The 288358-nt window shown below is 44.7% G+C and overlaps 4 protein-coding genes and 1 long non-coding RNA gene across 14 annotated transcripts in view; 2 read left to right on the top strand and 3 right to left on the bottom strand.

The window, feature by feature from the left end:
- The window catches only part of LOC137439922 (uncharacterized), a 206586-nt gene extending 183939 nt beyond the window's left edge, over positions 1 to 22647 (top strand). For 5 of the 9 annotated variants that reach the window (XM_078768270.1, XM_078768271.1, XM_078768267.1 and 2 more), the window contains 2 exons: positions 20009 to 20160; positions 20667 to 22647. In XM_078768270.1, the coding sequence (XP_078624396.1) occupies positions 20009 to 20160; positions 20667 to 20814 (300 nt within the window). In that variant the 3' untranslated portion in view covers positions 20815 to 22647. The remainder of the gene's footprint in view (positions 1 to 20008; positions 20161 to 20666) is intronic. The other 4 variants (XM_078768272.1, XM_078768269.1, XM_078768274.1 and 1 more) reach the window with 3 other exon arrangements.
- Positions 22314 to 77840, bottom strand: LOC137439923 (annexin A2). The gene is made up of 13 exons (XM_068136177.2): positions 77654 to 77840; positions 72760 to 72832; positions 53189 to 53279; positions 52893 to 52987; positions 48636 to 48749; positions 36631 to 36721; positions 26891 to 26970; positions 25184 to 25240; positions 24982 to 25072; positions 24606 to 24701; positions 24018 to 24076; positions 23637 to 23756; positions 22314 to 22515 (listed from the first exon to the last, which is right to left on the bottom strand). The coding sequence occupies exons 2-13, from the start codon at positions 72820 to 72822 to the stop codon at positions 22453 to 22455; spliced, it is 1020 nt and encodes a 339-aa protein (XP_067992278.2). The 5' UTR covers positions 72823 to 72832; positions 77654 to 77840; the 3' UTR covers positions 22314 to 22452.
- Positions 77841 to 106499: 28659 nt separating this feature from the next.
- On the bottom strand, positions 106500 to 110267 carry LOC144888829 (uncharacterized). Its single transcript, XM_078768228.1, has 3 exons — positions 109391 to 110267; positions 108913 to 109241; positions 106500 to 108667 (listed from the first exon to the last, which is right to left on the bottom strand). The coding sequence occupies exons 2-3, from the start codon at positions 109066 to 109068 to the stop codon at positions 107843 to 107845; spliced, it is 981 nt and encodes a 326-aa protein (XP_078624354.1). The 5' UTR covers positions 109069 to 109241; positions 109391 to 110267; the 3' UTR covers positions 106500 to 107842.
- A 5153-nt stretch (positions 110268 to 115420) lies between these two features.
- On the bottom strand, positions 115421 to 179471 carry FAM222A (family with sequence similarity 222 member A). Of its 2 annotated transcripts, XM_068136172.2 has the most exons (4): positions 179347 to 179471; positions 177787 to 178008; positions 171303 to 171393; positions 115421 to 118897 (listed from the first exon to the last, which is right to left on the bottom strand). In XM_068136172.2, exons 3-4 carry the CDS (start codon positions 171382 to 171384, stop codon positions 116835 to 116837), a joined length of 2145 nt encoding a protein of 714 aa, XP_067992273.2. In that variant the 5' UTR covers positions 171385 to 171393; positions 177787 to 178008; positions 179347 to 179471; the 3' UTR covers positions 115421 to 116834. The 2 variants fall into 2 exon arrangements, with proteins under 2 accessions (XP_067992273.2, XP_067992272.2); XM_068136171.2 differs by lacking the exon at positions 177787 to 178008.
- Positions 179472 to 180153: 682 nt separating this feature from the next.
- On the top strand, positions 180154 to 255417 carry LOC137439373 (uncharacterized). Its single transcript, XR_010986906.2, has 3 exons — positions 180154 to 180174; positions 253641 to 253750; positions 255398 to 255417. It is a non-coding gene; the product is annotated as an uncharacterized LOC137439373 (long non-coding RNA).
- Positions 255418 to 288358: the final 32941 nt, after the last annotated feature.

The raw sequence follows: 288358 nt of genomic DNA, 5'->3' as shown, positions 1-288358 counted from the left end.
GAAGATGAACATGTACCTTATAATAACCCCAATAGTCATTTGATTTAAGAGCGCACACCTTTTGGTCTTTTTGAAGAAGATTATTCATTGGAACACACAAGGGTGGGCGGGGCTTATTCGGACGTTTCCTTTTTCACCGCCGAGCAACCAATGAGCCTTCCCACCCGATTCACCTGTTTCATTTTGTGTTATTTTATTTTCATTGTCAAACACCTGCTACAAATGTAAAAGGATTTTCACAAAAATAGTCATGAATCGAGGCCAGGGTTCAGCATTTGTTTCTATGCAGCGAGGCGATTCAGAAGCTTGTGGGTTTATTCAATGTGTCGGCCTTTTCCTTGGATAACTCGCTTCTCGTGCGTTGTACAAGGTCGCTGCATTTACCGAAAACATCAAAGGTGGACAGAAGTTATGTTTTTACCCCTGTCTGACTTAGTTTGTCTGTCTGTCAGGAGTATATCTCAAAACTTTATGGACAGATTTGGACCAAACTTGGTGGACAGGTTAGGTGTGTGACAAGGACAAATTGATTCGATTTTGGTTCTGGTCTATCATTGGGATTATCATCATCATCGTCGACGAAAACGAAAGATTGGGAGACAAAACGTAAACTGTTCTACCTGTCGGATGTATGCACTCCACCAAGTACCTTCTAGTTTGTCTCACCCCGAAGGTGATGTGAGACTATTGCATACAGAGAGACAAACACACACGTACACACGCACACACACACACACACACACACACACACACAGACAGACAGAGGGAGACAGAGAGAGACACAGTGAGACAGAGGGAGAGAGGCAGACAAATACAGAGAGAGACAGACAGACAGAGAGAGACACAGTGAGACAGAGGGAGAGAGAGAGAGACAGAGACAGAGAGAGAGAGAGAGAGAGAGACACAGAGACAGAGAGACAGAGTCTATATATTTTCACCTTAAAAATGGTTTTCTCTACAACTGCTTGTCCAATCGATGCGAAACATTATACACTAGCGGGGTCACCCGTGGGAATCCCACGGGCATGGATGTGTGTGACATTTCGACATATTGAGTTATATGCTGCACATTCATTTTTACAAAATGGTTACTGGCAAGTCATCAGATCCAGAAATGGTGTGAATTTAGTTATTTCACATAATATGTGACCCCTCACTCCTCTCCACCTGACACTCTCCTCTCTCCACCTAGCACTCCTCTCCTCTCCAAACCCTCACATCCCTCTCCTTTCCAATCCCTCACCTCTCCAATCCCTCACACTCCTCTCCTCTCCAATCCTTCACACGCCTCTCCAATCGCGCCTCACACTCCTCTCCAATCGCGCCTCACACTCCTCTCCAATCGCGCCTCACACTCCTCTCCAATCGTGCCTCACACTCCTCTCCAATCGTGCCTCACACTCCCCTCCAATCACTCCTCTCCAATCGTGCCTCACACTCCTCTCCAATCACGCCTCACACTCCTCTCCAATCGTGCCTCACACTCCTCTCCAATCGCGCCTCACACTCCTCTCCAATCGCTCCTCACTCGCCTCTCCAATCGGCTTTCCCCGTCTCGTTTCTCTCCTTTTTCTCCCGTCTCGTTCTTTTTCTTGCTCCAAATCGGCCCGTCGGAATCGGAAATCGGCCCGTCTCGCCCGTCGGCCCGTCGGAATCGGAAATCGGCCCGTCTTGCTTTTGTGCTTGTGCGTAAATAAATTGTGTTCATGACACCATTTCTGGTGTTGGGCTAGCGGCTAGGGTGCCGGCTTAGGATCCTGGGTTCGAATCTCGGTCGATCGCCGAATTAATGCCAGGGGGGTTGACTCAGCCTGTCATCCTTCCGAGGTCGGCTAATTGAGTACCAGTTCACTGGTAATTCCCTGTTTGTCGTTGAAGGCGGCAAAAAGGGTTGGCGTCAGGAAGGGCATCCGGCCGTAAAACATTGCTTCAAAAAGGGGACAAAAAAACAACAACTACCACGGTCCCCGAAAAGGCCAACCCCCGCTTTGCGGGGAAAAATGGCCTCTAAACGGTGGTTTTTACACCATTTCTGGATCTGATGACTTGCCAGTAACCATTTTGTAAAAATGAATGTGCAGCATCTAACTCAATATGTCGAAATGTCACACACATCCATGCCCGTGGGATTCCCACGGGTGACCCCGCAAGTTTGCATTGACGTTCGTCGATGGACTCGTTCGCCCGTCTCATTCGTTTTCTTGCTGCATCCTGTTCAAGTCTGCGTTCTTCATCGATCGTCTCATTCATTTTGGAAATAGAAGTTTCCACGCAGCGCATGAATTGTCACGATCCTCAAGAGGAATTTGTCTCGTAATCATCAAATGATAAATGGCAAGTAAATTATATTGTGGAAAATTAAAGATTTCAAATAAACCTATTTAAAGTGTATTCGCACATAACTAATTTTAAAAAACGAAGAAATATCTCTCGGTAATTTCCTGAAACATATTTTACTTCCGGCTAATAATGTTGAATTAAATAAAAACGAAGAAATATATGTCGGCATCATTGTTGACGTTTTTGTGACGACTGTCATCAAACGAAAAAGTAATATATCTTAACGGAAAAGCAAAAGCGAATTTTTAATATATATCGACACGTTGCCGTCGGTGTCATGTTGGGCGGTGTATGATACACCATGACGCGATTTTTAAAAATATATCTCTGCATTTTCCCGCGTGTGTGGAATGTTCTCAATTATTTCTGACACCGACTCTAAAACCATCGATAAAAATGAAATCATATGGTGAGTTAGATTGGAGATAAAGGCGTGAGAGAGACTCAATGGCCTTGAAGTTGAAGTTACAGGCGTTTGAGAATTCATTTCGTTCTATAAACGGCAACTTTCATTGGATTTCCTTCCCGTTTTTTTTCAACCGAGTCGAAAACTATGTTAGCGACTGTGAAAAATGAAATGATATATCGAATTTTTAATATGTATCGACACGTTGCCGTCGGTGTCATGTTAGGCGGTGTATGATACACCATGACGCGATTTTAAAAAATATATCTGCATTTTCCCGCGTGTGTGGAATGTTCTCAATTATTGCTGACACCGACTCTAAAACCATCGATAAAAATGAAATCATATGGTGAGTTAGATTGGAGATAAAGGCGTGAGAGAGACTCAATGGCCTTGAAGTTACAGGCATTTGAGAATTCATTTCGTTCTATAAACGGCAACTTTCATCGGATTTTCTTCTCGTTTTTTTTCAACCGAGTCTAAAACTATGTTAGCGACTGTGAAAAATGAAATGATATATCGAATTTAAAATAGATATCGACACATTGCCGTCGGTGTCATGTTGGGCGGTGTATGATACACCATGACGCGATTTTAAAAAATATATCTCTGCATTTTCCCGCGTGTGTGGAATGTTTGTGGAAAATTAAAGATTTCAAATAAACCTATTTAAAGTGTATGCGCACATAACTAATAAAAAAAACGAAGAAATATCTCTCGGTAATTTCCTGAAACATATTTTACTTCCGGCTAATATGTTGAATGAAATAAAAACGAAGAAATATATGTCGGCATCATTGTTGACGTTTTTGTGACGACTATCATCAAACGAAATAGTAATATATCATAACGGAAAAGCAAAAGCGAATTTTTAATATATATCGACACATTGCCGGCGGTGTCATGTTGGGCGGTGTATGATACACCATGACGCGATTTTTAAAAATATATCTCTGCATTTTCCCGCGTGTGTGGAATGTTCTCAATTATTGCTGACACCGACTCTAAAACCATCGATAAAAATGAAATCATATGGTGAGTTAGATTGGAGATAAAGGCGTGAGAGAGACTCAATGGCCTTGAAGTTACAGGCCTTTGAGAATTCATTTCGTTCTATAAACGGCAACTTTCATCGGATTTTCTTCCCGTTTTTTTTCAACCGAGTCTAAAACTATGTTAGCGACTGTGAAAAATGAAATGATTTATCGAATTTGATTTGAAATAAAACTGGGGGAGAGCAAGACACCACGGGCCTACAAAACAGGACTCAAAGCTATGCGAGTTAATAAAATGGTGGATATTTGTTTATAGCCACTCCCAGAATGGGTGGAGCTATGGGTGGAGCTACTCTGCAAACCGAGTAAGCCACACCCCGGACAGACACCCAACAGATAGACAGACAGACAGACAGAATCATCTACGGCTATTATAATATAGATAGGAGGGACTCCACATGGAGAATACTTTATTGCTAACTCTTTAAGTCATAGGTCACATGGTATGGCAGCCATATTGGATTAAAGGGAAAAAATTGGACATCATTTTCTCTGAAACTGCTCAATGAAAAAAATTTAAACTTGGCATACGTCATCAACTTTTCCCACCTTTGAAAAATGGCAGCAAGTGACAGCTGAGAAAAATGGGTTGAGTAGCTCAATCACATCATGGAAGCAAGTGGCATCCACTGGCACACAGATTTTTCTAATATGGTTCTTATTTTAGCTTTGCCATGTCATGTCAAAAGGAAGCAAATAGCAGCCATGAATGATTTACAATAACAAAAGGAAGCAAGTAGACCAAACATGTTTTGTAACTTGCTTCCTTTTGTCAAAGTTGGGCAGAACTCCCCATGAGGTAAATGGGGTGATGGTGAAGTGGTATTCCAGCAATAATTGGTTGAATTGAAATATTTATTCTAAAAATCTGAAACTTCATATACTGTATCTGATCTATGACCCGATGTGAGTGAAGAATTAAATTTACGAAGTTCATAACCCATGCCGAAAAACTATGACATAATTGGGTGCATGGATGATATGGGTACACGGGCCATAATAGAAGTGGGCCACAGTAGCGTGTTCAGGTAAGAATTGGAATTTTTGTTCAGAATGAATGTCAGAGTCAAGACTATGTGTTGTACGAGTGTCGTTCTAGATTTATTTATTTATTACCCTCGCCTGAGGCATTTATTACCCTTTCACCATTGTTGTGAAAATCAATCAAGTCCACAACTTTGTCCCATAGGTAGGTTTAATAACAATCAGATCTTTGGCATCATCCTGTAAAATACAATCATGCAATATATATCAGGATATTGGCATCATATAGGAAGGATCGATAATATTAGTCAATGCAAGCAAGCCTAGAATATGTGCGGGTACGTACCATTCAAGTCTACATGTCATAGTATAATGTCGCAGGAGTGGCCCAGAGTCGCGGACGTCCGAGGTCTTAAAGACGCCTCTCAGCGGTTTAAGTGAGCATCACACCTGGGTTCAACTTTGATACATTTTCACTACATTCTCCCCGCCGTTAGAACTACACTGCCGCTAGGCAGGAATCAAGCGTGCGTCAGCATTAATTGATCGGTGATGTCAATCCATGTCAGTCGGTCCATCCGTAGCGGTCAGGGCGGCGAATTACCCTGCCAGCACGGGTCCAGAAACTACCGGGTACGACATCCCCAAGCCCGGAGTCCCCTGCATCGGAGTAGCCACTGGAGGCAGGTGTCGGAGGGGGCACCTCAGTGCCTTCAGGCAGGGGTGTATCTGGCGAAAGGAGGGACGGCAGATGCTCCATAGGGGGAGCTTCGGGAGAGTCCATAGACTCGTAGATCGGTTCGTCGATATCCCTATAAGGGTCGATGACCCCACAAGGGGCGAGATGGCGTACGGAGACAGTGGACTCACGTCCATCTGCCGTCATCACACGAGCATGCTCGGGATTAGCCTGGAGTACCTGCACCTTATCCACTAAGGGATCGTACTTGCTCGTGCGAACCGCACGTTTGAGATAGGCCGGCCCCGGCTCAGCGAGCCAAATGGGTAAAGATCGGATACTACCCGAGCTTCTAGGGTCGTGGAACAGTCTTTCGTGAGGAGTCTGGTTGGTGGCCGTACATAGTAGAGCCCTGATCGAGTTCAGCGCCGCGGGTCGCGACCAAGCCCATTTATCTAGGCCCCGGCCGAGGGTCCTGAGGCTTAGCATGACCGCCCTCCATATGATCCCATTGAAGCATTCGTGCGGTTCGCTGCCCATCCGCCTGTGGTCTGTACGGAGTGGTGTAACTCGAAGCGACATTATTTTGGAGCAAGAAGCACCTCACTTCCTGGGACAGGAACACCGCTCCCCGATCTGTATGCACGTAGGCCGGATAACCAAACATAGAAAACAAATTCTGCAGGCACCGTATGACTGTGGCAGCCATCATATCTGCGCACGTGTAAGCGAAAGGGAATCGCGAGTACTCAGCAACGATAGTGAGCAGATAACGAGAGTTACTCGACACCGGCAGCGGTCCTTTGAAATCCATCGCCAATCTCTCCCACGGTCTAGTAGCCCTGACCAGCTTCCCCATGGGAGGGTTGTAAAAACGCGGTTTGAGTTCCGCACATACAGCGCAGTCGCGGCAGACCCGGCGGATGTCCTCAACCGAGTACGGCAGATTACCACGACGCACAAAATGAGCGAAACGCGTCACCCCAGGATGACACATAGTGTCGTGCAAAGCATGCAGACCCTCCAAAGTTATGAGACCCGCGCACGTACCCGGCCTCGATAAGGCGTCGGTGACCAGGTTATCCTTCCCCGGGCGATATTTGATGGTGTAGCAGAAGTCGGCGAGTTCGATACGCCAGCGAGTGATTTTCTCATTCTTAATGCGTTGAGCATGTAAGGTGTCGTACATAAACCCCACGCTTTGTTGGTCCGCGATGATTTGGAAGCATCGCCCAAGCAAGTACGGACGCCATCGCCGAATCGACTCGACGATCGCGTACGCTTCCTTTTCGACAGACGAATGCCTCCGCTCAGCGGAGGTGAGAGTCCGCGAAAAGAAAGCCACAGGGTGCCCCCCCCTGGGAGAGAGTCGCCGCTATCGCATGATCCGAGGCATCACTTTCTAAGACGAAAGATTTGCTCTCGTCGATCGTTGCCACAGCTATGTCGTCGATCGCCAGCTATGTCGGACTTAAGGCCCCTAAAGGCAGCCAAGGCGGCTGGGCTCAGGGGAAACGTGTCGCAGGCCACAAGTCGGCGGAGTTTCACAGAGAAATTTTGCACCCACTTAGAATAATGGGCGAACAGCCCGAGAGCACGCTTCAGCGAAGCTTGATCGCAGGGCGGGGCCATATCGAGCAAAGGTCGCAGACGCTCCTTATCTGGAGCAACAGAGCCGTGGGTCACGGTGTACCCCAGAAGATCTATCGTGCGCATGGAGTAACGACACTTAGCCTCATTCATGGTTAGGCGATACCTCTGCGCAACCTCGAGGAAGCGCTTCAGATTAGCATCGTGATGCCCCTGGTCATGCCCACAAACCGTAAGATTGTCCAGATATACAAAGACATCTGTCAAGTTCTCCTTGGCAATGAGGTCGTCCATAGCCCTCTGAAAACAGGCGAATGGGCAGGTAAGACCATGAGATGTACATCTGGAAACATGCGTCTCTTTATCACAAGCTTCAATCGTCATTCCCCTTTTGTGCTGAGCCTAAGCCCTTGGGAGGCCATAAAGATCCGTCATGTTGTCCCAAGGACCGGCCATCCATGTTTACGCACCAGTCGATGATCAATACAACTATCTGTGGACCCCGTATCGATTAAAGCCCGTGCAAAAATGCCTTCGATCATAAGTGGAATAATGGCCTGAGCAAGGCCGGGTGGACCGGCAGGTATTGAGCCATCCGAGCGAGATGATCGCGCCTCGCGTGTAGATAAAACGCCGGCTGCAGTTTTCCGGCCGTTCGAGCAGCCTCCGGAGGGCGCTCGTGCCAAGCGCGTAGTTTGCTGTGCCAAAGCAGGAGCTTGTAGTTCGTACGAGCAGCCATCGGATGGTGCTCGTGTCATGCGAGAAGGGTCGAAGCCAACTGTCGTTTCACGTGCTGAAGCAAGAGCTTGTAGTTCGTACGAGCAGCCTTCGGATGGCGCTAGAGTCGCGCGATGAGTCTCAAAGCCATCATGAGACGTTCGGATACCAGCCAAGGACGGTCGCTCCGCGTTCGGTCGTGTTAGCGCCACTTGTTTTGGCGGCCCGATGTATCTCACCAAGGTCGAGCATGCAGCCAGGGGCCCACGAGGAGGAGCGCCGCTCATCAAAGCCGGGTGAGGCGCCCCGCTCTGTGCTCGGCCCGTTGGCTCGGCGATAAGCCCATTCAGGGTCGCGCGAGTTCATTTGCCCCGCGCAGCCTTTCGGCAAACCTTTGCAAAATGTCCTTTTGTCGAACACAAATGGCATATCGCTTCCCGAGCCGGACACGCAGACCTGGGATGTTGTCGATTCCCGCAGAAGTAACACGTAGTGTTTCGTACAGGCTTTGGTCTAGCCGCCGCAGCTGCCGCCAAGCCGGAATCCGGGTCCTCCTCGGGAGCGGCCAGGGGTTCCGCTAGTGTGGTCGAGTCCGCTCCCATATCCTCGGCGGTAGCTCTCTCCGGTCGCGCGTGTTGAGAAGCCTCCGCAACGACACGTGTGTGATCATAGGCGTTAGATTGCTCCCGGGCCTCATCGTATACGTGTGCCAGCCGTAGAGCTTCCGTGAACGTCAGGTCCGCTGTTTCCAAAAGTCTGGTTCTGATAGTTGACGAGCTGATCCCAGAGACAAAAGAATCTCGGACAAGATCATCTTGGACTTGCTCATGAGTGCGTACCTCGGGAGTACTGTCTGCAAGTAGACGTCGCAGCTCTTGGGCGAAGTGATCTATCGTCTCAGCGGGCTGTTCACTCCGCGTTGCGAGCAGATGCCTGGAATACACCACACTCCGTTTCTTAATGTAAATTCGTTTTAGCTCTGCCACAGCGGCATTGTACGTTGTACACTGTTCGATGCTCCTGTAGACGTTATGGTGTACTTTAGTCTGCAGTACGTCCAGTTTCATTTTTTCAGTGACAACGGCATCCTGGGCTTTGAACTGATTATCCAGTGTCTTGAGCCAATGCGTCAGCTCCGAGCCCGAATCCACTGCTTGTGGGTCGGCTGCAAATTGCGGCACCTGGATCGTCCTGTGTCCCGCCATGTTCTCCTCTTGTCCTCGAGTGGACGGCAAGACTGATTGTTATTAAGTGTTGTGAAAATCAATCAAGTCCACAACTTTGTCCCATAGGTAGGTTTAATAACAATCAGATCTTTGGCATCATCCTGTAAAATACAATCATGCAATATATATCAGGATCTTGGCATCATATAGGAAGGATCGATAATATTAGTCAATGCAAGCAAGCCCAGAATATGTGCGGGTATGTACCATTCAAGTCTACATGTCATAGTATAATGTCGCAGGAGTGGCCCAGAGTCGCGGACGTCCGAGGTCTTATAGACGCCTCTCAGCGGTTTAAGTGAGCATCACACCTGGGTTCAACTTTGATACATTTTCACTACAACCATATTGCATTTGAGTCAGTTTGTTTGTCTGTTTGTGTTTGTTTGTTTGTTTGTTTGTGTTTGTTTGTCTGTCCGCACAGAATAAATATGATTTTCTCTGCAACCGTTGGTCCGATTGACAGGAAATTTTCACCATATGTGCAACTCCACCTGTAGAATTTTTTCATGATAATTACTACGTCATATGTCACGTAGTTCGGCCGCCATCTTGGAAAAACCAAAAAACTTTGTACCTCTATATCTCCGAAAGTGCTGAATAGAAAAAATTGAGACATGGCTCATTGTAAAGTACTCTCCATGGGGAATAAAATGTGTTAATGATGATGTCATACTGTCATAGGTGCCTCTATTATGACATCATAATTCGACAAGTACAAAACTTCATCTGATCAAGATGAAATTTCTTGAGCATAATCTAGGAATAAATTAGTTTAGAAAAAAATATAACGATTGCATCGGCCACGTCGTTCGGCCGCCATATTTGTTTTAACACAAAAGCCTTAAAAAACCACTGAAAATACATCCTGGTGAGGGTTTACAATCTCTGATTGCTCTTGTTTGTTTTCGTAATCTTTTGCAAATATTTTAAGTACTTTTTTGAACAATTTCAATCCCTCGTAAGTATGCACCTTTGCTCCTTTTAAACTTCTATGATCTAAGAGGTCCTCGACATGTTGAGGTGCTAGGATTCCCGTCGTGCTGAGGGAAAATGTTCCGAGGACTTGTGCTACTGGCTCCATTTCTATCGCGTAGCCTCGTTTTGGCCTGAGGCTTACACCATGGAAATGGCAAGCCATGTTCGATGGCATCAGGGTGGATTTTTAAATTGTATTTTCGTTATGATGCTGACATGTTTCTGCCATATCCATGCCCGAAGCAGCACTGAGCAGCCGTTGCTGAGTGAGTCTCCAAGCCATGCTGGAATTTTAAATGTTTACCGATTTCATCATGTACCTGCGGAATGCGCAAAAATGAGCAACGATGAGATACACGAGCAGAATAATACGCCAAGTCCAAGATTTTAAATATACCGTTTTATTGATATTGGAAAAAAACTATTTTAAAAGTTTTAATCAGACTAGGTGGCGTAATGTTTGGAGTCTGCGCAGGATTGATGAGCTGAATGGCGTTGTGGTTCCTTGTTAGGTAATTCATATTACTAAGGCTAAAATATAAACGGTCTGGTCTTGCCTGGGCCACCATTTTATTTCACTTTGCTTTGGAGCAGGAAGTTGAGCTCATTTGGACGTCCCTCCAGACGGTCTTCTCGGTGCAAGTGCAATGAGAAACAAAGGAAAATGATCCGATAACAAGCAGAACTGAAACACCACTGGCACCAGGAGACCCCCAACGCATTTGACATCAGCATAACAACCACGAGGGGCGGGGGGTGGGGGAGGGGGGGGGGGGAGAGAATGTAAAAAGCTGGGTTTTTTTTGTTGTTGTTTTTGTATACAAGATCGAGGCTCATGTAAGAGCGAACATCAATCACAAAAAAGACAAACGGGCACATAAAACATACAATAAAGGGAGCGGGAGACAAGATGGGGAGAGAGAGGGAAGCACACAAGTACAACAGCAGAGAACAGGGACAACGGAAGATCCATGGGAGGGAGAGGGCTTGGGGGAGGAGGCATGGGAAGGGAAGGGAGGGGGTGGGAAAGGTATAAAACACATGGAGACTACGAGAACTCCCAGGAAAGAAAGAAGTCGGGATTTCAAAAAAAAAGTGGATCTGGGATGAATTAACGGGGGTAGAAGAGATCAAGGTTTTGGATGGTTTCAATTTGCATCCGCAAATCGAGCTCTTTCTCCGGAGCAATGGATGCATCAACAATTCTCCAGATTGTGAATGATATTCTTGTTTATCCCTGCGGGTTGCAGTCACCTTTCGAATTGGATTCTTCGTCAGAGCCATTTTTAAACGAACAATCCGAGTGGGTACATCAAATGGGGCTATGATGGTTTTATTTTAAGAGGGTAGTTCAAGGTTGGTGTGGAATTTTTATTCTTGAAAAACAAGCGGTACAGTGTGGATTCGAGGAAACTTCACCTATTTCTCAAGGTATCCTGTGTGCACGCTTGTCCTGTTGATGCACTATCACCTGTCTGCATCGAGACCTTCGCAACGGGTACACAGCCATTTCAGGATGAGTGCGTTGATGTCTTTATCAGATGTTCTTTGAGTGGTCCAAAGATATGGAAAATCAGAATGTGGAAAGTCTGGACTGTAGTGGAGAAGGGGAGGATAATTTACAACTCCCCAACCTCTCCGTTTGAGCGACGTCTCTCTCTGACGAGCAAAGTTGTTCCTTAAACAGCTGATCTAGCATGACCTCACTTGGTTGTGTATCAAATCATTGGTGTGCATCGACGGTTTGTGCACACTCAAGAAATTCAACGTGAATGAAACTGTTACCATCCAAACATGTGATTGCTTTGATCTTCCTGTCTGATGTCTGAACCCTGGGGGTTTTTTTGGTGGTGGGAGCCAAGATTGTCTCAACAACCTGCAGACTTGCTTTGACTCAGGCCTACAATGAAGCACCCTGATCTTCGCACATGTCACGATCTTCTTTAATAAATCACCTCCCTCTGGTAACATTCCAGGAGCTGCTTTATAAAGGCCACATGGGCTCTGTTGAGACCCACGTTGCACGAACTAATCCTATTGGATTATTATTTCCATGCTTCCAATACTGATGAATTCCTTCTGCAATTTTGTTGTACTAGCGTTGAACCCATCACTTCGCCGACGGTAGTTGAACAACATAACTTGTATAATGTATATGTTACAGTACAATAACAGCGTTTATTGACGGTCAATATTTGACCTTTTTGTATTCCAGAAACATTTTGTTTACTGTGAGCAACCCCAGCTTCAATTTTACGACATATTGTTAGTATACACACTTATTCGCCAAAAAACAATATTGTACACCGCTCCTTTCCTATTCCATCTCCAGGCGCTGCATGGCGTCATCGGCGGGCACCGAAGGGGGCCCGGTGATGACGCGCGCTGAAAGGGAGTACTCAGTTTTCACTCCGGTTTCTTATTACTTGCAAAATCGAAGATTTTTCAAGTATATTGGTCCATTCCGTTTGTGGTTCTGTCTGTTTGTCTGTCTGTTTGTCACCGGCCTACAGGTCACAATTCTAAACCGATCGTCACGAAACTTCACCAAGTTGTACAAGTCGTCCCAATTAAGAAGCCTATCGATTTTGAGGTCAAAGATTTTTGTGCATAGAAGATTGTTCACAGTTCTGTTTAAATATTATTTAAATATGTTTAACCTTTCCCCTTCTGTGTTTTATTCAGTGGTATATTACAACACGCTGTTTTTCTTCCTATTTAAAAGGCTTTTCTCAATTTCCTCTCCAACTCATTCCACTTTAAAAAAAAGAAATTCAATATTTTATACGTCTCCCTCACTACATGGTCTAAATTCACATTCATTCCATCCCTCCTCCATCGTTCTGAATCGGATTGATAACTTGAAAATCACAACAAACCCAATTTGTTATCAATGTTCGTCTTTCATTAATCATCCACTTTCTAAACTCCCCTCTTGCCATCCAAATCCCCCCCCCCCTTGCACCTACACTCCTAAACTCCCCCTTGCCCCTCCACTCCTGAACTCCCCCCTTGCCCTTCCCCTCCTAAACTCCCCCCTTGCCCCTCCCCTCCAAATCCCCCCCCTTGCCCCTCCACTCCTGAACTCCCCCCTTGCCCTTCCCCTCCTAAACTCTCCCCTTGCCCCTCCCCTCCAAATCCCCCCCCCTTGCCCCTACACTCCTAAACTCCCCCCTTGCCCCTCCACTTCTAAACTTTCCCCTTGCCCCTTCCCTCCAAAACTCCCCCCTTGCGCCTCCCCTCCTAAACTCCCCCCTCACTCCTCCCCTTCAAAACTCCCCCCCAACCCCTCCCTTTCAATTCTCCCCCCCGTACCATTCCTCTCCAATTCTCCCTCCTCCCCCCTCCTCCTCCAAGCTGCCTCCTCCCCACTTCGTCTCCCTTCTATCTCATACCTCCACCCCCCCAAACCTTCTACTTTCCTCTGCCCCCCCCTCATACAACCCCTCACTGTGCCTCATCCCTTCACCATCAAACCTTTCATCCTCCTCATCCTTCCCTTTCTTGGAACTCTTCTGCAATATCTGACACACTATCAACTGCTCTCCCTACCTCCCCCTCTCATCCTTCATCTTACCCTACTCCTCCCCTCCCCTGTCCTGTACCTGATGCTCCCCCTCTCTCTTCATTAACGGTATGGACCTCAAACATCCGGGGCCTTCGCTCAAACCTGACTGATCTCTCCATACAGGTTGCTTCTGACAATCCAGACTTGATCTGCTTAACAGAGACTTTCCTCCCTCAAGATGTCTCTGATTCCTTAATATCTCTTCCTGGCTACTCCCTCCCCCGGTATGATAGACCTGAGCCTCGTCCTGGAGGTAGGGTTGCTATCTTTATCAAAAACTATCTTCCTCACTCTCCTTGCACTGCCCTCTTTCCTCCTCACCCCCAGGAGTACCTCTGGCTACGGCTTCCTCTCCACTCCCACCTTTTGTTCATATGTGTTCTGTACCGTCCCCCAAACAGTGATGACTCCATCTACATTTCACTGTCTGACAACATGGACCAACTTCTATCCACTCATCCCAACTCTCTCTTCCTCATATGTGGTGACTTCAACTGTCATCATGCCACCTGGTTGGGTGTGGGTTCCTCTCTCACCAGTCATGGCACCTCAGCAAAGGACTTCTGTGACTCACTGGGATTGACACAATCTGTCAATTTCCCGACCCGGATCTCAGCCAATGGAGTATCTTCTCTTCTAGACTTGGTTATGACAAACTTCCCTGCTAATGTCTGCTGCTCTTCTTCTGCTCCAATCGGTTCTTCTGATCATGTACTTGTCAAAGTGGACATCTCTCTGGCCATTCTCAGAGAGCCTCCTCAGCCGCGACGAGTCTGGCATTTCACTCAGGCCGACTGGGACGGTCTTCAAGCAGCCATCAATCGTCTGGATTGGTCTCCCATCTCCACTGCCTCTGACATCAATTCTTCCTGGGAATTCTTCCAAAGCAAACTGATCTCTCTCATGCACAGATTTATCCCATCTCGCCTTCAGTTGTCTTACCCTTCCCGTCCCCCGTCCATGGTACACTGAATCTTGTGGTGAGGCAGTTGCCCTGAAACAACTTGCCTTTGCCTCTTGGAAGGCTAATCCAACTGAAGGCAATCTTAGTTCCTTCCACCAAGCTCGGAACAAGTGTGTGTCTACCCTCAGGAGTGCCAGGAAGCACTATCTCTCCTCACTCAAGAATGAACTCTCAAACCTGTCTCCTTCCTCCAAATCCTGGTGGCGTCTGGTCAAATCCGTTTCTGGTGTTTGTTCCCCCTCCATCCCCTCCCTTACCTCAAATGGCCACACAGTTGACATCGCACGTGACAAAGCCGAATGCCTCAACTCTGTGTTTGCCTCAAAATCCTTAGTCCCAAACCCATCTCTCTCTGTTCCCACCTTTCCCAGTCGAACCCAACTGCTCCTGAACTCTGTGTCCTTCTCTCCTGACAAGGTGGAGGAGTTTTTGTCAAACCTCGACTCTGATTCTGCAACTGGACCAGACGGCATCAGCCCACGGGTCCTAAAATCCTGCTCTGCCGCTCTATCTCACCCTCTCTCTGTTCTTTTCACCCTATCTTTTGCTCAAGGTCATCTGCCAGCATCCTGGAAATCAGCTAACATTACCGCTTTACACAAAAAAGGTGCAAAAACAGATCCTTGCAACTACAGACCAATCAGCCTGCTCCCAATTATCAGCAAAGTCATGGAATCCATCATTGCTTCGGATATGAAATCTTTCCTCTTCTCCAATGGCTTGATCTCTGATCATCAATTTGGTTTCAGACCAGGTCACTCTACTCTGGACATGTTGCTTCTGCTGTCTCAACAACGGATGGAGGTCCTCAATGCCAAACAGGAAATCAGAGCTGTCTCCCTTGACATATCACGTGCCTTCGATACGGTCTGGCACCCAGCTCTGCTCACCAAACTCTCCTCCTATGGTATCCATGGAAATCTCCATGCATGGCTTGCGGACTTCCTCTCTGGTCGTAGTCAACATGTGGCCCTGAATGGATTTCTCTCATCTCCCCTTCCTGTTCAGGCTGGAGTTCCCCAAGGCAGTGTGCTGGGCCCTGTGCTTTTTCTGGTCTTTATCAATGATCTCTTTGACTCTCTGGAAAATCCTCTCTATCTCTTTGCTGATGACTCCACTCTCTGCCGCTCCATTTCTCTTCCCTCAGATCAGCAGTCTGCAGCCTCCTCACTCTCTGAAGACCTGGACAAAATCACAGACTGGTCAAACAAGTGGAACATGTCTTTCAATCCTGACAAATCTCACTCTCTTACTATGTCTCTCCGAAAAGATCGACTGGACAACCCTCCCATCTACTTTCTCAACAATCCTCTCCAAGAAGTTCTGTCGCTCAAGCTTTTGGGTCTCACTATCTGCCATGTTCTTTCTTGGGAAAACCACATTTCCAAGCTGGCCTCCAAAGCCAGTCGCCGACTGGGCATCCTCCGTCGTGCGAAGTCCTTCCTCGGCACACCTGAGCTCCTCACCACATACAAGGCTTTCATCCGCAGCTCAATGGAACACTGTTCTCCCCTATGGGCTGGTGCTCCTGCCTCACACCTGGCTCGGCTTCACGCTGTTGAATCCAAAGCTTTCAAAATCATTGGAATCTCCCGCGATGAAGCTATCTCTGAGGGCCTTTCACTCACTCACCGCAGGCAGGTAGGTGGTCTTTCTGTCTTCTACCGACTCCTCTCCGGCCTTGCTCCCCCAGCTCTCTCTTTGTGCTCTGTCCCCCAAATATTCCTACAGGTCGCACAAGATCTGCCAGCAACCCTCTGATGGTTAAACTGCCGAAATCTAGGCTCTCTGCTCACCTTCACTCTTTCATTCCTCTTTTCTCCCGCCTCTGGAACAAACTCCCACACTCCCTTCAATCCCACTCCTACCTCCAGGTCTTTAAAACAGCTGTTCACCACCATCTCTTATCTTCCCCCATCCAAAACCTTGATCTTTTCTACCCCCACTAATTCACCCCAGATCCACCTTGTTTGAAATTCCAACTTCTTTCCTGGAAGTCCTGGCAGTGTCCATATGTTTATACCTCTCCCACCCCCCCCCCCACCCCCCTTCACATGCCTCCCCCCCAAAGCCCTCTCCCTCCCACAGATCTCTCGATGTCTCCATGTCTCTCGGTCCCTGCTCTCAAATGTTGTGTTTGTGTCCTTCCCCCTCTCTCCCCATCTTGTCTACCGCTCCCGATGTTATTTGTTTTATGTGTCTGTTTGTCTTTCTGTGTGATTAATGTTCGCTCTTTCACGAGCCTCGATCTTGTATACAAAAAAAAATAAAAAAATAAAAAAATAAAATAAAATAAAATAAAATAAAAAAAGTCATCTGGAGGTCAAATTTCTAAAATCACCATTTTAAATCCGATTGACTTGAAAATTGAATGGCATTTGTATATCAAGTCACTAAATTGGGAAATGAACTATTTTTGAGGTCAAAATATCAAAGGTCAACTTAAGGTCAAATTTTATAAATCATCAATTTTCATCTAAAAAGCCGTCAATTCTCAACCGATTGACTTGAAAATTGAACAGCATTTGCATATCCAGTCACTAAATTGGGAAACATACTATTTTTAGGTCAAAAGGTCAAAGGTCAACTCAAGGTCAAACTTCCAAAATTATCACTTTTTATCTGAAAAACCGTTAATTTTCATCCAATTGACTTGAAAATTGAACAGCATTTGCACATTGTCACTAAATAGGGAAACCAACTATTTTTGAGGTAAAAAGGTCAAAGGTCAACTCAAGGTCAACCTTCCAAAATCATTTTCATCTGAAAAATCGTCAATTTTCTTCCTATTGACCTGAGCTTTGATCAAGATTGTTAATTTTAATCTTGATGAAATGGACAATTTGCTGTATCAATGGATTTTTTTTTCTTGGCGAAGGGGGGGGGGCGTATTTTGCAAGTATCGTGCTCCACAAGACGTCGTCTTGTTTGCTTGTTTGTTTTCTTTCTTGCTTGTTTGTTTGTCCGGGCGATATCTCAGCCATCCTTTGAGCTAGCAAGCTGAAATTTGGGCACAATAGTGAGCAAGTCCTTTGGCAAAAACAGCATTTATTTTTTAATGAATGAATTAATTGATTATTTCTTTATTATCAATTTATTAAGTACTTATTTATTTCCTTTCTCATCTGGGCAATATCTCAGTCACCTTTTGAGCTAGGAAGCTGATATTTGGACACGACAATGACCAAGTGATTTGGCTATAAATGTTATTTTAGATTTATTGATTAATCGATTAATTATTTTAAAAATTCGATTATTTCATTAATTTTCAAAACGTTACACGTTTTGGATGAAATACTGGTGGTTTAGGTATGCTATTAGCCATTTGTATGCTATTAGGTGTACTAAGAAATTAATTATTTTACGATTATTATTTATTATCCCCCGTCGCACAGCGTAGCGAAAGGGGGACTATGGCTTTCCCCTCCGTCCGTGTGTCCGTGCGTGCGGGCGTGCGTATTTGCGTGCGTGCGTGCGTGCGTGCATAAGCGAAGGACCGCATTCGAATTTGGTGTGTGGGTGCAACCCACGTCAAAATCCAAGATGGCCGCCGCCATGTATGTCTGATGCCATGTATGTCTTAACCTTGTGAGATGAATATCTTGAAAAATAAGCGAAGTACCAACTTCTAATCTGGTGTGTGGGTGTATCTAGGCATAAGGAAGAACGCCATTGAAAATTGGGTGGCCACGTCAAAATCCAAGATGGCCGCCGCCATGTATGTCTGAACCTTGTGAGCGAAATATCATATCATAGCATGTTTTCTGCGTCTTCCACTTTGTCAACTCACATCACTTCACCGACGGGGGACCTAGGCGTAACGCTTGTTTTGTTTTATGTTCCCAGGAATCTGACATTGTTTTTTATTTCAAGTTACAAAATGCAATTCTCATTGAGTGATGAATAGTACACCACTGTTAAATGTCTGACCTAGCTCTAGACAAAACACCATAATAATGTCCCAGATATAATGCCATCTTGTTCCACCACCACCTTACCAAATCCGTCATCCCAATGCTTAGCGTCTGCATTCAGCTCATCGCCTACGGACGTCAGATAGTCAGATGTTTGGGTTATGGTGTTCAATTACCGTCAGCGAAGCGACGGAATGGGTTGAGTGTTGGACGCCGGGATGTTGTGGCTGTAATGATATCCCGGTGAACAGAAAATGACAGGGATGGATGGACAAATCTATCAGGAGTACCCGGCGTTGCCCGGTGATGTTCTCACCTCGTTGGCGTTTTGAAGAAGTCAAATTTTTTTTTTCTAATTTTTTTGTGGGTGCCTAAAGCACTTCCCCACACTTAAAGGAAAATTAATAGTTAATATTATAATATTGCACACACACACACACACACATAATAATCAGGGATCATTTAATATTACCTTTCACATCGCTGCTCAGGCACTATAGAGTGATTTTTTTAAATCCCCAAAAAATCGAATTGTTTTTTAACAAAATATATATATTTTTTTTTTCCCCGAAAACAATCCCTTCCCTGATCCTCTGAATGTTTGAAGAAGATCCGTTTAGCCATCTTTGAGAAAAATGGCGACACAAACATGCACACGCACACACATAAACACACACAAACGGCTCTCTTTTAGTATAGATAATCAGGTGATTTTTCAAAATTGTCCGCTCCGCATGTTTTACATTTACATGAGTGACAGCTGTTGGTTTTATTCGAGAATCCTCAACAGTTTGAGGCCAAATTTTGAACTCGCAATTACGTGAAGGTTGATGGCCGGTGCATTGGATTGGTTCGTTTGTGTTCTCATTTGAACCTCTGGCTCATGGTGCATGGAACACATTTAAGAGTTTGTTGTCTGCCTACTCATGACCTTGTAATTTGTTTTAAAGTGCAGTTTATTGCCTTTGTCCTGCATGTGACATGTACAAGCTCCTCTATGAGCCTTGTATCACAAATAAAAAAAATTTTAAACATGCACCAACAAATGTCATGTGAACTCCAGCCGTTCTGATGTCCCCCTTCAAAGAACTTAACGATCCACCAGTTTACAGCAGCTCACTTGACCTCTCTGTGTTGGCCACCATCTTGGAATTACCAGAATGCTTTGCCCCGTGTCGTCAGTTCCTGTACAACTTTCTCAGGGAAGACTATATCATGACACAAAATGTAACCATTGAACTATTTATTTTCGGCAATAAAAGGTCCCAGTCGGCCTTGTACCATCCACCTAAGTAATGTTGGCATGCTCATTCCCTTTCCGCCAGTCCCATCCTGTCCCGCAGTCGTTCTCTTTTATGTAACAGTTATGAGCTTCCTGAATTTGAAGTTAAGCTCCACGAGATTGTTCATAAGTTACTGTTTGCTCTCAAGTTTATACTTTGCTATACTTGCTCAACTCACTGTTTAATTTGCTCGATGATGCTACTGAATGCGGTGCCCACACTATAGAAAAATCAACTTTTTTAGGGTTACTACTGAAGGCCTTTATAGTGGGAAGGCAGCTCTGCCATTGCCTGTACCTCTTAGGGTGTTGACGTCCAAAACTTTTCTTCGAGCTGGAGTGACGGCCTAGCTTTCTGTGCCCTCGTACACAACTTCTACCCCGATGCCTTCACCTTTGATGTCCTGAACGCACATGACCGTCGCCACAACTTTGACCTCGCCTTCTCTACTGCAGAGTAAGTCAACCACCACCACCACCACCACCAGGCCATCAACATATGCTGTTGTTCGGTCACCAACACTCGTACCCTATTGTTAGATAACGAACACGACACACAGCAGGGGTTCACCACGTTAAAATATCCTCACATTAACCAGGGTGAAGCACTGTTAGAACAGCATGTTGGCACGCACACATGTTTCACCTGAGGATTGTTCACAATTGGCTCACATGTCACAAACGGTCTGGATTTTGATCACAAATACGTGGTACTCACAGCATGCTGCCTGTTCCCCACCCCTCACCTTTTTCATTTCACGTTTCCTTCGTCGTATGCCCTGCTTTGCTGTACCGCCCTTCTTTCACCTCGTCTTGTCTCACTTCATTGGTGCGTTTGTGAAATGCGTTGTCCATCGCGCAATGCCGTCCATTGTCACCCATTTTCTGATGTACGCTTCCTCCCCACCTGCTTGTGCTCCACAATGCATTGCATGCCGCCTGCGTCACCTTGCCCGGGGACAGGGAACGGGCAGATTGCCCACAGCTGCTGGACGTCGAGGACATGGTGCGACTGCGGGAACCCGACTGGAAGTGCGTGTACACCTACATACAGGAGTTCTACCGTGCGCTCGTCGACAAAGGCCTGGTCAAAATCAAGAGCCGGGCCTGAGGGCCGCCCGGGGTGAGGGGTAGCACGCCGTGCTGCAGGGTCAGGACGCCAGAAAAATGATCGCTTCTGTTTCAGACCTCAGTCTCTTCAACCTTCCTGTACTACCATTGTGCTTTTGTCTTGCCCTGAGGCTTAACTTCCATTTCTTGGCATTTTATTCATTCGGAGTGAAGAATGCATGGCAAGGTTTCCTAACCTCCACTGTGATAGTTTTCCACCTTGTTCTTTATTTCCTCTGCCTCTTGTCAATTTGAGTATTTCATGTCGCTTGCCCTGGTGTCTTTTGGTCAGGTCTTTTTCTCTTTTGGACTGCCTTTTGTTTTGACTTTGCCGTACTTTTTCTAGTCCACTGCGTGCCTTTTGGGTCAGTTCTTAAGTTGTACAAATTCTGGGTGGTTTTAAGTGCCTATGGAGATTAGTGTCTGTGCAAGATTAAAATGGGGCGGAAGTCTGGCATTCGTGGCTTATGCAGTCTAGTCTGACCTGCTTCCTCTCCGATACAATCCGTTCCGATGTTCTGCAGGCGTTTAGCGGACTGTGACCCACTGCTGGACGTGGAGGACATGGTGGTGATGGGCCGCCGTCCTGACTCAAAGTCCGTGTTCACCTACGTCCAGGCACTGTATCGTCACCTTGCCAAGCTCGGCTGATCACAGATGTTGAGGTTGGACCGAGACATTTGGCATTTCCTTTTTACTCCATTTCTTCTTAACGTCACAACTATCCGAGCCTTCTACCAGCGTCCTTCGCCTCGAGAGACGTATATGCGTTGTCCTTTTCCGACCGCAAAAATCTTGGACTTCCCAATCGTTTTCTTCCACTTGGCTGAGTGATGAGGTTTGTTGGGCGTACCATCATCGGTATGTTGCTTTGAGGTCAAATGTATGGCCTGCTTCAATATGGAGGAAAAAACAAAAACAAACCAACGCCCTGCCTTCCTTTTGCTGCTGCAACGGGTTTCTGGCATGGCCGTTGTTGCTTAGCACCATCCCTTCTCTTCCCCCACATGCTATTCACCACATAACCGTTTTATTTACCTTGTTGTTTCTTGTTTGCAATAATTTGTGTTATGGCGGGTTGTTTTGAAATGTTTTGAACTGCCCTGAAAATGGTGGCCATTTTGTGCCTCCTCGTTCATTCTCAGTGGAAACTGCCTCGTGTGAGGTGCTCTGGGTGGCAGTGATGAACAATTGGTGCAAACCCATCTTTGTGTACCCCCTCGTATACGGCTGGACACTCGCTTGTGCCATTGACAACATTTATGTCCGCCGGTGCGATCGGCATAACATGAAAGGAACATGCTATCTTGTGCACAGCCTCGTGAGCCCTTATCGAATGTGAAGCGACGTGTATACACAAAGCTTCACCCTATTATACACATTGCGTTTTAGCCTTAAAAAAAACAAAAAAACATCTGATTCACTCTTCACTCCCTTAATAAAAGTATTTTCCTCCCGAAGACCGCCATATGTGTTTGTAGCATTCAATAGACAATCGGCTTAGTGCTTCATTTTATTTGGAAAATGGTATAACAGATCAAAGCGGAACGGCCCTCTCCATACTCGGGCGAAGCAATGTTTTGGCAGCTTGGAGGAATGGGTGCGGTGAAGGTTTGGAGCACCACCAACTCTCCGCAGGTTACACATCATCTCCACCGCACATGCCCAGCAGGATGGTTTGGTAGTCGCCCTTGCTTTTGCTCTGAATCATGCATGTGGAAGGATGATAAAGGAGTTGAAAAAAAGTCTTCAATCAATTTGTTTTCTTTACCACATGTATGAATCCATGGAGCAGCTTTAGTCATTATTGATAAATAAACGCAATAGAAATGAAGTTGTGCCATATTGTATAGAGACTAATGTGATTGGGTATCGCTGAATTGCTTGAACTAGTGAGGTACCCGTGCTACGCACGGGTGGGAGGCCAGAAGCAAACAGACAATGCAGAAACGGCGAATGCTAAAGCATGAAACCAATAAATTCCACATTCCTGTGGCACCTCGAGTCGCACGTCAGACATGGACAGCAAGTTCGTGAAGGACTTCCATGAAAAACGTACCCGTTCGCAAACAAACAGGTACGTGTGTTCCATACCCAGTCAATGGCGAATCTGCATATGGCGATCCGCGAATTCACGTTTAGAAAGTAAAAACCGTCACGTCATTTCGTCATTCACTTGAACTCGATATCTCTTTTTTCATTCCAAACAGCATAACTCCAATCACAAATGAAATAACATTAATTTAAAAAATAAGCTTTTAACATCTTTCGTGACATAAACAAATATTTAAATCCTGATGTGAAGTTCCGTACGATTGGGTGAATACAATTACGAATTCAAAATCGTAATTGTATTCACTCAATTCCAATCATCAATTGATACTTTAACAAAACGATTAGCACGATTAACGTTTAACGATTTAACATCACGATTGAATGACGGTTGTATTTGGATATTATCAAACCCGCGCATTGCGTAATCTGTCCACTTCCGCGTTCGCAGCAGGTTCATAATTCTCATCAAAATCTAAACAGTATTTGTAGAATTTCAATAAAAGCCACATCACTGTTCATATCGGTAAATATTATTCCATCGTGTTTGGAAAACCTGGAAAATTGAAAAACAATATAGCCTATTTTACTCCCAGGGGTCCCAGGAATACCCACCCAAAATATCGTTGCGATCGATTGAGCCGTTTTTGCGGTACCTTCGAACGGACACACGGACAGACAGACATTTGGTGAATTATAGTAAGATGACCTTAACGCACCTGCCTGGTGTAAACCACACGCAGCGGAGGGTGCATAGGTGCGTATGCTTACGGCAATGTAACTGTAAAGCGATTTCCCAAAGCGTTTTTTAAACTCCTTGCGGATGTCAAGCATGTCCACCTCGCACCGTGTCACCATCACTCGTGTCAACACCTTCTCCTTTGCACCATCCTGCAAAAAAGCAACACATAGACGCATGGCCATTAGCTCTCGATCTCGTAGTGAGCACATGCAGCCAGCACCACGTGGTTCATCCTCAACTGGAGTTGTGCTCAGGTTCTCAGGTATGGTAATTACTACCAGTAATAGACACATATCGGAAAATTCAATGTTGTAATGACAAATATCCACATCAAAAGGTAAGAGATTGAACTTCCATCAGTAAGCACGACACCTAAGCCCATCTTTCGTATACAACATAAAGTATCCCACCTTCAGAGAGGCGTACAGGTTTTCAGCAAAGAATCCAGTTGGGCTGTTGATGTACGACACTGTAAAAGTGAAACGTGAAGGTAACGATATGCATTTTACCACAGCAGGTAACAAAATGCTTACAAATCGACTTTGGAATGCAAAAGGAATCGCACACCTGTCATATCACAAGATGGCTTGTACCCTATTATTATTAACTGTTATTAATGAATAATATTTTATTAATAACTGACATTGGTCACGTTGTATGGCAGCCATATTGGATTAAAAGGGGAAAAAATGGCCCTCCTTTGTCCATCAGGCTCGATGACCCACCGGTCATCACTGGTTATTGGGGGATCACCTTCAATCAAGTGACCTGCATTGGAGGAGGAACCCTTTGAGGACGTGTACAAACTGGAGGAGGAACGTGTACAAACGTGTACAAACAAATTGGAGGAGGAACGTGTACAAACACAGAACCGTTTTGGTCATGCACCCTGGAATACTGACTGATCCCTTATGGGTTAGAAATGGAAAGCAAAATGAAATTGCAGACACCTGTTGATTTGGTCCTAATACATTGTGATCAGTTGGTGCGAGACTCACCTTGAGCCTTGAAGCCATTGCGTATGTCTCCAGACATGACCTTCTGCACGGTGGCGTCCAGGTCCATGGAACTGCTCCGGTTGTAACCAACGATTACTGCAAAATGAATGGAGTGGGTTTGCAAATTTGGGACATTGTACGTCATGTTACCTTTAGTGTTACGTAAGGATGTCCTCAAGATCTCCACCTAAAATTGCTCATGACTCGATTTTCTTATCTGAACTGCCGTCGGTCCTACGGTATATATACTTAGTGCATGATAAACATTTCCAAAATGGCTTGAAAGACTCGTCCAGCAGGGGCCATTGTTATATAGGGCCGAACAAATGACTACACGGCATTGAAGCATCCGAGACTCCTTTTCTCTCTGATTCACCTTTCCGCAGGTGAGGCAGGCTGCGAGTGCAAAAAATTTCAATAAACTTCCCCACGTCAGGTTTCTTCTGGGCCACAGTTTCCATCAAGACCTGCGATCGATGAACCGTGTTAAGCAAAGCTTTCAAATGTGGAAGCGATGAGAAAGTCCTCGCCTTGGGCTGGACTGGTGCACACAGGTGTCCTCAATGTAATGGTCTTACCTGGATGTCTTGCGCTGCCTTGTGATCATCAACAGCTTTGCTCTCATCACGATTTCCCTGCAGAGGCAGTGATGGGTAGACATGGACAACTGAGACAGTGGACATTTTGACTTCTAAACTTCCTGTCTCTTTGGCCATTTGGGAATCTACCTTCCAAAACACAAACTCGGGAAAAATAGCAACGCTGGTCCATTCCCATCATCAACAAACATCATGTTTGAAGAGTTTAGTTTGTACATGTTAGAATCTTCAAGACCTTTAATGATTGTAACGCTTTCTATTGCACAACCTGCAGTACTCATTGGGCGAGAACAGCTACTCGTGAACTATTACTGCAACCTCTTGGTGTTGTCTTGTTACCCCGCACACGCGAAGGGGAAAGCTGTGTTACCCACCAAGCACTTGGTTCACTTTGTCCGTCGACAAACGACGGTTGATGATCGAGAAACACTCATTTCAATCGAATTTTATGTTTTGAACATTAAGCGCAACACAAACCTCCAGTTTAGCCGTGCTTTGGCTCTGAATTTGGTAACTTTAACGGAAACGCACCTGGATCGCGCATGCGCAGGAGTGACATCATCGCTTTACTCTGTCTACCTGTCTGGCAGTCAAACAGAACTGAAAATCATTCCAGACAGGAAACTTACTGTTTTTAAGGACGCCATAAAGAACATAAACAACAGGCACGAATAATTAACGTAACGTGTTAAATAAGGTGGTGTAAGAGACGCTGCATCAACGGCGGTAAACTTTCCAAAGAAACTTTTTTTTTTCGAACCTTTAAAATTTCAATTGAATTATTTACTTTAACACTGTAGAACACAAATAGCCTCGTGGACACTATCAAAAGCCTTTCATTTAGCAGTACTCCACGAAGACAAAATATTACGGCATTTTACATAATCTCAACCAATCACACTTTCCCTCGCAGACCCGACCCGTGTCATTTAATTCTCAACACTGTGCGGGGTAAGGTGGTCTATGAACTCTGGTTTCTAAGTTTTGTTCCGAGGGCTCTTTTCAAGAAAGTCATTGACGCCGGACGGCTTCCAACAGCCGTTTGTTTCAGTGATCGTCACTGAGCCCCAGATCGTCACAGGACCAAAGATCGTCACTGAGCCCAGGATCGTCACTGAGCCCCAGATCGTCACAGGACCAAAGATCGTCACTGAGCCCCAGATCGTCACAGGACCAAAGATCGTCACTGAGCCCCAGATCGTCACAGAGCCCCAGATCGTCACAGAACCAAAGATCGTCACTGAGCCCCAGATGGTCACAGAACCAAAGATCGTCACTGAGCCCAGGATCGTCCCTGAGCCCTAGATCGTCACAGAACCAAAGATCGTCACTGAGCCCCAGATCGTCACTTTGAGATTCACAGATGGACATGCAATGTGTGTGTGAAGTACATGTGCACCATACTGTGTTTTGATTAAATCTGTCAGCGAAACGACAGGTAAGCACGGCTGGTATGAACTAAACGACAGGTAAAACTGACTGGTATGAACTAAACGACAGGTAAACACGGCTGGTATGAACTAAACGACAGGTAAACACGGCTGGTATGAACTAAACGACATTCTTCGGCAAAAGTCATTGGACACAAACAATTTCAGGTGTGAACACCTGTCTGCTGTGATTTATTGAAATTGAGCATTAAAAAAGGTGGCGAGCATCGACAGCACATGGTGCAAAGGTGCTTACCTGGATCAATGTCACAAGCATGTTCCGGTATTGTCCAGAGGTATCCGACTCGATGTCTTTCTGCAGGTCGGCCTTGTACACTAGGTGGAGGTACAGCCACCAATGGATGCTCATTCGGAAATGCGAACGAGTCATGAAATTATTGATCTTTCACTTTCCAACATTAAATTGCATCTACTCAAGCACACCTGAGATAAAATTATTTGTCACCTGTCGTCTTCAACATGCTTTTTTAAAGGTTTTTTTTTTTTTTATAATAAGTGAAAATACAGAAGTATCAAACACCAGGTACCAACATCCAAATGCACAGGGTGTTTAGACCTTCCACCTATTGAGAATTGCTCAGCACCTGCATGGTTGGGGTACTAAGGCCCACCTGTAACATTTACAGTCGAGACGATTCTATGTATTCTCAGACAAACCGCATCTCGTACACCGAAGCATGGCGACCTGCCAGTCTTGGTCTTAAAGTGCGAAATACCTGGGCCTCCTCCCGAGACCCTCACTCTGGCTAAACCAACAAGTCCTCGTCGTTGGATGCTCGCCAGGTAGTCTTCATGGACACAACCTTTGTATTCGACAAACTAGTGGATGTCCGTCTTCACACAACGGACAGTACAAGGTAACATTCTCACCTGACATCCCCTTTCCTTGCCATAAAACATAAATATTTAACATAAACATCTCGCGAGATCTTTGTCGGCGAGTCACGTTTTTTCGAAGCTGTCCATGCTCTCGCGCTTTCGAAGTGAAGTAATTGTTCGCAATTGTGTTTTTGTCGAAACTGTATTTATCTTTCGGTGTGTGTACCTATAGTGTGTCCTTTGGAAGATTCTCGGTGTTAATCTTTCATACCTGTATAGAAAATCGTCGGTTAATTCGTGTCGCGTCTTTTGAGGCCTTGTCGGCTACCGTGTCCCACCTTGAGGCTTTGTTTTTTCTCTCAGCGGTCCGTCGATTGTGGACCCCAATTACTTTCGTTCTCTCAGTTTTTCCCCAGTCTTTTCACCCCGTACGGCCTTGTTTAAAATCTCAACTCAAAAAAAATATATATATATATTTCCTTCTTTATTCTTATTCGTTGTTCTTATTCGTTTATCTGTTGTTCTTATTCGTTAATTCGTTCTTCGATCACGTGTTTCACCTCCATTTCCCCCAGATAGTTTTCACTGTTAAATTTTAAAATGTTTAAACTTTCCCCTGAAGAACTGTATTCTCTCGTATATTATAACACCTTTTTCTTCTTCTTCTATAAAAGGTTGCTTTCGGCTTGCTCACCAAATCTATTCATTCCAAAAAAAAATTCCATCTCTTACAGTGCCTCTTTCACACATTCCCGAAACTCTCCTGCACTCCACTCCCCCTCCAGCGTTCTCAAAGGTATTTTTGACTCGAAGGTCACAAGAAACTCATTTTGCAATAAATGTTCGTTTCCCATAAATCGTACACTTTCTAAAATCCAATCTCACCCCTCCCCTCCAAATCTTCCCCTTCACCCCTCCCCTCCAAAACTTCCCCATCACCCCTCCCCTCCAAAACTTCCCCATCTCCCCTCCCCTCCAAATCTACCCCCTTGCCCCTCCCCTCCAAATGTTCCCCATCACCCATCTCCTTCAAATCTTCCCCATTGCCCTCCCCTCCAAATCTTCCTCATCGCCCATCCCTTTCAAATCTTCCCCCTTGCCCCTCCCATCCAAATCCTCCCCATCACCCATCCCTTTCAAATCTCCCCCCTTGCCCCTTCCCTCCTAAACTACCCCCACACCCCTCCCCTCCTAGACTCCCCCTCGCCCCTCCCCACCTAGACTCCCTCCTCACCACTCCCCTCCAAATCTCCCCCATCTCCCATCCCTTTCAAATCCCCCCCCTTGTCCCTTCCCTCCGAAACTCCCCCCCTCGCCCCTCCCCTTCAAATCTCCCCACCCTAATTTCTTCTCCATTTCCCCCCTCTCCCCCCTCCTCCTCAAAGTGTCCTCCCTGCTTCTTCCCCTTTCCAACTCTCACCTCAATCTCCCCCAACCTTCTGCCTCGCTCTTCCCCCTCCTCAAATAGCACCTCACTGTGCCTCACCCAATCACCATCAAACCTTTTGTCCGCCCCATCCTTCCCTTTCTCCGAGCTATTCTGAAATCTCTGACACACCTTCAACAGCTCTCCCTACCTCTTCCTCCTCTTCCACATCTTTCCCTACCCCTCCCCCCCCCCCCCCCCTGTTCTGTATCCCTTCCTCTTCATTAACGGTATGGACCTCAAACATCCGGGGCCTTCGCTCAAACTTGACTGATCTCTCCATACAGGTTGCTTCTGACAAACCAGACGCGATCTGCTTCACAGAAACCTTCCTCCTTCATGATGTCTCTGATTCCTTCGTATCTCTCCCGGGTTGCTCCCTCCTCCGGTATGATAGACCTGAGTCTCGTCCTGGAGGTGGGGTTGCTATCTTTATCAAAAACTCTCTTCCTCACTCGCCCTGCACTGCCCTCTTTCCACCCCACCCCCAGGAATACCTTTGGCTACGGCTTCCCCTTCGCTCCCACCTTTTGTTCATATGGGTGTTGTACCGTCCACCAAACAGTGATGACTCCATCTACATCTCACTGTCTGATAATATGGACCAACTTCTATCTACTCATCCCAACTCTCTCTTCCTCATATGTGGTGATTTCAATTGTCACCATGCCAGTTGGCTAGGTGTGGGTACCTCTCTCACCAGCCATGGCTCCTCAGCAAAGGACTTCTGCGACTCACTGGGACTGACACAATCTGTCAATTTCCCGACCCGGATCTCAGTCAACGGAGCATCTTCTCTTCTGGACTTGGTTATGACTAATTTCCCTGAAAATGTCTGCTGCTCTTCTTCTGCTCCAATCGGCTCATCTGATCATGTGCTTGTTAAAGTTGACATCTCTCTGACCATTCTCAGAGAGCCTCCTCAGCGTCAACGAGTCTGGCATTTCACTCAGGCCAACTGGCACGGTCTTCAAGCAGCCATCAATCATCTGGACTGGTCTCCCATCTCGACCGCCTCTGACATCAACTCATCCTGGGAATTCTTCCAAAGTAAATTGCTCTCTCTCATGCACAGATTTATCCCATCTCGTCTTCAGTTGTCATACCCTTCCTCCCATCCATGGTACACGGAATCTTGTGGTGAGGCTATTGCCCAGAAACAACTTGCTTTCGTCTCCTGGAAAGCAAATCCAATGGAAGGAAATCTCATTTCCTTTCACAAAGCCCGAAACAAGTGTGTGTCCACCCTCAGGTGAGCCAGGAAACAATATCTCTCCGTTCTCAGGACTGAACTCTCTTATCTGTCTCCCTTTTCCAAATCCTGGTGGCGTCTGGTCAAATCTGTTTCTGGTGTTTGTTCCCCCTCCATCCCCTCCCTCACCTCAAATGGCCACACGGCTGACTCCGCACGTGAAAAAGCTGAATGCCTCAACTCTGTGTTTGCCTCTAAATCTTGTGTCCCAAACCCATCCCTCTCTGTACCCACCATACCCAGTCGTACCCAGCTGCTCCTGGACTCTGTGTCCTTTCCTCCTGACAAGGTGGAAACGTTTCTGTCAACCCTCGACTCGGATTCTGCAACTGGACCTGACGGCATCAGCCTACGGGTCCTAAAATCCTGTTCCTCCGCCCTTTCACTCCCTCTCTCTGTTCTCTTCACCCTCTCTTTTGCTCAAGGTCATCTGCCATCTGCTTGGAAATCTGCCAACATCACCGCTTTGCACAAAAAAGTGCAAAAACAGATCCCAGCAACTACAGACCAATCAACCTTCTCCCAATTATCAGCAAAGTCATGGAATCCATCATTGCTTCAGATATGAAATCTTTCCTCTTCTCCAATGGCTTGATCTCTGATCATCAATTTGGTTTCAGACCTGGTCACTCTACTCTGGACATGCTGCTTCTGCTTTCTCAACAATGGATGGAGGTCCTGAATGCCAAACAGGAAATTAGAGCTGTCTCCCTTGACATATCACGTGCCTTCGATACGGTCTGGCACCCCGCTCTGCTCACCAAACTCTCCTCTTTTGGTATCCATGGAAATCTCCACGCATGGCTGGCGGACTTCCTCTCCAGTCGTAGTCAACGTGTGGCCCTGAATGGTTTCTCTCATCTCCTCTTCCTGTTCAGGCTGGAGTTCCCAAAGGCAGTGTTCTGGGCCCTGTGCTTTTTCTGGTCTTCATCAATGATCTATCTGACTCTCTTGAAAATCCTCTCTATCTCTTTGCTGATGACTCCACTCTCTGCCGCTCCATTCCTCATCCCTCAGATCGGCAGTCTGCAGCCTCCTCACTCTCTGCAGACCTGGACAAAATCACAGACTGGGCAAACAAGTGGAACATGTCTTTCAATCCTGACAAATCTCACACTCTTACGATGTCTCTCCGAAAAGACCGACTGGACAACCCTCCCATCCACTTTCTGAATAATCCTCTCCAAGAAGTTCTGTCACTCAAGCTTTTGGGTCTCACTATCTGCCATGATCTTTCCTGGGAAAACCACATTTCAAATCTGGCCTCCAAAGCCAGTCGCCAACTGGGCATCCTCCGTCGTGCGAAGTCCTTCCTTGGCACACCTGAGCTCCTCACCACATACAAGGCTTTCATCCGCAGCTCAATGGAATACTGCTCTCCCCTCTGGGCTGGTGCTCCTGCCTCACACCGAGCTCGTCTTCACGCTATTGAAACCAAAGCATTCAGAATCATTGGAATCTCACGCGATGAAGCTAACTCCAAGGGCCTTTCACTCACTCACCGCAGGCAGGTTGGTGGTCTTTCCGTCTTCTACCGACTCCTCTCTGGCCTTGCCTCCCCAGCTCTCTCTGGGCTCTGTCCCCTAAATATTCCTACAGGTCGCACAAGATCTGCCTGCAACCCTCTTATGGTTAAACTGCCAAAATCAAGACTCTCTGCTCACCTTCACTCCTTCATTCCTCTTTTCTCCCGCCTCTGGAACAAACTCCCTCACTCTCTTCAATCCCACTCCACCCTCCAGGTCTTTAAAACAGCTGTTCACCACCATCTCTTATCCTCCCCCATCCAAAACCTTGATCTTTTCTACCCCCGCTAATTTCACCCCAATTCCACTTTTTTGAAATACCAACTTCTGTCCTGGAAGTCCTTGGTGTCCTTGTGCTTTATACTTCTCCCCCCCCCCCCCCCCTCTCCCTCCCACACATCTCCCTGCTCTCAAATGTTGTGTTTGTGTGCTTCCCATTCTCTCCCCGTCTTGTCTTCCGCTCCCTCTTTTTATATATTTTGTTTGTCTGGTTGATTTGTTTGTGAAGTAAATGTTTGCTCTTTCACGAGCCTCGATTCAGTATATCAAAAAAAATTTAAAAAAAATTTAAAAAAAGGAATGAATAAGCACAATTACCATTGTTGAGGGCCTCATGTTCCTGGTGGTACCTGTGCTGTCGGACACACGAGGGGGAATGTTGGCCAAACCTTATTGTCCGCATTGCACCTGTTCATGCCATCAGTGGTCTCTCGTGCGGCAATGATTGATTTTATATCTTGTTAAGAACTTGATCACAGTGACTTCCAACCTTACCTGTTGTAATGTTAAAGGAATTCTACATGCAGGTATGGGCAGATTTACCATGCACTGTGAAAACATCACAGGTCGGCTTGAGACCAGGTGCACTGAGGATGTGCGCGTTTTCCATTACAACAGGAAATGGTACAACCAATCACACCGAGTCCTTCGTGCTCAATCCTTCAATCTACTAAAAGCAGTGAGGAAGAATCCATGGATTTTTTTGAGCTAGTGTGAGTATCATAACCCCTACCTCCCTCCCCAAGACATACCTACATCTTTTCATTTTCTTACAACCCCACCTGCCTACCCCGAAATAGATATCACCTATAAATGACAAAAATTCTCTTTGGTTGCACACACACTTTCTCTCCTCAAAGATTGTCGGTGGCACTGAAGCACCTTCCCGAGCATAGGTGCTCACTCTGGAGGTCTGGTCTATTATGACTAGGTGGTCTGGTCTATTATGACTAGGTGGTCTGGTCTATTATGACTAGGTGGTCTGGTCTATTATGACTAGGTGGTCTGGTCTATTATGACTAGGTGGTCTGGTCTATTATGACTAGATGGTCTGGTTTATTATGACTAGGTGGTCTGGTTTATTATGACTAGGTGGTCTGGTTTATTATGACTAGGTCGTCTGGTCTATTATGACGAGGTGGTCTGGTTTATTATGACTAGGTGGTCTGGTCTATTATGACTAGGTGGTCTGGTTTATTATGACTAGGTCGTCTGGTCTATGATGACTAGGTGGTCTGTTTTAGTATGACTAGGTGGTCTGTTTTATTATGACTCGGTGGTCTGGTCTATTATGACTAGGTGGTCTGGTCTATTATGACTAGGTGGTCTGGTTTATTATGACTAGATGGTCTGGTTTATTATGACTAGGTGGTCTGGTTTATTATGACTAGGTGGTCTGGTTTATTATGACTAGGTCGTCTGGTCTATTATGACGAGGTGGTCTGGTTTATTATGACTAGGTGGTCTGGTCTATTATGACTAGGTGGTCTGGTTTATTATGACTAGGTCGTCTGGTCTATGATGACTAGGTGGTCTGTTTTATTATGACTAGGTGGTCTGGTCTATTATGACTAGGTGGTCTGCTTTTTATGACTAGGTGGTCTGGTCTATTATGACTAGGTGGTCTGCTTTATTATGACTAGGTGGTCTGGTTTATTATGACTAGGTGGTCTGGTCTATTATGACTAGGTGGTCTGGTCTATTATGACTAGGTGGTCTGGTCTATTATGACTAGGTAGTCTGGTCTATTATGACTAGGTGGTCTGTTTTATTATGACTAGGTGGTCTGTTTTATTACTACTCGGTGATCTGGTCTATTATGACTAGGTGGTCTGGTCTATTATGACTAGGTGGTCTGGTCTATGATGACTAGGTGGTCTGGTCTATTATGACTAGGTGGTCTGGTCTATTATGACTAGGTGGTCTGTTTTATTATGACTAGGTGGTCTGGTCTATTATGACTAGGTGGTCTGTTTTATTATGACTAGGTGGTCTGTTTTATTATGACTAGGTGGTCTGGTCTATTATGACAAGGTGGTCTGGTCTATGATGACTAGGTGGTCTGTTTTATTATGACTAGGTTGTCTGGTCTATTATGACTAGGTGGTCTGGTCTATGATGACTATGTGGTCTGGTCTATTATGACTAGGTGGTCTGTTTTAGTATGACTAGGTGGTCTGTTTTATTATGACTCGGTGGTCTGGTCTATTATGACTAGGTGGTCTGGTCTATTATGACTAGGTGGTCTGGTCTATTATGACTAGGTAGTCTGGTCTATTATGACTAGGTGGTCTGTTTTATTATGACTAGGTGGTCTGTTTTATTACTACTCGGTGATCTGGTCTATTATGACTAGGTGGTCTGGTCTATTATGACTAGGTGGTCTGGTCTATGATGACTAGGTGGTCTGGTCTATTATGACTAGGTGGTCTGGTCTATTATGACTAGGTGGTCTGTTTTATTATGACTAGGTGGTCTGGTCTATTATGACTAGGTGGTCTGTTTTATTATGACTAGGTGGTCTGTTTTATTATGACTAGGTGGTCTGGTCTATTATGACAAGGTGGTCTGGTCTATGATGACTAGGTGGTCTGTTTTATTATGACTAGGTTGTCTGGTCTATTATGACTAGGTGGTCTGGTCTATGATGACTATGTGGTCTGGTCTATTATGACTAGGTGGTCTGGTCTATTCTGACTAGGTGGTCTGTTTTATTATGACTAGGTGGTCTGGTCTATTATGACTATGTGGTCTGGTCTATTATGACTAGGTGGTCTGGTCTATTCTGACTAGGTGGTCTGTTTTATTATGAGTAGGTGGTCTGGTCTATTATGACTAGGTGGTCTGGTCTATTATGACTAGGTGGTCTGGTCTATGATGACTAGGTGGTCTGGTCTATGATGACTATGTGGTCTGGTCTATTATGACTAGGTGGGCTGGTCTATTCTGACTAGGTGGTCTGTTTTATTATGACTAGGTGGTCTGGTCTATTATGACTAGGTGGTCTGGTCTATTCTGACTAGGTGGTCTGTTTTATTATGACTAGGTGGTCTGGTCTATTATGATGAGGTGGTCTGGTCGGTTATGACTAGGTGGTCTGGTCTATTATGACTAGGTGGTCTGGTCTATTATGACTAGGTGGTCTGGTCCATTATGACGAGGTGGTCTGGTCTATTTTGACTAGGTGGTCTGGTCGATTATGACTAGGTAGTCTGGTCTATTATGACTAGGTGGTCTGGTATATTATGACTAGGTGGTCTCCTCTATTATGACTAGATGGTCTGGTCTATTATGACTAGGTGGTCTGGTCTATTATGACTCGATGGTCTGCTCTATTATGACGAGGTGGTCTGGTCTATTATGACTAGGTGGTCTGGTATATTATGACTAGGTGGTCTGGTTTATTATGACTAGATGGTCTGGTTTATTATGACTAGGTGGTCTGGTCTATTATGACTTGGTGGTCTGGTCTATGATGACTAGGTGGTCTGGTCTATTATGACTAGGTGGTCTGGTCTATTATCACTCGGTGGTCTGGTTTATGATGATTAGGTAGTCTGGTTTATTATGACTAGGTGGTCTGGTCTATTATGACTAGGGGGTCTGTTTTGTTATGACTAGGTGGTCTGGTCTATTATAACTAGGTGGTCTGGTCTATTATGACTAGGGGGTCTGTTTTGTTATGACTAGGTGGTCTGGTTTATTATGACTAGGTGGTCTGGTCTATTATGACTAGGTGGTCTGCTTTATTATGACTAGGTGGTCTGGTCTATTATGACTAGGTGGTCTGCTTTTTATGACTAGGTGGTCTGGTCTATTATGACTAGGTGGTCTGCTTTATTATGACTAGGTGGTCTGGTTTATTATGACTAGGTGGTCTGGTCTATTATGACTAGGTGGTCTGGTTTATTATGAGTAGGTGGTCTGGTCTATGATGACTAGGGGGTCTGGTCTATTATGACTAGGTGGTCTGGTCTATTATGACTAGGTGGTCTGGTTTATTATGACTAGGTGGTCTGGTCTATTATGACTAGGTGGTCTGGTCTATTATGACTAGGTGGTCTGGTTTATTATGACTAGGTGGTCTGGTCTATTATGACTAGGTGGTCTGGTTTATTATGAGTAGGTGGTCTGGTCTATTATGACTAGGTGGTCTGGTCTATTATGACTAGGTGGTCTGGTTTATTATGACTAGGTGGTCTGGTCTATTATGACTAGGTGGTCTGGTTTATTATGAGTAGGTGGTATGGTCTATTATGACTTGGTGGTCTGGTTTATTATGACTAGGTGCTCTGGTTTATTATGACTAGGTGGTCTGGTTTATTATGACTAGGTGGTCTGGTCTATTATGACTAGGTGGTCTGCCATTGCCTTCCCAGCAGTAGTTAGGGCAGGGATTTGTAATTTTACGTCAATCCGAGGGACAGCACACGCATTGATGAATCGCCCTACCTGTGAATCACCAGGATGACAGTCACAGTGTGTAGCTGGGTCGGGATTCAAAGCCAGGCGAGACATCTTACAGGTAAGTGTGCATACCTCTATGCCATCCTGCCAGCCCAACTGCATATTCCATAACCAATCAAATGCGTTTTTTTTTGTTTGTTTGTTTTTTTTAAAACTAATTTTTGATGTAATTGATGACGAAGGCCATGACTCCAGACGATGCTTACCTGCCTTGTACACCTTCACGATCTCCTTGAGCTCGGCATTGGAGCGCGACACCAGGATCTCATTGAGCGTGTCCTCGCACGTCCCCGCGCCCTGCGTACAAAGAACATTGAAGGACACCAAGTCAACCATGTTCTTTACATAACGATACACATTCCATTTCAAAACCCCAGATGAGGGCCACACCATCCATGGTCGAAACGTCCGATCTGGGATAAAGCGTCCGGTTCGTAGCGTTTATGCATTCTTTCAAACTCACGAGTTCTGCACCTGTTGTAACAAGTTTCATATTTTACAGATACCTATTGCAATTGCAAGATCAATGTAGCTGTCTTGCTCTCATGTATCTGCCATACTCGGCTGTACCTGGCACACTTACACACGCACCTCAATGGTATCTGTGACCACAGAGATCAAGGGAGACGCGACATCGACGCCATTTTAATGATGTGGTTATGGTGGTTCCGGCATTCACAAGATGTTCAAGGCAAAGCGAGCTAGGATATCCGGCCGAGCACGACAGGGGAACGGCCAGACAGGTTGGCAAGCTCGGTCATGATAGTCCGTCGTCAAGGAAGTTAAACACTACCATCAGTGTCGGGTAGAAGGATTAGTACAAATGTTTCCAAATACCAAATCACCGCATATTCAGCGCTATCCGTCACCGACTAATCCGCCATCACACAGTTATACTTATGATTCAACCAAGGGGAGAGTGTCCATGATCTGGGAAAGATGAGACAACCCAAGTAGAGTAGAATGAACATCGTCCAAAAATGATGAACACCCCATCAGACATGTTAGGTTTTTTGCATACCAAGTCGAGGCTCATGTAAGAGCTAACACATATAACATGACTAACTAACTCCGAAGAGAGCTGGAGACAAGAGGGAGAGAGAGAGAGAGAAGCACAACAACAGTGGATAACAGGGACATCGGGAGATCTGTTGAAGAGAGAGAGGGCTTGGGTGGGGTACGTAGGATAAACAAGATGGGGACACCACAAGGGCTTTCAGGAGATAAAACAGGGAATTTGAAAAAGGTGGATTTGGGGTGTGTTAACGGGGGTAGAAAAGATCAAGGTTTTGGATGGGGGAAGATAAGAGATGGTGGTGAACAGCTGTTTTAAAGAGCTGGAGGGAGGAGTGGGATTGAAGAGAGTGAGGGAGTTTGTTCCAGAGGCGGGAGAAAACAGGAATGAAGGAGTGAAGGTGAGCAGAGAGTCTTGATTTTGGTACTTTCACCAAAAGAGGGTTGCAGGCAGATCTTGTGCGACCTGTCGGAATATTTGGGGGACAGAGCCCAGAGAGAGCTGGGGGAGCAAGGCCGGAGAGGAGTCGGTAGAAGACGGAAAGACCACCTACCTGACTGCGGTGATTAAGTGAAAGGCCCTCGGAGATAGCGTCATCGCGGGAGATTCCAATGATTCTGAACGCTTTGGTTTCAACCGCGTGAGCCGAGCTAGGTGTGAGGCAGGAGCACAAGCCCAGAGGGGAGAGCAGTACTCCATTGAGCTGCGGATGAAAGACCTGTATGTGGATAGGAGCTCAGGTGTGCCAAGGAAGGACGGAGGATGCCCAGTCGGCGACTGGCTTTGGAAATGTGGTTTTCCCAAGAAAGATCATGGCAGATAGTGAGACCCAAAAGCTTGAGTGACAGAACTTCTTCGAGAGGATTGTTGAGAAAGTCGATGGGCGGTTTGTCCAGTTGGTCTTTTTGGAGAGACATCGTAAGATTTGTAACGACCTGGATGTCGAGAAGAGAGGTGATGAAAGCATTCAAGGTTTATAAACCCCTGATAACGATCTTAAGCAAAAGAGAAAAGTTTGACTTCAGTTGTGGGGAAGGTGTTGGAGACTAATTGGGAACCACATGAGGAACCATTTAAATAAATTAAAATTAAGTAAAGGCAGTCAGCATGGGTTTACCAAATGTAGATCTTGTCTGACAAATTTTTTAGAGTTCTATGAAGTAGTTTCTGATTGGGTGCAGAGGGTAATGCAGTGGACATGGTAGATCTAGACTTCCAAAAGGCATTTGATAAGGTCACACATAGGAGGTTGTTAACAAAGTTCAGAACTTGTGCAGTGGCTGGTAGAGTAACTAACTGGGTTGGAAACTGGATTAATGATAGGAAGCAAAGAGTGGCTATGATTGGGAGGATGTAAGTAATGGGGCACCTTAGGGTAGGGGTCAGTACTGGGACCATTATTAGTCCCCTACCGGTGTACACCGGAGGGGACTATAGGTTTGCACTCCGTCCGTCAGTCTGTCAGTCCGTCCATCCGTCACACAAAGAACTGTTTTCCGGACTTTTTTTCTAAACTCTTAATGCTAATGATTTCAAACTTGGTGCATGGTTTCCTCATGATAAGTTACAGATCAAGTTCGAACTTCACGACGTTTCGATCATTTTTGACAAAGTTATGGCACTTTGAACTTTGGTAATTTCCCCAACAGTTTTGCGGACGACAGACTGCCGGAAGGGGACATGTATTGCAGCGCAATACTCAGAATGCTTGTTAGTCCCCTACCGGTGTACAGGGACTATAGGTTTGCACGCCGTCCCTCCGTCCGTCAGTCTGTCAGTCCGTCAGTCCGTCACGCAAAGAACAGTTTTCCGGACTTCTTTTCTAAACTCTTAATGCTAATGATTTCAAACTTGGCGCATGGTTTCCTCATGATAAGTTACAGATCAAGTTCGAACTTCACGACGTTTCGATCATTTTTGACAAAGTTATGGCACTTTGAACTGGGAATTCTGATAATTCTGATGATCCTTAACTCAGTGCCATTTTAAGTTTTCATTTCCTTTAAAAACCAAATTCTCTGCAATAATAGGACCGATTGAGATCAAATTTCACCATAGGAGGGACTCGGTCTGTAGAATATTTTAATGGTAATTATGACGTCACAGGTCACGTGGTTCGGGCGCCATATTGTTTTTCGTGAAAACACGAAAACCCCTTTTTCTCTGCAACGGCTGAACAGATCGAGGCCAAACTTTGCAGACAGAATCGCATACCCATGACGAACAAAAAAGTCAGCGAGCATGACGTCATGCGTCACATGGTTTCAGAGTTATGACGTTCTTAAGCATGAACCTTTAAAACCGAGCCCCTCCCTCATATTTGATCCAATCGAGGGGAAACTTCACAGATCTGTTGAACATGTCAGTCTACTAAAATGTCCTTTTGGAATTTGCGATAGCTCACGTGGTTTGGCAGATATCGTTAATTAAACGAAAATATTAAAAAAATGGATATCTCTTGAATCGCTTTATTGATCGACGTGAAACGTCATCTATATAATAATAGCGTAAGGACTCGACTTTGTTATCCCTTTTACGCTGCACCCAGTGACCCGATGCCCACGGCACTAATGGATTTACGATCTACGAACCGCGCTCTTTGTTTATCACGTACAGCCATACTCGAAAAATCTGAATTAGCCGACGTTGGGGCCCAAAAGCATCCGATTAACTGCCGATACGATGCCATCTTACGACGCCATCGTATTGGCGTCTGCTGGGCGAAGGCGAAGCAAGCCGTCCGCTGATTGGACAGGCGAAGGCGAAAGCAAGCCGTCCACTGAGTGGACAATCCAGAGCATGCATTTCTGCCGGTGTCGGCGATCGTTGTTCATATACGCACTCTTCATTATCATCTTTCTTCCTAACTCTTACTCGGACAAGCAAATCCCCTGTGCCATCCATAATGGTACACTCTATCCATACACCACATCCTCCCTTCCGTGGATGTTCCACGGGTTTCGGCTAGTACTATAGTAGACGTCATGAAGAGTAACAAGTGTGCAAAATTTCAAGATGATTGGATGTACGGTCTGGAAGCTAGAAGTTGTTATTGCATGAAGAAGAAGAGGCGTCATGTGTGCGGATTTAATTATCACATGTACAGACTGAAAACATCGTTGGACATGACCTGTCGCGGTCATTTTAACCTCAAATAAAATTCTAATTTAAGATTTGTCAATAGCTGAGGTATATTAACAAACGAATAAAACAGATTTGGTCAAATTCTGACTTTTTTAACTCGATCGCATTTGACAGAGTTGTGACAAGCTGAGGAAGAAGAAACCTCGCATTGGCTTCTCCAATGTGCCATAAAAAATGGATATCTCTTGAATCGCTAGTACCTCAGACCGTGAGTTGGTAATTATATAATTCACACAGTGCAATACGTGCAGGCTGCTCCACGGAGCGACCTTGCGGGCTTATCAACGAGGCGAGGCGTGACACACGTGTCTCAGCATACCTCAGATCAAGTTTGAAAACCAGCATCAACAGTGCATAAATTTGCATATTCGATCATTTTTGACAAAGTTATGGCACTTTGAACTTTGGTAGGGGACATGTATTGCAGCGCAATACTCAGAATGCTTGTTATTCATAGTTTACATCAATGATTTGGATCGTCGGGTTAAGAATCAATATTCTCAATTTTCAGATGACAAAAAGATTGAGAGAGAGGGAGTAAATATTTATTTATCTTATTGAACGAGAGAAAGAGGGAGAGAGACAGAAGAAGGAATGAGAGAGAAGGGATAGAGGGTAGAGGAGTGGGGGAGGGAGAGAGAGGATAGAGATTCGAGAGGAGTGGGAGGAGGAAGGGAGAGAGGGAGGGGGTGGGAGAGTGGAGAGGAGGGAGAGAGAGAGAGAGAGGGGATAGAGATTCGAGAGGAGTGGGAGGAGGAAGGGAGAGAGGGAGGGGTGGGAGAGTGGAGAGGAGGGAGAGAGAGAGGGGGGGATAGAGATTCGAGAGGAGTGGGAGGAGGAAGGGAGAGAGGGAGGGGGTGGGAAAGTGGAGAGGAGGTAGAGGGAGAGAGAGAGAAGAGGGAGAGAGAGAGAGAAGAGGGAGAGAGAGGAGGGAGAGAGAGAGAGAGGGGGTGGGTGAGTGGAGAGGAGGGGTAGAGAGAGAAGAGGGAGAGTAGAGAGGAGTGGGGGAGGAAGGGAGAGAGGGAGGGGGTGGGCGAGTGGAGAGGAGGGATAGAGAGAGAAGAGGGAGAGAGAGAAAGAGAAGAGAAGAGAAGAGGGAGAGAGGGGAAGAGGGAGAGAGAAGAGGGAGAGTCGAGAGAAGAGGGAGAGTCGAGAGAAGTGGGGGAGGAAGACACAGAGAGGAGGGATAGAGAGTAGCGAGGAGTGGGAGGAGGAAGGGAGAGAGGGAGGGGGTGGGTGAGTGGAGAGGAGGGGTAGAGAGAGAAGAGGGAGAGTAGAGAGGAGTGGGGGAGGAAGGGAGAGAGGGAGGGGGTGGGCGAGTGGAGAGGAGGGATAGAGAGAGAAGAGGGAGAGTAGCGAGGAGTGGGAGGAGGAAGGGAGAGAGGGAGGGGGTGGGCGAGTGGAGAGGAGGGATAGAGAGAGAAGAGGGAGAGTAGCGAGGAGTGGGAGGAGGAAGGGAGAGAGGGAGGGGGTGGGCGAGTGGAGAGGAGGGATAGAGAGAGAAGAGGGAGAGTAGCGAGGAGTGGGAGGAGGAAGGGAGAGAGGGAGGGGGTGGGCGAGTGGAGAGGAGGGATAGAGAGAGAAGAGGGAGAGTAGCGAGGAGTGGGAGGAGGAAGGGAGAGAGGGAGGGGGTGGGCGAGTGGAGAGGAGGGATAGAGAGAGAAGAGGGAGAGTAGAGAGGAGTGGGGGAGGAAGGCAGAAAATAGAGAGGAGAGAGAGAGAGAGGAGGGATAGAGAGTCGAGACATACTTTAAATGAACTTGGCAAAGTATTGACAGACGCAGTTTAACGTGAAGAAATATAATTTACTGGTGATGGGGAAGAATAATTTAAATAGGGAAATAAAATGTTTGTAGGTTGTAGAATTAAATTCACTAGAAACACCCCTCGCTCTGGCAGGATCACTTGGACGATGCCATGAACTGCACAGTGGAACATTGTGTCATCTCCACAGATGACTTGCAATACCCCGTGCCACCACCACCAATAGGTGGCGCTATAAGGTACACGTAGAAAATTTGCTTCGTCCACGTCCACACCTCCGCCATGAACCCCTCCCCCCAAACAAGGCCGCACAATTTTTTAACACCTACAACCTACCCATGCACACCCAAAGTAGCACCACCAACGCTCCACTCATTCCGTGCAGCAGTTTAGCAGTGCATAAAAGCCAAAGAAACACACAAAGAATCCGAATTATAATGATGATGATGATGATGATGATGATGATGAATGTGTACCTGCAAGCATTTGGAGTAGACCGACTAGGGGCACACGGATATTGGCAGGACTGGTTATGAGGTGTATGTTTGAATGGGTGGTTGTGGTTGTGGTTGTGGTTGTGCATGTGTCGTGATTGTGAAATTGTGATGTCTGAACGTTTCCATTTCAACAGTGAATGTGCTGTCCGTGTTTTTCAATCCTCACTCTACAACCACCAGTCCCGAAAAAAAAGAAATAATAAAAAATAATTTAGTTTTAAAAACAACATGGCAATGTCCATGCAATGTCCCCAGACAAGCCTCTCCCAGACAAGCCTCCCCCAGACAAGCCTCCCCCAGACAAGCCTCCCCCAGACAAGCCTCCCCCAGACAAGACTCCCCCAGATAAGCCTCCCCCAGATAAGCCTCCCCCAGACAAGCCTCCTTCAGACAAGACTCCCCCATACAAGACTCCCCCATACAAGCCTCCCCCATACAAGACACCCCCAGACAAGCCTCCCCCAGACAAGCCTCCCCCAGACAAGCCTCCCCCAGATAAGCGTCCCCCAGATAAGCCTCCCACAGACAAGCCACCTTCAGACAAGACTCCCCCAGACAAGCCTCCCCCAGACAAGACTCCCCCAGATAAGCCTCCCACAGACAAGCCTCCTTCAGACAAGACTCCCCCAGACAAGCCTCCCCCAGACAAGCCTCCCCCAGACAAGCCTCCCCCAGACAAGCCTCCCCCAGACAAGCCTCCCCCAGACAAGCCTCCCCCAGACAAGCCTCCCCCAGAGGAATTTGATAAAACTTCTCGACCAAATTAACGTGTTGATGGAGTCCAGGCAGGATGGGCCAAATGGCCTTCTGCTGTGTCCAAATTCCATGCGTATCCTTGTAAATGAAATAACTTTTCAAAATTCGGTGAAGTTCTGATTAAATATGCAACAATGTCCCCCACAATGCCCCCCCATCTCCATAATCCAGCAAACCCTCAAGCAAACTCGAACATCCGGCCTTACCCTTACTCATCTGAATAAATCCAACCAATAATTTGCAAATCACGAGCCCAACCTCCGCTCTTTCTCCACCAATCATCATTTGGACCTCCACTCACACATTTGACAAAATAACATGTATGGGCTCGCTTCTCACATCACAACTAAAGGGCCAAATTGAGGCCACGGTCCCAGCTCGCCCCTATTAAGCCGGAAAACGTTGAGCAGCCCAAGCCAAGACACACACACAGGCCCAGTAGTGACTCATCGGCATTTTCCTGGAAACGCACACAATATGGATTCCGGGCCCCAGTATTTTCCCCTTTTGCAAAACACTATTTTCCGACTTCTCTTTCTCCTTTGACTCTTGCCAGAACCACACCCGGCTGGGAGAGCATTCCGACACTCCGGGCATCAACCGCAATGAATCTTACCAGTGACGACCTCCTAACGTAGCTGAATACACATCTTGAACCTTCATGGCTCTACAGGATCTCATGTTAGTCGATGTACTGTATTCAGGGATTATTTTCTGGGGGGGGGTTATAACACAAGTACATGTACAGTGCGTTCGAAAAGTATTCACACCCCTTAACTTTTTCACATTTTGTGTTACAGCCTGAATTTAAACTGGATTAAATTGAGATTTTTGTCACTGATCTTCGTCAAGTCAAGTCAAGATCTATTTTTTTCAAGTGGATTTTTTTTTTTAGAGATTTTTTACAAAGTAATTAAAAATAAAAAAATTAAAAATCTTGAGTCAATAAGTATTCACCCCCTTTGCTATGACACTCCAAATTGAGCTCAGGTGCATCCAATTTCCTTTAATCATCCTTGAGATGTCTTCACAACCTTATTGGAGTCCACCTGTGGCCAATTCAATTGTTTGGACATGGTTTAGAAAGAAATACACCTTTCTATATAAGGTCCCAAGAGCCTGGTGTTGGCTTAGCGGTTAGGGTGCCGGCTTGGGATCCTAGGATCCTGGGTTCAAATCCTGGTCGATTGCTGAATTAACGCCAGGGGTGTGCTGATTTAGCCTGTCGGGGTCGGAAAATTGAGTACCAGCTCACTGGTGATCCCCTGTGTGTCGCAAAAGGTGACTAACAGGGTTGGTGGCAGGAAGAGCATCCGGCTGTAAATCATTGCTTCAAAAAAGGGGACCACGTTTCCCAAAAAAAGGCCAACCCCTGCTCTGCGGGGAAAATGGCCTCTAAAGGTGTTTTTTTATTTATAAGGTCCCACAGTTGATGGTGCATGTCAGAGCAGAAACTCTACCATGAAGTCCAAGGAACTGTCCATAGAACTCTAAGATAGAATTGTGAGGAGGCATAGATCTGGGGAGGGGTATAAACCAATTTCTAGAGTGTGAAAGTTTTCAAGAGCACAGTGAGCTCCATCATTCGGAAATGGAAAGAATATGGAACTACCCAGACTATACCTGGAGCTGGCCATCCGACCAAACTGAGAAACCAGGCAAGAAGAACCTTGGTCAGGGAGGTGACGAAGAATCCAATGACCACTCCGACAGAACTACAAAATTCCTTGGCTGAGATGGGAGAACCTTCAGGAAGGACAACAGTGTCTGCAGCACTTCACAAATCTAGGCTTCATGGGAGTGTCCAGAAGCATGAGAAAAAAGATTATATGGTCTGATGAGATGAAAATGGAATTCTTCGGCCTTATGAGCTGAACATCATCCCTACCCTGAAGAATGGTGGTAGCAGCATCATGCTATGGGGATGCTTTTCAGTGGCAGGGACGAGGAGACTTGTAAGGATAGAGGGAAGAACGAATGGAGCCAAATACAGGCAAATCTTTTCTTTAGGAGAACCTGCTTCAGAGTGCAAAAGACCTTGGGCTGCATCGAGGATTTACGTTCCAACAGGACAATGACCCCAAGCACACAGCCAAAGCAACAATGGAATAACCTCAGAACAAGAATGTGAAAGTCCGTGAGTGGCCCAGCCAAAGCCCAGACTTGAATCCCATTGAGAATCTGTGGAAAGACTTGAAGATTGCTGTTCACCGACGCTCCCCATCCAACTTGACAAAGCTTGAGCCAATCTGCAAGAAAGAATCGGCGAAACTCCCAAAATCCAGATGTACAAAGCTGATACAGACATACCCAAAAAGACTCAAAGCTGCAATTGCTGCCAAAGGCACTTATACGAAGTATTGACTCAGGGGGCTGAATACTTAGGTAAATTAGATATTGTATATTTCATTTTTAATTACGTTGTAAAAAAAATTTACAAAAAAATTCCACTTTGTCTCCCTGGGTTATTATGTGCAGATCAATGACAAAAAATCTCAATAAAATTCATTTTAAATTCAGGGTGTAACACAAGAAATTGTGAAAACGTCAAAGGATGTAAAATACTTTCTGATGGCACTGCATGTCTGGATGGACAGGTGTCCCTTTTGTTAAAGAAGCTGGGCCTTTTAAAAATGTTATAAACGGATGTAGTTACCTCTGCCACCACAGGTGGGCAGAGGTTATGTTTCCACCCCTGTCTGTCTATCTGAAAAAGTTATGGGTGGATTCAGACGAAATTTGATGGACAGGTTGTGTGTGTGATAAGGAAGAATTGATTGGATTTTGGTGAAGATCCGAATCTGGATACAGATCAGAGAATGTTTTAAGTGATTCTTCACCATTGGATGATAGGGACAAAATCGATATATAGCACGATATCTCAAAAAGTTGTGACGGATTATGACAAAACTTGGTAGATGAGTTGGTTAGATGACAAGAACAAGCCGATTAGGTCCGAATCCAGATCCGGCCTATCTGTGGGATACAAAATGCAAACTGTTCAGCCTGGTGGAGGTATGTGCTCTCCCGAGTAGCGTTCTAGTTTACATAAGTTGTCATGAGGTTTCCGCAAACTTTAGCTGTTGATGATTTGCAGGTTTTATTAGCCATTCTACAAGGGAGACAAAGAAACGATGAAATTTGCTTAAAACGTTTTTGTTACATTTACAAAGCTTCGTGGTTTCTGTGCCACCGTGGAAGTTCTAGCAACTGTGGTCTGTTCACCAGAAAATGACATCAACACTAATAAATGGTTAAACTTGTGCACAAATCAGGGTCCACTCACCCAATTGGATACCTGTACCATGTCGGTAATACATGGGACCACTACTGCCACTACTACCGATGTTCCCCAATGTGAAGATATTTGTTTCCTTCACATCCCAGTTGCTGATGTGACAGCAGATCCCAACAATGGAATGATCCACGTGGCAGACATTCCCAACCGTTTGTGACGTTGAGAGCGCTGACGCCACCAACAGACACATCCAATGATATTATGACTTTGTTTGATCGTGCCCGTCATTCGGAAACAAATAATGGATCAATCCAATCAACATGGTAGATAGGAGGCAAACCTGGGGTCAGAGTTCAGATGCTATAACCAAAGGCTGCTCTTCGCTTGAGTAGTGTGTGCGATCATCATTCATGCTCCCACTGGAACAACCACTCATTATTTCCCTGCAGCATTTTCCCTTTATTTTGACTTGGATTCCTTTTTACAGCTCTTTGTCAACTCATCATGGGTGACTGAGTCACTCCCTGTGGACCAGACAACCACCCGGCTCTCACCTCATTGGTTGCTAAGCCTAACAGCACGCACGATGACCATTCTTCTCGACTGAGATCATTTCCCTTAAACCCCTCAGCAATGTCTCATCAGGGTTATAAAGAGCTTTTGGCCACCAACCTCCAAAGCAGCTTTAGCTGTGGCTAACCGCCAACCATCAGCAGCGGACTCGACGTTAGAAGCTTCTGCACTGAAGTAATTGATAGACAACTATTCTTGTAGGGATTTTGGGCCAACCGCCCCTCTTCCATATTGAGTAGTTGACCATCAAATTCCGCACTGTTGATGGCGATTTTTCCATATTGAGTAGTTGACCATCAAATTCCACACTGCTGATGGTGATTTTTCCATATTGAGTAGTTGACCATCAAATTCCGCACTGCTGATGGTGATTTTTCCATATTGAGTAGTTGACCATCAAATTCCGCACTGCTGATGGTGATTTTTCCATATTGAGTAGTTGACCATCAAATTATGCACTGTTGATGGTGATTTCTCCATACTGAGTAGTTGACCATCAAATTCCACACTGCTGATGGCGATTTTTCCATATTGAGTAGTTGACCATCAAATTCCACATTGCTGATAGCGATTTTTCCATATTGAGTAGTTGACCATCAAATTACGCACTGTTGATGGTGATTTTTCCATATTGAGTAGTTGACCATCAACTTCCGCACTGCTGATGGTGATTTTTCCATATTGAGTAGTTGACCATCAAATTCTGCACTGCTGATGGCGATTTTTCCATATTGAGTAGTTGACCATTAAATTCCGCACTGCTGATGGCGATTTTTCTCGAACACAGCGTTACCTGTGGATTTGGGCTGAAGCTTACGTACGCTTGGACTTGGCAATCTCTTTTTTTTTTTGTGCAGCCCTCCCATGGAGATAGTTTGGAACATCCTGCCTTCTAAATCAGGGAAATTATCCCTTATTGCTGGTTATACATCCTTCCCAAGAAGCCATGTGGACCGGCCACTCAACACCTTCAGCAAGTTTTGTCCTCATTTACCTGTTGAGGTACCTGCCAGTGCAGCAGTAATCCCCATCGCCAACGATGTAAAGCTAAAAACCTGGATTTACCAAATACACAAGATCAAATTGAGATCAACATTAATGGGCAATTTCAGGATTGATGTGCAAATTATTCTACTTGAGCCCAGGGGTTCATCATTATGGCACCAAGGGCTATGGTGACCCACTGCAATATAAAAAATGGTTGGTCCGACGGATCACACCAACCTTGACAGCCCACTTGAGCTCATCAGCATCAAATTCCGCAGGAGTCTTGAGCAGGCCCAACATTGCGGTCTCCATCTTGCCCGAAAGAGCCGCTTTCAGCGCAGATCCCAAGTCCTGTCAAACAGTGGAGCCACAAGCACCAGGTGTGAATTGTCTTTCACAGAACTAGTTGGTCATGCACATTATGGTCTACCACATGGTTTCTTCTGAGGGAGGGAAGGAGGTTCATGTTTAAATTCGCAAGCTGCTATATAACACTGCGATTATTAAAATTGCAATCAGTGTTCCACTATCCCCATTTACAGTAGTCACTACTATCATTATCATTATCTCTCTATATTATAAAAGAAAGTTTTTGTTTGTTTGTCTGCGCAAGCTAATCTCCTGAACGGTGAAAGATAGGAGGAAACCTCCAATACAAAAAATGTCTGGTTGGGCCCCGGGAAGGTTTTAGGCTAGGTGGCGAGGCCGGTCGAGGCCCATTTCGCAATTAAAAGCTGAGCTAAATAATAGTAGTCAATCTTCTACGGCCACGAGTAAAAGCTGAATTATAGTAGTAAATTCATTCAAAAAGAACTTTAAAATGTCGGGACGGGCTCCGGGAAAGTTATAGGCTAGGTAGCGAGGTCTGTCGAGGTCGCTTCGGCCGGGCTGGGCCCATTTCGCAATTAAAAGCTGAGCTAAATAATAGTAGTCAATCTTCTACGGCCACGAGTAAAAGCTGAATTATAGTAGTAAATTCATTCAAAAAGAACTTTAAAATGTCGGGACGGGCTCCGGGAAAGTTATAGGCTAGGTAGCGAGGTCTGTCGAGGTCGCTTCGGCCGGGCTGGGCCCATTTCACAATTAAAAGCTGAGCTGAATTGTCGTACTCAATCTTCTACGGCCACGAGTAAAAGCTGAATTATAGTAGTCAATCTTCTATGGCCGCGAGTAAAAGCTGAATTATAGTAGTAAATTCATTCAAAAAGAACCCGGGCAACGCCAGGTGCTTTCGGCTAGTATACCATAATATCTCATCGCAAAAACAATTTTTATCATTCATTTAATGCATGAAAACATGTCAGCTTTTTGAAACTCCTCTCCCAACTCCTCCTCCTCATCCCCCAAACCGCAACTCCCACGATTCTCTTCAACTGCAAATTCCATGTGCCCCTCCCTCATCGACTCCCAAACCTACCTTCCCTCCCCCTATGCCTATAGTCTACTAGCTGGAGTACCCGGCGTTATCCCGTAGGATGAGAGGAGGGTGTCGAGAGGGGAAGGAGGGGATGGGAGGATGGTGGGGAGAGAATGGAGGGAGGGAGAGGGAGGGAGGGAGAGGGAAGGGTATTGGGAGGGGAGGGTGAGGATAATGGATGGAGGAAGGGGAAAGGGGAGGAAGGGGGAGGGCAGGAGGACAAACTTACCTGTTTGAAGAGTGCTGTAACCTCAGCATTGCCCAGGTAAAAAAGGAAATTGTAATACCCTCTGCCACCACCAGGTCGGTACATGGTTCACATTTACATGGATTAATTTATCCCCCACACCTCCGCATGAGGCCGCGGCCACATAACCTATATTACCCTCCACACAAAGTACCCCGAGTTTGGAGTTTGTAACTTAAAGGATGTGGCGGTGTATATGATATACCTTTATTTTATGATATACCTTTGATATACCTTTTGATATGATAATTATGATATACCTTTGATATACCATATATATATATATATGATATATATATACCGATGTGGTAATGCATACAAACAAAGAGAGAGAGAGAGAATGGCGTTTATATATGTAGATATACCTTTATTTCATCCTCCTCGATTTACCCCCATGCATACCAAATAAATAAATAGCTCTCAACACAAAGAATAACATGTCTGCCATTCCTGAGCTTCGGTGTTGGCACTTCCGTGTATTCTTCGGTGGGGATTTGGGGAGAGTAGCCAAGTGTTATTCATGAAAGCCGAGATGTTGGGGAGGAGGAACATGGTATGGAGGAGGGTGTGGTCCCTATCTGGTTTCCATCCTGCACACTCAGCATGAACCAACAACAGCTGTGGGCTTAAGGATGAGTTGGAAAAGCCAGAGATGTGTGATGGATGAGTGGCAATCTTGTGAATTATTGGCAGTGTGCACACCTTCAAACGCAAAACAGGTGGGAATGGCATGAAAAAACGCAAAACAGGTGGGAATGGCATCAAAAAACGCAAAACAGGTGGGAATGGTGACCAGTTACTGGCTGCGACCAACGTGGTGGGACGGCAATGCCAGGAATCCATTTCTGATTTCAACATTAATTTTTTTCCCTCGCCTCCATCATTTCACTCGTCTAACCATTCACCGATCCGATCAGTAGATCGAGTCATCAATTGTCCGAGTTTGTTTGTACGCATATTGGATCAGACGGTTGGTTACCCATTCAACCCGCAGGTATCCACCATTCTAAGGGTTGTGGATGTGCACCTGATTCAGTACCTGTTGTCTAGTGCAGAGATTCTAAGGGCTGTGGATGTGCACCTGATTCAGTACCTGTTGTCTAGTGCAGAGATTCTAAGGGCTGTGGATGTGCACCTGATTCGGTACCTGTTGTCTAGTGCAGAGATTCTAAGGGCTGTGGATGTGCACCTGATTCAGTACCTGTTGTCTAGTGCAGAGATTCTAAGGGCTGTGGATGTGCACCTGATTCAGTACCTGTTGTCTAGTGCAGAGATTCTAAGGGCTGTGGATGTGCACCTGATTCGGTACCTGTTGTCTAGTGCAGAGATTTGGAATTTGTACCAGTGACCTACTCTTCATCGAAAGACACCGTGGTATTTTCAGAATCCACCTACAACCAAGGCTTGCAGACGGTCTTCAGCTTAATGTCCATTCGAGGGATTGCACCCGCTGTGTGCCAATTGCCAATCAGACAGTTTATCACGAGGTTGGGAATGGAATCCAGACTAAGTTCAAAGGTCAGCATGCTGTCTCAGCACCGTCCTGTCACACACTACTTCAACTCATTACACAACTGACATTAATCTTCTATCAATCCGGGTCTTCCATCAAACTTCTATTTACAGCCGCCATTTTTTGGCTTCATCTCGGCCGCCGGAGTTGAACCAAAATGGAGTCATCTGTTGCCGACTGCAAGTTTGGCAGCAAAATAGTGAAAGCACCATGGCAACAGTTTGCATTCGGATCATATTCCGTCAACCAATCCCAGATAAGGCAACGGGGGTATGAAGAAAGAACAAGCGAAGTTTCCAGATTAGTTACCACCACCACCGAATGCGGACGAAGGTTATAATTTCATCCCTGTCTGTCCGTCTGTCTGTCTGTCTGTCTGTGAACAAACCACTACCTCAAAAGGTTGTAGATCGATTCCGACGAAATTTGGTGGACAGATTGGGTATGTGACACGGACAAAGTTATTAGACTTTTGTGAAGATCCAGATCCGGATACTATAATTTTTTGAGTGATTCTTCACCATTGGACCAAAAACGATATATAGCAGGATATCTCAAAATGTTGTGGACGGAATCGGACAAAACTTGGTGGACAGATTCAGTGTGTGACAAGGAATAATTGATTTCAATTTTACTTCAAGTCTGGATCCCCAATCGGCCCATCAGGTGGATACAAAAGGTAAACTGTTCAGCCTGGCGGAGGTGTGCGCTCTTCCGAGTGCTGTTCTATAGTGTGTTTTTGTGTTCGTGTGTACAATGTTGGAACTGAAAAAACTTTCAGGTAACTTGTTCACATCACTGTGGATGACAAAATGTACCGTTTGGGTAACTCCAGCACGCTGATACATAGTAGAAGGTTCAGGTACGCCACTTTACTTTCGCAGGCCCAGCGCTGTCGGCCATTTTAACTCTCCACAATAGGGAGCAAGTTATATTTAAAAAAAATTCTTTCCCACAAATTTTCACGAAGCCATCTGCAGGGATTAAGTGTTTAATAGCAAAGCAAGTGTTAAAAAATTCCAATATGTCTTGCCTCTGACTTTTTTTTTTTTTTTGGAGAATCCCTTGACGCTTCAGCCGTTTCTCAAGGCACAACTCGTCGAGGGTCTACAGGAAGGCGGTGAGGTCAACCTCCTCTCAAACCTCTACTCATGCCCTGCTATTTTGTTCCGATTCGTCCCAATTCCAAATGCAGTGTTTCACGAAAAGCCGATGCTCGGAGTTGTACAAATGGCCTCCTTTTCAGGCTCCTTGGAAGGCCGGACACTCGTTTGCAGAGAATGTACAAAGACCTTTTCGACATGGACATGGACACACCTTTCCGTACGACCGCTGATACGCCTCTCCGATGTGGTGACGCTGCATATTGCTGCGGTCCGTAAGGATGTTGACGATCCTCTCAGAGTCGACCCCTGGAGTAAAACATGGCTGATATTTGACATTGGAAAAATAAAACTAACAACTTCAAAAATGCATATCCATCACATAGATCCTTACATTTGATGTGGTAAACTATAGGCCTACACAGCGATTTCAAACGCAGTTAAAGCTCAGGGTTCAGGGTCTTGTTCCATCACACGACAACAAAATATAGCGCCCTCTGACCCCCTGACCTTTCCGTTGCATGGCCAGGTGAATTGCCTCGGCATCAGCTGTGGCGACAAAGTCAGCTACATGTTTGTTGACGCCGCCATAATCAGTGAGCTGGCAAAAAAGAGAAGAGGATAGGGAACAAAATGAATATATACATTGTATACATGTTTTTGTTAGGGTGAAGGGAAGTGTCTTGTGTTTGTTTGTGGAGAGGTTGGTGTGAAAATAAAATAAAAACAATCATAATTTACTCCAATAAAAATCGATATCTACACTATAATACTCTCATCCAGTCTGTCTGTCCATCCTACAGGGAGGGGCCTAACGCATTCAGGGAGGGGCATAACTCATTCAGGGATGGGCTTAACCTGTTCAGGGAGGGGCTTAACCTGTTCAGGGAGGGGCTTAACCTGTTCAGGGAGGGGCTTAACCTGTTCAGGGAGGGGCTTAACCTATTCAGGGAGGGGCCTAACTCATTCAGGGAGGGGCTTAACCTGTTCAGGGAGGGCCTTCAAAAACAAATCTCCACCATTTTGTTTGCCTCGCATAGCTCTGAGATAATCACAATACAGAATCACATTTAATCAAAATCATCCGTCCACAACTTTTTGAGATATCCTGCTATGTATCGTTTTTGGCCCGATCACCCAATGGTGAAGAATCACTTAGAAAATTCTAGTAGCCGGATCCGAATCGGATCTTCACCAAAATCGAATACTTTTGTCCTTGTCACATACGTTACATCTCTGCAAAATTTCGTCTGAATCCGTTCACAACATTTGCTCCCCACCCCTCCCCCTAACTTGGCCATGCTTTGGAGGTGGTGAGATGCCCTTTTTGGATAGTTTTGTGAAGGCCCATTGAGGGGTGCTGGATGCGCCGGTAGGTGCATCGCTCCAAATGGAGTACTCTCTCTCGGACGGGCGGTGGTCACCGGGCACCGTTTCTTCCCCGGTTCCGAAGTGTGGGATTTGTGTGAAAATTCTCTTACTTGGCTGAGATGTGTATCTTGAAGGGATTTGTTATAAAGAAAAATATATTGTTTTTTTTTGTGAGTGAGTTCATCGTGTTGTTGTCTTTTTCTGAAGCTTAAAGCATACTTTGGCAACACGTGTATCGATTTGAGTCCTCCATGTCCAGATCCTGGTGGAGTGATGCAGTACATTATCCCGAGGGTGTTTGTATTCAGGTGGAAGTGCTCTTCGCAAATGAGTTGAAGAGCTCTGTGGCTGGAGTTTGAATCCTCCTTGCCACCCCCTGTGGAGCGTGGACTCGATGGTTGTTGTTTTGGTCCATTTACACCTCCCTCCCTGCTTCCCCAGCTCAGCCGCTGCTCCGACACCACCCTGCCGGGTCTCCTGCCACCCTTGTCCCTTGCCCTGGTGGCAGTAGTGACTCAGTAGTTTGTTACAACTGCCACTGGTGGGGACAAATTGCCTGGAAGTGTCTTTCAGCCCAGGAGAAATATGACAAACTCTTGCACTCAGAGGCAAAAGAAAGGCTAATGCCAAAATCCCAAAGAAATCCAGTTACTACGACACTCATGGGTAGTGTTGAAGTCTCACGTTTGCTTGATACAGGGTTGATGGTAACAACCATAATGGAATCATTTTTCAACAAGGCTATATGGCCGCTGGGCAAGGAATTGCTTAGTTCCAGTGGGTGGCTGACCCTAAAGGCAGCTAATGGGTTGAAGATTCCATACATCAGTTACCTGGAGTTGGATACTGAAGGCATGGGTGTAACAGTTCCAAGGGATGGGGTATTAGTACTCAAAGATAAAGAGGGTGAAAACATGAGAGCACAGAGTACACGTGTCAGGCCTCCACGGAATTAAAAAAAACACCTTTAGAGGCCATTTTTCCCTGCAAAGCAGGGGTTGTCCTTTTTCGGGCACCGTGGTTGTTGTTGTTTTTGTTGGTCCCCTTTTTGAAGCAATGTTTTATGGCCGGATGCCCTTCCTGCCGCCAACCCTGTTTGTCGCCTTTTTACGACACACAGGGAATTACCAGTGAGCTGGTACTCAATTAGCCGACCCCAGAAGGATGACAGGCTGAGTCAACCCCCGTGGCGTTCAATTCAGCGATCGACCGGGATTCGAACCCAGGATCCTAGGATCCTAAGCTGGCACCCTGACCGCTACACCAACACCAGGTTTCGGAATGAATGTGATGAATCACACAGGCCTCCTACTGAATGAGACTTGATCCAGTGCATTTGAAACACATTGGAACTGTTAACCAACAATGGGCCCAGGCATTGGGAGTGTGTGAACAACAAGCTAAGCTGGGAAGTGAGACTGGGAAGATTGGGTATCTGAAGATGAGGGGTAGACGTACTGTTCGATTACCAGCCTAGTCTGTTCTGTCCATAAGTGTGCCACCTTTTTGTTCTACAAGCTGTGAAATGCACCTTTTTCTAAGGGAAGTGCCCTACTTGGGTTATGTAGTTTCACAACAAGGAGTAGCCACTGTCACCGATAAATCAGTATGGTAGCCAGTAGGAGTCGACCAACAACCCCACAGCAGTTAAAAGAATTCCGGGGTTCGGAAGCTATTGTCAGCGATACATACAAGAATACGCCAAAACAGCAGGGCCTTTCCATGAATTGGTAGCAATCTATTGTAGGGAACAGTGCAAAGACATCTCGAAGAGGTGGACTCCAGAGTGTGAGGAAGCATTCAAAGCGATGAAGTTGAAGTTGACCACTGCACCCATACTCAGGTATGCTGATTTTACCAAGCCGTTTATTTTGCAAACAGATGCAAACCTGCACGGGTTGGGTGCGGTTTTATCCCAGATCCAGGATGAGAAGGCAAGGGTCGTCGCGTATGCCAGCAGGACCATACGACCTGCCGAGAGAAACATGACGAATTGGAATTTGGAACTCCTGGCGATCAAATGGACTGTTGAACAACGTTGGGCTACACAGCTTGCTCTCTGGTTTTGACATAAAGTACAGCAGTGGTAAAGTAAATAGCAATGCCCACACCTTGTCACAGAAAGGGACAACTCCGGTAGAGATGACAGTGCCAAATGAAGACGACTGCCTTACAAAACTCCAAGTGCTTGTACAGTCGACTGCGCTACCAAGGGAGTTGAGAGACTGTCATCTGGTGGTAGACAACTTTGATGCAGTCCTGGTGAGACAGGTGCAAGCCTCAGCTCATGGCGAATCAACAGCAGTGCCAATATTCCCATCCTTCTCCTGAGAGGAGCTGATAAACCTACAGACAATGGATCCAGTGATAAAGGCATTTGTGCCCTTTTGCACTGCAAGGAGGAAGCTTGGACGAGCGAGAAATGTCTCAAAAAAGAAATTCTAAAAATACACTCCTTTTGCTTAAGGAGTGGAAGTGAATACAGTCCAAAGGAGGAGTCCTGTACCGCACTGTGCAGGACCCAATGGAAGGACACCTCAGGCAGCTCCTACTGCCGCAGGTGTTTAAACGCAGTATCGAAAACTCTACCTGATCAACTCAGCCATCAGGGAATGGAATGGACCAAAGGACATGCACGAACAAGGTGCTAATGGGATGTTCAGAAATGGTGTCAAGAGTGTGAACGATGCGTGATGGCCAAGGATCCACATCCCAGTTTGAAGACAGCTATGTGTACCGTACTCATGAAGGGAACTTTGGAGATCTTGGCTATCGATTTTATTGTGCTGGAGCCTGCAGACGGCAAGGAAAATGTCCTGGTAATGACGGACGTGTTTAGCAAGTATAAGTGGATGGTTCCAACAAGGGATCAGCGAGCACCAACGATCACCAAGGCCCTAAAGAAGGAGTGGTTCCTCCGGTATTGAGTCGCTCTGCACGTGCATTCTGACAAGGAAAAAAAACTTTGAATCCCAGCTAGGCAAATAACTTTGTAATATACATGGCATCGAGAAGTCCCGGACAATACTGTATAGACCACAAGGGACCAGCCAATGCAAGCAATTTAATAGTTCCCTGCACGACCTTCTTGAGGACATTACCATCTGTCAAGAAAAGGCATTGGCCAGAATACATAGCAGAAGTACTACATGTCTACAATACAACACCGCACAGTTCAACGGGGTATTCATCCTTTGACCTCATGTTTGGGAGAGATCCAAGGATGCCAATGGACTTGTTGTTGGACCCAGGCGAGGACAGTGATAACAAACCACCACCCATCAATGAATGGATTGCCAATCATCACGCTACTTCATCTGATGCTTATGATAGAGCAGGGAAGCAGCTTGACAGGGAAGGCAGCAGCTGATAAAAGGTATTCCTACACCTCTGTACAGGTGTGAGGGTATGCGGGTGTCTTCTGATGGCTCAGGAAGATGGATGCCCCTGCCTTGCATAACCCCAGGTCACCTATGGGCGAGGTGTAGTACCTGTTAGTCCCCCTTACCAGGGTAACGGTCCGCGGCCATGTGGTTAAAATAGCAGATGGCTCTACACATCTGGTGGATGAAAGTTCAGTCGACTCCAACAGCACGGGTGGAAGAGGGTGAAATCCCCAACAGCCAGCAGATATACAGAGAGGAGTGGTGACCCCCCGTCTGTACCACACACTTACCCGTGTGTACCAGCCATAGAAAGGCAATGCCATCATTGCCCGAGGAGACTCGACATCATCAAAGGGTATTCTACCACAAGGCAAGGGAAGCTGCTTTCACCATAGGTCAATGAGTGTTGCACCGGAATCGAACTTGCAAAGATCGTCACAAACTCTAAGACATTTGGGGCTCTGTCTATAAAGTGGAGAAAAAGCTGGATCCTAAGAAAGCTCTCTATTTAGTCGCATCTGCTGACATGTCGGGACCATGTCGATGTGTAAACTGTGCCGAAATTAGGGAATGTCAGATCCCACAGGCCCCCATGAGAACAAGAGCCAAAGGGATCTTACAACCCTGAGAAACGGCAGACTCTCATGGTGAATCTTCCGATAGTGAGGAGTGTGGGATGCCATGGCTGGCATATTCACCTGGTGTGGAAGGGAATGAATGGCATGAGACGGATTCAGGACAAACAACAACAGGCATTTTAAGGCCATTTTCCCTGCTAGAGCGGAGGTTAGCCTTGCAGGCCCCATGACAATCTTCTTCATTTTGCCCTATTTTCTACATCTCCCCTTGTTAACCCCCTTCGCCCGCATTTCTTCTTCCACCATCTTTAGCCAAGTCTTTCTCGATCTGCCCCGTCCTCTATTTATTTCTACATTCATTTCCATCACTCTTCTCAACCAGTCACTTTCATCCTTCCCCAAACACATGACCAAACCATCTCAACCTGTTTCTCTTCACAGCATCAATCACAGGCTCTATTCCCATCATATTTCGCAATTCATCATTTGTCTCCCTCTCTCTCAACGATACTCCGCACATCCACTGAACCATTCGCATTTCCACCCTTTCTAGCCTTCGTTGGCTGCTCTACGTTCATTACCCATGTCTCGCTTCCCATAAATCATAACACTTCTGCTGTGTCTGTTGGTTCGGGGTACCACGTGATTGGGGGAGAATAGAGGAAGGGTGCGCATGCGCAGAAGGGAGAAAATCTCGAATAAAGAAAACCTCTTGATTCTCGTTCCTGTTGCTGTTTACTGAATCTACGGACACTACAACTGGCGACGAGGTAAATGATTCTGTCGAACAATGACAGCGGTAGGCTCATTGGAGACTTTCGAGGGGGACGATTTTGAAGCACTAGCAACATTACCCGCCCTACGGGCGGGGCTTCAATTGGGAGACCCAAATGAAAAGGCTAAATATCAGAAATTGAAGGCTTTTTTTTCTTTTAAACGATTTATATAAACATCCGTTAAATCTCGATAACGTCTTGCAGTATAACGTCATAAAATAAATAACGTCATAAAATATATAACGTCAATAAAAATATAACGTCATAAAATAACGTCATGCGGGAGCAAGTATCAGCAGGATGTGGCAGTGTGGGAGTCCACGTTTCTGATCCTCCATGCCGAAGTAGCCCACCACTTCTCCAAGCATTCCGCTCTTCAGATCCGCCATGACAGATTTAAGCTTGATACTGAAGACGCGTGCAGTTAGTACTCCCGATGTCGTATGTACTCCCGATACGTGTTTCCTTCATTGTAAAAACTACTAAATCAATAGTTAAATGGATTTTGAGCTGATAGGTGTTACGGCCTTGGCAAGATTGATGGAGACAGCGATGGAGACTTTTAATGATGTTTATATACGAATGATGTTTAATGATGTTTATATTGGTTTTGGGTCGTCTTTTCCACATATCTCGTGGGATTGTGAGTTGGAGAGAGGGCCGTGATGGCGGGGAGGGGGTTGGAATTCTCTCAAGCAGGGATTCAACCCGTGTCCTTATAAAAGGTCTTTGTCCGAGGTCACCGAGTCCGATCGGTGCAGCCGTGCAGCGATCGGTGCAGCCGTTTGTGCGGCACCGGGGAAAACAATATCGTCACAATGGAAACATCGTCACAATGAATGTTATGCGGGAGTCCAAACCTGAGAATGCTGGAGACCAAAGCTGAAATTGGAAAAACTAAATAGCCTATTTTACTCTTGGAGATCCCAGGATTACCCACCCAAAATATTGTTGCGATCGGTTCAGCCGATTTTGCGGTACCTTCGAACGGACAGACAGACAGACAGACAGACGGACAGACAGACGGATGGACCTTTGGTGAATTATAGTAAGATACAAAGAACGCTTGGAAGCCTATTTCATCGCGAACGACATCGGGCAAGTCGAGGTGAGCGCCATTGCTGCCGTGATCCAAGCGGCCGACAGGAAGAAGGTGGCTACTATGATCTCATTGATCGGTAAGAGTACTTACACTACTTTGAAAGACTTGTGTCTCCCGGAAATACCTTCTGCTAAAACGTACAAGCAGTTGTGTGAAATGCTACGAAATCATTTCAAGCCGCGAGTATTAGAAGTGGCGGAAACTTATCGTTTTCACCGGACGACCCAGAGTGAAAACCCGAATGTCATGGACTATGCAAACAAGCAAAAACGTTTGGCCTTCATTGTAATTTCGGAATCCACCTCCCACGTGCTTTACGTGACCAGTTTGTTGGAGGTGTATACAGCCGGTCCACCAGGAAAAAGTTACTTTCCGAGGACAGAACATTCGAACAAGCTTTGACTGTGGCTGTGGCTGAGGAAATGGCTGAAAAGGAAGTTAAACAATTCAACTATGGAGAGCCAGGGGTGTCGGGCTCTGTGGACTTTACAACGAGAATAAAAAAAACAAAACGATTCGCACCGTGGTCCTCGTTTCAAGGATCGGTCGGAAAAAACGACCCTACCGTTTCCAAAGGAAAAACGTTGCTGCAGGTGTGGCTCTACGGAACATCTGGCTGATACATACAAACATGCTCGTTCCATCTGCGGATACTGCCGACGTGAGGGCCATTCGGTTAAGGTGCGTTTGAAGAAACAGCAAAATGCAAAACGTCTTTTGAAACAAACCCATCATGTTATATCTTTGAGCGACGAGTCAGAGGACGATCTGGATACGGTGCATTTAATGCATATTAACTCTACATCTGTTTCAAAAAACACTACTCCTCACTACCAACTCGAAATGTCCATCGACGGAACAGAGATTCCGATGGAAATTGATACGGGAAGTTCAGTTGCTCTACTAAACAGTCGTGATTTTCAACGTCTGTCTGGTGACATGAATACCTTGAAACCAACTACAATATTACTGAAGAGCTACACGGGTGATGTCATCAGATGCTTTGGTGAGAAAGAAATGTGCGTTCAAATTGGGGAGCATCGTGGTTTTGGTGCAGTGCGTGTGGTCGATGGAGCAGGACCTTCATTACTGGGTAGAGATATTATTTCAGAATTTTCCCTTCCCTGAAAAAATATTTTCAATGTTGCCGTTCCCATCACCACCGATGACATCGTCAGGCAATACCCCGAGTTGTTTGAAAACAACGCCTTGGGGGAGGTTGAGAGGGGTACAGGTTACGCTGAAGGTGCGGGACGATGCTCCAGTGTTCATGAAAGCTAAAACTGTTCCGGTTGCCATCCGTGAAAGGGTTGACCAGGATTTGGACAAGCTTGAAAAGGAAGTTCGGTACTCAGTGTAAAGTTCTGATGTAGAATAGATCACGAGGCGATGTCAAAGAGAACAATCGTTTATTGCAGCACCCGGATTCAGGTTCATGTCGACGACCCCATCACACACACACCCTGCCCCCTTGGCCGGAACTCCACCTTCATACTCCAAAACGCGAGCAAGCACTTCCGGTTCCACACAACTCATGTAATACCGTTACATCTCCCTTTCCCACAACAAGAAAAGTAATAAAGTAAAAAAAGCAAACCCTTGTAATACCATTACATGTCTGCACTGTCATTAGATCATTACAACACGACACCAGTAGCCCAGAGCAGTTAACACGAGATAACCAAAGTGTATAAATGCAAACATCAGATAAGCAAAGTGTTTTATAGATCAAGACGGCATGGCGCTGTCACAGCTCGGCCAGACCTCGTGTGGACAGGTGTCAGGTTTTGTGACGGAGGCAACCTGTGACTAAACCTGGCAGAACGCTGGGGAGATTGATGAACCATCTCTGCTCTGGTCGCACAAGTGACGTCACAGTCATGATTCACAGGTTCATTAACAGACCTTGCAGATGGTTCGCTGTTCCCACTCACTGTGGCTTCAGAACTCTTGTTTTGGCTCGAAGATTGATGGGGCACCGCATCACACGCCGGGAGCTCCTGAATGTGAATTCGGTCGCGTCGGAGTGTTTGACCATTTGGTGATGCGAGCAAATATGACCGTGGGTCTTCACACATGCCGAGAACCGTGGCCGGTTCCCAACAATGGATGTTGTGGTTCTGTACGCGAACTCGCTGTCCAGGGTATAGGCCCGACATTTCGTGTGTCCGAGCATGCCTATCGTGGTAGAGCTTTTGTAAGTAGCGGCGCCTATCCAGCTCCTCATGGATGAGGTTGTCATCGTCGTGCAGGTTGGTGATTCTGGTTGGTACCAGCGATTTGATTTTCTGCCCATTAGCAGTTGAGCAGGACTTGCCAAGCTGTAGCTCACCTGGTTGGACCGCCAAGATAGCAGTGCCATATGAAAATCCTTTCCTGCACTTTTTGATTTGCGGAGGATAGATTTCACTGTCTCGACTTGGCGCTCAATGAATCCATTAGATTTTGGGTATGTTGGAGATGAAGTGACGTGGTCAAAATTCCATTCCCCCAGCAAATGAACGAAATTCTGCGCTGGAGAAATGAGGACCATTATCTCTCATAAACGTATCAGGAATTCCAAACTCAGAAAAATCTGTCCCAAGGTCGCAATAATCGTGCGACTGGGAGCAAACTCTGGCAGTTTGCAAACAATAGGAAATTTGGAATAATAATCTGCGATGACAAGCCACTGAGCTGCATCAAAATAGAACAGGTCACATCCGACTTTGCTCCATGGTCTGAGCGGAATGTCATGTTGCTGTAGTGGTTCAGGCAGCTGAGATTTCCGGTGTTGTTGGCAGGTAGGACAGCATTCCACTCGCCCATCAATGTCCTTGTTAACGTTATACCAGTACACAGTATCCTTCACCAGCGGTATAGTTTTCCCATGTCCAAAATGGCCTGAGTGGAGTTTCTGCAGAATGTCGTTTCTCATACTCTTAGGTATAACGACTCTCTCTCCTTTAAGAATTATGCCATTTTCAATTGACAGCTCATCCCGAAAACTCCAGTATGTCATAAGAGCCTCTGGGAGGTCCTTCAGATGGTCTGGCCATCCACAGATAATGAAGTTTCGAAGTTGACTCAGGTCAGAATCACGAAGTGTTTCCTGTTGTGGCTGAGACAACTTCTCAGAAGAGAAACGCACCAAGTCAACACGCAGGTCCAAGTCCATTGTCATTGTATTGAGTGGACTAGGAAGGCAGGATAGGCCATCGGCAAGCTGATTGTTTGCCCCAGGGCGGTACTCCGTTGTAAAGTTATACCCTTGGAGTCTGACAAGCATTCGTTGCAATCTCGGTGGGGCAGCAATCAATGGCTTGTTGATGATCATCAACAACGGTTTATGATCGGTGAGCACAATGAAACTCCGACCATACAGGTAGGTATGGAAATATTCAATGCCAAACACGATGGCCAATAGCTCATGTTCAATGCAAGCGTAACGTTGTTCAGTATCTGTTCGAGTTTTGCTTGCATACGCCACTGGCTTTAGCTGGTTTCCATGGGCCTGAAGCAATGCTGCACCAAGGCCTTGAAGACTGGCATCGCATTGGAGGTAGACTGGCTTCTCTGGCTGATAGTAGTGGAGAAGAGATGTTTCCGACACCTCATTCTTCAGATGATCAAATACAATTTGATGGTGCGGCTCCCATAGGAATTCAGAATCCTTTTTGAGAAGGTCTCTAAGAGTCACGGATTTCACACTGAAGTCGTTGATGAAGCGCGACAAATGTCATGAGGCCGATGAAATGTCGAAGCTCGGCTTTGTTCTCAGGTTCTGAAACAGCTCTCAGATCTTCAACCTTCTGCTGGTCAGGCTGTATTCCTTGGCTACAATAAATGTTACCGAAGAAGGTAATGCTGATCTTTTTGATGTAGCATTTACTTGAATTGAAAACGAGACCTTCGCATTGTGCTGTTTTCATCAGTTCCTTGAGGTGCCGGTCATTCTCCTCCTCGGTGGCACCATAGACAGCGATGTCATCTGCTATGCCAACTGCACCTTTACAATTCTGGAGAATACGGTCCATTTCCATCTGGAAAATATCCTGGCTTACACACAGTCCAAATGGCAACCATTGGAAACAATGCCGACCCGCTGGGGTCTGAAATGTAAGAAGTTGTTGGCTATCTTCATCGATTCTTACAGACCAATAACCTGACTTGGCATCAAGTTTCGAGAAGTATTTCGCTCCTGCAAATTTGTGATTGAGCTCTTCCGTTGTAGGTATTTTGTGATACGGGCGAATCACCATGCCAGTGCACCATGCAAATTTGTGATTGAGCTCTTCCGTTGTAGGTATTTTGTGATACGGGCGAATCACCATGCCAGTGTAAAGGGCTCGATTGAGGTGCTTTGGGTCCAAACAAATCCGAATATTGCCATCTTTCTTGGTTACATATGTGAGAGAGCTGACCCACTCCTTTGGTTCCTTGATATGCCGTATGACTCCCTGTATAACCATCTCATCGAGTTCTGATTGAATGTTGTCCCTGAGAGCAATAGGGGTTCTGCGTGGTGGATCGACATATGGTGGGACATTTGGGTCCACAACAAGCTTGTGCATTGTATGAAATTCACCGATGCGGTCAAATTGGTGTGGGTATGCAGCCATAAGATCCTTCACACTGTTGTAAACCAGTGGTTGGTTACTGTTCACTGAACAATGCAACGTAACAATGTGTAGATTCTCACACGATGGGAGGCCCAGAACTGCAGGACCACTGACATCCTCAACAAAAAAAACGTGTGCTGGTCCACGGTGATCCCTTGTAACTGCAAGCCACGTCTACAGTGCCAAAACACTTGATGTGGGTTCCATTGTATGCAGTTAAGACACTCTCTGCTGTCTGAAGAGAGCCAATGTAGGGCTCATAATTTGAATTCAGCATTTCAGGCAACGTGTCGAAAAGTGCAAATGGGCAATGTGTTTCCTTGTGCACCTGTGTCCACCTTCAGCTTAAGATAATGAATACCTGGCCTGTTGCATAGACTGACATGAAGTGTTGTGTAAACCTCATTACGTTGACCAGGTGTATCAATCGAATCAAAAGTCAATGAATCAAACTGTGACGCAAGGTCATCAGGGTCATCGGTGTTATGCTGACACCTGTGTTGCTGTTCCATTATAGGTGCGTCATACACTGCTTCGTGTTGTGCACTGGCATGGTGAACACTGTGAGCATTAGGAAACCGTGAATACCTTACGCATGGGTGTTGTCCTGGAACTCGAGGTCTGGTGTACCTTCTTGGTCTATGTTGTGAAGATCAACACAAGCATGTGATGTCCGGGGGTTCCAGTGATCATTCCGGCGAGCATTACCTGTAGGATCATAGTTGTTGGGTGCAAAGCTTCTCAATGTTTGGTGTCTGTAGGCACTCGATGAGAGGTAGGGTCGTAGTTGTTGAAACTTGGACGTAAGACAGAACATGGCCCAATGGCCTAGTTTAGCACACAATCTGCATGTGTCGTTGCGAGCAGGACATTGGTTACGTGCTGGAGGGTGTGAGGTACCACAGTGTTTATGTTGTCGGTTGCTTTGTTAGCAAAATCACTCATAGTATGCAGCTGTTTGATGTATGTGGCCGACGCCTCGTATGTGTGCCCCAGTTGCAAGGCCTCGTTAAGAGTGAAGGTCTTAGATTTTGTCAGAAGCTCCTTCTGAACGTTGGACATTTGGGTACTTGCAATGATCTGTTCTATCAAGCGGTCATCCTCTTTTTATTTGGAGCTGAAATCACACTTCTGGGAGAGAAGCTTGCACCGGCTGATAAAGGCGTCCAGTGACTCGCCGAGATTCTGGCTGTAGTAACGAAGCTCCAGTCGACAGATCCTGAAGTTATCTGAGGGTTCCATTTGTTCCAGGAAGCAATTAAAAATATGTGCGGGTTGCTGCCGCTGTTCGTCTGTTAAAGTCCATGTGTTGTACCGTTTGAGGCCTTCCTCTCCCACTTGAAGCAGGATCAGTGGCACCTGGTTGTTCTCTGTAATGCAGGTTACGCTGAAGAGAGGGGTGCAGGTTACGCTGAAGGTGCGGGACGATGATCCTGTATTCATGAAAGCTAAAACTGTTCCGTTTGCCATCCGTGAAAGGGTTGACCAGGATTTGGACAAGCTTGAAAAGGAATGGGTCATTGAGAAAGTTCGGTACTCAGTGTAAAGTTCTGATGTAGAATAGATCACGAGGCGATGTCAAAGAGAACAATCATTTATTGCAGCACCCGGAATCAGGTTCATGTCGATGACCCCGTACACACACTCCTGCCCCCTTGGCCGGAACTCCACCTTCATACTCCAAAACGCGAGCAAGCACTTCCGGTTCCACACAAATGATGTAATACCATTTACCCATTCCAATGCCAATACCAATACCAATACTAGAATACCAATGGTGCTTCACCGATTGTGCCAGTTATCAAACCAGATGGCCAGTTGCGGATTTGTGGTGATTATTCGGGCACCTTAAACAAATTTTCCGAGTTGGAACAATACCCAGTACCTACGCTGGAAGAACTGTTAAACAAACTAGTTGGTAGGAAGAAGTATATGAAGCTTGATTTGTCCCAAGCTTACCACCAATTAGAGTTGGCCCCTGGGAGCAGAAAGTATACTACGGTAAATACACACCGAGGCCTGTACCAGTACCGAAGGCTCTCATTTGGGGTAAACACAGCCATTCCAGTTTTTCAACGTACCATGGAGAATTTACTAAAAGACCTTCCCGGGTGCTGCGTGTACATTGATGATATCCTGGTGATGGGAAATAGTGATGACAACCATTTTAAAAACCTTCACAGGGTTTTGAAAAGGCTGGAGGAAAACGGAATTACATTAAAACATGACAAGTTCCACCACATGCTGGGCAAGATTGAGTATGTTGGATTTGTTATTTCGGCTGCGGGGGTATTCCCTACAAAATAGAAGCTTGAAACTATCCAACAGGCAGGGGTCCCCGAAAACGTGAGTGAATTACAGTCATTCATTGGCCTCGCAAATTTCCTTCATCGTTTTGTTCCAGATTTTGCCAAAATCATGTCTCCTTTGTACCAGATACTAAAAAAGGAGGTGAAATGGAAATGGGGAAAGGCCGAGGTTAACTCAATTGAAAAAATTAAAGCTGCTTTGTGCTCCAGTCACGTACTATGTCATTACAACCCTCATGCCTGCTTGGTCCTTCAGGTGGACACATCCTCTGTGTGTGTGTAGGGGCAGTCCTACGTCAACCCAGTCCAGAGGGTGAGTTAGAGCCGGTGGCCTACGCATCGAGAACTCTGAACGACGCGGAAAAAATTACTCCCAGATTGAGAAGGAGTCTTTAGGAATAGTTTTTGGAGTGACAAAGTTTCGGCAATACCTCCTGGGGAGACATTTCATGCTAATGACAGATCATAAGCCTCTGGTAACTCTGTTTAATGAGCACAAACCTGTGTCACAGTTAGCGTCAGCAAGGATAAAGAGATGGTCCTTACTGTTGGCAGCTTACGATGACAGTCACTACACCATACAGTTCATCACAGGCAAGAAAAACGTTTATGCGGATTTACTCTCACGAAAACCCATACCGGGTCATCCTACAAAGCCTGAACGAGTGACTGTGGAGGTACTTCTGGTGAAAAATGATGAAATTGTGAATGCCGCTGTCGTCACGGCTGAAACAAAGAAGGATCCAGTTCTCTGCAAGGTACTTAATTTCACAAAACATGGTTGGAAGGAGAATCCGGAGGAGGTGATTCGGCCTTATCACAACAAAAGGCTGGAACTTTCTGTGGAAGACGATATTGTACTGTGGAACTCTCGGGTGGTTATTCCCACATCGCTTCGGCAGATTCTACTCTGATTTACATGCTGAATATTCAGGCATGGTAAAAATGAAACAAATAGCCAGGAGATACCCATGGTGGCCAAATATCGACAAGGATATTGAAAGCACCGTGAAATCGTGTGTAATGTGTCAGGAGAATGTGAAGGCGCTGCCGGGGAGCCAGCCCGCATCGTGGTCTTAGCCTGCCGGTCCCTGGAAACGACTTCAGCTAGACCTGGCGGGCCCTTTTAAAGGGAAAACGTTTTTGGTTCTGGTGGACGCTTATTCAAAGTACTTAGAAATAATTCCCTTGGTGAACACTACTGCCACGACCATTATTCAAAGCCTTCGACATGTTTTCAGTGTTTTTGGTCTGCCGGAACACCTTGTGACTGATAACAGCAGCCAATTTACCAGAGCCGAGTTCCAAAAGTTTCTCATGACAAATAACATTAAACATACGCGGACTGCCCCAGGACACCCTGCTACGAATGGCTTGGCAGAACGTTATGTCGGTCATTTTAAGGAAAAAAAAGAAAAAATTGGAGATACCGGAAAGTTGTTACAAACCAAACTGGACAGATTCCTGTTGACATACAGGGCCACACCGACCTCATTTGGGAAATCACCTTCAGAACTGTTAATGAACAGACAGCCTAGAATAAGGCTCAGTGCTCTAAGAGCTAACCAAACCAAACAACAAGTGAAGATGTTCCAAGAGAACCTCGGGTATGTCCCAAAGTTCCAGCAAGGCCAACTAGTGTTTGCGCGAAATTTTGGAAAAGGTCCGCGCTGGGTCCCTGGGACTATCTTTCGGGTCATTAGTCCAATAAATTATGATGTGCGAGTAAACGGGTTGGTGTGGAAGAGACATGAAGAACAACTACGTCCCCAGAATGTGACCACCCCTTCATGTTTACAACCTGGTGGTGAAATGGGGGACCCCAACCAATTCCCAGTCTCGCTTCCTGGACCCTTGTCTCCAACTAGTCTTGTTGGGAGGGGGAGTCAGGAAATGTCTATTCCATTTACACCACATGTTGAACGAGCTGTTCTTACCGATCAGCATTTTGATGTCTCAATTTGTTCTCCACGGGTTGATCAATTTGGGAATCCAGAACCAGTTGTGGATGAACCCGTGCCTTCATCATCTGGTCAACTACCTCATCGGGTTGGTGAGTCCAGAAGATTTCCGGTGCGAGAAAGGAAGAAAACGCGAAGACGAAATGAACAATGCTGAGTGTGTATTTGTCTACCACCTGGTTGGATAAGAAATTTGTTTTTTGACCCCTCCAGTCTAACATTTGTGAAACTGAGTTAATTGTAGGTTGGTTAATGAAATGATGAACGGCTTGATGTGATTGTGTTATCTGGTTTATATGACAGACGAGTACAGTGATCCTAATGATTAACTACCATTTTGTTGTAAGATTTAAAGAGGGGGCAGTTGCTGTGTCCGTTGGTTCGGGTTACCACGTGATTGGGGGAGAATAGAGGAAGGGTGCGCATGCGCAGAAGGGAGAAAATGCCGAATAAAGAAAACCTCTTGATTCTCGTTCCTGTTGCTGTTTATTGACTCTACGGACACTACAACTTCTCACACATGCAGGATACACCTTTCCCTTCAGCTTCAACGACACTTTACTCCTCGTCGGCGCGCCACTCAGTTCCCGAAACTTCTTCCATGCACATCTCACTCGAGCAACCATTGCCGAGTCTGATCCACCTTCTCCATTCAGCATGTCTCCGAGGTAGCAAAATGTTTTCACACCTTCCAGCTTCACTCCGTCTCCAAGATTCAACTCAACATTTACTCCATCTGCAGCTCCCTCTGTGCATACCTTACACTTGAATGTAGCTGCCACACTGGTTAATGACCCTCTCAGACCACTACATTTTTGATGAACCCACTCAGCGCACATTGCACATTGAATGGAGTTCACGCCGACACCCTTCCTGCACACAGCACACGGCCACTTCCCAGTTCTTTCCACCTCACCACATGCTTTACCACTTGCCATCACCTTCGTCTTTCTGATATTCACCTTCAGACCTTTTGCCTCCATACTGTACATTCCTTCCACTTGTTCATCTTCTCCTTCAGTCCATCCAATACTCTCCTCAATCAACACCAGATCATCTGCATACAACTCCCACGGCAAACAGTCCTTTACATTCCAAGCCAGCACCTCCATCACAGCTACAAATAGTCGTTGGACTTATTACCGACCCTGATGCACTCCCACCATCACCTCAAACTCACCACTGTTCCCGTCCTTCGTCCTTACAGCTGTGCGCACTCTCTTGTACATTGCCATCACTACTCTGATCAACCATTCCTCCACTCCTAACTTCATCAACACTACTTCACGTGGAACCCTATCGAATGCTTTCTCCAGATCAACAAACCCAAGAAACAACTACTTCCTCTTCTCCATGTTCTTCTCCTGCAACTGACTTACAATAAAAAGCGCAACTGTCGTTCCTCTTCCTGGCATAAATCCGAACTGCATTTTGTCAATCTTCACTTTCTTCCTTATCCTCCTCTCCAACACCCTTTCCAATACCTTCATTCCATGCTCTAATAACTTTATCACTCGATACGAGCCACACTCCAGAGGGTCACCTTTCCCCTTGAATAGAGGGACGAGGGTACTTAGTTCCCAATCCACTGGAATGCGGCCTTCTTTCACCACCAGATTACAGATCACTGTCATTCTCTTCACACCCAAACTTCCCGCTGCCTTCAACATATCTCCCACAACTCCCGTCGGCCTTCCCACTTTTCTACTCTTCATTGCTTATATCGCTTCCTTAACTTCCTTCTCAGTTATCTTCTCTGCCAGTCCTAAAACTGGGTTACTCTCTATGTTGCCGTCCCATTCATTCTCTGAATTCAACAGCATTTCCATCTTCCTTTAATTCCATTTGGGTCCACAACGATTTGTCCCACTTCATCCTTCAAGCAACTCACCCCCATCACATCACACCTCTCTTTCGCTATCTGCTTTGCAATCCTGAATACCGCTCTCTGACCCTCTTCCGAATCCAAGCGTTCTCCGAACATTTTCCTGTATGCCTCCTGCGCCTTTGCTACCTCTTTCTTTGCAGCCTTCTTGGCTGCCTTATAACTTTCATGCTCTGCCTCTTCTGCTCCCATACCCTTCTGCCACTCCTTGAAACCTCTTCCTCTTCTCGTCAATCCTCTTTCCAACTTCATCATCCCACCACCATGTTTCCGAGTGCCTCGGTGGTCCTTTTGTCCAACCACACACCTCACCAACGGCTCCCAACAGACTATCTTTCATTGACATCCAACCACTTTCAAGCTGAACCAAATCATCCTCTACCCTACTCAGCCTCTCTTTTAATGCCTCCCTCACTGTCACCTCTTTCAACCTCCACGCCTTCATTCTCGGTTGGTACTTCACCCACCGAGCTCTCCTCTCACCTTTCACCCTTTATATCGCAGACAACCAAGTGGTGCTGTGAAACAGCCTCCTCCCCCGGGATCACCTTTGTGTCCCGGAGGTGCCCCCTATCTCGCCTAAGCACCATCAGGTAGTCAACGGTTGTCGTCGACCCACCTGACGTGTATGTAACAAGCTTATTATCCTCTTTCTGGAACCTGAGTTCCTGAGTTACCTGAGTTCTACCCTTGGAGAACGACTCGTGTAAACTGCTTCCAGGAGATGGATGCCTTGTTGCAAGGAATTACTCTAGAAAATGAGCCCAAGTATAGTAGTGCATAGGAAATATGTTATTCAAGATACGTTGAGGAACTGTCTACTTTTCTTATTTCTACTTATTCTGATATCCTTGTATTTCTTTCCTTGCGGTATTGCAGATCGTCATGGACGACAATGGGAAGCAGGGAAGATTGTGGCATAGTGAATGCCATACATTCATGGTGTTGTATTTTTATAAGTATTTTGTTGATGTGAGTGCCATCCATGACCTACCCTCTCTCCCCACCCTCCCACGCCCTCCTTGCTGCCCCCCACCCCTCCACACACCCTCTCGCAACGAGATACCCTGAGACGGATCTCTGATGACGTAGTCGTACAAGAAACACAAAGCAAATATTGTGTTGTGTAACAAGTATTGTTTATTCTTCGTTATTAAATTACAGGCTGTATCCACTTTGATGTGTAAATAATAACACACTAACATCGTTCGGTTTTATTGTGGGAGGAGTCATGTGACTGGGTGAAGGAGTTGTGCAAGGCACCATCTTTACTGCCACTGTTGTGTAACGACACGTTGTGCATGTTCTCATGTCTGAAAAGGCTACGATACCACTGCCTCCTTGTCTGCCTTATCATTATGAACCTGATCTTTGGACTTGTTCTTCATAACAAGATAAACTGTGTTCTTCAACACCATTTTGGTTTCTCTCAATACAGGCTGCATTTGCCACAATAAGGACAGCACAACTTCAGCAGAACTGGTCCCTCGTTACAAAAAAAAAGTTCTAACCTACGCAAACACATTGAACACACTCACTTATAGTAAAGATCAATTCACACCCGCTCCAACGTAATAACACATTTGTAAATTCGTCCTTTAAATTCATAGTTGATAATGCAATAAAATTCATACTTTATTTTCAACATCTGGTAATGTTTTTTAATACTAAACTGAAACTTAAATTGTCAATTGCTTCTCAATTACCTCGTCCGGCATGGAGATACCTATGCAGATTCCTCCATGAGCAGTAGGGCAATGATAATGAGATAAAGCCACCTTTAGAGGCCATTTTTCCCCGCAAAGCGGGGGTTGGCCTTTTTCGGGGACCGTGGTTGTTGTTGTTTTTTGGTCCCCTTTTTTTGAAGCAATGTTTTACGGCCGGATGCCCTTCCTGCCGCCAACCCTGTTTGTCGCCTTTTACGACAAACAGGGAATTACCAGTGAACTGGTACTCAATTAGCCGACCTCGGAAGGATGACAGGCTGAGTCAACCCCCATTACGAGTAGTCAAATTATTTATTTAAGTTAACATCTGCACCAGACGAGCAGTGAATGTTAATTGTTAACCCAAGTGTGTATACAAGCTTCTGTGTTGTTCTTTCTTCCATACCGTCATTTCGGCCTGTCCCTCCTCCATCGTGACATACTTCAGAATTTCCGAAACCATCGACATGATGGACAACCTGCCAGACACAAGCACCCATTGTCACAAAACAATGCTCTAAAGTGTAAACCAAACGAAAAAAAACAAATTCAAGTCTATACGAACCAGATTTCACAGGTTTATCAAGGAAGCTGTCCGCACACACTTGTAATTCGCTTACGGAGATCGAGGATCTCAACGGCAGCTTTAGAACCGGGCTTGACCTTCTCTACGTATCGACCGATTCTCTGAAAATTAGCTGCAGTGGTGCCAGAAGACCGTCAAGAAAGGTCTCAGACAGCAACGATTTTCAAACTATGAATAGAACAAAGGAAAGAGCTTTTCATTCCCAGATGGATGGAATCCCTCGAGAGGAAAAGTAAAAACACGACTTGAGGTTATATGGAAATAATTTGGTAACTTCTTGCTATTCCATTTGCATGAAAAGCCAAAATTATTCTGTAGAACTTCCCAACCCATTGTCAAACTGCAGATTTACTATTTTAAATTAAAGGATTTATACATATAGTCATCTTGCATGAGAGACTCGGTAGTGAAGTGGGTAAAAGCCTCGTGGCTTGGCCCTCGTTTGGATGGGATCGATGCCAAAGGTTACTCAGTGGAAATTTCCGTGCCCTGCGAGGCGGGGTGACCTGTATACAATCGTTCTTTACCATGGATACCCTTACAGTTGTGAACCATGGAAACCTTCACGACACTCGTCGGTGCGCCGTCAACACTCGAGGTATCCACTTCGACCGTACCTAGTACTACCTAGTACAGCTGACTGGATATGAGGATATGATAGCTTTTAATTTATCTGCCAGATTTACCAATAACTCCTGAGTGGTTGTGAACCGAATGGGTAGAAACCTCCTCTCGAATTGGGACAACGCACGTGCACCCTCGTTGTTATGAACACAGTGTTACCTCTCATATTTACACATTTTCACCCGGTTAAAAAAAAAAAAACTTATCAAAATAATTTTCTTCAATATGACAATGTGTTGTTTGTTCGTTTGTATTTAAAAAACATTTGAAAGGAGATCCCGCTGATCATATAATGAACGAAACATTTAAACATGTTGAACAAAACCTGTTCAAAGGAGAAAATTTTTTAATGGATGTTAAACTGGTGAGAGCGTCCTTCGGATGGCTATTAAAATGGAGTGGTGATTCGTCGGCCAGACCTTAAACTGGCGTGGTCGTCCTCAGATGAACACTAAACTGGCGTGGTCATCCACGGATGGACATTAAACTGGCATGGTCGTCCACGGATGGACATTAAACTGGCATGGTCGTCCACGGATGGACATTAAACTGGCGTGGTCATCCTCAGATGGACATTAAACTGGCGTGGTCATCCTCAGAGGAACAATAAACTGGCATGGTCATCCTCAGATGAACACTAAACTGGCGTGGTCGTCCACGGATGGACATTAAACTGGCGTGGTCATCCTCAGATGGACATTAAACTGGCGTGGTCATCCTCAGAGGAACAATAAACTGGCATGGTCATCCTCAGATGAACACTAAACTGGCGTGGTCGTCCACGGATGGACATTAAACTGGCGTGGTCATCCTCAGATGGACATTAAACTGACGTGGTCCTACTCAGATGGACATTAAACTGGCGTGGTCATCCTCAGATGGACATTAAACTGGCGTGGTCATCCTCAGATGGACATGAAACTGGCGTGGTCGTCCACGGATGGACATTAAACTGGCGTGGTCATCCTCAGAGGAACAATAAACTGGCGTGGTCATCCTTAGATGAACACTAAACTGGCGTGGTCGTCCACGGATGGACATTAAACTGGCGTGGTCATCCTCAGATGGACATTAAACTGACGTGGTCATCCTCAGATGGACATAAACTGACGTGGTCATCCTCAGATGAACAATAAATTGGCGTCTTCGTCCTCAGGGGAACAATAAACTGGCGTGGTCGTCCTCAGATGAACACGAAACTGGCGTGGTCGTCCACGGATGGACATTAAACTGGCGTGGTCATCCTCAGATGGACATTAAACTGGCGTGGTCATCCTCAGATGGACATTAAACTGACGTGGTCCTCCTCAGATGAACAATAAACTGGCGGGGGCATCCTCAGATGTACAATAAACTGACGGGGTCGTCCTCGGATGTACAATAAACTGACGGGGTCGTCCTCGGATGGACATTAAACTGGCATGGCCATCCTCAGATGAACAATAAACTGACGTGGTCCTACTCAGATGAACAATAAACTGGCGGGGGCATCCTCAGATGTACAACAAACTGACGTGGTCCTACTCAGATGTACAATAAACTGGCATGGTCATCCTCAGATGTACAATAAACTGGCATGGTCATCCTCAGATGTACAATAAACTGGCATGGTCATCCTCAGATGAACAATAAACTGACGTGGTCGTCCTCAGATGAACAATAAACTGGTGTGGTCGTCCTCAGATGAACAATAAACTGGTGTGGTCGTCCACGGATGGACATTAAACTGACGTGGTCCTACTCAGATGAACAATAAACTGGCGTGGTCCTACTCAGAAGGACATTAAACTGACGTGGTCCTACTCAGATGAACAATAAACTGGCGGGGTCATCCTCAGATGTACAATAAACTGGCGGGGTCACCCTCAGATGTACAATAAACTGACGGGGTCGTCCTCAGATGTACAATAAACTGGTGTGGTCGTCCACGGGTGGACATTAAACTGGCGTGGTCGTCCTCAGATGAACAATAAACTGGCATGGGCATCCTCGGATGGACATTAAACTGACGGGATCATCGTCAGATGAACAATAAACTGGTATGGTGATCCTCGGATGGACATTAAACTGGCGTGGTCATCCTCAGATGAACAATAAACTGGTATGGTCATCCTTGGATGGACATTAAACTGGCGTGGTCGCCCTCGGATGGATATTAAACTGGCGTAGTTGTCCTCAGATAGATATGAAACTGGCGTAGTTGTCCTCAGATAGATATTAAACTGGCGTAGTTGTCCTCAGATAGATATTAAACTGGCGTGGTCATCCTCAGATGAACAATAACCTGGCGTGGTCGTCCTCGGATGAACATTAAACTGGCGTGGTCGCCCTCGGATGGATATTAAACTGGCGTAGTTGTCCTCGGATAGATATGAAACTGGCGTAGTTGTCCTCAGATAGATATTAAACTGGCGTGGTCATCCTCAGATGAACAATAACCTGGCGTGGTCGTCCTCGGATGAACATTAAACTGGCGTGGTCATCCTCGGATGGACATTAAACTGGCGTAGTCGCCCTGGCGTGGTCGTCCTCGGATGAACATTAAACTGGCGTGGTCATCCTCGGATGGACATTAAACTGGCGTAGTCGCCCTGGCGTGGCCGTCCCTCGGATGGACGTTAAACTGGTGTGGCCATCCTCCAGATGGACGTTAAACTAGGTGTGGCCGTCCCTCGGATGGACGTTAAACTAGGTGTGGTCTTCCCTCGGATGGACGTTAAACTAGGTGTGGCCGTCCCTCAAATGGACGGTAAACTAGGTGTGGCCATCCTTCGGATGGACGTTAAACTAGGTGTGGCCGTCCCTCAAATGGAAATTAAACTGAGCGTCCCATCCGCCGACATTAGTTGGTGGACGTCAAAGATCCCATGGTGTCCTTCGTGAAGAGTAGTCGAGACATCCCCGGCACCCTGGACAAATTACAAATTCTAGAGCTGACCTACAGGGTCAACTGCCGTGCTCCTGGAAGAACCCGTCGTAACCTGCAGCCACTTGCTGCATACCAACGAAGACGACCTTGGGTGGCACTTACAAAAATTGAATTATTAGGTACTAGATATACGTCTTCTTCATACGTTATATTCCTCCTCGGTTTGTCTTTTGAATCCCAACAATGGTAAAATCTAGAATCATTTTTAATGCAGATAGGGGGTAAAAATGGCGGTGCAATTTAAATGGGATAATTAAGGAGTCCAACCCATCAATCTCATCAGTTTTACGTAGGAAATCGATATTAAAAATTAAGGAAAATAATCATTGTACAACTATTGTACACGGGAAGGGAACCGTTTAAATTTTGTTCTTAATACAACAAATTACAACTACATGGGGGTTGAGGAGTCCAGCGTATGGGTGCTGGCGAACTAACGCATTTAACAGGGCGCGGCGTGGGGCGGGGCTTAGTGGTGAGGCGTGGCGTGGGGCGGGGCTTAGCGGTTAGAACTGTCGTATTGCGGAGACATCGTGATGGTGTGCGTTTAGGGGTGGTGTGTGTGGGGGGTGGGGGCTTCTTCTCCAGCAAAGCAATAATACGATCCACATAGTAATTACGCATTTCACCATGTCTGTGCCAAGAGGGAATAAATTCTCTCGCGGACGCGCGTAATGCACAAGAATGGCGGCGGGTCCACGGAATGGTCAACAGCTGCACTGTGTGGGCTATTTATGACGGATTCGCTAAGAGAGAATAGAATATATAAATATATATATATATATCATCGCAAATTCCAGCACGTTCGTAATTCGTGTTCACGACCAAAAGCAGGAATAACGAACGAACCATATAGATTATAGATAGATACATAATACTAATAATATAATCTAGAAACGACAACAGGTTCCTCTACCGATCGTTATACCTTTTTTGGCACCTGTCGGAATATTAATTGGTATCTCGTACTTTTTGACACAAACCGTGCATTGATCTCAACAAGGACTCAAAATACACATCGTGAAAAATACTCAGATTTAAAAAAAGAAATAATTATGTAAATTGAACCACTTTACAACATACGTCGCATGACGTCGGCTCAGATACAAGTTAAACACCTTTCAGGTTACGAACACCTCACAGAGAGTGCTCGGGCCTCACCTTCACCGGTGCCGTTTTGTTCGCCGCTTGCTCCGCAACGCCTCGGAGAAAACGCGTCTCGGATAAAACTTCGATAGCCCCGCCCACGACCACGCCCCTATGGTATTTCGCACAAACCCCACCCTAACCAAGTCGGTCTTTCACCAGATCTCAACACCAGATCACCAGATCTTTCACCAGGTCTGTCTCTAATCTCGATACAAGTTCAATGAATGGCTCGTGTCTTGTATGCTTGACATCTCAAATAAATACGTTCTCCATATTTCGATGATCATTTGAATTTTACAAGAAAGCAATCCGAGATATTTCATAAAAAGGAGGAATCCATTTATCAATTGAGCACAAAGGTAGAAATCGTGAATCTACTTCCACGAATACCACCCACATCCCCCACCCCCTGCATGCACGAGTCCAAACCTCCAGATTTCAAGGCCAGAATACTTCAAATTATTGGTAAAGCTTTTAACTAATTTCTTTACGAAAAATTTAAACTGATACAGGGAAAAAAACAAAACAAACAAAAACTTTCATTTGTCAGATCGTATAATTATCAAGCTCTCCATTCTGTAAACGACAAAAGTGTACCAAGAAGGGACATGACGTCAGAAGAGCCTTCTCAAAGTTGGTGACTTCTTTCAGAACCGGGAGTGAAACGTACAAGACGTCACCTGGGGTGCTACAGTCGTGGCCAAAAATATTGGCACCCTTGCACTTTTTTCAAATAACTCACAATTTTCTCGAAATAAAAGTTGAAATTGACAAAAGTGTTTGGTCTCCACAATTTTCTGTTTCACTGTTAATATTACAGAACATTTGTTTTTGTTTCAGAACTTAATATATCCTTTTAAATCAGAAAATAATAAGAAATGGCATTGACAAAATTATTGACACCCTAGACTTAATATTTGGGAGAACAACCTTTGGACAAAATACCTGCAGTAAAGCACTTCCTATAGCCATGAATGAGCTTCCTCCACCTCTCTAATGGCAGTTTCGCCCAATCTTCTTGTGCAAACTGCTCCAGTTCTCACACATTTGAAGGGTGCCTTCTCTCCCAACAGCTGTTTTCAGATCTCCCCACAGGTGTTCAATGGGATTTAGATCTGGACTCATTGCTGGCCGTTTTAGAACAGTCCAGCGTTTTGTCTTGAACCAGTCCTCGGTGCATTTTGAAGTGTCTTTGGGATTATTATCCTGCTGCAAGACCCATGACCTTCGACAGAGACCCAGATTTCTCACACTGGGTTTAACATTGCGCTCCAAATTGCCTTGGTAATCTCCCGATTTCAGGATGTCATGCACACATTCAAGGTACACAGTGCCAGAGGCAGCACAGCAACCCCAAAACATCACTGAACCTCCTCCATGTTTGACTGTAGGGAAGGTGTTATTTTCTTTGAAGGCTTCATTTTGTTTTCTGTAAACATAGAGATGATGTGCTTCACAGAAAAGCTCTAATTTGGTCTCATCTGCCCACAGGACATTTTCCCAGAAGGATTTTTGCTTGTTCAGGTGTGTTTTGGCAAACCCCAGTTGGGCTTTTCCTATGTCTCTCTCTCAGCAGCAGTGGGGTCCTCCTGGATCTCCTATCATGGAACCCCCTTTCATTGAGTAAACGACGGATGGTGCCAGTTGAAACTGTCGTACCTTGTGTCTGAAGGTCAGCTTGAATCTGTTTGGCAGTTGATCGAGGTGCTTTCTCCACCATTCGAACAATTGTTCACTGCAATCTTCGATCAAGTTTTCACTTTTGTCCCCATTCAGGGAAGTTGGCTGCAATGCCACGGGCCTTAAACTTCCTGATAACATTGCATACGGTGGACACAGGAACATTAAGATCTCTGGAGATGGACTTGTACCCTTGAGATTGTCTATGCTTGGCTACAATCTTGTGTTGGACCTCTCTGGTTTTCTTTATTTTCTCCATGCTCATTGTACACACACACATTGTACATGTCATTGTACGGTACACACAAAACAGCAGTGACACAAAACAGCAGAATTACTCCTTTTCTCCATTCAAACTGGTTGAATGAGTGATTTTTATATTGCAGGCACCTGCAAATCACCACAGGTGAGTTCAATTCCAAAGTAAAGGAGAATCACCTGCTTGAAATTTAATTATTTCTAACAACTTCTTAAAGGTGCCAATAATATTGTCCGGGCCATCTTAGGGTTAGGATTAGGGTTAGTGTAAACTTTTCAGATCATTTGTACGATTTTGAAACTGTAAAAATAACTTGCCTACCTCCTTTTCATTAAAGGGTGGAACCAGTCTTACATGCCTACCAATATCCCAAGAGTTCTGACATGTTGTAGAACTAGCCGGCAAAGATGATTTCTGTCCATCCTCCCAGTAATTCAAGCTCCCCGAGTTTAATTTCCTTCTGATACTCCATGTCCCGTTCCTTTAAGCTTTCCTTTCCTCTGCTCTTTTCTCCTCGAGTTCTCGTTCCTTTTCTGCTTTTCTTTCCTCTCGTTGCTGCCTCCTCTCTTCCAATCCAACTCTTTTAATCCTTACTGGCTCTACAGTTACATCTGCATTTTCTGGAGCTCCATACTTCCTTTTTCCTCTAGTAACCAATCCAATGCTACCTCTTCCCATTTTCTCTCTCCCACTAAATATTCTACCACCAACGTCTGAATCTCTGCCTTCTTCATATTAGCTCGGACCTCCAAGTTACAGTATTTGGCCAACGTCCTAAGTTCCCATCTTTTTAACGCCTGGAAATGTGCCTCATTAGGGGATGTCACAAAATTTTCCACATCAAACACCATTGTGACTCTTAGTTAGCAAGCCTGTTGATCTTCACACAAAGAATGTCAAATTTGGGAATGTTAGGGAATTCAATCCCGGTCGAGCCCCCAATTTCTGTTACGTGTTACCTCCCCAAACTCCGGTTACGGTGCCCCTCAGAGTCTCGAAAGGGAAGGCGGCAAAAAGATTTGTTATTTTGAGTGTTCTAATAAACCATGGTAAAACCACACCAATGCAATTGTGTTGAACAAAACAAGTAATTGTATTAAGAACCCTCACATACACAATAATAACACTCTTAAAGTGCCATGAAAATATCACTTGCATCAAATGAACAATACATATGATGGTACCATCATTCCCTAATGCTCTCAAAGCAATAAACTCACGATACGCCAAACGTGAGTGGAATGTAACATTCCTCAAAGTCCGTGCACAAATCCTCACGCTGGGTGAAGGTCAAATTCGTGCAAAACGACAAGATTGCGGGTCGAATTCGTGCAAACAGGCAGTTATCGACACGGCTGTGAATGAGGAGTTACGAGGTGAGAGGTCGATATACGGGATTGAGGCGATATGGGAACCAACGGCGATCCACACGATGATGTCGATATGGGAATTTCAACAACAAAACATGAAGCACTAGGCGGACGGCCTCTTCGATGAAAAAATGGCCGATCGGCCTGTAATGGAGGCTCTTGCTTTCCCACCAACAATAGCTTGTATGCAACGCAGGTTATTTTTATTTTTGGGAGCAATCGAGGGAGCGATCTGTTGCCTATACACTGCCCAAATAAAGGGATGTGTCAGAAGAATGCATTGCACGCAAAGAATAAGATCGCCTGTATGGCGAGTACTCTGCTTGTGGCGAATGGAGCTTTAGCATATGTGGGTATGTTTGTGATGGAAATAGCGCCCTCTGGTGTGTGTGTGTTTGTGTGTGCACGTGTGCATGCTAAAATTGGTGGTTTTCTAGAAGAAAGTATCAATTTGTGGAAATACCACCACTTTAAATTGCCCACCGAAGTTGGGTCGACATGATATTAATAATCATAACAATACCATGACTTCCCCCTTACCCTCTGGCCGACCCAGCTAAAAACTGTCATGAAATTGTTTTTCACAGACAGGTTGATTCCCACGGTGTCCTTCACGAAGAGTAACGTGAGCAATCGCCGGCACAATGAAAATAATTCCCGCCGTAACCTTAGTCAAACGTCAGGCCTGGCCATCAGGTTCGTGAAAGACTTGGGCAAAGTTTTTCCCGACCAACCCACAAGACGGTGCGAATAATTGTGGCCGAAGAAGAAGAACGGATGAAATAGTGCAGGGAAGTTTTCGCCTTATTTACATGCGTAATAAATAGATGTCCCATTAACAGCCCGCATTTCAAATGGTACCACAATAAAGGTAAATAAAGCAAATGAGATTTTAACTCTTATGACTCAAAAGACAAGATATATTTGTGTTGAAGGCAAGAAACATTTATTTAAACATCACTAAAGTTACTCTGATAAAATTTACTCCAGGAAGGTTAATAATTGGGTTTGTGAGACTATCCTATTAAATGGTTAACGGGCGATTCAGCTTTGTATCCATTTTCATTTGGCTTCCACGTGGGACGGCGAAGAGATCTTATCTGTGAAAAGCATTCAGCCAATCGTTTGGGATGCATGGCACGCTCTGAAGAACATCAAAGCCATGAGTTATTTGAAGGGTGGACAGAACGCCAAAACGCACGGTGCAAGCTGGGCGTGGTCGATCATAGATGGGCGTGGAGGCTCGCAGCTGGGCGTGGTCAATAATAGCTGGGCGTGGTCGATAATATCTGGGCGTGGCGTGTCGAAATGCAGTACAACATTTAAAGCACACTTGTAATTCAGCAGAGAGTCGACAGTATAATTTGGCAAAGCATCATACTGATAATATATTAGATTTGCACGGCAGAGATGGAAGTGGAACCATTCAGCTCACTCGTTCAGGGGCAAATGCATGCACGTGGAGGCTAACAGCTCACGATCGTGCCAGTCCTTCATGTTTCGACATACCAATGGGTATTCGTGAAATGGAGCAAAAATAAAAAGAAGTTTGCTTTGCTACATCATGTTAATTCAGATTTTATTGGTGGCGAAGCGCCACCTAGCGGTGACCATAAAGTACCTGAATTAAAATAATACCGTACAGCTAAATGCTTTTTTTCAAATAATGCACCATTTCTTCCAGAAAATTGTTCAAATTAAAAAATATTTTGGTATCAACATATGTATTTCTTTGGTTTTCAGTGGAACAAAATTAAAAAGGCTGAAATTTTTAAAATTAAATCTTAGCTTATTCCACAAAGAAATCCTAAAATGACCCGGACAATATTATTGGCACCTTTTCGAAGTTGTTGGAAATAATTAGATTTCAAGCAGGTGATTCTCCTTTACTTTGGAATTAAACACACCTGTGGTGCTTTGCAGGTGCTTGCAATATAAAAATCACTCATTCAACCAGTTTGAATAGAGAAAAGAAGTCATTCTGCTGTTTTGTGTCATTGTGTGTATCACAATGAGCATGGAGAGAAGAAAGAAAACCAGAGAATTGTCTGAGGAGGTCAGACACAAGATTGTAGCCAAGCATGGACAATCTCAAGGCTACAAATCCATCTCCAGAGACCTTGATGTTCCTGTATCCACCGTACGCAATGTTATCAGGAAGTTTAAGGCCCATGGCACTGCAGCCAACTTCCCTGAATGTGGACAAAAGTGAAAACTTTATCGAAGATTGCAGCGAAGGATTGTTCGAAATGATGTATGCCCTAAATTAACGCCATTTGCCGTTGGGGTTAAGATTTTTTGAAAATTGACCCAGACGAATAACAAAGTCAATCTAATAACAAAGTCTGGTGCGGAGTTTGGCTGGGATAGTACTCATGTCAAAATATAACACAGGTGTCATAAGACAAGTTCAAGGTGTAAGTGCACATCAAGGTAAAAGTTCACTTGATTTTTTGATTTTCAGTATACAGACTGCGAAAGTGTGGCCTAATGACCCTTTTGATCTTGGGTTTTGAGCGGATGTCAGAATCGGCAGTTGAGTCAAACAATCCTGCCTCATGATGGTGTGAGGCTGAGGAAAACATTTTACAGCCAATCGGTGTGGGGCTGAAAGAGCTGCAAGGTTAGAATTGAATAAAACACATAAACACAACCGCAATGTGGTGAATTATCCACACATACGCAGTTTCACATCTGTTAATGTGTCCTGGTGGTCAAGGTAAAGGCCAATCAAGGTAAAGGTGTCCTGGTGGTCAAGCATAAGGAAGACATAGTCTGTTACAATATGTATTGTTGTGGAAAAGACTCCTAAAGGTTAAGACTCCTAAAGACTCCTAAAAGACTCCTTATATCCTTAGTATATGACTCAGCATAAGCGTGACGTAACTAATTGTAATATTAGACACGTTTTGCTTATGTGGACAAAATAAGCCGTTGTCCCCCGGATGTCCTAAAGTGGTTGGGAGGTTTCATAAATTCCTCGATACAATTATGATTTTGAGTTTCCACCCATACGAAACTACTCCCGATCCGAATGTAAACACAATCACGGGTTTGGCATTCACAGTTTCACCATTTACCGCATGTGGAAGCATTTACTATTTCTGCATTGTCTGTATCCGTGTGTAGACCTTACAGTCGACATCACGGCACTTTCGCTTGAGACTTTGCTATCTTTCTGTAATAACCCAATTTCTTTCATTATGAAACATGCCCTGGTGTTGGCTTAGCGGTTAGCATGCTGGCTTGGGATCCTAGGATCCTGGGTTCGAATCCCGGTTGATCGCTGAATTAACGCCAGGGGGGTTGACTCAGCCTGTCATCCTTCCGAGGTCGGCAAATTGAGTACCAGCTTGCTGGGATGAATGATCACGGTGTGTACACCGTATCCCTGTGGTAAGAGCGTGACCAAGGGTTGGCGTCAGGAAGGGCATCCGGCCATAAAAACATTTCCTCAAACAGGGAACCATGATTGTCATGGGGCCCACAAGGCTAACCCCTGCTCCAGCAGGGAAAATGGCCTTAAAACGATCATTCATATATTCTATATATGAAACATAAGAGCCAGACATCTCGCCATCTGATAGAACACATCTCGCCCTCCTAATGTCTGTCTCTAAAACTCCTGACCCTTTTGACCTCCATTTTTGTCCTTCCCTCTGTAAATCTGTATTTTATGTCATTTCTGGGGGTTCGCTAGGCCTTGAGTGTCGAGTTGGGTGGGAGAACTGTATAGGCACTTTTAAATGCAGACCGAGCCATTGGCAGCAACTGGGTGGAGGGTCACGGAGTCACTTTTCCCAGCAGATCAAGCCAGCTTCCAATGGTAAGAGAGAGAGGGGGGATGGGCTTGGCATCCCATCAATATTGTGTTACCCCAAGAGAATAAAAGGGTGAAGCGATAACGGTAGAGGAAGAGACACTCCAATTGGCAAGGGAGGAGTCACACTGCTGTGCTGTCCCGTCCCTGGGTAAAGCACCGCCCAGCTGGTTCCAGAGTCACACCCTCTCCTCTACTCCAGCCGAGCACGGAAGCCAGCGCCGGCACAAGTAATGCAGTTCCCTGCCGGAGTGACCACCACTGAAATTATCCTGCTCAACTCTGCCGGGTTTGTCCCAGCCATCTCTTCTTCTTGTGGATTCCCTGTTGTCTTTCTCATGGTATGCCTGCTGGGCTCTAAGGCATAGTTGATTTAAGTATCTCCATTTCATCGTTTGCATCATGGGCACATATCAGTGGGGTTTCGCGGGTGATTCATTATTTGTTGATTGCTTCTTCGGTTTCCCTCCCCTTGTTCATTATTACAATTAAATATACCTGGTCTAGATGTGAATCTTGGATGGTGTGGTCCCTCATTTTGCGATTGAGAAAGCCTGTTGAGGGTTGATTGGCTGCAGCTATTAAACGCCACACACACAGACAATGTCACATGTCTCCATCTCATTCGGCCTAATTAAGACGAGACGTGGTGAGAATTAGCATAGTGCTCGGCCGGCTTAGAGACCCCACCAGTACAGTATCCTGACTAGTGGACACATGATCCAGCTCGCGGTTGACCATTACAGTCGCATTGAGGAGACTCGACGGACTCCTACCAGGTAACTGGAGGGAACCGTGCGACTACAACAATATTATTAGTGGGACATGCTTGCAGGTACTGGGGTGCATCCTATGTGCGGACATAATCAATATCTATATTGTAAAACAGGAGTGTTCGTCCATCCTTGAACTATCCCCTCAGTTTTGAGGCTGGCCCGCCAAACCTTCAGTGGAACCCTTTGGGTTCCCCCCGGATGTCCGAAAGTGGTTGGGAGGTTTCATAAATTCCTCGATACAATTATGATTTTGAGTTTCCACCCAAACGAAACTACTCCCGATCCGAATGTAAACACAATCACGGGTTTGGCATTCACAGTTTCACCATTTACCGCATGTGGAAGCATTTACTATTTCCGCATTGTCTGTATCCGTGTGTAGACCTTACAGTCGACATCACGGCACTTTCGCTTGAGACTTTGCTATCTTTCTGTAATAACCCAATTTCTTTCATTATGAAACATAAGAGCCAATCCTCTCTCCTCAGCCAACACCATCACCATCGTCATTGCCATTATCAGCTTCATCATCATTATTAAAGGTACATTGATTTTACACTACTACTCTAAGTTTTGGGGCCAACCACTTACCAGATTTTCTGTGCAACTTTTGGGGTCCATGCACTGTCCTAAAGTGGGGGACAGGTTTTCATAAAATTTCTCAAAACTTTTTTTGTTGTTGTTGTTGAGATGTTGGGTTCCCATCCATGCATAGCATGGGTAACCTCACTAGTAAGCTTTATAAATTTGAAAGAAGTGGCTTGTGCTCGTAATTATTAATGTAAAAAGTTCTAAAATGAAGCGATTGTTTAGATTGTTATGGGTTGCTAGTTTATTAGTGCCCTACCGGTGTACACCGGAGGGGACTATAGGTTTGCACGCCGTCCCTCCGTCCGTCTGTCCGTCACGCAAAGAACAGTTTCCGGACTTTTTTTTCTAAACGCTTAATGCTAATGATTTCAAACTTGGCACATGGTTTCCTCATGATAAGTTACAGATCAAGTTCGAACTTCACGACGTTTCGATCATTTTTGACAAAGTTATGGCACTTTGAACTTTGGTAATTCTGATAATTCTGATGATCCTTAACTCAGTGCCATTTAAAGTTTTAATTTCCTTTAAAAAAGATTTTCTCTGCAATAATAGGACCGATTGAGATCAAATTTTCACTGCAGGGGGGACTCGGTCTGTAGAATATTTTAATGGTAATTATGATGTCACAGGTCACGTGGTTCGGCCGCCATATTGTTTTTCGTGAAAACACGAAAACCCCTTTTTCTCTGCAACGGCTGAACAGATCGAGGCCAAACTTTGCAGGCTCGCATACCCATGACGAACAAAAAAATCGGCGAGCATGACGTCATGCGTCAAATGGTTTCAGAGTTGTGACTTTTTAAGCATGAAACTTTAAAACCGAGCTCCTCCCTCATTTTTGATCCAATCGAGGGGAAACTTCAAAGATCTGTTCAGCATGTCAGTCTACTAAAATGTCCTTTTGGAATTTGTGATAGGTCACGTGGTTTTTTTTTTTGGTATTTTTTTTTTTTTTTTTTGTATACAAGATCGAGGCTCGTGAAAGAGCGAACATTAATCACACAGAAAGACAAACAGACACATAAAACAAATAACATCGGGAGCGGTAGACAAGATGGGGAGAGAGGGGGAAGGACACAAACACAACATTTGAGAGCAGGGACCGAGAGACATGGAGACATCGAGAGATCTGTGGGAGGGAGAGGGCTTTGGGGGGGAGGCATGTGAAGGGGGGGAGGCATGTGAAGGGGGGGAGGCATGTGAAGGGGGGGGGGGGTGGGAGAGGTATAAACATATGGACACTGCCAGGATTTCCAGGAAATAAGTTGGAATTTCAAACAAGGTGGATCTGGGGTGAATTAGTGGGGGTAGAAAAGATCAAGGTTATGGATGGGGGAAGATAAGAGATGGTGGTGAACAGCTGTTTTAAAGACCTGGAGGGAGGAGAGGGATTGAAGGGAGTGTGGGAGTTTGTTCCACAGGCGGGAGAAAAGAGGAATGAAAGAGTGAAGGTGAGCAGAGAGCCGAGATTTCGGCAGTTTAACCATCAGAGGGTTGCTGGCAGATCTTGTGCGACCTGTAGGAATATTTGGGGGACAGAGCACAGAGAGAGCTGGGGGAGCAAGGCCGGAGAGGAGTCGGTAGAAGACAGAAAGACCACCTACCTGCCTGCGGTGAGTGAGTGAAAGGCCCTCAGAGATAGCTTCATCGCGGGAGATTCCAATGATTTTGAAAGCTTTGGATTCAACAGCGTGAAGCCGAGCCAGGTGTGAGGCAGGAGCACCAGCCCATAGGGGAGAACAGTATTCCATTGAGCTGCGGATGAAAGCCTTGTATGTGGTGAGGAGCTCAGGTGTGCCGAGGAAGGACTTCGCACGACGGAGGATGCCCAGTCGGCGACTGGCTTTGGAGGCCAGCTTGGAAATGTGGTTTTCCCAAGAAAGATCATGGCAGATAGTGAGACCCAAAAGCTTGAGTGACAGAACTTCTTGGAGAGGATTGTTGAGAAAGTAGATGGGAGGGTTGTCCAGTCGATCTTTTCGGAGAGACATAGTAAGAGAGTGAGATTTGGCAGGATTGAAAGACATGTTCCACTTGTTTGACCAGTCTGTGATTTTGTCCAGGTCTTCAGAGAGTGAGGAGGCTGCAGACTGCCGATCTGAGGGAAGAGGAATGGAGCGGCAGAGAGTGGAGTCATCAGCAAAGAGATAGAGAGGATTTTCCAGAGAGTCAGAGAGATCATTGATAAAGACCAGAAAAAGCACAGGGCCCAGCACACTTCCTTGGGGAACTCCAGCCTGAACAGGAAGGGGAGATGAGAGAAATCCATTCAGGGCCACACGTTGACTACGACCAGAGAGGAAGTCCGCAAGCCATGCATGGAGATTTCCATTGATACCATAGGAGGAGAGTTTGGTGAGCAGAGCTGGGTGCCAGACCGTATCAAAGGCCCTTGATATGTCAAGGGAGACAGCTCTGATTTCCTGTTTGGCATTGAGGACCTCCATCCATTGTTGAGACAGCAGAAGCAGCATGTCCAGAGTAGAGTGACCTGGTCTGAAACCAAATTGATGATCAGAGATCAAGCCATTGGAGAAGAGGAAAGATTTCATATCCGAAGCAATGATGGATTCCATGACTTTGCTGATAATTGGGAGCAGGCTGATTGGTCTGTAGTTGCAAGGATCTGTTTTTGCACCTTTTTTGTGTAAAGCGGTAATGTTAGCTGATTTCCAGGATGCTGGCAGATGACCTTGAGCAAAAGATAGGGTGAAAAGAACAGAGAGAGGGTGAGATAGAGCGGCAGAGCAGGATTTTAGGACCCGTGGGCTGATGCCGTCTGGTCCAGTTGCAGAATCAGAGTCGAGGTTTGACAAAAACTCCTCCACCTTGTCAGGAGAGAAGGACACAGAGTCCAGGAGCAGTTGGGTTCGACTGGGAAAGGTGGGAACAGAGAGAGATGGGTTTGGGACTAAGGATTTCGAGGCGAACACAGAGTTGAGGCATTCGGCTTTGTCACGTGCGATGTCAACTGTGTGTCCATTTGAGGTAAGGGAGGGGATGGAGGGGGAACAAACACCAGAAACTGATTTGACCAGACGCCACCAGGATTTGGAGGAAGGAGACAGGTTTGAGAGTTCATTCTTGAGTGAGGAGAGATAGTGCTTCCTGGCACTCCTGAGGGTAGACACACACTTGTTCCGAGCTTGGTGGAAGGAACTGAGATTTCCTTCAGTTGGATTAGCCTTCCAAGAGGCAAAGGCAAGTTGTTTCAGGGCAACTGCCTCACCACAAGATTCAGTGTACCATGGACGGGAGGAAGGGTAAGACAATTGAAGGCGAGATGGGATAAATCTGTGCATGAGAGAGATCAGTTTGCTTTGGAAGAATTCCCAGGAAGAATTGATGTCAGAGGCAGTGGAGATGGGAGACCAATCCAGACGATTGATGGCTGCTTGAAGACCGTCCCAGTCGGCCTGAGTGAAATGCCAGACTCGTCGACGCTGAGGAGGCTCTCTGAGAATGGCCAGAGAGATGTCCACTTTGACAAGCACATGATCAGAAGAACCGATTGGAGCAGAAGAAGAGCAGCAGACATTAGCAGGGAAGTTTGTCATAACCAAGTCTAGAAGAGAAGATACTCCATTGGCTGAGATCCGGGTCGGGAAATTGACAGATTGTGTCAATCCCAGTGAGTCACAGAAGTCCTTTGCTGAGGTGCCATGACTAGTGAGAGAGGAACCCACACCCAACCAGGTGGCATGATGACAGTTGAAGTCACCGCATATGAGGAAGAGAGAGTTGGGATGAGTGGATAGAAGTTGGTCCATGTTGTCAGACATTGAAATGTAGATGGAGTCATCACTGTTTGGGGGACGGTACAGAACACATATGAACAAAAGGTGGGAGCGGAGAGGAAGCCGTAACCAGAGGTACTCCTGCGGGTGAGGAGGAAAGAGAGCAGTGCAAGGAGAGTGAGGAAGAGAGTTTTTGACGAAGATAGCCACCCCACCACCAGGCCGAGGCTCAGGTCTATCATACCGGAGGAGGGAGTAACCAGGAAGAGATATTAAGGAATCAGAGACATCTTGAAGGAGGAAAGTCTCTGTTAAGCAGATCAAGTCTGGATTGTCAGAAGCAACCTGTATGGAGAGATCAGTCAGGTTTGAGCGAAGGCCCCGGATGTTTGAGGTCCATACCGTTAATGAAGAGAGAGGGGGAGCATCGGGTACAGGACAGGGGAGGGGAGGAGTAGGGTAAGATGAAGGATGAGAGGGGGAGGTAGGGAGAGCAGTTGATAGTGTTTCAGATGTTGCAGAAGAGTTCCAAGAAAGGGAAGGATGAGGAGGATGAAAGGTTTGCTGGTGAAGGGATGCGGCACAGTGAGGGGTTGTTTGAGGGGGGGCAGAGGAAAGTAGAAGGTTTGGGGGGGTGGAGGTATGAGATAGAAGGGAGCACATGATCAGATGATCATTAATTTGGCAGATATCGTTAATTAAACGAAAAGATTTTAAAAATGGATATCTCTTGTTTATTCCAGAGTTCTCCTCAAGCCGCACCCGCAGCCTCGTCTCGTGAACGTCCAAAGCGCGACAGCGCGCGCTTTCCGGAGGGGCGGAGCCAAGCCAAGCAACATATATATATACATTGATCATTGATCGTGAACTGGAAAATATAATAAATTACTGATATTTAGCGACTCGAAAGGTTCTTTATCTACAACTTATTTTCTCGTACTTCTGCTGACCTGTCTGCAAGGTGTATAAATCGATGTCCCGAGTGCGAATCACAGGTGAGCCCGTGCTGAGGTAATTAGCGATTGGGAACGATTCAGAACCTGTGGGTGAATAACCCTTTTTTATTTCCCCAACAGTTTGCTGGACGACAGACTGCCGGTAGGGAACATGTATTGCAGCACAATACTCAGAATGCTTGTTTTCCTAATATCGACCAGACTCGGTGATGTAACTAATGGTTGTAGCGTTCGCTCTGAGTCTGGGCGGTCGGCACTCAAACTCGGGCCAGGTCATACCAAAGATTAAAAATGGTGCATGCTGCTTTCTTGCGTGACATTCAGCATTTAAAAGGTGAAGAGCATGGACAATCCCCATAGGTCGGCATCTCCTTTTTAGAGGGGTGCTGAACTCAAATCTGCTGTATGTCGAGCTCAAAAATGGCCGATAATGCCTCAAAATTGAGAAATCCAAGATGACCACCACCGCTGGGCTTAAATGTATTTATGTACATATCTTTTTGACTAAACAAGGTAGGAACTTGAATGAAATGTGCTTTTGTAGGGTTTCATATATGGGGAATCCAATGCCGTATTCAGTTTTGAAATAAAATGTGAATAAACTGCTTGAAACTCATATTTATTTCTAAAATAGTCGTTTTTAACGATGAATAATCCGTCGACCTGATAAGATCCACAAGCCCCATCCCTCTTCCTCCCCACCAGGAACACAGACCACCCATTTAAGCCCAGAGGCACACTACACATGATATAAATGTTGGCAGGAAACATATTAGGGATGAAATTCCCATTTTGGCGAAGCAAAGTAAGGTACCTCAAATAACACTGACGCGCTTCGACATAAACCAACATTTGACAAGCAATTTATTTATTTGTAACATGACAGCAATGGCAAGAATTGTACACCGCTCCTTTCCTATGCCATCTCCAGGCATTGCAAATCGTCATTGCCAGGCACCAAAGGGGGCTCGGCAGTGACGCACGCTGAAAGAGAGTACTCAGTTTTCACTCTGGTTTCTTTCTTTCTTGTTTGTTTTCTTTCTTGTTTTCTTTCTTGTTTGTTTTCTTTCTTGTTTGTCCGGGCGATATCTCAGCCATCCTTTGAGCTAGGAAGCTGAAATTTCGGCACAATAGTGAGCAAGTCTTTTGTCAAAAACGGTATTTTTTTTTTGATTAATCAATAAATTGAGGAGTTATTTAATTATTAGCGATTAATTAAGTACTTATTTAATTAATCAAATTTCCTTTCTCTTCTGACCATTAACTCAGGCACCTTTTGAGTTAGGAAGCTGACATTTGGACATGCCAATGACCAGGTGATTTGGCTGCAAAGGATATTTTTGATTTATTAATTAATCAATTAATTATTTAATTATTCCATTAATGACAAAAAAATTTTTTTTTTTTTTTTTGTATACAATATCGAGGCTCGTGAAAGAGCGAACATTAATCACACAGAAAGACAAACCGACACATAAAACATATAACATAGGGAGCGGTAGACAAGATGGGGAGAGAGGGGGAAGGACACAAACACAACATTTGAGAGCAGGGACCGAGAGACATGGAGACATCGAGAGATCTGAGAGGGCGAGGGCTTTGGGGGGGGGGGGGGGGGGGGCGTGGGAAGGGGGCAGTGGGAGAGGTATAAAACATATGGACACTGCCAGGACTTCCAGGAAAGAAGTTGGAATTTCAAACAAGGTGGATCTGGGGTGAATTAGCGGGGGTAGAAAAGATCAAGGTTTTGGATGGGGGAAGATAAGAGATGGTGGTGAACAGGTGTTTTAAAGACCTGGAGGGAGGAGTGGGATTGAAGGGAGTGAGGGAGTTTGTTCCAGAGGCGGGAGAAAAGAGGAATGAAAGAGTGAAGGTGAGCGGAGAGCCGAGATTTCGGCAGTTTAACCATCAGAGGGTTGCTGGCAGATCTTGTGCGACCTGTAGGAATATTTGGGGGACAGAGCACAGAGAGAGCTGGGGGTGCAAGGCCGGAGAGGAGTCGGTAGAAGACAGAAAGACCACCTACCTGCCTGCGGTGAGTGAGTGAAAGGCCCTCAGAGATAGCTTCATCGCGGGAGATTCCAATAATTCTGAAAGCTTTGGTTTCAACAGCGTGAAGCCGAGCTAGGTGTGAGGCAGGAGCACCGGCCCATAGGGGAGAACAGTATTCCATTGAGCTGCGGATGAAAGCCTTGTATGTGGTGAGGAGCTCAGGTGTGCCGAGGAAGGACTTCGCACGACGGAGGATGCCCAGTCGGCGACTGGCTTTGGAGGCCAGCTTGGAAATGTGGTTTTCCCAAGAAAGATCATGGCAGATAGTGAGACCCAAAATCTTCAGCGACAGAACTTCTTGGAGAGGATTGTTGAGAAAGTAGATGGGAGGGTTGTCCAGTCGATCTTTTCGGAGAGACATAGTAAGAGTGTGAGATTTGTCAGGATTGAAAGACATGTTCCACTTGATTCATCGCGGGAGATTCCAATAATTTTGGAATCTCCCGCGCGGGAGATTCCAAAAAAAAAAACTGTATGTACATACATACAGTTTAACCATCAGAGGGTTGCTGGCAGATCTTGTGCGACCTGTAGGAATATTTGGGGGACAGAGCACAGAGAGAGAGCTGAGAGAGATGCGGGAGAAAAGTTACAGATTGTGATGAAATAGTGGTAGTTTATGTGTTCTCTGACCAAATTGATTAATAATTTAATTTTTTAATGATTATTATTTATTTATTTTCATTATTAATCATTTATTTATTTTCTTTCTCATTTTTTTAATATTTTTTTTATATATTTTTTTGTATACAAGATCGAGGCTCGTGAAAGAGCGAACATTAATCACACAGAAAGACAAACCGACACATAAAACATATAACATCGGGAGCGGTAGACAAGATGGGGAGAGAGGGGGAAGGACACAAACACAACATTTGAGAGCAGGGACCGAGAGACATGGAGACATCGAGAGATCTGAGAGAGGGCGAGGGCTTTGGGGGGGGGGGGGCATGGGAAGGGGGCGGTGGGAGAGGTATAAAACATATGGACACTGCCAGGACTTCCAGGAAAGAAGTTGGAATTTCAAACAAGGTGGATCTGGGGTGAATTAGTGGGGGTAGAAAAGATCAAGGTTTTGGATGGGGGAAGATAAGAGATGGTGGTGAACAGCTGTTTTAAAGACCTGGAGGGAGGAGTGGGATTGAAGAGAGTGAGGGAGTTTGTTCCAGATGCGGGAGAAAAGAGGAATGAAAGAGTGAAGGTGAGCAGAGAGCCGAGATTTCGGCAGTTTAACCATCAGAGGGTTGCTGGCAGATCTTGTGCGACCTGTAGGAATATTTGGGGGACAGAGCACAGAGAGAGCACAGAGAGAGAGCTGGGGGTGCAAGGCCGGAGAGGAGTCGGTAGAAGACAGAAAGACCACCTACCTGCCTGCGGTGAGTGAGTGAAAGGCCCTCAGAGATAGCTTCATCGCAGGAGATTCCAATAATTCTGAAAGCTTTGGTTTCAACAGCGTGAAGCCGAGCTAGGTGTGAGGCAGGAGCACCGGCCCATAGGGGAGAACAGTATTCCATTGAGCTGCGGATGAAAGCCTTGTATGTGGTGAGGAGCTCAGGTGTGCCGAGGAAGGACTTCGCACGACGGAGGATGCCCAGTCGGCGACTGGCTTTGGAGGCCAGCTTGGAAATGTGGTTTTCCCAAGAAAGATCATGGCAGATAGTGAGACCCAAAAGCTTGAGCGACAGAACTTCTTGGAGAGGATTGTTGAGAAAGTAGATGGGAGGGTTGTCCAGTCGATCTTTTCGGAGAGACATAGTAAGAGTGTGAGATTTGTCAGGATTGAAAGACATGTTCCACTTGTTTGACCAGTCTGTGATTTTGTCCAGGTCTTCAGAGAGTGAGGAGGCTGCAGACTGCCGATCTGAGGGAAGAGGAATGGAGCGGCAGAGAGTGGAGTCATCAGCAAAGAGATAGAGAGGATTTTCGAGAGAGTCAGAGAGATCATTGATGAAGACCAGAAAAAGCACGGGGCCCAGAACACTGCCTTGGGGAACTCCAGCCTGAACAGGAAGAGGAGATGAGAGAAACCCATTCAGGGCCACACGTTGACGACGACTAGAGAGGAGGTCCGCCAGCCATGCGTGGAGATTTCCATGGATACCAAAAGAGGAGAGTTTGGTGAGCAGAGCGGGGTGCCAGACCGTGTCGAAGGCACGTGATATGTCGAGGGAGACAGCTCTAATTTCCTGTTTGGCATTGAGGACCTCCATCCATTGTTGAGACAGCAGAAGCAGCATGTCCAGAGTAGAGTGACCTGGTCTGAAACCAAATTGATGATCAGAGATCAAGCCATTGGAGAAGAGGAAAGATTTCATATCCGAAGCAATGATGGATTCCATGACTTTGCTGATAATTGGGAGAAGGCTGATTGGTCTGTAGTTGCTAGGATCTGTTTTTGCACCTTTTTTGTGCAAAGCGGTGATGTTGGCTGATTTCCAAGCAGATGGCAGTTGACCTTGAGCAAAAGAGAGGGTGAAGAGAACAGAGAGAGGGTGAGATAGAGCAGCAGAGCAGGATTTTAGGACCCGTGGGCTGATGCCGTCGGGTCCAGTTGCAGAATCAGAGTCGAGGGTTGACAGAAACTTTTCCACCTTGTCAGGAGGAAAGGACACGGAGTCCAGGAGCAGCAGGGTACGACTGGGTATGGTGGGTACAGAGAGGGATGGGTTTGGGACACAAGATTTAGAGGCAAACACAGAGTTGAGGCATTCAGCTTTTTCACGTGCGGAGTCAGCTGTGTAGCCGTTTGAGGTAAGGGAGGGGATGGAGGGGGAACAAACACCAGAAACTGATTTGACCAGACGCCACCAGGATTTGGAAGAGGGAGACAGATAAGAGAGTTCGGTCTTGAGAATGGAGAGATATTGTTTCCTGGCTCTCCTGAGGGTGGACACACACTTGTTTCGGGCTTTGTGAAAGGAAATGAGATTTCCTTCCGTTGGATTTGCTTTCCAGGAGACGAAGGCAAGTTGTTTCTGGGCAACAGCCTCACCACAAGATTCCGTGTACCATGGACGGGAGGAAGGGTATGACAACTGAAGACGAGATGGGATAAATCTGTGCATGAGAGAGAGCAATTTACTTTGGAAGAATTCCCAGGATGAGTTGATGTCAGAGGTGGTGGAGATGGGAGACCAGTCCAGTTGATTTATGGCTGCTTGAAGACCGTGCCAGTTGGCCTGAGTGAAATGCCAGACTCGTCGACGCTGAGCAGGCTCCCTGAGGATGGTCAGAGAGATGTCCACTTTAACAAGGACATGATCAGATGATCCGATTGGAGCAGAAGAATAGCAGCAGACATTTTCAGGGAAGTTCGTCATAACCAACTCCAGAAGAGAAGATGTTCCGTTGACTGAGATCCGGGTCGGGAAATTGACAGATTGTGTCAGTCCCAGTGAGTCGCAGAAGTCCTTTGCTGAGGAGCCATGGCTGGTGAGAGAGGTACCCACACCCAGCCAACTGGCATGATGACAGTTGAAATCACCACATATGAGGAAGAGAGAGTTGGGATGAGTAGATAGAAGTTGGTCCATATCATCAGACAGCGAGATGTAGATGGAGTCATCACTGTTTGGTGGACGGTACAACACACATATGAACAAGAGGTGGGAGCGAAGGGGAAGCCGTAGCCAGAGGTATTCCTGGGGGTGAGGTGGAGAGAGTGCAGTGCAGGGCGAGTGAGGAAGAGAGTTTTTGATAAAGATAGCAACCCCGCCTCTAGGACGAGGCTCAGGTCTATCATACCGGAGGAGGGAGTAGCCTGGGAGAGATACTAAGGAATCAGAGACATCATAAAGGAGGAAAGTTTCTGTTAAGCAGATCACGTCTGGTTTGACAGAAGCAACCTGTATGGAGAGATCAGTTAAGTTTGAACGAAGGCCCCGGATGTTTGAGGTCCATACCGTTAATGAAGAGGAAGGGGGAGCATCAGATACAGAACAGGGGGGAGGAGGGGTAGGGTAAGATGTGGAAGAGGTGGAAGAGGTAGGGAGAGCTGTTGAAGGTGTGTCAGAGATTTCAGAATAGCTCGGAGAAAGGGAAGGATGGGGCGGACAAAAGGTTTGATGGTGATTGGGTGAGCCACAATGAGGTGTTATTTGAGGAGGGGGAAGAGCGAGGCAGAAGGTTGGGGGAGATGGAGGTGAGAGTTTGAAGGGGGAAGAAGCGGGGTGGACGCTTTGAGGAGGGTGAGTGAGAGGGGGGAAATTGAGAAGCAATGAGGCTGGGGAGATTTGAAGGGGAGGGGTGAGGGGGGAGTTTGGGAGGGAAGGGACAAGGGGAGGGATTTGAAAGGGATGGGATATGGGGGAGATTTGGAGGGGAGGGGTGAGGCAGGAGTCTAGGAGGGGAGGGGCGAGGGGGCGTCTTGGCGGGGAGGGGTGAGGGGGTAGTTTAGGAGGGAGGGGGCAAGGGGGGAGATTTGAAAGGGATGGGTGATGGGGAAGATTTGGAGGGGAGGGGTGATGGGGAAGATTTGGAGGGGAGGGGTTATGGGGAAGATTTGGAGGGGAGGGGTGAGATTGGATTTTAGAAAGTGTACGATTTATGGGAAACGAACATTTATTGCAAAATGAGTTTCTTGTGACCTTCGAGTTAAAAATACGTTTAAGGACGCTGGATGGAGGATGGAGTGCAGGAGAGTTTAGGGAATGTAGAAAAAAGGCACTATAGGAGATGGATATTTTTTTTGGGATGAATTGATTTGGTGAGCAAGTCGAAAGCAACCTTTTAAAGAAGAAGAAGAAAAAGGTGTTATAAAATATGACGGAATACATAACTTGAGGGGAAAGTGTAAACATTGAAGGTTAATAAGTGAAAACTATCTGGGGAAATGGGGGAGAAACACGTGGTCGAAGAACGAACGAACGAATAAGAATGAATAAACGAATGAGAACAGAGAAGGAAATGTTTTTTTTTTTGTTGAGATTTACACAAGGAAGTAGGCTATGGGTGAAAAGCCTGGGAATACAGAGAACGAAAGTTATTGGATCACAAAACGATGGACCGCTGAGAGAAAAACAAAGCCTCAAGGTTGTACAGTGCACACTGTACAAGGCCTCAAGACACGACACGAATTAACACGATTTTCAATACAGGTATGAAAGATTTGCACCGAAAAATCTTCGTCGGGACACAATATACGTACAACACCATAAATAAATACAGTTTTAACGAAAATACAAATGGGAACAATCACTTAACTTCGATTTCAAATCGTTCGCGAGCGGCAAAGGCCTTGCTCGCGACACGGCAAACAGACGATCAATTTATGAAAGATAAACACCGAGAAACAACCAAAGTTGCACACAATAACTTCACACACCGAAAGATAAATACAGTTTCGACAAAATACAATTGTGAACAGACTTAACTTCGAAAAACGTGGAGACCGTGTGGAGCTTCGAAAATCCCTCCCACCCTATTTGGCCAATATCTCAGGCACCTTTTGAGCTGGGAAGCTAATATTTGGACATGAGTGACCAAGTGATGTGGCTATCAAGGATATTTTTGATTTATTGATTAATCATTTCATCTATTAATTATTTATTGATTAATCGATTAATTATTTATTGAGTAATCAATTAATTATTTAATTTTTTATAAATGACTTATTTAATTAAATTTCTAAAAGATACATCTTCGGATGAAGCACTAGTGGTTTAGTTATGCGATTAGCCAATTGATTATGAAAATATTTTGTGATAATCTTTTATTGATTTTAATTATACAATTAATCAATCAATTAGTGTACACCTCTCCCTCCCAATGCAGCCTCAATGAGCTGCACTGCGGTATTGCCGGGCGCCAGAGGCGCCCCGGCAATGCCGCGCTGCAGCATATTTAATTATTTGGCATGGGGCGGTGTACTTTGAATGTATGTGTACTTGTTTTTTACTTAATTAGTCCGGTTCACTATGTTCAGAGCTTGGCTGTCGCTCAGTTTTTTTTGGAGATTTGCAAACCTATATATTTTTGGAAGCTACAGAGCCGAACCAACAAAAAAAAAACAATGTTTCCATGTTCTCGGAAGTATATATGGCGGCCATCTTGGATTTTGAAAAATGACCTCCCACAAACGCAATTTTCTCAATATTTCAGCTTCTAAACCACCCAGGGTCTTCATTTGAACGGCTAAACATACATTTTTAGGGGCGGAGAATACAATGGTACCAGTTATAATGTCGTAAATCACTTCTGGGGGCCATTATGCCTTGACCTGATATGAAACGCACTGTTGTCCCCAGGCTTGGCGAGCTACATGTTGTCATGGTTGCTTTGAGAGTTCTTGGTACCTCAATTGAAAACTCGGGCATAGACGATGCCTGGATTGAAGCTGATGTGTACGGTCCTGCCACAACAAGGCAAATCCAGAAATGTACACACTACAAACGCTCTCTCCATGCCCACATCTATTCGTATGCGGCACTTTATGAAATGGCTCTCGAGGAATTCTTCAAGGACAACGCCCAGCTTAAAGACGTTTCCTTCGAGGCAACCCAGGGAGTTGAAGCTGCCTGCTCAGAGGGAAAAAAAGAGTGCAAAGGCTGAATCAGTGAAACAAGCCAACACCTCCCTACTTCAAAACCTTGACTACTGCTGAATTTGTGAAGAAATTCAAAGAATGGGAGACAGAGAGATCCAAGAATGCCATGTTCAAATCAATGATGAACTACCTACACCATGTGGAGGCAGTCCTATTCTTTGTGGCAGCATCTCGAAATGCTGATCTGATGCTCCATCTTACAGCTGGAGAAGCACTGGGCAAGCTGTTCTTTGCAATGGACCGGATCAAGTACAAGCGACTCTGGCCCCGATATATCAGCGATATGTATGACCTGAGAACCAACCACCCTGAGAGAACTTGGAGCAGGCAACATATCAGTCACCAATAATGACATTCCTTTTGTATCTATTGGTGCAGACCATGCATGCGAACATCTGAACAGGTTAATGAAGGTTCACTCTGGGCTCGTTGACATCTCCAACAACGCCAATGCTAGACAGAGCTTCTTCATGGCCACACCGGAGCTCCCAAGCTTGTCTAGAGAGTTTAAGAGTCAGTTCGGCAGTGTAGATGGCAAGATCACAGAGCATCATGACCTTGGATCAAGTACAGTCAAGAGGGAGCATGACAGTTGATAAAATTAAGACAGCCATACTTTGTCACGGCAATCCATTTGCAACTGAGGGGGATAGGCTGCACAATCTGATCACCCATGCCTACATCCCAGATGAGTTTGTACCTCAGATCTTGAACATTGATGTCACTGGTCAAAAGCTCTATGAAGATTACGTGTCAGAGCGAATCAACGGGGATGTCAGCCTATGGACACCGGTGAAGAAAGAGAAAAACAAAATGTACATGTCTGCAAACATGAAAACCACTGTGAAACTTCGAGACAGTACTGTAGATCTGATGGAGACCAAGGATCTGTATGGATGGCTTATGGTCCTTGCCAGATCAAGCAGAGACATTGATCAGAAACACGCCATTGGAAACTATGAATTCACTCTGACACCACGGGCACTGTTTGCCCCAGATGGCACAATGCTGCAATGCAAGGACAAGTCAAAGTTTATTCACCAACTCGAGAAGTTGGGAACAGCTGAAACATCCCAAGAAGATCAGCAACAGATCCAAGTTGCAAGCCTCCAGTCGAAAGATGCAATGAATACAGAAACCATCGACTCCACATCTAACGAAGGTACCAATTCCAGTCGGAAAGTTGCTCTTGTGGATGGTATGGTGCTTGTGCAGAAGCTGACAAAGAAACCTGCCACAGTAGTGACGGTGAAAGATCTCAGTGGATTGTTCAATGAGAGGCTGGTGTGTCTAACGAGAGACTGTGATGAGATCATTCTCGTGTTTGATACCTACAGGGCTGATTCTCTGAAGACAACAACAAGGGAGAAAAGGAGACAGGGAAAGGACCCAGTCCAGTATCAAGTCAAAGATGACACAAACATCAATCATATTCCAATGAGCCGCTTCCTTTCTTATGACAAAACAAAGGCTGATCTCACCGAGTATCTTGCAGCAAAAACCATTGAATACAACAAGGACTCTTCCAAGCTGATAATTACATCTGCTGCAGGACATACTAAGAGCAACAGGGAACTGTTATTTGAGGATTACAACCACGAAGAAGCGGACACACTACTGATCCAACAGGCGGTGCTGACATCACATCGAAACTCATCTGATGCAGAGTTAGTGGTGTTCTCTCCAGACACCGATGTATTAGTGCTGGTGATAGCAAACTATGACCTCCTGCTAAGAAACACAAGTGTTTCGATGGTTTCTGGAGTTGTTCAAGTACAGCCTATATGGACAGCTTTAGGTGCCGAAAGAGCAAAGGCTTTGCCTGCCTTCCATGCATTCACAGGGGCAGACAACACAGGGAGCTTCTCTCGAATAGGCAAGACAACCTGGCTGCAGGTCTTCATGAAAGCAGGTGAAGATGTCGTCAAGGCTCTGCAGATGCTTACAGAGGCCACTGAAGTGACTGAAGAGATGGTGTCCACATTAGCTGAATTCGTGTGTGCTGCATACTCACCAAAAGGCATCCAGATAAAGAGCATCCCTGAGCTGCGATGGCATCTTTTCTGCAAGCACATGGCTGAAAGTCAGAAACTTCCTCCTACTCTTGGCGCTCTTAGGCAGCACATCCTGAGGGCACATGTCCAGGCCAGAGTATGGGGTCAGGCAAGCGTCGCTCAGCAGAAGATCCTGGATCAATTTCATAATGGCTTCTACCAGGACACCGATGGTCCAGTAAATCGGACATCAAGGTCATCTTCGGGATGGCCAGTGCAGAGGAGATTGTTCCTCTTCCAGATGTTCGTGGGAAATAAAATTACTTAATCTGTACAGATCTCTGTTTGTGCCCCACAAAGTGCCAGAATGATCAAGATTCTCAGAACATTAGTACAGTAATTGGCGAGAGTGATGATAAAGATGATGATTGATTTTTCACAGTAAACGATTTTGCCTAATATTGTGTTCTGTTATGCAATGATATTGAAGCTGATTGTCTTTCCTTTAAGCCCATTTAGATGTAGTTATTCATAAATGTTGCCTAAGTATTACCCCAAACTTAGGCGTTCAGCTAATCAGGTACATGACCTAAATTAACATAACAATTGGCATAATAATTTGCTCTGTGGTCACGGGGAATATTGTACTTGGGTGCCTTTGGATTAATTGTCCTTAAAATAGAGGTTTGGCTGTTATAACCAGGACCCCATGTGGCTTAGAAGCTGAAATATTGACAAAAATGCCTGCGTGGGTGGTCATTTTTGAAAATCCAAGATGGCCGCCATACACACTTCCGAGAAAATGGAAACATTCGTTTTCTGGATGCTTATACTCTGTAGTTTCCAAATATGTATAGGTTTGCAAATCTCCAAAAAATCTGAACGAAATTACACAACAACCTGGACTAAATTGCGCATGAATTGCATGAGTTGATCACATCTGCTGTCAAAGCGTTATATGCAGTCCTTCATTGTGTGTACAGGTATATGTGCACACATGAACTTATTCCCGGTCGTCATGAGTGTTCCGGCAGTTGTCGCCAAGTTTCCTGCAGTTGCACGCCTCAATGCATTCCATGCGAATTTTCCTGCAGCTGCAGCGTTGGCTGAGGCACCCCTTGGTACAACCACATGAGGTGATCTCCCTGCAAGCTTTCGGCATAGGCGGCAGAGAGAGTAGTCGTGGCACTAACTGACCATCCAGGTGCATCCATCCCATTTCGTTCACTGGAGGAAGATCAGGTTATGGCGAGTGTGCTTGGTTCCAGACACTTGCTTGATAGTGTGAACGAATGATGTGAAACTTTTCTGCATCTGAGGTTGGTGGCAGAGTCTCTTGTGCACGACCGATACAAAACAACTTGACTCGTGCTTTGTTGCATGTATCGACCTCGGGCACGCCATATATCTTACAGATGAATTTCTCTGTTGATGTAGCTATGTTTTCGGTGAGAGGGCCTTTGCCAAGGCCAATCAGATCAGATCAGTGTGATGTTGCTGGAACACCTGCCAGGCTGTTTCCTTCCCATGGCCACTGAACTGAGACACACTATCACAGCCGGTGACGGCATGGAAGGCAAGTAGTGTGTCCACTTGATCAGCAGACATGCGAATTTCATGTACTGGGAAATACTTTGGAGCCTTCGACGTCCCAGCTTTCATGTAGAGACGTGTACAGCCCATTCTGTCATAGTGTGCTAGAAGTAGAAGAAGCACGTCTGTATCACGCACTGACACAACTATCGTCTCCATATGAGCATGGATGCAAAATCAGCCGGGTATCAGCTTCTTGGTCGTCAGCCCTCAGAGAGGAGACTGCGAGATCTGGATCAGATGACTTGACAGTGGTCGCTTCAGTGAACCCCCCCTGCTGCTACAACCACTGGTTCATCTGTCGGGCTGTGTTCAATCAGATGGTTTGAAAGTAGTAGAGCGAGATCTGCTTTATTTTCCTCGAGTGCCATAAAGCTAGACCAGTCTGATGGGAGAGGAACTGATGACTCATTTTCTATTTTACGACGTACCGGTCGGTGGCGCTGCTTGCATTTGATCCTTTTGCCTGCTTTGATTGATTAGTCTTGATACCTGTCGAAGACTACGTCGATCCTCTGGTATTTTGCTCCCATATTGAACACAGTGTTAGCAAAGGTGTCGGCATAGTCACCAAACGTTCTAATGTCAGTCGGCTTTCCAAGTGCCATCACGAGTGCTTGGCCATCAATGAGCAGGCAGCTGGGTTCATCGAGTGTAACATTTGCAGGGGTTTGGACTTGTTGTGTCAGTATGTTTGCTAACACAGACTTGTTGGTGGAATGTAGACTACCACTAGTTGTGGCCAAAGATAGTGGGATGGTCATGAGTTCATACTGGAGGATGTTTTCTAGGTTTACCTCACGCCCTGCTCTATAAGCTGTTATGAGCCTTTGTAGAATGTTCCTGTCCACTTTGATAGTGTTTTGCTTGCCCTTGGAAATTTGCACGACTTTGTACAAAGAGGCAAATGTCTTTGCCTTATTCTTTTGAATGGGTGATTTCAGATCCAAGTGCTGGTCACTATCTGGAGGCTCACACAGACGTTTGTCCACGAAGACTTTCATTTGCACCTGTCCAAGGGTGTTCTGCACAAAGCAGAGATTCTTGAATCACAGGCGTGACCACATCCTTGTTGATTATGTTCTTCAATGTGTCACCGCCATCTTGAAACACGCCATGCTGTTTCAATGATACAACGATGCTGCCTTCATCAGAGTCGTCTTTCTCCATCCTACTTTTCGTGCACTCATTGTGTGTGTACTCATCGTCTTCATCGTCCGTTGTCAGTCTCAGCATTGCTGTTGTCTGAGAAGCTATGACCGTTCTCAGATTATTCGACAATGTCCATCTACTGAGTGCGGATGCTATTCTGGTGATACCTACTAAGCCTCCACTCTTCTTCCCTGTAGCGTTTAGCCATTCCGTACTTTGGTCCGCCGATACCTGATTGAAGCGTCGATCATTGCGTTTTACTACGAAGTTGCCTTCCTGGAACTCGAGGACTTCTGGTGGGAGAACCGACATCTCAGCCAGGTATACAGTACCCCATCTGGCATAATTAATATGATCGTACCTGAAGAGGAATGGCAGCATACATTTGAACACATATAGGTGGACATCCCATGATCCATCACGTTGCGCTCTAGTGAAGCAGAGTAGGATGCTGACCATAGTCATGTAGTCCCACCAGAATTCAGCATTCGGATCATCAACTACAAGAGCTGCAGCGAACTCTTTCATGGGCTGCTGAATATAATGGACATGTCTTTGGACATATTGAATATTGGTTGAATATTGCATATTGGACATATCTGAAAAAAAAAACATGTAAAGTAAGTAAATGATTCATGGACACCTAGAATCAACCTGCTTGTGGATCTTATCCGGTCGCCGAATTATTCAACGTTAAAAACGACTATTTTAGAAATAAATATGAGTTTCAAGCAGTTTATTCACATTTTATTTAAAAACTGAATATGGCATTGGATTCCCCATATAGGAAAACATACAAAAGCACATTTCATTCAAGTTTCTACCTTGTTTAGTCAAAAAGATATGTACATACAGTCACGTGAAAAAGTAAGTACACCCCATGTAAAGTTTTGACTTTTTCAACATATTTCAACATACAGCTATTTGATCTTCATTTCAACAATATTGATAGATAAAGGTGATATAATATAACAAATATCATGAAACATTTACATTTTGTAGTCCATTGTATCATTTAAATAAACATAAATGCAAATTTCGCATGTTATGTGGAAAAAGTAAGTACACCCCTACATTTATCACTCCTTCAAATACCGAAAATTAGAATCAGGTGCATCAGTTCAGGTGCAAATGATTAGAACATCGTTAGAGAGGATCTTGGAGGAACCTGTCTTATTTAAACCTCAGACATTTAGTTTGGTTTGCTCTTTGTTGTTGAAGTGTGCGGCATCACCATGCCTAAATCAAAAGAGCTCTCTGAGGCCTACAGAATGAATGTTATAGATGCCTACGAGTCTGGGAAGGGATTTAAAGAGATCTCCAAACAATTTGAAATCAATCATTTAACTGTCCGGAAGATCATCTACAAGTGGAGAAGATTCCAAACAACTGCCAACTTGTTCAGGCCAGGCCGCCCCAGCAAGTTCAGCCCGAGAGCAGACTGCAAGATGCCGAAAGAAGTCTCGAAGAACCCCAGAATGTCATCACGGGACCTTCAGGTAGCTCTTGCCACTGTTGATGTCAAAGTGCACGAGTCTACCATTAGAAAGAGGCTGCACAAATTTGATCTACATGGGAGGTGTGCCAGGAGGAAACCTTTGCTGTCCAGAAAGAATATCAGGGCAAGACTGAAGTTTGCCAATGAACACCTAGGCAAAGACCAGCACTTCTGGAACAATGTGCTCTGGACAGATGAGTCAAAGGTAGAGCTATTTGGCCACAGTACCAGAAGACATGTTTGGCGAAAACCAAAGACAGCATTTGACCACAAGAACCTGATACCAACTGTAAAGCATGGTGGTGGAAATATCACGGTTTTGGGCAGCTTTGCTGCATCAGGGCCTGGGCAGCCCACCATCATACACTATGAATTCTTCATTGTACCAGATGGTGCTTGAGGATAATGTGAGGCCATCTGTCGAAAAGTTGAAGCTCAACCAAAGGTAGACCTTGCAACATGGCAATGACCCTAAACATACCAGTAAATCCACCAAGAAATGGCTGAAAATAAAGAAATGGAGGGTTCTGGAATGGCCAAGTCAAAGCCCGGATCTAAATCCCATCGAGATGTTGTGGGGGGATTTGAAACGAGCTGTGCATGCAAGAAACCCCTCAAACATCGCACAGCTGAAAGAATTCTGCATGGAGGAGTGGGCAAAAATTTCTCCCAGTCGATGTCAGAGACTGGTATACAGTTATAAGAAACGCCGACTTGAGGTTGTTTCTGCCAAAGGGGGCAATACCACCTATTAGAGCCAAGGGTGTACTTACTTTTTCCACATGCGAAATTTGCATTTATGTTTATTTAAATTATACAATGGACTACAAAATGTAAATGTTTCATGATATTTGTTGTATTATATCACCTTTATCTATCAATATTGTTGAAATGAAGATCAAATAACTGTATGTTGAAAAAGTCAAAACTTTACATGGGGTGTACTTACTTTTTCCACATGCGAAATTTGCATTTATGTTTATTTAAATTATACAATGGACTACAAAATGTAAATGTTTCATGATATTTGTTATATTATATCACCTTTATCTATCAATATTGTTGAAATGAAGATCAAATAACTGCATGTTGAAAAAGTCAAAACTTTACATGGGGTGTACTTACTTTTTCACGTGACTGTAAATACATTTCAGCCCGGCGGTGGCAGTCATCTTGGATTTTTCAATTTTGAGGCATTATCGGCCATTTTTGAGTTGGGCATACAGCAGTTTTGAGTTCAGCACCCCTCAATACCCCTAAAAACCATGTGTGCCCTAAATTAACACGATTTGCCTTCAGCACTTTAAATATGCACATTTTCAGAAAATTGACCCAGTCTACACAACTCACAATAAGTTAGGGATATTGTGCGAGTATTTTTTTTTTGATAGGCGTTAGGGTTACGGTATTGAAATCAAGAATGCTGTGTTTTTTCACACTCATTAATAACCATAGAATTAGGACCAACAACTTTTTTCAACATAATTAATACACAAAATCAACCACACCGAAGAACCTGCCAATATCCCTAACTTATTGTGAGTAGTGTATATTAGACCAGACTCCACACCAGAACTAGCTCCCCCAGCTGTCCCCCAAATATTCCTAGAGGTCGCACAAGATCTGCCTGCAACCCTTAGTTTAGTAGGAAGAGGGGGGTATCATGCACCCCCCCAAAATATACTTCTAATCAGTGTTTCTAGATTGGAAAAATTGTGTAGAAAATGATGAGCTATGTTAAAAAGTTGTCAAAATGTCCCACGTATCATTTTTATGCAAATTAGTGCCGCCATTATCGAAAAATCTAGTTTCACTATATCTCAGGCAATATTGCAGATAACTGAACAAATAAGGTGTCTAGACCCATGTTTTGAGGGTCAAACATCATAATAAAACTATTCTTAAAGTGATCACGTGTGTGTCATGCTAGTATGCAAATTAGTGCCACCATTACAAAATAATCACATTTTTACCAATTAAGAGACTCCAATATTGCAGATAACTGAACAAATAAGGTGTCTAGACAGATGTTGTTGTGTTTTTAACCAATGTTTATTTATTTTGTAGTACAAGGGTCAAATATCATAATAGAACTCTTCTCTTTCCCATTCCAGATAAACAGTCAGGTAAATGCTTCTCCACTATGAATCACTCATCATCGTTTTCAATGAAATCGTCAGTCCAACTCGTCCTCTCCTTCCTCGTCCTCCTCCTCTTCCTGTTCACGCTCTCCAGTGTCCAGGAGATCAACTAGCGAGGTTGGTAGGACAGGACCGCAGGACCATACTGGTTTCAACACTCCATCAGTCCTCATCCATCCTTGCCCCTCATCATAGTGTTTTGGCTTTTCCAGAATAGCTTCATCAGCTCGCTTGTACAAGGCGACACGGTGGTTCACACGTTGGACGTGCGGCTTCAGAGCAGAGTGGCATGGAGGAAGTCGAGCCAGGTCGACCTTAGACTTGGAAGTGAGTTTCTTGTCTTCCCCAACCATTTTATGTAGCAACTTGGCACGGACGACGTCCACTGAAGACTCACGACTCTGTCCATACATCAGACAGGTGAATTGCTCCAACTGCTTCAGCACCTCAGGCTTGAAAGTCCCGTAGTCACCGAGTTGACTAAACACCTTGTGAAACCTGGGGTTCTTCTCCAGCTTTTTCAAGGGCCCCACCTTCCCCTTCCCTTTGAAGGCACTGGTACAGTCTTCTCCACTGAACACATAGAACCCTAGAAGAGTGGCGCAGTAGTCTTCTCCCAGGGATTCTGCAAGCTCAGAGAGGTTGAGAAGTTGTCGATGTTTCCCTGACCCCGCATCCAGGTATACAGTCAGCTTGATGGCATGAGCATGGTAGAGAAGAATCATGAAGATATCTGTGTCAGGTGTTCTGACCACAGCATTCTTGTATCTGAGGGCAGCAGCATGATGGAGGTACAGTACCACCCTTGTATCAGTCTCTTCCTGGTTGCTGTAGATTGTGGGGAGCTCACGCACCTCAACCTGAAACACAAAGGGGCATTGCACTTCAGTCACAACCAATTCTAGATCTAGACAAAAATCACAGATAATCACTTATAATTTACCAATTTTACCAATATTTAAATATAAGACTGAAAGAAAAAATCGCATCACCAATCACCAAAATGTTATACTATTATTCACCAATCACAAAGAAGCACTTTGGCAATATTATTTAAGTTAATCCTGGTAATAATAATTAATAATAATATGGGTTTTCAATTTACCTTGCCATTTGATGAGACAAGTTGATGGGCTCTCCCCTCCACGATCAGCACTGCCATCTCTGTTCTCTCCAGCTTTGAAGCTGCCTGTTGATCACTCCATACTCGCAGCAGGAGCTGGCAGATCTGCTTTTTGTTGTCGTCATTTGCAAGGAACATCTTGAAGTCATATGGCTTCCTGGTCACTGGAATCCATCCGGTGTTCCAAGGCTGGGAGGCACAGGCATCAGGCAGTACTTCATGAGTTCTTCCAAGTCCAATGGCTCATCTTGACTCTGAGACTTGACGAGGAGCACGAATGCAAGGTTGCTTTGCTCCTGAAACTGTATGACCTGGAATGATAAATGGTTAACATGTTGATATGGCGTGCAACATAAAAAAATACGTGTTCACATTTAAAAATGTAAAAAGAAAGATTACCATTTAAAAATACAACATTTAAAAAATACAATTGCCCTCGGGTATTGGAACACCTCATTACCTTTCCCTGTGAGGATGTGAGGGTGACCTTCTTGTTGCAAGTCTCCATGGTCTTGAGTTTTTTCTTCTTGATTGGGTCGAAGAAGCTTCCTGGCTCTCCACTCTGTATGCGTCTGATGAAGTCAGCTTTAGCGGCCTTGCCCACAGCTTCTGCTCCTAACACGTCCATCTCGACATCCATGGGGACAGGAGCACCAGAAGCCAGGGAGTAGAGCCTGTCCTTATCTGCGATGGTGAATGGATTTGTGAAGTTCCTCATAGTAGTGAGGGTTCGCTGAACGGCCTCCTCAACCTTTTTGACCTCTGCCTTCTCCAGCTCACGATGTCTCCCCGCCCTGGGGCAGTCTGGATCATCGATGAGGTCGACCATCTCAAGGGTCTTTTCATAAAACTGTGCTCGTGCGGAGGTTGTCTGATTTCATGCAGATTCCATGAAGCAATGTTTGGCACTAACAAATGTTTTAGTTATACCAGCAATGATAACAACAATTAAGCAAGAAACCTACGTAGATTTTAAGAGGCTAGCTATATCTAACATGGTGCTAGCTAGCTCAGCTGTGATGCTGCTTGTTTCTGATTCCAGGCAGAAACTGACATCCACATGTGTGTGTGTGTAGCTGAGTTAACTTCTTACCTTGTAGTGGGCGGTTTACCTAGGATATTCAAACCTATTGTGCATTTTTTTGATAAAAGCATCAATTTTGGCACAGAGGTAGACCAATATATTATGAACAAATTTGGATGTGGAGCCATCGCCCAACTGCCCCCTGGTGGCCGTGGCGGCCATTTTCCAAAATGGCCGCCATGTGGGACAGCGGACTCCTTCCTGCGGGCATCCCATGTCAGTCGAACCAGGAGGGCTCATCAAGTGACAGCAGCAGCCCTCATCACCCTGCAGCAGCAAGCCTACAACCACTACATTGACCAGCTGGGTGACACATGCAACGAGCAGCTGGAGTTCGACGATTGGTGCCAGCAAAAAGCGGAGACCTGCCCCCTGTTCGACTACTGGGCAACTGTCCGGCAACTGGAGGTGGCGGTCCTGGTGTACGTGCGCTCTCTGCGCCAATCGTTGTTTGCGATGTACCTAGATGCCCTGCCAGAACTAGCAGTGTGGTTCCATGCCCTGGATCACACCAACTACGTGCGCTGGATTCCTGTGCATCTGCAAGACATGGTGGAACTGCCGACGACACACCCTGAAATAGCCCAGGAATTCCGAGCTGGGAACTTCACCGTCCAGAAGACGAACAGGTCGTTCTCCGCCATCCCCGTCGATCAGGCCCACGAGCAGAACAATGCTGCCATCAAAGGAGACGGAGGTGCAGTGGGCCTGACTGACAACCCCAGCGCTCTACGACGGTGGATGGTGGCAGGACCAGAGGTTGCCACGCTCATCGAACAGTTCCACGATGAAACTGACCCGGGGAACAGACCACAAGACACAAGGCACCATGACCAGTCAGCAAGTGTGCAGACTGCTTTCCTGAAAGATGTACAGTCGATGGTCAACGTGATGGAAGACTTCGGGAATCCATTTGAAGAGGAGAGTCAAGATCTGCTGGTACTCGACACCAAGGAGATCGCGCCACCTGGAGCTGTAGACGCCCTCCGTCATGCACACGAAGTGGGTCAGCTGCAGTTTGACAACTTCGTCAGAGAATGCCTGGTGGAGAGAACGAAACCCATAGGAGATGCCATCCACAGAAACAAGCTGAAAATCTTCGGTCAGCCTGCTTCAAAACCTCCGGGAAAGGGCAAGCAGCAGATGAAATCCCTCAAGAATGACGTGGACCTGTTCTCTCGTCTGTATATCGGGTGCCAGAACCGGGATGGGAATCTAGAGGAATTCTTCCAACATGAAAACCAAGCCTGCCCCCCTGCACTATCAGCTGGCGGTGGCATCCAGCTGGGTGTCAAGAGTGATCTTCTCGCTTGTCTAGTAGACCTCAGTCAGCCGAAGTCTGAGGTTCCTCCAACCAGCTGCATTGTGCTAGATGGAGCGGTCATCATCCAGATGCTGAAGCCAGCTACAGCAAAAAGCTTCAACGAGTATGCACAGCAGGTCTTTGTGCCCTACATACTCTCAAAACTCCATCAAGCCACGCGACTGGACCTGGTATGGGACCGCTACAATACAGACTCGTTGAAGGGTACAGCAAGAGCCAAGCGTGGAAAAGGGGTGAGAAGACGGGTGGTGGGTGGTGCAACGATCCCCGGGAACTGGGCCAGCTTCCTCAGATTCGACGAGAACAAGACTGAGCTGTTCAGCTTCCTCTCTGGCGTCCTCCACGACTCATTCCAGCTTGCAGACATGGAGCTGGTCATCACTGAAGGAGATGATGTCTTGAGCAAGCCACCGCTCCTAGATACTGCAGCCCTGGCTCCTTGCAACCACGAAGAAGCCGACAGCCGCATGATGTTGCATGCCGCCCACGCTGCTCACAATGGCCACAAGAAGATCCTCATCCGCACAGTTGACACTGATGTTGTTGTCCTGGCAGTGGCTCTGGCACGCACCCTGGAGGAGGAAGCCGAAGTGTGGGTGTCCTTCGGCACGGGCAAGGCTTTCCGGTTCTTGGCAGCCCATGAGATGGGCTCTGGGCCCTGAGAAAGCACAGGCACTACCGATGTTTCATGCTTTGACGGGCTGCGACACGGTCTCCTGCTTCGCCGGACATGGCAAGAGGACAGCATGGGCAGTGTGGACAGCTCTACCTCAGCTGACCCAGACACTCACTGACCTCTCCACTGCACCGGATCATATTGATAAAGATGCCATGCACACCATCGAGAGGTTCGTCATCCTGCTTTACGACAGAACAAGCACCGCAACCGATATCGACAAGGCACGCCGCAAACTGTTTGCAAAGAAGAGCAATGTCCAGCTGATCCCACCGACAAGTGCAGCCCTGAAGCAGCACGTCCGACGAGCAATATACCAAGGCGGACATGTCTGGGGTCAGGCCCTGGTTCCTGCACCAACATTGCCATCACCAACCGACTGGGGTTGGATCAAGACCAGCGACATGTACGAACCTCTCTGGACAACGCTCCCCGAGGCATCCAAGGTCTGCCGGGAGCTTGTCTCCTGCAAATGCCAGAGGGGCTGCATCAAGAGGTGCAAGTGCAAGAAGGCCAGTCTGGAATGCACACCACTGTGTGCTTGCGACGGGGAGTGCTCTCAGAACTGAACTCGCAAACTTAAGATGAAGATTCTGAACTGTTCCAGACAGTACACAGGTACTGTAAAACAGTGAACTTATCTGCATATTGCATTTAGCAGATTATGTGTTAATTAACATGATAATTAAATGTAGTAGTGTCCCTTGACCACAGAAGTATAACATTTGACTTGCCCAGGATTGATCTGATGAGAGCAAGCCACCATAATTATCACTATCTGGTTCTGTTATTGTTGTTGTATTATCAATGTAATTAGCATAATTGTGTTAATAATTTTGTTAATTGGCATGGGCAGTGTCCATGAATAGCTATTGACAGACAGAGGAAGAAGGTCAGATAACATTTCCACAACTTAAATGAATCTAGCCTATTCACAAGGAATGTCAGCATTTGATGCCTGATCATGGGTTTCCTTGTCGCCATTTCATCTGCAATTAGCCTAAATATGTTAATTAATATCAGCAGCATCTCCCAAAATGTGACTAAGAGCTATCTGGCATGTCTTGATTCAAAACATTCAATAAACATTCACTAAAACCTTCAGCAGCAAACTTTATCTAACTTCTGTGTGTCTTTTGGGTGTCTGCTGGCGGCCATTTTGGAAAATGGCCGCCACGGCCGCCAGGGGGCAGTTGGGCGATTGCTCCACATCCAAATTTGTTCATAATATATTGGTCTACCTCTGTGCCAAAATTGGTGCTTTTATTTAAAAAATGCACAATAGGTTAGCTTACCCGCTGCACTATTGTTGGTTTGGAGGTTGAATATCCAGCAACATCAGTTGGCATCGACGAAGATGCAGAACTATTAACGGAGGTATTGAATACATTTACCAAAATAGGAAATGGCAGGACTAATTTGCATAATAGCATGCCAGAGATACATGTGGCCACTTCAGGAATAGTTTTATTATGATCTTTGACCCTCAAGACATGGGTCTAGACACCTTATTTGTTCAGTTATCTGCAATATTGGCTGAGATATAGTAAAACTAGACTTTTCAATAATGGCGGCACTAATTTGCATAAAAATAATACGTGGGACATTTTGACAACTTTTTAACATAGCTCATCATTTTCAACACAATTTTTCCAATCTAGTAACACTGATTAGACGTATATTTCCGGGGGGTGCATGATACCCCCCTCTTCCTACTAGGCTACCTCTTCTGGTGAAACTGCCAAAATCAAGACTCTCTGCTCACCTTCACTCCCACCTCTGGAACAAACTCCCTCCCTCTCTTCAATCCCACTCCTCCCTCCAGGTCTTTAAAACAGCTGTTCACCACCATCTCATATCTTCCCCCATCCCAAACCTTGATCTTTTCTACCCCCGTTAATTCACCCCAGGTCCACCTTTTTGAAATACCGACTTCTGTCCTGGACGTCCTAGCAGTGTCCATGTGTTTTATACCTCTCCCACCCCCCCACCCCATTCCTCTCCCTCCCACAGATCTCCTTGCTCTCAAATGTTGTACTTGTGTGCTTCCCCCTCTCTCTCCCAATCTTGTCTCCCGCTCCCTTTATTATATGTTTTATGTGTCCGTTTTTTTTTTTTTGTGATTAATGTTAGCTCTTACACGAACCTCGATCTTGTATACAAAAAGAAAAAAAAAAGAAGATGTACTTCATTGTGTTGCAACCTCATGCAAACGAAAAGGTGTTTGGAGGTTTTTGTGATTTTGACTCAGCAGTGTCTACTAGAAGGTACCGTTGGAATCAGTGTGTCCCACAAAGCTAAAGACCAGGTGTGGTGCAATGGGAGGCTGCCTCATTATCTTGCATATCTAAAGTCACCTTTTATACACAATGTCGAGGCTACAACAGAACAAAAGCAACAGCAGAAAGGCAGGAAGGTGGGACGATATACCAACAGCAGGGTTGAGGGACAAAACAGGAGACTTGGGGAAATAATGGATAAGGAGAAGAATGAGGGCCAGCAGAGGACATGAGTGGTGAACCATATGGATAAAGCTACAAACTCTCATGAAGTAAAAACTGGAAACTTGGGAAAAGGTGGATTTTGCGAGGGTTAATGGGGGCAGAAAGATAATGGTTGTGATGATCTGAGATAGTGGTAAACAGATATCCTTAAATCCTGGAGGAAAAATGAGATTGAAGAGACGAAGGAAATTGTTTCTACAGGTGGGGGAAAAAACGAGTAAAGGTGACCACGCATGTCCTGCAGAAAGCTGGGGGTGACAGAGCACGGAAAGGGAAGAGGGTGCAAGACCAGATGCGGGTTGGTAGAAGACAGAAACCACCACTCTGTCTGCGATGTGAAAGTGATAGGCCCAGAGATTTAGCTTCATCATGGGCAATTCCAATGATTTTGAACACCTTGATTTCCACGGCGTCAAGCAGAACGAAGCATGAGGCAGGAGCATCAGGCCAGAGGGGAGAGCAATACTCCATCATGCTGCAGATGAAGGTCTTGTGGGTGAACAAGAGTTCAGGTGTGACAAGGTAAGACTGCACCAATGGAGGGTACCTATAAGTTTCAAGATATTCATCGAAAAAGCCAAATGGTATTATAAATTTGTATACACGAGGAATAATTTTATATTGCTACATGGGACAATGTAGTCTTTACCTGAAGTCTACAAATAAACAAGCAAAACCTGAGTGATGTCACTCAAATCTGTTGCATGGAAAGTCACCCAGCAACACGAGCATCAAGAACAAGAAAAAATGAAAATGAGATGAAAAGTTACATTGATGTAACTTTTACCAGAGCCAATCTATATGAACCAATATCAGTTATGAAGAAGAATAAATTGGGGAAAGGATAATTCAAAGGTAATACATAAATCATATGCTCCAAAAGTATAGAATGAACCAGGCAGTTTCACCACAACCTCCCAAATCTTTATTCCAGCAGCAAGTGTTGTGACAGTATTACAAAGATAAATTTACATTAAGCAGTCCTGAGAAGGGAAGTCCTCATCACTTGAACTGAAAATAAATCACATACTTTTTAAACTCAAGTTTAACCATTGCCAAACACCGTGTGATAACGGAATGTGCTGTGTAATAGCAAAGCGTGGAGTGAGTTATGGTATTCGATTTTTAAAGTTTTGGGAAATTATAAAGACCAATGCCTTAATGAAAAAACACGTTACACTAAAAAAAAAAAAAACAAAGAAAGAAAGAAAGAAGAAAAGGACTAGCTGTAGACGCAAGTTAAAAAAGAAAGAAAAAAAAGAATGACAGTAGCAAGAAATACATTATGATAATAGGGCCTCTCAATTTCTGTACAACAGGTCAGTTACATTATTGTTCAGCCATATCACAGTATCAAATATGATAACACGATCATTAAGGCTACACATGTTTGTCAATATAGCTTGGGATAAAAGCCCCATATAGCACAGTGACCAGAGAAGCAGCTAAAATAAACCACATCCTAATCACCATCTCCATCAACGCGTCATCATCGCACAGGGAAGTTAAGTTATAATAGTCACGGAGCTTCATTCAAGTCTGCAGGACGCTACAGTGATATGTCGGTACAAGCTAGAGTGCAAACGACCTCTACATTCACAGCAGGCAGTGAAACTAGGCCACAGGTACTGGCGCTGGGCCACAAATCCTATCTACAACAGCTCGGCCTGCAAGGTTCTGGGGTGGGGTGCAACCCACTCGGAAGGACGGCAATGCACACGCGCACACACACAGGCGTACGTATGTAAACGCGCACACACATACACACGCATACGAACACACGCGCATACGAACACACGCGCATACATACACACGCGCACGTACACACGCGCACGTACACACGCGCACGTACACACACACACACACACACACGTGTACACACACACACACACACACACACACACACACACACACACACACACACACACACACACACACCAAAGATTACTTCCCGCTAAGCCCAGACCACCCCACACAAAAACGGCTTTGCTTCTAAACCAAGTTCCTGTGTTCATTGGAAAATCTTCCCTGTTGTACCTTACTTGCAGGGAAGGCATGCGTTGGGTGTGGCTGGTGCAGAGCCCTCGGCACAAGCTCTTTGGAACGGTAGGACACAACAGATTTGACAAGGAGTGAAAAGGAAGGTGAAAAGAGAATTTATGCAGGATGAGAAAAATGAACAACACGGAGGAAACAAATAGAAATGAAACAAGCACAAGTGGGGAATAAAAGCAATCAAATACGATGACGGGAATGACACACACTATGCGTCTGTTTTGATACCTCGCTGCTGTGCTTTTACCATGCACCCAGGTATCAACGCTTCCCCTGCACCCATGCACTATGGCCAGTCAGAGTGCGAGGGAGGAAGGCAAGGGAGCTGAGCGGATGTTGGCTGTCTGGGATTGTGATCTGTCTTGCGCCACCCAATGGGACTTCTCCTGGCAGTATCCCCGCAGGGCTACCACCATCACCCATAAAGACAGGCAGCTGTAGCATGGTTGCTGGACATCCGGTACTGTTGCCAGCCACTTGTGCTACGGTGCTGGAAACACTGGTAAGCCCGAGTCCTGGATGATAAGGTACAACTGGCTCTGGTGCAAAGAGTCCCGCAAAATCTGGGCCACATACACCCGTAGCACTGGAGTCGGAGGGCAAAGGTCGTGAAACAAGCTGCAAGTGAGCTTGAGAGAAGTGTGGGGGAATTGCTGCATGCGAGAGGCCTTGCTGTGATTGGGGATATGGTTGAGAGGCTGCTGGCATAGTTTTGCTGACCGGTGGTGGGAATGTAAAGCTCACCCGTGATTGGACATCAGGAACAGGAGGTGCAGGTGCAGGGGCAAGGGTTGCAATATGTGCATGACATGGTTCCAAGCATTGGGGTTTGGTACCAGTAGTACCAGCATGAAATTGTGGAATGGTAGATGGGGCGAAACAAGTAGGGAGGGAGAGGCGGTGTTGGAGTGCCACACCGGGTGTAAGAAGCACCATGCCAGGTGTATGGGACAGGCCAAAATTTGCCGGTGACTTGGAATGCAAAACCTGAGTCTGTGAAGTGGCCATGCCACAATCTGGAGGCGTGCTACATGACAAGCCTGGTCCAGGTACACCAGCTGTTCCTGCTGCTATTGACACTGTATCACCAATCCCAATGGCATTCCCATTGCCCACCCAAGGAGGTGCAAAGTGTGTACCGGAAAATCCAACGTTGGCCGTGACAGTCCCGACTTCAGTCGAGAATGAAAGCAATCGCTCCATGATGGATTGATCCGATTGTTCACTGGAGCAGCAACCACCACTTTGTTTACTTCCATCTACTGTACTGGCTCGCACAACCCGGGCACCTGCTCTAACCTTACCCCGTCCATCATCAATGTGACACACTGCTGTAGATCCACGTCGCGAGGCCTGTGCCAGGCACTGTGCCCTAATTTGGCTCACCACAGCCTGCAGTGAGGGCATACTTGCGTAAAAAGGGTGTGGTGCTGCACGTGGCAGACGCGCAACAGTCACATTTGGTGGCAAAAACAGCGGCTCGCTTCCTGTCACAGCTGTGCCATATACAGTTTGTGCTGCTTGTGAAGGAGCATATGCAATATTTCGTGGCTGTGATATAGGTAGAACCTCAGCAGGATTGTTTATAGCACGTTTACCCACGGTTACAGTTTCTCCCCTTCTTGACTGTGGTGCAGGCTGTGTCCCGCAAGGGGTGTAGGATATGGTGCAACGATGACGAGAACTCGACAAAAATTGTGGTGTTCCTACATAAGAGACCAGTGATGTAGGAATAGTGTTGCCTTGGGCGCAAGTAACCACAGGGCTGTCCATAACCTTTCTTCCTGCTTCGGTTTTGTCTGTGCTTGCTGCGTTCACTTTGTACTGGCCACCTTTAATACCCTGGGCCACATGAAGTATCTGAACTGGGCACTCAACAGCTCCATTGACCAACCCATTCATTTGTGTCTTGCCAAGAGCATTTGGGATGCTGCTGGTCACTTGACCTCCGACTGCCTCTCCACCACGCAGTCCAGTAGTCAAGCCAGGCCGTACATGATTGACTGCATCATGCAGATTCCCTGCAATGTTTGTTCCACGCCGCCCACCCACCACTTTTAGATTCCCCAATGTCGGGTCTCCAGCAACAATTGCCAGCAGACCCTGGTAGCGAGAGGTGGGTTGTGGATATGGACTGTAGCGTTGTGATGAAGGTGGAACTTCCAGGCCATTGATGCGACGGCGAGATACCTTTCGCTGAGGAACCTTCACGTTACCAGCGAATATCTTGACAGTAAGAGGGGTGTCTGCCACTTTGCGTGCGTACGCATCCAGCTCGGCAGAACTTGGAAGGTGGGGCGAGCCCATTTCCACTGCTGCCTCACCTAAGATGACAAGCATCACACATAGTCACTTTGCAAGGTCCTCTTCATAAAGAGATGAGCATTAAAACCTTTAAATTTAGAGCCAATTGTTAGTGTTGTGAAAAACTTGTTTTCAAGTTCCACATTAATAAATGTCACATTTTTGTCTTCTTTCAATTTGCAACATCAATATGAAATTAAAAGGGGAAAATATATATATATACATGTAATAAAAAACTAAAAACTAAATAAATAAGTATTTCTTTAAACATTTTAAACATTTAAATAGAAAATAAACATTTTTACCTGACATGACCTCTGACCTTTGACCTCTGGATCCCAAAATCGAAATTAGTTAGTCTTTACATCATTATGCACACCTGTGCCAAGTTTGAATTTGATAAATTCAGCCGTTCTCAAGATATAGACCTACCTATTACAGAGTTTGACCTTTGCAGGCCTGCGGATTTAACGGAAACGATCGTTACCGGTAACGTGTCGGTAACGTGATAGCAAAGACACGGAACCGAAAGTACGTTTCCCATCGCAGAAAGGCAGTGCAAGGCAAAAAGATGTAGTATTTACCTTCACGTGTGATTTTCAGCTCACTATTTTAGAAGTTGAGTTTTATTTCCAACAAAATTTGGCCGGCAAAGCAGATAGCATGTAGTTTCCCACATTCAGGTTCGTGATATGACTTCCGCTTTGACGGACATGCGCATCGGTCTAAATCACAGACTTCCTTTTCAAAATGGCATCCTTTGCTAAGCGAAAAAACCCCGAAAATGTCACCTTAAAAACATTACGAAAATGGTCATTCAGCGACGATTTCGAAGCGGATTGCGATGGGGAAGGCTGCGTCACATTGCTTCGCTGCAAATAATAATAAAACTTTATTTCATGAGGGTATACACAATCAAATTGACAGAATTTGCTCTTCTCTGATAATAAACATCAACCTCAACAATGAACATGCGTTAATTACATTGCATACATGTAAATGACAGGATTTATTATTGGAGACTACATTTTAAATTTTGTATTACAAATGTTTTGCTTTACAAATTCTAAAGGAAAAAAAAAAAATCGTTTCCCATTAGGTTGGGGCAGGAACCGGAATTTTGTTTCCCATCGGTTCCCATAAACTTAAATCACGGAACAGAAAAACCGTTACCGATGAGATCTGAAATCCCCAGGCCTGCTTTGGCCTCTTGACCCAAAATTCTAATCAGTTACTCTTTTTACATCATTATACACAAGTGAATAAAACATTTATGGTAAATTAAAAAGGCAATGTAGGGATGACAAACTACAGTCTAAAAAAGGTCCTAAACAAGATCGGGATGATGTTGGTTCAGAGAGTAGCTACATCCCGACATCACTGCCTCATTTACACTTCATCAATTACTGCTTCAAGCTTCTGCAAACATTTCACTGGTTACAACAGTACTTGATTACTCTTGTAGTGCGGCCACATACTGAGACTCTACAAATTAGCAGCCGGACTACAATCTTATATTATCAGTACATGATCCTCAACTTCTTACAAACTGCATGAACATCTCTAATAACAGCATTCTATAATTATCTGCATTTGTGATTGGTTACTCACCAATCTCGCTCACATGTGATTGTTACTCACTCACCTGTGATTGGTTACTGCGGGGACAGAGAGAAGGGGCGGAGCCTCTCGAGGAATTTATGCACGACCGGACACGTGAAAGACACTCTCGTGGGTTTTACTGTTTTGCTTACTTGAAGTGTCAATAAAACTTATTGTTTGATAAGTTTTAAAAGATACTCCAACCTTTGTTTTGTATCAGTGGGTGGGGCCGACATTTTTTTTAATCCGCGTCATCCCTCATACGTTAGTACATAGAGTCGACAGTGCCAGCGCACTCTCTGATAATAGTTTTGTAAAATTAACTTCAATGAAGAACTTTATCAAGACAAGAGAAGATATAAGTATTTATCTGTGGTATCCAAATCCTAGTTCTGGGAAATCAGAAGACCTTGGTAATACTTGAGTAGATTCTCACCAGACAAAAATACATCACTATATATCATCAGAAAGACGTTAGTCAAACACACTGTACACGTGACACGCTTTCTTATCTGCGCATGCGCATAGCAAGGTTCAGGGTTGATCGAGTAGACGGGGGGGGGGGAAGGGCGTGGCCTTGTCAAACTACGATGGCAGCGTCGGTTGAGCACGAGAGAACACGCTCTCAGAGAGTATCTGTAAATATTTAACTGTAGAAATGAACTGGAGAAACAAATTATAACAAAGGATTCTGCACCAAGTGAAATTCCAGTCATTGCCATTAAGAGAGGCCAAGCTGAGAAATACACACCTTCTGAATAATTATTATAATATTTGAGTAGATGATGTTCGACTACTGATTTACAAATGTTGTAGTACAAACTTCACAGACGTGCTCACCAGTGGTGCACTACTGAGGGTGTCTGGCATAATTTTTCTTTAAAAAAAATAACATAATTGTTCCCCCGCCACCCCCTGCTTCCACCTCCCTCTCTCAAATCCCCAACCCCAGTAGCCATAGGTAATGGGCATAGACATATTGTCTATTGCATAGACAATATAGGGCATACACATAAGGAAACTAGGATCTTTATATTTAAATATCAATAAATTTGACCATTGACCACTCCAGGCGATGCAGTATGCCAAAACAAAGATGAAAGGAACACTAAATGCCAGTTCAAATATTTATTAAACTAGGGGGCCGTTGGTCCATTGGACATACTTTTAATTGGGGACTTTTGGATCTTTGGGGACTTTTGGGTGTTCGGGAACTTTTGAGTCATCAGGGTCATCTGGGTCTTTTTAGTCCTCGGGGACTTTTGGGTCATCTGGGTTTTTTGGGTACTCTGAGACTTTTGGTTCATCAGGACATTTTGGTCATCAGATACTTTTTGGGTCCTCGGGGTCTTTTGGGTCAAGTGTTAAAGGGTCTGCCAAGGTCTAAGGGGTCTCAGCAGTCTAAAGGGTTAAAACGCACATTTGAATAGTACATAATTAATTAATAGACGTGAAAAATTATGACATATACACACACTGACACACACACACACACTGACACACACACACACACACTGACACACACACACACACACACACACACACACACACACACACACACACACACACACACACACACACACACACACACACACACACACACACACACACACACACACACATCCCTCCATTTATAGTAGATTCAATTTGAGTGGCTTCCTTGTTCAGACCGTTTTATACGATGGCAAAAGTGATGCGCCGACGTAGCGAATCTGGCGCCGAGAAACCGCGACTCGAGAAGGTTTATTGATCACGTGGTTTGCTTTTACCTTGACCCGCGCCTAGAGGGTTCGTGATCACGTGTCCCGTGTATAGCACTGATACCTCGCTATTATTTTATTTTCATAAATGTAACAATGAAAAACAAGGCATTTCCCGAGACATGATATTTCTGCTGATGTTTGAGTGATCTCGTTTTTTTCGCTTTATTTTGCTTTTGCCTTGGTCTGGAGAACTGAAAAGTGATCCCTACCTCGACAATCAGCTGAACAGACCAGGTAGGCTCTCATATGTAGCCTAAGCGAGTTTTTAAAGAAGATAATCCAACTTTAGTTTTGTATGTCGCAGATGGGCGCGACATTTTTTTCCGCGCCATCCCTACATAGAGAGTACTAGCGTACTCTCTGATGAATGAGATCACTTCAGCCGTTCTCAAGTTATCGGGGGTAACGAAAACCTATCACGGACGGAAGGACGGACAACCTGAAAACATAATGCCTCCGTCGATCTCGTCGGCGGGGGCATAAAAATCAAGCATTGAACAAAGCCAATATTAACCAAGTTTGACAGAAAGCACTCGTCCCAGGAGTCTTGAAATGGTATTCTACTTCCCAGAGAGGTCAGTCACACAGTACAACAACTTCAGTAAGGGGGAGAATTGCTTTGTCATAGATGTCCCCTACTGGTGATATTTTCCAAGTGCAAAAAGCGCATAACTCCATGAAAAATTGGGGATCCCCCTGAAACTCGAACTTGTTCTGTAACTCGTCATAAAAAAGCCATGTACCAAGTTTCAGTTGAATATGTTAAAGGGTTAGGGCGGGAAGTCTGGAAAACCACAGATGGACAGACGGACAAATGGAGAGCAAACCTATAGTTCTTTCCAGTGAAACCGGTAGGGGACTAATAATGTTTTGTGGGAGGAGGACATCTGGTATGAAATGCAAATGACGTTTCTTCAAGGCTGCATGGAAAACGTTCTTGCGATGTTAAGTAATGCACAATAAAAAGTACCTTTAAAGGCAAGTCTTCAAAAGATCTTGTGAGAAAATGATGAAAATGGCCAAAGCCCTGTTTAAATAAAATAGGGTGTAGGAATTAATCGCGGAATAAAACAAAATATTCAGCTGCATAATGGTTAAGAGCGTTCACTACAAGTCTGGGAGGTGGGCGGTTTATATTTGTGATATAACTGCATTACATAATACATGATATTGCAAGTCCTTTGAAGTTATAGGTATGGGTTTATAAAGCAAGAAAGCATCCTTGTTAGTATCAGATTGAACTATAAGTCCTACACACAGGATCTACTATGTCTATACCGTTCAGGAATATGCTTTTACAGATCTTCATCACTGTCCTGAGTGTCATTTTCACAAAGGTGTCTATGCAAATGCCAACATTAATTTTTGGATTCCTCATGCTCTGAATATTCCAAAAATGTATAGTTTTGCTAATCTCCAAAAATTTTGAACGAAAAAAACATAGTGAACCTGACTAATACGGCCAACCAGGCGGAGGTATGCTCTCTATTGAGTGCCGTTCTAGTTCTTCATGGGTGTCACAGATTTTCAGTGTCACTGCCTTTTTATATACAGCATTTTAATGCCAATTCCAAGTTGCTCTTACAGCATTAAATCAACCACATGTATATATATGCATACAGTGTAGAAAAGACGAGGCAGGACACGTAGATAACCTCAAACCACCCATCTCACCCCATCCCTCTCCATGAAGGTCATCAACAAGCTAGCTAGATTTCTTATTGGCATTCCGATAGACATGATAAGTTTTCATGAGACTCTATCCATTTCCATAAGCTGAGAATGAAAATATTCAAAGCTGGATTTGTATCCTCAACCCTCAGGCTGCCACTCCATTGTCCTCACAACCAGGACATCATCTAACTTATAGAGCAAGAAAGAAAGAAAATATCCCACAAGACATATTTGCTGAAGTGTCATCAATGTTTTATCGAAAAGAAAGGTGCCAGCTCCAAGATAACCCACAAGTGGACGTGTATGGCAAAGTTGCACCCTCATATTCTACAGTAGCCCAATGGACAGCTGACTAAGCATGATCAAAAGTTCCTTGAAGATGATGCCAGGCCAACATGACTTGTAGGTGCGACTGACTGACAAACTGTTGCCCCAGGTCGAGGCATTAATTGTGGCGAATGACCACGACGAGGTTGCTGAAATAGCCACAGAACCTGAATTTTTTTTTTTTAGGACAGAGTTTTCCACATCATACTTGGGCACATCCAAGGTCTCAAAGCATGATGGATCCGAGGAATCTCAGCACTCACGTCCTGGTCTCCTGTCCCGAGGTATGCTTCTTCATCAGGACAGTGCAAGATCTCACACCATCCGTATGACAGAAGGCACCATACCCAAACTTGTGGGAGGTTGTCCCACACTTGCTGTATGGCCCGACCTCACCCCATTTGATTACCACCTGTTTGAGCCCCTAAAGAAAGGAGGCCATATATGTGGCAATGGCCAAGCACAGCACAAATATGTCAAGAAGCCTGAGTGCAGCTAATTTGATGACTCACCCTCATATTACATGCATGCTGTATATTTGAATGGGGTGGGGGGGGGGGGGGGGGGGGAAATAGTTAAATTAAGGCCTTTATTCGCGCTTCAAATACGCTTCACTTTATAAAAATTAACACCGTTTACATTCACGTTTTGTTTTAGAACTTGTTTTCCATATTAAGTGTTCATACAAGGCCAAGGTTTTCAACCTTTAGTAATAGCTTCAGTATACCACTTTTACTCAGTGGCATTGACCGTTTGTGTCAGCACCTTGTGATCCCTTACGTCGATAACTACAACCATTTTATTCACATGTTTTTATCCTCTTGAGCCACCAATGCAGACCGCTCAATTTGTGCTGGAATTAGCAGCTACATTCTCATGGGAAGTTGATTGGTTATTAGCTGGAACATTACCATGCATTTATGGCAGCGGAAATGGGTTTTTTTTCCCCCTCCCTGATTTTTTATGATAAATGATTACCAAAAAGTTTTTCCCTGTCGCTTGAGTTGAATTTGTGCAACAACTGCACCAGCAAACCGGATTACTTTGTAAAGCCGAATCAGGAACAGCAATCTATTGCTTCAAGTCTCCCGCACTTAATCACGATATTTTTTTACTCGAGCTTATCTTTCTTACCTATCCACCATAAATCATGGGTGAAAGCGCAGAATTTTGAAAAAAAGGGAAAATACTGAGCAAACCAATTCCTTACTTTGGAGGGACCCAGGGGCAAACTCCTTTGGAAATTTTTGCAAAATGACGTCAAAATATGCATTTGGTGTGATCCTGTCCATATTGTAACTGTAATAACGATGCAAAAGAAATTGATATTTGGGGAAGTTTTCATTTCACCTGAACATCCATTGCTGGGAAGAAAGTTTGCAGTTGGTTAGTACAGCATATAGTTATCATACACAAGCAAATGCTGGATACCACATATCTTGTTAAATGCAATCGTTTTGAAGAATTACTCTACAAATGTGTCTTTGGGCTTCTTGAAAAGCGCTATATAAAATAAATGTATTATTATTAATGTCGCCACACAATCATCGAGCTGGCAGGCCAAGGTACAAGCCAAGGTCAAGACCAAGACCAAGGCATAGAACGTCCTTTTCAGGACGGGCGGCCATTCCGACCGTCGAAAACCAAGGCCCGTCAGTGCTCCAACTCAATGTCGAGGGCCTCACCACCGCCAAGCCTGAAGTCATACGACACCTCGCCGACTTCAACAAGGCAGCAGTCGTTCTCCTACAAGAGACACACTGTGCAGCTGACGACAACCTCAAGCTGCCTGGGTTCCTTCTCTCTGGGTCCATCCACAGTAAACAGCACGGAATGGCAACCTTCGTCAGGACTGAACTAAGCTGGACAGCCATTAGCCAATCTCCACCAGGCTCCAACATCGAGTGGCTGGTTACCAAAATCCAGGAAACATCGGTCGTCAACGTATATAAGCCTCCTCCATCAGCGCTGATGGCGTCATCACACCCGGCCGCAACTGCACCCGCCATCTATGCAGGTGACTTCAACTGTCAACACACAGACTGGGTTTACAACTACACAACACCAGACGGAATGATGCTGAGCGACTGGGCCTCCAACACCGATGCACTGCTGCTGTTCGACCCAAAAGAGCCTCCAAGCTTCTTCTCTGCACGCTGGAACACTTACACCAATCCTGACCTGGCCTTCGCCATGTGCCGCACCAATGACCCGAAGCCTGAGAGACGCGTCATTGACAGGTTCTCCCGCTCACACCACCGACCGTCCATCATCAAAGTGCCATCACTGGTGCAGCCGGTAGCGGGCAGACCTGTCAAGAGATGGAACTTCCGGAAGGCTAACTGGCAGTCGTTTGCTGCAGAGATGGAAAGAAGAACAGCCGGTCTCCTGAACCCAGAAGCTGCTGATGTGGACACCGCATACACAGACTATTGTAAGGTTCTCCTAGGTGCAGCAAAGAAAAACATCCCGCGTGGCTTTAACAAGAGCTACATCCCAGGTTGGGACGAGGAGTGCAGCCATCTCCTGCGCGACCATCAGCAGGCTAGCTCCAGGGAAGAAGTGGACGCGACTGCAACAGCACTACTCCAGAAGCTGGACGCCACCCGTAGGACCAGATGGACTGAAATAGTTGAGTCGATCGATTTTACCCACTCTAGTCGCAAGGCGTGGCAAACCATCAACCGGCTGACAGGCAAAAATACAATGCCATTCAGGTGCCCGGTGACAGCAGATGCCATTGCGTCCCAGCTCCTGAAAAACGGTCGCTTCCCGGATGCAGACAAAAACTTTGCCCGCCTGACGTTGTGTGAGGTGTCTTCTCTCTCCGGGGCGGCCAGCGCCGATGCCAATCTCTCTGGAAACTTCACAGCAGCCGAACTCAGTGCGGCCATGAGCAAACTCAAGCCGGGTAAGTCACCAGGCCGTGACAACATCCATCCGGAGTTCGTCATCCACCAGAGCACAACGACATCTGGTTGGCTGTGTTCGTTCTTCTCGTCGTGCCTCCGGAGGTCCAAGCTCCCGAAGACCTGGCGCCGTGCTTCCGTCATAGCCCTGCCGAAGCCGAACAAACCTGCGGAAGATCCCAAGTCCTACAGACCGATCTCGTTGCTCTGTATCCCATTTAAGATTCTGGAGAGGATGATCCACAGCCGCATCGACCCAGTGGTGGACCCACAGCTCCCGCGGTAACAAGCCGGTTTCCGTCGTGGCAGGTCAACTGTGGACCAGGTAACATTACTCACACAAGATATCGAAGACAGCTTCCAGGACAATGAGAAAGCTGACGTAGTGTTCCTGGACCTGACAGCTGCATACGACACCGTTTGGCACCGTGGACTCCACCTGAAGTTGCTGAGGACAATCCCGGACCTGCATATGGTGACCATCATGGAGATGCTGTCAAACCGCAGCTTCGTCCAACAGACCAGCGACGGCCAGCGCAGCAGGCTCAGAAGACTGAGGAATGGTGTCCCACAGGGTTCTGTTCTCTCGCCGATGCTGTTTAACATCTACACCTACGACCTGCCGGATACAACATCCAGAAAGTATGGTTACGCGGACGACCTGGCCATCATGCTGCGACGACCAACATGGAAGGCAATGGAAAACGGTATCAACCAAGACATGGGCACCTTGGTAGCCTACCTCCGGAGGTGGCGTTTGCAGCTCAGTATTGGTAAGACAGTGTCAGCGGCATACCATCTTAACAACAGAGAAGCAAAAGGAACTGGACGTGTTCCTTGACAACGCCTGGAGTTCCAGCAAGCCCCAAAGTACCTCGGTGTACGCCTAGATCGGATACTGTCCTTCAAGCAACACCTAGAAGAAGTTAAGGCCAAGGTGACATCAAGGGTCTCGCTTATCCGACGTCTCGCTGGTACGACCTGGGGAGCCTCCGCCAAGACCCTACGAATATCCACGCAAGCCCTGGTCTTCTCTGCAGCCGAATACTGCGCCCCAGCCTGGAGTAGAAGCCCACACGTGAGAAAGGTTGATGTTGCCATTAACAACGCCCTCCGCATTGTAGCTGGTTGCTTGAAGCCCACCCCGGCATTCCACCTGCCAGTCCTAGCGGGAATCGCCCCGGCCGGCCTCAGACGGGAGGCTGCTACCCTCGCCCTGGCAAGGAATGCCCAGAAACACGACTGGCACATCCTACACAACACCACAACGATAGTGGCGCCTCCAAGCAGACTCAAGTCCCGCCATCCCTACAACAAGGCGGCACAAGAGATGCTCAGTTCTATCCCTGAGGACCTGTCCAGAAGCGCATGGCTGGCAGCATCTTGGAAGCAGGTGTGGGAAACGGCCGGGCCCACCCGCATCCACCGCTACATCTGGGACCCAGGAGGTGGCGTCGTAGGAAAAGATCTACCACGCCTGCAATGGACCTTGCTGAACCGTCTACGTACGGGGGTCGGCTGCTTCAAATCATCGCTGAAGATGTGGGGCCTGGCAGACAGCACACGTGCGAGTGCGGCGAGCCTGAGCAGACTGCCGAACACATAATTACCACCTTCCCCCTATATACAGACCACCTTCAGAAGCCGGCCTCTTCGACGTAGGACCAGAGATGAGGGCATGGCTGCACGACACTGAGCTGGCCATCTGATACACGAAAGAAGATGTCCCTGTGCCTACCACACTGTTCTCATCCTCACCTTCCTCTCCTCTCCTCTCCCCCTGTGAAACTAACTGGCGAGCGTGACGGATTCATTTAACTATTGATGCCCGTACCCACTGGAAGCAAAATATAGCGTCAATACCTGCTACCTCCAGCAGGGGTCAGTGGTTAAACCAGTTGCCCTATTCTCCTTGTACATTTGTACATGTCACCCAACCTTACTTGGGGGTAGAGGGAGGGATGGAAAGGGGGGAATTATTTTTTGTTGGCCGTACATCCCATGCAGATGAATTGGGTAAATAAACGAATCCACACAGAGTCAGTGCCCAAATTCTCCGCCAACGTGGCATGTGTTGCTGACGACGAAAATACGAAAACCTCCGTATAGTTCGTTACAAGAATATGGATTTCCGTGCACATGGAAGAGTTTCACCCACGCTTATCTGCCTTCAACTACACTATTTGTCAGCTGTACAACGTTTCGGCCAATAATAAGAACTTGTATTCACATGTGCAACGAGTGTGCATTTTCTCTTTGCCATGTCGTTTATAAACAACCCTTGATGCCTGTTCCTTTCCACTTCCATGTTTTTTTTTTACTGTCATCTACCTCTTACACGAGCCTTGTATCAACCTCAATCTAAAAATAAAACGTCCCCCATCTTTATTTAATTGCTGTGTTGAATCAAAATAAAATAATGTCAAACAACTTACACAGCGAAACGATAGTGTTTTCGAGTTAAAAATAAAAATGCAGAACATCAATCTTGTACACTTGAGATGACAAGTGACATTAGCCTTGGTGCCTTATAAAGCGCAAGATTTTTGACGAGACTTGAAAAAGTTGGTTTTGCACACTTGACGTTATCACAGGTTACTTGGAGCTTCAGGTTCAAAATCCATTTAACCGGTGAGCAACACAGGTGACAAGAGCACCAAGATTTGACTAATCCTGCCACATCATGCGACACAGACACCAGTCGTTCTGGTTGGTGAGTGTACACTAGTTATTTACCGTATTTGGCAGCACACTCGAGCAATTTAGCACAAACCCTCACATGAGGTGACAGGCATGAGTAGAGAAGATACATGAAAGCTCCCTGCTGCCAAGCAACAATGCAAATAATAGCCAAGGCACCCTGCCATTTACAAGGCTGCCAAGTAAAATGCTTTGTGGCTCAGAAGAGGATGACAAGGTATGTACAACCTGCCATTTCTAGACACCCATTCATGCCAACGGCCTGTAGATAATCATTCATTTTAGGGATCGGTGGACAATGCAACCCTGTCAAAGTGCACATTATACATCTCCAGCAGAAAGAAAGCACAATTTGGAGTTCAAAATTAATTAATCCACAGTACTTCCTTTCCTAATGCAAATGTCATTTGTTACAGACTCAAAAAACTACTTTCAATTGAAACGTTTAACTTTACCCCCAAAACTTCCACACCATTTGTCCTTTAAAGCTTTAATTGTTGTACACTGCTCCTTTTTTTTTTTTTTTTTTTTTTTTTTTTTTTTTTTTTTTTTTTTTTTTTTTTTTTTTTTTTTTTTTTTTTTTTTTTTTTTTTTTTTTTTTTTTTTTTTTTTTGTATACAATATCGAGGCTCGTGAAAGAGCGAACATTAATCACACAGAAAGACAAACCGACACATAAAACATATAACATAGGGAGCGGTAGACAAGATGGGGAGAGAGGGGGAAGGACACAAACACAACATTTGAGAGCAGGGACCGAGAGACATGGAGACATCGAGAGATCTGAGAGAGGGCGAGGGCTTTGGGGGGAGGGGGGGGGCGTGGGAAGGGGGCAGTGGGAGAGGTATAAAACATATGGACACTGCCAGGACTTCCAGGAAAGAAGTTGGAATTTCAAACAAGGTGGATCTGGGGTGAATTAGCGGGGGTAGAAAAGATCAAGGTTTTGGATGGGGGAAGATAAGAGATGGTGGTGAACAGCTGTTTTAAAGACCTGGAGGGAGGAGTGGGATTGAAGGGAGTGAGGGAGTTTGTTCCAGAGGCGGGAGAAAAGAGGAATGAAAGAGTGAAGGTGAGCGGAGAGCCGAGATTTCGGCAGTTTAACCATCAGAGGGTTGCTGGCAGATCTTGTGCGACCTGTAGGAATATTTGGGGGACAGAGCACAGAGAGAGCTGGGGGTGCAAGGCCGGAGACGAGTCGGTAGAAGACAGAAAGACCACCTACCTGCCTGCGGTGAGTGAGTGAAAGGCCCTCAGAGATAGCGTCATCGCGGGAGATTCCAATAATTCTGAAGCTCCATTGCAATTACAACAATCACTCTGGTTGTTTCCTTGTTGTACACCGCTCCATATTTAATTTAATTATTTAAGCATATTTAATTATTTGGCATGGGGCGGTGTACTTTGAATGTATGTGTACTTGTTTTGGTTTTAACTCGGCTTGAGATCTTGGGACAATCAGCAAGTTCTCATTCCAATCCGTAAACTATGCTAATTCCTTGTCAACTCCCCCAATGCTGACATGCACGCTCTTTTCTTTAAGGTCTCACGAAAACGTGTTTCACTCCATTGCAATTACAATTTCCTCTTATTGCTCCCCTTTCAGTATAATAACCTTCCATACTCTATGCCATCTATGCCTTTCCTATGCCATCTCCAGGCATTGCAAATCGTTATTGCCGGGCACCGAAGGGGGCTCGGCAGTGACGCACGCTGAAAGAGAGTACTCAGTTTTCACTCTGGTTGTTTCCTTGTTGTACACCGCTCCTTTCCTATGCCATCTCCAGGCATTGCAAATCGTCATTGCTGGGCACCGAAGGGGGCTCGGCAGTGACGCACGCTGAAAGAGAGTACTCAGTTTTCACTCTGGTTTCTTGTTGTACACCGCTCCTTTCCTATGCCATCTCCAGGCATTGCAAATCGTCATTGCCGGGCACCAAAGGGGGCTCGGCAGTGACGCACGCTGAAAGAGAGTACTCAGTTTTCACTCTGGTTTCTTGCTTTCTTTCTTGTTTGTTTGTCCGGACGATATCTCAGCCATCCTTTAAGCTAGGAAGCTGAAATTTTGGCACAATAGTGAGAAAGTGCTTTGTCAAAAACGGTATTTTTTTTTTTGATTAATCAATAAATTGAGGAGTTATTTAATTATTAGCGATTAATTAAGTACTTATTTAATTAATCAAATTTCCTTTCTCTTCTGACCATTAACTCAGGCACCTTTTGAGTTAGGAAGCTGATATTTGGACATGCCAATGACCAGGTGATTTGGCTGCAAAGGATATTTTTGATTTATTAATTAATCAATTAATCGATTAATCATTTAATTATTTGATTAATGACAAAAATTTTTTTTTTTTTTAAGTTACAGATTCTGATGGAATAGTGGTAGTTTATGTGTTCTCTGACCAAATTGATTAATAATTTAATTTTTTTATGATTATTATTTATTTATTTTCATTATTAATCATTTATTTATTTTCTTTCTCATTTGGCCAATATCTCAGGCACCTTTTGAGCTGGGAAGCTAATATTTGGACATGAGTGACCAAGTGATGTGGCTATCAAGGATATTTTTGATTTATTGATTAATCATTTCATCTATTAATTATTTATTGATTAATCGATTAATTATTTATTGAGTAATCAATTAATTATTTAATTTTTTATAAATGACTTATTTAATTAAATTTCTAAAAGATACATCTTCGGATGAAGCACTAGTGGTTTAGTTATGCGATTAGCCAATTGATTATGAAAATATTTTGTGATAATCTTTTATTGATTTTAATTATACAATTAATCAATCAATTAGTGTACACCTCTCCCTCCCAATGCAGCCTCAATGAGCTGCACTGCGGTATTGCCGGGCGCCGGAGGCGCCCCGGCAATGCCGCGCTGCAGCATATTTAATTATTTGGCATGGGGCGGTGTACTTTGAATGTATGTGTACTTGTTTTGGTTTTAACTCGGCTTGAGATCTTGGGACAATCAGCAAGTTCTCATTCCAATCCGTAAACTATGCTAATTCCTTGTCAACTCCCCCAATGCTGACATGCACGCTCTTTTCTTTAAGGTCTCACGAAAACGTGTTTCACTCCATTGCAATTACAATTTCCTCTTATTGCTCCCCTTTCAGTATAATAACCTTCCATACTCTATGATACCGGTGTGTACGTTTTCCCGGTGTGTACCCCGGTTTAGAATAGGTACACCATATCCCTGTGCATCGTAAGAGGCGACCAAGGGTTGGCGTCAGGAAGGGCATCCGGCCATAAAAACATTGCCTCAAACAGGGAACCATGATTGTCATGGGGCCCGCAAGGCTAATCCCCGCTCTAGCGGGGAAATGGCCTTAAAAACGATCATTCATTCATATTCATGGCAATTGCAAGAGCAATGCACTGTTTCTCTTTTCAAATAAACATAATAGTAAGAACAAGAGGGAGAATTGCTTTGCGATACATGTCCCCCACTTGTCCCAGTGAATGTTCTTGTTCCAAGCACACAGCAATTGTGAGCAATATACAGTAGGACAAATTGTTTTAGGCATGCAAAACAATTGAATAAGTTGCAGTTTCTGTAACTATCATAATGAAGTCATGAACCAAGTCTCAGTTCAATATATTAAAGGGGAAGGAGAAAACGTCTGGAAAACTGACCCAATGTATAATATTCGACATTTTCCAAGTCCAAAAAGGGCATAACTCCGTGAAAAATTGGAGAAATGCTCCAAAACTTAAACTTGTTCTATAACTTATCATAATAAAACCATGTACTGCACCAAGTTTTAGTTATATATGTTGAATCAAGGGTGTGGGAAAAAAAGGTTTGGAGAAACCACAGGTGGGACAGACAGATGGACAACAAACCTATAGTCTCCTTCAGTGAAACCAGAAGGGGACTAATAAAAAGGATTCAGAGCCACAAACATGACTTGTCGTCCAATGGCTTTAGGAAACTCGAGCAGCGCAAGAAGAAGATGCGACACTGACAAAAAAAATACATAGAAAAGTCAAACAAAAGGAACATCTGCACAGAGTTTCACTTCTTCCTGGTTGGGGGAAATAAGTAAATAAACAATATTACTGTATATGTATATGTATATACATACTACTGTGTTCAAAAAGTATCCGACCTTTATTTTTCGTGCTTAAAAAAAAGAAGCTAGGGAGGCGTTGATTGGTGCACGTATGTAGGCGATCCTAATGCACACGCGTGAATTTTTTCCCACCTGCAGAAGCTGTCATTCGACGGCAGACCGCCGATGAGTGAGGACATGTAAGTGAGCGCCGTCGGATATTAGTTTTTGACAAAATGACGGAAAAACTTGAACAACGCTACTGCATCAAATTTTGTGTAAAGCTTGGCGATTCCCAAGTGGAAACGATCCGCAAGATTCAACACCGTTCATTCCATTATGAAGGAGGATTTGGGCTTCAGGAGAATCTCAGCGAAGTTCGTACCAAAGCTGCTAACGATTGAGCAGAAGCAACTCCGTTTGGAGATCGCACAGGACATGCTGGAGACTGTGAACAGCGATCCCAGCTTCCTCAACACAGTGATCACTGGCGATGAGTCCTGGGTTTATGGGTACGACCCAGAAACCAAGTTGCAGTCATCACAATGGAAGCATCCAACATCCCCGAGGCCAAAAAACACAAAATTTGATGCAGTAGCGTTGTTCAAGTTTTTCCGTCATTTTGTCAAAAACGAAAATCCGACGGCGCTCACTTACATGTGCTCACTCATCGGCGGTCTGCCGTCGAATGACAGCTTCTGCAGGTGGGAAAAAATTCATGCGTGTGCATTAGGATCGCCTACATACGTGCACCAATCAACGCCTCCCTAGCTTCTTTTTTTTTTACGCACGAAAAATAAAGGTCGGATACTTTTTGAACACACTACGTACATACATACAGTCATGTGAAAAAGTAAGTACACCCCATGCAAAGTGTTGACCTTTTCAACATATTTCAACATACAGCTACTTGATCTTCATTTCAACAATATTGATAGATAAAGGTGGATATAATATAACAAATATCATGAAACATTTACATTTTGTAGTCCATTGTATAATTTAAATAAACATAAATTTCGCATGTGGAAAAAGTAAGTACACCCTTGGCTCTAATAGGTGGTATTGCCCCCTTTGCCAGAAACAACTTCAAGTAGGCGTTTCTTATAACTGTCTACCAGTCTCTGACATCGACTGGGAGAAATTTTTGCCCACTCCTCCATGCAGAATTCTTTCAGCTGTGCGATGTTTGAGGGGTTTCTTGCATGCACAGCTCGTTTCAAATCCCCCCACAACATCTCGATGGGATTTAGATCCGGGCTTTGACTTGACCATTCCAGAACCCTCCATTTCTCCCTTTTCAGCCATTCTTTGGTGGCTTTACTGGTATGTTTAGGGTCATTGTAATGTTGCAAGGTCCACATTCGGTTGAGCTTCAACTTTCCGAAAGATGGCCTCACATTATCCTCAAGCACCCTATGGTACAATGAAGAATTCATCGTGGATTCTATGATGGTGAGCTGCCCAGGCCCTGATGCAGCAAAGCTGCCCCAAATGATAATATTTCCACCACCTTGCTTTACAGTTGGTATCAGGTTCTTGTGGTCAAATGCTGTCTTTGGTTGTCACCAAACATGTCTTCTGGTACTGTGGCCAAATAGCTCTACCTTTGACTCATCTGTCCAGAGCACATTGTTCCAGAAGTGCTGGTCTTTGCCTACTTGTTCATTGGCAAACGTTAGTCTTGCCCTGATGTTCTTTCTGGACAGCAAAGGTTTCCTCCTGGCACACCTCCCATGTAGATCAAATTTGTGCAGCCTCTTTCTAATGGTAGACTCATGCACTTTGACATCAACAGTGGCAAGAGCCACCTGTAGGTCCCGTGATGACATTCTGGGGTTCTTAGAGACTTCTTTCAGCATCTTGCGGTCTGCTCTCGGGCTGAACTTACTGGGGGGGGGGGGGGGGGGGGGGGCCTAGCCTGAACAAGTTGGCAGTTGTTTGGAATCTTCTCCACTTGTAGATGATCTTCCGGACAGTCGAATGATTGATTTCAAATTGTTTGGATATCTTTTTAAATCCCTTCCCAGACTCATAGGCATCTATAACCTTCTTTCTGAAGGCCTCAGAGAGCTCTTTTGATCTAGGCATGGTGACGCCGCACACTTCAACAACAAAGAGCAAACCAAACTAAATGTCTGAGGTTTAAATAAGACAGGTTCCTCCAAGATCCTCTCCTCCAATGATGTTCTAATCATTTGCACCTGAGCTGGTACACCTGATTCTAATTTTAGGTATTTGAAGTAGTGATAAATGTAGGGGTGTACTTACTTTTTCCACATGCGAAATTTGCATTTATGTTTATTTAAATTATACAATGGACGACAAAATGTAAATGTTTCATGATATTTGTTATATTATATCACCGTTATCTATCAATATTGTTGAAATGAAGATCAAATAGCTGTATGTTGAAATATGTTGAAAAAGTCAACACTTTACATGGGGTGTACTTACTTTTTCACGTGACTGTACATACATACATACAGAAAGTATTCAGACCCCCCTCACTTTTTTCACATTTTGTTATGTTGCAGCCTTATGCTGAAATCGTTTAAATTCATTTTTTCCCTCATCAATCTACACTCAATACCCCATAATGACAAAGAGAAACCAGGATTTTAGAAAGTTTTGCAAATTTATTAAAAATAAAAAACTGAAATATCACATTGACAAAAGTATTTAGACCCTTTGCTATGACACTTTAAATTTAGCTCAGGTGCCTCCCATTTCTCTTGATCATCTTTGAGATGCTTCTACACCTTGATTGGAGTCCACCTGTGGTAAATTCAATTGATGGGACATGATTTGGAAAGGCACACACCTGTCTATATAAGGTCTCACAGCTGACAATGCATATCAGAGCAAAGACAAAGCCACGAGGTCGAAGGAACTGCCTGCAGAGCTCAGAGACAGGATTGTGTCGAGGCACAGATCTGGGGAAGCCTACAAAAACAATTTCTGCTGCATTGAAGGTTCCCAAGAGCACAGTGGCCTCCATAATTCTTAAATGGAAGAAGTTTGGAACAACCAGGACTCTTCCTAGAGCTGGCGGCCCAGTGGGAGTTTGGAAAAAAGCACCTGAAGGACTCTCAGACTGAGAAACAAGATTCTGTGGGCTTTCATGTGTCTTTCACTGAGAAGAGGCTGCCGTCTGGCCACTCTGCAATAAAGCCCAGATCAGTGGAGTGTTGGTGATGGTTGCCCTTCTGGAAGTTTCTCCCATCTCCACACAGGATCTCTGGAGCTCAGCTAAAGTGACCATTGGGTTCTTGGTCACCTCTCTTACCATGGCCCTTCTCTCCCGATTGCTCAGTTTGGCCGGGCAGCCAACTCTAGTGTATATATATATATATATCCTGGTCACACTATCCTCTTAAACAAAAGTATCAAACAAGTCAGGCTTCGCCGTTGTTAGACTATCGGTCTTGTTTCTGATCAAGTGATGTAACATACTCAGTAACAGAGTTTCCTGTCATAGGGATATACTGGGTAGTTTGCCAATGCCTTCCCAGCAGCAGCTAGGTCAGGAATGGAATTTGGGATTTGTTCAAGGTGCCGGTGATCACTCGTCTACTCTTCGGGAAATATACCGTGGGATTTTTATCACAGAGATTGATGAATCACCCTACTTGTTAAACACCTGAATGAGAGTGTGTAGCTGCGTTGAGATTCAAACCCATTCTCGACAGCTTAGAAGAGAGTGTGCGTACCTCTAGGCCATCCTGCAATATAATGTGTGTGTTTATATGCATGTATATCACGGGAGATGCGCACGTGCACGCACACACATAGTGTTGGAAGGATGGATTTCATCGAGATCATTCAAAGAGTGAAAATTACATTGACAACTTAATCACCTACGTGTGCCGCAATGTTCGTGTCATGCTGATTTTGCTACTGCATCTATTATTCAATTCTGTTGTTCAATAAACATTATCAGTAACTGTATTAAAGAATACAAGCGTTACGCCGAGGTCCCCCGTCGGTGAAGTGATGCGAGTTGACAAAATGGAAGACGCAAGGTGGCCATCTTGGATTTTGACGTGGTGACCCAATTTTCAATAGCGTTTTTCCTTATGCCTAGATACACCCACACACCAGATTAGAAGTTAGTAGTTCGTTTATTTTTCAAGATATTCCGCTCACAAGGTTCAGACATACATGGCGGCGGCCATCTTGGATTTTGACGTGGCGACCCAATTTTCAATAGCCTTCTTCCTTATGCGTAGATACACCCACACACCAGATTAGAAGTTAGTAGTTCGTTTATTTTTCAAGATATTTCGTTCACAAGGTTCAGACATATATATGGTGGTGGCATCTTGGATTTTGACATGGCGACCCAATTTTCAATAGGCTTCTTCTTTATGCCGAGATACACCCACACACCAGATTAGAAGTTGGTACTTCGCTTATTTTTCAAGATATTCTGCTCACAAGGTTCAGACATACATGGCGGTGGCCATCTTGGATTTTGACGTGGGTTGCACCCACACACCAAATTAGAATTCGGTCCCTCGCTTACGCACGCACGCACGCACGCACGCACGCACATACGCACATACGCACTGACTGAGGGGAAAACCATATTCCCCCTTTCGCTCCGCGGTGGCGACGGGGGACAAAAATCTGCATTGTCAAAACAAAACAAGCAGTTTAATGTTGCTGTTCTTGGAAGCCACAAAAAGCAAGTATGGCAAGGAACTGGTTCTATACTGAGCACTCAGTTTTGGATTTTAAAGTACAGGCATTACTGCCAAAACAAGCTCGAGGATGCAGGGAAAAAAAATCCTCTTTTGACAGGAGAACAGGTTTGTGAGAAAGACAGCTTTTAAGCATTTGAATAAAACTATGAAGCTATTCTCATGCAAAATGAAAAATAGGTGTTGCATCACAAAGCTCTCAAAGGCTTTCAGAGTAGAGGTTAAGCAGGCTGTCTATTAAATTGCACTTCCTGTTGAATGTCAAATATCCCAAAGTAGAAATCAAAGGAGAATATCACTTTGGGAAGGTGACCTGGCTGAGATTCATGATACACCTCCAGAGAAAGGAGTTGGGCAGCCACCTAAAAGGACGTCTGAGCCGCAAACGTCCGTGGGTGCTTGATGATGCCGACGGATAAAGGAAATACAAGTATTGCTGCAGCATAGTTGTTATGACGACCATAATTGCGATATGAAAATCGCAGCTCAATCTGACTGCTTCCATATTCTCACCACGACAGCGTTACTGATTGCCTCGCAAACGTGAAATCCAATGTACCACTTCAGAGGAAAAGCTCACACTATCTGGGAAGAGAAAGCAGTTAAAATACTGTATAGCCAAATTGTTATACTATAACATGTAAAGATTGCCAAAAGCTTTAGCTATGGTTTAGTAAAATTGGAGTGCAAAAACAAACATTCGAGTTGCATACAAAGAAGCAGTTGCAATGGTTTCAGCTCATGCAGAAATGGTCTTGACATGCTGCGATTATTATTATTATTATTATTATTTATTTATTTTGCCTTGCCCCGACCACAACAATTTTCTTCCACTTGCTGGAGAGAGATAAAACACCGTTTATCGTATTTTATTACTTATGTGTGATAGCATTAGAAGCGTGTTTGAAAATCTTCCATCCCATCCACTCGTTTCCCCCAATCTCCAAAAGACGGAGAGATTGGAAGAGGTGACCTGGTCCAGACTAGTGCACGAGGCCTCTTTTTAACATCTACAGTCTTCTGGTTTCGGGTTCCTTCACGTGTGATATTGGTTCAAGAGTTCCTCGCTCCAGCTCATCCAAGCGAATTTTCCCAGACTAGATAAGTTGTGTTTTACAGCTTTATTGCCTCCACCACAGAAGGTGGATGGAGGTTATGTTTTCACCCCTGTTTGTTTGTTATGACGAAAATTTAAAAGTTTGTCTCGTTTGTATGTATGTATGTATGTATGTATGTATGTATGTATGTATGTATGTATGTATGTTTGTCTGCCAGTGTGATAAATCACAAACAACTTTGAGGTTGTCAATGTTATTTGACTACATAGGTCAAAGGCCAAGGTGATAGTTACGATTTTCGTCATACCTGTCAGGATACCGCCTGATGCCTTCTTGTTACTTGCGGAAATCGAAGATTTATCAAGTACCGGTACGTGTATTGGAAGTATGTGTATTGGATGGTCGTGTGTGTTATTCTGCGTTTGCCTGTGTCAGTAGCCTACAGGTCACCATTTTAAACTGTTCTTCACGAAACTTCACAAAATGGTGTAGTTGGTCATAAGCAAGAAGCCTATTTAATGAGGTCAAAAGGTCAACAAAGGCCAAAGGTCAACAACTTTCTCAGATTTCTAAAATCATCAATTTTCATCCGATTGACTTGAAATTTGAACAGGATTTCCATATCTGGTCACTGAATTCAACCACCAATTATTTTTTGTGGTTGAATTTTTTATATACCGCTCCGATCAAGTTGCTCTCCACATGATACTTATGGGAGCGGGGGGGGGGGGGGGGGGGGGGATATTTTCCTTCAATGGAGGGATAACCCTGGCAGTGGAGTCATACTGTACATCAAGAACTCCATTGACCACTCTCCGTGAACTGCTCTTGCACCTCCGAATCCCCAGGAGTAACCCTGGCTGCGACTTCTACTCCCCTCCCACTTCTTGTTTGTCTATGTATTGTACTGTACCAACCGCAAACAGTGACTATGTATTGTATGTATTGTACTGTACCAACCGCAAACAGTAACCAACCGCAAAATCTACATCTCTCAGACAACATGGACCAACTTTTTAACAACTCATCCCACCTCTCTCTTCCTCACATGTGGCGATTTTGATTGTGACCATGCAACATGGCTCAACAAAGGACTTCTGTGACTCCATGGTACTGACTCAATCAAGCTGTGAACTTTCTGATCTGGATTTACGTCTTATGGCAAATCCTGCCTTCTGGATTTGGTTATGAACAACTTCCACGCAAATGTGTCCTGCTCTTCCCCTGCTCAAATTGGTTCATTTGACCAGGTGCTTGAGCTTAACTTATCAGCTGATCATGTGCTTAACCAATCTGACCATGTGCTTAACTATCATCAACATCTCTCTCTGCCCATTCTCAAAGAAAAGCCAAGCAACCCAGGGCACATGTCCTAAAAACCTACTCTGCTGCTCTAGCAAATCCTCTTTCTTCCATTTTCATCCTATCATTTGCCCAAGATAGTCTTCCACCTGCTTGGAAGTCAGCCAACCTCACTGTATTACATAAAATGGTGCAAAAACCTATCCCCTTCACTACAGACCTATCAGCTTGCTTCCAATCATCAGCAATATCTTGGAATTCATCATCACGGTTGACATAAAATCCTTCCTTTTCTCCAACCAGTGCGTGCCCGTACGTTTGTTCTCATCCGTTCATCCGTTTGTTCTGCACGATGCCTTGTGATGCGCGTAGCGTCGCGTGTCAAGCGAGAAGCTCGTTCTTCATCCGTTTCGTCTGCACGACGCCTTGTCACGCGTCCAGTGGTGTCTGCCAAGCGAGCAGCTCGTTCTTCATCCGTTTCAGCTGCACGACGCCTTGTCACGCACGTAGCGTCGCGTGTCAGGCGAGCAGCTCGTGCTTCGTCAGATTCCATTGCGCGTGCACGACGCGCAGTTTCGTTCCTTCGCTGTCGTAAATGGCGAATGGATTGGGGCATTGTGTGATACAATCGAGACAGTAAGTCGTTACTATCCCTAAGTCCGGAAGTTAAGTCCTCACTGTCCGGAAGTTCACATATCGCAGTTACGATTAATCGCAAATTAGTTTTAATGGCCAATTCTTCAATTTCTCAAACCGTGAGGCAGAAACAACAAACAGATGCGGTTCCTTCGCTGTAGCCTGACCGTACGTGCAAAGAAAAATTAAAACTTTCATCGTTCCTTCGGTCTTCGCTCTCGTCCTTCGCCGTTCCTTCACTGTTCCTTCGTTCACGTACAAAACGTATGTGTTTGCAAAATAAATGGCCATAACTTGGTAACCACTTGTCCGATTAATAGCAAACCTTGAAAAGGCACATCCTCAGGTCCCCAGCAATATACCTGGCAAGTTTCACTTAGATCGGACCAGTGGTTGTCGAGAAACAGCGGTCACAGACACACAGAGATTGCTTGCATTATAGAGTGATGATCTTATTTCAGATCTTCAATTCAGATTCAGACCAGGTTACTCTCCATTGGACATGCTGCTTCAACTCTCCCAACAACAGATAGAGGCCCTCAATACCAGACGAGATCAGGGACGTCTCTGGATACATCTCAAGGTTTTGATAGAGTCTGGCACCCCACCCTGCTCTCCAAACCCTTCTCCCAATGGCATCCAAAGCCAACTCCACTGTTGGGTTACCGACTTCCTCTACTCTCTTCGCCAACATGTGACTCTCAATGGAATCCTTTCATTTTATCACCCTGTCAAGACAGAAGTGCCCCAAGGCAGAGTTCTCGGCCCCCATCCAATTACTAATCTCCATCAACGATCTCTCTGCTTCTGGAAAAATCCTCTCTTTCCATTTGCTGATGCCTTCCCCTCTGCTGTGACATCCCTCATCCTTCTGACAAAAGCAGCAGCCTCTTCCCCCTCTTCAGACCTTGATAGAATCACAAGCTGATCAACCACATGGAATATGTCTTACAATCTTGACAAATATCACTCTCTCTCTGAAAGAAGTGTCTATCAAACCCTCCTATCTACTTTTTTATCAATCCTCTTCAAGAAGTTCAGTCACTAAAACTGTTGGGACTCACCAGCTATCAGCCATGATCTTCGTTGGCCAAACTGCATTTCAAAGTTGGCTTTCAAAGCCAGCCGCCAATTGGGCATCTTGCCCAAGGAGTGAGTGAGAGGCCCTTGGAGTTAGCTTCATCGCGGGAGATTCCAATGATTCTGAATGCTTTGGTTTCAACAGCGTGAAGACGAGCTAGGTGTGAGGCAGGAGCACCAGCCCAGAGGGGAGAGCAGTATTCCATTGAGCTGCGGATGAAAGCCTTGTATGTGGTGAGGAGCTCAGGTGTGCCAAGGAAGGACTTCGCACGACGGAGGATGCCCAGTCGGCGACTGGCTTTGGAGGCCAGATTTGAAATGTGGTTTTCCCAGGAAAGATCATGGCAGATAGTGAGAAAGATAGTGAGATAGTGAGAAAGATAGCAGATAGTGAGAAAGTGAGCTCATGAATATAGTAACATTTTGTGAGAAGACCCAGTCATGGTGGCTTTTGTACGAGGAGGGACGGGGGATGTTCTGTTTGCTCTGTCAGAAGCATGATGCTAAGAACAGGCACAATCATCAAAAGAAGTGGAATGTGGAAGCTTCTGTCAGTTATAAACGTAACCAACTAGACCTCCATAACAACTCTCAGCAACACCAGAATGCTATATCTGCAGAATTGAATGAACGTGTGAGTTTCTTCCACATGGAGAAAGAGAAGAAAGATCGGGTAAAAGACGAAGTCCTGTTTAATGCATTTCTTAGTGCTTACTGGATGGCGAAAGAAGAGGTCAGTAACAGAAAGCTGCCATCGCTTCTGGAATTTCTCCAGACAGCTGGTCTCAAGGATATGAAATACTTTGCACACCGTTCCGCCAGGTCAGTGCAATAAATATTTCTTGCCATTGGACAGACCATTCAACTAGACGTTCTGGATTCGGTTCAGAAGTCTCCTTCGTTCGGATAGTTAGCTGATGAAGTCACGGACACGGCAAAGTCCTTCCTTGACACACCAAAACTCTTATCCACATACAAGGGCCCCTCCCCCACCCTCCTCCCATGTTTCTGCAGGGCGCACGCAGTCCCGAATGACTGCTCACCTCTTTTTACAATCATGTTCCTCGTTTTCCTGTCTATGGAGCCAACTTCCACATTCTTTTCAAAATTATTCTTCTCTCCAGGTCTTCAAGACAGCTATTCAGCACCATCTTCAATCATCCCCCCCAAAAAACATTTTTTACTCCCATTAAACCATCCCCACTCTCCAATTTTTGTTCGGTTTTTCCTTCTTGAGAGTTTGCTTCAGCATCTACTTTGTCCACCCACTACCCTCATTTGTCTGTCTCTATCTATTTTGACCGTCGGCCCTGCTGTTGAGGTTTCTCCATTCTCTGCAGTTCCTTTTTTCTGTTGTGTACTGATCTATTCTGTGTTCTCGGTCTTTCACGAGCCTTAAATTTCTATGCAAAAAAAAGAAGGCAATTGGGCAATAAATAATTTAAATTAGTTTTCTAATAAAGGTTTTCCCACTCAATTTCATATTTTTTTCAATCAATTTCATAAGTAGAGCGTTCTATTTAATGTGGTATGCGCTCGCCAATGAAAACAAGCATTCAATTTTTTAATATGGTCAACCAAATTCCCACTCCGAGCGTTCAATATTTAAAAATCGTCATTCAAATGTTAATTACGAGCATAAGTCTTCAAGGAACATCCAAATTCATCCGCAGCTGTTTTCAGCTGTCGCCGGTATCTCTTCGGTCATTCATATTCACGAATGAGCAACCATATTTTAAATAAGTACATTGAATTTAAAAGGTTAGTAAATACTTGCTCATAGCAAAATCACAACCATTCCATGTGCTTTAGGTACAGGACGTAAGTCTTGAACAAATTATACGTCTAACCCGATAGCTCTGAGTCTGTCGAGCTTATTTGAAAATGGCGGCAAGGCGTGCTCGATACAGGCGCATTTCGAATGAAGACAGGGGGAGACTGATTGACGCATTCGAAAGCGAAAACATGGACTATATGCAGTTGGCAGACAACCTTGGCATCAACCGAGCAACGGCCAGGTCCATCGTCGCGACGTACCTGAGAGAAGGCAAGCGGGAAAAGCCACCACGAGGCGGGCCAAGGAGGGACAAAGTTGATGATGAAATGAGGGATCGTTTGCTCCGCACTATCCAGTTCAACCCTCTTGTGACCCTTGCCAAAATGAAAGCTGATCTTGAAGCTTCCCTGCCAGGGAAGCCCGTAGTGAGCACGACCACCATAGCCAGAGCCCTGGATGGAATGCTCATTACGGTGAAACTTGCCGAAGATGTTCCAGACGCAAGAAATTCAGCCCGCGTCCTGGAGCTGAGAGAAGAATACGGTCGATGGTTCATGGAGCACGGCATCGTTTCGCACTGCGTCTACATCGACGAGACAGGATACAATGTTTGGACTCGGCGATCCTTTGGGCGGGCACTTCGAGGTGTACCTGTGAGACGAGTCGTGCACAGGCAACGTGGAAGAAACTGTAACATGACGTTCGCAATCTCCACCGACGTTGGGCTTGTCCATCACACAATCGCTGTGCAAACTGTCATCAGAGAGTCCTTCGAGGGATTCCTGGCAGAGACGGCTCGTCAGTGCCAATCCCTCTTCCCTGCTAGTGAGGACGTATACCTGATATTCGACAACGCTCGTCCTCACGTCCTCACGTCGGAGCCCGACTTCCCCATGACGTTGACCCCCGCATCCGTCTTAAATTCTTGCCTCCCGACTCCCCGTTCCTGAATCCCACGGAGATGGCACACTCGGCATTCAAGGCAGCAATCAAACGAATGCTCGCCAGACCGGAATGGCAACAGAGAGTTGGGGACCGAGGGGAGGCACAAGAGGCTGGAGTCACCATGCAGCAGTGGCGCTGTGACCTCCTGTGTCAGGTTGCAAGACTGAACATCGACGTGATCACGCAAGAGAAGTGTACTCAATGGCATCGCCATTCGCAGGTGTACATGCCAAGGTGCCTGGCTCGTCAGGAAATCGAAGGTTAAATCTTATCTGATGATGACGCTAACCTACTGATTGTACAAAACTGTTTTCTTTTTTTCATTACAGTGTAACTCATGATCTACTATGTTTAAGGAAGTGTACATGTTTTTGTGTGTGACTGGTACAAAAATGGAGAAAAAAGTGTAACATAAATTTGTTTTGTTATCAACGGTTGTTGAACTTACTAGGGCATTGCCCGTACGTGGGTGCCCGTTCCTTGCCAAAAAAAAAAAAAAACGCTACCCGTACGCTCTACCCCGCCCGTACGCCCGTAAACAAAAAAAACAACGCTCTTCGCTTCCGCCCTTCGCTCTGACTGAATTGGGAGAAATAATGCGCATAAGAAATCGAATTACGTACCGTAATGGCGGTCAGCTCGTAACGCGCTCAGCTCCGCTCGTCTCACATCGGCCACGCCTACGCAACAAAGCGTTCTGTGATTGGCTGCCGGAAAGCGTGCTGCCGGACAGTCTTCACTGTCCGGAAGTTCGCAAATCGCAGTTACGATGAATCGTTTTAATTTAATCGCAGTTTGAATTCGTTTTAAAACATAGTTTAACGGCAACATAGTTTTCCAACGTGAAATAAATGAATACGCTGTCAAATGTGCCGTCCGAGGCAGAGTCTGATCGCCACGTTCGGCACACGTGATAGCTCGCTGCTCTCTGATTGGTTGAATCGTTTTTTGGACATAGCTCGGTAAGTAATTGTCCGATTAATATGAAACCTTGAAAAGGCACATCCTCGGGTCCCCAGCAATATACCTGGCAAGTTAAAAGTATATCGGACCCGTGGTTGTCGAGAAACAGCGGTCACAGACACACAGACACACAGACACACAGAGATTACTGGAATTATAGATAGATACATACATGGGTATTAATGTATACATGATGCATGGAATAAATCCCCACACTTCTTTGACACAATGTAATGTCTCCACTTCTCTCTTTTGTATTCTTGTGGAAGTGAGGGAGAAGTGTTGTTTGTGTGTTTGAAGCGGTGCAAGGGTTACCAAGCGGGGAAGTGAAGCGGCAAAGTACAAAATACACACACACACACACACACACACACACACACACACACGCACACACACCGCAAACGTTACTCTAAAAGTTACAATAAACTCCATGTCAATAAATGCATCAAAAGATTATCAGAACATCTTGTGCTAGGGAATGAATGTCTGCAATCCTTGAAATTGATTGCACTTAACATGAAATTGTTTGCTTAAACATGAAATCGTTTGCACGAAACGCAGGTGTCAGAGAATCCATGTGAAATTGAACGCTCAAATATTCAATTGATGCTTTAATGAAAGCGATTGCATATCTTGTGAAGATGGTTGAATGCATTCTCAAGTTGATTGCTCCTTAACGAATTTGGATGCTCCGATTGTGTAATTGAATGCACACAATGTTCCGTTATCGGTTTCTGCGTGAACTTGATAGCTCGTAAACGAAATTGAGTGAAAAGAGTATGAAAATCAGCGGGAAAACCTATAGTATGGGGACAGTAGTTCAAAGAGCATGCACGATTAGAGCATGCACGATTGGTGCACTCCTTTCACGAACCAGCTGGTCAGGCCTGAAGCTTGACTGGAGCTGATCTGAGCAGGAATTTTGAAGCCAAGGTAATGGAGATATTATTATTATTAATAATAATAATAATAATAGTTCCCTTAAAAAATGTTACCATATTTGTTGAAGAGCAAGATTGCACCAAGAAGTCTTTCATAGTAATTATACAGTATAAGGCTGATGCACATTATTATGACGGTTCATTATTATTATTGTTCAAGAATAAAGGCAGATCGCAGATGGAAAACATGAAAGATGAGGAAGTTGTTGTGGTAGGAGGAGATCTAAATGGACATGTGGGAAGGAGTATGGACGGTTTTGAAGGAGTTCATGGGGGTTACGGAAATGGTGTGAGAAATGGAGAAGGTGAAAGGATTTTGGAGTTTGCTGATGGAGCTGATTTGTTGATTTGTAATACTCAGTTCCAGAAAGGGGATAATAAGCTTGTTACATACACATCAGGTTGGTCGACGACAACCGTTGACTACCTGATGGTGCATAGGTGAGATAGGGGGCACCTCCGGGACACAAAGGTGATCCCGGGGGAGGAGGCTGTTTCACAGCACCACTTGGTTGTCTGCGACATAAGGGTGAAAGGTGCGAGGAGAGCTCGGCGGGTGAAGTACCAACCGAGAATGAAGGTGTGGAGGTTGAAAGAGGTGACAGTAAGGGAGGCATTAAAAGAGAGGCTGAGTAGGGTAGAGGATGATGTGGTTGAGCTTGAACGTGGTTGGATGTCAATGAAAGATAGTCTGTTGGGAGCCGTTGGTGAGGTATGTGGATGGACAAAAGGACCACCGAGGCACTCGGAAATATGGTGGTGGGATGATGAAGTTGGAAAGAGGATTGACGAGAAGAGGAAGAAGTTCAAGGAGTGGCAGAAGGCGAAGGGTACGGGAGCAGAAAAAGCAGAGCATGAAAGTTATAAGGCAGCCAAGAAGGCTGCAGAGAAGGAGGTAGCAAAGGCGCAGGAGGCATGTAGGAAAATGTTCGGAGAACGCTTGGATTCGGAAGAGGGCCAGAGAGCAGTATTCAGGATTGCAAAGCAGATAGCGAAAGAGAGGTGTGATGTGATGGGGGTGAGTTGCTTGAAGGATGAAGTGGGACAAATCGTTGTGGACCCAGATGGAATTAAAGGAAGATGGAAAAGATATATGGAAATGCTGTTGAATACAGAGAATGAATGGGATGGCAACATAGAGAGTAACCCAGTTTTAGGACCAGCAGAGAAGATAACTGAGAAGGAAGTTGAGGAAGCAATAAAAGCAATGAAGAGTAGAAAAGCGGGAGGGCCGACGGGAGTTGTGGGAGATATGTTGAAGGCAGCAGGAAGTTGGGGTGTGAAGAGAATGACAGAGATCTGTAATCTGGTGGTGAAAGAAGGCCGCATTCCAGTGGTTTGGGAACTGAGCACCCTCGTTCCTCTAAACAAGGGGAAAGGTGACCCTCTGGAGTGTGGCTCGTACCGAGCGATAAAGTTATTGGAGCATGGAATGAAGGTATTGGAAAGGGTGTTGGAGAGGAGGATAAGGAAGAAGGTGAAGATCGACGAAATGCAGTTTGGATTTATGCCAGGGAGAGGAACGACAGACGCGCTCTTTATTGTGAGGCAGTTGCAGGAGAAGTACATGGAGAAGAGGAAGAAGTTGTTTCTTGGGTTTGTTGATCTGGAGAAAGCATTCGATAGGGTTCCACGCGAAGTATTGACATGGGCATTGAGGAAGTTAGAAGTGGAGGAATGGTTGATCAGAGTAGTGATAGCAATGTACAAAAGAGCGCGCACAGCTGTAAGGACGAAGGACGGGAACAGTGGTGAGTTTGAGGTGAAGGTGGGAGTGCATCAGGGGTCGGTACTATGTCCACTACTATTTGTAGCTGTGATGGAGGTGCTGGGTCAGAACGTAAAGGAGGGTTTACCGTGGGAGTTGTTGTATGCAGATGATCTGGTGTTGATTGCGGAAAGTATGGATGGACTGAAGGAAAAGATGAACAAGTGGAAGGAATGTATGGAGACAAAAGGTCTGAAGGTGATTATAGGAAAGACGAAGGTGATGGCAAGTGGTAAAGCATGTGGTGAGGTGGAAAGAACTGGGAAGTGGCCATGTGCTGTGTGCAGGAAGGGTGTCGGAGTGAACTCCATTCAATGTACAATGTGCGCTGAGTGGGTTCATCAAAAATGTAGCGGTCCGATAGGGTCATTAACCAGTGTGGCAGCTACATTCAAATGTAAGGTGTGCACAGAGGGTGCCTGCAGATGGAGGAAATGTTGAGTTGGATCTTGGAGACGGCGTGAAGCTGGAAGGTGTAAAAACATTTTGCTACCTCAGAGACATGCTGAATGGAGAAGGTGGATCAGACTCGGCAACGGTTGCTGGAGTGAGATGTGCATGGAAGAAGTTTCGGGAACTGAGTGGCGTGCTGATGAGGAGGGGAGTGTCATTGAAGCTGAAGGGAAAGGTGTATGCTGCATGTGTGAGAAGTGTTATGATTTATGGGAGCGAGACATGGGTCATGAATGTCGAGCAGCAACGAAGGCTGGAAAGGTTGGAAATGCGAATGGTTCGGTGGATGTGCGGAATATCGTTGAGAGAGAGGAAGACAAATGATGAATTGTGAAAGATGATGGGAATAGAGCCTGTGATTGATGCTGTGAAGAGGAACAGGTTGAGATGGTTTGGTCATGTGTTGAGGAAGGATAAAAGTGACTGGTTGAGAAGAGTGATGGAAATGAATGTAGAAGGAAGTAGAGGACGGGGAGGACCGAGAAAGACTTGGCTAAAGATGGTGGAAGAAGAAATGCGGGCAAGGGGGTTAACAAGGAGAGATGCAGAAAATAGGGCAAAATGGAGAAGATTGTCATGGGGACCGCAAGGCTAACCCCTGCTCTAGCAGGGAAAATGGCCTTAAAATGCATGTTGTTGTTGTGTTCAAGAATAAAGGCGATAAGAGGATGAGGCAGATGAAGTGTTAGGATGACGACGACAAGGGAGAGGCTGATGGGAATGAAGAGAAATAAGGGGATGAATAGGAGGAAGGGGATGAAGAGGAGGAAGGTGATGAAGAGGAGGAAGGTGATGAAGAGGAGGAACGAGAAGGGAAACAAGTACAGATACATTAAAAGTACACCGCCACATGCCAAATAAATAAATAACATCCTCTTCTGCGGCATTGCCGGGGTGCCTTTGGCGCCCGGCAATACTGCCATGCAATGCATAGACACTGTATTGAGAGGGAGAGGTGTACAATAATTGATTTATTAATTGCATAATTATAATCAACTAGCTGAATGCACCCGGCATATATTTATGTTGTATGCTGTAATGTTGATATCTGCAAGAGGTTGAGGCAGAGGAATCCAAGAGGCAGCAGAGGGAAGAGGTCTGGGCATGAAGGGATCCAAAACGAAAGGGCAAAATGCCAGCCAGCTCGTTCTTTTATTGGCCATCTCGTGACATCAGCTGTCCTCTCCACCAATCTGCGCGTCGCTTCTTGCTCGCCTCTGACGTCATCGGTGGTACCTGGCCTATCGGCGCTCTGCTTCCTCCTCGGCCTTCCTTTCACCAATCAGTGGCCAGCTTCTTGCCCCTGCCTTGACCAATCACGAGCTTCATCCTGCCTCATCTCCCTATTGGTGGTGTCTGGTCCAATCGCTGCCCCTCCGGGCGTGTCCATTGCCTGCCTGCTCGATGTTCCATCGCCATGCTGGCGTAATGCGTGGGCGCTTCCTGCCTGCACTACTCTTGTGAGTTGTATTGTGGGGGGAAATTTCATTTGTGTGTGTGCTTATGGGCCTGTTTAGTGTCTATGGTGTAGTGCCATACAGGACAAAGGATAGATCACAGGTCTCACACACAGGGGAATTAGCATAATCCCTACTCTAGTTAGCACAAGGATCATCCTTGTATGATCACAAAGATACACTTACGCGAACAAACTGCCTAAACAAAATTACATGTGGGGTTCCCTATCATGATAATTGGAGCATGATACCCACACAATCTACCTGATCTATATAATCACTCTACCCCAAAATTCATAACAATAGTTTAACTTCCAGTAACTTTGTAGTCACTACGAAGGGATTAGTGTTACAATTAGATTTACTATAATATCAACGTTACGCTATCATTATTCTGAAAATGATATTACTAAAAAAAAACCGAGGCTAATTCTTTACTTCCGTGGTTATTAGTACCGTACACCGTTTGTCATTGATTCATGAACCATACACCCCTTCAATCTAGAAACTTCACAATAACGACAAAGGGATTGCAGTGTTCGGATTATATTTACGATATTATTAATATTAACACTATTATTATAACAAAAACTGGTGTTGGGCTAGCGGCTAGGGTGCCAGCTTAGGATCCTAGGATCCTGGGTTCGAATCCCGGTCGATCGCTGAATTAACGCCGGGGGGGTTGACTCAGCCTGTCATCCTTCCGAGGTCAGCAAATTGAGTACCAGTTCACTGGCGACTGGTTCACTGGCGACGTAAAAAGGCGACAAAAAGGGTTGGCGGCAGGAAGGGCATCGGCCGTAAAACATTGCTTCAAAAAAAAGGGGACCAAAAAAACAACAACAACCACGGTCCCCGAAAAAGGCCAACCCCCGCTTGCGGGGAAAAATGGCCTCTAAAGGTGTTTTTTTATTTTTTATTTTTTTATAACAAAAACAATACGACTGTATTAACAAACCTGGGCTAATTTGACCCTAGTGGCCTGAAGGTGAGGCATGAAGGCATGAAGGCTAAAGACTATACGTACTGTGTCGGCGTAACGTCTATGCTTTCGATATTTGATGATCATTTTAACAATTAGGTTTTTGATTGCATTTCACACTGAATGAAAAACGTAAAGGGAGAGCATGGTGATTGTGATATATGACAGGTTCAACGATATGTTCGGCCTGAATGACATTGGAATCAAAATGGCGGAGTGCGGAGTCAGCCGTTGTATGCCGTAATTACATCAGACGTAATCACATCACCCTGCCATGTGACCAGATCCTCAGCTATGATTGGTATACGTTTGAGGGGACATGCATACATACATACATACGGACAAACACTGTTCGAGACTGCTTTGCCCAATGGGCTACGCCGTAAAAATGAGAAGCATTACTGAAGTAATGACCTGACAGCTGCTGAATTTAAAAGTTTGCTGCACTCAAGAACACAACATAATTTCAAAAACAACCAAACAGTAGAGTCACTCAGACCAAACTGACTTGTACAACAGACTTGTTTGGCAGTAAGGTGGCAAGACATTCCGTTCCCAGCCCTTCATAGCCCTCCATTTGACCTTAGAATTGCCAAGGCATTCCATTGACCCTAGCATAGAACCTAAACACCACAACCAAAGCATCAGGGCCATCACAAGGTCACCGGTGCAGCTGTGAGATACAACTGAAATGATAGGAGTGGAAGCCTTTGAGGAAATATCAAACCATGAAAATCATTATGCAACAACAATAACAAAAAGCTAGAGAGTTCATAGAACACCTTCCTTACACAACAAAGTCTTGAGAAAACGGACATGAGAAAGGTATTTTCAACTCTTGTTTTGCGTTTCTGAGCACAATTGACATTAGCTTTGTGAACTTTGAATAACAGGTGTGGTGGCAACCATACGAAGCCGATGGCTCAAACGGAACAAACAGTCCAGAGCTGAACCTTGTGCCAACTCTTCTCAGAGAAAGTGCCGATTTTGGAGCGATGTTAAAGAAAAAGATGCATTTTAACAAAGAGATCTTTTGGAAGAAGTTAGCTCTGTGGTTGCATCGCTATGCTCTACACCATTATGCTTGAATCTCACTGTGACTCCGCCATCAGAGCGTGCGGCAAATTTGAATGGTTGAGACGGCGTACAATTTTATCCAAGCAATTCTAAAATGAAGGTTTTTGGAAGTGCCAACAATATGATTTGTGTGCTACAGTGTTCAAATATACAATTCAATGGAAATAAAATAAAAGTTTTAAAGGCAGTAGAAAATAACCCAAGCTCCCTCCTTTACATCAACTTATTTAACATGTTAAATTGCTTAACACAATTAGGGCAGTCACAGGTACCAACTTCAGACACCACAAAGAAAATACATCACTAACATACAAACAGTAAATTAAATCAGTCATCAACTACACCAGCTCATCTTGGGCCTCCAGCCTATCAAACACACATATCAACACCCTGAAGATGAAGATCATACAAAGCAAAGCCCTTCGCATCATCACAGGTTGTACATTAACAACACCCATCGAATACCTACACACATAAGTATAAATGGTAAAAAATAAAAGACCACTTAGATATGAGAGGTGCACACAGTTCTTTATAACGGCAAATGCCAATCCCAATCACCCATGCTACTACATGTACAACCACCCACAGGCCGCTAGACACATTAAAACTACACAACAAAGACACGAGAGTGACATCCTTCATAACATCCCCCACCAAACAACGGAAACTACAAAAAACACATGCACACCCACATCACAATGAACGCAATGACAAACCTGGGACCAAACAGTATCTTGGGCACAAAACCCGGACCCATCGATTTTTTTGATTTTTTTTGTATACAAGATCGAGGCTCGTGAAAGAGCGAACATTAATCACACAGAAAGACAAACCGACACATAAAACATATAACATCGGGAGCGGAAGACAAGATGGGGAGAGAGGGGGAAGGACACAAACACAACATTTGAGAGCAGGGACCGAGAGACATGGAGACATCGAGAGGTCTGAGAGGGCGAGGGCTTTGGGGGGGGGGGGGGGCATGGGAAGGGGGCGGTGGGAGAGGTATAAAACATATGGACACTGCCAGGACTTCCAGGAAAGAAGTTGGAATTTCAAACAAGGTGGATCTGGGGTGAATTAGCGGGGGTAGAAAAGATCAAGGTTTTGGATGGGGGAAGATAAGAGATGGTGGTGAACAGCTGTTTTAAAGACCTGGAGGGAGGAGTGGGATTGAAGGGAGTGAGGAAGTTTGTTCCAGAGGTGGGAGAAAAGAGGAATGAAAGAGTGAAGGTGAGCAGAGAGCCGAGATTTCGGCAGTTTAACCATCAGAGGGTTGCTGGCAGATCTTGTGCGACCTGCAGGAATATTTGGGGGACAGAGCACAGAGAGAGCTGGGGGTGCAAGGCCGGAGAGGAGTCGGTAGAAGACAGAAAGACCACCTACCTGCCTGCGGTGAGTGAGTGAAAGGCCCTCAGAGATAGCTTCATCGCGGGAGATTCCAATAATTCTGAAAGCTTTGGTTTCAACAGCGTGAAGCCGAGCTAGGTGTGAGGCAGGAGCACCGGCCCAGAGGGGAGAACAGTATTCCATTGAGCTGCGGATGAAAGCCTTGTATGTGGTGAGGAGCTCAGGTGTGCCGAGGAAGGACTTCGCACGACGGAGGATGCCCAGTCGGCGACTGGCTTTGGAGGCCAGCTTGGAAATGTGGTTTTCCAAAGAAAGATCATGGCAGATAGTGAGACCCAAAAGCTTGAGCGACAGAACTTCTTGGAGAGGATTGTTGAGAAAGTAGATGGGAGGGTTGTCCAGTCGATCTTTTCGGAGAGACATAGTAAGAGTGTGAGATTTGTCAGGATTGAAAGACATGTTCCACTTGTTTGACCAGTCTGTGATTTTGTCCAAGTCTTCAGAGAGTGAGGAGGCTGCAGACTGCCGATCTGAGGGAAGAGGTATGGAGTGGCAGAGAGTGGAGTCATCAGCAAAGAGATAGAGAGGATTTTCAAGAGAGTCAGAGAGATCATTGATGAAGACCAGAAAAAGCACGGGGCCCAGAACACTGCCTTGGGGAACTCCAGCCTGAACAGGAAGAGGAGATGAGAGAAACCCATTCAGGGCCACACGTTGACGACGACGAGAGAGGAAGTCCGCCAGCCATGCGTGGAGATTTCCATGGATACCAAAGGAGGAGAGTTTGGTGAGCAGAGCGGGGTGCCAGACCGTGTCGAAGGCACGTGATATGTCGAGGGAGACAGCTCTAATTTCCTGTTTGGCATTGAGGACCTCCATCCATTGTTGAGACATCAGAAGCAGCATGTCCAGAGTAGAGTGACCTGGTCTGAAACCAAATTGATGATCAGAGATCAAGCCATTGGAGAAGAGGAAAGAGTTCATATCTGAAGCAATGATGGATTCCATGACTTTGCTGATAATTGGGAGAAGGCTGATTTGTCTGTAGTTGCTGGGATCTGTTTTTGCACCTTTTTTGTGCAAAGCGGTGATGTTGGCTGATTTCCAAGCAGATGGCAGATGACCTTGAGCAAAAGAGAGGGTGAAGAGAACAGAAAGAGGGAGTGAAAGAGCAGAAGAACATGATTTTAGGACCCGTGGGCTGATGCCGTCAGGACCAGTTGCAGAATCAGAGTCGAGGGTTGACAGAAACTTTTCCACCTTGTCAGGAGGAAAGGACACAGAGTCCAGGAACAGCTGGGTACGACTGGGTACGGTGGGTACAGAGAGGGATGGGTTTGGGACACAAGATTTAGAGGCAAACACAGAGTTGAGGCATTCAGCTTTTTCACGTGCGGAGTCAGCCGTTAAGCCGTTTGAGGTGAGGGAGGGGATGGAGGGGGAACAAACACCAGAAACAGATTTTACCAGACGCCACCAGGATTTGGAAGAGGGAGACAGATAAGAGAGTTCGGTCTTGAGAACAGTGAGATATTGTTTCCTGGCTCTCCTGAGGGTGGACACACACTTGTTTCGGGCTTTGTGAAAGGAAATGAGATTTCCTTCCGTTGGATTTGCTTTCCAGGAGATGAAAGCAAGTTGTTTCAGGGCAACAGCCTCACCACAAGATTCCGTGTACCATGGATGGGAGGAAGGGTATGACAACTGAAGACGAGATGGGATAAATCTGTGCATGAGAGAGAGCAATTTACTTTGAAAGAATTCCCAGGATGAGTTGATGTCAGAGGCGGTAGAGATGGGAGACCAGTCCAGATGATTGATGACTACTTCAAGACCATGCCAGTCGGCCTTAGTGAAATGCCAGACTCGTCGACGCTGAGGAGGCTCTCTGAGAATGGTCAGAGAGATGTCTACTTTGACAAGCACATGATCAGATGAGCCGATTGGAGCAGAAGAAGAGCAGCAGACATTTTCAGGGAAGTTTGTCATAACCAAATCCAGAAGAGAAGATGCTCCGTTGACTGAGATCCGGGTCGGGAAATTGACAGATTGTGTCAGTCCCAGTGAGTCGCAGAAGTCCTTTGCTGAAGAGCCATGGCTGGTGAGAGAGGTACCCACACCCAGCCAACTGGCAGGGTGACAATTGAAATCACCACATATGAGGAAGAGAGAGTTGGGATGGGTAGATAGAAGTTGGTCCATATTATCAGACAGTGAGATGTAGATGGAGTCATCGCTGTTTGGTGGACGGTACAACACACATATGAACAAAAGGTGGGAGCGAAGGGGAAGCCGTAGCCAAAGGTATTCCTGGGGGTGAGGTGGAGAGAGGGCAGTGGAGGGCGAGTGAGGAAGAGAGTTTTTTATAAAGATAGCAACCCCACCTTCAGGACGAGGCTCAGGTCTATCATACCGGAGGAGGGAGTAACCTGGGAGAGATACCAAGGCATCAGATACCAAGGCATCAGGTATGTTGCCTGTTTGGAATGATTTTCCATTCTGTGTGCCACACAGACAGAGACAGAAGCAATTGCTTTACTCCTCTGTGTGCACGCGCGCTCTGGACAAGATTCCGTACAATTTTGCCAAATTCAGAGCCAACCTGCAGGTAGACTGCAGGTTCGTGTTCCGATTCATGTTCTGATTTGTGTTCTACAGTGTTAAAAATGTATAAATTAATTAAAATTAAGTAGTTCCTCGATCATCGACATAGACCGATAGACAGACAGGATGAGACAAGACCCTGTCATAGTGTCATAGACAAAGACAGACCAATATTGCTTAACCCCGCTAAGCGCTAAGCACATGGGTTAAAAAGGGCATGTTGGCTTGTTCATGTTGAGGCCAAAAGATTATAAACATCTTTCACAAAAAACAACACAAAAAACCCACAAAAGTGGTCTCTAAATTGTGCACCGCACCTTTCCTATGCAATCTCCAGGCATTGCAAAACGTCATTGCCGGGCACCGAAGGGGGCTCGGCAGTGACGCACGCTGAAAGGGAGTACTCAGTTTTCACTCGGGTTGTTACTTGCCGGAAAAAAAATTCCGGCAAGTATGTTGATCTGTTCGTTTGTCTGTCTGTCTGTTTGTCTGTCTGTTTGTCTGTCTGTCTGTTTGTCTGTCTGTCTGTCTGTTTGTCTGTCTGTCTGTCTGTCTCTGTCTGTCTGTATGCAGCACTGCGTCTACACCGTTGCACGGACAATCGCCAAACTTTGCACACATATTCGTCTTGCCCTGGAATACTGTGCCCAATTTATGACGTCATCGGTCACGTGTTTCGGCCGCCATCTTGGAAAAACCGAAAAACTTTGCACCTCCATATCTCCGGAAGTGCTGAATAGAAAAAATTGAGCCATGGCTCATTGGAAAGAACTCTCCATGGGGAATAAAATATGTTAATGATGACGTCATCAGTCACGTGGTTCGGCCGCCATCTTGGAAAAACCGAAAAACTTTGCACCTCCATATCTCCGGAAGTGCTGAATAGAACAAATTGAGACATGGCTCATTGGAAAGAACTCTCCATGCGGAATAAAATATGTTAATGATGATGTCATCAGTCACGTGGTTCGGCCGCCATCTTGGAAAAAACTGAAAAGCTTTGCACCTCCACATCTCCGAAAGTGCTGAATAGAAAAAAATTGAGACATGGCTCATTGTAAAGAACTCTCCATGGGGAATAAAATATGTTAATGATGACGTCATCGGTCACGTGGTTCGGCCGCCATCTTGGAAAAACTTTGCACCTCGATATCTCTGAAAGTGCTGAACAGAAAAAATTGAGACATCGCTCATTGTAAAGAACTCTCCATGGGGAATAAAATATGTTAATGATGACGTCATCGGCCATGTGGTTCGGCCGCCATATTTGTCCTAAATGGCCGATAAAGTAAATTCCGGCAAGTCCTCGGTCTCTGACCGATTTTTCATTTTCTTGTTTGTTTGTTTGTTTGTCCGGGCGATATCTCAGCCATTCTTTGAGCTAGGAAGCTGAAATTTCGGCACAATAGTGAGCAAGTCCTTTGTCAAAAACGGTATTTTTTTTTTGATTAATCAATTAATTGAGGAGTTATTTAATTATTAGCGTTTAATATTAGCTAATTATGGAGATATTCATCAAAACAGGTCTGTTATGGCGGCCATCTTGGATTTCAAGATGGCTGCCATATACTATTGAATATTTTATGTTGCCATTGGATTCCTAGACCCTAAAAATGTAGGTATAGGCACTTCAACCATTTTGATATCTGTTCTAATTATGGAGATATTCATCAAAACAGGTCTTGTATGATGGCCATCTTGAATTTCAAGATGGCCGCCATATGGGGTGAAATTGGAGATGCCCCCTGGACTAAAAATCTTTCTTTTGGGGTATTCTAGCCATGTGCCAAGTTTCATGCTTTTAAGGGAAAAGGCACAATTCATCAGTTAAGCAGCCCCACTATTTGTCAAAAACGGTATTTTTAGTTTTTTGAATAATCAATTAATTGAGGAGTTATTTAATTATTAGCGATTAATTAAGTACTTATTTAATTAATCAAATTTCCTTTCTCTTCTGACCATTAACTCAGGCACCTTTTGAGTTAGGAAGCTGATATTTGGACATGCCAATGACCATGTGATTTGGCTGCAAAGGCTATTTTTGATTTATTAATTAATCAATTAATCAATGAATCGATTAATTATTTAATTATTCGATTAATAACTAAAAAAAATTTTTTAAGTTACAGATTCTGATGAAATGGTGGTGGTTTATGTGTTCTATGACCGAATTGATTAATAATTAAAATTTTTAATGATTATTATTTATTTATTTTCATTATTAATCATTTATTTATTTTCTTTCTCATTTGGCCAATATCTCAGGCACATTTTGAGCTCGGAAGCTAATATTTGGACATGACAGTGACCAAGTGATGTGGCTATCAAGGATATTTTTGATTTATTGATTAATCATTTAATCGATGAATTATTTATTGATTAATTGATTAATTATTTATTGATTAATCAATTAATTATTTAATTTTTTAATAATGACTTATTTAATTCAATTTCTAAAAGATACATCTTCGGATGAAGCACGAGTGGTTTAGTTATGCTATTAGCCAATTGATTAAGAAAATATTTTGTGATAATCTTTTATTGATTTTAATTATACAATTAATCAATCAATTAGCATACACCTCTCCCTCCCAATGCAGCCTCTATGAGCTGCACTGCGGTATTGCCGGGCGCCGGAGGTGAGGTGCCCCGGCAATGCCGCACTGTAGGATATTTAATTATTTGGCATGGGGGCGGTGTACTTTGAATGTATCTGTACTTGTTTGTTGTACACCGCACCTTTCCGATGCCGTCTCCAGGCATTGCAAAACGTCATTGCCGGGCACCGAAGGGGGCTCGGCAGTGACGCACGCTGAAAGGGAGTACTGAGTTTTCACTCTGGTTGTTGTACACCGCACCTTTCCTATGCCATCTCCAGGCATTGCAAATCGTCATTGCTGGGCACCGAAGGGGGCTCGGCAGTGACGCACGCTGAAAGGGAGTACTCAGTTTTCACTCTGTTTGTTTGTTTTCTTTCTTGTTGTACACCACACCTTTCCTATGCCATCTCCAGGCATTGCAAATCGTCATTGCCGGGCACCGAAGGGGGCTCCGCAGTGACGCACGCTGAAAGGGAGTACTCAGTTTTCACTCTGGTTGTTTGTTTTCTTGCTTTCTTTCTTTCTTTCTTGTTTGTTTGTCCGGGCGATATCTCAGCCATCCTTTGAGCTAGAAAGCTGAAATTTCGGCACAATAGTGAGCAAGTCCTTTGTCAAAAACAGTATTTTTTGTTTTTTGATTAATCAATTAATTGAGGAGTTATTTAATTATTAGCGATTAATTAAGTACTTATTTAATTAATCAAATTTCCTTTCTCTTCTGACCATTAACTCAGGCACCTTTTGAGTTAGGAAGCTGATATTTGGACATGCCAATGGCCAGGTGATTTGGCTGCAAAGGTTATTTTTGATTTATTAATTAATCAATTAATCATTTAATTATTTGATTAATGACCAAAATTTTTTTTTTTTAAAGTTACAGATTCTGATGAAATTGTGGTGGTTTATGTGTTCTCTGACCGAATTGATTAATAATTTAAATTTTTTATGATTATTATTTATTTATTTTCATTATTAATCATTTATTTGTTTGGTTCGTGTGTGTGTGTTTTGTGGTTCGTGCAAACTTGTGTGTAGTTAATCGTTTTCTGAGTCGTACCTCGTGCGCGGCCTGGTGACTTGGGGCTTCCCTCCCCCCGTCGGTGTTTTGTCGGTTTGGGTTATTGCCTTCGCTGTATTGCTTGTTTCTTTTATTTTGTTTTCTCCCCCTCACCTCACCTCCCTAGACAAATAATTCTATATTGATTCTTTCTCTCCTCCCAGACACGTGCTTGTTCGCTCTCCTCCTCGTCTCGGCTTGTGCCCCGCCCCCTGTATCTCGTTTTCTTACGCCTCTGCTCCTTCTTTCTCAAATCGACGTTCTCGCTTGGAGACTTTTCCCGGATTGTTTTTTTCATCGTTCTGTTTGGATATTGTTGGAATATGTTTAAACCGCAGCCGTGATGCTGACGCCCCCCCCCCCCCCCCCCCCAGAATTTACATGTTTTAAATGTTTCCCAGTGTGTACCCTGGTCAGAATAGGTACACCGTATCCCTGCGTGTCGTAAGAGACGACTAAGAGGGTTGGCGTCAGGAAGGGCATCCGGCCATAAAAACATTGCCTCAAAAAGAAAACCATGACAATCACAAGTACATATGGGCAGGGTGCAGCCCGAAGTGGAGATCGGTTTCTGAGGTTTGGGACATGGAATGTGGGGACAATGACTGGGAGATCAGGAGAAGTGGTGGAAGTATTGGTCAGAAGAGTGGACATATGTTGTGTGCAAGAGACGAGATGGAAGGGAAGTGGTGTGAGAATGGTGAAGGGTAGGCAGGGACAGAAATACAAGTTTGTGTGGCAAGGGTGCCCGGAGGGCGTGAATGGTGTTGGTGTCCTGTTTTCTGAGGAGTTTGTAGACAGTGTGGTGAGTGTGACAAGACTGAGTGATAGGTTGATGATGGTGAAAATGATGATTGGAAAGCTCTTGGTGAACGTCATCTCGGGATATGCTCCGCAGGTTGGTCGAAGCGATGAAGAGAAGGACAAGTTCTGGTGTGCGATAGAGAAGCTGATGGAAAACGTGAAAGATGAGGAAGTTGTTGTGGTGGGAGGAGACCTGAATGGACATGTGGGAAGGAGTATGGATGGTTTTGAGGGAGTTCATGGGAGTTACGGATATGGTGTGAGAAATGGAGAAGGTGAAAGGATTTTGGAGTTTGCTGATGGAGCTGATTTGTTGATTTGTAATACTCAGTTCCAGAAAGAGGACAATAAGCTTGTTACATACACATCAGGTGGGTCGACGACAACCGTTGACTACCTGATGGTGCGTCGGCGAGATAGGGGGCACCTCCGGGACACAAAGGTGATCCCGGGGGAGGAGGCTGTTTCACAGCACCACTTGGTTGTCTGCGACATAAGGGTGAAAGGTGCGAGGAGAGCTCGGCGGGTGAAGTACCAACCGAGAATGAAGGTGTGGAGGTTGAAAGAGGTGACAGTAAGGGAGGCATTAAAAGAGAGGCTGAGTAGGGTAGAGGATGATGTGGTTGAGCTTGAAAGTGGTTGGATGTCAATGAAAGCTAGTCTGTTGGGAGCCGTTGGTGAGGTATGTGGATGGACAAAAGGACCACCGAGGCACTCGGAAACGGTGGTGGGATGTTGAGGTTGGAAAGAGGATTGACGAGAAGAGGAAGAAGTTCAAAGAGTGGCAGAAGGCGAAGGGTACGGGAGCAGAAACAGCAGAGCATGAAAGTTATAAGGCAGCCAGGAAGGCTGCAAAGAAAGAGGTAGCAAAGGCGCAGGAGGCATGTAGGAAAATGTTCGGAGAACGCTTGGATTCGGAAGAGGGTCAGAAAGCAGTATTCAGGATTGCAAAGCAGATAGCGAAAGAGAGGTGTGATGTGATGGGGGTGAGTTGCTTGAAGGATGAAGAGGGACAAATCGTTGTCGACCCAGATGGAATTAAAGGAAGATGGAAAAGATATATGGAAATGCAGTTGAATACAGAGAATGAATGGGATGGCAACATAGAGAGTAACCCAGTTTTAGGACCGGCAGAGAAGATAACTGAGAAGGAAGTTGAGGAAGCGATAAAAGCAATGAAGAGTGGAAAAGCGGGAGGGCCGACGGGAGTTGTGGGAGATATGTTGAAGGCAGCAGGAAGTTGGGGTGTGAAGAGAATGACAGAGATCTGTAATCTGGTGGTGAAAGAAGGCCGCATTCCAGTGGCTTGGGAACTGAGTACCCTCGTCCCTCTATACAAGGGGAAAGGTGACCCTCTGGAGTGTGGCTCGTACCGAGCGATAAAGTTATTGGAGCATGGAATGAAGGTATTGGAAAGGGTGTTGGAGAGGAGGATAAGGAAGAAAGTGAAGATCGACGAAATGCAGTTTGGATTTATGCCAGGAAGAGGAACGACAGATGCGCTTTTCATTGTGAGGCAGTTGCAGGAGAAGTACATGGATAAGAGGAAGAAGTTGTTTTTTGGGTTTGTTGATCTGGAGAAAGCATTTGATAGGGTTCCACGCAAAGTATTGACATGGGCATTGAGGAAGTTAGGAGTGGAGGAATGGTTGATCAGAGTAGTGATGGCAATGTACAAAAGAGCACGCACAGCTGTAAGGACGAAGGACGGGAACAGTGGTGAGTTTGAGGTGAAGGTGGGAGTGCATCAGGGGTCGGTACTAAGTCCACTACTATTTGTAGCTGTGATGGAGGTGCTGGCTCAGACCGTAAAGGAGGGTTTACCGTGGGAGTTGTTGTATGCAGATGATCTGGTGTTGATTGCGGAAAGTATGGATGGACTGAAGGAAAAGATGAACAAGTGGAAGGAATGTATGGAGACAAAAGGTCTGAAGGTGAATATCGGAAAGACAAAGGTGATGGCAAGTGGTAAAGCATGTGGTGAGGTGGAAAGAACTGGGAAGTGGCCGTGTGCTGTGTGCAGGAAGGGTGTCGGAGTGAACTCCATTCAATGTACAATGTGTGCTGAGTGGGTTCATCAAAAATTTAGTGGTCTGAGAGGGTCATTAACCAGTGTGGCAGCTACATTCAAATGTAAGGTGTGCACAGAGGGAGCTGCAGATGGAGGAAATGTTGAGTTGGATCTTGGAGACGGCGTGAAGCTGGAAGGTGTGAAAACATTTTGCTACCTCGGAGACATGCTGAATGGAGAAGGTGGATCAGACTCGGCAACGGTTGCTCGAGTGAGATGTGCATGGAAGAAGTTTCGGGAACTGAGTGGCGTGCTGATGAGGAGGAGAGTGTCGCTGAAGCTGAAGGGAAAGGTGTATGCTGCATGTGTGAGAAGTGTTATGATTTATGGGAGCGAGACATGGGTAATGAACGTAGAGCAGCAACGAAGGCTGGAAAGGGTGGAAATGCGAATGGTTCGATGGATGTGCGGAGTATCGTTGAGAGAGAGGAAGACAAATGATGAATTGCGAAAGATGATGGGAATATTGCCTGTGATTGATGCTGTGAAGAGGAACAGGTTGAGATGGTTTGGTCATGTATTGAGGAAGGATGAAAGTGACTGGTTGAGAAGAGTGATGGAAGTTAATGTAGAAGGAAGTAGAGGACGGGGAAGACCGAGAAAGACTTGGCTAAAGATGGTGGAAGAAGAAATGCGGGCAAGGGGGTTAACAAGGAGAGATGCAGAAAATAGGGCAAAATGGAGAAGATTGTCATGGAGACCGCAAGGCTAACCCCCGCTCTAGCAGGGAACATGGCCTTAAAATGCATGTTGTGTTGTTGTTGTATTAATCATTTATTTATTTTCTTTCTCATTTGGCCAATATCTCAGGCACCTTTTGAGCTGGGAAGCTAATATTTGGACATGAGTGACCAAGTGATGTGGCTATCAAGGATATTTTTGATTTATTGATTAATCATTTCATCTATTAATTATTTATTGATTAATCGATTAATTATTTATTGAGTAATCAATTAATTCTTTAATTTTTTATAAATGACTTATTTAATTAAATTTCTAAAAGATACATCTTCGGATGAAGCACTAGTGGTTTAGTTATGCGATTAGCCAATTGATTATGAAAATATTTTGTGATAATCTTTTATTGATTTTAATTATACAATTAATCAATCAATTAGTGTACACCTCTCCCTCCCAATGCAGCCTCAATGAGCTGCACTGCGGTATTGCCGGGCGCCGGAGGCACCCCGGCAATGCCGCGCTGCAGCATATTTAATTATTTGGCATGGGGCGGTGTACTTTGAATGTATGTGTACTTGTTTGTTTTCTTGTTGTACACCGCTCCTTTCCTATGCCATCTCCAGGCATTGCAAATCGTCATTGCCGGGCACCAAAGGGGGCTCGGCAGTGACGCACGCTGAAAGAGAGTACTCAGTTTTCACTCTGGTTTCTTTCTTGTTTGTTTGTTTGTTTTCTTTCTTGTTTGTCCGGGCGATATCTCAGCCATCCTTTGAGCTAGGAAGCTGAAATTTCGGCACAATAGTGAGCAAGTCCTTTGTCAAAAATGTTATTATTTTTTTTGATTAATCAATACATTGAGGAGTTATTTAATTATTAGCGATTAATTAAGTACTTATTTAATTAATCAAATTTCCTTTCTCTTCTGACCATTAACTCAGGCACCTTTTGAGTTAGGAAGCTGATATTTGGACATGCCAATGACCAGGTGATTTGGCTGCAAAGGATATTTTTGATTTATTAATTAATCAATTAATCGATTAATTATTTAATTATTCGATTAATGACAAAAAAATTTTTTTTTTTAAAGTTACAGATTCTGTTGAAATAGTGGTAGTTTATGTGTTCTCTGACCAAATTGATTAATAATATAATTTTTTTATGACTATTATTTATTTATTTTCATTATTAATCATTTATTTATTTTCTTTCTCATTTGGCCAATATCTCAGGCACCTTTTGAGCTGGGAAGCTAATATTTGGACATGAGTGACCAAGTGATGTGGCTATCAAGGATATTTTTGATTTATTGATTAATCATTTCATCTATTAATTATTTATCGATTAATCGATTAATTATTTATTGAGTAATCAATTAATTATTTAATTTTTTATAAATGACTTATTTAATTAAATTTCTAAAAGATACATCTTCGGATGAAGCACGAGTGGTTTAGTTATGCGATTAGCCAATTGATTATGAAAATATTTTGTGATAATCTTTTATTGATTTTAATTTTACAATTAATCAATCAATTAGTGTACACCTCTCCCTCCCAATGCAACCTCAATGAGCTGCACTGCGGTATTGCTGGGCGCCGGAGGCGCCCCGGCAATGCCGCGCTGCAGCATATTTAATTATTTGGCATGGGGCGGTGTACTTTGAATGTATGTGTACTTGTTTTCTTTCTTGTTTGTTTGGTTGTCCGGGCGATATCTCAGCCATCCTTTGAGCTAGGAAGCTGAAATTTTGGCACAATAGTGAGAAAGTGCTTTGTCAAAAACGGTATTTTTTGTTTTTTGATTAATCAATAAATTGAGGAGTTATTTAATTATTAGCGATTAATTTAGTACTTATTTAATTAATCAAATTTCCTTTCTCTTCTGACCATTAACTCAGGCACCTTTTGAGTTAGGAAGCTGTTATTTGGACATGCCAATGACCAGGTGATTTGGCTGCAAAGGCTATTTTTGATTTATGAATTAATCAATTAATCGATTAATTATTTAATTATTCGATGAATGACAAAAAAATTTTTTTTTTTTAAAGTTACAGATTCTGATGAAATAGTGGTAGTTTATGTGTTCTCTGACCAAATTGATTAATAATTTTATTTTTTTATGATTATTATTTATTTATTTTCATTATTAATCATTTATTTATTTTCTTTCTCATTTGACCAATATCTCAGGCACCTTTTGAGCTCGGAAGCTAATATTTGGACATGAGTGACCAAGTGATGTGGCTATGAAGGATATTTTTGATTTATTGATCAATCAATTAATCGATTAATTATTTAATTATTCGATTAATTACTAAAAAAAAAAAATTCCCCCAGTTACAGATTCTGATGAAATGGTGGTGGTTTCTGTGTTCTGTGACCGAATTGATTAATAATTTAATTTTTTAATGATTATTATTTATTTATTTTCATTATAAATCATTTATTTATTTTCTTTCTCATTTGGCCAATATCTCAGGCACCTTTTGAGCTGGGAAGCTAATATTTGGACATGACAGTGACCAAGTGATGTGGCTATCAAGGATATTTTTGATTTATTGATTAATCATTTCATCTATTAATTATTTATTGATTAATCGATTAATTACTTATTGAGTAATCAATTAATTATTTAATTTTTTATAAATGACTTATTTAATTAAATTTCTAAAAGATACATCTTCGGATGAAGCACGAGTGGTTTAGTTATGCTATTAGCCAATTGATTATGAAAATATTTTGTGATAATCTTTTATTGATTTTAATTATACAATTAATCAATCAATTAATGTACACCTCTCCCTCCCAATGCAGCCTCAATGAGCTGCACTACGGTATTGCCGGACGCCGGAGGCGCCCCGGCAATGCCGCGCTGTAGGATATTTAATTATTTGGCATGGGGGCGGTGTACTTTGAATGTATCTGTACTTGTTTTCTTGTTTTCTTTCTTTCTTGTTTGTTTGTCCGGACGATATCTCACCCATCCTTTGAGCAAGGAAGCTGAAATTTCGGCACAGTAGTGAGCAAGTCCTTTGTCAAAAACGGTATTTTTTGTTTTTTGATTAATCAATTAATTGAGGAGTTATTTAATTATTAGCGATTAATTTAGTACTTATTTAATTAATTAAATTTCCTTTCTCTTCTGACCATTAACTCAGGCAGCTTTTGAGTTAGGAAGCTGATATTTGGACATGCCAATGACCAGGTGATTTGGCTGCAAAGGCTATTTTTGATTTATTAATTAATCAATCAATTAATCGATTATTTAATTATTCGATTAATGACTAAAAAAAATTTTTTTTTTAAGGTTACAGATTCTGATGAAATGGTGGTGGTTTAATGTGTTCTCTGACCGAATTGATTAATAATTTAAATTTTTTATGATTATTTATTTATTTATTTATAAATTATTTAAATATTTAATTATTTGATTAATGACAAAAAAAAAAATTTTTTTTAAAGTTACAGATTCTGATGAAATGGTGGTGGTTTATGTGTTCTCTGACCGAATTGATTAATAATTTAATTTTTTAATGATTATTATTTATTTATTTTCATTATTAATCATTTATTTATCTTCTTTCTCATTTGGCCAATATCTCAGGCACCTTTTGAGCTCAGAAGCTAATATTTGGACATGAGTGACCAGGTGATGTGGCTATCAAGGATATTTTTGATTTATTGATGAATCAATTAATCAATGTATCGATTAATTATTTAATTATTCGATTAATTACTAAAAAAAAAAAATTCCCCCAGTTACAGATTCTGATGAAATGGTGGTGGTTTATGTGTTCTGTGACCGAATTGATTGATAATTTAATTTTTTAATGATTATTATTTATTTATTTTCATTATTAATCATTTATTTATTTTCTTTCTCATTTGGCCAATATCTCAGGCACCTTTTGAGCTGGGAAGCTAATATTTGGACATGACAGTGACCAAGTGATGTGGCTATCAAGGATATTTTTGATTAATTGATTAATCATTTCATCGATTCATTATTTATTGATTAATCGATGAATTACTTATTGATTAATCAATTAATTTTTTTTATTTTTTATTAATGACTTATGCGATTAAATTTCTAAAAGATACATCTTCGGATGAAGCACAAGTGGTTTTGTTATGGTATTAGCCAATTGATTAAGAAAATATTTTGTGATAATCTTTTATTGATTTTAATTATACAATTAATTAATCAATTAGATGTACATCTCTCCCTTCCAATGCAGCCTCTATGAGGTGCACTGCGGTATTGCCGGGCGCCTGAGGCACCCCGGCAATGCCGCGCTGTAGGATATTTAATTATTTGGCATGGGGGCGGTGTACTTTGAATGTATCTGTACTTGTTTTCTTGTTTTCTTTCTTTCTTGCTTGTTTGTCCGGGCGATATCTCAGCCATCCTTTGAGCTAGGAAGCTGAAATTTCGGCACAATAGTGAGCAAGTCCTTTGTCAAAAACGGTATTTTTTGTTTTTTGATTAATCAATTAATTGAGGGGTTATTTAATTATTAGCGATTAATTAAGTACTTATTTAATTAATCAAATTTCCTTTCTCTTCTGACCATTAACTCAGGCACCTTTTGAGTTAGGAAGCTGATATTTGGACATGCCAATGACCAGGTGATTTGGCTGCAAAGGCTATTTTTGATTTATTAATTAATCAATTAATCGATCAATTATTTAATTATGCGATTAATTACTTTTTTTTTTTAAGTTGCAGATTCTGATGAAATGGTGGTGGTTTATGTGTTCTCTGACCGAATTGATTAATAATTTAATTTTTTAATGATTATTATTTATTTATTTTCATTATTAATCAGTTATTTATTTTCTTTCTCATTTGGCCAATATCTTAGGCACCTTTTGAGCTCGGAAGCTAATATTTGGACATGAGTGACCAAGTGATGTGGCTATCAAGGATATTTTTGATTTATTGATTTATCATTTAATCGATTAATTATTTATTGATTAATTGATTCATTATTTATTGATTAATCAATTAATTATTTAATTTTTTTATTAATGACTTATTTAATTAAATTTCTAAAAGATACATCTTTGCATGAAGCACTAGTGGTTTAGTTGTGCTATTAGCCAATTGATTAAGAAAATATTTTGTGATAATCTTTTGTTGATTTTAATTGTACAATTAATCAATCAATTAGTGTACACCTCTCCCTCGCAATGCAGCCTCTGAGCTGCACTGCGGTATTGCCGGGGCGCCCGCGCTGTAGGATATTTAATTATTTAGCATGGGGGCAGTGTACTTTGAATGTATCTGTACTTGTTCGTATTTATATTTTTAAATACTGTTTAATTTTAAATATTAAATATTTTAAATAAAATTAAATACCATTTAATTTTTTAATCAAAGGACACTCTATTCCCACAACAACCTTCCATTTACAATTTCAATACTATTACAACCGTATTACCAACAATAATATTTTCCGTCACTCTAACATTATTACCAGAAAGGAAAACGAAAGTTTGGATTGGCCTGTCAAGTCTCCTCATTTGAACCCCTTGCTTATTATGCTGAGAACCCAACTTCAAATCCCACATACCACAGGTGTTTGCCCATTGTCTATGTTCATGTATTTTATGCGGACGTACTCCAATGTCTACTGAAGCCTTTTCCCTGCATGTCTGGTGTTCCCAACACTTAGATGTTTGTGCAAGTTCCTCCATTAGCCTTGAATCACTGTATAATAATAAATAAATAACGCCTCAAAACAAGATCACAAACTGTACATCCCATTACTGCACCGCACTGCATGTACTTGCACCAAATCTCCAAAGCACAACAGCTCGCAAATTAATTGCAGCACAGCTTGAGTCCTCATTGTGCAGGCAGATGGTGCGCTCTCATCTCTCCCTGTTCCACCATCGCTCACTCTACTGCCATACTCCCTAGGTACCTACTTGTCATTTTCACCTCAAACCCTCTGACTCTCCCTTTTGCATTCCTCCCTTCATATTGAAAGCAACTCCTTTACAGCGTGACTTCAAACAACACGTTTTTGCATCTTCTCTCTCATCTATTCCACCCACACCTCACAACTCAAATGACTTTTCTGTATTACTCCACCAACACCCACCCCTCTCACGATCCCTCAAACTAATCCACCAACAACAATGTACCCTCAACTCCGCACGGCAACCTTTGCAAATGGCTTCACCACAAAATGGTTCATATATTGCTCCCTCAATACAGTTTCTCAAACTACTATCCGAGTATCAGCTGTACATCGCTCTCCTTTTTCTTTTCTTTCCCATCTCTACACCTTCCACATGCCCCCCCCCCCCTCTCCCCCCACCGTCCTATCCACACCATTTCCCTTTCGAGGGTGCTTTCTAGATGCATGTGACACTGCAAATGTCACAACAGGAAAGGTCACCATCTGAGCTTGAATGCCAGATGAAGGTGCCAGCTGCCTGAAGGCCTCTGTCCACAAAACCATTTCCAAGGTACCACCTCTGCTACACGGTCCGATCAATCGCACTGTACCGCTGACAGGCACTCAAGCAAACAAGCCGAGCGAGGCATGTGAAGCCTGGGCAAGGCCAAATGGGTCAATCTCCCCATCCACCCCCTGCAGCTGCCAGATCTTTCATCACAATCCATTTACTCAATTCCATGCATAGTCACTGTGACTAAGATTTTAAACACTACACTATCTAAAAGACGACACATGATCATCTGGATAGTTCAACACATTATGCCTACCAGATATTGCAATTGAAGCATATAAAGAAAACAATAACAGAGGATAGAAGAAGATTCATGGTGAAGGAAGGGGAAGGGCATCCAGTAGGGGGAGAGGTTATAGGGTGGAAGAAAGTTGACAAATATCCAAAAAGAAAAAGAGAAAGAAAGAAAGAGAAAGTGAAGAATATGATGAGCCAGAAGATCAAATTGAAGGAAAATGTAAATTTCTGTGGATTACGAAACAAAATGAAAGGGGCACAATGAGTTCATGCATCAAATAAAAAATATATAAATAAAAGAACCCAAAATGAGACAATCTGCCTTTAAGACATCATACCTGTGGCTGGCTGGGTAGCTTCAATGTCCCAACAAGCCGGCTGGTTAGACGGGGGATGAGCATGGGGGAGGCAGGCCAACATTTCATGGACCTACACTCACAGAGTAAGAAAGGGTTGCAAGCTCAGGAGTGAAAAAGCATTTTTCTTTCAATAAGCAAGTTCCATCATACTAAAATATGCAATTTGGTGTCTGTCTGTCTGTCTGTCTGTCTGTTGGACCGAGATCCATTCAGTCCTTACTTATCCAATCACAACTTTTTGAAATATCGTGCAATATATTGTTTTTGGCTCCATAAATTTCAAAGGTGAAGAAGATCACTCCTTTTGCATATTCAGATGCATCGAGCTGCTGAAGCAGTTTCATAGGCTATTGGGCACAATCCTGGACAGGCCGCCACTCCGACACAGGATCCACAAATGTCTCATTCTTCCCAGTAAGCTGGTACTCATTTTGCCAACCTCGGAAGGATGACAGGCTGAGTCAAACCACCTGGTGTTGATACAACGGTTGACAGAGGCTTGACCTCAGGAACCTTAATTAAGCAAACCTGCGGCTTCAGGTGAAGAATCACTTGAAAAATTAAAAATTCTCGTATCTGGAGCCGTATCTTCACCAGAATTGAACCAATCTTTCCTTGTCACACACCCAATCAGCCTACCAAGTTTCATCCAAATCCAACTACAACTATTTTGAGACATTCTGTTCACAGACAGACAGAGACAAACAGACAGACAGGGATGAAAACATGCCTGACATAGGTAATAAGTAATAACGAACTTCAGTTTATCCAATTCAAATAATTCCAACACAGTAGTAGCTGATAGATGTAAAGCTCTGCTATTCCATGTTTTATTGCAATTATTTTTTGACGACTTTAAAAAATAAATAACTAAAATAATATAAAAGGAGAAAAATTGAAGGGAGGACAACATTGCAAGCCAGTGTAGTTTGCCTGAGTTTTAAAAAGTATATATATATAATTATATAAATAAAGCATTGAAGGTCAGAACACGCACGAGGAGCCGAGACGGGGATTGGAGTGCAGATTAATGGGTTAATCAGATGATGCAAATGAAGAGCCGGTAAGATGGAAGGCACACCATGTGGGAGTGCCTTTCCAAGCTGGACACAATTAGAGACTAATCAGCAACACGGCATGGTCACAAGAAAAACGAGAGACTGGCGGTTACAGTCGCAAAGTCGCGGAAATATCCCCCCCTAAAAGGGCAAGTTTCTAAGGGCTGACAAATGCATGTTTTTAACACATCAATCATTCTATACAGTCCACCTCAAAAATTGTCTACAATCAATGAACCACACGCCTTCCTTTCCCCCATGTAAGTGCTGCTTCATCAGGACGAAGATTGCCTGTATGTCACCAATAACATTTCACGACTATTGCTATCTGCGATACGCAAGCAGGCCTGGTATTGTTCAAACAAACTTGCAAGACACAACTTTACCATATATACACAGATATTATAAATGGCAACTCTCATCGCATTCCTGTGGATAAACTCAATCCACACTACTGTGACTACTAAAACTATGACGACTAGTTGATAGATCCTCTAGCTTAACGTCCTGCCTGTGACAGCAGACATGTTGATGCCTTGCCCTGCGCATTAAACACCAGGGTGACGAGAGCTGGGTCAGGATTCAAACCTAGGCTTGATTAAAAAAAAGTAATTGGACATGCCTCTTCAGAATCCTCTGTCTCTGTCTGTGTCTGTGTGTCTGTCTGTCTGTGTCTCTCTCTCTCTCTCTCGCACAGATCATGCACAGAATTGCTCTCTCTCATGCACAGATTTATCCCATCTCGTCTTCAGTTGTCATACCCTTCCTCCCGTCCATGGTACACGGAATCTTGTGGTGAGGCCGTTGCCCAGAAACAACTTGCCTTCGTCTCCTGGAAAGCAAATCCAATGGAAGGAAATCTCATTTCCTTTCACAAAGCCCGAAACAAGTGTGTGTCCACCCTCAGGAGAGCCAGGAAACAATATCTCTCCACTCTCACGACCGAACTCGCAAACCTGTCTCCCTCTTCCAAATCCTGGTGGCGTCTGTTCAAATCCATTTCTGGCGTTTGTTCCCCCTCCATCCCCTCCCTTACCTCAAACGGCTACACAGCTGACTCTGCACGTGAAAAAGCTGAATGCCTCAACTCTGTGTTTGCCTCTAAATCTTGTGTCCCAAACCCATCCCTCTCTGTACCCACCGCACCCAGCTGTTCCTGGACTCCGTGTCCTTTCCTCCTGACAAGGTGGAAAAGTTTCTGTCAACCCTCGACTCTGATTCTGCAACTGGACCTGACTGCATCAGCCCACGGGTCCTAAAATCCTGCTCCGCCGCTCTTTCACTCCCTCTCTCTGTTCTCTTCACCCTCTCTTTTGCTCAAGGTCATCTGCCATCAGCTTGGAAATCAGCCAACATCAACGCTTTACACAAAAAGGTGCAAAAACAGATCCTTGCAACTGCAGACCAATCAGCCTTCTCCCAATTATCAGCAAAGCCATGGAATCCATCATTGCTTCGGATATCAAATGGCTTGATCTCTGATCATCAATTTGGTTTCAGACCAGGTCACTCTACTCTGGACATGCTGCTTCTGCTGTCTCAACAATGGATGGAGGTCCTCAATGCCAAACAGGAAATTAGAGCTGTCTCCCTTGACATATCACGTGCCTTCGATACGGTCTGGCACCCCACTCTGCTCACCAAACTCTCCTCCTATGGTATCCATGGAAATCTCCACGCTTGGCTTGTGGACTTCCTCTCTAGTCGTAGTCAACGTGTGGCCCTGAATGGGTTTCTCTCATCGCCCCTTCCTGTTCAGGCTGGAGTTCCCCAAGGCAGTGTTCTGGGCCCTGTGCTTTTTCTGGTCTTCATCAATGATCTATCTGACTCTCTTGAAAATCCTCTCTATCTCTTTGCTGATGACTCCACTCTCTGCCGCTCCATTTCTCATCCCTCAGATCGGCAGTCTGCAGCCTCCTCACTCTCTGCAGACCTGGACAAAATCACAGACTTGTCAAACAAGTGGAACATGTCTTTCAATCCTGGCAAATCTCACACTCTTACTATGTCTCTCCGAAAAGACCGACTGGACAACCCTCCTATCCACTTTCTGAATAATCCTCTCCAAGAAGTTCGGTCACTCAAGCTTTTTGGGTCTCACTACCTGCCATGATCTTTCCTGGGAAAACCACATTTCAAATCTGGCCTCCAAAGCCAGCCGCCGACTAGGTGTCCTCCGTCGTGCGAAGTCCTTCCTTGGCACACCTGAGCTCCTCACCACATACAAGGCTTTCATCCGCAGCTCAATGGAATACTGTTCTCCCCTCTGGGCCAGTGCTCCTGCCTCACACCTACCTCGACTTCACGCTGTTGAAACCAAAGCTTTCAGAATCATTGGAATCTCCCGTAATGAAGCTAACTCTGAGGGCCTTTCACTTACTCACCGCAGGCAGGTTGGTGGTCTTTCTGTCTTCTACGGACTCCTCTCCGGCCTCGCTCCCCCAGCTCTCTCTGGGCTCTGTCCCCCAAATATTTCCACAGGTCACACAAGATCTGCCTGCAACCCTCTTATGGTCAAACTGCCAAATTCAAGACTCTCTGCTCACCTTCATTCCTCTTTTCTCCCACCTCTGGAACAAACTCACTCACTCTCTTCAATCCCACTCCTCCCTCCAGGTCTTTAAAACAGCTGTTCACCACCATCTCTTATCTTCCCCCATCCAAAACCTTGATCTTTTCTACCCCTGCTAATTTCACTCCAGATTCACTTTTTTGAAATACCAACTTCCTTCCTGAAAGTCCTTGCAATGTCCTTGTGTTTTATACTTCTCCCACCCCTCCCCCTCTTCCCACGCCTCCTCCCCCCAAGCCCTCCCACAGATCTCCCAATGTCCCTGCTCTCAAATGTTGTGTTTGTGTACTACCCCTTCTCTCCCCATCTTGTCTACCGCTACCCTTATTATATGTTTTGTGTGATAAATGTTAGCTCTTTCACGAGCCTCGATCCTGTATACAAAAAAAAAAAAAAAATTCCAACATATCCTGCAGGCCACACTTTGACCACAAATTCAACCCAACATTTCGATTTATATTTCACCCAAAACTCAGTGACAGTTACTCCAGATTGAGGGAAAACCTTTGACATTAAAGAGGTAGGTCAGGGGTAGAGGGTGAGGGGGGAACAGAGGTGAGCCAGAAGGATGCTTGAACAGGCAATTCCAATCAAGTTGGTGATTATTGCAGCAATGTACGTATAACGATATAAGTGAACTATTATATGAATTATCGTAGCAAATGATCATCATTAATACTATTAAAGCCTGAGATTTAGAAGTGGAAAACTGTACACCAGTAACAACCTTATGAGATGGCTTCTTCAATTCCAGGCAAATGTCATCCCAATGGTGCTCTTGTACAAAGCATTAAAGCTTGGAGTCAAATCCAAGCCACGGATGTCTCATTCGTCCTCTTAGCAGGACGATGTTGATACAGTAATGGATAAAAGAGGAGAAAGACACTGTTGCATGAAAACCAATGATAAATATCCTTTGTACTTTGACTGCGACGGTGATTTAAGACACCTGACAGTCGAGTCAGCTCTGATGCAAAATGCACCACTGCGGGGAATTGCAATGGGGACCCGAAATAACACGTTATGGGTTGTCAAGGCTCATCAAATGTCAAAGCAGCAAAAAAAAACCTGTACAGATCTGCAACAATCGGGTACATTCAGTAAAAATGGCTTAGTTATTACACAGAGAAACATGGCTGCAAGCAGTGCTTAGTTTGGATTTTGGTCATCCCTCCCCTACCCCTTCCCCCTTGGTGGGACCAAAATTTACGTTACATACACACAGAGAGACCATCAAGTTATTTGAGCCAATACTGCGCAACACATCTCGGGGTTAGTACCACTGCGACCCAAGGTGGACGGAGGTTATGTTTTCACCCATTTATCTGTGGGCAGGATATCTGGAAAAGTTGTCGGTGGATTGGGACGAAACTAGGTGGACAGGTTGGGTGCGTGATAAGGACGAATTGGGCCCATTTTGGTGAAGATACGAACACTATAGTTAGAGTGATTCTTCACCATTGAGAGATGCAGCCAAAAACGATGCATCACACGATATCTCAAAAACGTCGTGGACGGATTATGACAAAACTAGGTGGATGAGTGTGGAGGTGAAAAGAACAAGCCAACTCGATGTTGGTTAATATCCAGATGCTGATCCGGCCTATAGGTGAGATACAAAACATAAGCTGTTCAGCCTGGTGGGGGCATGTGCTCTACTGGGTGTCGCTCTAGTCATTTTGCTGAAATTCCTCCGAACAGAACCAGCAAGCCCAAATTATGTTGGTAGTGCTTGATGACTGGATATCCATCACACGAGCCCACAAGGCAAGTACAACCAGCTGAACAGTCCTGGACTGACGACACCTACAGCATAATATAACTACCTGCATAAGGAACAATTAGGAATACGGCGAGATGGAGAGACCCACTCCATTGGCAAATGCCACAAGGCACTGCCTATGATTTCAAATCATATATTTAATACATCATTTTAGCACGTTCATGCAGAAACACATTTAAATTTTTTAGTGGGCCAAAAGCCTTACAGGCAAAACCATTTGCAAATCCATATTAAGGGGTTCGTCAAAAGAAAGTAATTAGAAATTTACTACCTGCTGAGATTTTGCATGCAATGTCACGCAAATGCAAAGAATGTTGGAAAATGTCATGTGCAAGCAACACGAGAAAAAGACAAGGTGAATATAGCAACAAAGCGCTGGAAACAATGCAGCGGATTATGACAGAAGTGTCAGACAAAGACTTTCCGGAGGAGGAGGGGAGAGGTGGAGGGAGAACCAAAGGCAAGTTTGTTCATGCTGTCGGCAAGAAAGAGAGGAACGGAAAAACCAGCAAGTCAATATGGCACAAGTTAAAGGTGAATGCTAATCTATTCACACAATGCAAGGCAAACTGCCAACATCACGTCAGTTCTGGATGATGCACACTCAAAACAGAAGAATCTCCACCGCACAAAGCTGGTAGCTCCATGACGGAGTAACGTAGATGGCACCAAACAGGTAAGCAAAGGGTTTGTACGACTTAGGTGACCTATATATGCCTGTACATCCTGTCGAGGTATCTTCCAACTTGACCAGAGACGACATGGGGAAGTACCGATGCAAAAATTATTTTTAAATTCTGCATCATTCAGAACCGCAAGATAAGCCAAAGAACATGACTATTCAGAAGGATGAGGATGGGATGGAAAAACTACCAGATTTAAAAGCTGGGAAAGAAGAGATCCTTTGTGGTTTAGGAAAGCGGGAAGAAATTTTTTTTTACAAGGTCACAGAAACAAAAAATTGGGATTGCGCAGCATGATTACATGAGGGATGAGAGGCAGGTATGGAACGAGTTGGAACTGTGCTGATGCCGTACGAGTCAGCCGTACCTCAAGCAGTGCTGCTGGAAAAGCATCAATCAAGAGTAGCAGGGCGTGGGGTGCCAGCTAGTGTGCGGGGCGCGTCAGGGTGCGCGCCCGGCCCCCCCGAAGTGCTCCAGGCCCATCTGTGTCTGACGTGACAGTGACGGATTGGAAAGGCTCCGGCGACCGCCATGCCGTCCGTGATGGCAATTACGCGGATTCAGTCGGACACATAGGGCTCAAGGACGTCTGCTCTCGGTATAAAGGGTGAAGAGAGAGGGGGTGGGGGCAAATAAGGAAAGTGAGATGGGAATAACAAAGAATGAAGGAAATGGGTCAAGCAACAGGTTGGGGGGGGGGGGGGTGGGGGGAGGGGTTAAAAAGTGACTTTTGAAGAAAAGGAATTATTTGGTTCAGTGTGAGAGGTGAGAATGCAGGGGAGGGGGGGGGGGGAAGAGGTGGGGGGGGGCAAGATGTGTGGGGGGAGGGTGAGGGGAGAGTTGAAGGGCACAAGTGAGAATAACAGAGGTTGGAAGGTCACTCGGACTTCTCTAGGAGCAAAAACAGAGAGGATGTGACAGTGAAAAAGTGGGAGATCAGTGGAAAGGGATTGGAGTTGTGGGTGTTGGGGAGGAAGGGATTGGATTTGTGGGTGTTGGGCAGGAGGGGTGGGAAAGTGGAAGATCATTGGAAAGAAATTGTGGTTATAGGTGTTGACGGCGGGGGGGGGGGGGGGGAGTTGGCGTGAGGAAGTGGGGGAGATGTGGCAAAGGATGTGGGTGTAATGGGAGTGGTTGAGGAAGTGGTAGATAAGGGGAGAGGAATTGGGGTTATTAGGTGTTGACGGCGGGGGGGGGGGGGAGTTGGCGTGAGGAAGTGGGGGAGATGTGGCAAAGGATGTGGGTGTAATGGGAGTGGTTGAGGAAGTGGTAGATAAGGGGAGAGGAATTGGGGTTATAGGTGTTGGTGGGAAGGAGTTTTGGGGGGAGGAAGTGGGAGAGAAGAGGAAAGAAAATCGAGGTTGAATGGGCAGGGGGGCGCGTGGGGGGGGGGGGGGGGGTGAAGGTCAAAAATCTGCTCGCTCTGCACATTGAGACTCGCACTCACAGACCCCTCCCTCCCGTTCTCATCGCGACTCCTTGTTCCCATTAGAATTCCCGGGCAGATGTGGAACGCGATCGAACGAAACACAACGGCTATTGCTCAGGCCTTAGGCTTAGAGGAAAGAAAGGAGACAGAAAGACAGAGATAAAAACAAATAAATGAAAACATATCGTGGAAAGAGCAGTTTGCCCATAATCCAGGCTGGATACAAACCGGCATCGCTACCACGGCACCACCACTGCACGGGGCAACAACCACCACGGGAATAATCATGACGATGATGATGATGATGATAACGGAACACAAAGCAAATAACTCGAACGTAATCCTTGGTTTGAGGCCTACGTCCGACCCCAGGACCTGGTGAGTTGGTTTTGTGCACAGGACTCAAGATATAGAAGAGACAGAGACAGAGACAGACGAACAAGCACGGACACACAGACACCCTTCAAATCTTTTGTAGATTAGACGCAACAGCCTCACCTGCGTGTGACCAGTGTCCATCTGTCCGCCCGCTCCTCAGACCGTCTGTCCTCGCACCGTTTCGCCGGGACCCCACGGGCAGCCTTCCCTCCAGGTCCAGGCTCCAGCTCCAAGACCCCACGTACGCTCCTCCCCCTCCCTCGATCTTACTCTGACACAGCTCTTCGTGCAACACCGCCCAGTCTCGTGTTTTTCTTACAACTGATAATGAAGCACGGAATTTCAAAATAACAGGTTGAATATTTTGACGAAATTCCGATTTCATCCTTTCGTTCGGCGAAAAAACACATCAACCGCATCGTACTCCCGGATCCTCAAAAACCGCCATGCGGCGCTTTATCGCTGGGCGGACTTCCTGCCTAGTTTGTTTTAAACTGTGTCGCTGGTTCTTTTCCTAATTCATGGCCTCGATTGGCGTTTCTTATTTTTCAGTTTTCTTTTTGCAAGCAAAGAAGTTCTAATTCTCCAAAATTTACTCCAATTTTAGTAAGGATGCTCCTTTGCCGAGCAATTGTCCTGGCGTGTCGACGTCATCACGCAAGCCTTTCGCGGTGACGGGTGACGTAACATTTTTCCCTCAGCATTATCACGTGACAAAAAAAAATCACGTCTCCGTTGTTATATCCTCTGGTCGTGTTTACTTGTTCTCTTCAAGGAAAATAATCGGAGGAAACGAGTTTGCATCATGTTTTTGAACAATTCTTCAGATTTTGCTGAAGAAAATAGCCTTTGGAAATACAGATACAAATTGCATAAGGAAAAATCCTGATCCCGAAACTTCGCCTCAAGTCCAAAAAAGCCTTCCCTGTCACAGTACGCCCTCTCGCGGTAACGTATCCATCAAACTCTTCTTATTTGATTTGTAAATACAATGTTATACTGTACGATTGCACGAATTATTTTGGAAATATCCTTCAGTCAGTCGAACGGCAGATCTGACCAGCCGGTTCGTGAAAGACTTCGGCGAAAAACTCCTCAAAAAATCGTTGTTTTAGTAGTAGTGAGCATGGAGAGGCGAGGGTCAAAATTCCATCATATTCGAATCTGTAAGAAATATGCCTCCAGGGCCAAGTTATAAAAGCCTTCCAAATATTAGAGGCAAACATCGAAATTGACCCGATTGTTTCATTCAACTCTCCTGGTTTTCAACTTCCTTGGACGTAATATTTAGTTACTTGAAAAACTTTATATGATAAACAAGAAGAAAAAGACATAAAATGTCATATATATAGCCCCCATGGTTTTAATAATTTTGCTGCACGGAGTTGAAGGCTGTCAGTCAGCCATCAAAAGTAATAATTTCCCTGAATATGGGACAATAAAGATTTATTATTATTATTACCTTTGGTCAGGGAGCAAAACAAAATCTTCTGCATATGTATACTCTCATGTATTGTCTTTGTGCCAAGTTTGAACAAAATCGAGCCATGCGTGTCGAGAAATGGTTGGGGACACGTTTAAGTAACAAAATGGCCGTCAGTCGGCCATCTTGAATATGATCTCGAAATAATATGAGGTACATATGTAAACCATCATTCATTATCTGTGTGCCAAGTTTGAACAAGATCGGTAAATGTACACTTCTGGTCAAAAGTTTTAGAACACCTCAATTTTTCCAGTTTTTATTGAAATTTACGCAGTTTTATGTCTCGATGTACTCTGACATTAAGCCGAGAACAAATGAACAATTGGAGATAACAAAGAAATCATAGAATCATTTTGTTTAACAAAATTTAATTTAAATTTTGACTCAGCAAAGTGGCCACCTTTTGCAGATATAACCGCCGAACACACGTGGCATTCTTTCTGCAATGGAAATGAAATATTGTTCGGGAAGTTCTTCCCAACACGGTTGCAGAAGTTCCCACAAATGTGTTGCACTTGTAGGTTGCTTTGCTTTCACCCTTCTGTCCAGTTCATCCCAAACCAGCTCGATGGGGTTTAAGTCTGGAGACTGTGCTGGCCATTCCATGATTTGAAGCCGACTGTCTTGTTATTTTCCTCGAAGGTAGTTTTGACATAGCCTGGAGTTGTGTTTAGGGTCATTATCTTGCTGTAGGATGAACCCCTGACCAACTAGGCGTATACCAGAGGGTATTGCATGGCACTGCAAAATGCTGTGGTGGCCCTTTTGGTTCAGGGTGCCAGTCACTCTGTGCAAGTCGCCGACTCTGGATCCAGCAAAAGAGCCCCAGACCATCACGCTTCCTCCTCCATGTTTGACAGTTGGTGTCACACACTGAGGAACCATCCTTTCGCCTACTCAACGGCGTACAAAAACCCTGCGTGATGAACCAAAGATTTCAAATTTTGATTCATCGGTCCATAAGACCTTCTTCCAGTCTTCAGTAGTCCACTGGCGGTGCTTCATGGCCCAGGCAAGCCTCTTTTTCTTATTTTGCCATCTTAGCAATGGCTTTCTTACTGCCACTCGACCTGTCAAACTGCAGCTCTAAGTCTTCTCTTCACAGTTGAAACTGAGACTTGCTTACTTCGACCAGTGTTACGCTGTGCTTGAAGCTGTTGTCCTGTGAGCCGCCTATCACGCAAGCTGTTGACTCTCAGAAACTTGTCTTCTGATTCTGTTGTGGCTTTGGGTCTGCCAGACCTCTTCCTGTCAGAGTTTCCTCCAGTTTCCAATATACTACTTCCTGCAGTGCAATATTGTCCAAATAATGCTTCAGAGGGTGTAATAACAGTCTGTTCCAATACTGCTTTTATACAGACAGGTGGTTTGTAATCAAGTAATCAGCAGAGGTTGGGACACCTGTAGGAAATGTTTGCATCAACTTTCAAGGCTTAATTTACTGACATTGCTGCAGAACAGCTGTAAGTTGTTAACCCATTACTTGTTCCCTGAAGAAGGCCTTTTTTTTTTTTACAATATAACTTTGCAATTTACATTATTTTCCCGTTTTTGCTAACCTAAACTTTTTTTTAACCTCGAGCAGCTTACTGCTTACCTTTGTACCATTTCAGGTTATTCACTGGGCATTAAACTGCGTAAATTTCAATAAAAACTGGAAAAATTGAGGTGTTCTAAAACTTTTGACCGGTAGTGTATGTCCAAGAAATGTTTGAGGACGTGTTCAATGTCGGGTTGTTGTACAATTAAAATGGCCGGCAGTGTACCAGTCGGCTATCTTTGATCAGATCACAAAATAAAGTGAGGTGCACGTGTATGCCATCATGTACTCTGCTTGTGCCACGTTTAAACAAAATCGGTCCATGCATATCGAGAGATGGCTTGGGACACGTTTAAGTAACAAAATGGCCATCAGTCGGCCATCTTGAATCTGATCTCGAAAGAAAATGACGTGCATTTTTAACTCATCATTCATTATATGTGTGCCACATTTGAACAACATCGGTAAATGCATGTCTGAGAAATGGTTGAGGACGTGTTCAACATTCAGCTTTTTTACAACTAAAATGGCTGCCAGTCGGCCATCTTTGATCACATCGCGAAACAAATTATGTGCATAGGTATACCATCATGTATTGCCTTTGTGCCAAGTATGAACAAAATGGGTCAATACATCTCCGAGATATGGTTGCGGACGGACGGACGAGACCTAATCCATAAGACCCCGTTTCAGACCAAGTCCAACGGGGGATAATAACCTGATGGAGATTAAGAGCAATAAGTTTGGTGCCACACCGAGCAGACTTGATAGAGACTGTGGTCAAAAACACCAAAACCAATAATTGCACAACCGAAACAACAGCTTCCTTTGTAAAACCATGACTGTTTTTATACTTGTTTTCACAAAGATTGCAAAACTAAAACACACTTTTACAAAACGCTTAACACAAACCTCTACACTTAGCCCAACATTCATGAGAGTTTCTTGTTTTCTATTTGAATCCATATTATATGTTTGCAACTGAAAGCAATCAATTCCAATATACTATTGCATTAATTTCTACTTAACATGTATGAATGCAAATTGCTCAGTTTTTCACTTATTTATCAGACCTTGATGATGAATAAAAGGGGCCACAAATGAACTCTCAGTTGTAATAATAATAATAATAATTCATTTATTTTGTATCGCGCTTTTCCAGAAGCCCAAAGGCGCTTTGACAGAGTGGAAAACATAATGCATAACAAAACATGGAAACAACAATTGCAAAAAGACAAGAATCAATAGGGAAATATTTAAAGCAAAAGGAGGGAGAAGGAGAAGTGATAGTCAGGGGTTAAATGCTGTGGGTTGAATGTTGAATGCAGTGTTGAACAGGTGGGTCTTTAGTGATGTTTTGAATGTGGTGAGTGAGGAGGAGTCTCTGATGGTGTGAGGTAGTGAGTTCCAGAGGGTGGGAGCAGCGATGGAGAAGGCCCTGTCCCCCCAGGATCTGAATTTGGTCCGGATGGAGGGGGTCAGGAGGTTGGTACCAGCAGAGCGGAGGTTGCGGGTGGGAGTGTGTCTGGAGAGGAGGTCAGCCAGGTAGGGTGGGGCCAGGTTATGGAGGGCTTTGTATGTCAAGAGGAGGATTTTGTACTGGATTCTCTGGGGGATGGGGAGCCAGTGAAGCTTGTAAAGGACGGGGGTGATGTGGTCACGGATCCGGGAATGGGTGAGTAGACGGGCAGCGGAGTTCTGAATGTATTGGAGTTTGTTGGTGATTTTTGAGGGTGAACCATAGAGGAGGCTATTGCAGTAGTCCAGACGGGAGGTGATGAAGGCGTGGATGAGGGTTTCTGCCACCGTGGCGGAGAGGGATGAGCGGAGACGGGCGATGTTTTTCAGGTGAAAGAAGGCTGACTTTGTGATCTGTTTAGTGTATTTGTCGAAGGAAAGGGTTTGGTCAAAGATGACGCCAAGATTCCGGATGTGAGGGGAGGTGGATACTGGGATACCGTCGATGTTGAGGGCAAAGTTATGGGTTGATTTTGTGAGCGTTTTTGGGCCAATGATGATTATTTCAGATTTATCACAGTTAAGCTTGAGGAAGTTGATTTGAAGCCAGGATTTTATTTCAGTGATGCAGTTTGTCAGGATAGAGTGGGTGTCGGTGGAGACGGACTTGGTGGAGATGAAAAGCTGGATGTCATCGGCGAAGCAGTGGAATTGGAGACCATGACGGCGGATTAAGTGACCGAGGGGGGACAGGTAAAGGATGAAGAGGAGGGGGCCAAGAACTGAACCTTGGGGGACACCTTGGGGGAGGGGAGCAGTGGGGGATTTGCAGTTATTGATGGAGATGAACTGGCGTCTGTCAGAGAGGTATGATTTAATCCAAGAGAGGGCAGTGCCGGTAACGTTAAAGGTGGATTCAAGTCGGGTGAGGAGGATGGTGTGATCGATGGTGTCAAAGGCAGCGCTGAGGTCGAGGAGGACGAGAATGTTGAGGTTGCCAGCGTCAGAGGAGAGGAGAAGGTCGTTGGTGATTTTGAGGAGAGCAGTTTCAGTACTGTGGTTGGAGCGGAATCCGGATTGGAATGTTTCATACAGGTTATTGGCAGAGAGATGATGTTTGAGTTGAGTGGCTACAGCGCGTTCCAAAACTTTTGACAGAAAGGGTAGGTTGGAGATGGGTCTGAAGTTGTTTAGGGTGTCAGGGTTTAGACCAGGTTTTTTTAGAATGGGGGTAACAGCAGCAATTTTGAGGGAAGGTGGGACGATGCCTGTAGACAGGGAGGAGTTTATTGTTGCAATGATAAGTGGAGAGAGAGCAGGGAGGGAGGCCTTGACAAAGCTGGAGGGGATGGGGTCAAGAGTGCAGGTGGCAGTTTTCATTCCTATGAGGAGTTCAGAGAGGTCAGTAGGGGAGATTGGGGAGAACCGAGACAGGGGATGGCAGGACAAGGGGGGGCAGGTGGTTGGAGGGGGAGCGGGTGCGGCGGTGGTCAAGCTGTTGTAGATGTTGTCAATTTTGCGTTGGAAGAAAGAGAGGAAGGAGATGCAGTTGTCTACTGTGAATGACTGGGTGGTGGTGTTCAGGGGGCGGAGGAGTTTGTTTATTGTCGAGAAGAGTGCTTTTGGGTTTCCGGAGCCAGAGTGGATAATTTGAGAGTAGTAGGCGGAGCGGGCGCGGGAGAGGGCATCTTTGTAGTGTTGTAGGTGGTCCTTGTAGGCTTGGGAGTGAACTGTGAGACCCGTTTTATTGCAGTCTTTCAAGTTGGCGAGCACGAGTTTTCATCAGGCGGAGTTCAGGGGTAAACCAGGGAGCAGAATGGGTGAAAGAAACTGTTTTGGTTTTTACAGGCGCAAGCTGGTCAAGGCAGGAGGAGAGAGTGTGGTTGTAGTAGTCAGTGAGGTCGGAAGGGGTGTGGAGGTCAATGAAGGGAGAAGTGGACATTTTTTCAGAGAGGGTGCATGAGAATGAGGTAGGTGAAAGAGCGTTTAGCTTACGGAAGTTGATAGTGCGATAATGCCTTGGTGTTGGGGCGGGGATGTTGATGGTCAGAGTGATGGCTAAGTGGTCAGAGAGGGTGAGTGTGATGAAATCGTCATCCAAGTTACGACACTGATGTTGTTCACCTCATGGCCGCTACGCGACCCGTTCGCGGTTCCTATATATATCAGCGCGGACAGGCGATGTAGATCCATCACCGCGATGTAACTCTAGAGCTTCTCTGGGCTTCCATAGAAAGGTAACGATTCTGCTATATGTATCAAAGCTTTTATAGTCATACCACCTGTCCGCACCTGTATTCACCTGTATGTAATATTAATACAATGTTTATTGGTTTCTCTCTAGATGCTGTTGAGAACGAATTTCGATTAAACCTACCTTATGGGTTGCTGTTGTATCTTGATTTTCACAACACTTAATCGAAATTCCTCTCCTGACATCGCTCCTGCACTGCTCGCCTCGGAGAAGAATGCCCAGCGGAGGACCCGTCGAGCTAGCTCCAGCAACGGAGCTCCGACTACTCTCGCTGCCGGCCTGCCTCGAAAGATGGGACTTCGCAAGCCTTTCGCGGGACCGCGTCGTCAAAGCGCGACCTGCTCTCCTGAGACCCGAACGCCAGAGCAGGCGTGACGGACTCTGGCAAGATGCCTGGAGAACGATGCTACTGGGCAACGTCCTGCGGCCGAAACCCCGTCGGAACGACGGACCCGCTTGGAGCCGCCGGCCTACCCGTCCGATCGCAGCTCGGAAGTGCTAACGGCTCCGTCCGAGGGATTCATCCTAGATATGCGTGCCTCGGCCCGAGATGAGATTCCCACGCGAGTGATCACGTCTCCCATGTCGGCCATGCCTCCACACGGCCGGCACACTCCGACCACTCGCTACTCGGTGGAACCATCACCTCCGCGCGAATCGCGCACTGCTCGTCGGAATCACGCCGACACAACCGGCTCACTCCGACCGCTCGCTACTCGGTGGCCCATCTCCTCCGCGCGGATCGCGCTCTGCCGTGCGAATCGCGCACTGCTCGTCGGAATCACGCCGTCACGACCGGCTCACTCCGACCACTCGCTACTCGGTGGCCCATCTCCTCCGCGCGGATCGCGCACTGCTCGTCGGAATCACGCTGTCACGACCGGCTCACTCCGACCACTCGCTACTCGGTGGCCCATCTCCTCCGCGCGAATCGCGCACTGCTCGTCGGAATCACGCCGTCACGACCGGCTCACTCCGACCACTCGCTACTCGGTGGCCCATCTCCTCCGCGCGAATCGTGCACTGCTCGTCGGAATCACGCCGTCACGATCGGCTCACTCCGACCACTCGATACTCGGTGGAACCACCTCCTCCACGCGAATCGTCGTGCACTGCACCCATCGCGTGCTAATACTCTGGGAGGCCCGCGATCCCATCCTGCTTCCGAGCACCTCCTCGCTGCGAAGCCGAACGTTGCTCGGAATCACCTCCTACGCGAAGCCACACTTGGCACCCATCGCGGGCCCTCTCTGCGACGCCGGCGATTCCTATCGCTGCTCGTCGGAACCCCTCTTACGCGCGAGTCACGCGCCGCACCGTCGCTGGATGGAATCTCTACAATGCACGACGTGCCAGTTGCGCGCGTCGCATCTTCGCTGGATGAACCCCTTTGCATGCGGTTCCTCTCGCGGGCCCTACTCTGTGAGGCCGGCGATTCTGATCGCGGCCGTCGCAATCCCACATGCATGTGGCTACTCCCCGAGGCCGGCGAACTCCGCTGCCCGGAATCGCCTCAATGGAGGCTCGCTTGGCACCATGCGAGGACTCGTCGCAGCACGGATGAATTTCTAAGGACGTCGAGCGGGACCTTCATAGCCTTTCACGGCACTCGGGTTATGCTTATGATGGTTGTTCGTATACCTGGCTACCATGTGTATTCTATAAGATGATCGTTCTTCTTCGTCCTTTGTTTTACTTGATTTGGTGTTCCCGATCTTCAAACGGCGTATTCGTTAAACACCTGCGACCATTGTAAAAATGCTGTGCATGGAATGTATGTGGACCGAATGCTTTCATTCCTTTTTCACACCCCGCGTTTCACCCAATTAATTTAATTTGATAAGCTGTTGGATTGAGTTAATGTGGTGTTGGTGTAGAGCAGGCTTGACGGACCGAAAGGCCCCTCTTCATCCTTCATGCTCAATGCACCTCAAATGAGATGCTACTTCAGGGCGTTATATGTATTCGCTCCTTAGTCGTGCAGTCTATCGCTGCCAAGCATGCTCGCCATCTCGACTCGGCGTGCTCGCCCCTCGACTCGGCGGGCTCACCCGCACTGGATCAACAGGCCGAGCTCAACTTTCGGTTTCCCTCGTACGCGGTGCGCCCTAGATGTTACTTTCACCGTCGGCCGGGTTCGTATGCCGTATGCCGATCTCGAGCTCGCTCGAATGCTGCTGCACGCGAGACGTTAGATTTCGGTGTGCTACTTTACTCCGTCTGGGGATACCGCTCAGCTAGAACTCGCCGTCAAACCCGCCCGACCTAATTGATGACGTCATCGACTATATCACGCGTTCGCTTTACAGCGTCATTGACGCGTTCGCTTCACGGCGTCATTAACGTAATGGCGTGCTTCCCGCGATCTCATCGGGGATTCGTTTACCTTTCCATGTACCTTGGTAACTACGTACCAATTGTCCTTTACGTAACGACGTGAACAACGTAACGCGGCGCTCCCTCAGGGTCGCGCGCCAGCACCGTTTAGGGAGTACACGGTGACCTCGTGAAATGGTGACATTGAGCGTCGCGCCCGACTCCCTTGTCACCTGCGCATGTAACGGGGACACCGTACTGCCTGCTCGCCCTTGACTCTGGGCTCGTTGTTATCGGACAGAGCTCTTGCCTCGTACATTTCGAGACTGCGAGACGCCTCGTCTGATTCCATTTCCCTCTGCCCCAGTCTGACTGTGACTCAGCCTGACCCAGACTGTGAAGGTCGTCTGTCTTCGGTATGCAGCGCGCTGCAGCCACCTCCTTAACAGATGTTTCGTCTACCTCGATATTCTTGCAGTTTGTGGATAGTATGTCCAAGGGATATGACCATGTTGCTAATCTGCCGCGCTTCCTTGAGGTCGCGCTGGTCTCACTTCACTATGTTGCTAATCTGCCGCGCTTCCTTGAGGTCGCGCTGGTCTCACTTAACTATGCACGAGGATACGTGCACATACTCCCTACGCACGATGGATAGTTTTCTGGGGTACACCGTGACCCATGGCTCTGTCGCTCCGGGTAAGGAGCGTCTGCGACCTTTTCTCGACATGGCCCCTGCGACCTTTTCTCGACATGGCCCCTCCCTGTGATCGGGCCACCTCGACTCTTGTGGGGGCCCGGGTGGTTCTTGTTGCTCGCCCGGGTGCCGTCCGTTATAGCGACTCCCTCCTCGCCCCTTGTGGGGGTGGGGGGGGGGGGCGGCCCAGGATGGCGACCATGGATGCCTTGGTGTCTTTGAGCGTGACTTTGAGTCCATGGATGGTCGATCCGAGTCATTCCATGTGTTGAATGGATGGATTGGTCGGACATCCGTGGATGGATGCCCATCCGGGGCGATGGCTGTCTTTGGGTCTCTGGGCCATTGCGTCCGTGGATGGTCGATCCATCCGCGGTCCGGCTGGATCCGTGCCATGCCACGATGGCGTTAACTGGATGGATCGGTCGGACATCCGGGATGGCCAATCCATCCGGGACATCTCTGTGCCATTGCGTCCGTGGATGGTCGATCCATCCGCGGTCCGGCTGGATCCGTGCCATGCAACGATGGCGTTAACTGGATGGATCGGTCGGACATCCGGGATGGCCAATCCATCCGGGACATCTAGCATGACAATCATGACAATCATGACAATCAATCATAACGATCCGGGACGACGCTGGGACAAACATGGTTTGTCCAGCCGGGACTCTCTCGGTCTGCCGATCTTCTCCGATCCTCCGCGCGCGCTGTGCAGCTGGACAAGCTTGCCATATGCATCCCGGCGGTCCTGCGCGCTTCGCTGGAGAGGCGCGTTTCGGCCGTTTGTGCGTTGTAATCGGCCATGCCGGTCGTCCAGGCAGCCTTCAGAGGCCGCTCGTGTCTCGTGCGATCGCTGCCAACGGTAGATTCGCGTGCCGCAACATGAGCTTGTACTGCGTATGTACCCTTGGGAGCCAAGGCAGGTACAGACCTACTGTAATGGTCTTCCTGTAGTGGCCTCCTGTCATGTAATCTTACTTACTGTTAAGGTTTACTGATTTACACATCTTCCACATCGACACCTCTTCCTGAAATGTGTTGCCCTGCGACGAATAGACATGGCTTACTGAATTACACATCTGCCACACCGACACATCTGCCTGAAATGCGTTGCATTGCGTCGTATGGACAGTCGCTCTTCATCATGGCACACCTTATGTAATGAGTTGCGAATCGCAAAGGTACACCTTATCCATCTAGCTACTGTGCCGTTCCTCACTGTTCAACGAGGTACACTTATCTACTCAGACTACCCCACAGGAAGACTACTGCTACCCACGGGCTCAACGTCTTCTCCCTGGGATGACCACTGCTTGCTCGGTCCGATATCTTCTTGACTGGGACTTCCTCCTCGATATATCTATAGCTGGGGATTGATTGCTAACCAGGCTAACAGGCTGAAATGCAGTAACCCTGCCATCGGGATTGATGGCCCCTTGGACGTTCGACCGGCAGTGACATCTTTCCAATGTATTTCGTTCTTTGCATTCCTATGTATTCCTCTGTATGTGTCTGCTGTTCTTCACCGCCGAGTTAGGATCTAAGCGCGGGGAGAATGTGATGAAATCGTCATCCAAGTTACGACACTGATGTTGTTCGCCTCATGGCCGCTACGCGACCCTTTCGCGGTTCCTATATATATCAGCGCGGACAGGCGATGTAGATCCATCACCGCGATGTAACTCTAGAGCTTCTCTGGGCTTCCATAGAAAGGTAACGATTCTGCTATATGTATCAAAGCTTTTATAGTCATACCACCTGTCCGCACCTGTATTCACCTGTATGTAATATTAATACAATGTTTATTGGTTTCTCTCTAGATGCTGTTGAGAACGAATTTCGATTAAACCTACCTTATGGGTTGCTGTTGTATCTTGATTTTCACAACAGTGAGGTCGGAGCCAGAGAGATGGTGCAAATTTAATCCAGTGGAGCAGACAAGGTCCAAAATGTGACCATGGATATGGGTAGGAAAGTCGACATGTTGAGTGAGGTTAAAGCAGGTGAGTAAATCAGTGAAGTCAGTGGTTATTGTGGAGTCAGTGGAGTCCATGTGGATATTGAAATCACCAAGGAGGAGGATTGAGGGGGAGAGGGAACATAGCTGGGTCAGAAAGTAGGAGAAGTCAGACAGGAATGATGGGTGTGGTTTGGGAGGGCGGTAGACGACAGCCATGACTGACTGCGTGCGACCAGAGAGTTTAAAAGCCAGGTGTTCAAATGATGGAGCAGATGAGATGGAGATGAGGTTGGTCTTGATGTCTTGACGGTGGATAACGGCAATTCCACCACCTCGGCCCTCCGAGCGTGGTTTATTGACGTAGGAATATCCATTGGGTGTGGTGAGGTTGAGTGTGTAGTAGTCCAGAGGTTGTTGCCAGGTTTCGGTGAGACAGAGAAAGTCCAGTTTGTTATCCAGGATGTATTCGTTCAGGATGAGGCATTTGTTGTTGAGGGACCGGGTGTTGAACAGGGTGAGCTTGATGTTGTTTTGAACAGCAGGGATGAATTCAGGTGATTTAGCCAGGGTTCGTAGGCAGGAGGTGCGATCGTGTGCGTTGCTGTGACCAGGTGCGCTGGGACGAAGAGTGAGAGTGCGCTGAGCCGACCAGAGGACGGGGATGGAGTGACCTGATTGCAAATAAACAAACTTACGACCGGAGCCACGGTGAATGTACCTGGGTCGTCGGAGGAGTCCATTTGATTTGATGGCAGAGATGCATGATGAGGTGGAGCGGGTATTGAGCAGAAGGAGCCTTGCGGCGGAGTACCGCAGAGCCATGCCAGGCAGGAGCGGAGAGACGAGACGAGGCCAAGGTTGAGGAGGTGAAACAATGGTCCCAACCCACGAGAGCGGGCCCGAGGAAACGAAGGAGCCAGGTAGGTGAAGCCAGGAGCAGAGCCGGGACCAAGCAGAGGGCAGGCAGGAGCAAAGAGACGATCACGAGGCCAAGGTTGATCACGGCAAAGCGGCAAATGCAGCGGCAATCGACCGCCGCCGCTACAAATCTAGATCACGGCGGGAAACCGCCACCAAACCGCTGCGATGGTCACAACCCACGAGCGCGCCCGAGGAAACAGCGAGCAGGCGAAGGAGCCGGGCAGGCGAAGCACGGAGCAGAGCCGGGGCTATGCAGAGGGCAGACTCAATGGCCAAAAAATCCGCACGACCACCAAAAAAGAAAGCAACTGACAGTGGCCCGGTCGAAGAAGCGGCGAGCATGTGACGCCTGCGTCCTCTTCATACCGGACCGGAAGCGGCAGCCGAATCTCTTCAATCTCTTCAATCTTCAGTTGTGGGAGAGCAGACGAGATGAGGCATCTATCAAATGAGATATGAGCAACCATCATTGATAATGGACTGACCATGAGTGAATCTGATCAGCAGGTGCAACCCAATCTCTTGAGAATAATGGATGTTTCTGTCATTCTTATATTCAAGAATGAGAATAGGTAGGCCTAAAAGTGACTTTTGCAAAGAGCACATCTCTGTACTCTCCATTGTGTGTTGTACTGGAAGAGATCAAGAAAAAGTATATTTGTTGGCGTACTTTTTTCTTCATTCAATTGCATATTGTAAATTCCCCTCTGTCAACATTCCATCCATTTTTAGAATTGAAAGAAAACCTCCTGGTGGCAGAGGATGACTTTCAACATAACAACAGGAGACTGACTGCATTTGTGGACATGGTCATTGCAAACAATGCCATCCTTCTCAAAGACATTCAGCACAGTGTAGGAGTTGCGGACAACGACAGGGTAAAAACTTCTTGACTTGTTCAATGCTCCTTTATTTCCACAGAACTGAAACCCAACCGGAACTCATGTCTTTTTATATCCCCCATGACTTCCGCCCGATCCTCTTAAAGGGGCGTGGCTCCAACACCCGAGCGCACGCCACGCCCATACCGTCAATAGACCCACTGGTCCCGTGCCAGTGAATTATGCCTCTATGGGGTATCCCCCACATGCACCCCCCCCACCCCCCCAGCATTCACTCGCACGAGCAATGTCAGTTTTCGGGGGGCCTTAACCACCCAGCCGAAACGACCCCTGATGACCCGAGCAGGAACTGTTAGCGGCTTGGCGGTAGGCGGGCCAACAGGGGGCTTACCCGACGGGGGACGGCCCCGCCATGGGGAGTGGGCCAACCGAGGGGGCTGGTCCAGGTCCAAGTGAGCCGGCTTGAGGCGGTCCACCGAAATGTGGTCCGGTTTGCCGCCGATGTCGACCACGAAGGACTTGTTCCCGGCCTCCAGAATGCGGAAAGGCCCATCATAAGGCGGCCGAAGCGGCCCCCGGTGTGCGTCATGGCGAACAAAGATGTACTCCGCTGCATGTAGATCCGGCGGGACATGGGCCTGAGGCAAACTATGTTGAGACGTGGGCACCGGTGCAAACATCTTGGCATTCTCCCGGAGAACCGACCGCTGACGGGCAGAGGACCAGGGGCTTGTGGCGTCAGGAATGAATTCCCCGGGAGCCCGCAGCGGCTGGCCATAGACGAGCTCAGCGGATTAGGACTGGAGGTCTTCCTTAGGGGCTGTCCTGAGGCCCAACATTACCAACGGGAGTCTGTCGGCCCAACTGTCATCCCGGAGGCTGGCCCTGAGAGCAGCTTTCATAGAGCGATGGAACCTCTCACACAATCCATTAGCCTGGGGATGATATGCAGTGGTGCGATGGAGCTTTACCCCCAACCCCTGGGCAACAGCACCCCAGAGCTCTGAAGTGAACTGGGGCCCCCTGTCTGAAGAGATGTCCGAGGGGGCACCAAAACGGGCAACCCAAGTGCCGATGAATGCCCAGGCCACATCAGCGGACGTCGTAGATGTAAGCGGGATGGCCTCTGGCCACCTGGTGGTCATATCGACCATCGTGAGGAGGTGGGTGAATCCCCGCGAGGGGGGAAGGGGCCCCACCAGATCCACGTTAACATGGTCAAACCGTCGCTCGGGCACTGTGAATGGCGCCAACGGGGCCTAGGTATGGCAATGCACCTTCGAGCGTTGGCACTCGACACAGGTGTTGGCCCAGTCGCGCACATCCTTTCTGAGCCCGTGCCAAACGAACTTCGCCGCCACCAACTTTTGCGACGCCTTCCTGCCCGGGTGAGAAAGACCGTGGAGCGTATCGAACACCAGCCGTCTCCAGTTGGTGGGTACGATGGGGCGAGGCTGGCCCAAAGAAACGTCGCACAGTAGCGTGGTGCCCGTGTCCCTGAATGGCACATCAGACAGTCAAAGCCCCGTGACTGCTGCCGTGCAGGCCTGGACATCCGGGTCGGAGATCTGATCGGCCGCCATGCGGGCGTAGTCGATGCCAAGGTGAACCGCGCCAGCTATGGATTGGGAGAGACAATCGGCGACCGTGTTATCCTTCCCAGCAACATGTTGGATGTCCGTCTTGAACTCGGAAACGGAGTTCCTTCTCCATTCAGCATGTCTTCGAGGTAGCAAAATGTTTTCACACCTTCCAACTTCACGCCGTCTCCAAGATCCAACTCAACATTTCCTCCATCTGCAGCTCCCTCTGTGCACACTTTACATTTGAATGTAGCTGCCAAACTGGTTAATGACCCTCTCAGACCACTACATTTTTGATGAACCCACTCAGCGCACATTGTACATTGAATGGAGTTCACTCCGACACCCTTCCTACACACAGCACAGGGTCACTTCCCAGTTCTTTCCACCTCACCACATGCTTTACCACTTGCCATCACCTTCGTCTTTCCGATATTCACCTTCAGACCTTTTGTCTCCATACATTCCTTCCACTTGTTGATCTTTTCCTTCAGTCCATCCATACTTTCCGCAATCAACACCAGATCATCTGCATACAACAACTCCCACGGTAAACCCTCCTTTACGTTCTGAGCCAGCACCTCCATCACAGCTACAAATAGTAGTGGACGTAGTACCGACCCCTGATGCACTCCCACCTTCACCTCAAACCCACCACTGTTCCCGTCCTTCGTCCTTACAGCTGTGCGTGCTCTTTTGTACATTGCCATCACTACTCTGATCAACCATTCCTCCACTCCTAACTTCCTCAATGCCCATGTCAATACTTTGTGTGGAACCCTATCGAATGCTTTCTCCAGATCAACAAACCCAAGAAACAACTTCTTCCTCTTCTCCATGTGCTTCTCCTGCAACTGCCTCACAATGAAAAGTGCGTCTGTCGTTCCTCTTCCTGGCATAAATCCAAACTGCATTTCATCGATCTTCACTTTCTTCCTTATCCTCCTCTCCAACACCCTTTCCAATACCTTCATTCCATGCTCCAATAACTTTATCGCTCGGTACGAGCCACACTCCAGAGGGTCACCTTTCCCCTTGTATAGAGGGACGAGGGTACTCAGTTCCCAATCCACTGGAATGCGGCCTTCTTTCACCACCAGATTACAGATCTCTGTCATTCTCTTCACACCCCAACTTCCTGCTGCCTTCAACATATCTCCCACAACTCCTGTCGGCCCTCCCGCTTTTCTACCCTTCATTGCTTTTATCGCTTCCTCAACTTCCTTCTCAGTTATCTTCTCTGCCGGTCCTAAAACTGGGTTACTCTCTATGTTGCCATCCCATTCATTCTCTGTATTCAACAGCATTTCCATGTATCTTTTCCATCTTCCTTTATTTCCATCTGGGTCGACAATGATTTGTCCCACTTCATCCTTCAAGCAACTCACCCCCATCACATCACACCTCTCTTTTGCTATCTGCTTTGCAATCCTGAATACTGCTTTCTGACCCTCTTCCGAATCCAAGCGTTCTCCGAACATTTTCCTACATGCCTCCTGCGCCTTTGCTACCTCTTTCTTTGCAGCCTTCCTGGCTGCTTTATAACTTTCATGCTCTGCTGTTTCTGCTCCCATACCCTTCGCCTTCTGCCACTCCTTGAACTTCTTCCTCTTCTCGTCAATCCTCTTTCCAACTTCATCATCCCACCACCATGTTTCCGAGTGCCTCGGTGGTCCTTTTGTCCATCCACATACCTCACCAACGGCTCCCAACAGACTAGCTTTCATTGACATCCAACCACTTTCAAGCTCAACCACATCATCCTCGACCCTACTCAGCCTCTCTTTTAATGCCTCCCTTTCCTGTCACCTCTTTCAACCTCCACACCTTCATTCTCGGTTGGTACTTCACCCGCCGAGCTCTCCTCGCACCTTTCACCCTTATGTCACAGACAACCAAGTGGTGCTGTGAAACAGCCTCCTCCCCCAGGATCCCCGTTGTGTTCCGGAGGTGCCCCCTATCTCGCCTACGCACCATCAGGTAGTCAACGGTTGTCGTCGACCCACCTGACGTGTATGTAACAAGCTTATTATCCTCTTTCTGGAACTGAGTATTACAAATCAACTGAGTATAACAAATCAACTGCGTATTACAAAACGTTCAGCCTTACTGTACTATACTGTAATATAAACATACTATCAGGGACCTGTGGAAATTTCACGGAATGCAAAAAGTGACTTAAAGACCTCAACTCCCCCCCACCCCCACCCCACCCCCCCATACTCCTCTCACAAACATAAAGTCCAGAACCTCCACCTTCCAAAACCAAGTCCTCATCTACCCCCTCTCAACCCTATGGTATCAATCCTCTCCCCACTTAAAGCCTTCAAACATCCTCTCCACCCGTCATGGTTGACTGTCCAACTTACAATCCCGCGAGATAGTCGGAAAGGATATTTGACAATGAACAACCTGGAACCAATTATCTTCTTCCTGATGCATATATACACATCGTTAAAAGGAAATAATGACCTCAGACAAAGATCTTTTATAAAGACATGGGTTTAAGCCATGATTGAGAGAATGCCAATCCCCTCCCACTTCAGGCCTTCAAACTCCCTCCCCACCCATCACAATCACTTGTCCAACTCACAATCCCACGAGATATGCGGAATGGATACATGACCATGTGCAGGTCATGGGCCATCACAGTCGCCTGTCCAACTCACAATCCCATTAGATATGCGGAAAAGAACATGATCATGAACAGGGCATGGTCCGTCATGGTCGCCTGTCCAATTCACAATCCCAAAAGATATGAGGAAAAGATATGTGTGCATCATACGGGAGGTGGTGCTGTGTTACTTAGTAGTAGAGATTAAGCTTAATTTCCCCTGTTCGCCATACCACCTGTGGCCATCCCTAACATTTATAACATCAGCCGGCCAAGTTATTCACGCTCCAATGGACACGATAAGGCTGCTTAGGAGAGGCGGAGCTACAATGGTTTGATGGGTGTGGGGACAGGGCCCACGGGCCACTCCCCCCTCCCCCCCCCCCCCCCCCCGAGTGACTCGGCCTGATTACGTGGGAGGAGCGCGAGCAAAGAAGCGAGGCTTCAAAGAGAAGTTTCGAGAGTCTTTGACAGGATTTGGAGAGTGTGCCTGTGTGGAGGCGTGCGCTAATGTCGCTTGGGTGCTGAAGGTCACGCTGTCCTTCCCATAAGTGTTATCACACAAAAAAAGGATTGCGAAACTTTGAGAGACCGGAGAGAAAGAGGGTCGACTACGCCACTCGCCTCAATACCGGGCACTTTCGGCGTTCGACGTTGCCACCATTTTGCCAGACCTCCCGCCTGTGTGGCTTCGGCCTTCTACGGCTGCTGACTTACCACAGGATCCATTTGGTCCAGCTGAGTGCCAGAGCGTGGCTTTTATTTTCTTACCTCACCCTGTGTGTGTTTTTGTGTCTGTATGGAGGATCCTCGCCATAGTATTTTTACCTCAGCACTTCTTTTATTCATTCTCATTCCATGCCTTATTTTATTGTAAATAATTATTATGTTTTTGTTGTGTTGTTATTGGTTGGGTTTGGAATAAACCTGTGTGTTTCATGAGATTAAACACTTCGTGGTTCTTTGGTCCCGCGCACGCAATAACCACCATAATTTGATTGCCTCTGGAGTTAAAGCTGGTTTGGCTCATCCGTCCTCGGCTCAGTGGTAACCAGCTGCGGACAGAACAATATACATACACCATTAAAAGTAAATAATTACCTCAGACAAAGGCCTTTTCTAATGACATGTGTTTAAGCCCTGCTTGAAAGAATGCCATCTCCCTTCCCACTTTAAGCCTTCAAACCCCCTCCCCACCCATCCCGCGGTCACCTGTCCAACTCACAATCCCACGAGATAGACGGAAAGGATATATTTGACAATAATCAACTCAAAACCAATTTTCTTCTTCCTGATTCGATCATATATACACACATCATTAAAAGTAAATAATGACCTCAGATAAATTTCAAACAACATGGGTTTAATCTCTGGTTGAGAGAATGCCACATAGTTATTTGGGCGGTGCATAAGTTAACAGACCGCTGTCTCGATAGCTGAGGCTGATCTTCACAAGTGTTACGGGGTCCTCCCCCTATTTCCCTGGTCTCGGTGACCTCTGAACCTCGAGAGGCGCCCCGGCAGAAAAATATGTTATCCTTGGGGAAATCAATCAGATCATTAAGGAGACCACACCAAGGGTTATGAACGAACAAGGATATATCCACAATCCCAAACACATGAAGGGTGAACACATCAATTCACAATTACAATCACAATATTTAAGATGGTACCACCTTATATATCCCTCTAACCCAACTCACAGCACTTCCCCCCAATGTCTCTGTACTCCTCCAAGACGACGTCGAGTCGCTCCGGCGATCGTCGGATCAATGGCCGCTCAAAGTCAATTGAGGCTTGGACGAGTGAAACAACCCCGAGATCACGTGATCCAGTTCCCGCACAATGGCGGTGGCATGGGCGCTTTCCAAAGACGCTCCAAACATGCACGTACACCGTGCAGCCACAAACCGCACCGTCTCCTTCAAAGGCCGCTGGTGCGCACACACGTCCTCAGCAACCCACCGAGGAAGGCGAATCCAGCAGACGCGGCAACCTTATTCTGCGAACGTCGCGCAACACGCGCGAGTCCCAATGGCGGCGGGCTTGTACTTGAGGCGAACTTATGCGACGAGGGTTCATCCGAATCCGACATCGATCTGACACGCAGATGTGAACAGTCCCAGCGATCACAACGCTGAAGGCAGGACTTCCTTTATAGGCTCAAAAGTTCCCTCGCGACGTTCCTTCGACAATGCTCACTACGTAGCTTCAACCACCACGTCTCTTTTCGATCTCCTCCCACCTCCTTTTCTTCGCTCCACCTCTCCCGGTCTCGATCCGGATTTCCGGCCACATTTTACCAAGAGCGCTTTTAAATCTTTTACTCACAACAACCCTTTCCCTTAAGTCACAATAAGCATAATATCTAGAATGCTTCGAACCAGCAACAATACTCATAACCACAATCATTAAGGCCGAGTCTGTAACACTTCCCCCCTTCAGGAAAGAAAGTTTGACCACCGCGAAAACTTTCTTTGCAGGCCAACTTGTCAACAAACCACCTATTGCCTCCTGATAGCACTTTTCCCCTGGGAGGCCGAGCTGAGTATTCCCTACATGGACGCCTTTAGGAACGTGAAGTTCACGGTTAGTCCGTGCAGGAACGTTTAACGCATGGACGCCTTTAGGAACGTGGCGTTCACGGTTAATCTGTGTCGGAAAGTTCATTACCTGGACGCCTTTAGGAACGTGGCGTTCACGGTTGATCCGTGTAGGAATTTTGGCTCGGCTGCTCCGCAGCATTCAGTGCTTCACCTCTTTCTAACTTCCCTAAGATTCACGGTTGGACCACCTGTCACTGTAGTCACGTGAATAACGGTCTCCTTCTCGGCCGCTACCCTGATAGTCGTCCTTTCGGGAGCTGCCGTAACTCTGGGAGCCTCCATAGCAAGATCGGCTGCGGCCACCACCAACACTACCGCCAAGTTGTCCTCTTCTGTAGCCCCCTCGACGCTGATGAAATGCCTTCCCTACTGTTATGATCCGACCCTCCAACTCCTGGTTATTCAGATCCTTTTCTGCATTTCTGGCGTCCTTTGAGTTTTCAAATGTGACAAAGCCAAACCCTCTTGACTTTTGGCTCTCCCTGTCTTTTATCAGCCGCAATTCCAGAAGCGGTCCATATTGGTTGAAGGTAGACTCCAGAACCTCTTCCTTTGTTTTGAAGTTCAGTCCACCTACAAAAATCTTGCCAACTTTGCCTCCATCCCTGACTGGTGTGGTGTTATTTCCCATATCGGACTTTTTCACAACCATCAGGTTACTAGAAACTTGACCCCCGGCCAAATCATTCCCAACCACAACTGATACTCCCTCCACAGGAAGAGTGGCTTGTAACCCCACGGTGACCGGTCCTGACACCAAATCAGACTCTAGATTGATGACATGAAGGGGAGCGCTAACCCAGCCACCGATCCCTTGTAACCGAACACTATCACCAGTTGCTGTATTCTCAGACAATGGCAAAATGCCTTCAAGCATTAAGGATTGATGTGCTCCTGTGTCCCTCAATACCCTAACAGGTCTTGGGTTAGTCGAGTCTCCCTCCAGTGAGACAAACCCCTCATAAATAAATGGTTGGTAACTCTTCTGCGGGCGATTTCTCACGTTTGCCATCGCATTCGGAGTTGTACTAGTCGGACTCCGCTCCTGATTTTCCTTTCCCAAAGCATGACAGTGGGGCATCAAGTGTCCTGGTTTATGGCAAAAAGCGCAAGTAGCCCCGGAGGAGAACCTCGTGGTCTGCCTCGAGGCCCACGGAGGATACGTCTGCCTTGAAACCGTTGACTTCTGACCTCTAGAAGTCGTGATATCAGAGTGGTCTTCCTCTCGAGGCCGCCCCCATGAATTTTCGTTCTCCGCCCCTGCTGTACCATAGCTTCCCTGGCTAAGTCTAGGTGAGAAGTTGGGGTTGCGGAACCCCATCCTGTGGGTTAAGGCATAGTCATCTGCCATGGTCGCTGCCTCATACAACTTTGTTACTTTCCTTTCCTCCAGGTGTATTTTAATGTCCTCATGGACACACTGTTGGAATTCCTCCACCAGGATCAATTGTCGCAATAGTTCGAAGTCTTTCCCAACTCCTTTCGAATCGCACCACCTATCAAACATGGTTTCTTTCAATCTGGCAAACTCCACGTGGGTCTCGCTCTCCCTCCTCCTGGCATTCCGGAATTTCTGCCGGTAAGCTTCCGGGACCAATTCATAGGCTTTGAGAATGTGTTTCTTCAATACCTCATAATCTGTACACTGGTCAATCGGTAAAGCCGAATAAATCTCTTGAGCTTTACCCACCAGAACACTTTGCACTAGTACGGACCAGTATTCCTCAGGCCAGTTTAACTGTCGAGCCACTTTCTCAAAGTGTGGAAAGAACTTGGCTACCTCCTTCTCATTGAAGGGTGGGACCAGCCTCACATGTCTGCCAACATCACAGGTGTTCTGACTAGGTGTCGAACCAGTCAGCAGGGATGGTACCTCTCCCCGTTCTCTTATTAACTCCAGCTCCTTGATTTTAATTTCCTGCTGACGCGACAATTCACGGTCCTTTAACTCCCTTTCGGCTCTTCTCTCCTCTGCTTCGAGTTCTCTTGCAGCTCTCCTTTCCTCTGTTTTTTTTTGTCTTCTAACCTTTCCTGGAGTTCTCTTTCCTGTGCTTTTAACCTTTCCTGGAGTTCTCGTTCCTGTGCTTTTTCCCTTTCCTGGCTCCGTAATTGCATCTCCAGTTTCCGGAGCTCCACATTTTCTTGTTCTTCTGGCAACCAATCCCAGGCTACCTCTTCCCATGCTTTTAATCCCACCATAGATTGTATCACCACTGTCTGCAATTCTGCCTTCTTCATATTAGTTCGGACCTTCAAGCTAAAATGTTTGGCCAATTTCCAGAGGTCCGATTTTACTAACGCTCTGAACTGTGCTTCACTCGGGGTCACAGTAAACTTCTCTGCGTCAAACGCCATAGTGACTACTGGTCACACCTGTTAACCTTCACACAAGAAATTTTTAACAAACAAAAACAAAAGTATTATGATTATTTTTGTTGTTGTTGTTGGTTTTTGGAAAAAATCTGGGGAATTTTGGAAAAAGTTCCAAACTTGGGAATTCCTTCCCGGACTAAATTTAGGAATTTTTTTAGCTCCCGGACAGAGACCCAATTGCGAGTCCACGAATATCAATTGGACGAGCCCCTAATTTCTGTTACGGGGTCCTCCCCCTATTTCCCTGGTCTCGGTGACCTCTGAACCTCGAGAGGTGCCCCGGCAGAAAAATATGTTATCCTTGGGGAAATCAATCAGATCATTAAGGAGATCACACCAAGGGTTATGAACGAACAAGGATATATTCACAATCCCAAACACATAAAGGGTGAATACATCAATTCACAATTACAATCACAATATTTAAGATGGTACCACCTTATATATCCCTCTAACCCAACTCACGGCACTTCCCCCCAATGTCTCTGTACTCCTCCAAGACGACGTCGAGTCGCTCCGGCGATCGTCGGATCAATGGCCGCTCAAAGTCAATTGAGGCTTGGATGAGTGAAACAACCCCGAGATCACGTGATCCAGTTCCCGCACAATGGCGGTGGTATGGGCGCTTTCCAAAGACGCTCCAAACATGCATGTACACCGTGCAGCCACAAACCGCACCGTCTCCTTCAAAGGCCGCTGGCGCACACACACGTCCTCGACAACCCACCGAGGAAGGCGAACTCAGCAGACGCGGCAACCTTATTCTGCGAACGTCGCGCAACGCGAGCGAGTCCCAATGGCGGCGGGCTTGTACTTGAGGCGAACCTATGCGACGAGGATTCATCCGAATCCGACGTCGATCTGGCACGCATATGTGAACAGTCCCAGTGATCACAACGCTGAAGGCAGGACTTCCTTTATAGGCTCAAAAGTTCCCTCGTGACGTTCCTTCGACAATGCTCGCTACGTAGCTTCAACCACCACGTCTCTTTTCGATCTCCTCCCACCTCCTTTTCTTCACTCCAACTCTCCCGGTCTCGATCCGGATTTCCGGCCACATTTTACCAAGAGCGCTTTTAAATCTTTTACTCACAACAACCCTTTCCCTTAAGTCACAATAAGCATAATATCTAGAATGCTTCGAACCAGCAACAATATTCATAACCACAATCATTAAGGCCGAGTCCGTAACACAAGGCTATAATACCGATCGGCTCAAAATCCTTTAACTGTTGCTTTGGTAGTTTTACAATGAAGGCAATACGTATCGGGAATGTATAGCGATTGTGAATATGACAGCTCCGAGGTGTCTTTGCCTTTGCATAGCAGTGTGCACCAACATGGCGGCTGTAATATTGAAGTCTGTCTTCAAGCCCCCTCCCAAGTGGAGGAAACAGCGATATGTTGCCCTGATGAGCCCCAACAAGGGTGAAACAAGGTCGGTGGCTTCGTTTTTCATCTGCTTGGTGACAGCTTTTGACTTTGCTTTCTTGAACTGCTAGATGTCCTTTTGGGTTTGCAGTCATGACGTCACCATGATGACATCATCACAGCGTTGGTCTAAGAAAAGAGCATTCAGTATTTCCATTTATTTGGAAATATATGACAATATATATATATATATATATATATATATATATATATATATATATATATATATAGATATATATATACACGTATATATCACATGACAATATATATATATATATATATATATATATATATATATATATATATATATATATATATATATATATATATATATATATATATCACATGACAATATATATATATATATATATATATATATATATATATATATATATATATATATATATATACATACATATATATATATATATATATATATATATATATATATATATATATATATATATATATATATATATATATATATATATATATATATATATATATATACAGTGGAACCTTGACTTACGAGTTTAATTCGTTCTGTGACCGAGCTCGTTACTCAATTTGCTCGTTTCTCAAATTAAATTTCCCCATTAAAATGCATTGAAATGCTATTAATCCGTTCCAGCCCGCCAAAAACCACACCAATTTTTTTTTAAATATACAGTATATATAAAAATATCTCGCGCTTTATATTTCACCTGTATGCAGCATACAAGTTGGCAGGATGGCCTGGACTGGAGGTACGCACACTTGACTCTAAACTGTCCAGCCTGGGTTTGAATCCCGACCCAGCTATAACCTGTCATGGGTGAATCACAGGCAGGGTGATTCATCAATGTGTGTACCGCTAAACTGGGCGCCCCGTTTGCGTCCCATTAGTTGTTGGATGTTAAGGATCTCACCGTGTTTTCCACAAAGAGAAGGCGAGCTATCGCCGGCACTCTGAACAAGTTGTGGCCTGGCATGCTCTTCTCCTCTGCCGTTATATACGTCCTCCTCGGCATCTTTTTCCAGAAGAGCCCTGTCTCGTCACAGTTGAAGATTTGCTGGGGGATGTATCGTTCGGCTTCTATCAGTTCGGCAAAAGTTATAATAAAATCTTCAGCTGCCTTCACATCCGCCTCACCAAGTCGACAACACGCACACCTCGCTCATGTTTTTCGACGATTGCGTGTTTTATATCCAAGCACATCATCCTCTTCTTCTTCTCAGTTATAATAAAATCTTCAGCTGCCTTCACATCCGCCTCACCAAGTCGACAACACGCACACCTCGCTCATGTTTTTCGACGATTGCGTGTTTTATATCCAAGCACATCATCCTCTCTTCCCTTGGCACTCAATTTCTTAGGACCCATGGTTAAAACGAAGAAATTTTCCAAAATAACCAAAATGCGAAAACAAAGCAGCAGCGATATACGGCAGAGATACTTGCACGGCAAGATAACCACGTGACCGGAACCCACCTGGTGGCGGGTAGCATAAGCTCGTAACTCAGATCTCGGCTCGCATCTCAAAGCAATAAACCGCCCGAGCGACGGCTCGTATCTCGGAAAACTCGTAAGTTGGTGCACTCGTAAGTCAAGGTTCCACTGTATATATATATATATATATATATATATATATATATATATATATATATATATATATATATATATATATATATATATATATATTGTCATGTGATTCCCCAGGTGAACACCAAAGGGATCATGAATGGCCAATAGCGAGCTTTAACTCCGAAGGCGATGTTCAAATGCGGATATTACTATATATGCGCGGGAGGAAGAAAGAGAAGAAAAGGAAGCTGAAGAGCTTACATGTGGTCCCGCCGCAGTCCTTAAACCTGCGGAAAATACACTGAAACAAACACGGATTTAGAAATGTACAAAAATAACAAAAGGGTTTATTAAAAGAAATGCCGATAACAAGAAACGTGATTGTAAACTAAAGTCCTATATGGAGCGCTCCGGCACACAGAACCAAACACAGACAAAAGGGATGAAATAACTGGAAAATAAATTATGTGTGTGTGTGCTCAGCTCTGATCATTGGTGAGGTCTTGTCAAGGTCTGTGAATGGGACCGGCCGGCGTTGCGCGCGAAGCGCGTGCATTGGCGGGTACCAGGCCTCGTTGCACCTGTTCATGCTGCAACACTCGTACGAGGCCTCGTCACGCTGCAGCGGCAAGCCGCGCGTCGTTTCCACCTGCAAAACTCTGCACGTCTCCCGGTGGTATCTCTGAACACGGCCGGTCCAAGGACAATCGTCCCGAGGTCCAGAACAAAAACAGGCACAAGAGCGCGAGGGAGAAGAACAAGGGAACCAGAGGAGGACAAGAGCAAGGAAAGAAGAAGGCAAGACAAAATGTCGGTCCGAGAGTTCTTTTAACGTCGGGTCGTGACGTCATCAGCGCTTCTCCGCCAATCAGCCCATAGGCCACCACTGCCTGCCCAGCTCTCCACCAATCAGCGCGCCACTTCTTGCTCGCCCTTCTTTCACCAATCGATGAGTGCCTTCTTGCTCCACCCTGGCCAATCAGCGAGTCCCTTCTTACCCCGGCCTTCCTGTTGGTCAACTCCTGCCCAATCACTGTCCTTCTGGGCGTGGCTCTCGGCCTGCCCGAGCGATGTGTGCCTGCCAGGCGGGATTGTCAGCCCCAGTGCCCGATGCCTGGCTTCCGGTTGGTTTTATTATTATGTGTGGTTTAATGGGCAATTCCTGCGCTAGCGTCTATTGTGGTGACATAAGGGACAAAGGATAAATCACATCGGGTAAGACGTGCAAGGGATAATTGATCCTTATGCCCTAAGCTAGTTAACATGCCCCACCCCCTCGTGACGAGGACAGACATACACTTATCCGACATTCGGCTAAACAAAACTTATTACATGGTGATGGTTTAAGTGGGTTAAAACGTTTTCATTTTCACCTCGATTATTCATACTTCACAGTTCCCTATAGTGTTATCTCTTGTGGCCAAAATAATGTCTTCCATTTCAGGGGGGGTGGGGAGGGCTGAGTACGATTGCTATTGCTGTACCTTTTCAACAGTTTACTATTTTAAATCTTCTTGCGTTTCCTCTTTCGACACGATTTGTTTCCTTTATCTCTCCTGGGACCTCAGTGCCTCCCTAAATATACATATTTAGGAAACTATGTTAGTCGCTCAGAAATTGCAATTTGCACTCATCTGCTTTCACTCGGAATGAACGCCATCATCCTGAAGGCCACATCCACTTGGTGTTATAAACAGGAGAATTATAGGGCATTGTAGCTACTATCACTTCTATTTGAGTGATATGACAACTGCTTCTGAACATTGTTGATAGCCACGATAATGGTGAATGAATCGTCAGCTCTTCGTGTATATCCCTACAAAACAAAAACTTCACCAATCATACCTGGAGGAACAAGATAATGAAAACAGAACAACCTGATGTCCAGGAGATATTTCAATAAGTATGCTGCAATGGTGTTATACTCGCTCTCCATACAGCACATAATTTTAGTTCAGCAATGTTGGCTAACCATGTTTATTTTGAGAATTTGTGTGTTTGTATCGGCAAGGAAAATGTAGCTGATTTGTAAGCTGCCAGGAGGAAATTCCTTCTACATATCAATCGTCTTCTTGCAATATCGCTCAGTAATATCAGCCAAAAGGTAACGCATTGGCGAAAATAATTCACTGTTTTTTTTTTGCAAACCATCCCATTGTTACACCATTAAAAGGTCAAAATTGTCTCACCAATCAAGCTGGAGCTTTTTCTTCTGCTGTTCAGTCTTTAGCAGGTTTTTTTGGCCATGTATAGTTTTATTTATTCCACTATCTATGCAAATAAGTCCTTCCCCAATAAATGCTATGTCGCAACAGAATGTTATAATTTCAAGCAAATTTGTTGAAAGTACAAACAAGGTACCTGCATATATGTATTGCACAAGGATTCCATGAGTTTTGGTACCCTGCCCCGATCCCTCATACATACCATAGACACATCAGTCTGAAGAAATCTCGCCCCCCCCTCACCCCGCAAAACACTCAAACGAAGACCATATTGGAACTTGGTCTCCGCAATTGAAGACAACACTGCTGGAATATCCATTGTTTTTTTATTTGGAAATTTAGACTCATGGAAGAGCTATAAGACAGAGCAGCAGATACTGTCAGGGGATAAAAGGGGAGAATGGAGCCAAAGGCATCACACATGAGCGGATGAGTGGCAGAAAGGAAAGGGTGGAGGAGGGGTCACTGAGAGTTGAAGAGGATGGGGCTGGGTATATGCGGAAGAATGAAGTGACAATGTTCAGCACTCTTGAAGGACTGGATGGAAGGACACAAGACAACAAACACAGGGAGTCAGGCCCACAGACGAAAGAATTGAGGAATGAAGGAACGTCGTTGAGCATTTAGCTTTGAATTTGGGAGCATTGGTTGGTGCCAGATTTACCCCTCGCAAGTGGAGTCCAAGTTTCCCAGAAAGACCCAGATGAGCCAAAGGTCCCCATGATCCCTCGTCATAACTTACCCATCCGGGTTTATTTTACCTCTTTTTTATTTTTTATTTTATTTTTTGTATACTGAGTCGAGGCTCGTGAAAGAGCTAACATTTATCAAAGAAACAAATCAAACAAACAAGCAAACAAAGTATATAAAAAGGGGAGCGGTCGACAAGATGGGGAGAGAAGGGGAGGAAGCACACAAACACAACATTTGAGAGCAGGGACATCGGGAGATGTGTGGGAGGGAGAGGGCCTGGGGGGAGGCAGGATAGGTATAAAACGCAAGGACACCAAGACTTCCAGGAAAGAAGACAAAAGTCACCTCAAAAAAGTGGATTTGGGGTGAAATTAGCGGGGGTAGAAAAGATCAAGGTTTTGGATTGGGGAAGATAAGAGATTGTGGTGAACAGCCGTTTTAAAGACCTGGAGGGAGGAGTGGGATTGAAGAGAGTGAGGGAGTTTGTTCCAGAGGCGGGAGAAAAGAGGAATGAAGAAGTGAAGGTGAGCAGAGAGTCTTGATTTTGGCAGTTTAACCATAAGAGGGTTGCAGGCAGATCTTGTGCGACCTGCAGGAATATTTGGGGGACAGAGCCCAGAGAGAGCTGGGGGAGCAAGGCCGGAGAGGAGTCGGTAGAAGACGGAAAGACCACCAACCTGCCTGCGGTGAGTAAGTGAAAGGCCCTCGGAGATAGCGTCATCGCGGGAGATTCCAATGATTCTGAACGCTTTGGTTTCAACAGCGTGAAGACGAGCTTGGTGTGAGGCAGGAGCACCAGCCCAGAGGGGAGAGCAGTATTCCATTGAGCTGCGGATGAAAGCCTTGTATGTGGTGAGGAGCTTAGGTGTGCCAAGGAAGGACTTCGCACGACGGAGGATGCCCAGTCAGCGACTGGCTTTGGAGGCCAACTTGGAAATGTGGTTTTCCCAGGAAAGATCATGGCAGATAGTGAGACCCAAAAGCTTGAGTGACAGAACTTCTTGGAGAGGATTATTCAGAAAGTAGATGGGAGGGTTGTCCAGTCGGTCTTTTCGGAGAGACATCGTAAGAGTGTGAGATTTGTCAGGATTGAAAGACATGTTCCACTTGTTTGCCCAGTCTGTGATTTTGTCCAGGTCTGCAGAGAGTGAGGAGGCTGCAGACTGCCGATCTGAGGGATGAGGAATGGAGCGGCAGAGAGTGGAGTCATTAGCAAAGAGATAGAGAGGATTTTCAAGAGAGTCAGAGAGATCATTGATGAAGACCAGAAAAAGCACAGGGCCCAGAACACTGCCTTGGGGAACTCCAGCCTGAACAGGAGGAGGAGATGAGAGAAACCCATTCAGGGCCACACGTTGACTATGACGAGAGAGGAAGTCCACCAGCCATGCGTGGAGATTTCCATGGATACCAAAGGAGGAGAGTTTGGTAAGCAGAGCGGGGTGCCAGACCGTATCGAAGGCACGTGAGATGTCGAGGGAGACAGCTCTAATTTCCTGTTTGGCATTGAGGACCTCCATCCATTGTTGAGACAGCAGAAGCAGCATGTCCAGAGTAGAGTGACCTGGTCTGAAACCAAATTGATGATCAGAGATCAAGCCATTGGAGAAGAGGAAAGATTTCATATCTGAAGCAATGATGGATTCCATGACTTTGCTGATAATTTGGAGAAGGCTGATTGGTCTGTAGTTGCTAGGATCTGTTTTTGCACCTTTTTTGTGCAAAGCGGTGATGTTGGCTGATTTCCAAGCAGATGGCAGTTGACCTTGAGCAAAAGAGAGGGTGAAGAGAATAGAGAGAGGGAGTGAAAGAGCAGAAGAACAGGATTTTAGGACCCATGGACTGATGTGATGCCGTTAGGTCCAGTTGCAGAATCAGAGTCGAGGGTTGACAGAAACTTTTCCACCTTGTCAGGAAGAAAGGACACGGAGTCCAGGAGCAGCTGGGTACGACTGGGTATGGTGGGTACAGAGAGGGATGGGTTTGGGACACAAGATTTGGAGGCAAACACAGAGTTGAGGCATTCGGCTTTTTCACGTGCGGAGCCTGCGGAGTCAGCTGTGTAGCCGTTTGAGGTAAGGGAGGGGGTGGAGGGGGAACAAACACCAGAAACAGATTTGACCAGACGCCACCAGGATTTGGAAGAGGGAGACAGATAAGAGAGTTCAGTCTTGAGAACGGAGAGATATTGTTTCCTGGCTCTCCTGAGGGTGGACACACACTTGTTTCGGGCTTTGTGAAAGGAAATGAGATTGCTTTCCAGGAGATTGCTTGGATTTGCTTTCCAGGAGACGAAGGCAAGTTGTTTCTGGGCAACAGCCTCACCACAAGATTCCGTGTACCATGGATGGGAGGAAGGGTATGACAACTGAAGACGGGATGGGATAAATCTGTGCATGAGAGAGAGCAATTTACTTTGGAAGAATTAAATTCTTGGACCTCTGACTTAATTAAAGATTAAAAGATTAAAAGAGATTCAAGAATTAAAGATTAAAAGAGATTAAAGATTAAAGATTACAGATTAAAGATTAAAAGAGATTAAAGAAAAGAGATTAAAGAAAGAGATCTGATTAAAAGAGGGGACCTCTGACTGTAATTATAAGTTTTCTCCTTTTTGAATATACTTGTGCAATTGTACCTTTTTATGCCTCCGCCGACGAAGTCGCCGGAGGCATTGGGTTGTCTGTCCGTCTGTTCGTCCGTCCATACGGGATAAACCTCGTTTTTCTCAGCAACCATATGTCCGATTGAGACGAAACTTTCAGGGTAGGAGTGACACCCAAGCAGAATGATTTTATCATAATTGTGATGTCATAGGTCACGTGGTGTGGCAGCCATCCTGGATTAAAAGCATATAATTAAAAAATTATTTCTCAGAAACCGCTGAATGGAAAATTTTAAAACTTGGCACATGGTCAAGTACTCCTGAATGGAGAACAAAGGCTTGATAATGATGACATCATAGCTGAAGTTGTATACCACCCAAAAATGTTTTAATTGAATTCCTTATCTGAAAAATCTGAAATTGCATGCACATGATCTATGACCCATTTGTATTGAAATATTAAATTTATGACATCATAGGTCACATGGTTTGGCAGCCATATTGGATTGAAGGAAAATATTAAATAATTATATCTCTGAAACCGCTCACTCTATCGATGCGATATATCATCTAACAGCACTGTTGCATATAGTTTAAAAATGATTATGTCGTAGGTCACGTGGTTTGGCAGCCATATTGGATAGAAAAACGAACCTTTTCCGATGAACATGAAACCACAAACATGATCCCCTTCCCATACATGTGCAGAGTGTACATTTTTAAGGTCATATGTCATGTGGTATAGCAGCCATATTAGCTTGAAAGCCAATATTTAAAAAAATCCCTTCTCTGAAACCGCTTCTCTGATCGATATGAAACCTGTCATGTCGGGTAAAAATGTGATACTTGAAAACAGCTGAGGGGATTTAAATCAAACTTGTTTATTTTTAGGACAGTGAACGATGGCCTCTACCCGTTGTGGGACTATGCGGAGGCATATTAGCGACACAGTCGCATTGTTCTAGTTTACCATGTATTTAATGTTAATGTTTTTGGTTGTTTAGCAACAGGAGAGATACGCGATAGTGATTCTGTTTACCTTTTAGCAATCGTGAAGGGGTGCAATGTATGTCTTGATATACCTGCTAAATAATAAATTAAATGAGAAACCTCCATTGGGGTACTCAATATTTCCGATGGAAGTCAATGAGCTCTAACTGCCTATCCATTGGACAATTTTTTGGTCACATGTAAAGGGAACTTGAAAATGTTTGGATCCTCCTCATATGAAATCCAACAAATGCCGGCTGAATTCTTCCTGCAACTGTTCCAATATCTTAAGATATTTGCTCTTGCGCAGGAGTTACTCTTCCAGGAACTCTTGGCATACTGACAAAAGGGCTACATTGCAATCTTTCAGATGCTTCTGCTGTTTCCCCACAAAGAAGTTGGCATTGTTGAATCAAGTCGATACCAACTTTGCAGGTTTAGATTAATTTTCTTCAAGAAGACTGGTGATACCGTCTCAAAAATTACATCATATAGCCATGCAATATTGCTTCGATGAGAAAAGTATTTTTTTATGATTCGTAAATTGAGTAAAGTGACACCCCTGCTCATCTTCTACTATCTACTATAAATGGATGAGTTGTGTGTGTGTGTGTGTGTGTGTGTGTGTGTGTGTGTGTGTGTGTGTGTGTGTGTGTGTGTGTGTGTGTGTGTGTGTGTCTAACCTTTTGACGTCTATTGATTAATTACGTACTATTCAAATGTACCTTTTAACCGTTTAGACTGCTTAGACCCCTTAGACCTTGGTAGACCCTTTAACACTTGAGACCCAAAAGACACCAAGGACCCAAAAGATCCTGAGGACCGAAAAGCCCCAGATGACCCAAAAGTCCCCGAGGACCCAAAAAAACCCCCGAGGACGCAAAACACCCAGATGACCCAAAAGTCCTTGATGACCCAAAAGTCCCCGAGGACCCAAGTCACCCAAAAGTCCCTGAGGACCCAAAAGTCCTTGAAGACCCAGATGACCCAAGAGTCCTTGAAGACCCAAAAGACCCAGATGACCCAAAAATTCCTTGATGACCAAAAATACCCAGATGACCCAAAAGACCCTGACGATCAAAAAGACCCCAAAAAACCCAGATGACCCAAAAATTCCTTGATGACCAAAAAGACCCAAATGACCCAAAAAACCCAGATGACCCACAAGTCCCCAAGGACCCAAAAAACCCAGATGATCCAAAAAGTCCTTGATGACCCAAAGGTTCCCGAGGACCCAGATGACCCAAAAGTCCCCGAGGACCCAAAATACACAAAAGTCCACAAGGACCTAAAAGACCCAGATGGCCCAAAAGTCCCCGAGGACCCAAAAGCCTCTGAGGACCCAAAAGACACAGAGGGCCCAAGAGACCCTGAAAACCCAAAAGTTTCCAAGTACCCAAGAATACCCAAAAGTCCTTGATGACCCAAAAGACCCAGATGACCCAAAAGTCCCCGAGGACCCAAAATATCTTGAAGAACAAAGGTCGCCAAGCACCCAAAAGTTCCCAAGAACCCAAAAGACCCTGAGTACCTAAAAGCCTCCGGAGTCTGGCAGGTAGGTGTGCTATAAGGTGGTGAAGACCAATGAAAATTTGATCCAATAGACCAAGGGGCCCCCGAGTTCATCAAACTGCTGCGTAGTAGACCTCGACACGCACTGCTTAAAATTTCTCCAATAGTGTTTTTCAGTTATGTTGAAAACTACATCCTGCACTTGTGTTAGTGTTGAAAACCCCACTTTTCTCACTCGTGCTAGTGTTGAAAACCACATTCTGCATTCTAGTCAAGGCCCTTAGGGATATTTTGGGGCCGTTTGGTTCAAATTCTTCCAAAAGCACCAAATTTGGCCCAGATGTTGCCCATGCCATACTCTTTCGATTTTTGACGGGCGCCAAGACGGGCGCCCCCCCCCCGGGGGGCCCATATTGGCGAAATACTAAATGGCCGCCACCCGGATTAGAGGAAAATCAGTTAAATAACCAAAAGGGTTGGAATCATGTATGATACCACTTTTCAGGGGTTTTCGAGGTCGAGGAATCCAATTATGATGTTATTTTGATGATTTGAGGTCAAGGTCAAACCTCAAGGTCATCTTAAAGGTCATTTTTGAGTCAAACATGTCGGTTTTTGAGTTTTTTGTCAAGATTTACGCGAGGTTCACCATTTTATGTTTCTGGGTTGGGTATTCGAACTCTGACCTTATTTTTGACAATTAGAGGAAATATTTACATGTCTATTTCCTAATTTTCAGGCATATGCAGTTCATCAGTCTAATTACAAAGGTACGGATTTTGATGTTTTATGAACTGTATGCCATATCCTTGTGTTTAATTTTTGTGCGATCATGATCCGGGTTCATGTATACATGATTGTATACATGTCATAAATATGACGTCATAGGTCATGTGACCTGGCGGCCATATTGGATTTTATGAAAACCTTAAAAATGGATCCCTGCCTTCATTTTTCGATCGATTCATTTTGAACTTTGACGACTTATAGTACGCCATGTGATTGGATGCATATCCTAATTAGGACGTCATAGGTCAGGTGACATGGCGGGATGGACCGGTATGGTCCCCGGATCATACCGCCCTTGGCGCCCGTCAAAAATCGAAAGAGTATGGCATGGGCAACATCTGCGCCAAATTTGATGCTTTTGGAAGAATTTGAACCAAAATATCCCTAAGGGCCCTGACTATTCGTGATAGTGTTGAAAACCCCACTTTACGCACTTGTGCTAGTGTTGAAAAACCACTTTTCGCACTTCTGTTAGTGCTGAAAATCACTTTCCGCAACCGTGCCAGTGTTGAAAACCACTTTCTGCACTCGTGCTTTTGTTGATAACCACTTGCCGCATTCGTGCTCTTGTTGAAAACCACTTTCCGCACTTGTGACAGTGTTGAAAACCATTTCCGCATTCGTGATAGTGTTGAAAACCACTTTCCGTACTCGTACCAGTCTTGAAAACCACTTTCCGTGCTCGTGTCAGTGTTGAAAACTACTTTCCGCACTCATGCCAGTGTTGAAAAACCACATACCGCATCCGTGTTGAAAACCACTTTCTGCATCTGTGCCAGTGTTGAAAACCACATTCTGCACTCGTGCCAGTGTTAAAAACCACTTTCCACACTCGTTCCAGTGTTGAAAACCACTTTCCGCACTTGTGCTAGTGTTGAAAACCACTTTCCGTACTCGTGCCAGTGTTAAAAACCACTTTCCACACTTGTTCCAGAATTGAAAACCACTTCCGCACTCGTGCCAGCGTCGAAAACCACTTTCCGCACTTGTGCCAGTGTTGCAAACCACTTTCCGCACTTGTGCTAGTGTTTAAAACCACTTTCCGTACTCGTGCCAGTGTTGAAAAACCACATACCGCATCCGTGTTGAAAACCACTTTCCGCACTCGTGCTCTGGTTGAAAACCACTTTCCGCACCTGTGTTAGTGTTGAAAAACCACATCCGCATCCGTGTTGAAAACCACTTTCCGCAATCGTGCTCTTGTTGAAAACCACTTTCCGCACCTGTGTTAGTGTTGAAAAACCACATTCTCCATCCCTGCCAGTGTTGAAAACCACTTTTCGCACTTCTGTTCGTGCTGAAAACCCCTTTCTGCACCCGTGCCAGTGTTGAAAACCACTTTCCACACTCGTGGCAGTGTTGAAAACCACTTTCTGCACTCGTGCTTTTGTTGATAAGCACTTGCCGCATTCGTGCTCTTGTTGAAAACCACTTTCCGTACTCGTGCCAGTCTTGAAAACCACTTTCCGTGCTCGTGTCAGTGTTGAAAATTACTTTCCGCACTCATGCCAGTGTTGAAAAACCACATACCGCATCCGTGTTGAAACCACTTTCTGCATCTGTGCCAGTGTTGAAAACCACTCTCCGCACTCGTGCCAGTGTTTAAAACCACTTTCCACACTCGTTCCAGTGTTGAAAACCACTTTCCGCACTTGTGCTAGTGTTGAAAACCACTTTCCGTACTCGTGCCAGTGTTAAAAACCACTTTCCACACTTGTTCCAGAGTTGAAAACCACTTCCGCACTCGTGCCAGCGTTGAAAACCACTTTCCGCACTCGTGCCAGTGTTGAAAACCACTTTCCGCACTTGTGCTAGTGTTGAAAACTACTTTCCGTACTCGTGCCAGTGTTGAAAAACCACATACCGCATCCGTGTTGAAAACCACTTTCCGCACTCGTGCTCTTGTTGAAAACCACTTTCCGCACCTGTGTTAGTGTTGAAAAGCCACAATCCGCATCCGTGTTGAAAACCACTTTCCGCACTCGTGCTCTTGTTGAAAACAACTTTCCGCACCTGTGTTAGTGTTGAAAAACCACATCCCGCATCCCTGCCAGTGTTGAAAACCACTTTTCGCACTTCTGTTCATGCTGAAAACCCCTTTCTGCACCCGTGCCAGTGTTGAAAACCACTTTCCACACTTGTGCTCGTGTTGAAAACCACTTTCTGCACTCGTGCCCGTGTTGAAAACCACTTTCCACACTCGTCCTCGTCTTGAAAACCACATTCCACACCCGTGCCAGTGTTGAAAACCACTTTTCGCACCTGTGTTAGTGTTGGAAAACCACTTTCCGCATCCCTGCCAGTGTTGAAAACCACTTTCCGCACTCGTGCCCGTGATGAAAACCACTTCCGCACTCGTTCCAGTGTTGAAAACCTTTTCCGCACTCGTTCCAGTGTTGAAAACCATTTCCGCACTTGTGCTCGTGTTGAAAACCACTTTCTGCACTCGTGCCCGTGTTGAAAAGCACTTTCCGCACTCGTTCCAGTGTTGAAAACCATTTCCACACTTGTGCTCGTGTTGAAAACCAATTTCCGTACTCGTGCCAGTCTTGAAAACCACTCCCTGCACTCGTGCCAGTGTTGAAAAACCACATACCGCATCCATGTTGAAAACCACTTTCCACACACATGCTCTTGTTGAAAACCACTTTTTGCACGTGTGTTAGTGTTGAAAAACCACATCCGCATCCGTGTTGAAAACCACTTTCCGCAATCGTGCTCTTGTTGAAAACCACTTTCCGCACCTGTGTTAGTGTTGAAAAACCACATTCTCCATCCCTGCCAGTGTTGAAAACCACTTTTCGCACTTCTGTTCGTGCTGAAAACCCCTTTCTGCACCCGTGCCAGTGTTGAAAACCACTTTCCACACTCGTGGCAGTGTTGAAAACCACTTTCTGCACTCGTGCTTTTGTTGATAAGCACTTGCCGCATTCGTGCTCTTGTTGAAAACCACTTTCCGTACTCGTGCCAGTCTTGAAAACCACTTTCCGTGCTCGTGTCAGTGTTGAAAATTACTTTCCGCACTCATGCCAGTGTTGAAAAACAACATACCGCATCCGTGTTGAAACCACTTTCTGCATCTGTGCCAGTGTTGAAAACCACTCTCCGCACTCGTGCCAGTGTTAAAAACCACTTTCCACACTTGTTCCAGTGTTGAAAACCACTTTCTGCACTTGTGCTAGTGTTGAAAACCACTTTCCGTACTCGTGTCAGTGTTAAAAACCACTTTCCACACTTGTTCCAGAGTTGAAAACCACTTCCGCACTCGTGCCAGCGTTGAAAACCACTTTCCGCACTCGTGCCAGTGTTGAAAACCACTTTCCGCACTTGTGCTAGTGTTGAAAACCACTTTCCGTACTCGTGCCAGTGTTGAAAAACCACATACCGCATCCGTGTTGAAAACCACTTTCCGCACTCGTGCTCTTGTTGAAAACCACTTTCCGCACCTGTGTTAGTGTTGAAAAGCCACAATCCGCATCCGTGTTGAAAACCACTTTCCGCACTCGTGCTCTTGTTGAAAACAACTTTCCGCACCTGTGTTAGTGTTGAAAAACCACATTCCGCATCCCTGCCAGTGTTGAAAACCACTTTTCGCACTTCTGTTCGTGCTGAAAACCCCTTTCTGCACCCGTGCCAGTGTTGAAAACCACTTTCCACACTTGTGCTCGTGTTGAAAACCACTTTCTGCACTCGTGCCCGTGTTGAAAACCACTTTCCACACTCGTCCTCGTCTTGAAAACCACATTCCACACCCGTGCCAGTGTTGAAAACCACTTTTCGCACCTGTGTTAGTGTTGGAAAACCACTTTCCGCATCCCTGCCAGTGTTGAAAACCACTTTCCGCACTCGTGCCCGTGATGAAAACCACTTCCGCACTCGTTCCAGTGTTGAAAACCTTTTCCGCACTCGTTCCAGTGTTGAAAACCATTTCCGCACTTGTGCTCGTGTTGAAAACCACTTTCTGCACTCGTGCCCGTGTTGAAAAGCACTTTCCGCACTCGTTCCAGTGTTGAAAACCATTTCCACACTTGTGCTCGTGTTGAAAACCAATTTCCGTACTCGTGCCAGTCTTGAAAACCACTCCCTGCACTCGTGCCAGTGTTGAAAAACCACATACCGCATCCATGTTGAAAACCACTTTCCGCACACATGCTCTTGTTGAAAACCACTTTTTGCACGTGTGTTAGTGTTGGAAAACCACTTTCCGCACTCGTTCCAGTGTTGAAAACCATTTCCGCACTCGTGCCAGTGTTTAAAACCACTTGCTGCACTCGTGCTCTTGTTGAAAACCACTTTTGGCACATGTGTTAGTGTTGGAAAACCACTTTCCGCACTCGTGCCAGTGTTGAAAAACCACTTTCCGCACTCTTGCCAGTGGTGAAAACCACTTTCCGCACTCGTTCCAGTGTTGAAAACCATTTCGGCACTTGTGCCAGTGTTTATAACCACTTGCCGCACTCGTGCTCTTGTTGAAAACCACTTTTGGCACATGTGTTAGTGTTGGAAAACCACTTTCCGCACTCGTGCCAGTGTTGAAAAACCACTTTCCGCACTCGTGCCAGTGTTGAAAACCACTTTCCGCACTCGTTCCAGTGTTGAAAACCATTTCCGCACTCGTGCCAGTGTTTATAACTACTTTCCGCACTCGTGCTCTTGTTGAAAACCACTTTTGGCACATGTGTTAGTGTTGGAAAACCACTTTCCGCACTCGTGCCAGTGTGGAAAAACCACTTTCCGCACTCGTGGACTTGTTGAAACCACTTTCCACTTCTGTGCCAGTGTTAAAAACCACTTTCCGCACTCGTGCCAGTCTTAAAAACCACTTTCCACACTCGTTCCAGTGTTGAAAACCATTTATGCACTTGTGCTAGTGTGGAAAACCACTCTCCGCACTCGTGCCAGTGTTGAAAACCACTTTCCGCACTCGTGCTTTTGATGAAAACCACTTTCCACACCTGTGTTCGTGTTGAAAAACCACAATCCGCATCCGTGCCAGTGTTGAAAACCATTTTCCGCATTCGTGCCAGTGTTGAAAACCACTTTCTGCACTCGTACTGGTGTTGAAAACCACTTTTCGCACCTGTGTTGGTGTTGGAAAACCACTTTCCGCATCCGTGCCAGTGTTGAAAACCACTTTCCGCACTCGTTCCAGTGTTGAAAACTACATCCTGCACTTGTGTTAGTGTGGAAAACCACTTTCCGCACTCATAACAGTGTTGAAAACCATTTCCGCACTTGTGCTCACATTGAAAACCACTTTCCCTCCTCGTGTCAGTCTTGAAAACCACTTTCTCCACTTATGCCAGTGTTGAAAAACCACATACCGCATCCGTGATGAAAACCACTTTCCGCACTCGTGCTCTTGTTGAAAACCACTTCCGCACCTGAGCTAGTGCTGAAACACCATTCTCCGCATATGAGCTAGTGTTGAAAACCACTTTCCGCACTCGTGCCAGTGTTGAAAAACCATTCTCCGCACATGTGCTAGTGTTGAAAACCACTTTTTGCACTCGTGCTTATGTTAAAAACCCCACTTTTCGCACTCGTGCTAGTGTTGAAAACTACATATTGCACTTGTGTTAGTGTTGAAAACCACATTTTACACTTGTGCTAGTTTTGAAAAACCACATTCTGCATTCGTGCTAGTGTTGAAAACCCCACTTTTCATACTTGTGCTAGTGTTGAAAAACCACTTTTCGCACTTCTGTTAGTGCTGAAAACCACTTTCCGCACCAGTGCCATTGTTGAAAACCACTTTTCGCACCTGTGCCAGTGTTGAAGACCACTTTCCGCACCCGTGTTAGTGCTGAAAACCACTTCCCGAACCCGTGCCAGTGTTGAAAACCACTTTCCGTAGTCGTGCCAGTGTTGAAAAACGTTTTCCACACTCGTGCCAGTGTTGAAAACCACTTTCCGCACCTGTGTTAGTGCTGAAAACCACTTTCCGCACCCATGCCAGTGTTGAAAACCACTTTCCCCACTCGTTCCAGTGTTGAAAAACCTTTTTCCACACTCGTGACAGTATTGAAAACCACTTTCCGCACTCGTGACAGTGTTGAAAACCACTTTCCGCACCTGTGTTAGTGTTGGAAAACCACTTTCCGCACTTGCTCCAGTGTTGAAAACCACTTTCCACACTCGTGCGAGTGTTGAAAACCACATTCTACACTCGTACTAGTGTTGAAAACCACATTCTGCACTCGTGCCAGTGTTGAAAACCACTTTCCGCACCTGTGTTAGTGTTGGAAAACCACTTTCCGCGCTTGCTCTCGTGTTGAAAACCACTTTCCGCACTCGCGCGAGTGTTGAAAACCACTTTCCGCCCCCGTGCCAGTGTTGAAAACCACTTTCCGCACCCGTGCCAGTGTTGAAAAACCATTTACCACACTCGTGACAGTATTGAAAACCACTTTCCGCACCCGTGACAGTGTTGAAAACCACTTTCCGCACCTGTGTTAGTGTTGGAAAACCATTTTCCGCACTTGCTCCAGCGTTGAAAACCCCACTTTTCTCACTCGTGCTAGTGTTGAAAACCACATTCTGCATTCGTGATAGTGTTGAAAAACCAAGTTTTCGCACTTGTGCTGGTGTTGAAAAACCACTTTTCCCACTTCTGTTAGTGCTGAAAACCACTTTCTGCTCCCGTGCCAGTGTTGAAAACCACTTTCTGGACTCGTCCTGGTGGTGATAAACCACTTGCCGTTTTCGTGATAGTGTTGAAAACCACTTTCCGTACTCGAGTCAGCCTTGAAACCACTTTACATGCTCGTGTCAGTGTTGAAAACCTTTTTCCACACTCGTGCCAGTGTTGAAAACCACTTTCCGCACCTGTGTTAGTGCTGAAAACCACTTTCCGCACCCGTGCCAGTGTTGAAAACCACTTTCCGCACTCGTTCCAGTGTTGAAAACCCTTTTTCCACACTCGTGACAGTATTGAAAACCACTTTCCGCACTCGTGACCGTGTTGAAAACCACTTTCCGCACCTGTGTTAGTGTTGGAAAACCACTTTCCGCACTTGCTCCAGTGTTGAAAACCACTTTCCACACTCGTGCGAGTGTTGAAAACCACATTCTACACTCGTACTAGTGTTGAAAACCACATTCTGCACTCATGCCAGTGTTGAAAACCACTTTCCGCACCTGTGTTAGTGTTGGAAAACCACTTTCCGCGCTTGCTCTAGTGTTGAAAACCACTTTCCGCACTCGTGCGAGTGTTGAAAACCACTTTCCGCCCCCGTGCCAGTGTTGAAAACCACTTTCCACACCCATGCCAGTGTTGAAAAACCATTTTCCACACTCGTGACAGTATTGAAAACCACTTTCCGCACCCGTGCCTGTGTTGAAAACCACTTTCTGCACTCGTCCTGGTGGTGATAAACCACTTGCCGTATTCGTGATAGTGTTGAAAACTACTTTCCGTACTCGAGTCAGCCTTGAAACCACTTTACATGCTTGTGTCAGTGTTGAAAACCATTTATGCACTTGTGCTAGTGTGGAAAACCACTCTCCGCACTCGTGCCAGTGTTGAAAACCACTTTCCGCACTCGTGCTTTTGATGAAAACCACTTTCCACACCTGTGTTCGTGTTGAAAAACCACAATCCGCATCCGTGCCAGTGTTGAAAACCATTTTCCGCATTCGTGCCAGTGTTGAAAACCACTTTCTGCACTCGTACTGGTGTTGAAAACCACTTTTCGCACCTGTGTTGGTGTTGGAAAACCACTTTCCGCATCCGTGCCAGTGTTGAAAACCACTTTCCGCACTCGTTCCAGTGTTGAAAACTACATCCTGCACTTGTGTTAGTGTGGAAAACCACTTTCCGCACTCATAACAGTGTTGAAAACCATTTCCGCACTTGTGCTCACATTGAAAACCACTTTCCCTCCTCGTGTCAGTCTTGAAAACCACTTTCTCCACTTATGCCAGTGTTGAAAAACCACATACCGCATCCGTGATGAAAACCACTTTCCGCACTCGTGCTCTTGTTGAAAACCACTTCCGCACCTGAGCTAGTGCTGAAACACCATTCTCCGCATATGAGCTAGTGTTGAAAACCACTTTCCGCACTCGTGCCAGTGTTGAAAAACCATTCTCCGCACATGTGCTAGTGTTGAAAACCACTTTTTGCACTCGTGCTTATGTTAAAAACCCCACTTTTCGCACTCGTGCTAGTGTTGAAAACTACATATTGCACTTGTGTTAGTGTTGAAAACCACATTTTACACTTGTGCTAGTTTTGAAAAACCACATTCTGCATTCGTGCTAGTGTTGAAAACCCCACTTTTCATACTTGTGCTAGTGTTGAAAAACCACTTTTCGCACTTCTGTTAGTGCTGAAAACCACTTTCCGCACCAGTGCCATTGTTGAAAACCACTTTTCGCACCTGTGCCAGTGTTGAAGACCACTTTCCGCACCCGTGTTAGTGCTGAAAACCACTTCCCGAACCCGTGCCAGTGTTGAAAACCACTTTCCGTAGTCGTGCCAGTGTTGAAAAACGTTTTCCACACTCGTGCCAGTGTTGAAAACCACTTTCCGCACCTGTGTTAGTGCTGAAAACCACTTTCCGCACCCATGCCAGTGTTGAAAACCACTTTCCCCACTCGTTCCAGTGTTGAAAAACCTTTTTCCACACTCGTGACAGTATTGAAAACCACTTTCCGCACTCGTGACAGTGTTGAAAACCACTTTCCGCACCTGTGTTAGTGTTGGAAAACCACTTTCCGCACTTGCTCCAGTGTTGAAAACCACTTTCCACACTCGTGCGAGTGTTGAAAACCACATTCTACACTCGTACTAGTGTTGAAAACCACATTCTGCACTCGTGCCAGTGTTGAAAACCACTTTCCGCACCTGTGTTAGTGTTGGAAAACCACTTTCCGCGCTTGCTCTCGTGTTGAAAACCACTTTCCGCACTCGCGCGAGTGTTGAAAACCACTTTCCGCCCCCGTGCCAGTGTTGAAAACCACTTTCCGCACCCGTGCCAGTGTTGAAAAACCATTTTCCACACTCGTGACAGTATTGAAAACCACTTTCCGCACCCGTGACAGTGTTGAAAACCACTTTCCGCACCTGTGTTAGTGTTGGAAAACCATTTTCCGCACTTGCTCCAGCGTTGAAAACCCCACTTTTCTCACTCGTGCTAGTGTTGAAAACCACATTCTGCATTCGTGATAGTGTTGAAAAACCAAGTTTTCGCACTTGTGCTGGTGTTGAAAAACCACTTTTCCCACTTCTGTTAGTGCTGAAAACCACTTTCTGCTCCCGTGCCAGTGTTGAAAACCACTTTCTGGACTCGTCCTGGTGGTGATAAACCACTTGCCGTTTTCGTGATAGTGTTGAAAACCACTTTCCGTACTCGAGTCAGCCTTGAAACCACTTTACATGCTCGTGTCAGTGTTGAAAACCTTTTTCCACACTCGTGCCAGTGTTGAAAACCACTTTCCGCACCTGTGTTAGTGCTGAAAACCACTTTCCGCACCCGTGCCAGTGTTGAAAACCACTTTCCGCACTCGTTCCAGTGTTGAAAACCCTTTTTCCACACTCGTGACAGTATTGAAAACCACTTTCCGCACTCGTGACCGTGTTGAAAACCACTTTCCGCACCTGTGTTAGTGTTGGAAAACCACTTTCCGCACTTGCTCCAGTGTTGAAAACCACTTTCCACACTCGTGCGAGTGTTGAAAACCACATTCTACACTCGTACTAGTGTTGAAAACCACATTCTGCACTCATGCCAGTGTTGAAAACCACTTTCCGCACCTGTGTTAGTGTTGGAAAACCACTTTCCGCGCTTGCTCTAGTGTTGAAAACCACTTTCCGCACTCGTGCGAGTGTTGAAAACCACTTTCCGCCCCCGTGCCAGTGTTGAAAACCACTTTCCACACCCATGCCAGTGTTGAAAAACCATTTTCCACACTCGTGACAGTATTGAAAACCACTTTCCGCACCCGTGCCTGTGTTGAAAACCACTTTCTGCACTCGTCCTGGTGGTGATAAACCACTTGCCGTATTCGTGATAGTGTTGAAAACTACTTTCCGTACTCGAGTCATCCTTGAAACCACTTTACATGCTTGTGTCAGTGTTGAAAACCACTTTCCGCACTCGTGACAGTGTTGAAAAGCACTTTTCGCACCTGTTTAAGTTTTGAAAAACCACATACCGCATCCGTGTCGAAAACCACTTTCCGCATTCGTGCTCTTGTTGAAAACCACTTTTCGCACCTGTGTTAGTGTTGGAAAACCACAACCGCATCTGTGCCAGTGTTGAAAACCACTTTCTGCACTCTTGCCAGTGTTGAAAACCACTTTCCGCACTCGTGACAGTGTTGAAAACCACTTTCCGCAGTCATGTTAGTGTTGAAAAACCACTCGCCGCATACGTGCTAGTGTTGAAAACCACTAAGCTCACAACCAGGACGGGCGCTGCCTGCTCGCTGCACTTTCGACGAAGCCAGGACTGAGCAGAGCGCGCAGCGAGGCCACGGAATGCAGCCTGCGGTTTTTCCGCCAAGGCCTCGGACGATTTTTAACGATTCCTGATGAGATTCAAGAGCCGATTCGAGCTAAGTGCCACAAACTACACATAATTATTTTTCAGTCATACATTTCCCTTTGTTTTCAGTATTTCTCTTTGTCTGTATTCGGGTCTGTATGGGAGCGCTTCATTTAGGAATACAGTTTATTGTGCATTTTCTTTGTTACCGTCATTTTGGTTAATAAAGCCGGCATTTTCTTGTACATTGTAAATCCGTGTCGTTTGAGTTAATTTATCCAGGTGCGAAGACGTCGGGTGGAGCCATCCAGGTAAGTTCGTCATCCCCCTTTCCCTCGCGTGTAACGAAGGTCCGCCATTGAATTAAACGCCTCGGAGTGTTGAGCTCGTTTGGTCATCTGGTGTTCACCACCCAGGGTAGTCACACCACAGTATTTATCATGATATATCAAAATGTTTTTGACGGGTATAGTGAGGCGGCATAGCTAAAAAAAATCGTTCATTTTTGTGATAGAAGCGCCAGATTTTCTACATTTATAGCTTAATATATGTTGAATGAATCTGGATATTGGGGCATTGCAGATTGGCATTCTGATGACAGTGGCAGCCATTTTCCAAAATGGCTGCCAGCGGTTACTGGAATAGAACACTTTGGTCACCCACAAGCTGCTGTTACCATGTTTTCAGCACCACAAATATAATTTAAAGACCAGTTAAAGTGAAAAAAAATGTATTCCAATGTAGGACAATATTAAATTAAAGAAATCTAACAACATGGTGTGATATAGTGGATTACACTGTAGCTGTATTACCAAAGGCCATTTAACAATGTTCAGTGAACATACTAACAATTACACTGTAACAGTTTGAACATACGATATCTAACAATGTTCAGTGAATGTACTGAAGCCATTAAAGGGGCATTTTGCAGATTTTCAACCAATTTTTTATAGTGTGAAAAACACCTGCAGTGTTTTCTGTGTCTCTGGGGTGCAGTTCCAAAATGTGTGGTTCTTCCGGACACCTGCGTGTCATTTGATGTTTTTTGGGGTCAGAGAATTTTAGGGTCAGCTCTCACATTCTCCTTCACAGAAGCAGAGGCCTGTGCACTGAAGAGCAGCCTTCTTACACTTGCAGCGCGTTCTGCAACCACTCTTGCAGCCACAAGAGATCAGCTCGTAGCAGGATTTTGATGCTTGTGGTAATGTCGTCCAGTGGGGCTCATACAATCCTTCTGTCTTCACCCATCCCCAGTCAGTTGGTGATGGCAGCACAGGGTCTGGTAGCAATGTCTTTCCCCAGATGTGACCACCCTGGTAAACTGCTCTTTTGACGTGCTCCACCAGAGCAGCTCGGGTAGGTGGTATTTTCTGCACTGAGTTTTTCCGTAGAAAGAGCTTCCTTCTTGCATCGTCCACCTTGGTGCAGGTGCTTGTTCTGTCAAAGAGAAGTATGACAAACCTCTCAATAATGTTCATTGCATCATCTGGGATCTCGTTTGGTCCACTTGCCAGCATCAGTAATGCATCTGTCAATTCTGGAAGCGACTTCCATGTAGACCATGCTGCCTTCTTTCCATGTCCAACAAAGCTGGATACGGTGTCACAGCCTGTCAAAGCATGAAACATTGGAAGGGCACATGACATCTCTGGTCCGAGACATGCAGCCATTTGGTGGGCTGCCAGGTAGCGAAAGCTCTTGCCTGTTCCAAATGCTAGCCAGAGTTCACATCCAGATGGTAGTAGACTTATGGCAAACACAGCCAAGACCACAACATCAGTGTCAACAGTCCGAATCAGCACCTGTTGGTGGCCATGCTGTGCAGCATGTGATATGTGCAGTAGCATACGACTATCAGCCTCTTCATGGCTGCATGGGGCCAGGGTGTGGAGATCTTGAAGTAGCTGTGTGCTGAGCACACCCTGCCCATCAGTGAGGACAACTTCCTTGTCTTCTTCACAGAACACCTGAAGGAGGACCCTGGACAAGAAACTGAATAGTTCAGTTTTGTTGCTGTCAACCCGCAGAAAGTTCTGCCAGTTTCCTGGTATGGCAGCAGTAGGGTAATAATGTTGCTTCTGGGACAGCCCGTTTAACATGGGAAATCCCTATCTAATGTCGTTTACCCCTATTTGGGAAAACACCCCTATTAATCCAAAAGACTCTATGGGCCTTTTGACCTTATGAATCATGAGTTAATTAATCTACTTGGGCTAATACATAATGAATATATTTTAATTGAGCTAGGGATGGGATTGGGTTGGGGGCTGTATATTATTATGACTCACACATACACAAAAGTTTAACCTCAACTTTAGTTGAGGTTTAACTTATGTGTATGTGTGAGGGATAGGGGTTCACAGATCTCTAGTGTGAACCTGTGATCCTTTTGGACCATGAGTTAATTAATCTACTTGGGCTAATACATAATGAATATATTTTAATTGAGCTAGGGATGGGATTGGGTTGGGGGCTGTATATTATTATGACTCACACATAAACAAAAGTTTAACCTCAACTTTAGTTGAGGTTTAACTTATGTGTATGTGTGAGGGATAGGGGTTCACAGATCTCTAGTGTGAACCTGTGATCCTTTTGGACCATGAGTTAATTAATCTACTTGGGCTAATACATAATGAATATATTTTAATTGAGCTAGGGATGGGATTGGGTGAAGGTTAGGGGTTCACACATACACACAAGTCCCAACTGGAAAGTTGTGGGATCCTTCTGACCTTATGAACCTTTTACTCTGGTGAATATAACCCTACAAATATTTGTTTATGCGTGAGAAATATTTTAACCTCCCTCAATGTTCTTGTCTGAGCGCCTCCAGTGCTACATACCATTTTTAAATTAAAGTATATACCAAGGTTGATTACATGGTACTTGGTTCTATCATTTATATACTTATGGTAGCCCGTTAGCTTATCACTTATATACTTATATATGGATGGTTGTTGTTTAATGGCTTATCAGTTTTGTTTTTTGTAATTCTTGTGAGTAAAATGAACCCAATATTTCTTCCTCATTCATATCATTTAATTTGTAAGTCCAAGGAACTGTATCCATTACATCAATGATTTTAAATAATTCACGAGTCCATTTTTGTGTATAACCTTTTTCAAAATGGCTTTTCCATTTGTATATTCTTACCAAATCACCAACTTTGAACTTGGGCTTTCTCAAATTAATCACCTTTTCATATTCTAATTTTGTAAATGTTTCTGATGGTTTTGATTTTGTTGATGAATGAACTGTATTATTGTAATTATCTACAATATCCTGGATTAAATATACCCATTTTTGAGAACCGAGTTGTGTGAATTTTTTATATAGTTTCTCTTTCAAAGTGCGATTAAAACGCTCAATAACAACTGCCTTTCCTTCATTAAAGGTACTGTATAATTTAATACCCTCCCCCTTAAGAAATTTCATAAATATTTTGTTATAGAACTCTGTTCCCTCATCGGTCCACAGTTTCTTTGGTTTTCTTTTACTTTTATTAAATATCTGTTGGAAGGCTAACATCAGAGTATAACCTCTCTTGTTTTTCAAAGGAACAACCCAAGCAAATCTACTCCTCAAATCAATAACGGTTAAAGCATACTTGTATCCCTTATCATTTTTTAGTTCGATTAAATCAGCGGACCATATGTGGTCGGTGTATTTAGAATAAACTTTCCTTCTTTTAAACTTTGTGATTATAGGTTTATGTAATTCATTAGCCAAAAGCTCCTCAGTCTTGATAACATCATTGGAGTTTAATAGTTTTTTGGGAAATAACCAAGACCAAGTTTCAATTTAACACTTATCATTTTTTTCACAATAAACCTATCAACTTTCTCTCTCAATGTCGGATTTCGTATCAAAGACAAATTATACAACATTTCTCTGTCTGCTTCATGTTTTTCATCCAATGTGGTGGTATCCCCATAAGCAATATCATGCTTCATACACACTTCGTCAACCCTATTTGTAGGTTTAGACCAAGGTTTAGGATTGTCAGTCTCATCTAATCTTTTATCCAAGTTTGTTCCTGGACCACAGAAAGAATATCCAGGTAGATGTAGTTCCCCTGGAATTCCAGTTGTTGTAAATTTACTTCCTGAGAGAAACTTTTGTATGTCTCCTCCTCTTTTAGGAGAGATGAATTGGCACTTTTTAGAGCCACATACTTGACATATTCCTTTTTGATAAACTCTATTATTTTTAGCTTTAACATACAATACACTTTTAGATTTAGTTTTCTTTTTACATTTGAGACAATAACTCATATTTATTTATCAGAAAAATTCCGACAGAGTATCAAAACCTTTTTAGTTTTCAACATATACATTTCTATCTTAATTTTTAAAACATAAAGAATCCTTAGAAATGTCTTCACTTTCTCCTCCATTTATTTACAAATAAAACTAACTAAAGTCAATACCACTTTCTCGTTTAGATCTCCTCCCTGAAATTGAACTCATCTCATCCGTTTTTAAAACCAATTTCTTCACAAGAGTCATTCTTTCTTTATTTTCCTCTTCGGTGCGTTGAGATTGATTTATTTGTTGTAATACATTTAATCTTTTACGAATCTCACTGATTTCCATCTCCCTCTCCTCCCTCTCCTCCTCCTCCTTCTCTTCTTCAATTCCTTCCTCAGCCCTTACAACCCTTGAGCTTGAGCCCCAAATAATATTATACATATACTCATCTGGATTTTGAGATATTCTTGTATCTATAATTATTTTTCTCATAATAGGATACCAATAAGATTTGTTGACGATTTCTAAAAGAGTTTTATATTTCATAACTTTGAGAAGTTCATTTTTATTTAATACTTTAAACAAGTCTCTATTTGTGGGTTTAACAATATCAGTATAAGGCCAGTTTTTAATGACAAAATTTCCATGTGTATGTTCCAATTCGTACGGTATGTAAAACCGAGCACCCTTTTCTTGTAGGTATCCTTGAATACAAAAATTATAATTCTCTTGTAGTCTTCTTCCTGCCATTTATGTATCAGAAATATATGTGAGATTAATATTATGACAGGTAATACCACCCCATCTTCCCACTACCAAATCGGTTTGTATTCCTCGGCTTTCTATCCTTATCTCATTACCTTCCTTCTTTGTCATGCGAACCATCGCAATACTATCATATATTTTTATTTTCTTAAAATCACGTATTTGTTGTTTACTAATTGTACTTCCACATAAATCCTTATCTTCACCAAGTGGATAATATTCTTCTTTACGAGACTGATTTAAATCATGTAGGTCTTCTAAGTTTATTGAAAAAGACCAATTATACCCTAAATCAGGCATATCATACCCCCATTTATTAATTCGCATATTAACTAAATGTCCTTCTTTATAAAATTCAATTGTAAGCAGGTAGTTAAATTCAATGAGGAAAGGTGTATGGTCAGTATAACCAGGTGTTGTGGTTGTAAATTTTACTTGTTTCACAAAACGTGCTGTTTTATTTAACAAGTGTGATAAATCACTGAATCTAATTAAGTCATTCGCATCTGTAGGGTTTGGATAATTGATTAATTTATAAGTATTCTTCATATTAATATTTTTACTTATACTATATTTTTGTCGTTCAGTCTGTGCCTTTGTATAATAATTTGATAAATCAATATCCTGGGAGGATTTTCCAAAGATAGAACCATCTTTTCCAACATAAGTCATTTATATTAGATTAAAAATGATATCATAAAAATTTTCATTATTGTTGAGTTGAAATAATACATATAAACATAATTGACCACAACATTTAGAATTAATTTCTTGAACTTGAAATGTTTGATAAACACCATTCTGTAAGAATTGTATTACTTCAACAGGTGGTGGCATACCATAACTATCAAAATAATATTTATCCTGACTATTATGAATACAAACCCAATGAGAACCATTCTGTGTGTCTAAATTCATAATAATATTCTTTGTATTCTTATTTATATGTATTAATTCATCTCTCATACAGATTACCACATTATCAATTTTTAGTGTTTTACAATACTTGGCTAGTTCTATATTTGACGTTGTATTCTTTCCAAATTGTTTAAACCATTTATCCATTTATTTATGAGAAAGATACAATCCATTACCCCGTTTAGTTAGTTTAACACCCGCTTGAGCGATAGAGGAAAGCATATCACCAACCAACAATCTAGCTTTATCAGGTAAACTTTCAAGTTTTTGAGCAAAATATACAATTACACCACTTCCACTAATTTGTTTCTCCAACTCCTTGTTATGTCTTTCCAATTCTTTTTGAGCTTTTAGTTGTGCCTTCCTTTCGTTAGCAGTTTTTACCGCTGCTGAAATACCACCAGTCAATGCTCCCGCCGCACTTAAACCAGCAAATAAAGGAATTAGAAACGGGAGAAATCCTCCTCTTGACTCGTCTATTGAATATTTCTTTAACATAGGTTTCGTCATTTTAATTTTAAGTGATCCAACATCATTTAGTGTTTTTACTTGTGTGTGTGTGAGTAAAACATCAATTCTTACAGCTCCTTTTCTTTGAATTGTATTAACATTAATAATACAAGGCTTTTGATTTTGAATACAAGATGTTAATTTATTAAGATTGATTTGATTAACATATACCCCTACCATTTATTTATGAGAAAAAACCTATGTGATATTAATCATAACACCATTATCTGTATTAATCTGTAATTCTGTTTCCTCCAAAAGCAAACAATAAGCATCAACTTCTTCATTCTCCCCTCTTTCAATGTATAGAGAAGTATCCACTCGATTAGACTTTATAGTTTCCTTTTGAGAACTCAGGTCAATTGCGTAGATTGTATATAAACCTTTAAATGCAACCATATCCAAAATAGGATCATTATTACCATTACTTTCACACACCTTTTGGTAGGACTTGTAGGCTTCCGCATAATCATTTTTTTCCCAATCAATTTCCAATCTATCTCGCGGATAAAATGTGCCATCAAGAGAAACCCGAAGTTGTTTCACCTTAGCATTATCACTCAGCGCATTATTCTTATTAGTACCCTCCTCTCCATCTGGTTTTTTAAAAATGAGCCATAGGTATCGTGGCTTTCCTTCAAGAACACCCAAATTCCAAGTGTAGGTAGTGTGTTCCAGTTTAACGTGTTGACATCTTCTTTTAAGGTATGATACATTTAGCGGTTTCTTTGAGTTAAGTCTTCTATTTAACATCTCTTCCGTTTTAAGATTAGGAGTATATTCACTAATATACCAAAACAAATCATTAATAACAAATTTATTATTGTCGCCAAAAGCATTTTCAGCCCCAAAAAGCAATCTATTTACATTATCATTCCTTTGTAGTTGAAATCTAATTTTAAGACCATACAAAACTTTATCATAATCACAAAATCCAAATATACCTTTAAGAGGTACTGCTACGGTAAAACTATTCTCAGCTTTTGCATCATCATTATACATTGACTTCCTTTGACTATAACCAGGGTCTGTGTTTGTTCCCGTTGACATATCAGGAATAAAGCCTTCAACAGCTCCCTTACCCATTCTATCACCAAACGAATATAGTGTAAATTTCATCATTTCAGATGTAGCAGAGACATAATCAACCGCTTCAACCTCTTGTGTTCCAATATACAGGCGAACACTGTCAAACATTTTCCAGAAGAAATCATTTACGAGTGTAGCATTAGTATTATTCGCAGCCTTAGTGAATTTAAATTTACACAGCAAGAAACTATCAGCTATATTCAAGTAAGTTTGTTGATTATTTATTTCAAAACTTTTTGTTCCGTTTGAATTCCAGTCGGTTCCTGTAATAGCATTTACCTTAAAATAGTCTTCCTTTTTAGTAGAGTTTGAAATGATAATCGTATCATCCAAATCATAGATACTATCAATCGCTTCCATACTTGTATTTATATAGTATTAAAATTGTTGAAACCCTGACCCAAGTAATTTAATGATTTTTTGTCGTTCTTGTGAAGATAGTTGAGTTTTACCTTGTAATTTATGAGACTCCTTTTGAGCTTGTTGTATAGCACCCGCAACGGAGCCCACGGCAGAAGCAGTTGAACCAATTAGGTCTTTATGTTTAAGGATGGTTGAACCAATACCCATTAGAGTATCAATTATCCCATCTCCTTTATTTCGAAATTGATGACCCACACCCCGTTGTCTCTTAGGTTTATAGTATCCTTTACCCACATACCTTGTATAGTCTGGTGAAAGGAACATGCCCTCCCCTGTAATTATTTTATATTTTCCCAACTCGTGTTTTCTTACAATAACCATTATTTATTTATTGAAAAACTTCACGTAGGTGAATTCTGATGGATATAATTTCATCATTAAAGGATATCATACGATTATCTTGGTCGGTTATCCTAAAATTTACTCTGTATATGGTTTTTCCTGACACAGGTAAATAGACAAGATTTTTTGGTTCCATATTAAATTTATAACAAATCGGGGTTGAGTATGCACTGAATGAAAATATTGTATTTGTTCTTATTCCATCGTTATAAGCACCATCAATCAAATCACAATGAATTAATACTGAATTTATACCGGAGGATATTTGGATAACATTATCACTGTAAAACGTCCCGTTATTTTCAATCTTTTTTGAAGAGAAACCCAATAGCTCTCTGAACGAATTTTCAATCGTGAAATCAACTTTATAATTATTTTTCAGTTTAATAGTTGATTTTGAAGTGTGTGTTTGAATATCTATTACAATATTTTTTGGTTCATCACCTTTTTCTTTCATAAGGCGAGAGAGTTCTGAAGATATTTGAGAAATCTCGTAAGCTCCGGGTGAAACGGTTATAGTTTTGTAGGCAGTGCCTGGATTATAACTAAACTTGTTGTTTTTCTCTGTGATATAAAAAAGGGTATTGTAAGTTTCCATTGACAACAAAGATGCCTCATATGAGGTAAGGGGGTCAAGTTGTAGTGGGTAAGGGAATGAAGCTGTGTAATCGCTCGTTGTGAAATTAAAACTAAGAATTGTGCTTCTCATCTTATTTAATATCTAATAAAATATCTTTGTATTGACATTTATTAATTATTTTCATATTCATCAACTGATCTAAAATGGCTGAGGATTCATTAAAACAATTGTTGTTTCCAGCCTTCTTACTACCTAATAACAATAATAGCCTATTAACTAATTGTGATGGGTCATTTGGAAGAAAACTAACACCCGAACCAAGCTTACTTAAAGCATCAATAATATGTTTCTCCTTCTCGTTCTTCTTACTTTTACCAGCAACAGAAACTCCATAATCAAGTGCATTTAGCAACTCAATATATACCCTATCTTCCTCTCTTTCCATATCAAGTGGTTCCTCAAAATATTTTGAACCGCTGAATCCGGGGTTTGTTAGAAGAAACATTAATCTTGGAGTTAATTTAACATTTGGTTGAGTAGAACTCAAGAACATCAATTCATCATTAAATATCAATACCTTTTCTTCCACAAGATGAAACACTGCTGGTTTTTCTGTTGGAATGAGACCTGCTCTGGTTTTTGAACCCGCCGAATATTCATTGTTTTGAAGAGCTTCCACAACATAATTAGGGGGTTGATTTACCTCCTCAAGTTTCCGAAATAATCCCTCGTCATCATATTCTAATTCACCAAGTTCTTGTTTTGTTATCTGACTAAAATCTTTGAGCATTTGAAGTTTTTTCGGAGTAAATTCTACCGTGGGAACTGTAGGTGAGTGTTGAGTTTTCAAAAGTGGTTTAAAGAATTTCTCTTGTTTTCTTTCAAAGGCTTCTTCACCAGTTAGTTTCTGTCTCCGTTTCTTCTTTATCTCTTCCTGTTGTTTAACAACTTTTGAAACTAATTGTTGATGTTCCTTAAACTTTCTTTCTCTTTCTTCGGTATTCATTTAGTATTGAAAAATATCATTTAGTATCTCATCTTGTTTCACAACAATATATTTATATTTTCCAATCGTGTGTTTCATATAATTTTCAAATTCTTTTTTACTACATAACGTAGAGCAATTATCTCTCCAAAAATTATTTACATCTATTGAATTTAACTTAAATAAAATAAAAGTATTGGCATTGTTTCTTATTGAGCGTCGAGGGAGTTGAAAATATGATTGACTAAGATATATACAATTACAAGAAGAATGTCTCCCTCTTGTATAGTAGCTATCCATTACTGTTTGGTTTCTCTCATTAACACAATCATCAAAGATGACGAGGTTCTTTTTTGATTTATCTAAATCTTGAGGTGAAGGTATATCATCCGTATTATCACTGAGAATACAAGTTATGGGTTTCGATTTTGATTTCTGTGTATCACAAAATAATTGTATTATATCATCAATATTATAATCATTTAGTTTGTTTTGAAGTTTAAATAAACCGATAATGTCTTCCTTTTTAAGACCCGCATTAAAACCCTGTGAGAGTAGTTGATACTCGGGTTGAAAACTTGACTTTGTAAAAATTATTAAATTATCATAATCTAAAAAATTAGGACCAAGGAGCATCTTTAAAAGTAAACAGGTTTTTCCACATCCGCTTGAACCAACTATTAGACATCTCAATGAATTTGGAATGTTTTTATGGTTATTAAATTTTATCTTATTTTCCCAAACGGGTAAAAAATCATTCATTTATATATTTGGAAAACAAGTTATCCAACTTTTTTTGAGCTATTTGAGAAACTCTATATTTTATCCTGAGTTCAGGTTTAATTTCAAAATAATTCATTATTTTATTTATGTAGTATCTTGTATTAACATTTCCATTAAAATTATTTTGAATAATAAATATCATTAAACCCTTATACATTTCCTCAATACAAATAGTCTCTTCCCTTGTAAGAAATGGTGTATTATCATCACAATACTTAACATTCATCTCTCTTATTAATCTTGTAAAGTAATTCATTTTTGGTTCTAATTTAAAAGAGTTATATATTTTTTTATATTTTTTATTATCATTAATTAAAATTAAATCACAGAAAATACATTGTTTATATGAACCCTCATTATTAAGCCCTATTCTATCACAAGCCGGACAATTCTCTAATTTATCATATGGAGAGTCTGGAAATTCTAAATATCCTTCAGAACTTATCATATTTATATAGTAAATTTTTACTTAAACTAAACGCAAGTTTATTCATTAATAAATACAATGTTTCACAACACAAAAGACCAATTTCAATCTATTACCGAAGGTTCTATTGATTGTGTCAAAGATGTAAAGTTGAACAAAGATAAATATGGTAATTTTTGGGTTTATCCCGAATTAAATGATAATATTAGTCCATCAATTATGTTTAAAGGCCGCGGATTTTCTATTCCAGCTAAAAAATCGATAAAAGTCCATTTGGATCATGTCTCCCCCCTTCTAATGGCTATTTATGAAAAGATTGGTGAAAAATTGGACGCCACTTCTTTGGAACTTAATGATAAGACCATCAACTCAAGTAAAGGAGATGTATGTATATTTTTTAATAAAACAGATATTGATGTTAATAATAAAATCATAACCGGGGAGATGACATTTAGGTCAATGATAATTAAAGATTATTTGAAGATAACTTTTAATGTTAAAAATATTATTATCCAAAAGGATATTGAAAGAAAAATTATTGGGCTCGATGGAAATGTAATTTAGTTTAAGTAAAGTTTTCATATATAAATGGGGCACACAATTCAAAACACAATTGATTTCTTCAGCGGAATTCTCAGAGATCCTCTTGAAAAAACTGATACGTTATTGAGCCACTCTCCTCCAAGATATTTGGAAAGAAGCTCAATTAAAAATATATCTGATTTAAAATGGTCTGTTGGAGAGATTCATTTTCAGATGTGTAATAAAAAATTTATTAGTGTTGATACAATAATTATTGATCAAATTAAAAAAGCTTTCAATTTGCTAACCCTTAAACAAAAAACATTTTATGATAAAACTATGGGAGGGTCTTTTGGATTCACATTTATGAATAAAGTTAAAGATACTTGCGGCGGTTATTATTTAAAAGATTATGTTGACCATCTTATTGGTGAGATGGTTTATTGTAATTTTGAAGGCATCATGCATCTATCAAAAATTGAAATAGATCATAAGGAAAGAAATTTTACTTTAATGTTTAATTTAGACAAATTTATACGCTTGTATTCAGATCAACCAGTTCAACCATATCCCAAAGAAGAAAAAAGACAAACGGCTTATGATGATTATCAAGATTATTTGGAAGAAGAAAACTCTAAAAGAATTTTAAAAAAAAATATAATTAAAAGTGGTTCGCTAGAAACATATACACGTCTTCATCCAAATTCACCTCTACCATCTGACTCTGAAGAATCAGACTATGAATTATAGCCCTATAAATATGAGTCAATACAGCAGTGAAGATTTTACTATTTCATTGAACTTGGATGATGATGATAGTATTTCATTGAACACAGATGATAGTTATGATACTAATAGTTTGTGCTCAAATGATAGTTATGAGAGTAGCTTTATTGATGACTCTGAGTATGATTCTGATAGCTTGTGCTCAAATGATGAATATGAGTCAAGCTTTATTGATGATGACACAACGAGTGATTTCTCGAGCTTCCTTGAATCTCAAAGTTCTGAGTCAGATTAAAAGTTGGCTTGGTGTCAAATGTGCTTGGCTTTAAGGAAAGATTCATAGTTAAATGAGTGCCAAAATCTCACAAGATTGTTCACCTATAAATATGGTTTATTGTGATACTTGCGAGAAGGAAGTAAAATATTATAAACAACATATTCTCACCGCAAAACATACATACAACATTCTAAATCAATTATCACCATTTCCTAAGAACAAAAAAAATTGTATTCACTGTAATAGAGATATCCTAAAGAAGGGGTTCAAAGCCCATCTTAAAACAAACAAACACTTGTCAAATTTAATCACTATTAAAAATACTGATGGAGCATTCAAAGGACATATCAGGATTCGAATCTTTAAATTCAAATCTCCTACACCAGAGTCTATAGTTGAAGCTGTAGAAATAGTTAAACCTGCTGTTCAAACGTTGATTGAAAAAACACTAAAAGAAATGAAACCACTTAAATTTTATATGGGAATAAAATTTGAAATGACAAGGGATACAGGAGAAATATTTAAACCATACATGAGAACAGAGCCACACTTTATTTCTTCATATCAAGATTTTAAAACATCAGGAGTCTATGGTGAACTTATTAAACAAGAGGAAAGTGTGGGTAATTCACTCGTAGGAAGTGGATTCACTATAGGAGAAATTATTTACATAGACATTCATATTCTTAAATCAGATCCTCTAAAAGCTTCTTCTTACATTGATTTACCCAGTGTTATCAAAAATAGAAAAGCAGTTATCAATATCAAAAATAAAGACAATAAATGTTTTCTCTGGTCTATTTTAGCACACTTACATCCTCCACATTTTCATGATGAAAGAGTATCTCATTATAAAAAATATGAGAATACATTAAATACGAAAGATCTAAAGTTTCCGATGACTTTAAATGATATTCCTAAATTTGAAAAGATGAATAATTTATCAGTTAATGTTTATGGTCTAACAGAAACAAACAACATTCAGGTTTTAAAGCTTTCTGACAATTGTAAACAAACTCATATTAATCTTCTATATTTTAATTCAGACGAAAATTCACATTATACATACATCAAAGATATTGCTAAATTAATAAAACCACAAGTCTGTAAGAGAACAAATAAAATATATATTTGTTTGCGTTGTCTTAATTTCTTCCATACACAAGAAAGATTAGATAAACATTCAAATTATTGTGGCGAACATAAATCAACGGTAATCAATATGCCTAAAGAAGGCTCAAAGATCACATTCAAAGATACAAAGAAAAAGATCAAACATCCATTTGTTATATATGCTGATTTTGAAAGTATTTTAGAAAAAATTGATACTGCTTCTCCAGATCCAAAAGAATCAGACACAAATAAATATCAAAAACATACTCCTTGCGGTTTTTGTTATTATATCAAATCATCCGTTGGTGATAAATATAACAAGTTAGAGATGTATAGAGGCTCAAATACCCCAGAGGAGTTTGTGAAACGACTAGAAAAAGACTGTGTTCGATTAACCAAGATAATGAGAGAAACCAATAAACCAATGTCCTTGACGAGTAAAGGAAAAAGAGAATTTAGACAACCAAAGGCTGCCTGTCATATTTGTGAGGAAAAAATTGGTGAAGGTCTAAAGGTTAGAGATCATTGTCATCTCACTGGTAAATATAGAGGTCCGGCTCATCAAAGTTGTAATATTAATTATCAACTCCCCTCTTTCATTCCTGTCTTTCTTCATAACAACGCCCATTATGATACACATCTATTTATCAAGGAACTCTCAAAGACTTCTGGAAGTATCTCAGCAATTCCAAACACGGATCAGAAATACATTTCATTCACAAAAACAATTCACACATCTCCTATTACTCATATCAGATTTCTTGATACATTTAAATTCATGGCAAGTCCATTGGTTAACTTGGTTCAAAATCTAAAAGAGTTTCCATGTCTTTCAGAGTATTTTTTAGATAAAGATTTTCTAACACAAAAGGGAATTTACCCCTATGACTATATGGACTCATTTGAGAGATTCAATGAAACACAACTTCCTTCAAAAGAAAATTTCTATAACAAATTAAACAACAGTAATATATCTGATAAAGATTATGTACACGCACAAAATGTTTGGGAAAAATATAACATCAAGAATCTTCGTGAGTATCACGATTTGTATCTCAAAACTGATGTCCTTTTATTGGCTGATGTATTTGAAGCCTTTAGATCTGTTTGTCGCACTGGATATGGATTGGATCCTGCTCACTACTACACAGCACCTGGATTGGCCTGGAGTGCGATGTTGAAAATGACAAAACAAGATTTGGATTTGATAACCGATGTTGATATGCTTTTGATGATTGAAAAGGCAAAGAGAGGAGGAATTTCACAAGTCTGTTCAAAGAGATACGCAAAAGCAAATAACAAATATCTTCCAAATTATGAATCAACGAAAGAGAGTTCTTACTTGATGTACTATGACGCAAACAACCTGTATGGCTGGGCAATGTCTCAGGCTCTTCCTTATGGAAAACTTAGATGGGTAAAGGAAAAAGACTACAAAAACGTTTTACAAGATGTATGTATCTCTACACAAAAAGAATTGGATGATTCAAAGGTTGGTTATTATTTTGAAATTGATTTTAAATATCCAGAGGAACTCCATAACCTACACAAAGATCTCCCATTTGCTTGTGAGAAAGAAAGTCCAAAGAAGGAGTGGTTAAGTGATTATCAACGATCATTTAATATAGGTGAATCAACAGAAAAATTACTTACTACATTATATAACAAGAAAAATTATGTACTACACCAAAGAAATTTGCGACAATATTTATCAAAAGGTCTAAGAGTAGAGAAGATCCATAGGGTTCTAAAGTTCAATCAAAGTCATTGGTTAAGGGGGTACATTGATTTCAATACACAAAGAAGAACAGAGTCAAAAACCGATTTTGAGAAAGACTTTTATAAATTGATGAATAATGCGGTCTTTGGTAAGACCATGGAGAATGTGAGGAAAAGACAAAATATCAGACTATCAACATCTTGGGAACAAGCATCAAAATTAATTAATAGACTGAGTTTTACTAGAGCTGAGGTCTTTACTGAGAACTTTTGTGCGATCCATTTGGTTAAAGAGAGTATTGAAATGAACAAACCTATTTATATTGGAACAACAATTCTTGATTTATCAAAGTCATTAATGTATGATTACTTTTATAATAACTTGAGGAAGAAATATCAAAATGATGTTAATCTACTTTATATGGATACAGATAGTTTTATTTTGCAAATTAATACTGATGATGTTTATTCAGACATGAAAAAGGACATTAATATCTATGACACTAGTAATTACAGCCCAGAGAGTGAGTTGTTCTCCTCCAAAAATAAAAAGGTGATTGGAAAGTTTAAGGATGAATTAGGAGGAAATGTCATGAGTGAATTTGTGGGATTGAGGTCTAAGGCTTATGCTTATAAATATATTGTGAATAACGTTGAAAAAACTGATAAGAAGTTAAAAGGCATAAAGAAAAATGTCATAAAAGAAACAATAAACTTTAAGGATTATTATAACTGTTTAACAACAAAGAAAGAAGAGTTTAGAAAGATTAATGGAATAAGAAGTTATAAACATCAATTATATTCAGAAGAGATAAATAAGAAAGCATTGGGGGCTTTTGATGATAAGAGGTTTATTTTAGAAAATGGAATTGATAGTCTCCCTTATGGATATATAAGTATATAAATGATAGAACCAAGTACCATGTAATCAACCTTGGTATATACTTTAATTTAAAAATGGTATGTAGCACTGGAGGCGCTCAGACAAGAACATTGAGGGAGGTTAAAATATTTCTCACGCATAAACAAATATTTGTAGGGTTATATTCACCAGAGTAAAAGGTTCATAAGGTCAGAAGGATCCCACAACTTTCCAGTTGGGACTTGTGTGTATGTGTGAACCCCTAACCTTCACCCAATCCCATCCCTAGCTCAATTAAAATATATTCATTATGTATTAGCCCAAGTAGATTAATTAACTCATGGTCCAAAAGGATCACAGGTTCACACTAGAGATCTGTGAACCCCTATCCCTCACACATACACATAAGTTAAACCTCAACTAAAGTTGAGGTTAAACTTTTGTGTATGTGTGAGTCATAATAATATACAGCCCCCAACCCAATCCCATCCCTAGCTCAATTAAAATATATTCATTATGTATTAGCCCAAGTAGATTAATTAACTCATGATTCATAAGGTCAAAAGGCCCATAGAGTCTTTTGGATTAATAGGGGTGTTTTCCCAAATAGGGGTAAACGACATTAGATAGGGATTTCCCATGTTAAACGGGCTGTCCCAGAAGCAACATTATTACCCTACTGGCAGCCTTCCCAACCACACATCTCCTTACACCCTTTCCACGCTTGGCTCTTGCTGTGCCTTTCAGGGAGTCATCCTTGTAAGTATCCCAAACGAGGTCCACACGTGACACACTGCACAGATGAGAAGAGATGTATGGGATGAATATCTGCTGGGCATATTCATCAAATGTCTTGGCACCTGCTGGCCTCATCATCTGAATGATGGCAGCTCCATCAGGAACTACACAAGTAGCATCAGGGGCTTTAGTCTGAGCTGGAGACAGGTCCTCCAGGCATGTCAGAAGGTCACTCTTGGCCCCAAGTCGTAATCTTCCTCCATCAGAGAGCGCTGGTGGCCATGCTTGGTTCTCATGCTGAAAGAAGTCTTCCAGGTTTCCATCTCTTGTTTGACAGCTAATGTAGAGTCGTGAGAACAGCTCGACATCACTTTTCATTGAGGTCAGCTGCTGCTTCTGCTTACTTGCCATCTTTTTTGTTGAGCCAACAAACAGTGTCAACCGGTTGCGGTGGATTGGGTCATCAATGGGCTTTGTTCTCTCCACAAGACATTCTTTTGTGAATGCTTGAAACTGCTGTTGACCAATCTTCTGTGCCTTTTTAACAGTCTCCACTGCCGATGGTTCAGCAATGTCTTTGCTGTCAAGGACAAGCAGGTCTTTGCTCTCCTCTTCAAATGGATTGCCCAGTTCTTCCAATACATTGATGAGGGAGCAGACGTCTTTCTTAAATGCTTTCTGCACACTTGCTGTCTGGTCATGGTGGAGCACCTCATCTCCTTTTCCCATGAGCTGGTGTGCATCTTCAAAGTCCTCAATCACTGCGGCAACCTCAGGGCCAGCTACCATCCACCGCCGAAGGGCACTAGGGTTGTCTGTAAGACCTACTGCCCCTCCATCACTCTTGATGCAAGCATTATTTTGCTCATGTGCTTGGTCGATAGGGATTGCTGGGAAGACCCTGTTGCTCTTCTGAATGGTGAAATTCCCAGCATTGAATTCTCTGGCAACATCTGGGTGTCTTGTTGGTAGTTCAGACATGTCATGGAGATGAACTGGGATCCAGCGGGCATAGTTAGTGTGGTCCAGAGCAAAGAACCAGGGGACGAATTCTGTCAGAGCATCGAGGTACATGCTGAAAGAGGACTGACGCAGGGATCGCACATAGACCAGTAAACACAGCTCCAATTCCATGACTGTTGCCCAGTACTGGAATTGAGGGCAGCTCTCGCCCCTCTTTCGGCACCATTCGTCAAAGCTCAAAGGATCATCTTCTGTATCTATGTCACGGTTGCTGTAGGCCCGATGTTGCAGGATGTATAATGCAGCCACTGTGACTTGGTGGGCACGTCGGGTGCGAGTAACATGTGCTGCACGCAAGAAGGAGTCGGCAGTGCCTGCTGTTGTTATCTCCACTTGTACCAGTGCTTCAACCCAGCCACTGCCTTTCAACCAATCACCCAGGGTCTTCAGAGCTGCCATCTCTATATGCAGGCCACCAAACATCACAACAATCTTGTCTTCCCCATACATCTCTGGCCACTTCCACTGGATCTGCTTGGCAATCGCATACAAGGGTTGATCAAATGCTAGTACCGGTGTCTGCTCAGCATTCAGATGTTGAACAGCCTTTCTGACTATGTCCATCACGTGTTTGATCATTGCCATGGTGTGGGCACTCTCGTGGAACAGAGGGAGTAGGGCACTTGGGCATATGATTTCCTCCCCGGCAGGCTGGTGACTTGCATGGTATGCAGCCCAGGACATGTTGTCCACACTCTGATTCTCTTCATCTTCAGATGGAAGTGCTATAATGTTCCGCACATTTTCTAGCCAGCAGTACTCTTCCTTGATGCTCTGGTCAGAGTTCTCCCTGCTCAAAGATGCCACAGTGCTAGGTGGTACAGGTGCCTTTGTGGTGCTACCGACAACAGGTGGAACGTCTGTGTAGTAGCTTGGCAAATGGCCCACTGTCTTTTTGCCTGCAGAACCTCCAACAATCGCAATACTGCGGTCAACTCCTTGACCTGCAAAGGCAGGGAGTTGAAAGAGTGAGATACCTGTGCCATGGAAGGACTCCTTTGAGGTAGTTGAGCTAGGATTATGGTCAATATTATCAACTGCAGCAGTTGTGAAGACGCCACCACGCATCTTAGGAGGGCAGACCACCTGATCCTTGTGGTACTGCTGTATGACACTTTCTCCTAGCTGGGCTGACAGACGAAGCACACGGTCATATGTGATACTGACACCGAGATGTGAAAGCCGTTCCACAACTTCCCTCTTCCTGGTTTGGGCATGGACCATTAGGCCTATATACATTGGAACAGGTGTTTCCTGAGTGGCATTGTGTCTGACGTTGACAGATGTGGATCCTTCAAGCCGCCTGTGCTTGACGCTGTTAAACTTAAGCAGTTGTGCGATGGTTAAGGCTGCTGACTTTGCTGGATATGCACTCTGGTCTCTGATGCTTGGACCTTCAAGGACCATATTTACCAGTGCCAGGAGTAGCTTCGGCACAGAATCTCTTTGGCAGCCTTCATGGAATCCAGTGAAGGGTTTCAGCTCAAACATGTGGCGACGTACAATGATTGCAGCATGGCCCAAGTACACAGCATCACTGTCACTGTCCCATTCACATGCCTTAGTCAGGGCTGCACCAATGTCATCAGAAAATGCAAGGAGAACATCCCGCCCCTGGGGCTGAGCTTGCAGGTCTGGGATCTGAGCCAAAAGTCTTTCCTTCAATCTTGTGGTGTTTACTTTAGATTCAAGCTTAATGCCAAGCTGCTCCATCCTTGACCTGTACAGATCAGCCAGATCAGCCAGCTTGAAAACTGGTGCAGTGCTGTCATCAAAACGTGATTCTTCAATGTACATGACAACTTCAGCAAAAGCGATTCCTGATAGCATTTTTTCCTCATCGGTTCCCTGCTTTTCTTGAGTTTTGTGTTTTCTGACACGGTTGTAGAGGCCCACCAAGCACTTATTGTGATATTTGGATTCAAGCGCAATCATATCTCCTGCACTTAGTCGAGCCAGCAGTTCTGTGTCCTGTAAGAGCTCTGCACATGTCCGAACTTGCTTGTCCAGATGGAACGTTGCTGCCTCATGAAGACCATCTGTGCCAGCTGGCTTGCAACAGAAAAAACAGAGTGCTTCCTTTGCTGGGTTCTCAGTGCTAGAACGTCCCCTTCTCTGTTTACTTGGGACTGCAATGGTGTCATCGTCACCTGTACTGCTAGACTTTTCCAGAGCTCTCTTCTCGGCCCGTTGAACTTCGTTCTTGTTGAAGGCCAGCCTGCATGATTGATGCCACTGAGCTTTGTTGTCAACAAGAGCAGCTTCAAGCCCACTTCCTTCATCTAGTATCTCTATCTGTATATCTCCGGGTAGTTCATTCAGTTCATTCAGTCTCAGGAGACTTTCAGCTAAAGACGTGTATGCACTCCCGGCATCCTTCCTCTTCGTCAGTGTTGGATCAGTCAGCTTCTCTTTACGGTCTTCTTGGCAGATGACACACAGTGCCCAGTTTATCTTGTTTTCAGGCTGTGATTTAGAAGATGTCGAGGGTGTTGGACACCCTGTGTCTTTTAGCAGAAACCTTTTTGACATAGTCAATTAGTTGCCACCATCTTGATTATTATGTGATCTGCAATAATACAAGCACCACAGATTCAGAAATTGTCAGAAAGAACATTTTGTTTTTTAATCCTAATATACTCAGAGGCAAAAGTTATTGTGACATGGAATTTTTTCATTGGTAATCTTGTGAATGAATTTTTGGATTTGAACCAGAGAAAGAGTGTGTTAAAATGGTCGAAGAAACGCAACCAAGCAGTTGTTGTTCGAATTGCATGAAATTTGCAAGAAGCATGACATATTCGAGAAAAATGGCCAGCAATGTTCACTTTAAAAGGCCAGACAACCAGACGCTTATCATTTCCACTCAATGCAGTCTTAAGAAGTGCAGAAGTCAGAAAAACACCTCTATTCATCGTTTTGGAATAAGTTCGACATGCCACGCCTCGGGGAAAATGACAGATGGAGAGCTATAGGTATGCTTCAGTCTGGTACCTCGCAGCGTGATGTTGCTCGTCGATTCAACGTCCATAGAAACACCATTTGGCACAGCTTCACCGAGCTGACGGTAGGACACGTGTCTACAGGTGCACAGGTGAACGTTACATCAGGCCATGTGTTCTGGAAGGGGATCGTTTTGGAGGTGGGGGCGTTATGATCTGGGGTGGGATAACAGCTGCAGCAAGAACGCCAATGATTCTGATTGAGGGGAACTTGAATGCTGTGAGGTACCGAGACGAGATTTTGCAAATGGCCGCTTTACCGTTTTTGCAACAGAACGGCCCTAGAGTGACGTTTCAACACGATAATGCCAGACCACACGTTGCTCGAGTTGTACAGCAGTATCTTAATCAGAACAATGTTAATGTGTTACCCTGGCCTGCAAGATCCCCTGATTTGTCACCCATTGAACACGTCTGGGATGAAATGGAGCGACGTTTATGACGTCATCCGAATCCTCCAAAAACGCTGCAGGAACTCCACCAAATCCTTCCTCGGATATGGAATGATCTTCCCAAGGACTTTCATCGACGTTTAGTGGCCTCAATGAGGCGAAGGTGCCAGGCCTGCATCAATGCACAAGGTGGACACACTCGCTACTGACTGTGTGAACTTGCTTGTGAACCCCCTCTTGTGTTGTGGCTCATTTGCATATGCCAGGTGCACTGTTCTTATGGACTGTTGATCGTTACCATACCTTGAAACATTTGTCTTTCCATGTAATAACATTTCATTCGCGGCAGTAAAAGTTTAACACTGATTCTGTTTGTTGTTTGTGTGTCACAATAACTTTTGCCTTTGAGTATATAATAAGCACTAGAACAAGTAGTTCTTTCTATATTTTACTAGTATGATATTAATACGCTTTCTAGTTTCTAGTACCTCTACTACTACTACTACTACTACTACTACTACTACTACTACTACGCCAAATGTAGTTAACTTTAAAGCATGATTTAGCTAGCTAGCCTAGCTTGGCCTACTTTAGCTAGTCAGAAAGCTAATTTAGCTAGCTAGAAAGCTAAGATCACTCACCTGATTCACTTCTTTATACACCGGGCCAGATGTATAACACTTTACCTATGGTGTTCAACATGTGTAACGATTATATAATATAATAGTTATTGCAGTTCAAATAAAATGTTTAACATGCCTTGATGGACAGTCGACTGCACTGGTTGTGGCATGATGCATGTGCTGGCTGGCCTGCTAGCGGTGGGTGGGGGTGGCTGTGGAGGGTAGCTTCGCAGAAAATGTGTGTGAGTGACTGTGTGTGTGTCTAATCGTATTTTTCTTAATTTAATGTGTATTTAAATGTTTTTTTTTATTTTTAATCGTTTATGAACCAAATGGCTGCTATGGCCACCAGGGGGCGAGTTTCTGATGCCCCAATATCCATATTTGTTCTAAATATATTTGTCAACACATCTGCCGAATTTGGTGCTTCTATCACAAAAATGAACGATTGTGGATATATATTGAGCTATGCCGCCCCACTATAATGACAAACTTGGTGGAGTTGGTTAGGTTACAAGAACTAGCCGATTAAATTTTTGGTTCAGGTCCCTGTCCAGATCGGACGTGTCAGTGGGATACAAAAAGTAAACTGTTCAGTCTGGCAAAGGTATATACTCTCTACTAAGTACCGTTCTCGTTTAAATCTGAAATTTTGTCTTATTTGTCCCTTTTTTTAAATTTTTACAAAGTCAGATCTTGGCATCTCGGGTAGGTCTCTATCTACTGCCCTTTGTGCTTCATACTTTGCAGAATCTCCAATTCTTATCAATAACTAAATGTCAATGTGTTCATTCTTGATCATCCAATATCTTGATCTTGATGGACACCCCTGCCAGACTCTTTTATACGTTAATGGAAGATGCTTAGGAATAAAGGCATAAAGATTTAAATACCTAAGATAAATTAATGTGTGAGATACATCATCACACCATGTATGACACACGAAGCTCACATCGTGTTTCCAATTGAAACGTGTTCTGTTGTCCCTGAGGTGTCGGTGTTTCACGAACCTACCTTGGCCTGTACACCAGCCCCATTTCCCGAACAGTTTTGACCTGAGAGTGAAGTGCACGAAGTAAAGGTGCCCACGGCACGGACCCATTACAGTTACTCTGATATTCACAGACAGAGAGATGGAGGGAGGGAGAGTGACTCAGCCAGGAATCACTTTCCATTAGTCGCGATGGATCCTGATGTCTGCCCGGTTAGCAACACAGCCATTCCCACTCTCACCGCATCCCAGATTCACTATCAGGCATCGCAGCTGCAGTTTTCTGGATGTCTGCTCATCAGCGGTACCTGCTAAGGTCACCTCGTGGTTGATGGAGTCCACTTTCTGTCCTATCAAAATACATATTACCTTCTTCCTCCCTGCTCAACGTTGTGAGACTACGTGTGCCGATAATATAAAGGCCACATGGGAGCGGAAGTGACATGATTGTGCAAAAAGAAAAAGCAATAATCAAAATGGCATAAAAATGCAACAGACGAGTGCATGATGTACTTAAGGGGGTTTGGATGTGCGACCACTCCACGTGCTTGATGCATCCGGCCTCTTGTTATCAGACAACCCCCTGTTCGATCCCCCCATACCATGCGACTGGCCTCTCGCACTGACCATTCAATTGCAATTCCTCCCATTTCAGCTCGTCATGATGCCAGCACCTTGGACATGGGAGAAAAGCAAGTTGGTTATTTTTATAGTGCTAAAGTTGACACGTTCCTTCAACATGGTCTTCCTCGAATGATTGCTTATAATGCATGATAATTAGAGTGCAAAATTGGAGAGGAATAAAGTTTAATCACTTTTACGATAAAAGTATGAAATGCACAATGAATGTTATAATGGTTGATGATGAGCAGTTCCTGAAATTGGCTCATGTTTGATGAAACGTACCCTGAAATCCCTCTAATTTGGTGTGCATACTCTGTAAGTGAAACCAGACGTACAACTACAGTCTTCTACATGGAAGAACGACATTTTGGGGGACAACACTTGATTATGTGCATCTTACAAGCAAGAAAACAAATATTGCTTTAATGCAGGTAACATTGTTACCCCACGCACGCGAAGTGAAAAGTGGGGTTTAGCAATAATTGGTTCAGGTCCGTTCATCTGCATGTATGTATTATCAATGTTATGATCGAGGAATAACATGTTTGAATCAAATGCTATACTTGGAACACGAATGGGAACATGAATCGGAATTAGACAAGTTTGCCGTTTTACCGTACTTTGTCTCTTTGCGAGATAATTATTTTTCTCTGTCTGCCTGGCATTCCAACAAAATGGAAAATCATTACAAACAGGAAACTCACCGTTTTTAAGGATGCTATGATAGTGTAACACACATGCTGTCACCCCTGCCAGCATTGCACCAGAATTGTAGTTTTATGGTTTGGCTGATGCTTTTCCTTGTGTGTTTTGGGCGAAGTGCGACTTCCTGGTCTTACATCAATTTGCCCCCACGCCAGTGCACCATGTCGCATGCCAGGTCGTGAAGGGACTTCAGCTCCACACCATCAGTGTGCCGAGTCATGACTAAACCCCAACTCCATTTGATCAAAAAGGAGGAAGACCAGACTCTAAAACCCAACAACTATCGAGTCGAGAGAGAAGTTGGGGAGAAGTTGGGCAGACGTTGAAGTGTGACACGACCGGTTCAGGGGGAGATCAACATGTATGCCTAGTGGTCCAGATGGAGCTTGACGTGTGTACCGAGCAGTTAGGAGGAACCTCGACATGTGTACTGAGTGGTCCAGAGGGAGCTTGACGTGTGTACCGAGCAGTTAGGAGGAACCTCGACATGTGTACTGAGTGGTCCAGAGGGAGCTTGACGTGTGTACCGAGCAGTTAGGAGGAACCTCGACATGTGTACTGAGTGGTCCAGAGGGAGCTTGACGTGTGTACTGAGCAGTTAGGAGGAACCTCGACATGTGTACTGAGTGGTCCAGAGGGAGCTTGACATGAGTACTGAGCAGTTAGGAGGAACCTCGACCTGTGTACTGAGTGGTCCAGAGGGAGCTTGACGTGTGTACCGAGCAGTTACAAGGAACCTCGACATGTGTACTGAGTGGTCCAGAGGGAGCTTGAGGTGTGTACCGAGCAGTTAGGAGGAACCTCGACATGTGTACTGAGTGGTCCAGAGGGAGCTTGACGTGTGTACTGAGCAGTTAGGAGGAACCTCGACATGTGTACTGAGTGGTCCAGAGGGAGCTTGACGTGTGTACCGAGCAGTTAGGAGGAACCTCGACATGTGTACTGAGTGGTCCAGAGGGAGCTTGACGTGTGTACTGAGCAGTTAGGAGGAACCTCGACATGTGTACTGAGTGGTCCAGAGGGAGCTTGACGTGTGTACTGAGCAGTTAGGGGGAACCTCGACATGTGTACTGAGTGGTCCAGAGGGAGCTTGACGTGTGTACCGAGCAGTTAGGAGGAACCTCGACATGTGTACTGAGTGGTCCAGAGGGAGCTTGACGTGTGTACCGAGCAGTTAGGAGGAACCTCGACATGTGTACTGAGTGGTCCAGAGGGAGCTTGACGTGTGTACTGAGCAGTTAGGAGGAACCTCGACATGTGTACTGAGTGGTCCAGAGGGAGCTTGACATGTGTACTGAGCAGTTAGGAGGAACCTCGACCTGTGTACTGAGTGGTCCAGAGGGAGCTTGACGTGTGTACCGAGCAGTTACGAGGAACCTCGACATGTGTACTGAGTGGTCCAGAGGGAGCTTGAGGTGTGTACCGAGCAGTTAGGAGGAACCTCGACATGTGTACTGAGTGGTCCAGAGGGAGCTTGACGTGTGTACCGAGCAGTTAGGAGGAACCTCGACATGTGTACTGAGTGGTCCAGAGGGAGCTTGACGTGTGTACCGAGCAGTTAGGAGGAACCTCGACATGTGTACTGAGTGGTCCAGAGGGAGCTTGACGTGTGTACTGAGCAGTTAGGAGGAACCTCGACATGTGTACTGAGTGGTCCAGAGGGAGCTTGACGTGTGTACTGAGCAGTTAGGGGGAACCTCGACATGTGTACTGAGTGGTCCAGAGGGAGCTTGATGTGTGTACCGAGCAGTTAGGGAGAACCTCGACATGTGTACTGAGTGGTCCAGAGGGAGCTTGACGTGTGTACCGAGCAGTTAGGAGGAACCTCGACATGTGTACTGAGTGGTTCAGAGGGAGCTTGATGTGTGTACCGAGCAGTTAGGGAGAACCTCGACATGTGTACTGAGTGGTCCAGAGGGAGCTTGACGTGTGTACCGAGCAGTTAGGAGGAACCTCGACATGTGTACTGAGTGGTCCAGAGGGAGCTTGACGTGTGTACCGAGCAGTCCAGATGGAGCTCGATGTCTGTACCAAGTGAACCTGAAAATGTGGATTATTTAAAAAAACTCCACTACATATCTAATGAATCAGTGGTTTTGTTTTTAAAGCGTCGACTCTGAGTCAGGGAGGTCTGCTTTTCACTTATGACCCCAGTCAAGATGTAGCAAAGACTTTAAAAATGGTTCATGCAGCCTCCTTGATTTATGCTAATCATGTAGATGGAGCACAGACAAACCCCGTGGGTTGGCGTCTCAGGGAGGAGGGGATAGGTTTCTTCTTAATTGCCTCACTGACTGTGGAGAGAAATGCATTGTCACAAGATTGTGTTCGCAGTACCCAGAGTGCATCAGGATGTCACGTCATTTCCTCCAAGGTCACCGGTTGTGTTTGTCTGAATTCAGGTTCAGTGTGTGTGTGTGTGTGTGTTTGTGTGTGTGTGTGTGTGTGTGTGTGTGTGTCTTTGGTTGTTATCCCCATTTGCGGGCTTCAGGAGATGGAACGAAGTCCTCTCAGGACCCAAAGTATTAATCTCCGCTTTGGTAAGTGTGTGTGTGTGTGTGTGTGTGTGTGTGCGCGTGTATGTGTGTGTGAGTGTGTGTGTGTGTGTGATTTATATGAAGCATCTCCATGAATATTTGACCCTGAAAAAAGAGCATTGTAACAGAAAGATTCCCCCCCCCCCCCCCCCTTCCTCTCTTTCACACTCCCATTTTTTCTTCGACTTCTCTTTAGATTTCATTCTATTTTTCCACACCCACCCCGACCTCAATCAAAAAAACAACTGCCACCACCGATGACGATGAGTCACTCTCAATGTCCCATTATTTTGCCAACAAACATTTCTGATTATCTCTTGTCCTTTTCAGATCTGCATCCTTGAATATTGGTCCCTATCATTGTGATTTTATTTATTATATCTGGGCCAATAACAAATGTGAATTGATGAAGTTTCTTGAGCAGGTGTTGGATATATAATGGCTTTTACCCATGTCGGACTGTGAAGCATTAGAGGGAGTAGGTCTTCATTTAGGTTTCAGCCCCACAATCACCCATTCTCACCCCCACTCTGCTATCTTCATTACTGCTAAAATGGAGAGACTATAACAGTGGATACAGAGGGGTTAATTGAAAAATTGGGCAGTGGTGGTGAAATAGGCCTCACTGCATGTGCGTCGAGCGGAAGCCTTCAGTTTCCCTCGAGTGAACGGTGCAAGGACTAGGTGCCGGACAAAGCATGCTTTGTACAACGCACCGGACGGCTTTCATTAGGGCTTTTACCCTCCTGACAGGCCGCGGCCTGGTGAAACTCGTACATGGAGCGATTACCTGAAACTTCCCGTCATTTCATCGGCTTGCCTTATGCCTGCTCTGGGGTCATGAGGATTGGGGAGAAATCCACCCGAGGCAAATCAGCTCTAATAAAGCAGAGGATTGCAAACTGGCAGGTCCTCTGTTCTTGCAGCTGTTTTTCTGACATTGGGGCATTTCCGTTTCCCTAAAGTCTCTCTCCTTGTCCACTTCGCTGATGGTACCCATTTTCCTTCTCTTTGTTTCATCTTCTAGCTCGGCTCTGTTTTTAATATTTAAAAACTTGTTTTGAAGTCATAACATGCTCATAATTTTTTGGTGTCTGAAGAAGTCTGTTTTGGTAGGAGTCAAAATGCTTTCATTTTACATGAGAGAAATACAGAAAATGATATTCTAACCAATAAAGTAGGCTGATATCGTTTAATTATTCCTGAAAGTGATGTCCTATTTTTGATAGGTTGGTCAATTCTTCAATGGACACTCTGCCCCACACCCCCACAAAGCCCACATCCCAGACCCCAAACCAAGTGCATTATGCACAGGGCAACAAATCAAATTAAAGTTCGTTTTTTTTAAGACACTAACTGACTCATTATGCTGTTTCACTGGATTGATTTCCTTGATTGCAACAGATCATCTTAGTAAAGATTAACTTATAATTTGGTCAAGAGATCTGCTTTCATATTTTGTTCCTTATCACTCATAACACGAAATCCAGCACATTGATTTTTGTTGCTGGACACCTCCACTTAAGAAATACATTTCAGCTGAATCCATGCAGCAGAAACCCTTCCATTTGAATATAGTTATGCCAATATCGGTCGCTTGTTAGATACATCATTTTCTGCATGAATAGACGGTGCAGGCAGAATCAATTCAACAAGCTCGATCCTCTCATACTGACACCCTCCTAGCGGGCGTGGTTTAAAACCAGGAACAACCAATCAACTCTGAGTACATGAGGACGAAGCACAAGGGTGAAAAAGAAGAGGCTGTTTTACGCGGACTCTCTCCTCTCGAGGAGCCTGGAGCTAAAAGGCGGGATAACGTGGAGCGAGTGAATACTGCACTTTACTGTTCTTTGGTTTCCCTTGTTACTATCGGCAGAGTGCTACTTCACCACCCGTTTGCTGTGCACTACAACCCGACAAACTTTTCTACTTTCCGGGTTTTTTTCCCCTTTTCCGCCATTTTTGATTGCTTTTTGCCGGTGGATTATTCATCTTGTTTAACCACCGCTCTGGTCAACCTGAAGCATTGGTATTTTCATCATCTCCTGAAAATCAACATTTCATGATGAGTTTATCTGCCGAGACCTTCGACCAGCTTCTGGGGAGCATTGGCGGCATCTCGGTGGAGCATCCACCTTTACTCCCGTTTCGCCACGTTCGTCAAGCGAGTGACTTTCGTCGAGGTTGCCAGCAAGCATCTAACCACCGTATGACCACACGTGAGTAGAAATCCACACACACCTAGTTTTTACAAATGCATATTCAACTTTGCCATTTGTCCTGCAATCATTATTTTATCTTCGGCTGGAAATATTACAAGTTTTTGTATTTTTCTCAGGATTGTTTCTCGGTTTCCTGGCTTGTACAAGAGGAAATTTGTGAACTAAGATGGATCCTGGCAAAATAAGTCGATCACAAAACTTGTTTTTGTACATCTTACTACAACAATTCACACTTTATTTCTACATTGTCTTTTACCATAATCTTGTTTTTTTTTTTACTCGTCTAATCCTCCTTTATACTGTTATAGACATATTTTCTCAACCGAATGTTGAGAAAAGTATGCCAACTGTCACGAGAAAGGAAGAAGAGGCGTTTTTGGTGCTAGCTCTTTTTAAAGCAACAGGAAGAAAGAGAAATGTGAGTATGAGTGAGAGTGTTTTGTATGATTAACACATTCCTTTATACATTCCTTTCTAGAATTTTTTTCACTTGGAAGTTGTGGGTTACGATGTGTAAATAAAGGTAGAAAAAGTCTAATTTAATGCAATTTAATTCCAGGCTACAAGGCAACAAAAATTTTTAAAAATAAATAAACAAGAAGACGTCATGCGGAGCATGATACTTGCAAAATCCGCCCCCACCCCCAAGAAAAAAATTCCATTGATACAGCAAATTGTCCATTTCATCTAAATTAAAATTGACAATCTTGATCAAAGCTCGGGTCAACAGGAAAAAAAGTGACGATTTTTCAGATGAAAAATGATGATTTTGTAAGGTTGACCTTGAGTTGACCTTTGACCTTTTGACCTAAAATAGTTAGTTTCCCTATTTAGTGACTCAATGTGCAAATGCTGTACAATTTTCAAGTCAATTGGATGAAAATTGAGGATTTTAAAAACATGGCCTATGTTGACCTTTTAGCCTATGTTGACCTCAAAAATAGTTGGTGGTTGAATTCAGTGACCATATATGTAAATCCTCTTAGAATTTCAAGTCAATCAAATGACAATTGGTGATTTTAGAAATTTGGCCTATGTTGACATTTTGGTCTATGTTCACCTAAAATATAATTTGTGGTTGAATTCAGTGACCAGATATGCAAGTCATCTTCAAATTTCAAGTCAATTGGAGGAAAATTGAGGATTTTAGAAATTTGGCTATGTTGACCTTTTGGCCTATGTTGACCTCAAAAATACTTGGTGGTTGAATTCAGTGACCAGATATGCAAGTTCTCTTCAAATTTCAAGTCAATCGGATGAAAATTGAGGATTTTAGAAATTTGGCCTATGTTGACCTTTTGGCTTATGTTGACCTCAAATATACTTGATGGTTGAATTCAGTGACCAGATATGCAAGTTCTCTTTAAATTTCAAGTCAATCGGATGAAAATTGAGGAGTTTAGAAATTTGGCAAAGTTGGTGACCTTTGGCCTATGTTGACCTTTTGACCTTTTGACCCCAAAAACAATAGGCTTCTCAATTGCGACGACCTATACAACTTGGTGATGTTTCGTGATGATTGGTTTAGAATTGTGACCTGTAGGCCAGTGACAAACAAACAGACAAACAGACAGACAGGCAGAACCACAAACGCAACTGACCAATATGCTTGAAAAATCTTCGATTTTGCAAGTAATAAATAAATATATATATATACATATACATATATGTATAATTACTTGATATATATATGTATATTGTTACGTTTGTGGGGGTAGATGGAGGAATCCCATTGTAAAGATAGGATTGTATAGTTATAGCATGGACTGTGGACACGTAGGAGACATCTCGATGTATTTACGGAGGGAAACTGGAGCTTAAGATTGTTTGTGTGTCTTCACACGAGGGGTGACTGTGTTAACTAGTTAGGGATTAAGGTTAGTTTTCACCAGTATGTGAATTCCATTTGTCACTTTCCCTTACGTTTTACATGTGCAAGGCCGGCCATGCAAAACATCCATTACACCACCACAACCGCTGACAGAAGTGCGCCATGTTTGTTATGATCATGGACGATTGGTGCTGACTGTTTTGGGAAGCGAGGAGCTCTTTGCCGCGTCGGCAGTGTTCTGCAGGAGGTTTTGGACAACTGCTGGGCTCTTGGAAGCTGAAGGCCGCATTGCACTTCACAGTAGAGAATCGAAAGGAGGCTGTCTAATCTGCTCGCTTCATGCTTGCAGTGCCCTCGATGCACGGGGATCAACTTCGCCATTTTGTGCGCTTCCTGCACGGTGGCATCGAGTATCAATGACCGCCAAGCTACTAAAAGTCCTCGTTGAGGACAAAGCTGAGTGCCGGCCAGCTAAAATAAACATTTTATTTTATTACATTTTCCCCTGTGTGTTTGTATTTGCGACTGAGTGCAAACGTCTCACAGTAGAGAATATTAGTTTTACCTCAGCATTCATTTTATTCTTTGATTTATTTTCATGAAATTCATTGTGTGGCATTTTTCATTTGTTGTGTTCATTTATTCGTTGTGGGTTCGGGAATAAACCCATGTGCTTCCATTCAGGTAAGCACTCTGCATCCTTCCATCCCGCGCATGCCAAAAATAACCGCTCTATATTCGGCTGGTCACCTCGGAGTTAAAACCATCTCGGCTTCGGCTATCTGTCCCCAGTGATCTCAATCGCTGGCAACATGACAATATATTTCTTAACAGCAAAAAAAAATTTTTGGGAAGCGCTCGAGGCAACAGTCTCCAAGGTTCACTTTTTTGGTCTGATTGAAAAAAATTACACTTTGCCCATAGGTTTGGATTAATTTGAAGCAATCTTTCTTAATATTTTTTTTCTCCCCGAGGAAGCGCTTTCATGACACACAGCATTAACCTAATATACACATACAGGGTGTTCCAAAAAGACCCAGACAACTTTGGTTGTTAATATATTTCGAACCATAAATGATACAATGATGCCCTTTGGTTTATATGATACAGAAACTCGAAGTTTTGTGCTCACCATCAATACACTTCAATGTGAGCTCTGTTTGTCGCACACAGGACATCAAGGTGGTACACAAATTGTAGCCATGTTCATCTCAGCATGTTTCTGTCCACCAGTGTGCATGCAACTTTGATCCGAGAACGAAGATCCTGCAGGTTTGCCACCTTGGTGTTGTAGATAACATCTTTGATAAACACCCACAGAAAAAAATCAAGGGGCATTATGTCTGGTGATTGTGGTGGTCAGGTAGGTTAGGTAGTTGGTCAATTTCGGCCAATCCAGCAACCTGGATTTTTTTCATTCAGGACGCCTCCAACGACTAAGGCCCAATTAGGGGAAGCTCCATCCTGTGGAAAAATGATAACGGGTTTCAGGTCTTCAATCTGGAGGAAGGAGAGTCCCTCCAACATGTTAATGTAAATTGTTGAGATCACTGTATCCTCCGCAAAGAAAAGCGGACCCACCAAGCGGTCATGGAGAAGGCCACACCACCCATTGACCTTTGGACTGTCACGTATGTGTTCAATGTCTACGTGGGGGTTTTTGGAGCCCCAAATCTTCAAATTGTGCCAGTTGACCTTTCCCAATACATTGAACTTTTAAAGCAAACTTCGTCTGTGAACATGACCTTGTTCATGAAATCTTCGTCATCTTCTACGCGACTGAGTATTTCGAAGGCAAACACCTTGCGTTTGGGTCCGTCATTTGGTTTGAGTTCCTGCACAATCTGTACCATACATGTATAAAGCTGCAGTCTTTTATGCAAAATATTGTGTACAGAGGTGGTTGGTAATCCCAGTTCTCCAGATGCATGTCAGATTTATTTTCTGGGACTTTATTGAAGTGATTCACGCACTCGTTCAACGTTTGCTGCACTTGTGCTTGGTCGACCGATAATTTTTCTGTTTCTGACGACTTCCAGTCTCCATAAACATCTTGTACCAATCTCTGATACTAGTCCACAATGGTCGATTCCATGCCTTGTATGAAAATTATGCTGAACTTGTGTGTTAGATCTTTAGAATTCAACGCAGTGGGTTAGAAAGATTCTTCTTCCTCATTTTATAGGGACGGAACGACATCGTCAAATATTGAAGCGGCTTCACCGCTTAAACATTTTCTCACTCCTCCTTGCAATTGAGACAAATTTAGAGGTAAAAGTACTGCTAAGTTACAGGTTTGTTTTCCAATTCATGTTCCGATTCGTGTTCAAAATATAGGAATCAATGGAAATGAAGTAGTTCCTCGATCATAAAATTTGACGGTTGTAGACACGCAGACAGACAGACAGACAGACAGACAGAAGTGAACCAATTGCTTAACCCCGCTTTTCGCTTCGTGTGTGCGGGGTAATAAAAAGATCAAATGTCCAGACCATGATGTAACGAGTCATGTCTGCTTTGTCTTACAACCCATTTGTGGTATTGTGGTCCAGGAGAAACGTCTGTGACAAAAGGTGTCGCTCAACCCACACCACATACCAGGTTTGGTGGCATTTTCTGTTGAGGACTTTAGGGCAACCCTCCTGGAACATTTATAGTGTGGGTATCACTCCAGATTGTGATATAACGTTTTTTTCTACAGGCCAATATCTGTGGTGGCGGTCGGCCCTCAAAATGGGTTGCGATGAAGTCATACGTGTTTTATTTAATACAATATTTTTTGCAATATCGCTGGCAATCCAACATAACTGAAGTGCAAATGGAACAGAACAATGCCACATCATGCTGGTATTAGTCATAAATTAATTAAGTTATTCTGGGGCATTTATCATCTTATGGGGTTGGGGAGGGGTGAGGTGGGAGAGGGATTTTACTCCAGCCTTCAGTTCTGTGGTTGCACTTACATTAACTATACTAGCAACAGTACACGCCCTATGGGCGGGGCTTCAATTGGGAAGCCCAAATGAAACGGAAAAAAATTACGAAATTACGTTCACACCGTCACGTCAAACACTACCGTGAACACATACATCGTCACAACATCGTCACAATGAGAACATCGTCACAATGAACGTTATGCCAACGCGAATGTTATGTGGGAGTCCAAACCTGAGAATGCTGGAGACCAAAGCTGAAATTGGGAAAACTAAATAGCCTATTTTACTCCTGGAGATCCCAGGATTACCCACCCAAAACATCTTTGCGATCGGTTCAGCAGTTTTTACGGTACATTCGAACAGACAGACAGACGGAGCATAGTCACAATGAACATTATGCGAATGTTATGTGGGAGTCGAAACCTGAGAATGCTGGAGACCAAAGCTGAAATTGGGAAAACTAAATAGCCTATTTTACTACAAGGGGTCCCAGGATTACCCACCCAAAATATCTTTGTGATCGGTTCAGCAGTTTTTACGGTACCTTCGAACAGACAGACGGACATTTGGTGAATTATTGTAAGATAACACTTTGATTATTACATACAGTCGTGGCCAAAAATATATGGCACCCTTGCACTTTTTTCAAATAACTCACAATTTTCTCGAAAAATAAGTTGAAATTGACAAAAGTATTTCGTCTCCACAATTCTTTATTTCACTGTTAATATTACAGAACATTTGTTTTTGATTAAGAACTTAATATGTCCTTTTAAATCAGAAAATAAAAAGAAATGGCATTGACAAAATTATTGACACCCTCGACTTAATATTTGGTAGCACATCCTTTGGACAAAATAACTGCAGTCAAGCACTTCCTATAGCCATGAATGAGCTTCCTACACCTCTCTACTGGTAGTTTGGCCCAATCTTCTTGTGCAAACTGCTCCAGTTCTCCCAGATTTGAAGGGTGCCTTCTCTCCCAACTGCTGTTTTCAGATCTCCCCACAGGTGTTCAATGGGATTTAGATCTGGACTCATTGCTGGCCACTTCAGAACAGTCCAGCGTTTTGTCTTGAACCATTCCTGGGTGCTTTTTGAAGTGTGTTTGGGGTCATTGTCCTACTGCAAGACCCATGACGTTCGACGGAGACCCAGCTTTCTGATACTGGGTTGAACATTGCGTTCCAAAATGCCTTGGTAATCTCCTGAATTCATGATGTCATGCACACATTCAAGACACACAGTGCCAGAGACAGCCCAGCAACACCAAACCATCACTGAACCTCCTCCATGTTTGACTGTAGGGAAGGTGTTCTTTTCTTTGAAGGCTTCATTTTGTTTTCTGTAAACATAGAGATTACGTGCTTTACAAAAAAGCTCTAATTTGGTCTCATCTGTTCACAAGACATTCTCCCAGAAGGATTTTGGCTTGTTCAGGTGTGTTTTGGCAAACTCCCATCAGTCTTCTTGTATGTCTCTCTCTCAGCATTGGGGTCCTCCTGGGTCTCCTACCATAGAATCCCCTTTCATTGAGTAAACGACGGATGGTGCCAGTTGAAACTGTCGTACCTTGTGTTTGAAGGTCAGCTTGAATCTATTTGGCAGTTGATTGAGGTGCTTTCTCCACCATTTGAACAATCCTTCACCGCAATCGTCGATCAAGTTTTCTCTTGCGGCCACGTCCAGGGAGGTTGGCTACAGTGCCATGGACCTTAAACTTCCTCATGACATTGCGTACGGTGGACACAGGAACATCAAGGTCTCTGGAGATGGATTTGTAGCCTTGAGATTGTCCGTGCTTGGCTACAATCTTGTGTCTGACCTCCTCAGACAATTCTCTGGTTTTCTTTCTTTTCTCCATGCTCACTGCGGTACACACAGTGACACAAAACAGCAGAATGACTCCTTTTCTCTGTTCAAACTGGTTGAATGAGTAATTTTTATATTGCAAGCTCCTGCATCTCACCATAGGTGAGTTCAATTCCAATGTAAAGGAGAATCACCTGCTTGAAATCTAATTATTTCTAACAACTTCTAAAAATTGCCCATAATATTGTCCAGGCCATTTTAGGATTTCTGTGTGGAATGAGCTAAGATTTCGTAATTTTTTCAGCTTTTTTGTTTTGTTCCACTGAAAACCAAAGAAATACGTATGTGGATACCAAAATATATTTTAATTTCAACAATTTTCTGGAAGAAATGGTGCATTATTTGAAAAAAGTGCAAGGGTGCCAATATTTTTGGCCATCACTGTATTTGATTCTTAATGTCGAAGAATGTAGTTGGACAAAGTCTGCAAAGAGCCAATACCAGGCCCATCAGACTACCTGATGACGCTCAGTGCTCCAAACACTGTAACCAGTCTTTAAATGCCTTGCCAACAAAATTTGGAATGCTGGGTCTTTTGCCATGGGTGCTGAAGCTTGCATCATCATTGCACTATTGAGAGATCTGTTTCTCGGAGAATGGTCAGCTGACGGTGTGCGCTCTGATAGGGGACCAAATTGTCCTCGTTGGTACAACACAACAGTAGCAGCATGTGTCCTGTGTTTCCCATCTGAAGTCTCCTCATTGATATCGTTATTGTCACCAACCATCTGAGTGAAGGCACCAGGAGAGATGATAGATGGAATGACAACCCCCTGTTCTTCTGACTTTGCTAGAATCTCCTTTGCTAGCCCAGTATCAATGGCCTCCATCTCATAGTAGGACGAACAGTGACCCATTATGTTTAGTAAAGTGATCAGTTTTTTTTATCCGGTTATTTAGGCTACTGCCATGACAAGACTTGTGTGCTTGTGGGTTTTGATTGTTGCATGTGCCGAGCAATGCAAAATATCATGTTCAACCATGAGGAACCTTCTCTTGTCCGACTGATTTCTGCATTCCGGAGGAAGATTCCAAGCATCATCACTCTCATCGGCAGACATAACCAAATGCAGGAACCAATATAGACTGTCTGGAGTAATAGTTTTGGCCGAGGCAAGACTCAAATCTGTGACTCTGGTTCTGGTTGTGTTTTAATGTGGGGCGGGTGGAATAGTACCTCTTCTTCAAAATGCGTCATCATTCTGAGCTTCAAATGCTGCTTTTTGTGCTTGACTGCCTTATGTGGGTCGATACCTTGTACCTCATGAAGAGACTTAGGTTTGTTGTGAAGATTGGCCATATCATATGCCTTGCCAGCTTCCAATCCAAGTTTAAGATCATTAAGCAGTTCATCAAAAGCACTCACATATTTGTCTTCATATTTCCTGTCCTTAAAAGCTCGATGTTTGTCTTGCTGGTTCTAGTTTGAAAAGCATACCTTGTGATATTTGTCTTCTGCAAAATATTGACTCGTAGAAAAAGGTTATACCACAATCTGGAGACACACCCACCCTAGGGATGTTCCATAAGGGTTTCCCAAACAGAAAATGCAATCAAACCTTGTATGTGGTGTGGGTTGAGCAAACACCTATTTCTAAAGCCTTTACAGGAAATATCCCCTGGATTATTTGGGAGTTACTTGAACACAATAATGAATATATGATGTACCGGAAATGATGATTCTGAATCGGTAGTGACGTAGAGTGTTGTGTAGAGAAGGGTCAGAGAAGAGATGCCATTAAACTGTTGAGCTGAACTGCCTGCTGTTGCTGCCCATTAGTATATACGCAATATTGTTGACGAGGATGGCTTACATTGCTTTTACACCATTCACCGGTGGCATTCCTACAAAATGCAGGTGAACCTCCGATACTTTTTACATCTTAGATGTGTGTGTTTGAGAACTTCGTGCTGGCAGTAAATGTCGAGGCACTTTCTGATGCGAGAAAGTGAGCATTGCTTATATATACTGCCGAGGAGCTGAAGGACAGTGTTTATTCTGTACTCTCCCAGTTGCTGAGGACACGTACCTACTCTGTTGCTCTTGCTGTATTAACAGCCTTATCTATCTATAATTCCAGTAATCTCTGTGTGTCTGTGTGTCTGTGTGTTTGTCTGTGACCGCTGTTTCTCGACAACCATGGGTCCGATATACTTTAAACTTGCCAGGTATATTGCTGGGGACCCGAGGATGTGCCTTTTCAAGGTTTCATATTAATCGGACAAGTACTTACCGAGCTATGTCCAAAAAACGCTTCAACCAATCAGAGAGCAGCGAGCTATCACGTGTGCCGAACGTGGCGATCAGACTCTGCCTCGGACGGCACATTTGACAGCGTATTCATTTATTTCACGTTGGAAAACTATGTTGCCGTTAAACTATGTTTTAAAACGAATTCAAACCGATTAAATTAAAACGATTCATCGTAACTGCGATTTGCGAACTTCCGGACAGTGAAGACTTCACTTCCGGCAGCCAATCACAGAACGCTTTGTTGCGTAGGCGTGGCCGATGTGAGACGAGCGGAGCTGAGCGCGTTACGAGCTGACCGCCATTACGGTACGTAATTCGATTTCTTATGCGCATTATTTCTCCCAATTCAGTCAGAGCGAAGGGCGGAAGCGAAGAGCGTTGTTTTTTTTTGTTTACGGGCGTACGGGCGGGGTAGAGCGTACGGGTAGCGTTTTTTTTTTTTTTTGGCAAGGAACGGGCACCCACGTACGGGCAATGCCCTAGTACTAAGTAAAGAGCACAAATACTAAGTGTGTGAAGTTACTATAACTTATGTGACTGTTTTAAGCATAAACACACATGCCTGTGAACAAATTAGAGGGAACCTATTTTGTGACGTTCTCCTTTGCACACCTGATGGACAGGCATGCTCAACTAAATTACTGGTGGACACAGGTTCAGTCGTTTAAATACTTCCAGAGTCTACTTACCTGGAGCATTCCAAGAGTGCACTTCTTACAGTACCAAAATTACACTTGTTGACTTACCTGCAAAAGTCGATCATTGTGCTTGGTTGTCTTCATGTATGTTCACAACATGTTGTCTTCACAACCATGTTTCTGTGCCTGCTGATTTCTTCATTGTGCCTTCTGGAATACCTACACTTGGCATGGACCTTTTCACTGCTCTCAGACTGAATATTGTTTATGGGTGTGTTACTCCTGCACCAGTGCTAAGCTCCTCTGTTCATCAAACATCGGCTTGTTGGACATCCAATCATAACTCCATTGAAACGCCAGGCTATGCAAAAGGATGTGCACACGAACTAAAGACAAGGCCTGATGTGATGCCAATCCTGCAGAAGCTTTGCCGCTTACCTTTTACTGTCCGCAATGTTCTCACAAGAATTGAAAACACTTGAAAAGGCAGGCATCATTGAGAAAATCGACTCTTCTGAATGGGGTTCACCTATCATTGTTACGTATAAGAAAACAGAAGGGATACGACCGTGCGTTGATCTTCGTGAACCCAATAAGGCGATCCTAATGGACAGTCATCCACTCCCACATATTGAGGAAGTCTTCACAGAGCTCTGTGGAGCGAGAATGTTCTCTACTCTTAATCTTCAGAGTGCATATCATGAAGTGCTCTTGCATGAGGAAAGCAGAGCAAACCTTATGGCTTCCATCACACATGATGTACATTTCCGCTATTGCCATGTGCCTTATGGTCCTGCCTCTGCTCACAGTTCATTCCAGCAAATGATGTCACAGACATTAGCTGGACATGAGGGTGTCCAGTGTTACCGAGACGAGTTCATTGGATATGCTTAGATCCCTGAGAAACATGAGGAACGCCTTCAAACTGTTTTGCATCATATTGTTGAAGCGGGCTTAAAATTGAATCACGAGAAATGCCACTTCAGGAAGCCTGAACTTTATTTTCTGGGTCACGTGATCTCAGGAAAGGGCACTAGTCCAAATAGAGAAAATGTGGTGGTAGTAACACAAGAATCACCCCCAAAGAATGCCTCTGTTCTGCGTTCTTTTCTTGGTTTGACTTTTTGGTACTCCAAATTCATTCGAAACTAGAACGGCACTTAGTAGAGAGCATACCTCCGCCTGGTTGGCCATATCACTCAATGGTGCAGAATCACTTAAAAATTCTAGTAGCCGGATCCGAATCCAGATCTTCACCAAAATCGAATTGATTTGTCCTTGTCAGACACCCAACCGGTCTACCAAGTGTCGTCCAAATCCGTCCACAACTTTTTGAGATATCCTGCTACGTATTGTTTTTGGCCCTATCTCCCAATGGTGAAGAATCACTTTAAAATTCTTGTAGCTGAATCCGGATCTTCACCAAAATCGAATAATTTAGTCCTTGTCACAAACGCTACATCTCTGCCAAATTTCGTCCGAATCCGTCGACAACTTTTTGAGATATTTTGTTCACAAACAAACAGACAAACAGAAAGGGGTGAAAACATAACCTCCACCCACCTTTGGTGGTGGAGGTAATTATGCTGCCATCATGGAGCCTCTTCGTGCCCTACTGCACAAGAATGTGGACTTCTCCTGGGCCGATGCTGCACTCTCAATTTGATTGGGTGAAAAACGTAATTGCTAACAGCCCTGCCCTTGCTTTATCTCAATCATTCTTCTCTTCCCATTGCTTTGAAGTTTTTTCCAAGATGGCGCCTGTAACACGTGACCTATGACGCCATAATAATCATTGAAATATTCTACAGGAGGAGGCCCTCCTATGGTGAAAATTTCGTGTAACTCGGACCAAGAATTGCAGAGAAAAAAATTCATACTGATTGAATCAAGCATTGTACTTGTCGAATTATGACGTCATAATGAAAGTACCGATGACATCATCATGAACTTATCTTATTCCCCAAGCAGAGTACTTGACAATGAGCCATGTTTCAGTTTTTTTCCATGGAGCGGTTTCGGAGATATAGAGGTGCAACCTTTTTTCGATTTTTCCAAGATGAACACAGGAAGCAGTTCTAGCTTCGTCAGCCAAACGTTGGTACAACGATATGGCTGGGCGGTGGGATCGGATACCCGCCGCATCTACCTGGCCTCATTGGGACTGTGGGTTCGAACCAAAGGCATGTGTTCTCTGAAACTGGTAGTCAATGATAAGTTGTATGCCGATGTTGAACTCGCAGTAATGCCTGATTTGTGTGCTGATGTGCTGCAGGGTCATGACTTCTTGCGCAGACACGGACGTCTGGAAATGCGTTTTGGGGAAGGGGTAAACACACTCTCGTTATGCGGCCTAGCCGAGATGGCTATCAACCCCCCGGCTCTGTTCCCTAGCCTGCAGACCTCCAACCGTGAAGTCGCGGAGATTTACTCATGCCGATGCCTTATATATCGAAGACGAGACTAAGCGTATGCTCCGAGAAGGCATTATCGAACTGAGTAGATCCCCGTGGAGAGCACAGGTACTTGTAGTGCACACTGCAAATCATAGAAAAAGATTAGTCGTCGATTACAGTCAGACTATAAATAGATTTACACAATTAGATGCGTATCCCCTGCCGAAAATAGACGACCTAGTCAGAGAGGTGGCTAAGTATAGGGTCTTCAGTACCTTGGACCTCAAATCCGGTTATCATCAGATACCGATCAGAGAGTCGGATAGGGCCTATACCAGGTTCCAATCCTATACCAGACAATAGTTGTATCAATTTCGTCGAATTCCGTTTGGGGTTACGAACGGGGTGTCATGTTTTCAACGTGCAATAGATGACATCTTGGTTAAAGAGAAATTAAAAGACATCTTCGTTTACGTGGATAACGTGACGATCTGCGGTCATACCCTGGAGGGGCACGACGCTAACTTGAAACGATTCTTGGAGGTGGCGCGTCGTTACAATCTGACCTTCAATGAGAAGTGCCATTACGCTACCAAAACAATCGACTTCCTGTGGTACACAATGACCGGCGGAGAGATAAAACCTGATGCCGAGCACCTTCGGCCTCTGCTAGAAATGGCGGCACCGTGTGATAGAGCGTCCCTGAGGCGGAGCCTAGTGCTTTTCACACATTACTCGAGGTGGGTCCAAGGTTACTCGGAGAAAATGAGGCCTTTGGTGGATTGCAAAGCTTTCCCTCTGATGCAGGATGCCGAGGATGCCTTTCAACTTCTGAAGGAGGATATCGCGGGGGCCTGCGTGACTTCTATTGATGACAACATTCCATTTCTCGTCGAGACAGACCCCTCCGACTGTGCAATCACAGCCACCCTCACCCAAGGGGGTAAACCTGTGGCGTTCTTCTCCAGGACTCTGACCTCGAGCGAATGCAAACATTCTGCGATAGATAAAGAAGCTTATGCAGCTGTGGAGTCAGTCAGACGGTGGCGCCACTTGCTGCTGGGCAGGAAATTTGATCTCCTGACTGACCAACAGTCATTCAGTCGCATTCATGTACGGCCATAAGCATCCTCAACGCATTAAAAATGAGAAAATATCACGATGGCGGGTCGAATTGGCTGACTACTGTTATGACATAATCTATCGACCGGGAGCGAAAATGTAGCCACCGACGGGCTATCTCGCCCATCGGTTTGTGCCGGCATGACTTCAGAGGACCTGAAGCGCATTCATGACTCGTTGTGCCATCCAGGGGTAACTCGCCTTGCTCATTTTGTGCGCTGCCGCAACTTACCCTTTTCGATTGAGGAAGTCAGACACTTATGTCGAATGTGCCTGGTGTGCGCAGAGTTGAAGCTGCGGTTCTACAAGCTGCCAGTTGGGACTCTCATTTAAGCGAGTCGACCGTGGGAACGGCTAAGCATTGATTTTAAGGGTCCCTTACCCACGAAGAGCACACTACGTTATATGTTGAACATGGTTGATGAGTACTCGCCTTTTCCGTTCGTGTTTCCGTGCTAGGAAATGACCTCTGCCATGGTCATTTGATGCCTGTGTCAGCTGTTTGTCATATTTGGGTATCCGGGGTTCGTGCATTCCGATCATGGCGCTGCATTTATGTCTCAGGAGGTACCGACCTGCCTCGTGTGCCTGGGGATAGCCGCCAGCCGAACTACTCCCTATCATCCTGAAGGGAATGGCCAGGTGGAACGATTTAATGGTGTGATCTGGAAGGCCGTGACGATGCGATTGCGTACACAGTCGATGTGGCTGCACCAATGGCCCCATGCGGTGCCTGACACTTACACGCCCTTCGTACGTTATTATACACGGCCACGAATCAAACGCCGCATGAACGTTTGTTTCGCTTTCAGCGTCGTGGTGCCAGTGGTCAATCACTGCCCGGATGCCTCGTAGACTTAGGCCCCGCATATCTGAAGCGGACGGTACGGCCAAGCAAGTATGAACTGAACGTAGATTTGGTACAACTCGTGCAGGTGAATCCACAGTACCTGACCGTACGGTTGAAGGACGGCCGTTTGACGACCATGTCAGTCCAACATTTAGCGCCGTGCGGGGATGGGCCTGGGGATGAGGGGCCCCATCATGGCATGGGCACCGCGGATCCGTCCGCCAAGGTTGAGGGGCTGTCCGTGCCGCCGGGAACGCCTGGGCCGGATTGGGCCACGGGAGACGACATGCCGCGACAGATGGGGAATTCTGGGGAAGCACCTCCTGATTCGCCTCGTCCGACGGTTCCTGTGATTTAGCGCAGTCCGGTTAGCTACAAGACTCGCGCCGGCCGAGAATGTCGCCGACCCCAACGCTTGGGATTGTGAAGAGTTGTTGATACTGACTGTAGTATGACATGATTGCTTTATATTGTATACGTTTATACTGTTAGTCTTTCATGCTGGCTGAAACTTTAATGGTGGGTGAATGATATGAAACCATGGATTGCATGTCCGAGCAGTGCGTTCCTCCCTGAGCACATTACTGAAGATGCAGTTCCTGAATTGACCGCACGTCTCGTGGACGGCTAATAAAGATACCTGTAAGCGAGGAGGGATTTATTTTTGTAAGCGAGGGATGTAAGCGAGGAGGGGGAGAGGAGACTGGGGGAGGCAGATAGGAGACTGGGGGAGGCAGATAGGAGACTGGGGGAGGGGGAGAGGTGACTGAGGAAGGGAGAGAGGAGACTGGGGGAGGGGGAGAGGAGACTGGGGGAGGGGGAGAGGAGACTGGGGGAGGGGCAGAGGAGTGAGGAGGAGTTGGAAAGGAATGAGGGGGGAGGAGTAAAGGGACCCCCACTTTCCCCCGTTTGTGACCCACTCTCCCCCGTGTGTGACCCACTCTCCCCCGTGGTTTGACCCACTCCCCCATGTGTGTGTGACCCACTTCCCCCATGTGTGTGACCCACTCCCCCCCATGTGCGTGACCCACTCTCCCCCGTGTGTGTGACCCACTTTCCTCCATGTGTGTGACCCACTCTCTCCCCCCGTGTGTGACCCACCCCCCATGTGTGACCCCCTCATGTGTGACCCCCCCATGTGTGACTGCCCCATGTGTGACCCACCCCCCTGTGTGTGACCCCCCGTGTGTGACCCACCCCCGGTGTGTTACCCCCCCCCATGTGTGACCCACTCCCCCCCATGTGTGACCCACCCCCACATGTGTGACTCACCTCCCCCGTGTGTGACCCCCCCCCCCCGTGTGTGTGATGCCCCCCGTGTGTGTCCCCCCCCCCACCCCCATGTGTGATCCACCCACCCCCCGTGTGTGACCCACCGAGGTTGAGAGGCTGTCAGTGCCGCCGGGAATGCCTGGGCCGGATCGGGCCGCCGGAGACAACATGCCGAGACAGATGGGGAATTCTGGGGAAGCACCTCCTGATTCGCCTTGTCCGACGGTTCCCGTGATCGAGCGCAGCCCATGCCGTGTGTGACCCACCCTTCCCCCCTCCCCACGTGTGTGACCCACCCCTACATGTGTGACCCACCTCCCCCGTGTGTTACACTCCCCCCTGTGTGTGACCCACCTCCCCCGTGTGTGACCCACACCCCCCTGCACCCCGTATGTGACCCACCCCCACGTGTGACCCATCCCCCCCCATGTGTGACCCACCCCCACATGTGACCCCCCCCCCCCCCGGTGTGTGACCCACCCCCACGTGACCCACCATTCCCCCCCCCCCCCACCCCCATGTGTGACCCACCCCCATGTGTGTGTGTGTGTGTGTGTGTGTGTGTGTGTGTGTGTGTGTGTGACCCACTCCCCCGAGTGTCTGTGACCCACTCCCCCCCGTGTGTGTGTGTGTGTGTGACCCACTCCCTCGTGTGTGACCAAATCCCCCGTGGGTGATCCACTCTCCTGTGGGTGATCCACTCCCCGGTGCAGTGTGCCTGATGTGGGAGGGATTGGGGCGGGGAGGGAGACGATTTGAGCTCTTGAAGTCACATTTTACATGAGATGTAATTACACATTTCAAACTGTATTTCCCATGTGCACGCACATGCATTCACATGTTATCAGAAGTAAATAAATGGTGTAGATTACATCATTTGTGGATCTGATAAATTGCCAGTAACTATTTTGTAAAACGGAATGTGCAGGTGCAACATCAAACTCAATATGTCCAAATGTCACACACGTCCATGCCCATGGGATTCCCACGGGTGCCCCCACTAGTATATATATATATTGTTGCGGTTTTAGAATCCACACTTTTGTAAATAAATAATCACTTGTAAATATCCCATTATTAAAAGGTTAAAGGTAGCACCCTTAGTTAGGCCACAGCAACACGTAGGCCACCTTAGAAATTCCAGTTATTTCATTGTTATGTGTTTTAGTTCAGGCCGTGTTTCCAATAGTTGAATCTGCGTTGCATCAATTAAATAAGGAGTAGGTCCCATTTCATTTCGTCAATTTTGCGACCTCCCTCTCCAAGCGCCGCCATTACACGCCTTGTTAGCAGCGTTCGCTGCCTTAGCGCTCGCTCAAGCGCCGCCATTAACCATGCGGTCGGCCCGATAAAAAAGGGGGCGGAACGCCAAGAACAAGGTGTGGCCTGTCAACCAGCCATCAAAGGCGTGGCCGGTAAGCCCCCACCAGCCAACCAGGGCTGAGGCAATATCACCGACGGGCGTGGCTTTTTGGCTGGCGGAGTGATCTTGGCGCTCGTTATATAAGCGCGAGCGCAAATCCCTTTGAAGGACTGCGTGAGAGAGCTCACCTACAGATGACTTATTCAGTGGCGCTCATTTGGAAGGACTGTTTTTTAATGGTACTGCGCAGAAGAACTTCTTGTAACGGGACTGATCCAGGAGCGCAAATTTGCGAAGGATTCATACGGCAGTGCTCGCATTGAAAGGACTGGTATAATAGAACCTTGGAGAGGGTGCGTTTGGCACAGCCATACATTTATTACGTACGCCGCGGAACACCAGCCTCCCCCCCCCCCCCCCCACCCCCCGCTATATGTAAGGTCCACCTGCATTGAACGATACGCGGAGCTGCCTGCCGGGTTTTCGCCCGCGGAACTGGAGCCTGGACGGGGGTCGACTGGAGCCTGGACCATCTACCTGGACCTTCCACCCTACCAGCTACAATCCCCGTGTGAGTGTGTCTGTTTGTCTGGGGTCATAAGTTAAGACTGTTTTTAAGACTGCCCTGTGTCCTGCTACTTCTTCTTCCTTTCTTGTATATTCCTTTTGTTCCTCTTTCTTTCTGTATATTTGTAAATAAATTACCTTGTTCTTTCTTGGTTTTCCCTAATCCGATCGCATTCGTCCTTTCTCAATTGAGTACCTGTGGCACGATTAGGAACCGCTCAGAATCGGGTTTAGTCTTTGTTAATAGCTCGGATTGCGGATTGCTAACCGCTCGGCATTTACCAACATATCCGTGGTTCGAGCGGGAGTTATTCCCTCGTTTCCGGCCGGCGTTGGTACTTAGGTAGTAGTGAACCCCTAGGCCTATCAAACCCTATCTAACGCCGTGCCGGGAAGGACGCTATAATTCCCAGGACTCGGGACGGCCAGCTAAAAAGACAAGGGGATTAACCCCCCCCCCCCCTTGATAAGGGGAGAGCCGACCCCCGAGATCCGTAACAATATTATAAAACAGGAGTGTTTGTCTATCTGTCAGTCCCCAAACTACTCTCTCAGTTTTGGGGCTAGCCCCGCCAAACCTCCTGTGGAACATTTTTGGGTCCCAGCGGATGTTCTAAGACAGGTAGGAGGTTTCATAAATCCCTCAATAAAATTATGATTTTGAAATTTATTCTATATGAACCAGAATCCGGAAGTGGACAAATGACGGCAATGAGTTGGTTTGATAATATCCCAATACAATCGTCATTTAAAACAGTATTTTTTGAAAATATAAATTTATGATTGGAATGACGCTTGGAATTGAGTGAATACAATTACGATTTTGAAATTGTAATTGTATTCACCAAACCGTACGAACTACTTCACATCCAGATTTAAACGGTTTCTACTTTATAAGCGTGACATTCGCGGATCGCCCATATGCAGATTCGCCATTGACTGGGTATAGAACCATTCAAACGGGTACGTTTTTCATGGAAGTACTCCAAGAACCTGCTGTCCATGCTTGATGTTCGACTCCAGGTGGCACAGGAATGTGGAATTTATTGGTTCCCTGCTGCTGAAAAACACCCCCACAGCATGATGTTGTCACCACCATGCTTCACCGTTGGGATGGTATTGGGCAGGTGATGAGCAGTGCCTGGTTTCCTCCAGACATGACGCTTAGAATTGAGGCCAAACAGTTCAATCTTGGTTTCATCAGACCACAGAAGCTTGTTTCTCACAGTCTGAGAGTCCTTTCGGTGCTTTTTTGCAAACTCCAAGCGGGCTTTCATGTCTTTCACTGAGGAGAGGCTTCAGTCTGGCCACTCTGCCATAAAGCCCAGATCGGTGGAGTCCCCCCCCATCACTGATGGTTGTCCTTCTGGAAGTTTCTCCCATCTCCATCTCCACACAGGATCTCTGGAGCTCAGGCAGAGTGACCATCGGGTTCTTGGTCACCTTTCTTACCAAGGCCCTTCTCCCCCGAATGCTCAGTTTGGCAGGGCGGCCAGCTCTAGGAAGAGTCCTGGTTGCTCCAAACTTCTTCCATTTAAGAATTATGAAGGCCACTGTGCTCTTGGGAACCTTCAATGCAGCAGAAATTTTTTTGTAGGCTTCCCCAGATCTGTGCCTCAACACAATCCTGTCTCTGAGCTCTGCAGGCAGTTCCTTCGACCTCATGGCTTGGTTTTTGCTCTGATATGCATTGCCAGCTGTGAGACCTTATACAGACAGGTGTGTGCCTTTCCAAATCATGTCCAATCAATTGAATTTACCATAGGTGGACTCCAATCAAGGTGTAGAAACATCTCAAAGATGATTAAGAGAAATGGGAGACAACTGAGCTAAATTTCAGGTTTCATAGGAAAGGGTAATACTTATGTCAATGTGATATTTCAGTTTTTTCTTTTTAATAAATTCTGCAAAACTTTCTAAAATCCTGTTTTCTCTTTGTCATTATGGGGTATTGAGTGGAGATTGATGAGGGAAAAAATGAATTTAAACGATTTCAGCATAAGGCTGCAACATAACAAAATGTGAAAAAAGTGAAGGGGTCTGAATACTTTCTGAATGCACTGTGTATGTCGGTTTTAGCCCCATCACTCAATGGTAAAGAATCACTTAAAAAATTCTCTGATCGGGATTCTAATTCGAATTTCACCAAGATTGAATGAACTCTTCCTTGTGACACACCCAAACTCTCCACCAAATTTCGCCTGAATCCATCCACAACTCTGAGATATCCTGTTCACAAACAGATAAACAAACAGACAGACAGACAGGGGTGAAAACATAGTATCAATCCACCTTTGGTGACAGAGGTTCTGATGTCTTGATGCTGAGATTTGGTCGCGTAGTTCCTAGGATTGAAAGGGTTGACCATTTAAGGGTCTGGTGCTCAGTCCTTGGCCCTTTTTTTTATTTATCCCCAACGCCCATGCCACTAAGCTTCTCCCTATAACCGCCAACCCTTGAACCTATCTGACCCAAACACCCCTCCCTCCCTCCCCTCCCCCCTCTCTCTCCTACCCACCCAACCCCCACCGGATTTCACTTCCATCCATGTCTCAGCCTGGTAAAAATCAGTTTGTACACATAATACTGCATAATGTCAAAGTGGATTTTTTTATTTTTTTATTTTTTACAAATTTATTGAAAATGAAATACAGAAATGTCTAAGTATTCAGCCCCCTGAGTCAATACTTCGTATAAGTGCCTTTGGCAGCAATTGCAGCTTTGAGTCTTCTTGGGTATGTTTGTATTAGCTTCACACATCTGGATTTGGGGAGTTTCACCGATTCTTTCTTGCAGATTTGCTCAAGCTCTGTCAAGTTGGATGGGGAGCATCGATGAAGAGCAATCTTCAAGTCTTTCCACAGGTTCTCAATGAGATTCAAGTCTGGGCATTGGCTGGGCCACTCAAGGACTTTCATGTTCTTGTTCTGAAGCCATTCCAGTGTTGCTTTGTGTGCTTGGGGTCATTGTCCTGTTGGAGCATCAATCTTCGCTACAGTCTAAGGTATTTTGCACTCTGAAGCAGGTTCTCCTCATAGTGGGGTGTCATTTCAAATTGATGCAAAAGTTTCGTTTTCAGTAGCAATTTGAAGTTAAGGGCCTATAGAACAATTTTGGTTCGAGTGTCAAGCACTCATATAAATGTTTTTTGGGGGGGGATTTGGAGGATTTTTTTCGTCACGAATCTTCCCCATACCCACCTGTGTTGTCATCCGAAGGGTCCCTCAACTCCTGTACCAAGTCAAATTTGTTGGTATACATCATGGAAGCCAGTACGAGTTGCGCCATTTCTGTCGACGAGGAGCTAGTTGCGCCAGATGTTTACGACTTTATTGTTATTGATGGTGGAGTACTGATACACTCACTTCCTGGTACAACTGTCCAATGAAACACCTTTGATTCATATTTCGACAAGGTATTCTGCCCAAGAGTTCGCCACGTCTTGAAAAGATCGACAAGAGTAGACATTGTCTGGGACCAGTATCGTGCACTGACAATCAAAGGAGGCACAAGGGAAAACGAGGAACATGCACCCGACAACGCGTATCAGGTACTACCAAAATCCCAGAAAATTGGCAGAAGTTTCTGGCGAATGTTGAGAACAAGAAGGAACTGTTCTCATTCCTGCTAAAAAGGATAACAGAAGGACAGTTCCCAGATGACATGGATGTCTATTGTCTACATCACTGCAGGTGATCAAGTCCACCATGTTGGAAACAGTCCACCAATGGATCAATGCAACCATGAGGAAGCTGACACTCGTGTCCTAGTACATCCCCTCCACGCCCTCCAAACCTCGTCACTTGGGATGGTTCATACTGGAGACACAGATGTTGTCGTAATCCTTCTGATTAATTTCCATCACATCAAGGCTCTGAATCCGGCCGCAGAAATCTAGATCTCCTTCAAAGCGGAAAAGACAACCAAAATGATCTCCCTGAACACGATCGCCACAAACCTGGGCACGACAACGTCCAAAGCCATGTCCCTCTTCCACGCATTCACTGGATCAGACAGCACGTCTTCCTTCAAGTTTAAGGGTAAGCAAAGTTTAAGGGCAAAGTTGAAGTGCACACGTCTGTGCAAGTGCAAATGCGAGAAGTAGCTGGACCAGAACAATTTCCAATACTGACATGTATATATGGTCGATTTGTTATGTATATATGGTCGATTTGTTATGTATATATGGTCGATTTGTTAGCCACTTTCTTATTAAAACTATTGTTCAAGGAGTTATTCAAGCAATTGTCTAAGCAGTTACTCACCACCATATTGTAGCACAGTTAAAAGATAAATAAAAATGTCACTATATCATTGGGTCTGAGTATAATTGTCCAGTTGTTTTTAAAAAAACATGTTTCAGCTTACCGGGCCAATGACCCTTGGTCTTTTTTTGTGGATATGCGCCGATACCAGCAAAATTATTGCTTCTATGGGCAATATGCTTGAAATACAGGTTGCTGCTCCTGATCCTGAATCCATACATACCTCATATGTTCAGATCGGATCATCCAATCAAAAGTTATAACAGTTTCCATATTTCGCATAGGCCGGTGGGGGGTCGGGAATTCCCCTCCCCCCGCCCCACGTCCCCAGAAGCCCCATTTTTGATCTGAGTGCTTGACACTCGATCCAAATTGTTCTATAGGCCCTTACCTTCAAATTGGTACTGAAAACGAAACTTTTGCATCAATTTGAAATTAAAAGAAACAATTACCCATGTACGGCCCCCCACTATACAGGATTTGCTTGAATTTGGCTCCATTCATTGTTCCCTTTATCCTTACAAGTCCCCCAGTCCCTGCTGCTGAAAAGCATCCTCATAACATGATGCTGCCACCACCACAATGCTTCACGGTAGGGATGGTGTTAGATGGGTGATGAGCTGTGCTCGGTTTCCACCAGATGTAGCGCTTTCCATTCAGGCGAAAGAGTTCAATTTTCGTCTCATCAGGCCACATAATATTTTGCCTCATGATCTCAGTCTTTCTCGTGCCTTTTTGCAAACTCCGGGCATGCTGTCACGTGCCTTTATGTCTGCAGTTGTTTCAGTCTGGCCACTCTCCCATAAAGCCTAGATTTGTGAAGTGCTGCAGAGACTGTCTTCCTTCCAGCAGGTTCTCCCATCTCAGCCACGGAACTCTGTAGTTCTGTCGGAGTGGTCATTGGATTCTTCGGCACCTCCCCGACCAAGGTCCCTCTTGCCAGGTTTCTCAGTTTGGTCGGACGGGCAGCTTTAGGAAGATTCTGGGTCGTTCCATATTCTTTCCATTTCCTAATGATGAAGCTCACTGTAATCTTGGGAACTTTCAGCACTCTACAAATTGTATACCCTTCCCCAGGTCTATATCTCCTCACAATTCTCAGAGTTCCACAGACAGTTGCTTGGACTTCATGGTAACGTCTCAACTGTGGCACCTTATGTGGAAAGGTTTCTCTCTAAATCATGTCCAATCAATTGAATTGGCCACAGGTGGACTCAATTCAAATTGTAGAAACATCTCAAGGATGATCAAAGGAAATTGGATGCACCTGAGCTCAATTTGGAGTGTCATAGCAAAGGGGGTGAATACTTATTAACTCAAGATATTTAAGCTTTTCATTTATATTTATTTTGTAAAACATTCTAAAAACAAATTCCACTTTGACATTATTGGGTATTATATGCAGATCAGTGACAAAAAAAAATCTCAATTTAATCCATTTTAAAATCAGGCAGTAACACAACTAAATGTGAAAAGGTCAAGGGTATTAATACTTTCTCAATGCACTGTATATACGGCACTGCTCCAGACCTACCCCCACCTCCCATCTCACTCTATAATGTGGCTTCTCCACGTCTTTCAACCTTCACTTACCCGAGTGAACACAAAGAGGAGAGATATGGCACAATTAGAAGGTTGGAATTCCCAAAGGGCATCCAAACGTGTGGTCCTTAGAAAAGAACATCATTTGGAAGTGACAAATGATATGAATAAATAGAGAGACTAGCAGGTGGGACAAAGTGTATAAGTGAGTGAAATGGCTAATCAAACGCTCAAGAGTTTTGTCGGGATGTGCCTCAGCCATAAAGCTTCTGGATTCAGCTTCTGGATTTATTGTATCCATGTTCCTGGACATACGGCAGGAGGCACCAGCACACCGTGGGATAACCTCGGACTATATTCACGAAGAGACCAGTCTCTGGGTTTGGTCACACCAGCGTTTGCCTTTTCCACACTACTGCTTTAGTTGGACACCTACCTGCAATTTGCGACCACCTGTTTATCTATCCACATTTGCTAAGTCTATAGGATCCGTGCCATTAGAAACGGTAATCACAATCCTGTTTATATGAATCCATTGTAGTATGGCAGATAGGTGCAGGAATTGTGCCTTTGATGATACAAGCATGGCATTTGGCACACAGTCAGAGTATGTCCTAACAAAGATATTTGGCTATAGGGCCATCACAGATTTGTCCTTTTTTGAAAAAATGGCCGCCATTGTTGTCACAGGACAAATCTGCGATGGCCCTGTAGCCAAATATGTTCCTTAGGGCATACTCTAACTGTGTTCCAACTCTCATCATCAAAGTATCATCAAAGGCACAATTCTCCCAAATATTTCACCTATCTACCGTACTAAAAATTGGGCGCCATTTTTATTGGACACATCTGTGATGACTGTAGAAGAAGAAAGAACCACCTTTAGAAGCCATTTTTTCCCCGCAGAGCAGGGGTCGGCCTTTTTCTGGGCACCCTGGTCCCCTTTTTGAAGCAATGTTTTATGGCCGGATGCCCTTTCTGCTGCCAACGCTGTTGGTCGCCTCTTGCGACACACAGGGAATTACCAGTGAGCTGGTACTCGATTTGCCGACCTCGGAAGGATGACAGGCTGAGTCAACCCCCCTGGCGTTAATTCAGCGATCGACCAGGATTCGAACCCAGGATCCAGAGGATCCCAAACCGCACCCTAACCGCTAATCCAACACCAGGTTTTAGAATATTTAACTGTAATAGTCAGAATAGTCAGAACTGTAATAGTCAGAATATTTAACTGTGTACCAAATACCATGCTTGTATGATTCAAACAACAGTTTATACAAATTAATTTACCATATACCATAATATACCATATAAATGGCGGCCATTTTGAAAACATTGTTGTCACAGGTCAAATATATGATAACCCTATAGTTCGGGGTCTTTAATTATGTGCCAAATGTCAAGCTTGTATGACCACAACAACAGTGTATACACAGTAATGTACCAAATATATGTAAAATAACAAGCAATGGAGGCCATTTTGAAAAATGGCTGCCATTGTTGTCACAGGACAAATCTGCGATGGCCCTATAGCCAAATATCTCCCTTAGGGCAAACTCTAACTGTGTGCCAACTCTCGTGCTTGTATCATCAGTCACAATTCTCCCATATATTTCACCTATCTGCCGTACTATTGGGAAAGTTTCTCGATCTGGCAAATAGTGGACCCTCGTGTTCTGTAAATGGGAAGAAAAAATTATATAAATGATGCCATAGGATCTGAAGTTGAAACATCCCTGCGGACTGCCCGGAAAGCCTTTGTAAATACGTGGTGGTGGGTCGTGCCATGGAGGCATCTGGGTACCACGTGGTACCCCCGTCCCACTGTTCCCCTCCTCTCATTCTTTCCTTGGTGGTGTCGCCTGACATGCACTCTTTCCACGACCTGGCCGTACCTGCTGCACCCGGTAACCTGCGACCCGTTCTCTCTGTAAAATTAATTGAGGTGACAGCTGCCGCTCCGTGGGACGGACTCGTGGTGTCCGGTTCGGGCCATGAAACCTCCTGCCATTTAATTTGAAGCTCGGAAGAGAGGCGGCATTGAAACCAAGACTCCTTGTCCTCCACCCCCAGCGCGGAAGGACCGTTTGTCTCGGTGAGGGGATAAGGGGCGGCGCGAGAGATCGGTGAAGAACCTCTCTGAGGTGCTCGTCGTGAGCCGGTCATCCGATCCGGCGTGGCCGTGCAACGCTAGAAGGTCGATCTGCGAAAACGATAGGAATGGCGTCCTTCACGGGGCGCATTGTGCGTCGCCCTGGTTCGGGGGTGGGAGCGTGTGTGCTGCGGAGGGGTTATGGGAGCTCCAGATAGCTGGGAGTTTTGATTCCCGCCACCGGGCTCGTTAGGCCTATCCTCGCCGCTCAGAAAGACAATTTGGGCCTGCCCGGCGCGCTTTTACACGGCTGAGTGTGCTAAACAATTCTGCTTGTGCTGCGAGTCTCGGACTGACAGCTGTCACTGCCCCCGCGCGCGCGCGCCACCCACGAGCCATCAATAGTGAATGCGCCGAGAAACCCTTCATTAGGGAGGGACAGCGGAGGAGGCTCGGGGACATCGCGGCTCTGGAAACGCGCTTTGTACCCGAACTCTACGACCCCCATCCCCCAATCCCGATTCCTCCTTCCTTTCTTAACTTCTCCCCACCACCTCGGAGTGTGTGTGCAGGAACGATGTTTATCGGTGATCCAAAGCTTTTTCACCATTCGTGTTGTATATATATATGGCATCTCTTTGCCGGCTTCCATCTCCTTCTGCCAATAGACATTTCCTGTTTACACAATATGGTGACTTTCAACAATTGCATTTTGTCTTTTTAAAGATTATTAAGGAAAAATATAATTATAAAATAAACTGTTATCCTTTTTTATATTTATAATATAAATATTGTATATTGTAATATATACAATATACAATATATAAATTACAATATACAATATACAAATATATAAATATTGTATATTTATATTTATAATATTTTATATATATTTATATATATTTATATTTATAATATTATATATATATATTTATATATATTTATATATATTTATATATATTTATATTTATAATATTTTATATATATTTATATTTATAATATTTTATATATATTTATATTTATAATATTTTATATATATTTATATTTATAATATTTTATATATATTTATATATTTATATTTATAATATTTTATATATATATTTATATATATTTATATTTATAATATTTTATATATATTTATATTTATAATATTTTATATATATTTATATATATTTATATTTATAATATTTTATGTATATTTATATATATTTATATTTATAATATTTTATATATATTTATTATATATTTATATTTATAATATTTTATATATATTTATATTTATTTATATTTCTAATATTTTATATATATTTATATATATTTATGTTTATAATATTTCATATATATTTATATATATTTATATTTATAATATTTTATATATATTTATATTTATTTATATTTATAATATTTTTTATATATTTATATATATTTATATTTATAATATTTTATATATATTTATATATATTTATATTTATAATATTTTATATATATTTATATTTATAATATTTTATATATATTTATATATATTTGTATTTATAATATTTTAAATATATTTATATTTATTTATATTTATAATATTTTATATATATTTAAATATATTTATAATATTTTATATATATTTATATTTATAATATTTTTTATATATTTATATATATTTATATTTATAATATTTTATATATATTTATATATATTTATATTTATAATATTTTATATATATTTATATATATTTATATTTATAATATTTTATATATATATATTTGTATATATTTATATTTATAATATTTTATATATATTTATATTTATTTATATTTATAATATAAATATAATTTATAATATAATATTTTAATATTTAATAATATAAAATATTTATAAAAAATATAATATATATAATAAAAAACTCTTTTTAAGACTTTTAAGATAACACAGTAACTGTTATCCTTTTTTTATAATCCATGATCAAAGCTACAAATGGAGGAGCAATAATCAATTATTTTTATTTTTTTTAATCTTCCTACCTATCATTAGCCCTCCCTCCTCCCTCTCGCACAGCTGTAGATGGGTTTTGGTAATCGTGTGTGTGTGTGTGTGTGTGTGTGTGTTTGTGTGTGCGCATGTGTCCGTCCGTCTGTCCAAGCAATAACTTTTTTACATTTGAGCTTTTGTCATACAATTTTCAACAAACCCTTATGGGAATATGGAGAAAATAAATTAAAAAATTGGGTCAAAATGTGAAAGGGCAAAGTCGTAGTGGCTATAAATAGGCCTTATTAGTCCAGCGGCAGCGCATTAAATTTCAACACCCAAATTGCATCTTTTGCACTCAAATTTGATTTTTAAAATTAACCTTGGAGAAATTGATGGGATTTTGTAAATCACAACCTAACAATAATTGTCACCTGACGACAATTCTCATGTCAAATGGGGTCCATTAACAGGACTGCCTGGCCGGATGTCTAAGACCCCTGTGAACGTCCACAATGATGTTAAAGTTTGTATTGCATTCAGAATTCCCATTAAGACACCCCCAAATGATTATGTGCAACGTGCGAGAGGTAAAAAGGTGGGGAAGAAACTTCATATTCGTAAAATGGTTTATTACCAAAATAATATAGGGGATAATGGTAGACAAGATGCTATAGATTAGATGGAACGAACCCAGCGATCGACAGACACAAATATGGAAAATGGGACGCTATATACAGGAGAAACTAGGATGGCACATGGTATGGCGCATTAGAGTGGTTCTTACAAATGAAAGTTAGAAAGGTCATGCTCCTAACACTTAAAAGGTTTTGTATGTATAGAAAAACCCTTGTGGTGAAATTTTAAGCCATTTGGACTAAATTTAGGGGTTGCACACAGACTGTAATTTCACATATTTGGCTCGCATGAATGTTTGGAAATGATTATTTGTTCTCCACTGCTATACTTGAGATTTTGACCATAACAGTTGATCTATGACCTTGCTATGTACTGCACATTTTGAAGTTGTTTTTAAGTTACTGTACTCTGGTGTATGCTCTTTCTCTCATTGAAGAGTACAATCGTCTCCTGACAACAGATGAACAGCAAACCCAGTATCTGCTTCAAGTTGTGACAGAACATCGCAAGAGGTTTCCCAATTGCAGGAAATCAATGCTTATTGGGCACAATGCTTATCGGGCACAAACATCGAGTGGCTGGCAACCATGAGTCACTGTGCAACCCCTAAAACTTGATGTATTCAAAAAATATTTCACAGGCAGAAGTTTTACCTCAATACCAAAAAAATTAAAGGTTATGAGTAAAACAATTCTAATTTTTTTTTTTGCCTTACGCGGCTAAGAACCACCCTAGGGCGCATGCCTACGCCAGGCTGAACATTTAAATATATATATACTGTTGCGGTTCTCTCGCCGGCCTTCTCCCCTTATCAAGGGGGGATTAATCCCCTTGTCTTTACTGGCCTGGCGTGAACCGAGACCTATTACGTCCCTTCCGGACAGCACCAAATAGCGTTTCGGGACCAAATTCTCGCTCGTACCTAAGTACTCGCGCTGCCCTGGAAGCGAGGAAACAAGTCTCACACGAACCACGTGAGGTTGGAATACGCCGAGCGGTTTGCGTACACGTGAGCCGCGCAGTTATAACTAATGGAACCCGATTGGAGCAATCTTATTCGTGCCACGCTTAGTCAATGGAGAAATCACGGGAACGATCGAATTCAGAAGAAAGGAAGAACAGATAGGTTTAATGATTATCACACGTATGTACAGTTCAGGACGAAGAGACACAGAGCAAGACACAGAGCACTCACACGGGGTATTGCAGATGGTCAGGTGTTCCTCTGCGCGTCCCGGGATGGTTCTCGTTCAGCTCTCCGTGGTCCCCGGCACGTCCGCAAAGACGGAGATCGGCGAAGACAGGGCCACGTAGCGCGTCGCTTGAGCAAAGGCGATATATCGGGGCGAACGGCAGGGAGGCTTTTATGGCAAAGGCGGGACGGCTTTTATGGCAAATGGCGGTTACACAGCTCCGTTCACTCGCTTGGCTGAAACGCGCAAGTTATAAACGCCCTGGCTGCACCTGCGTATCTCTAGCGATAGTCAAGTTCATACAGTGCGAGTGATGCAAGTCCTCTTCTCCCGGCAAGTCCCTCTCCCTCTCTGCAAGTCCTGTCGAGGGCTTTGCGCATCGGATTATATAGCCCCGCCCCGCGAGCCTTCTGGAACTCACCAGACTCTTCTCACCACGCCCTCTGACGCAACCACCTCGGATCATGCTTACCGCCATCGCCTCTGCCGCCCCCGACCTCGACGCTGCCCCCACCTTTTTAGGCCTACCTCGTGTTAACTCGACTAGTGAGCGAGCAAAGGGCAGCAAAATGGATTGCGCCTGTAGAGGTGGAATGGCTTGCCGAAGTAGGACCTATTCTCCTGTCTTTACACAACGCAGGATTAACACTGGAAAGGGTTTATTCTCACATATACTAAGACATAACTATACTACAAATGAGGCTACATGTTGCACGTGTGACTATCTATGGGGGGCAAACCTTTAACCTTTATTAAGCTCACTGTGCAAATCTCAAAACGGTAGCAATACATTTATATTTATATATATATTGTTGCGGATATGGGATTTGGCCTCCATCCATATCCGCTTGTAAATATTCCCCTATTTCCCCAATACTTCCCAACTATCCCCAATCCCCCATTCCCTAGTCCCATTTTCTGTAAACAACACTCTGTAGAACCGACCTTCCCCTATTTCCCCCATTAAATGTCGCACCCAGGTTCACCGCATCTCACGTAGACAACTATAGGACATCTTGCTAGTTATTCTTAGTCTATGTCAGTTAAGGACTCGTTTCCATTAATTCTGACTCTTCGTTGCACCAGAATGTGATTGTATGGCACCGTTAGAAAGTTTAGGACCTCCCAATACCTCCCCGCAGCTCTTCCTCATGGTACAACAACAACAACAACAACAACAGCGGCGGCGGCGCGGGGAGTGTGCGTCCTCACTCCGGCTTGGTCAGCCGCCATTGAACATGTGCTCCGACGGGGTTACCACGCAGGGGCTCGCTGTCAGCTCCTCGTCAAGGGCGGAGCCCGGTAACCCCCCGCACCCAATAGAAGTGGCGGACCGATTCCATCTGGGGCGGAGCTAACGAGCCGAGGGCGTGTCACTCCCCGCTGAGCATGCGCAGAAAAGAGGGAGGTGACGTGAGATGCGCCCCCAGCTTGGAGAGAGAAGACGCCACCTCCAAGCGCTGAATACCTCCCCGCATCTCTGGACCGGACCGCGTTTGATTCTGCCCCTGAGCCAAGGTGCACCTTGAGCTATCGACTGCCTGCCCTTCCTTGCCATCAATCCCTGTGTAAGTCAGTCTTGTCCCGTTTGTCTGTGGTCTGTCGGGGATAAGATAAGACTGTGTCTAAGTGCCCATCTTTTCTGTGCTTTACCTCTTACCGTGTAATCTACCCGTTTCTGCATCACCAATATTATATCCTCCTCCGGAGGTCTTGAGAACTGTACCCCTTGTGTCGTTGCATTTATCCCAGCCGTTGTGTCCTTTCCTTCATTGATTTAGCATAGCGCGACTTGGTCAACGTCGAGTGGAATCGGGCGGGATAGGGTTCTAATCGGGGAGTACCTGTGCGGACGCGGTAATACCAAACCGCTCGGTAAACTAACATCTAAAACCGCGTCTGTAACAATTGGTGTCGAGGAGTGAGATCGGACCCGAAGCGCGCTTAAAGCGCTCAAAATTACAAGTGACCGAAATTTGATTGTGTTTTACAAAAATAAAAACCCGAATTTTGAAAGTCGCGCTATGGCAGATCAAGATGGCTGGGTTCCGGTAGAGGAGAGTGAGGCAGGTTCGATCCAGGACCAAATTGAGGGACAAGAGGAGAGCGAAGCAGTGAGGGTGGCAGGTTCACAAAATAGCGTCGTCGCGCACGAGGTTACGGGCGCGCAAAATGGCGCCTCGCACATGGCCACGGCGCCCGCGACCGTAGTAGCGCCACCGGTGGATTTGAACCTTTTTTTATGCAAATGAAGGCCCTTATGGACAAGAATAATGAAGAAATGGAAAACAGAATGATGGGGGCCCTTATGGGACAAATGGGAGACCAAATTGGAGGTTTGAAAAACAGTATGGGGGCAATGAGGGACGAATTGGGGGGCAAATGGGGGTCATGGGGGGCGAAATGGGGTCCAAGAGCGAGAAATTGAGGGATGACATGGGAAACCAGATCGGGGGTTTAAGGAATGACATGGGGACCCAGATCGGAGGGTTAGGGAGTAGAATAGAGGGATTAGACAATAGATTAGGGGAAATACAGGAGGGGTTAATGGGGGTAGAAAACAGAATGGCCGCTCAAGAGAACCAAATGGAAGGGATGCAAAAGGGGTTAGAGGGGTTAGAAAACAGTATGGAAGGCAAATTGAGGGACATGAGGGACCAAGCGGAAAGGGAAGTTAAACAAATGGGGCAGCAGATAGAGGGGGTCAGAATGGGGGTAGAAACTAAATTGGATGCTCACAGGGAGGAAATGGAGCAGATGAGGGTGGCATCTGGGCAGGAGATGCAAGTGATGGGAGAGGAGATCAGAAGAGGTGTGAGTGAGGAGGTCGGAGGAGTGCGCGAGGAGGTGAGGCACTGTAAGGAGCGCATGGAGAAGGAGGTGAGAAAGGGGACTGTAAAATTGCAAGGGGGCATAGAGGACCTGACGCAGGAGGTGGAACAGCTGACGGTGGGACAGACTGAGTTAGTGGAGCAGGTACAAAGGAACACTGCGGTACTAGGAGGGTTAAAAGCGACACAAAACGACATAAAAAACGACTTGATAGCGACAAAGAGGCAATGTCAGATGGTACGTGAGGGACTGACAACAAGGTTGGACGAGGTGACAGAGGTAATGGAGACGAAGGACCGGCAGGTGAGGACGCACATGGAAACGGTCAAGGTAGCCTTAGAGGACGAGCTTGAGGAGACGTACCGGGAAATAAAAGTGGTGAAGCAGAAATTAGAAGAAGTGGAAGAAGGGGTGAGCGAAATTAAGAAGCGACGGAGAGGGGATAAGAAAGAGATAAAAGAGGAGATAAAATAATTGGTCCAAAGTCTGTGTTCGGATCGTGATGATGTGCTCATTAACCGGATGAGGGATTCGCAGGTGATGGAGGAGAAGCGAAGAGGAAGAGGACCCGGTGTAAGTGGTGACCAATATGGTCGTGCGTATGATGCGCCAGGTGATTTAATGAGCTTGGGGGTCGAGATGGACCCGGGTGTTCGTGAGAGGCCGTTGGTGAAGTGTGCGACAGGTCTGGTGTGCGAAAAAGGAGGTGTGCGAGAAAGTCCGACTCTGGGGTGTGTGAGGAAAAAGTGCGTGCCAAGGAGTGAGGGAGCTGTCGAGAGTGAGTCGGTCGTAGCGCGTGTGCGAGGGAGCACATGGAAGCGCGTAGTGAGGAGTGTTACGGAGGGTGTAAAGGGAGAATGCACGCCTGTGGTGAGTGTTACGGAGGAAGTAACGAAAAAGTGTGCGCAAGAGGGTGTGCGAGAAAGATGTGTGACGGACAGGTGCATGGGGAAAGAGTGCGCTGTCAAAAGTAAGGAAGAGTGTACACCTGTGGTGAGTGTTACAGAGGATGTAACGGGAGAGGGTGTGCGAGAAAGATGTGTGACGGACAGGTGCATGGGGAAAGAGTGCGCTGTCAAAAGTAAGGAAGAGTGTACACCTGTGGTGAGTGTTACAGAGGGTGTGACGGGAGAGTGTGCGCAAGAGTGTGCGCGAGAAAGGTGTGTAACGGACGGGTGCATGAGGAAAGAGTGCGCTGTCGAGAGTAAGGGTGAGTGCGCTGTCAAGAGTGGAGGTGAGAGTAGTAAGAGTGACACGGAGCGTGAGTTGGTTGTGACAGGTGAGAAAGGATGTACACCTGGAATGGAAGGATGCACACCTGGAATGGTAGAGCGTGTGTGGGAATGCACGCTGGAATTGGTCGTGAGGCACGTAGTTGGGTGTGCGGGTGAGAGCACACCTGTGGTTGTCACAGAGGAGGTGACCGAGAAGGGGGCGCGAAGAGGTGTGTTGGTGAGGTGTGCGAGCAACGAATGTGTGCCAAGGTGTTCGGTGGTCAGGTGTGTGACCAAGTCGGTGAGCGGAATGAGTGTACCGAGGTGTGTAAGGAAAGGTACGAGGAGCATGGGAACAGCTGGAGGTATGAGCAAGAAAGGGGTAGCGTATGCATGTAAGCATGCAGGTGAAGCATCGACGGTAACCGGGGTAGAGGTTAGAACGACTTATAGCCGAATCGGGCCCTCGGTGCGCGTCGGGCAGCTTCGCGTGCCGCGAGAACCAGCGGGGATCCGAGCCACGGCGGGTTCGAAAGGACCGCCGTACGCGATCCACGCTGGGCCTCGCTTTGAACGGCCGCGTCCGTGCTCCACTAAGCGGAGCTGGCAGCCCGATAGGAAGGGTCGTCATGGCGACCACTTTTTGTTGAGGCATTCCCGCAGGTCGAGATCGGGCCATGGGATGGCTCCGTGCCGAGATGGTGCGTGGGATCTCGGCCCGGGTAGACCTCCTTCCCTGCACCGAATGCGGGACGTATCCAGCCGCTGGCACCAAACAACCCGCATTCATGGCTTGGCTGTACGAAGCCGAGCTTTAGAAGTTAATTGGCGCACCGAGAGGCATTAGTAAGTAGACTGTAATGACGAGGATAGTGTTTTGGCCCCGAAATTAGAGAAAAACAAAATTTGATGATTGGCAAAGGATTGGCAGTAATGATTGGCAGATGATGGGTAGTGATTGGCAAATTTTTGATTGGCTGAAATTTGATGTGCAAAATTGGTAGTGGGAGATGCCCGATGTGGTGGGATGGCAACTCTGTCATCCCTCACAAACGTGGGGCAAAGGAGCAATAGATTATGGGGTGTATGGCAGTGAAAACTAGCCCGGGTGGGTTAGGTTATATTGTTAGGGATCTAGAAGAGATTGACATTAGGTAACGTTAAGGTTAGATAGTGACTGATACCTGTAGAGGGGACGCAGGTAGTTTAGTGTGGATGATAATGACGAGGGAGCGCAATAGTTTAAAGGGACGACTGGGAAGCGCAAGTTTCAGAGGGGAGTAGTTAGATGAGATGATGCTGTGTGAGAACTGGACAGGTGTGTGGAGCAGTGGATGAGTAGTGAGTGTTGTGGATCAGCGCGAATGCGCTTGGGGAGAGAAGGGTGCAGGTGGCACCAGGTGTGAGAGCACAGGTGTGCAAGTACAGGTGTGTGGAATACATGGAGTATTGGAATGAGTGGTGTGGAGAGAGTTGGAGTAAGTGGTACGGAGTGGTGTGCATGGTGCGAAGGTGTGGATGGGGGAAGAGTGGACCCCTTTCACGAGTACCCGGGGCGGGTAGTGTAAGTGTTAGGTAGAGGGTATAGGTAAATTGTGGTTGGATATTGGCATTTGTGGTGCGGTTGCAGAATGGTATTGTGGATGGGTGCATTAGTGTTGTGGAAATGGCTGGGCGTGTAGCCTGTTAGTGTGTGTAGTTGGTTTGGGCACTCCACCACTGTGAGGATGTCGGCCAGGTGAGGCCGCAGGTGGGCTCTGGGAGCCGTTAGTGTCAGTGGGTGCCTGAGGATCCCGGGTGTGGATCGGGCAGCCCGTGCCAGAGAGGGCACTGAGAGGGTGAGAGTGCGAGAGGGCCTTCCCCAGTTAGTTAGGTTAGGGTGAGGAGCAGGTAAGCTCGGGTGGCAACTACAGTGGTGGAGGTGTGCAGGTGGGTAGACCTGCTGGGAGAGCTACACGTCACAGCCCAGAAATTGTGCGAGGGCACCGGGAGATGAATCGGGGGAGTGGGACCCCAAATTGAGAGGCACCACAGATTGGTCAATGGGAATTGGTTTTTAGAACCCATAGTGTAAGTGGGCCAATGGTTTGGCAGGAGAAAGACCCCGGGTAATGTAAAGTTGTTAAAGTCATTTAGGAAATAGTTAGGATTGATGAACCTGTCGCACCATACGCAGCCACTTACCTGAG

The sequence above is a fragment of the Myxine glutinosa genome, chromosome 14, assembly GCF_964187855.1.
Source record: "Myxine glutinosa chromosome 14, kmMyxGlut1.1, whole genome shotgun sequence".
Lineage (NCBI taxonomy): Eukaryota > Metazoa > Chordata > Myxini > Myxiniformes > Myxinidae > Myxine > Myxine glutinosa.
This window is presented reverse-complemented; position numbering and strand designations above follow the sequence as displayed.

Coding starts and splice junctions, on each gene's coding strand:
- LOC137439923 (XM_068136177.2), bottom strand. CDS start 72,822: ATGTCGATGGTTTCGGAAATTCTGAAGTATGTCACGATGGAGGAGGGA. Junction 53,280..72,759: donor AGGGACAGGCCGAAATGACG/GTATGGAAGAAA, acceptor CTTTTTTGCCAG/CTCACTGATTATGGCGGCGT. Junction 36,722..48,635: donor AGCTCAAGTGGGCTGTCAAG/GTTGGTGTGATC, acceptor CTTTGTACGCAG/GGCGCGGGGACGTGCGAGGA.
- LOC144888829 (XM_078768228.1), bottom strand. CDS start 109,068: ATGTTCCTTGCAAATGACGACAACAAAAAGCAGATCTGCCAGCTCCTG. Junction 108,668..108,912: donor TTGTCTCATCAAATGGCAAG/GTAAATTGAAAA, acceptor TTTGTGTTTCAG/GTTGAGGTGCGTGAGCTCCC.
- FAM222A (XM_068136171.2), bottom strand. CDS start 179,367: ATGGACACTGGTCACACGCAG. Junction 171,394..179,346: donor TGGACACTGGTCACACGCAG/GTGAGGCTGTTG, acceptor CTGTGAGTGTAG/GTCCATGAAATGTTGGCCTG. Junction 118,898..171,302: donor AGCTACCCAGCCAGCCACAG/GTATGATGTCTT, acceptor TTGTCATCTTAG/GTGAGGCAGCAGTGGAAATG.